Genomic DNA, 211,979 nt, shown 5'->3' on the forward strand with positions numbered 1-211,979 from the left:
GGTTTTTGAGTCATAAGCCAAAAACTGCATTTTACCCCTATGTTCTATTTTTAGCTGTGGCGGCCATCTTGGTTGGTTGTCCGGGTCACGCCACACATTTTTTAAAATAGATACCCTAATGATGATTGTGGACAAGTTTGGTTAAATTTGTCTCAGTAGTTTCAGAGGAGAAGATTTTTGTACAAGATAACAAAACTTCACGAAAAATTGACAAAAAATGACTATAAAGGGCAATAACTCCTTAAGGGGTCAACTGACCATTTTGGTCATGTTGACTTTTTTGTAGATCTTACTTTGCTGAACATTATTGCTATTTACAGTTTATCTCTATCTATAATTATATTCAAGATAATAACCAAAAACGGTGAAATTTCCTTAAAATTACCAATTCAGGGGCAGCAACCTAACAACGGGTTGTCTGATTTATCTGAAAATTTCAGGGCAGATAGATCTTGACCTGAGAAACAATTTTACCCCATGTCAGATTTGCTCTAAATGCTTTGGTTTTTGAGTTATAAGCCAAAAACTGCATTTTACCCCTATTCTATTTTCAGCCATGGCGGCCATCTTAATTGGTTGGCGGGGTCACGCCACACATTTTTTAAGGGTGCTATAAACAGTTTCGTACTAAAAACTAGGGGTATTTCCCCAGTGATATTTTCATACTGATGGAATTCCCTGCTATTTATATACCACTAAATGAAAAAGTTGATTGTTTTTTATGTTCAATGTGAAAAACATATATTGAAGTTCAATTAAAATGCCACTTTTGTCAAGATTTAAAAAAAAAAATGTTTTTGTGACTTTCTACTATATGGGAGGCAACTCCATAAAAACAGCTGATTTTCACCTGTTGCAAAAAGCACTTTGATTTGTCAGGTAAGATAGCTCCTTTCGGAGCAGGCGAACGTAGGCTGAAACTACATTTTCTTAAATCAGCCGGATAAGCTCTTCGAAATGCATATTATAAGAAATCTCAAATATATGCACAGGTTACTGATCCGTGTGTCCAAAGGTGGTCTGTTAAGGTTTTTTAGGGGGAAAATGCCTAATTTCCAGCTGATAACTTGTACCAATTTGCATGTTTAAACAAGAGATGTTGAATTTTTTTTTATTTATTCAGAAAGTTCATAGAATTATCTTTCCATTGATGTATAGATATCTATATAACTATGAATATCTGACTTCTGCATGATGGGTCCACTATTACATGCCCTGTTACAGAATGACGTCACGTAAAAAACTGTTGATTGCGCCCTAAACTAGATACCCCAATGAGGATTGTGGCCAAGTTTGGTTTAATTTGGCCCAGCAGTTTCAGAGGAGAAGATTTTTGTAAAAGTTAACGACGACGGACGACGGACGACGACGGACGACGGACGACGACGGACGCCGGACGCAAAGTGATGGGAAAAGCTCACTTGGCCCTTCGGGCCAGGTGACCTAAAAAAATTAAACAAGCAAGGAGATTTTAATGAGATAATTATCAACCAGAGTCGAAATGAGCAGGGAAAAAACAACCATGAGTGACCGTACGGCGGTAACAAGGTATTACGCCCACACCGTATAGTCAGTTATTAACAGCAAAATGTGAAATCAATCAAGCGAGAAAATATACAGCTAATTTTTGAAAGTCTGTTAGTGGTGGTATATTGTGCTGTTTTTCTGCCCGTGAAAGAAACGGTATTTTGTTAGTCACATTATTTCTGCACAATTATAATTTACATGCATTCAGAAAATAATCTTATAATAATGCCTCTGATACTGAAAAAAATATAATGGAGTTGTTCATTTGTAGAAAATATATCCATATAAAACACACTCTGGACCAGCTCGACAGAGAAGTTTCGTCACAAGATGGTAAAATTCTTACATGGTTTAAATATTCTTGGATGTTATTGGTCTGGTAGACTTTTTGTCTGGTTTGCAGGTACTTTATTGTCAAAGTTGTACCCACCATCATGTGCCCATGTCGATTTTACTTTGATCTTCCGATGCAATACCGTGTTATGAATGGAATCTTTGAATACAGAGACAGTTAAAATTGAAAGAAAACAAAGAACAATCATGGTTTTGTTTGGGTTAAGAGTTTTTTCTCCTGGTATTTATAAGGCTGTTAGACTGACAGAAAACCGGCTCAGTTTTCCTGCATGAAAATAATATTTGCAAAACTGGATACCGGCTCAAACAGGATCAAGTAAAACTAGACAAAGTGATGCCAATTGTACTACACTCTGAAGTAACTGTATTATAACAAAGCATGCCATAAATTAATTATTACGTGAAAAGTTTTAATCTGCTAACCGAGTCCCCCCGTGAATGAACGTATACTGCAAGGGCAGGAAGACATGCAATTTGAGTCTGAAATAGATGTCACGCATCTTCAACTTTTGGCGCAGACGAGACGAAAAACGGTGCATTCAACCGGCATTTCCTCGCATGAACTTCTTCTTCTTCTTCTTCGGAAGTCCACCCTATTTGCAGGGTCACCGCATTAAAAATATCCTAGTTTTAGGTAAATTTTTAAAAATGCGTAGTTATTTATAAAGCATTAAAATTGTTAGGTTTAAATATGTAACTTAGTTTTAGTAAAACAAAATAAAAAGGATAAAAGGTAAAAAAACTGAACGTGAACTTGACTTTTGATTCCAAGGTCAAATTAAAAAAATCCATGTATGCAGCTAGGTCGTAACTTAATTATTCATCCTTTAATACAGACTTTTGTTTTAAGCTAGTTTGTACCAGAACCTTAGGATTAATAATTTGCCAAAATGTAGTTTATATCATGCTTTTTAAAAAAAAAAATAAAAAGAATGGGTCACCAGGCTTATCATTTTCACGCTACACGGTGTTCAAAATTGACAAATTTTGTATAGATTATGCATGGAAAACCCAATTTTCTGCAAAAAAGCGTAATCTACACCATAGAATTTTGAGATAACATATGAGAAGATGGCTTTAATAGTATGCGTTCAGTTAAGAAAAAGAAACAATGGGGTCACCAGACCTTAATCTGAATGATCTGCCCTTGTATTTGAGTTGCCTCCCCTTAAGTTTTCTGTTTTTTGTAAAATACAACCATAAATATGATAAAACATGTTATTTTCTATATCGAAGTGAAAGTTCTTACACATGAATTACCTACTACTCTAAAACTTTGCAGATTCTATTAACGATCTAGACCTTGTTTTCTGGTATTTCCAAATCCAAAATGGAGGAAGACACTATCTACCTTAAATGTAGAATCGTTTCATCCACATAATATTATAATTACCATAAGCTTTTCAATGCACTCTGGATGTCATATTCTAGCTTCCCTCTTTATGTTGTAAATGGTAAAGATTCAGAACCAAACCCCAAAACCATTAAAAGCCTTTCCACTGCTCTATTTTTTTTTTGTCACTTGGGATAACATCATTAAAGTTGGATGTCCTGTCAAGATCAACCATTCCTGAACCAAATATATTCTTGATTGTCATGGAAAACTTTTAGTTCATGATGACACGAGGTCCCACAATAAAGTGCACAGGTAAATTAAATAAAAACTTGATAAAAATCGTGTTTTTATGATCCTAGTTAAAAAAATGTAATGACAAGTATTGAATGCTTATTTTAGTAACTTCATAGGTTGTGAAAGCGTTGACCGGGCGCACATTTTTAGACTGAAGCGCGGCTTCTTCCGCGCTTCATACAAAATGTACTTTGGTCAATGCTTTTACACCCCAATGAAGTTACAAAAAGAAGCATTTAATTCTGAAATAAATTCTAAATTGAAAAGAAATTTCCAATGCAAAACAAATTTTGACCTTTCTTTACCATTGCTAGTAATTTCTAGAACTGAAGTGAGGCTTAAGTTTGTTTAAAGTCCACTAAATTAGCTCAGTCAAGGCCATAATTGGTAAGTATGAACTCATCTAACCATTTAACTATAAATGTTTCACTTGTACTGACATTAAATGAAGTGTTTGTCCTTACAGACAGGTTTAACAAGTTGAATGTAAGCTTCTACTCATTGCCCTCTACAGACCAGAAAGCCAATGTGAATCAGACTCACTCACTCAGTCACATTTTAACCTGTACTGATTCAACATTTAAATGTTTTTATTTTGTATGCCTAACTGCTGAAGTTATATCAATGTCCATAATATCGATTGATATTTAGTTTTTAAGATGTCTCTCCTTCTGAATGAAGTTTCCTTCTAAAGATCCCCAAAATACTGATTAAAAAAAGTTGCATCGAAACAATTTGAGATTGATGCTGCACTTGTCCTTCACCCTGAACGAAATGTATTTAATCTCAGAAACTGAACAAATCAAGATAACCAAATGATTACTAGTAAAAAATCTTATTTAAAAGAGGGAAGAAAGATACAAGAGGGACAGTCAAACTCATAGATCGAAAATAAACTGGCAAAGCCAGTAGGCAAGGATAATCAACAAGAAATAAACTTGAAGAAAACTGATGATTTTTCTCCCTTTACTGTGTTCATTCAAAAAGACAAATATTCAACGAGACACAGAACAATAAATTAATTCGCAAACAAGCATAGTGCATATTTTTGATATTTAAATTTTTGGATTAGTTGTACTTTGTATTACATTGACCTGTTTTGAAAATAATGTAGAGAATGCAAAGAACTGTCTTTTTCTACCCATTCTCCATTTGTTTTGATGCAACTTAATCAACAACGTCGTGAGAATACACATTGTTTTTTGACATCAGAGGATTGCAGGTTTTTATTTCACTGGGAATCACAGCAATACAATAAATGTATTTTTTAAGGTACTGAGATTGGCAGGTATATGGAGCAATAACAAGAGAACAATAATGTAACAAAGTTGATAATAAAAGAAACTTTATTGACATATTATATATATTAGCTTTATTAAATTAGTAAACAAAGACCAAAAGTAACAAAAAAGGAATGTAAAGGTGGAATGCTAAGTTAACCTACATCTGTAATACATAACCTACATGTGTAATATACATAACATACACGTGTAACACACAACCTACATGTGTCATAAGACAACCTATGTGTATTACATGTGTAATAGAGATTCTAATTATATTGCACTGATTAACTGAGTATGGGTGATGAGAAAGCTTACAGTGATTAATTCAATACCTTAGTAAATTATAGATGTCAATATTTTGCCATTATACAAATGCACCAATTCAGAATTATACGTCATGCCATGATATTTGCGTACAAGAATTTGATTCAGGCCAGACATGTAATACAGAAATATTTTCCAATTTCTAGCTTGGTTGCAACTATCATTAAATGTATACATGATGCTTATGATGCACATTATGAAAGGGAAAATTGCAATTTGGTCAGAATTTTGAGTGAACTACAATAGGTGTAGTAGAGCAACACTTACAGTCATGTCAGGGCTCACGCTACCAGGCGACTTGGGCGAAGAAGTCGCCTTCCTGACCGTCACTTCGCTTTCCCCGACCCCCAAAAGCGAAATCAAGTCGCCCTGTTCTTGACGATACTCGCTTTCAGTCACTTCCGTCATCGGACATTTTCAATTTTTACCAAGTTGATGAAACATCATTTTTTTTATTGATAATTAAAGAAATTCAGACATGAACGATTCAATATATTTAGAAAACAGGTTGAAGCATTGTCTTCGCAGTGTGTAGCAGGTTATTTGATAAAAATACAACTTTTTATCACTTCATGCATTTTCGCAAGTTCCGGTGCTTGTTACTCGAAAAACGTACATCAACCTAAATTTCAGCGGCAAAATAAGTTTGTTACTTCATTTAAACATGATAAAAGTTGCCTCCAGTAAATGTTTAATCCATTTATTGCATTAAAAACGTCATGTTCCTTTCCAAATAAGTTGTCAAACATCGTTTATTTTTGTAAATTTTCTTGCATTCGTCCGCCATTGACCGATTTCTAAACTACGGATCTGAACCGGACCAGCTATGACCGAAATCCGTACTTTTACAATAATTACTACGGACGCACGGATGGAACAGCTGACACAAGAATATTGATCCCAAAGGGAAAAATTACGCATTCCACACACATTAAGAGACTTTTGGTTACATCTTATTAATTGGTGTATATAATTCCCTATATTTTTTATGGATTGTTTCAAACTATTGATTAAAGTTGCTTAACTCTGAGACTATCATACTAATATCAATATATTATGGCCCAGCTTAATAACTTTTATATTTTTTTATGAGAAACACTAAATTTCATACACAAGATGATTTTTAATTAAATTGTAATTGATATATTATAATTTTTTTACATTTTTTAAAATAATTGGGTTTTTTTTTAGTGCTAGATATTTAGTTGGTAGTTTCTCACAAGAACCTTAGTAAAACTTAAACAACTTTTTATTTCAAATGTTACTTTAATTGTACTTATTTTTACTCAGATATGAATTGAACAATATAAAAAGAACATTATTTACATATGGCCCTTTATACTATTGTAAAATCCAAACATTGTAGCGCACCGCGCGAATGAGCACTTCTCTTTCAAATCTCACCACTTCTCCCTATCAGTTTCAAAAAGAGAAGTCACTTCTCCCTATAATTCTGAAGTAGTGTGAGCCCTGCATGTCACAGTAACAAGTTTTAATATGACAGATTCTAACACAAAAAATATACAAAAAATAAAATAAAGAAGAGATAAATATATTGCAAACACTTTTCATTTTACCCTAAAAAAAAGAAGCCATTTATAGCCATGATATTGATCAAGTAGTTAAGAAAAATGGGCATTTCAGAATGTCAAAGTACAAAGGGCATGCAATTTGATTGTTCATATCACATACAACAAGAATAACGTTAACCAATTTTAATTGGGCTTAAGGTGGTACCCAACACTTTCACTAAAATTAATTTGACTCGTTTAATTTTCATAAAATTTTGTCAAAGTATTTACTTTGAGACTTTAATAAAAATATTAAAATTTAAAAATTCTTGAACCAACCGTTTTGTCAGAAAAATTACACTGGTTATATAGCAATTTGACAAACACCAATTTAGATCATTGAGAAGATTAATATTCCTTATACAACACAACGTAATTAAAACGTTTAGCTGACTTTACAGAGTTATCTCCCTGTAGTGTTAGGTACCACCTTAATTTGGCAGATCAAAACATTTTAATGTAGTTTTTTGAAAATATTACCCAGTGTACCTTAGATTCTGAAACTACAAATTAAACAAAATTATGGCAGATCTTCATCTTCAATGACATTATTTATAACAACATATATATAGGTAAGTTTTAAATCTATACAGATTGTCAGATCTAGAACAAAAAGATTTTGAGCATTTACAAAACTGATACAATATAGGCGTAACAACTCAAATATAGAAAGACTGATACAAAATAAACCTACATAATTATATACCTAAACAAAAGCTTAACTTATTAGTACAACATCAATTGTTTACAAAAAGAAAAGTATAAAGTTCTTTTAATCATGTAAAATACAAAATTTGATTGCTTTAATAAAGTGAGGGAAAAAAAAGAGAATATTACACACAACCATTACCCCAAAATTATACATAAACAAAAAAACAATAAACTATGTAAAAGGAAAACATTTTAAACTCACAACCTATTGGTGTTTTAACAACGTTAAAAAATATCCAACAAAATAATGACTAAAAGCCCTCAAGAAATAAAAATAAACTGGTCAACTATGCATGTAAGCAAGCAATGTTAAGTTAGAACTTTGTTAATAACTAAAATTATGAAACAAAAGTTTGGGGACAAAAATATTACCTTAAAGTGAAATTAAGCTCCTATTTACAAATACGCATTTTTTTGTTTTGGCTTTTCAAAGAAATTCTGACAAAAATATATAGCTCATTTTAAAGATTCTATATTACCCTAAAATTTGGGCATGAATTTAAATGAAGAAACCATTAAAGATATTCGGTCACAAGTTGAAAAACAAGCATAATACTTAATGCCATTTCTCAATTTTTTAGTGTCCACAAACCCCAACTTTACTTTAAAAATAGGAAGAAGCTTCCTATACTCTCTGCCACAACAATAAGCTTTAACAGCACCATATATTGAATACATATCTACATGATAATTCACATCTAATGTTAACAAAGTATTATAAAACAGATGTTAAAATGGATTTCCTTTCCCTCATAGAGATATTTTTAAACATACAAAGAATCAAAACAATAACTGCACAACATATGAATCACAACTCTATAAAACATGATTGATAATGCAGGAAAAAACTAACATAACAAAGCACCTATCTACTATCTCTGTCTTCAAGAAATAAAAAAAATATATTATCTAACTAACTTATAGGTAAATAATTATAATAAGATTAAAGTAAAAAAAAAATTTTAAACTTTTATGTTTTATGTTAACACTTAAAAAAAATAAAGTTCTGGCTATTATGACTTTTACAAAAATGTCATTTTTAATGGCACTGTGAGTTAATATTAGGTATGGCTTGATTTCATCCTTTTTCAATTATAATTTGATGTCTGCAAGTTATGAAAGGTTATACAGAAGGACTTTTTTATATATATATTTGTTAAATATATTTCATAGAGGTATAAACAGATTTACAAAATTTTTAGTGGCAAATATTTTTCCATAAGTTAGTGCATGGCTCTATATAAAATACAACACAATATCTTGTAATGCCACAAAAAATGTTATATCATAAAAGCGATCAATCTGTAAATTATACAAGTAAATAATTTGTAAATAAATTCAATCAAATGTGTATATGCCATTTACCTAGAAAATAATCACAATAAAGGTGTTTAATGATACTTGTATCTGTTCAGAAAATAATGAAATGAGTCCTTTCTACAATAAACATTGGAATAAAAAAAAATATTGGTCCCAGTGTCAAGCATAATCAACCTATCTTAATTGCCTTATATATTAATATTTCAACACATTAGTTGAACTGTTCTATATCAATTAAATCAATTATATATATATTTCCTTTCTCAATTTTATTCAATTCAATCATAATAAAAAAAATTTGATAACCAACAATTAAACAAATACATGCACATGTGCAACATTTCATTTATCCATTTTGTATTAAAAACTCAAATTAAGAGAAACTTAACTTTACTTTAATAATATCAACCATTTAGAAAATCTGCAATTTTGCTGAAATATTTGATGAACTGAAAAATAAATATGGGAATCCAAAAATAATGTTGTCATGAGGTACACGCTCTGGTACCTTGTACCTAAGATGGTTATATATTTTTCGCTCAAGGAAAGACCCTCTGTGACTTAATTATAAATGAATACATCAATGATCATTCAATATAATATTGAGACAAATTGTAACTTGACAATAAAAGCAACACCACATGTTAACTACTGGATTTCATTTTTGTTGAAATGGACAGATACATAAGGCCTTCTTGGAATAAAATCATATCTGTCGTCTTTACGTCAGTGGTATCTTCTCAGAACGTCCGGTCTCAAATGGATTCTCATCGTCCTGCAATGATTATTAAATTGGTTTTATGAAAGACAGCATAAACAACCTTATATTCCCATTACATGTTTTAACAGTATAATTTTCTTTTGCCAATTATAAGCAACAATTATTTTCTCTTGATATGCAAGGTTCTGGGCAAAGATGGTACATGAAACATATATCTGAGAAAACTTTAATTTTATTTTGCCCACAGTATATATGTAGGACTCTAAAGTGCGATGGTACTCTAAAGTGCAATGGTCACGCTAAAGTGATTGGTCTACGCTAAAGTACGATGGTGTTTCACGCTAAAGTACGATGGTGTTTCACGCTAAAGTGCGTTGGTTGTTTGTTTGTTCGCTAAAGTACGATGGTGTATCACACTAAAGTGTGATGGTCCAAAGGGTAAGATTCGAAGTATTAAAACATCGAGGTTTAAAAAGTCTTTTTGCAAAAGCTATTATGCTTAGGTATAACATATGTGATAGGCTTTACAATTTACCGGTAGACGGAAGTAATTGTTTCTAAATTAACAAGTCCGACCAAGTAATAATTTGCTAAAAAGGTAATTTATGTTTTGCTAATATTATTTTTCATGTAAAATGAATTTTTAAAAATTCGGAGCGTATTGAATATTTCGATAATTGGTGTAGATTGCCGTTCACTCTAAAGTTACAACCTACCTCTTATTACATTTGTCTGAAAATTAAAAATCCCTAATTTGTTCATTGTCGGAATATGTTCATAAGCTTAAATCTAAATACGAGAGAAATGCAATGTTCGCCGAGCTTTCTCCTTTTGAATATTTTTCTACAATATACAGTACAAACTTATGTTTTAGAAGACAATTTATAGTTAACGCATGAAAGCATGTATCTCTATTATACCGACGTTACTTTTCATTAAAATCGACGGCATTTTAACGGGGATCACAAAGTAAACTGCCACATAAACAATGATTCGAATGTATCCGTTCGCTTCAAATAGAAGCAGGACAATTATGCGTATACAGTTTTGTATTTATATAGTAAAATGGTTGACTGTAGGATACAAGTCCTTTTTCCAGCACTCGAAAAACTAATAAACATTGTGATTGAGCCGACAAAGAACGATTAAATTCAATCAATTACTCGTAAGTCATGGACATATGGTGTAAAAACTGTTAATCAAATCACAGTGAATCAAATATTCCTAATATATTATGCTCATTTTTAGTTTGTATAAATAACTGTTAATGTCATTATCGAACGTCATTTTCCCATCCCATCGCACTTAAGCGTATGGAACATCGTACTTTAGCGTAGACCATCGCACTTTAGCGTAGACCATCGTACTTTAGCGTCCCCATCGCACTTTAGAGTCCTACATATATAACATCAGAATACATTTTTTTCACAGCTATAATAAAGTTGTGACCTGCCAACTATGTTTAACTCTTAAAGTTCAGAAATAGAATCAAACAATCAGTTGAATATGCAAAATCTCAATCTGCAGTAAATTATAATTGATCATGATATAACAAAAGTATCAGATTCTTCAATTTACATCAAAACATCCCAAATCAAGTCTTTTTCCTGATGCTAGATATTGATATGCTTAAGTGTCTTTTAACAGGGTTTCCGCTGGCGGTCGCCATTTTCGCAATTTGCGAAAAAATAATAATTGTGGCGAAAAAAATTCGTCATTTGCGAAAGAATTTGGCGAAAGAAATATATAGAACGATTTATTTTCCTCCATCTTGTTTATTTACTTTTTTCGAGTTTATCGGACTTTACCCGATCAGACAATACTCGGAATTCACCCTGACCTCATTAAGATTTGGACAGGAAATCAATAATCAGCTGATTGCATTTTATAGCTATCGACAACAAAGGACTAATTAATAAAGGTGTTGATTGAATTGTTTGACAAAATGATATGGTTAAATGGCTTCCGCTAAATGTCACATACATAATTTATTTACGACTTTGCGACGAACGTGTTTGAAGCAAACTTTTGACGTCTCCTCTCCTTTTAAAGATAGTTTAGAAAAGAAAGCTGTTGTTGTTACGAAAAATTTTCAAAAGCAAGAAAAATCTCCGATTCAAAACTTTAATTATCCTTTGATTTTAATATAGGTAATTGATTAGGGAGACTACTTTAAAGTCGTTTGAGTGACACGTGTGTTTCAAGCATAGTTTTAGTCTCAACTTTTTCATTTACGATGGTCAAGAAAAGAAAACTGTCGTTATGAAGAATACTATTCAAAAGGTTGGGAACAACCCCTCGAATGAGAGTAGCCCTTCAATGTTATGACTACACATGAAATGAGGGATCAAAATATCATGTGATAAAAGCTTTTGTTTTGTTGTAAAAACCAATTAGTACAAAAGGGCACATCAATATTTTTCTTTTAAAGAAACTTTCCCTACGAACTATACTGGTATTAAATAATCAAAACATGTCCATTAATTTTGTTGTAAATTATTTCCAGGACTTATATCTCCTTTATTATTAAAAGTATAGTGGCCCCCTCATTTAGAAAAGTTGATTTATATCTTCTTTATTATTAAAAGTATAGTGGCCCCCTCATTTAGAAAAGTTGTTTAAAATACAATGAATATTTTTCCCTTTTATGTTAAAAACAAAATCTGTTGTTTTAAAGTAAATGTTTAGTGTTTATTCATTAAATGTAGACTCCAAAATAAGTTTGACAGAATAATCATAGACACAACGGGGCAAAATCACCTTATTTAACGGAAAAAGGGGGGAGGGGAGTAAGAAAAAAAGGTAAATTTTAAACGAAAAATATAGTTATGTTACTTGGCGAAAAAAATAATAAAGTGGCGAAAAATATATTGTTTTGGCGAAAGAGGTGGCGAAAAAAATAATTGACCCAGGGGAAACCCTGCTTTTAATTTTTAGAAAAACATTAAAACAAAAACAAAACTGAACAAAATATTTAACTAGGATATCCAAATAAATTAATAAAAAAGTTTAAAACAAAAACTAAATAAATACAAGATTTGTGTGCCAAGGTAATGCAATGTGTATCTGCAGATAGTCTGGTTGTACTTACTGGATTATAAAGCTGATTTAAATAAACAAAGAAGTATAAGGAGGTTTTCAATATGATAGAAACAAAACAGAAAATCGTTAAAAAAATTCTCAATTTCTATGTAGACTTTGAAAAGTGTCTTGAAAAGCATGGGAATTATATAATCCTGTTCTCATGCACATTTGTAACCTTGCTTGACCTTCACCTCCTATACTTACTGATGAAAATAAGTCTAATGCACTCTAGAAAAGTTTTAAAAGCAAGTTGAACTGTGAACTTCTGCTCACTAATGATACCATCACTGAATGAAATGATTACCTTACTCCTAAAGTTGGGGTATAATTATATATTTAAGGTATAAGGAGATGTGGGGTTTCTGTCAATGAGACAGCAACCTGAACAACATAATAACCAAAAGACATCCAGCGGTTGATTTACAGTCTTCAACAATAGTCAGTTAACTCTACAATATGTTCAGCTTTGAATCACACTTTAACCCACTAAATTTACACAGAAATTAAATTGAATAAAAGAACTAAGAAGTTTAAGATGGCTTGAGCCAAGATTATTGTTAAAGACTAAAATTTTCAAAATTTTTAAAGAAAATTTTCAAATTGATTCTTTCTTATAACTAAATTACATATTTATTAAAAACTTTATAGATACAAATCTTACCTTATCTGATCTTTTGCCTCTTATTTTATTGAGTATTTTTGATCCTCTGCTTGTTTTAAATTGTACAGAATCAAATTGATCTTCTTCTCCGTCAGACAAACCACAAGAATCTACTCCTGGTAACTCTCCATCATAGTTTGGTTCATTCTGGTGGGTTAACTTCATATACTTATACTCTAGACTGTAAAGTAGATCAACATGGATAATCAACTTATATCAATTTTTTTTTTTTTAAGGTAGTACCTAACACTACAGGGAGATAACTCTATAAAATCAGCTAAACGCTTTAATTATCTTGTGATGTTAAAAGAATATTAAGCTTCTCAATGATCAAAATAAGTGTTTGTCAAACTGCTATATAACCAGTGTAATTTTTCTGATAAAACGGTTGGTTCAAATTTTAATTTTTTTTTATATTTTTGAAAAAGGGTCAAAGTAAATACTTTGTCAAAATTTAAAGAAAATTAAACGAGCCAAATTAATTTTAGTTAAAGTGTTGGGTACCACCTTAAAGCTATGATTTTATTTATCAATATCATTATTTGTCCTTGCATACTCTTATCTAAAATCTCCCAGCTTTTCCCCAAAAATGTCTGTTTATAAACTTCCTTTATCATCAATGGACCATGGCTGTGTCGGCAGAGTCAAATAAATTGGATGGAAAAGACATGTGCAAATGCTAATACAATTGGATTCTAAATATCATTTACTAACAATAAGTTGTTCCCTACTAAACTGACTTTGCTGAGCCCAGACAAACACTTCTTTCTTGTTGAAGTCAAAATTGCTCATTTAAGACGGTACAATCAAAGTGACTTTACTTAAAACTTACCTGACATGTACAACTAACTGAGACACACTATGTCAAGGTGCATTGCAGTAAACTTACTGATTATTATTCTTTTAATCACTTACTTTTTATTTCTCTGCCAACAGTATATGACACATATCAGTAAGATAAGTCCAAGGGCAACAACTGGTGGTACAACTACTTTCACCTAAATAAAACAACAAGAAATAAAAATCTGAATAAGATGCCATTACAAAATAGTTTGTTCCCCAAGCCTGTAATACATCTGATGAAAGCAGTGTTTTTTTTCTCCTCCTTTCATCCACAAAACAGGTTTACTGAGTACAGGTTTTATTTAAAAAAACTTTTGGTTTCCACAATAGATCATTTATGAGACATTCATCTATGAATGTGGAAGTTTATTACCAGAATTAAACAAGAATGTGTCCATAGTACAGGATGCCCCCTCTGCACTATCACTTTCAGTGGACCGCGAAAATTGGGTAAAATCTCTAATTTGGTATTAAAATAAGAAAAGGGAACATGTGTACTAAGTGTCAAGTTGATTGGACTTCAACTTCATCAAAAACTACCTAGACCAAAAACTTTAACCTATAGCGGGAGGACAAACAGACAAACGAACAGATGGAAAAACGGATGCAGACCAGAAAACATAATTCCCATAAATTGGGCCTAAAAACGAACATCGTTTCAGCTTTTATTGTTAATCAAATATTAATGAGAAATAACTTCAACCTGACTTTTAACCTGGTTTCTTAGATTTTCAAGCATAAAATAAAATGTAACTTTTAATGAAGAGGCAGGTTCTGAAAAATAAATTTTGGAGTGGTCTTCGATATATTTTTCTGATATTTTCTTAATCAAATGCAAATGAATTTCAGTAAAGGTTTGATTACAGATTGGTTCCAACATTTGGGATTTTCTATTTTTCAATTTGAATGAAAAATAAATACCAAGAGTCTATTGAATCGTTCATTAAAAGAATACAGAATGCTTTTCATATTTCAGAATATTTCTTCCTGTCTTGTTTTAATGTCTTTATTGGATACAGTGAACATGTGAAATTCAACTTTTTATAAAAATTGTAATTAAACAGTTAATCATCTTTTCATAATTCATTAAACTTTGATTTAGTTATCAACAAATAACGAGAAAAGGACAATTATTTGTACTTACAATGAAAGGAAGTTTAATCGCACATTTCTGTGTTTCAATTGCTGGTGGTTCTCCTATACAGTGACTGAAGTGAAAAAATATAAAAGGTCATATAAGGAAGGTGTTATTCAATGTATATTCTACATATAGATGTAATGATGCTTATTATTTTTCAGAAGTAAGTTATTTCAGTTAATAAAAAAGAGAAACCTTTTAAACAATATCAGTTGCTGAAGGCTACTGCTAGTATCAATATTTTTAGAAGTTACTGGTATAATTATCAAGACTATTTCCAGTCTAAAAGGCTGCCAAAACCATAGCAGCTACCCCTGTAGTTTTTACTAAAGAAATACTTCTACTAGTTTTGATTCCTACTTAATAGAAAATCATGTTAATAAAACTCAATACTATATGGATTGTATAGACTCTTGTCTTAGTATTTAAGAAGTTTGTATGTTGCCTTTTAGATGTCTCTTTTTCACGTTAGATTACTGTCTAATTGATGTATACCCCACACCACCTTATATGTGTACAAGACTAATAATTTTCCAACATATAAACAGTTATAACACTGATATTTACTCTGGTTTATAGTGTAATAGTGTAATGAATATAAACAATAGTAACACTGATATTTACTCTGGTTTAGTATAATGAATACTCTGTGATCCATCCACACATTCTGCTACAATTTTGACAAAATCTTCCTTAGCACACTTGGGACAAGCATAAACAGTTTTCCACAGGAGATGGAAGTTACAGCCATCACATGTTCCATACACACATTTTGGCGGGAAAACTATTTCTCCCTCGTCTTCCATCTTTTGATCACATTTCAGGGAGATTATTGTATTACGTCCCTCTGGACAAGCCTCTGTAGATCTACATAAAAAATCAAAAAATTATGTTAAATTCATAAATGTATTTACAATACAGTATGCATAGTATAAAACAAAATCAGCTTCCATTTCTTAATTCAATTCTTGCTTGATTGTGCAATTGGCATTCTATTACGTTGCATAAATCTGATCTGTGTTTTTGTCTATTGTAGATAACTAAATGCTTGGGTATAATATGAATGCAGCCTTTAAGCAAAAATTGAGGGAATAAAAAACTAATATTTGTAAGATAGTGATGTACTTTTGAAGTAAACTATTTTAAATGTCATATTTTAATCATAACAATTAATTTTACTTCTTCTACAAGATGTAAAATAAATCCTTTTCTCACAAACATAATCACAAATGAATCAGGTGGTACTTACTCTTCCGATTTAGAATAGAAATGTATGTCTTTTTCTGATCCTAAAATAAAACAGGAAACAGTTATTTTGATTGACATAACATATGAAGGCAGTTAGAATATATGTTATTTATCAATATTCATTCTTTATAATTTCTTTTAGTTATAATTTCAAGTCAAAAATAAGACCCCAATATTTCATCCAGCTTTATGGAAATTAATTTTCCCCATATCAAACAATGGTCATTGGCAATTTACAAATTGTAACCATTCAGGAAATACAGTTTTATTAAAGTTGAATTAGTAAACATTCATTCATGAAATTTAATACAGTCATTTTAAATTCTAAATCTTTAAAAGATGGTCTATGACAATCCAAAAGTTATTTCATCAAATAAATTTATTACAAGCCTATCACAGGGAACAGATCTAGATTTGTAAAGACTCATTGTTTTATTGAATCAGTATTTATGAAATAAATTGAAACAGCCAGCAGCTTTTTCATAAAAAAAAGTGGAATACTATTAAATGTCTTATGATAAAGTTTCAGCTCAGTTCTTATATTTACCCTCAGTTGGATATCCTTCTTTTTTGTACATCTCTACCAGGCTTTTGTTTGTTACTATCTTGTCAATGTAGTCACCAAGACTGGAAAAAATAAAAATCAATTAGACGAAGGCTTTTGTTGGTATCACTTTGAAGTTATTTTTAATTCAGAAATCCTTGTGATGTTCATATCGTTGGTTAAAATGGTGACAGGTTTGACAAAAAATAAAAACTATTTGTTTGGTAGTTTTATTTGCTTGTTGCATTTCATCTTGAATTTTGTACATTGTTCAAATATAATAATAATTGCAAAAAACAATTCCAGTGACTAAAGTAGGACTGAGGGGTGGGACTCATAGTCAACACTGACTTTCCAATCTTAAAATGCATACAATCACAATTTTCTATCTTGCTTTGACAATGCCTGAAAGTCTTGTATACAGCAGGTTCATATTTATATCATACATATATATGTCCTTATATAGAATGTAAGATTGGTCACTATACTTTAAACACCAATACATATAGATTATAACATGGCATTTTTCATATCAGACCCCTTATCAGCCCGAGAGCCGATAGGTTCGAGGGATGATTTTGACCATGGTCTGATAAGAGGTCTGATATGAAAAATGACGTGTAACATATACTTCAGCAGATGACATTCAGACAAAAACTATTTAAAATAAAAAAAAAAACAAGAATGTGTCACCAGTACACGGATCCGCACTATCATGTTCAGATCATAGGGAACATGTGTACTAAGTTTCAAGTTGATTGGACATCAACTTCATCAAAAACTTTAACCTGAAGCGGGACAAACGAACGAACAGACGGACCAAGACCAAAAAACATAATGCCCATAAATGGGGCATAAAAATGAATTTGTTGTAATATATTTTCCTGATTCTTAATATGTTTTTTTTTATCCAACTTTGTTATGTTTTACACACAAAACAAGAATGTGTCAAAAGTACACGGATGCCCCACTCGCATTATCATTTTCCGTGTTCAATGGACCGTGAAATTGGGTAAAAAATCTAATTTGGCCTTAAAAGTAAAAAGATCAACCAAAAGGGAACATGTGTACTAAGTTTCAAGTTGATTGGACTTCAGCTTCATCAAAAACTACCTTGATCAAAAATTTTAACCTGAAGTGGGACGAATGGACGGACAGACGAACAGACAGACAGACGAACTGACGGACGCACAGACCAGAAAACATAATGCCCCTCTACTATCGTAGGTGGGGCATAAAAACCCAAAACTACCATTGAGGTGTATTTTCTGGAATTTGCCATATGACGTAGAAATGTCAAGTGACAACGTTACAGAAAAGCATGCGATAATATCTGGAAGCAGTTGATATAAAACTGAAGCAGTTGATATAAACCGGAAGCAGTTGATAACAAAAGTCATATCACACGGCTGAAGCAATTCCTCAAATTTAATGAATAAATATATGTACAAATTAGTTTTATCATGGGGTACAATTACACCATTATTTTCTATAAGTATATGATTAATTCATTTATCTTAGGCTGATCAACTGTACATACCTGGTAGGCTGAGTAGAGAGTGATTTGGAAGCATCAGTGGAAGGTATAATTGTAGATCTACAAACTACTCCTTTTACTAGAGATGATTCTGAAAATTTACTCTGAAAGAAAAAAAAAATATTGTCTGTAAAATTAACATACATTGATGATTAAACAACATAAAAACTATCATAATGTAACTTTCAAGTTTTATTTCACAATTGCATTGCATTTTACATATTAAGTGTCCTCCTGAATGTCAAATGACAGGAATATATATGGTCATTTCAGAACTTTTATCAGATTTTGCATACTGAAGTTTGTTAAACTAGAACTAAAAAAATATCTCTCTTATTATCTGAAATATAATTGAATTTCTTCAAATAGATGCATATATATGTGACCAGCCACGACATATCCAGGCTTATGGAGGTAGAAAGTCATTGTGAGAAAAACGCCGTTAACTATATGTGACTAGCCACTTCAAGGCTTATAGTGCGGTGACAGAAGTGTAAAAAGTCGTCTAGATCGCGAGTTTAATCTCCCCAAATAACACACGGCTAAAAATGGTCTTAACTTAAAGACAAATATGTCTTCTTTAGTTTTTGCCCTGTCGTCAGAATTTCGTACGGTCACATTTTTCTAAAAAGTCGTTTTAATGACTAGTAGTATATTGGAGAGTTTCAACCCCCCTTTTTCAAATTGAAAAAATGTGTATGTTTTCTCACATTTAATTGAAATAGTTTTTCCTGAAGCCATTTTTATATGTCAAAATATTCTATTTAGTATTTTATTTTCTTCTAATCTATAAAATTTGCGAAGTTTGGACTGTTTAAAATTAAGGTAATTTTAATTGCAAATTCAGACACAAACTTTGGTTTCTTCTTCATAGCAGTAATAAAAATTATCCCATGATATTTTAAGCATAAAGTATTTCATAAAACTAATAAGTGATAAAATTTTCGGAACCAAAATATGAAAAAAACCTTAAGAAATCAATGGAAAAAGAATGGACTAAAAACTTCAATTTCAACACGGAACTTAATCACTTGCCTTCCGTCACATTTTGTGTATTAGTCAATAATTTGCTCTCAACTGATAGATGGAATTACTACCTTTTTCGCTATTATATACACATATTTTCAATTAAAGTGCACATATATGCCACATACTTTGTTTGTATATGTTTATATTCTATGTTTTTTGTTACAAAACATCAAATATACTTTGTCAGAAAAGTCTTATTGTAAAATCAAAATAATTGACGGATAGTTTCAGTAAATATTCCGTGATATGTGAAGTCCGTTTCAACTTGCTCCAATAAGTCCAAAAGAAAAGAATAAAGTCGTTCAATTTTATGCGGTGCTTAATATGCAAAAAAAAAAAAAACTCGACTGGAATTTTGAGTCAATATAACCATATAGGGAAGTCGATTTTTGTATCTGCATCGAATAAAAGATTGGATGAGGTGAACATGTTTCATGAAAAGGCACTTGTTTCTGTCAATATGGGTTTACTACCCATACCCGTACGAAAAATCACCCGTACGGGTATGGATAGCAAACCCCATATTGACAGAAACAAGTGCCTATGATTTCATGCGATAGCTGTTAATTCGAAGAACTCTGTGCAGGCAGTTTACCATCGTTCATGCTACAAAAGTTACACAAGTTAACATATTTGTGCCCCCTTTTAGAGCGAGGAAGCTTCTTATCTGATATTTAATGACGACATACAATTTTCGGACTGTTGTCCCATAGTTTCGAGTATTTTTATGCGTTCTAGAATGCAGTCGTTCAACTGGAGCGCTTGTACATTTTGTTGCAACAAAACATTTTAGAAATATCAAAAAAACTACGCAAGTTTGAATCAGATGAGCGTATGAAGAATGTTTTATTCGTGTCAGACAAAGTTAAAATTGAAATAGTTTTTCCGTCCATCTTTTAATCTTCAAGCACTCTATCATTTTGGTTGCATTACAAATCATTTGCTATAAACGAGAAAAGACCCAAAAAAATCCAAAACCGTGGAAGCAGATATCTCAGATCACGATACTGCTTTTACTAATTTTATTTTGGCTATTGACAACGATTTAATGGTCATTCCTCGTGACACCGTTACTTGATAAATACAGATCTACTCTAATTTAAAGTATTCTACTTTTAACATGCGGTCTAAACTTATTGATTTCTATAGAAATTCAGTTGTCAAACAACAAGTTCAAGGCAAATATAACATAATATATAGTAGCAAAATAACTATTTGAGATGCAATATCAGCTGATAGGCAATTGAAAACTGACCTCAAAATCTCAATGTCAACGGTAATAGACACACATAACGGACAGCTATTTCATTCCGCTGCAAGTATACTTAGAAAAGACATCGAAACTCTAAAGAAGAATACCCAACTTCGGATGAATTGTCTCTTCCTTCTTCAATTCAGTCAATGCCTTCGTATTTATTGCAATTCATTTTATAGTTACTCGATGAAACTGCATACAGCCAAGACTATTCTCAGGAAATGGCACCAGAGAAATTGCGTAAATGCTAAGAAATTGTTAAGTCAATCGTGTGTGTGGCCAATTTTGTTTTACTCTTTTTTTTATTTAGGATTGGCTTTACAAATGTACCATCCATGAGTTTAGTTCAAAACACCTTGTTGAAACATTGAATGCCAATGGACGTTATGCTTCTTAAAGTAAAGTGCGACGCTATCTAATGTATAGCAAACCATGAAATTGAGCGAATTCAAGATAGTGTGTTCATCTCGTATAATGTTTCCTCAGCATCTTTACAGACACGCATATGGATGTCATCACACCTTCCTAAACCCCCTTTTAGATCTCTGTTAAATCTTGGATGAATTGATAGGGATGGTTTGAAGCTGGTATTTTTTTTAGGAACAAATGTCTTCGGACTTCCTACAATACCTTGTCTATACTTGTAAAGAAAAACTGAAAATAACGTGTTTGCTGTGAGCAGAACCTTTCATGTGCAGACATGTGGCCATGAGTGAAATGAGTAGAAATATTAAAACATGTCTTGTGACGGTTGATGAAAATGAAGATGATGAAGATAACGGTTGATTTGGTACAAAGCTTGTTGCACTGGTATACCCAGGTTAGGGGAGTGTTGGTGCGCCCTTAAAAAAGTTGAACCCGGCCATATTCTGTATGTGTCAGTTTCAAGTCACGAGATGGTAATGCAGTGTTTGTCGTTTGTTTCTATTTGTTTCTTATTCATTTTGTACATTAATCGGGCCGTTAGATTTTTCGTTTGTTTTACATTATTTGTTTCGGGAATTGAAGACTATGCAGTATGAATTTAATTTTTTACTCATTGTTGAAGCCCGTAATTTATGTCTCATTTGCAATCATATCACATCTTCTTTTTTTATATGGAATACTTTTGAAGTTTGTGGTACGTTGCAAGGAAAAAAAGGGGGGATATATAGGTACAAAACCTATAATGTAATAGATTTTAACCAGAGTAAAATACACAACAACAGATAATACTATGGAAGCAGTAATAATTGTGAAAAAAAACAAAAGCAAAGAGTAGTCTTTAAAAAAAAAAAAGTGTCCGCAAATTCAATTTGAGGTCATATTTGACTGTAGTGTTCTATTGCTTTGGTTTCATACCTCACCCAATATGATGGTTTACAAAATAATTTTAAAGTATTGTCCTGCATGACACTTGATGTTTATCTGAATTTGAAATTTGTCATAAGGTTAAGGTGCTCTAAACATTTTATAGGTTGAAAACTTGATTTTTGAAGTTTAATTTATAAAACGTCGTTTTATGAATTTTTTTGATAAAAAAATCTCAATGATTAAGGTTTATGTATAATAGCAAACATTACTAAAGCCAAAACAGTATCATTTGTATTTAGGTAGAGTTTAGAAATATAAAAAAATGTCAAAATTGAAACCCTCCCAAATTTTCACAGATTTTTACATATGACCTTTGACCTCAATTTTAAAAAAATGTGACCATATCAAGTCTTGACGACAGGCATATTATTATAGTACACGATTTCCTCTTTCCAATGATATATTATATAGGTGTGTGTTCGGTGGGGAGATTAAATTCAAAAAAATCTGCCTTCAGTCACCGCACTATTAGGAGGGTACATTGTTTAAAATTTGCTTTTTGTAAATTTATCTAGAAGATCTAGTCATGTTATTATGACATATATTTGTTGTAAAAGCAACGAGTCATTTCAAATACCGGTATGAAAATGAGACTGTTCTATGACGACTTTTATTTATTGAAGGCACTAATTTATAAAACACAAAATTATTGTATTTATTGGCTCTTAGTGATGTTCAATAGCGTATTTGAATAAAATATCAAAGACTTAAATTTACTACAATACAAACAATTCTTATCTCTATTTTAGAACATGTAACTTAAACTTGTTGAAATGAAAACTTGTTGAAATGAAGTTAGTTTAAAATTTGTCAAAGTAAGCTTTAAGAATTCTTTTTTTTAATTTAGATTTATTATGCAGGTCTCTAAACATAGTATGCGACGCGTAACAGTTTATGAGGTGTTCTCATATATGCATTTGATACGGTGAATTTATTATGGATATATTTCAGACTTCATTTATGAAAGAAAATCTTTAGAGCAGAGCATTTTTGTTTTGTTTGTAGCTCTATTTTTGAACATGTAATTTAAACGTATTGAAATATGTTTAAAATTTGTCAAAGTAAGCTTTAAGAATTCCTTTTTTTAATTTAGATTTATTATGCATGTCTCTTTAAATAGTATGCGACGCGTAACAGTTTATAAATAGGTGTTCTCTTATATTCATTTGATACGGTGCATTAATTATGGATATATTTCAGACTTTATTCATGAAAGGAAATCTATAGAGCAGAAATTTAAATTTTTTTTGGTATCAATTTAAAATGTAGATTAAAATATTTTTCACTTTCACGATAAACTAAAACTTCTTCAAAACTTATATATGATGTATAGTTCGGCATCCGCAAAAAAGAAGCCAAGGAAAGTGTTTATCTCTACTTCACAATACATATTTCATTGAATCTCGATACTTATCATGTTTATAATTTTTCTAACAATGACGTTCTACCTCCATAAGCCTGCAAATGTCATGGCGGGTCACATATGTAAACAAAGCATGTTGAACCAATGAAAAATACTCTTCAAATTGTCTTTAAAATATCATCAAATTTTCAAAACCAATAAAAGAACAGCATTCTGATGTCCACTTTGTGGCACATAATATTTTAGCTATTAAAGATCAATAAATCAAAAAATAAATTGTTTGTGATCTTTAAAACTTGGTTATAAAATATATTACAAGACTTGCAACAAAATAATATTTTTCATATAATTTCTATTTCAAAGAGGCAATTTCTACTGTAAAAATAGTTAGTTATGACTCTTCCAAGATCTTGCTGATATAAGTGGTTGCCAGTAACCAATCTGGCTATACTAGTAAAACAAAAGGAACCATTCTTACCTCTGATGTTGACTTTTCAGGTGATGAAACATTTTGTGTACATGTGACCATTTTGTCTCCTCCACATAAGCTGATGTTAAATCCATGGTAATATTTAGTTCCTGATCCAGTAAACAGATTACTTCCCTTTACAAATGTTATCCTGAAAAGTAAACAGATTACTATCCTTTACAAATGTTATCCTAAAAATCCAACAGATTACTTCTGTTTGCAAAAGTTATCCTAAAAGTAAATACAATACTTATATTTTACAATTTTTTTCCTACAAAATTAAAATTACTTCCCTTTACAAATGTTATTCTAAAAAGTCCATCTCGAACTTCCTTTTAAAAACAAGGGCCCCTGTGTTTCAGTGTATGCGTAGTTCACCTACAGTAATCATTAGCATGTCAACAATGAGGTTGTGAGTTCCTACAGTAATCACTAGCCTGTCAACAATGAGGTTGTGAGTTCCTACAGTAATCACTAGCCTGTCAACAATGAGGTTGTGAGTTCCTACAGTAATCACTAGCCTGTCAACAATGAGGTTGTGAGTTCCTACAGTAATCACTAGCCTGTCAACACTGAGCTTTAAAGTTCATACCTTTCTCTGGGCATTTGACTTCAATCTTAATTGACAAAGATTGCCAGTTTTCCTGCCAAAGATTGGGCGTTTTCTCAAGGGCTTCACCAATATAAATTATAGATATAGCCAAGTGATGTTAAACACCAACTATCAATCAGTTCCTTTATAAATGTTATCCCAATAATTAAACTGATAAAAAATGTTTGAAGAAATTTTCTTTTTATTTATGAAATCTGAAATGAGAAAAATTTAACCCCCCCCCCCCCATTTTTTTTTCACATCCCCTTTTCCCCTTTTCCAAAACTGATCTCAATTCAAATTTCTAATGGAGTTTGCAACAATAACTACTCATTTAAATACATCATAATATATTAAAATGTAAAATAAAGTGCTTGTTATCACTGAATAGTAAAGATTGTTTTAATTTATCAGTTGGTAGTAAAAGTGAATATACATTGTATATTGTATAAAACAATGATTTAAGTTGATTCAACTACTATTCTGGACAAAGAAAGATAACTCCAATTGAAAATTTCTTGCTCTTATTTCTTGCTATTGTGCAATACTGGGCAATTGAAAATATCTGCTATTGCATAATACTGTGTAATTGAAGATTTCTTGCTATTGTGCAATACTGTGCAATCGAAAATTTCTTGCTATTGCACAATACTGTGCAATTGAAGATTTCTTGCTATTGCTGAATACTGTGCAATTGAAAATTTCTTGCTATTGCACAATACTTAATATAATAATTTTGGATCCTGATATGAACCAACTTGAAAACTGGGCACATAATCCAAAATGTTTAAAAGTACATGTTTAGATTCAGCATATCAAAAAAGCCCAAGAATTCAATTTTTGTTAAAATCAAACTTAGTTTAATTTTGGACCCTTTAGACTTTAATGTAGACCAATTTGAAAACAGGACCAAAAATTAAGAATCTAAATACACAGTTATATTTGGCATATCAAAGGACCCCAATTATTCAATTTTTGATGAAATCAAACAAAGTTTAATTTTGGACCCTGATTTGGACCAACTTAAAAACTGGGCCAATAATAAAAAATTTAAGTACATTTTTAGATTCAGCATATCAAAGAACCCCAAGGATTCATTATTTGTTAAAATCAAACTAAGTTTAATTTTGGACCCTTTGGACCTTAATGTAGACCAATTTGAAAACGGGACCAAAAATTAAGAATCTGCATACACAGTTAGATTCGGCATATCAAAGAACCCCAATTATTCAATTTTTGATGAAATCAAACAAAGTTCAATTTTGGACCCTTTGGGCCCCTTATTCCTAAACTGTTGGGACCAAAACTCCCAAAATCAAACCCCACCTTCCTTTTATGGTCATAAACCTTGTGTTTAAATTTCATAGATTTCTATTTACTTATACTAAAGTTATGGTGCAACAAACCAAGAAAAATGCTTATTTGGGCACCTTTTTGGTCCCTAATTCCTAAACTGTTGAGACCTCAACTCCCAAAATCTATCCCAACCTTCCTTTTGTGGTCATAAACCTTGTGTTTAAATTTCATTGATTTCTATTTGCTTTTCAATTTTGCTTTCGTATAAAAATTACACTCAAACATCACTGTGCAATACAAATAACACCTATAATAATAACATACTTGTTTAACTTGGTGAAGTCATAAAGTTTGCCCTCCTTGTCAGTAAATGTACAATCAGTGACACACTTATCTCCTGCGGCTGAAGCCTTAAGACCCTGTCCGCATTCCACGCAATTATCTTTTCCCCAGGCATTAGTTGGTCTGATGATTGTATTTGGAGGACAAGCCTGACAAGTTGTAGAGTTACTGTGTACATCAATGTAGTGACCAGCTGGACAGGGAACACACCTGGAAAATAGAAAATAAATGTGCTTACACATAAAAAACAGAAAAAAAAAAAAAAATGGTTTTGTCAATTTCCGCACACAACACCATACAAAAATTGTTATTCATTGAACATTTGACTTCATGATTCACTTGTACCCACGAAACCCTGAAAATTGGTATCCAACAAATAATAATGAATCCACAGTAATGACACATTTTTAAATCATTTTTTTGTGGGATCTCATGAAACAACTGTTGAATTATGTTCCCACTACACAGTTTTAAAAGATATTTATAATTATCGCTATTTAGTGCATTTTTCCTTTGATCTTTTTTTGTGATAATTTTTCTTATGCTACTTGCTTGAGGTGGAAAATTATTGCTATAAACTAAGGAGGCACGTGGCATTGCTAATAAAATATACATGAAGATGTCAACAGCATAGGTAAAATAGCGATAAACAGATTATCATTGGTCATCTCCAACTGGCTCAAGCAAGAAAATCAATCTCGTTGAGATGATCAACAATAATCTATAAATATCAATCTACCTGTCTCTCTGTTAATCAGTTCCTTTAGAAAGCATACAACTATGTCAATTTATATTCAAACTATTTTAAATTGTAGAATAATTCTTAACAATTGTTCCAGAATTTAAGCATGAGAGAATGGGAGACTCGTATTTTATTGAAGTTTTCATTTTAATGATAATTTTCTTCTTAGGAAATTGCTACCATCCACAATTATTCAATTTGTGTGCCTACCATCCCTCTACTAAGATGAACAATGGAATAGCCCAAAGAATGTTTGATATAAATGTCAACAATCAGTACACATTCCTGAGATATTTAATATGGTGGATTCATTAATTTTTGTTGATTAAAAGAGAATTGTATTTTTATTATTTCATTAAGTAGTTTTGTCAAAGTCTGCATAACTGCCAATAGAAAATTTGTACTATGTTGATAATTTAAATGTGTTGTCTACCTATACAAAGGAAATCCACAAAATTGGTATCCAATGAAAATAATGAATCCACATTATCAATCAAAGAGCTGAAAGCTCTGAAGAAAAATGACGCCACTGTCTCTAATATTGGGATAGTTTTTATACAAGTCTTGATTTTCACATACCGTAATTAGTTTAACAATGCAACATGTCTCGTAAGCATATAATTGATATTCGTATATATGTGTGTGTGTGAAGTGAAGGTGACAACTGGCTGTTTTTTTAAGACAAATGAATAGGTCAAGACTACCTGAATTGTACAAATAAATACCTTAGAAAGGCTTGTATATTTCTCACTGGTACATAGTCTGAATCCGGGTCCGTTCGCGCCCACTCATGTTCGCCCCCTTTCACTTTCACACCCTAAATGTTCGCACCCAATCTTAATTGGTTTTGTGTTTAATAACTCTGTAAGCAAGTGTTTTCTTATAAGTATAATTGTTGTCATTGTCTCAAAATAAAGTGAGACAGCATTTTTATTTGTGTTGAATAAATCTTAATTATGTTTTGGATAGCGTATTGTTAAAAATAATAATAATCCTTTCTAATTAAAGTGGTATTTTGTCAACGTTTTATTTTGTGTTGAATAACTCTTAATCATGTTTTGGTTAGTGTATTGCTATAACTTTGTTTCATTGACTTGTTTCAAAATGAAGTGAGATTCTGACTATGTTTTTTTCTGTGTGTTGAATAGATTTTATCATGTTTTGGTTATAATAGTGGATTGCTATATTTTGGTTCCTATATTTTATTGTTTCGTTGTTTCAGATCAAAGGGACCAAGCTGTTAAAAACAATTATCTTTTGTGTTCTTCCCTTAAAATCTTCAATGTTTTACTCATACCAAGCTATAAATACATTCAGTATTTACACCAAAGCAATTTAAAACAACAATCATGATTTTCCAATTATTCAACTTGAATTTGAATTAAAATTGAGCGCGAATGAGTAGAGTGCGAACGGACCTTGGGTGCGAACATGCGAGGTGCGAACCTGCAAGGTGGGAAAGTGTATTGGGCACGAACAGACCTGATACCATAAAATATTAAGTAAATAATCTTTTTGTTACTGTTATCAAAGGTCTAATGAAACTCAGGTAATTTCAAACATTTGTCAAAGAATTCTAGTCAAACCAGCACCTGGTTAAATTGGCACCTGGACAAATCAGCACCTGGTTAAATCGACACCTGATATAGTCAATTCGTCACCCATGTTAAATATATATTTTAACAGTATTTTAAGCAAAAAGAGTAAAAATAAGTAAGGGGTTGCCAGAATTTTTTTCAGTATTTAAGCAAAAAGAGTTAAATACTAACTTTCACATTTTTGGGTGTTCATTGTACATTTTGTATATATTTATTTTTCTCAACTAAATGACATTTTTGGTGTATTTTTAATGATATATATATGAGTAGTCAAAATAATTATTACGTCTGGCAAGGCTTTTTTAATTTTATTCTGGGACACCTTTCTATGACCGCAAGGCTATGTTAATTTTTTTCTGGGACGCCTTCCTAAGAAAGCCTTCCTACGAACTTCGTAGGAAGACGTCACAGAAAAAAAATAAAATAGCCTTGCCAGACGTCATAATTATTTGGACTAATACATGAGATATTGGATATTTTTATGCATTATTTAAACCAGTTGAGCATTTAACAGGATTGTTTGTTTAATGCTTTTTAAACTTTACTGAAAAAAAACACCTTAAATTTGCTTATTATTTGGCATGAAAGTTTGATTTATTGAAAGGGACTCATAGTTTTCCATTTTTTTTTTAATAATTGTCTAATTGTTAAAACAACAGCTTGGGTAAGGGCTTCGTTGTTTACCTTTATACATGTACACAACAACATAATTTCACTTTGGTTTCGTTGTTTACCTAAATACACAACAACATATTCACTATGTACTTGGTAACAGTTATTAATTAATTGAATAGAAAATATTATAACAAATATTATTGGATGCCGAATTGACGTCAAATAGGTGCCGATTTGACTAGATGCCAATTTAACCAGGTGCCGACTTGACTTGTACGTTTCAATTCCTCTGCGATCGTTTGCGGTATTTTCTTGAGAAAAACCTATTTTCCATCATCAAAGAGAAGAAGAAACTGCTTGAAAATGATTCTGGAACGCTTCATGATTGTTAAAATAAGTTAAATTCACTCAAAAAACAATTTTAAAACTTGCGATGTTTAAACAGGAAGTTTCAAAAGCACGTGTAAAAAAAGAAATTAACCGGTGAGAGTGGAAATCCGTACATAACAGATATCACTATAGTACGACTTTGAAAGCAAAACAGTTCCATCCTTTTGTAAAACAGTCTTTAATATACCTATCACATTAATGTTTGAAGGGTCTTAAGCTTATTCAAACCATAAAAGTCGGTATGAAACACCAAAACGAAATGAACAATAACCGATTACGTTTTGTAGTTTACAAATTCTTAACTGGTTCCCGTCAAACTACAACACTTTGTCCGCGTGTAGTGGAATACAAGCAGAAACCAGTTAGTTTGTAAACTGGTTCCTGGCTGATTACTACACAATGACCTCTCATGCATAATTAATGATAACACAAGCAGATTCCAGTTTGTATAGAAAATAGTAAATACGAAACCAAGCGCGGTAGGCAGAGAAATGTAATGAAGTTCAGGTCGCCAGTAATGGAACAATGACTGCGTCATTTTCCAAAAAATGGTCACACTAAAACTAAGAGTCAGATAATGATGATAACAGCACCATACAAATCAGTCCAACAAAACTGTAATCAAACTTTAAACAATTTTGTAACATAACAAAAACTAATGTATCAACAATATGTTTCTTTATAACATTGTGGTAACTTTTAATACCGTGCTACAGGGGTCTTTCTGTGAAAAGACAAAAACATTCCATCATTTTATATATAGCAAGTTCTCAGCCATGAAACCCATATTAATCACAAACTTAGAAGCTTAAAATACTGGCATTATAGAACATGAGTGATCTGTGAAAAATTGTTCAACAGTATTATCAATTAAACTACTCTGGGCATTTTTTCTCTCATATTTACAATTGTATACCTTTCATCAACATTAACCTTTGCACAATTATCCTTACCTATTATCGACGACACCCTTTGGACATTTTTTACAGCCTACAGCACCACCATCTAGTGAATTTGTTATTTTGATACTGTACATTCTAGCAAGGTCATTTTCAGCCACATGTCCATTGGTAAGATGTCCAATATAGGAGCGCTGGAAAGCCCAGGAGAATGTCATTGGACCTGATTTAGATACATCAAACCTGCAATAAAGAATCTCCATGAAGTAACTTTTATCCATATAAGTTAAAATTATCTATTAATTCTGAAAATGGAGCTAAGAATAGAACTTCTTCAATTGATTAACAGTTAATCCTGTAAACATGAAAGATTTTTAAAATTTGATAAAATGGATACAGCTGTGACATTATAAATATACTTGCATGGATTTTTAAGAAATGGAATAATCCCAAAACTCAATATATTCCTTGATGAATTAAATTGAGAATGGAAATGGGGAATGTGCCAAAGAGACAACAACCCGACCATAGAAAAAAACAACAGCAGAAGGTCACCAACAGGTCTTCAATGTAGCGAGAAATTCCCGCACCCGGAGGCGTCCTTCAACTGGCCCCTAAACAAATATATACTAGTTCAGTGATAATGAACGCCATACTAATTTCCAAATTGTACACAAGAAAGTAAAATTAAAATAATACAAGACTAACAAAGGCCAGCGGCTCCTGACTTGGGACAGGCGCAAAAATGCGGTGGGGTTAAACATGTTTGTGAGATCTCAACCCTCCCCCTATACCTCTAGCCAATGTAGAAAAGTAAACGCATAACAATATGCACATTAAAATTCAGTTCAAGAGAAGTCCGAGTCTGATGTCAGAAGATATAACCAAAGAAAATAAACAAAATGACAATAATACATAAATAACAACAGACTACTAGCAGTTAACTGACATGCCAGCTCCAGACTTCAATTAAACTGACTGAAAGATTATGATTTCATCATATGAACATCAGGCACAATCCTTCTCGTTAGGGGTTTAGTATCATACCATCATAACATATATGAGAAGAACATAACCCGTGTCATGCCAACAACTGGTTTTTGAATAAATGTGTTTAGTTCCGATGCAAAGACCCTATAAGTGAATCAATATTAACGCCAAAATATGCAATCTTTAATGACCTGACAACAGTATCGTAACTATATCCCTTCTTAATAAGTCTATTCAAAGGTTTTGTTAGTTTTTGAGGTGAATACTGACACCTTTGTGCTTTATAAAGAATATTTCCATAAAAAATTGGATGTGAAATACCTGAACGTATAAGAAGTCTGCATGTTGAGCTATATTTACGAATGATGTCCTTATACCGATGATAAAATTTAGTAAATGTATACACATGACAAACCTATACAGTTCACATCTAATAAATGCATAAAACAAAACAGAAATAAGACAAGTAGCCAAAACAGATAAATTTGAGGAAAATTGTAAAGTACTTACGAAAAGTGTGTTTTTCCCTTAGTACCTGACCACTCTTTTTTAACATCACTATGACCATCATATTCCTATAAAGAAATCAACATTGTTTAAATTTACACAACTATATATGTATCAAGCCACCACTTACTTACACATATTATGGGTTAAACACTGTTAGACAATGATGATGGCTGGCTTTTTAAGGTTAAGTGGCAGGTTAATTGCAAAATCGGGATGAGAACATATTAATGTGATATCAATATGAAATCTGCTTGTACTAGACAACTGAATTGCTTGTTATCAAAGTCCACTGGAAGACATGTCATCTTACCCGGACACATTACTCAGACTAAAAGCAGACCAGAGAAGTAATAAATATCAATAGTTAAAGAGTACTAGAATATTTCCCTTAATATTCTATGTAAAAAATGTGTTCAAAATAAAATATCATTATCTTTCCTATGAGCTCTATTTTTGTCTGCTAGGAGCAGGAAACAAATATGTAATTTTTTCTTTGGATAGGACCGCCTAAGTAATAAAACAAGAATGTGTCAATAGTACATGCCCCCCTCTCACTATAATTTTCTATGTTTAGTTGACCCTGAAATTGAGGTCAAAACTCTATTTTGACATTATAATTAGAAAGATCATATCATAGGGAACATGTGTATTAAATTTCAAGGTGATTGGACGTCAACTTCATTGAAAACTTCCTTGACCAAAACTTAAACATGAAGCAGGACAGAGGGACGGACAAAGGAACAGATGCACAGACCAGAAAACATAATGCCCATAAATGGGGCATAAATATAATCTAACAATATAATAAGCTTACTACAAGAAAGACAAATTCACATCTTCCAGTGCACTGGGTAGAAAATTCAAATGAAATAGTTCCAACAATCTGTCTGTGGTCCTTTGATTCAGCAGTTCTAAATCCTGAGACTGTCTGCATCAGCAATAGATAAGCATCCTCACTGCGACCAAAATGTGTAACAAGGTGGTCTCCCATTGGCACCCAGCTGGAGTTGTACTTACATGTATCATCTATAAAAAAAAACGAACAGTCCTTTGTTACAGTAATACTATTAAAAACATATTTAACTCTTTTTTCAAATTAAATTCATTCACCTGCAGATATTCCAGTTCAGAAATTATAATGTGCAGAAAAAACCAGAATGTACCCATTGTCATGTATAATTTCCCCTTCATCATCTAAAGTAAACGAAAACAGCAAGTGAATGTCTGGCAGATCCGAAAAGTACACAAACTTTACAAAACGGTTTAGCTAATGATCAAATCTGTTCTTTCGTATCTTTTATTTTTTTAAAGGGACATGTACAACCTTTCTAATTTTGCTCCTCCATCTGATTATTTTCATAAAATGTCCCAAAATTGGGGTATCTTTCTACCACAAACAGAAACAAGTTTTACACGCAAAACACATTATGTGTATAAATAAACTAATTAGTTTTCTCATTTGAATAGTTCACATTTTTAATGTAGGCGCCTCTTAGATGACTATACAGTATGGATTTTTCCATTGACGAATGCAGTACAGTGGCCCATAATTGCTTAAATCCACTACATTTTGTCTCTATTGGATAGTTACCACACTGGCAATCATACCACATCTCATTGTTTTTATATACATTGTAAATTTTTGGTAGTGACATTACAGCTTCTTATAAAACCTCACCAGAAAAAAGTATACATTCAGATGACATGTTGTTTGGCATTGTATTAAACCAATTCATTTCTAGGTTAAAGTCAGGTGAAGTAGAGGCAGGACATTTCTGACATGGTGTTTTTCCATCCGACATCTGATCATCTGGACAGTACTGACATCCAGCAGTCTTAGATAGAAACATTCCAGGGTTACAAGGTGGACAGTCTTCAGCATCAGTTTTACCAGGCAGTTGAATGGACTCTGGTACATCTTTACGACATATCTGAGGTTGTATCCACTCAAATGATTTCTGGGTCTGTCAACATAATATATGTTTTTGAAAATTTGCACTTTATCTAAATTAATCATTTACTTTAATATTCAGATTTTAGATTTATCTTACAGATTTATAATTATTCAGTTAATCCAGTTTATCCAAATAAAATACACAGCTATGCATTTTACATTTTAACAGGAACACAATAATTAATTAGCTGGTTTCATGAAGACAGACAGGCTGACAGAAGGATAATGGTAAACGTTAATACTAACAGGATAATTATTGTAATTCATCTCAAAAAGAGGTCTGTACAGTGACCTATAGCTGTTCATTTCTGTATTATTTGGTCTCTTATGGAGAGTTATCTCATTGGCAATCATACCACATCTTCTTTTTTTATATATGAATAATTTATTTAACGATCACACTTTACCTTTCCATTGTCACATGGTAACTGGATCTGATAGTAGTCGTCCTTAGTACATGGGGGTCTCTTGGTACAAACACCAGCACCTTCATCTATAAATAGAAACATTCAGTATTTTTTCATTGAATACTTTTTAATTGAATGCAGGTTCCCGAATTACATAATATTTATCCTGCAATCTTCAATTTATAATCTATATGCAATATTCCTCCTGGAAGCAATCTGCCATTTGTTCATAATTTTTATATGATTTGCATATCTATAAATACTTGAACAGGATTGGTCTATAACACTTTTTCCCTTGGTTTACACTTCGATAAATCATGTTTCCGAAACTACTTTCAATGTGATCTATTCATGCGCAATACAAATACATAAAGGGAGCGCAGGATTTTCAGCAAATTGGGATTGAAAAACAAAAAAATAATAGCAGACTTGTTTCTATTTCAATGCATGTATAACAGAAAAGAAATAATGCATTAAAGAATGGCAAATGCATCAAATTTAGATTCCTATAAAATTCTGGGAAATTTCACAAATGATTTGGCGAATTTACGTCATGGCAAAATACGACGTCTTACAATTGAAAACTTTCAACCAAAAGATTATTTCGTTACTTGTACGCTTCAAATTCAGATTATTTCGTTACTTGTACGCTTCAAATTCAGATTATATCTACACTACAGCTCAGGTGGATTTTGCTTTGTCCACCCGTCTTCAGTGGGAGTGGGCACCGGGTGGGCAAAATTTCTAGCTTGTCCACTCTGCCCACCCATAGGAGTGGGCATACAATTTCTTTTGTTTAATCAAAGACTGGCAAGTACAGTCAATTGAAAAAAAAAGCAGATAAGCATTTGTTATCACTATTTTTACAAAAAAAAAGATTATAGCTAGGGTGGACACGGGTGGGCCGGTGGAAAAAGCAAAATCCACCTGAGCTGTTGTGTAATTAAAATGAAGTTTTTGAGGTAAGTGCCGTTTTATTTTAGATTATATTGCATTTATCTGACACTTATGGTTTTTAGAAAGTCAAGATGGCGGCGTACTCCTTAGTAACATGCCATTCTGCTTATGATGGTAAATATAGTAGCCATCAAACAAAAACTGTTAATTAATAATCGCGTATGTTTGGCTGAAGAATTTTAAGGATTAAACAAATTTTTTATACAGGTTAATATTGATGTGTAAACCAGGTCTTTAACTTACAAACTTGACATAAAAGTCGTTCGGACTTTGCATACATTAGGTGAAATAATTATATTGCTGTAAAAAGGCATTGTGCATTAGAAGCTAACACACACATCTTTAAAGTCACATGACTTTCCTTTTCAGATTGAAAAATAGTAGTTATCACTCAGTATAATTAAATGTATTGTGAACCATGGTAAAACAGTGGATTCACAAATCAGAGAAGTATTATACACTAAAGACTGCTTTGATTTAAACCACTTTTTTTCTTTTCTTTTTTAACAGACCAAATTGGAGAAAGGATTAAATGTATTGAAATGAAGAGTAGTTGGAATTCAGACTTTTATTCAGTTTGTGAATTAATCGCCCCGGTTTACACATCAATAACCTCTAGAATAAATGTGTTTAATCCTATAATATGGAGTCTCTTTCTCATATTAAGTGGTTTATTCACAATAACCTAAAGTACTGTTCCTTTGCTTCTGTGTGTGGTTTTTGTTGATGTTGTACATTAACTGATTTTGTGTCCTGGATGGATACTCCATATCCTATGTTTTTCTATTACATTTACTTTAACATCCATAAGCAGCATCATAATAACTTATATACCATACATGTCAAGTGACATGATATTCGCGTGTAATACACGCTTTTTCAACGGTTTACACGCGAGGATTTTGTCACATGGCGTGTACACGCTTTTCACCACTTTACACGCAATTACACGCTTTTTCGTTCTTTTCATTTTTTGGTCGTTAGTGATATCGATATTCTCGGGTTTTTTCCTTATTCAGCGATAAATACCGAAAAATTCGAAGTAATTGTTTGGCTGCCATATAATTTGTTTATTTTTCTATATGGACAAACACTAAAAGGTAAGTAGTTTGTGATTAGTTTTTACGATTTTGTTACTTTCTTTCAAATTCACTTTATAGGGGAAATGTGCACAGAAAGAGATCACTTTCAGGGCCTGTACCGTCGTCTAAAGTGCCGATTGTTAAGCCAAAACGATGTGTACAGCAAGATTCAAGATTTATAAATTAAATTTTGGAGTTCGAGTTTAAATGATCGAGTGACAAGTAGCGCATAATTTGGGCATTCTATGTTGCAAAAATAAAAAAAAACAATACATGTGAGAGGAGAAATACAATGTAGCTATTTGAATAAGCTGTTTAACATGTTTATCTAATGGAAATCAAATTTATAAAACATTTTTCTTTTTCAATTTCAGTTTCAAATCTAGCCAACACGGCAACAGATTTCTACAGGCCTTAGGGATAAAAATATCACAGAACTGTTGGATCAGCTCTCATAGTACCAGCTTTCTTCTGATGAACTACCCAATTTTAATCAGGCAATAGCAATGGGAGCAATGGCAGAGATAATAGATGACATTTTACATTGCCAAAAAAAAAAAAAAAACCAAACATTATGACATTCTTTCAAATCTTGATGCAGCTAATTCAGTCAAATATCAATTCCTACTGTGGGAGAGCCTTTTCAATTATGAAGAAATTGACACTGAATTCTGATCAGAACTTGACTATGTTACATTTGTATTGTGTGCTGTTATCAAATAAATGTAACTAAACTTGAAACTGGCAGTTGTTTTGAATATGTGCCTAGTGGTGGTGCTTTAAAAAGCAACATAACAGACCACTGTTTAATACAATAAAAGTTCACAGTAGAATATATATTGTTTTTTTATATTCACAAATTTGTATGAAATTATGAACATTACCACAGTCATATTAACAAGTCCGCATCTACGTCACGCGTTTTCACACGCTTTTTGACATATCATGTCATGTCATGACATGATTTCCCATTGTCAGAGGTTGACATGTATGTTATATACTTACATGAATATTCAGTAGCCGGGTTACATGGTTTACACATATCTGCTCCTGGTTTGGAAAAGGTGTCAGGTTTACAAGGTGTACATATTTCAGAACCTTCACTGCTGTACGTCCCACTTTTACATGGTGCACATACTGAGGTAAAACCCACACCTACAATATCAAAAACAGTAACTTATATATCCATTTTATATTTAAGAAATAATTCATGGGGGCTTGAATATATCGTGATTTTACCACAGGTTGGCCCTTTATGACAAATATTTTACCCTGAGCGATAGCGAGAGGTAAAATATCGGCATAAAGGGACAACCCGTGGTAAAATCACAATATATTAAAGCCCCCATGAATTATTTCGATACTAATAGAACAAATACGGCAATTCTTTTGGATCGAAGCGCTCTAGGTGGAGGTAAATATTTGCTGTTGCAATAAATATACACACTATTAAATTGGCGTAAAGGAACGGAACAAACTGAATTAGTGACATGCTTAAACTATTTACAATAACGTATTTAGATAGTTTTGAATGAATTTAAATGATAATTTACTTATATGTCTTTGGTTGTTAATGTCTGCGTCATTTTGGTCTTTTGTGGATAGTTGTCTCATTGGCAATCATACCACATCTTCTTTTTTATATTTATACCACATTTCAGCATCGTTTGTTTAAGTTTTCTTGTTGTGATGATTTTCGGTTTCACAAGCGTGTATTTTCCCGTAAAATGCTTATATTCCTACGTCATCTTTCTATGAAGTTGGGTACCTCATTCATAAAAAAGCATATGACGTGGGAGTGGGACCGAAACAGCCCAGGAAATATATTCATATTTTACCACGGGTATGTTCTCAAAGCGTTTGAAGGAAGTCATGTTAGAATTTGTATTATCTATATTAGTTCAATATATTCTATATACTGTGGATTCATTATTATTTGCTGCATACCAATCTTTGTGGATTTCGTGGATAAAGTTGAACTGCAAAATTAAATGTTTATCGAATAACTATTTTTCTATTTTCACTAATTTTTTTATCTGAATGCAGACTCCTGCAAAACCACAAAATTCAATATCCATGAACATTCAAATTTTCATTAATCCACAAAAATAAATGAATCCACAGTAACTAGAAACAAAGAAGATGTCACAATAATAAACATTCACATTTCAATAGGGAAGTAAAATATGAACAAAAGGAGCTAGACATATAACTATGACACTTAAAATGTATACTAAATGTGGAACATAATCAGCAATCTATGTCTGTCATTACCTTGATCAATATCCTGGAATGGTCTTAAAAACGATAATTTAATTACATTTTCTAAACAAATAATCTTTCCACCATTATAATGCACAATATAGCTGTTACTATCACAACCTTCCTGAAATGGTGTGAGTATATTGACTCACCTACAAATGACACATGCTCAGACGGACAAATGGATAACCAGACAATAACTTAATTCTATTTCCTGGTCTCCTACATCATGTTAGTTTACCTGTAACTTCAATTTTTCTAATCAGTACAGGTGCAACTGTTTTTTTACTTCTGTCTGAACCTATACCCACTACTCTCCATTTCAATACATTTAAGCCTTTCTCCAATTTGGTCTGTTAAAAAAGAAATAAAAGTAGATTAAATCAAGGCAATCCTGAGTCTATAATACTTGTCAAATCTACTGTAATACCAAAGTTATTAATACTTATAAGCAAAAGCAGAGATGACTTCTAATTTTTAACTAAAAACGAAAAGTCATGTGACTTTAAAGAAGTGTGTGTTAGCTTCTAATGCACAATCCCTTTTTGCTGCAATATATATCAAACTGTTTCGCCTAATGTATGCATAGCTATATGGCATGTCCATTTAATCACCAAAGTTTCATGAAATTCTATTGCATGGATTCAGAGGAGTTGGATTGACAAGAACAGGACTGACAGACAGGTAAAAAAACATTATACCCTTTTAATTAATGTTCAAAGCTGTTCATGTTAATAAATGGACACAGTTTGACAGCTGCCGGCTGGCATACATCCCAAAACCACTTACCAATTTTTATTTCAAAAATCAGGTTAATAAACTTTTTTGCTGTTACTTACACCAATGTGTCCCCAAGCTCCACTTTTAGTTTTTGATGGCCACTGATTCTTGTGTGAATGATCTAAATCAGATTCACATTGGTCGTTTTGAATCTAAAAAAAGAAGCAATTAATTCATACAGATTTTTAAATGCAACAGAATTTTAAGTGTAAAAAAGCTGTTCCAAGAGTGGATGATATGCCTTTTCCTGGCAATCATTATAAAAAGGTTTGGTGAGTGAAAATTGTCAACCAAAAGTACACACAATCAAACAAATATTTTCAATAACATGGAAAAGATGAATAAATTGCTAAAAGCAAACTTTGAGTCATGTCATGTGATTGACTTCTGCTGTTTTAATTATCTTACTAAATTTCATACTGCTTACAAATAAGAATGTGGCAGCTGAAATTGTTTAATGATTTTGCTTATTCATATTGCAATACACATTTCAGGCTAACTTAAGCAGAAAACCTAACATTGAAAATTGGTAATTAATTGAAAGTCATTGGACCATGATCTGAGGGGCAGGTCCTCGAATTAGTCTTCAAACTGATACATTTGTATGTACTGATAATTATGCAACTTTCTAGAAAATATCATTGATCTTTTACAAATAGTACCTATCAAACTGACTTAAACAGAATTTGTTTTTGTTGTGGCCACTACTTGTGAAGCAGATTTCAAAGCAGAAACTGCATACTTCATGTGGGAGAATCAAAGTTCATCCTCAGTTTTCAGTGGAGTTTAAGTTGTTAGATTTCTTGTGTAGTGTTATGTGGAATGGTGTTTTTTATTTATTTAATACAAATTAAATAATTGCATTTTTAGTTCATAAAATAATAACAGAAAGATTTATTTATATATCATGTATCATGAATATAATTTCCTTAAAAAACTAAGGTAATTATTACTGAATATATATCTAATATTCTTATTTTTTCTAAACACACTTTATAAACTTACTGTAAAATGGAACAAAGCAGACCCTTCTGATTCCTCAGGATATTGAAACTCAAACAGAACTGAGCCTGTCTTGACTAGATTTACAGAGTATGTCAACTGAGCATTGCAATCACCTGGCGTTACAGATAGATAACTTCCTTTGGCAGTAAATGCATTGCTGTAAAAGTGATTATATAACTACTACAAAAATATTCAATTAAATACATGTATATACTAAATTATCAACAGTACTTGTTGATAATGACTTAAATAAACAATGTAGTACAGATACTCTGTTGGGATGTGCCTGAGAGATATTCAAAACCTAATCATTATGCATATTTAAGATGTGAGTTCAAACTGTTTGTACATTATTTCCTTTTTTGCCAAAACTGATGCCGATATTGTACTATGTTCTATGTGAGTTTATTTAATATAATAAATTTACATATCAAGATTATATACCACTATGTACTGAGTTATTAGTTATATATAACAGATTTTGATTGATAAGGAAATTATTGTTTTAACTCCAATCAATATTACTGTTATAAAAAGACAATTTTTTCCTTATAAATTGTCATGTATATATCTAATATTGTCATGCGATTCTTTATAGGCTTCAAAGGCATACTCAAATAGAATGATTCGATAAAGTTATTAACCTTGAGCAGTTCACCGTGTCCTCATCCTCTCCCTCTCCCATTTCAAAATGGCGGAATCTGAATGACTCTGCTGTAGATGTAAATCCTTCTGGAATTTTCTCCCAATTTTCAAATCTGATGCCATCACCAAGTGAGAATGTACCAGATTGACAATGTTTACATTCCTGGTCTCCTGATATATCTAAATACTGCCCTTTATCACATGTAAAATCTACAAGAAACATACATAATCTACAATTCAATATACTTTGTTTTCACTGCTTCATTTATCAATCCTAATTTTTCATTTACAATATTTCATTTTCAAACTATATTACACCATTTGTACACATAGTTCTCATGCCAGACATAGGATAGTACAAACTGGCATGGCATTAATCATCATTTTTCCTGCAAAAATTTATAAAAATTTCAAAAAGGAAACTCATATTCCCCTTTTTGGTTGGTATTTCTGAAACAAGAGAATAGTAATCTAACAAGAATTTGCCTCAAGGACACAATGTCTAGATCACAATTATTCCATGTATAAAGGTGAATTTTGAAATCAGGGTCAAAACCATAATTTGACATATATTGATCATGTTGATAATGACTTAATTATTACAATGCAGTACAGATATTCTAGTGCTTTTGCTGTTACCACTTTCCCCCAGAAACTATGTTCATGATGTTACACTATAGTCATGATAAGAGAAAGATTTTTTGTTGTAGATTAGTTCTTGCCAATGGCCAATGGGTTATTTTCAACTGCTAGTAACCAAAATTCAGAGAGGGTTACATTTTAATATTGTTTTTATCTTCTGAGCCATGTGTTTGAAAAGAATGTCTCCTAGGGAGTGCAATCATTAACCAATAAAATAAATGTCATTTTAGCAGGAAGTATAACAATAAGCATAACTCACTTACACTCAGTCTCATAGTGGTGATTTGCTACATGTTATGCATGTATAGATCAGTGGGGAATGATACTCATCTAATGCATTCAAACAAGTATATCCAAGACTTTTCCCAGTATCTATAACTTACCACAACTTTTACCCCTGACAGCAGGATGTGGTGCTCCACAGTACAGGAGTTTGTAATTACTCAGTATTAATAACTTACCACAACTTTGCCCCTGACAGCAGGATGTGGTGCTCCATCAGTACAGGAGTTTATTACAATGTATAACTCAGTATTAATAACTTACCACAACTTTTGCCCCTGACAGCAGGATGTGGTGCTCCATCAGTACAGGAGTTTATTACAATGTATAACAGTCAGGGGACTTACTTAAATAAGTGATTTTCTAAATCACTGATTTAAGTAACATTATTTCCATAAAGGTTAGAAGTTAGAGTTGTCTTTCTTTAATAATCACCTATTTAAGTAGTACAAATTAATCACTAGAAGAAGTGATTAATTTTATTGTAGCTTTAAATATAGAATACTAATGATCCAGGGACTAATTATGTTTCTAAACTTATCAGAACCAACATCTGTGTTGTCTAGGATGACCAGGTCATTTCAGGTGATGACCTTGTACTGAATCTAGGATAATGACATAAAAATCACTTGTTTAAGTATCAGACCTCAATTTCCTTCCCAAAAATCACTTCTTTAAGTATCATTCTTTTAATAATCCCTACTAATTTCAACACCCCCGAACAGTGAGATTTTTATCGCGAACAGTAGAATTTTATTACATAATCTGAAAGATGAAACCTTGAACTTCACAGGAAAAATACTCCCACTGCTGGGAAAAATCTTTTAAGAAAGTATCAGTTCATTATGTAAAGCCATTATTATAGCAGTTTTTCAACTAAAATAGAATTTTCAGCTAAATGATAGCATCAAAGGCAGAAACCTTTCTACTTAAAAGAAGCAAAAAGTTTTTTTTTTTTAATTTTACTAATTAAAAGATATTATTTAAACCTATGTGTTTAAAATTTGTAAAAAAATACAAAATTCCAATTTGTGACAAAACCACCATTTTGCTACTCAAATAAGTGATTTAAAAATCACCTATTTCAGTAAGTCCCCTGACTGTATAACTCAGTATTAATAACTTACCACAACTTTTGCCCCTGACAGCAGGATGTGGTGCTCCATCAGTACAGGAGTTTATTACAATGTTAACTCAGTATTAATAACTTACCACAACTTTTGCCCCTGACAGCAGGATGTGGTGCTCCACCCGTACAGGAGTTTGGTTTCTTTGGTACTTGGACTCTCCATCTGCCACCATTACTATCACATTCTGTATATTCAAAATGGTAATCTCCCTACAATAAACAATACCATGGAGTAACTCAGTTATTACTTTGTGTAATATTTTTTAGTTTAATTATCATTTCTGAGTTCTTTTTCTCTTTTAATATGAAAATGGGTAAAATTTATTATGACACTTTTTATTTGTAGATAAAATACAACATGAATAGATGTTATACCTTCCTCCACATATATAGTTTATTTAAAGTCATATATTTAAATTGATAATGAAAATTGGGAATTTATCAAGGGGACAACAACCTAACTAAAGAGCATAAAACAGCCAATGGCCATTAATGGGTCTTTTTAAAACACAGCAGGAAATTGGAAAATCCTGCACCCAGAGGTGGGCCTCAGCTGACCCCTAAATAAAATTTTGTACTAGTTCAGTGAAAATGGATGTCATCTTTGGTGACCTTCTGCTGTTGTCTGTTCTATGGTTGGTTTGGTGTTTCTTTGACACATTCCCCATTTCCATTCTCAATTTTATACTAAATTCTTAAACATATGTTAACTTTGGACATCAAAACAATAAAACCTTAATGACTCTTCATAACTCTATAAAATTGACTATCAAATTAGGGTGTATCAGAAGTTTTACAGACTAATAATCTTTATGTATATCAAGCTCAATAACCTTATTTACACCTTTGTGTAGGAATTCTTTTCATTTAAATGTGCATGATACATGCATGCTTTTTATTTATTGGGCCTGATTTTGTTTATCTGAATTATTTTTGCAAAGAATTTCTCACAAAAATGTGTAACTGTTTTAACTTTAACGATGACATCATCAATATTTTCACTAAATTCTTGCACAATGCACAATTATGTAATTTGAAACTGAGTAACATTGTTTTGTTTTCTTGCAAATAGTAACTATACTTTAGAATGTTGTGCTCAATGGACCATGTTGTTTTTTAATATCACAAAAGTTGTGATAAAATCTGTAAAATTGTTCACTACCAAACCAGCAAAGTGGGGTTTTGATTACATGAATGAAATCTTTACCCCTTAAAAAACTATAATAAATGAGAGTCAATGAGCTTATTCAGAAAATTTAGGTTCCAATACATGCATGTTCCACTATTGCTGGTAATATTTTGAAGCATATATGTATATGTTCTGTTTTTATAAATTGTGTACATGTTGAAGGTCATTAACATTAGTCTGATTTAGAAACTAGCCCCTATATATTAATCATGATTTTGTACTATTAGATAAATTATTTAAAGGAAAATATTCTTTATAGGTAACCAGACCAACAATGCACCGAACATGAGGACAATTAGTTACAAGGACCTTCAGGCAAGGTGATGTAATCTTTAACTACATTTCTGTAAATGTCAACTCCACAGGCATTTTAACAAACTTTCACTTATTTAACAAACTTAATGATAAAATATTCTATAAACATGGTAATTTCCTTTTAAAGAATACATATGTTTCCTAAAAATAAATCTATACATGGTTTTCTTAAAAGCTTTTAACTAGTAGGAAATCTAAGATTCAGTATATATTTAAAACCTGATTTTATTCATGTAAATTCATGACTGACACTGAAAATTATTGATTTGAATTATAAAAAGTTTCATCTCCATGACTCCATGTACATTATTTAAAACATAGTCAGTCCAATCTTTAAATGGACATTAGTTTTTCTATGCATGTGTGTTCCAAATTCCAAATACTGTTTTTAAAAACACTAGGCAATGATATAAATGGAGTTTTTTTTAAAACTAATTCCAAGTCATTCTAATATAAAACAGATTATATTTCATAATTCATGTATATTATCGTGATCATACATGTCAAAAGTATTACTCATAAATCATGAATATTGCATAGCTAAAAGCTGAATAAAAAATTATCTGATAAATTTCTTGAAAAAATCAATATGTAAACAGACAGAAATTGGAATGAACTTTGTATAAATGCCAGTATTACTTCTGATATGACCATCTGACTATAGATTAGAATGAAATGAAATATTACATTGTGTAGTATCACATTCTCCCATAGAAGGTAACTAATACAAGTATCCAATCCTAATTGATAAAGTAACATAAAACTCTCTTGCAGAACATAACCAATATTAGCATGTTATAATCCACAGTAAAAATATCAATAGGATTGAAGGAAACCATGTCATTCTTATCTTTACTGTTCAGTTTTACTGGATCAACACACAGATACATCGTTAATCATTATAGTGTCCTTCCTTTTAATATCATCCCCCCTTTGTTTTAGAGATATTCAGCTCAATTGGACTGAGATTTCTGATAACACCCAGCATATCAACTTATTCCTCTTTTCAACATGTTCTCCTCATGCTCAAACGAAAGCTGAATTAAATTGGAAGCATTTACATACAGTATGAAGAATAGTCCCTCTACTATCACTTCCATTTTTTATCAAAAAAGTGATTTTAGGAAATTTAAATACATGTATTTTGGTCTGAAACACAATATTGAATTATTCTATTAAGGTGGTATGGGAGTCTAAAATAAAAATGATAGAATTTGTTCATACTTTGCCAAAATGTAGTATCTATTGATACATGTTCAAAAATATTATAAAAATGACAGGTCACCGTGCATTTTCTCAAGCTACAAGTTGTGACAAAATGACAGATTTTGTATGGATTATACAGGAAAAAACACAATTTTGTGAATAGAAACTAAACAAAATGATAGAATTGTTAAATACTTTAGAAAAAGATAGCTTTCAGACATTGCTTTGAGAATATCAAAAGAAAAGATAGGGTCACCGTACGTTTTTTCCGGCTAAAAGACAAAATAGGAAAATTCCATGTATAGTCCTTCAGAAAATGCACTGTTTTAGAGTTATCTCCCCTTAAAATGCCAATTTGAAAATATTTAAAAACAACCAAAAAAAATCAACACTTGTAACAATATTAATATTTATAAGTTATGTTCTTATAAATTGGTTCTTATAAATGAAAATTCACATTAAATATCTGCATTCCCGCATCAAATTTTGCTAACTTAATAGAAAATACGGACCTTAGATTCTCTGTTTTTTACAATCCAAGATGGCGAAGACACCCATACCACCTTAAATGCTTCTAATAGAATTTTTCCTGCATCATTACCAGTCTTTCCAGCTGTATGACCTTACTGAATACATCCTAAAATTTTATTTCAGAATCCGTGTTTTGGAACATTATACAGTCTTCACGTTGAACCACAGGCCCAGTAGCCCAAGTTTGTAAAATTACTGTTGGGCCTGTATAGTAAAAATCATCCCTACAGGCCAACAGAGTCCAACTAAAATTTTCAACAATTAAAATTCCGGGGCCTGTAGATTTGAAAGTTTATTGTGAAGACTGATTATATGTATTAGTCAAAGCTTTTTGAACATACTAGACAGTAGCAATAATTGTTAATACATGTACCAACTAATTTAAAAGACTTATCGTAAATATTTTTACTCTTTCCAAATTTAACTTTAAGTGACAAAATAGATTTGAAAAACTTTTGTCATTTTGAAAACTATTTGGTAAATGGTGAACATGATGCAAAACAATGAGTGCCAGTTAAATCACTGCAATAGAGAGACAGACGTAAAACAATTTCTTGCAAACTTCTTATAATCTACTTTGGGAATTTTATAAGACATTGTAAGAAAGAGGAATAAATGAATCTCTTGCAGTTACATTTGTACTTCATTGTAAATGTTTATATCATACATGTATTTATACCTTATACTTTGAATTAGTATAAATGAATATATATGTGTGTGCTTAAGTGCCATTTTAATTCCCATGAATATCTGTTCTGAGTTAATACATGTAGGTTTGTATAATTGAGTATTTCAGAAGTCAGGTTTACACCTCTGGGAGAGTCTGGAAAGTTAGAAGGTCTACACATAAATGACAATTCATCACATATATATATATATACATGTATATAGCTAGTACAGTGCAAAATTCATAAACATATATGCATTTATTAAAGTTGAGATTGCATGTATTTCTAATTGTGTAAACAAACACATGTGAGTGTGTGACTTTCTTAGTGGTCATTTATTGTTTTAAATTTTAAATAAAGTTTGTGTTTAAAATATCTGATATTTCGGATTGGTCAATATTTGTCATTAAACATTTTTTAAATGTAAATATATTGATCATGAGTATGATGATATAATACAGGTTTTTGTTTCATTAAATCATTTCAAACCAGATGCTCCGCAGGGCGCAGCTTTATACGACCGCAGAGGTTGAACCCTGAACGGTTGGGGCAAGTATGGACACAACATTCAAGCTGGATTCAGCTCTAAATTTGGATTGTGATTAAATAGTTGACACAGCATAGGTTTCTGACACAGAATGAATGTGGTCTAATGAACTTAAAATTTTTGTTTTCTCTTAGAGCAATTCACTATCTGACTATGCTGTTGAATATTAACCCTTTCACCGATTGCTGCCCAGACAGAAGCTACTCTGAGACGATGGCTTCCCTGGCTACTTTTACTCAATTGGGAGATCTTCATAATAAATGTCAATAAAAACTTGTTTATAGTTATTTGTGTATTTATTTCATTCACTAACACCATGTTCACAGTTTTTGTTTATGTTTTGATAATTTTTTCTTCATAAAATATTCAAATTTTCAAATTTTCGGCATTATATAGGTGAAATTCTCAAAATTCTGCTCTTTGACCCCAAATCGTAATTTTTTAACCCAAAACGGCAAAATTTTGAAAAATTTTATGAGGCTGTACAAATTCCTCACACTGAACGATGTCCATTCCAAGTGTTTTGTACATAAAACGACATTTTATGTCAAAAAAGTATACTAGTTTGGCTTCAATTCTTCCATATTCTTTCAAAAAAAATGTTCCCTCATTTCAAATTCTCGTTTATTCCGTAAATTTCCTCTGATTTTGACACGGTTTTCAACAAACGGAAGCGCAATGTTTACACTTTCATCCAGGTATTCATCAAAGAAAGATAATTCATGTTTGCACTGTTTTGAACGGGAAATATAAAAGATGTATTCCGATCCCGGTAAAACGGGACTCGTCGTCAGCTGTCTGAAGCGTGAATCCCGGTAAACCGGGACTCATCGGCGAAAGGGTTAATCCTCTCAAAAAAATGTTTGAATAAATTTTGTTTTTATTTATGAAATCTAAAATGAAAAAAATTGACCCCCCAATTTTTTTTTCACATCCCCCTTTCCCTTATTTCAAAACTGATCTCAATTCAAATTTCTAATGAAGTTTGCAACAATAACTACTCATTTAAATACATCATAAAATATTAAAATGTAAAAAAAGTGCTTGTTATTACTGAATGGTAAAGATTGTTTTAATCTATCAGTTGGTAGTAAAAGTGAATATACATTGTATATTGTATAAAACAATGATTTAAGTTGATTCAACTAATATTCTGGACAAAGAAAGATAACTCCAATTGAAATCCAATTGGAATTTCTTGCTATTGCACAATATTGTGCAATTAGATATTTCTTTCTATTGTGCAATACTGTGCAATTGAAAATATTTGCTATTGCACAATACTGTGCAATTGAAGATTTCTTGCTATTGCACAATACTGTGCAATTGAAGATTTCTTGCTATTGCTGAATACTGTGCAATTGAAAATTTCTTGCTATTGCACAATACTTAATATAATAATTTTGGATCCTGATATGGACCAACTTGAAAACTGGGCCCATAATCAAAAATCTAAGTACATGTTTAGATTCAGCATATCAAAGAGGCCCAAGAATTTAATTTTTGTTAAAATCAAACTTAGTTTAATTTTGGACCCTTTGGACTTTAATGTAGACCAATTTTAAAATGTGACCAAAAATTAAGAATCTACATACGCAGTTAGATTTGGCATATCAAAGAACCCCAATTATTAAATTTTTGATGAAATCAAACAAAGTTTAATTTTGGACCCCGATTTGGACCAACTTGAAAACTGGGCCAATAATAAACAAGAGGCTGTCACAACGACAGCAAACCGGATTTATTAATATTTATTTGTGTCCTGGCAATATCACAAGAACCATTACTGATGAATGGTGAAAGTGAAAATCGTCAATATCAAATTTGACCTCCATTTTGTCATCAGTATCAACATCTTAAAATTTGAAAAGCTTAGATTGAATGGTTCATGAGTAAATGCAACAACGTGAATGGAAACGCCATTTCACAATCTTTCAAGAACCACAACTCCTGAACGGTAAAAGTCAAAATCATCATTATTGAACTTGACCTCTAATTTGCCATCAGTAACAACATATAAAAATTTCAAAAGCTTTGGTTGAATGGTTCATGAGAAAATGCACGGACACGACTGGAAACACCATTTTTCAATCTTTCAAGAACCATAACTCCTGAACGGTAAAAGTCAAAATCGTCATTATTGAACTTGACTTCTATTTTGTCATCAGTAACAACATATTAAAATTTGGGAAGCTTTGGTAAAACAGTTCATGCGTAAATGCATGGACACGACTGGAAACACCATTTTTCAATCTTTCAAGAACCATAACTCCTGAACGGTTAAAGTCAAAATCGTCATTATTGAACTTGACCTCCATTTTGTCATCAGTAACAACATATTAAAATTTGGGAAGCTTAGGTAGAACAGTTCATGCGTAAATGCACAGACACGACTGGAAACTCCATTTTTTTTTCCGTTGGGACCAAAACTCCCAAAATCAATACCAACCTTCCTTTTATGGTCATAAACCTTGTGTTTTAATTTTATAGATTTCTATTCACTTATACTAAAGTTATGGTGCGAAAACCAAGAAAAATGCTTATTTGGGTCCCTTTTTGGCCCCTAATTCCTAAACTGTTGGGACCTAAACTCCCAAAATCAATACCAACCTTCCTTTTGTGGTCATAAACATTGTGTTTAAATTTCATTGATTTCTATTTACTTAAACTAAAGTTATTGTGCGAAAACCAAGAATAATGCTTATTTGGGCCCTTTTTTGGCCCCTAATTCCTAAACTGTTGGAACCAAAACTCCCAAAATCAATCCCAACCTTTCTTTTGTGGTGATAAACCTTGTGTCAAAATTTCATAGATTTCTATTAACTTAAACTAAAGTTATAGTGCGAAAACCAAGAAAATGCTTATTTGGGCCCTTTTTGGCCCCCAATTCCTAAAATGTTGGGACCAAAACTCCCAAAATCAATCCCAACCTTCCTTCTGTGGTCATAAACCTTGTGTTAAAATTTCATAGATTTCTATTCACTTTTACTAAAGTTAGAGTGCGAAAACTAAAAGTATTCGGACAACGCCAACGTGATAGCAATATACGACGAAAAATTTTTCAAATTTTGCGGTCGTATAAAAATTAAATATATTTTAAGTAGACAAGAAAATATAGTGAAATGTTTGTGAAGGACAACTGACCAAGCTGCTACCATTTGTCCAAAAAAAAAATGCCTTTGGCTACTAATCATGAGGCTTTAGATAACATGTAAAAATCAATGTAACAGCAGGAAGCTAGGCACATGTAAATTGTAGTAAATGTTGTACATGTTGTACATTTAGTTGCCTTTTATCTTCAAGTTAACAGGTGTTTCAAAAATAAACAATACAAATCACCTGGAGGCAAGCAAAGGTGATTATCAGTATATATATATATGTCCCTTCCATGAGATTTGTTAAATATGATATGAAAATAACGTTTACATGTACATATTATATATAATTATGTCTTATTTGTTACAAGGATAAAGTTGATGCTTTTTACTATTCTTTAAAAATTATTGAGCCAGTAGAAATAATAACTGTATGCTCAAGGCTTTCAAATTTATTTAAGTTAACTTAACCTTTAACATTAAGAGCAAATTGTATGCGTGCTTCTAAAAAATTCATAACCAAAAGACTACAATGTACAAATGATGTAAGTTGCTTCTATTTTCAGTAGCAGCTCAGGTATAAATCAGTCTTATTATGCTTTTGACTCTTGCATGGAGATTATAAAACTGCGTTTTCAAATCATGGGTTGTCTCCTTTTATAACAAAACAAATAAGACTTTCACAAGTCTATAATTGTTATATATGCAAAACAAATTTGAACAAGATCAAAATATTGCAAGTATTGACATCTCCAATCATGTTGATAATCTACCAAAATTAGTCCACCCTTATACATCGATTGTAAATGTTGTAATATAAAAATTCAATGGAGGACAAATCAAAATTTAGAAAAATAAACAGTGTTTGACATGGGAATTGCCAAGGAATATAAGGTTTAAATGCAATATACAAATGTATAGATGCAATATGAACAACATATATACCAAATTCGTTACTGATTCAGTTACATGTAGGCCTAAATTAAAATATTGTTTGTTTGCCCTTTTCCGACCCTATGTTTTGAAACAGGGTAGGTAGGTAGGTAAAATCTTTTACTTTACTTTTTTCAAAAAATAACTTAGCTTGATATATTTTCTGTTATGGGTAGGCAGGTAGGTATAATATTTTATTTTAGAGAAACAAAATCAGCATGGTGTCCTTTTTGTTTGTATTGCTTTTGTTTAAGTATGCTTTCATGATCACTACTAAGTAAAAAAAAAAAAAAAAAAAAAAAAGTTTCTGGGACCATTAGTATAATAGTCTCAAGAAGTTTTGAAAAAAGATTATCATGTAGAATGTGAAGTTAATTCATATGCACTACTATTTTGTTTTCAAATATCAAAATATAGGGTTGTGCGGCATGTTTTCAACATTTATATGCCTGGAACTTTAACATGTTTAACAGTTTTAACTTGTTCTAATATTCTGTACCTCGCATCATGTTCTCTTACCTCGACCTAAAGGTTTTCTGTTAGAGATAACTTTATCCTGATAAAATATGTACGGGCAGACATACATTACTAGTAGAAAAAGTCCCTAGAGTGTTTAAATTTTTGTGTGTGCCTGTGTTTCCAATAAAAATGCTACAAGACTTAAAACTCTCGCATTTATAAATGATCTGCATGGAAAATCTTTTACTCCCAAATATTGTCTACTTTACAGACCTTTTGTTCATGTCAAATATAAATAATATATCAATGCTCATCGAAGGCATCGTTAACATAATCATCTTGATCTACAGATCACCGAAGGCCATCCCTACAGTACATAGGATACAAAATCTACACACGTTGATAATTTTGTATTGGACCAACTTTTTTAGAATGACAGTAACCCTGCTCTTCAAGTTAATACACACAGAGTAACATTCGTCATATCAGACAAATCATGATTTCAAAGCTTTCAAATCAATTTCAGACAAATGCTTTGAAACTCTAATTGCAAGTGTTCATGTCAAACACTCAAGTGATACCAAACGGGGACAAAACCTTATACAGGGAAGATAAAACCCGAGGATTCCGGTAAAAACATTTTGAGCGGGAAATACAATTATAGAATTTCTGGTAGGAACGAAAAAATAAAATAAAATCTTGCTGGTAAATAAAATACAAATAAAAGATTTTCAGGCGGAACAAATTTATAGGGTCGGTCGGTAAAGGGCAAACAAACAATATTTTAATTTAAGCCTTATTGAATTCGGAAACTGTAACAGAGTAGACCACTTTCAAGTTTGTCTGTCACCAGAAAAAACTCGTCAATTATGTGGGACTTTACCAGATAAAGGGGATCTCCTGTATCCCTGCACTATAAACGTTCATCAAGCATCTTCATTGATCTTAGACAAGAAATAATATTTATTCTGTAGATCTATACTAAATCACATTTCCCTAATGATACATGTAGTAGTGCTGAAAGACAATTATGAGGACTCAATTTGCCAAATATTCGTGCAATTTAGCTTTATAGTTTTCCAACCACTCGCTCAACATTGGAACGGAAGTGACTACTCCACTAAACAAACGAATGATAATTACTAAAACCAAAGTTTTTGACGAAAATGCATCGAACTTGAAATTTGTATATTCAACATTAATTCGTTAAAAATTAACCAATCCGGAGATTTCCAGAACTGTACTGCTACCAGTTTATTTAAGGTTTTCCTTCAGAAACATATATATCACATTAATCTATTCATTATATAACAAACGATTTTTCCATCTCATGCATATAATTATTAAAATTGTAAACCAAAACTGCAAAAGTCTATAGGCAAAGCAGCAATTTCACTGAGCAACTTCACTTCAGCAAGCAAAATTATGCAGATTTTTTTTACAGACGACAAACTTACTGGCTGACATGTTGGTAAATCTAGTTGAAAACTCGGCCCAAACAAGAACAAAATTAATGCCAACTTCAACATTTCAATGGGCAGGTTGATGATTTTATGATGACAGTGCCCGTTATTTAACACACAGGGCTGATAGCACGTCCAAATATTGTTCTATTTCAACGCACAATGACAATTGCACCGGAAGTTATTATGTTTACAAATTCATTTTGTATGTTTTTTTCTAAATTTTAAAATCTGTTTGCTTATCTTTGCCATCGATTATGTTTTACATTAAAATGTTTTTTGGTATAATTTTATTAATTTTTTGTATTTAAAACTTATTCTCACTCTATCGTGACCTCCAATGTGCATGCGAGATTTGGCGTTGCCAAGGTACACGAACTGCAAGATTAGTACCGCTTCTGTCAGACAAATAGATTTATTTGATAAGTTAAAGGCCTGGAATAAACATGGCATCTAACACTTTATCTTCACGGAATCCCTATCCATTTCCTAAAGTACAAAATGATGCAGACTTTTACGGTCCAACATTTTCAGAGGTAATATTTCTATTTTAAATTATTGTCAATGTCGTGTAAAAAAGTTTATGTGATCATGTTAGGGTGTTCAAGTTTTTGTTGTTGTACCAAATTCTGTTTGATTAAATGATCTCATAATCTTTCAGAACTTTCTTTCTGAACATTTTGAGCCTACGTTTTTTACTGTAAGACAACACATCTCCGAAAAATTAATGTTTGAAGGTTTATAGTTTTAAAGTTTTGACTAGCTGGTTGCATATGTCCATGTGCTGAAAAAATCTTTTGTATTTCGAATGCATAGTCTTTGAGACTCTCAGAATTATTGGTCATCTATATTGGATCACCAATTTCTTTTCTCTGTTGTATAATCCATGTAACTTCTGAAGCAAATTATTAAAAGTTAAAGATATTAGAATTTATTTGACTTATCTATACTGAAGTCCCTGTTTACATTTACATTACAAACACGGACATGATTGTATATGTTTATGATGACCAAGACATACTTCCCTAGGATCTCTGAATCTGAAGGAAAAAAAACCTGCATTGGTTATCTTAAACAACAACATATACATTGAAATACATCAAAGTACAAAAATGTATCTTAAAAAAATAACACAATGTGTGCAGATTCATATATTTTGTGTTTATATACAAATGTATGTCAATATTGCAATACACCTTAACAATATTCCCCTATTTCCAACTGACCCGGGAATCTGTCCTGCTTGAACTATTGTCACTTCTATACAGCCTACAAATATTTTTCATAGTACAAAATTGTACATGTATCATTCAATTTTCTTAATATAGATGATAATACACTTGTTATACATGTACTGTACATGTAGCTTAATGTTTTTAAATTACTTCAGTATTAACATTATATTTCAGAAAGAACCCTACAAACAAGCAACCCATTTAGCACAGAATGAAGATCCTTGGAATAGATTGAATTCAAAATGCACTCTAAGTTCATCAAGAAGAGAAGTGTTCCATTTTGACCCTCAAGCCCCAAAAGACAGTTTAGATTTTATACTAAAATCAGAATATGATCATCATGATGAATTTCTGAGAGCTAAAAATGAAACATTGTATCAACCTGAAAGTAAAGGTTCAGAGCATGGGTAAGATAAGAACTATGTTAATAGAAATTATCTTACATTTACTCAAATACCTTAACTGTGTATTTAGAATTATGTTTCCCCATTTAACATTAATTTGATACTGTTACAAAGTAACATGTACATGTAGATATCAATTTTATTTTAAATCTTTTTTAAAATGCGGTCATTTCAAATTCTTTTTAAATTATTCAATCTTACAACTATCAAGTACATTATAGATTATACATTAAGGCTTATAAAGCAGAATTATGTTTGTTTATTGCTAATCTGCAAGCCAGCAAATTGTTCTTACTGAAAACAAGGACATTATACATTAAGGCTTAAAGCAGAATTAACTGTATGTTTGTTTATTGCTAACCTATAAGCCAGCGAGTTGTTCTTACTGAAAAAAAATCTTGAGGTTTTATTCATATTTAAAAAACTTAAACCATATACCTATTGCTTCGTTATTCAGGGTTTTATAGGTTTTTCTAGACATATGATTGCTGCTGTTATTATAAAACAAATCTTATAGATATTTCTTCTTGCTACAGAAAAAAGGACTGAAAGTGTGTTTTTGTTTGTCTATTTGTATGATTATATTTTTTGTCTTTTCTTTCAGGAGAGTGTTAAAAAACAGAGAAATAGAAATTGTTCCTGTCAAACCATATCTATGCCACCCTCTACATATAACTGACCAGAAAAAGAAGGATAGCATTCATACCATTGAAAATGCTATAGGTAAGATTAGATTGTTTCTTAAGAAATAGATGTTTCTTTTGCAATGAAAAATCCTCGAACCTGTACCTGAAAAAGTATAAATACACAAACACAATAAGTACCCTAGAGTAATAAAGCATGAACAGATGAATTTTTTTGATTCTTATGAATTCCCCTCTGTTTTGCATGACCGACCCTCCATCATACACATGTACCTGTTTGTCTTACTATAGATCCCATATTCTCAGTTTCTTTCTAATTGCAACATTTATTTTTCTGTACTTGCATTCCTCAATGCTTAATTTGAAATGAAAGACATGTATTCATGATGGCTATATATTACTAAGGAATGTCATGTAGAACAGAAATTTCAGACTTTTTTATAGGGGATTCGGAGATGGTGACTGGGTCTAATTAAACTCCTGAGTTCGAATGAGGTTATCAATATTTTTAATGTGTTTTGAAATAATCATTGGTTATAAAAATTGGACAAACAATGTTCATTTTATTTTATAATACATGTAACAGATAACTCGGCTCTGGTATAAACTATTATCAGATTATAATTTTCATAGCTCATAATATTATCCTACAAATTTATAAACTAAAATTCCAGACATTATGTTAAATCAATTAGAAAATTTGGAACTATTAAAAAAAACATGCAAAATTTTAACTTGTTATAAATTAAACATATTGACTTTTCAGATGGGCACCACACACAGACAACAAACAAAGGGTATTCTCGTAAACCTGATGGTGGATTTTTCACAACCTAGGATTATCTCCCCTTTAAACTAAAATTATTTATTACATGTCACTAACTATTATACATTTCAAAGTGAAAATGTTATAAAATGATGAAATGAAGAAATGTATGAAAAGAATTTCGAACTTAACTTTAATTTTGGTAAAATGTATGAAGGCTGATGTTGATTCATGTTGTATAATCTATAGCAGTTGTATTTATTTACGATACCAGTAAAGGCTAGGCTAGTTTCTATTGGTCAGATAAATATATATATTTTAATACTCATTCTTACTATAAACCTCTTGCTTATTTCTAAAAGAACATGCATGCTAAATACTAAACAATATGCTTAAAGCACCAACAGTATGCTTGATCTACACTTTCATCTGCATTCCACTAACACTTTAGTCTTTTACCAGGTTTTAACATTTACACTTCTGGAATCTGCTAATTCTGGCTTGGCTTTTAATTCCTTTTTTTGTTGGTGGAAGTATATTTTTTTTTTAGCTATTTCAAATTAATTTCAATCTAAATTTTCAACATTGCATTTAACAGTATTTATTACTTAGCTTTAATGATATAATCAGTATTTGAATAATGTAATCAGCATTTGATTATGATAAAAGTTGTAAAGAAAAGTTCTGACAGTATTATTTTCTCAGTCCACATTTATATGGTTGAGGTATATTGTTTAAGTCTAATATATATAGACTGTAGGACTTAATTGATTTGAGCTTGAGCTCATGTATAATCTATGACTAGTTTCTAACATTGAAGAATTTTTCATTAGTTTAGTTCTGAGATAGTTTGTTTTTCTGTGTAATGTCACATTTTATACCCATAAAACCAAAAAAGTTACATGATTTTCGCAGAAATCAATGTAGAGTTGGATCAACAATACATTGTTTTCATGACATGTTGTTAACTTATGGGAAATGTCACCTTATCATTGGTTTCCACCTTGGTGAGTGGGTTAAAGTGTGGTGTAGTTTTTTAAGTGAATTTTGTTAAAATCATTCGAGAAAACTATTCTCTCATATCGAAAGTGTGAAAGACTTTAGATAGATGGATAAACACTGTCAACGTTGAAACAGAAATTATCTTGGAACTCTTTTATTTTTGCATGTTTTTACTGACTGTAAAGACATTTTGTGAAGTTATTAGATCATAGTATTTGCTACTAACTTTTCCCTTTTTCTCCTCTAACTTGCATCCTATAGAAAGCTCCCACAGTGATGGAACTAATGGTGGTTATTCAAGGAAACATGATGGAGGATTTTACTGTACATAGGATTCTTCTGTACATAACTTACTAACACAGAGACCAGCATAAAACAGAGCAAATAACCGGCCATCTTGTTGTTTTATAATATCTTTTACCTCTTTGTTCTTATGATGCAATGCTTTTATAATATTTATATGTAATTATGCAAATTGACTGTATAATTGTGTGATGTAGCTTACAGTATTAATTAATCAGCATTTAAATTTATATTAGATTTATAATACCAAAATACAATTTTAGATGTGACATGTACATCGCTTTACAAAATGTACATAAAATATTATTTTTGAAAAAATTTATTCATGGCAAAAATGTCCTTTTGAATATTTTATATTAAAACAGTTTTTTTCTTTTCCAAAATTTTGGAGCTTAATTGATATAGAAAGAAAGGCAGTGAGTTCTTGTTATTTTAAACATAGATACATACTATAAGAATTTTTTTATATGCTTTTTTATTGAAGCTTTAAACCAGTGACATTCTGTGAAATACTGTGATATTTTTAGAGTTTGATCAAATTGATTTTTGTTCTGTTTCTTTATGTCATTACAATCAAAAACAAAAATCATTTGATACAACTTCATATGCTTAATCTAGATGATTTATGGATGTATGTATCCTCATATTTTACTTTATTTTGTAGACTTTAAATGTATACAAGATGTTTGTGATGATATGCATTGATTTGTGATATTTTATAGTTATTATTAAATTTACAATTTAGTAATTTGAAATATTTTTCTTTATTCCTCCCACAAAAAAAAATCAGCAATAAAGACCTGGCTTCAAAAATATTGTCTTAAGGTGGGATAAATCTACCTTTGTAAAAAATCACTGATTGCAAAAAAAAATCTCTGTAATTGACATTATCAAGGTGATTCATCTCTTGATTGACAACATATTTGTCACATTTTGAGGACATGCTTTTCAGCAAACAATCACATGGGAACAAACTGTGCTCCTCTTGCTGACTTGTTCCTTTATTTATATGAGGCTATCTTCAAACAGGACTTCTTAGGGCTTAGGTAGAAAAAAAAAGAAGTTAACAGTATCCTTAAACTTCACTTTTCCCTATATAGATGACATTTTCTCACTAAATATTTCAAAATTTAGTGACTATATGAAAGGCATCTATCCTATCGAAACCGAGATAGAGTATACAACAGAAACAGTTAAATCTGCAACTTACATCTCGAAACTAACAAAGGGACGGCTTTGACTTTCCAATTGTAAACTTTCCATTGCTATGTAATATTGTTCCAGCAGCACCTGCATACAGTGTAGATATCTCCCGGTTGATTAAAATTCTAGGCATTAATTTCTTATTCCTTGATAGAGGCTTGCTGCTCACAAATAAGCTATCAAATCAAGAGTTCCAAGTGATGGAGTTGAAATCATCAATTAGTAAATTTTATGGATGCATTTAGGACGACCATTACGGAATATCTGTTTCACAGAAAACGACAGATATGTTCCTTATGTGGTTACACAAGCTTGTTCCCAGAATGTCAGTGGATTAGACTGATCAGAGGGTTTGTACTTACATGAGCATCACGACAGATGCCCATATGGAGCAGGATCTGCCTTCCGTTCTAGAGCACTTGAGATCTCCAGTTCATATTGCTCAGTCTTAAGTTTTCTATGCTGTGTTTTGTGTTCTGTTGTTGGTCTTTTTTCTTTTTTTAGCCATAGCATTGTCTGTTTATTTTTGGACAAGGTTTGGGAACCCCCTTAATTAATCATAGTATCTGTTAACTATGAAACTTGACACTCAGATGACTGGCACTGTACAGAATTCATAATATAATAATATGCAATTAAAATTACAATATCATCTCAATTTGGTTGATAATGATAATCTCATACTAGTATTATAACACTTAAATGTTCATTGATGAAGTAAAAAGTAAAATCACAAAAGTACTGAACTCTCAGGAAAAATCAAGACGGAAAGTCCCTAATCAAATGGCAAAATCAAAAGCTCAATCACATCAAAGGAATGGATACTACTTTTGGATATTTATATAGAGATGAAAATAATTCATCTTTGTTTACAACAATATATAATGACTAACAATTATGAAATCAAATGATTTATTCAAATAAATAAATTACAATGAAACAAGCAACAGAAGTTTAGCACTTATCTTTAAAATAAAATCAATTTTTTTTTTTATCTTATATCAATCTAGTTGCAAATAAACGTATAATAATCATGTATTGTTTATTCCAACATTTTACCTGTATAAAAAACTATTGCATTTCTATCATCACTCAAATTAGATCTTCAAGTGTAAAATGTTTGATAATCTACAAATAAATGTTCATGTGTCCGTCTTAAAGGAGGGACCTAGTCAATGGCTGTATTATGTTATATCTTTTCGTTCTTTGTTGTTAGAGAGTTCAGTTTTATTGGCAGATGTTTGAAAGGTTATGTTTCAATTATTCAAAACTTTGTTTTAAACTCAACAATTTAGAGCTTGGCATTGACTTTTAAAACTTCTGTCTATTGCTGAAGATTGAAACTTGACCTCAACATAAAATAAGGATATTTGGGATGATTGCTAATGAGACAACCAGCCAGTAGAAAGGTCAATGTACAGCCTTTAACAATGAGCAAAATCCTTACCACATTGCAAGCTATAAAAGGCCCAGATATAACAAGATGTTAAACAATTTAAATGAAATAACCAATAGCCTGATTTTATACAAAAACAACAAACATGATAGTGATATACAGTAACAAATGTCAACCATTGCAATACAGGCTTCTGATTTAACACAGGAAAATACTCTAAATCACTTTTGTATTTCATTCATTTGGTTGGTGTCTCATTGAAGAAAACCTCATAACTCCTTTTATTTATATACAACCTTTACAAAGACCGTAGTTCCAACAAGCACTAATAGGCTGTCATATGTCAGAGAATTCTCTGACAACCTGAAGGTGGCCTTATTGTGAACACTTGGCACCTCAAAAGAATGTTTATTGTCATTTTTAGTGTTCATAGGTTCAGTGCCTTTCAAATAGATTATTCTATATATTTCCTAACATTATAATACATATCCTAATTGGCACCTTTGTATGGTCAGTCAGCTTCCATTACAGTAACAATATTCAGTAAGTACACTATGCATGTTCATCAACAAAAATAATTAGGTAACAAAGTAATAATTCCAAAATTTTAACAAGAATAGACTAACAAATACATGGACATACAAAGCACAAATACTTATTTCTTAAACATGATTATTTCAGTACATTTTGACAATTTTAGACAAATACTTAAGTATCTGTATTTTGATTAATTAAAAATCAAGATGGCACAAGTTAGTATTTCGTATCATCTCTAACATAATATAATTATTATATTAATAAACTGAATTACAGTGAACATGTTATTTTATCAACATACAAAATAAACATGTTTTTATCAAGGACCAACCAAATTTGATAGAATGCACCATACAATCAAACTTATCCATGAATACATAGTCATTTCCAAATTAAGAAGTCATATACAATATTAACAATAACATGTAACCTTTTTACAATTTTGAATTAAATGCAACATTAACAACTTGAACAAATGAACATACAAAATTTGCATGACAAAATAAAATAAACTAAAGAATTGCGCCACTTCTTTGTAGACACAATTTTCATTTTTATTTCGAGGTTATATATATACATTGTTCTTTATACTGGTCCCAAATTCAACATACTTAAATGATTGTCGAACTTATCAAAACTGATGGAAAATCTCATTCATAGTGGTAAAAGTCAAAAATCAAAGGTCATTGATAAAAAATATCTCTGCTATTATGTCTATAGAGAATGCCTTGAAATCAGTAAAAAATAGTTACTTTTTCACCTTTCTTTTAGGATTGAAAAACTATTCATCAGATTGTTTAATTTAGCTTTTCGATTTCCAACATCAAAGAAATTAATTGTGGTAGCACATCTTTTTTATGAACTATACATAAAAGGCACACAAAAAGATAACCATATTGATGTCCCTTTTAACCCTTAGGCAAGATTAGGATAAAATTCTTAAATGTGTAAATGTAGTTATGTTACTATCAATGATATTGGCAACATATTTAAATTGAAACAATGTATGAGCTTTCTTAGCTTTTTTTTCTTTATTTTTTTTTAAGTGAAAATGAATCATGAATTTTGCTATGTTTTCCATAATTGAATAGAATATGCATTTCATCTTCTTCTACCATTCATAAAAACAGAATATGCATTCTGCAAATACTTTTTTGTTGATATGAAATAATGGATTTTCTATTCTGTTCATTGCTTTCATACTATATATCATACATCCATTTTATCATAGGAAACACTATATATTTATGGAACTTACAATTTTTGAAATTGAGGGCAGTTTCTGATATCACATTTTTAAATAGTAAACAAAGATGCACCACAATGATACAACATGTAATAGTTCATCAATTATGAGTGTATGTTGACAAAAAAAAAACCCACATTTAATCTAGTCATCTTTGAACAAAAAATAAACAGGACATAACTGAAACAAACATGTAAGAGTGAAAAATTTATTATAAATACAGTTAATTTTCATGAATTACCAGAAAATATTGAAAATTTATTATGGGTGGAATCACCTTCAAAATCAAAATATGTTCTAAGTACATAGTAAACAACAATACACCTTTACAAAATTTATAAGTTCTAAATTTTCAATAAAAGAAGGCACATAAAATAATTTCCTCAATTATGTTTCCATTTAAATTTCTTTTACAGTAAATCAAATCAATATTAGAATGAGTATTGAAAGGCTTGTTCAAATTAATGAATATTATATTTTGTTTTTGATGCAGCACTTTTTGGTCGGACTTCCTTTGTTGGTGGGTTGGCAGTTTTTTTGTAATAGTCATGGATTTTAACCAAACGTGTCTGTACATCTCCCAGTAGAGGGCGCTTCAATGGTTCTCCATCCCAACATTCTTGCATCAATTCCCAGCAATCTGTATCAAAAACTGCTAATCTCTCTGGACGTAAACCTAAAATAATAGAACGAAACAGGTTGTTTAAAAAATATGTAATTGCAAAATTAGAAATACAAGCAGCATGATGTTTTTAATTCAAGTTTTTAGATTTAGATAAAAGTTATTGAAGTCATAAGATTTCTTTTCGGGTAAAACAGAACATATTATATCTAGTACCTAACTTTGATAAGGGGCCAGCTGAAATCCTGCTTCAGGTACAGGATTTTCTCATTGTGTTGAAGACCCATTAATGGGTTTTGGCTGTTTCTGCACTTTGGTCAGATAATTGGCTCTTTGACATATTCCCCATTTCCATTCTCAATTTTATCTTCTTTTGTACCTATATTCTTACCCTTTTTAACACCAGTCCACAAATGATCTTTGTTATCACAACGCTCGAAGGCAGTGGGCAGTTTGACATGTCCAGCACAAATATACCAAAACAATATACCAAATGCATAGACATCAACACTGTTGTCATAGCGACCAGTGAACAATTCTGGTGCCATATGAATAGGAGTCCCAACAATGCTGCCACTCATCATAGCCTCGGGTTTGCAAAAACCCAAATCAGTGATTTTGGCTCTGTTTGATTTGTCAAGCTAAAATGTAATTAATTAATAATATCATTTCAGAAAATGGCACATGATATTTTAGAAATTGATTCTGAATTAATCGTAAAATAAAATTAATACTGATTAAAATTTCCATTACTTTCAAATGTTCACAAATAACATTCACCACTTTAAAAAAAAACAAATTCACTGTACATATAACTTTAAAAGCAGTTTACTTCTAAAAAAATTTAAAGATACAATGTATTTGCTATGTATATTTAAAACTTTTATTCCCTGTATTTTCTGGCTTTTTTAGAGGCAAGGCATTTAAAAATATATTAGGCAATAAATTTAGAAATTGTTATTATTTCTTATTATTTCTTAGACTAATATAATTTTCCTACAGATATTCATTCATTTAGTCCCGAATTTTAAATATCGATATATACAGAGACTGAAATTTGAGTACATGTATTTCAAATGATTGTACCTCTTAAACATTTACAGTGATTTATTCTTATTTTTACATAATTATGAATTAAAAAATACTACTAAAAATTTAAAAAGTTCTAGGAAAAAAATCAAGATCTATAAATCAGTCAAATAAACCATACTGTATAAATTAAGTAACATATTCTTGGTAAAAACATAGGTTGAGGATGGGGATTGGCTTAATGGTATAAATGAATGCCAGGATAATTGCTTCCTGATTTACATAAATAAATAAAACAGATATTTACAGCATGCAGATTTTCAATTCTAGATTATTCATTATTTCAATTTCTATTTCAATAAATATATTCATTTTCTTTTCTTACAAATTTAGTCATTTTCTTTTCTTAAAAATTTATTCATTTTCTATTCTTAATAATTTATTCATTTTCTATTTCAAAATATATATTATTTTCTATTCTAAATTATTCATTCAATCTATCAAAATAATATGTAAATTATTTTTTGAACAGCTCCAGTGACGATTCTATGATAATGAGGAATGTTAGTGCAAAATTAGACAGGAAAGCTCTCCTATCATGCTGGCTAGACATGCAGGATAATCGTTGATTGATATCTTTGAATTTTTCATACATTAACAAACTGTCAGCTCAAACCACCTTTGCTGTTCTTTGTGATTTTAAGATTTTCAACAAAACTTGTGACAAAAGTGAGTCAAACCAGAGATCCCAGTTCCAAATGTCCCATGTGTAAATCAAGAAACTCACTTTTCTTAAAGTTAAGCTTTATTGATGTATAGTGATTTAAAGGACATAAAAATATCCTACAAAAAATATAAATAAATGGAAGTTAAATTATTTTTAAATTCTGCACTTAAAATAGAATTCTAAAGTTCAGGTGTTCATCACAAGTGACATAATGACCTTCAACATGGAGCAACACCTCCCAAAGGTCATGATAGCTGTTAAAAAAGGTTATCTGTTGTATTACACATTAAACACAAAAAGTAGCATACAAAGACCGGTCTAGTTTTTTTTTTGTTATGACCTTTTCTTCAGAATATCACACTAACTTTAGATTACAGATTGTGTGAACATGCATAAAATAATGTATATGTGTATTAAAACAGGGAATCAAATAATTAGGGTGTAATAAAAAAACTTTTTATGAGTGGACAAACTGAAGTGTCTTACAAGCTTCATTGAATATAACTAAATATTGTAAAGTATATAACATTGATAACTGAACCATGTAATCAAGATTTAGATCAGGGTACCACTTAAAGTAACTGAGGAACTGACATCAGCATTATTTAAAGTTGAATATTGAATTAGTAAAGAGCTCCAGGTTATCTGACTCCTATCAGGACAATGATTTCAATTGACATATATAATGCTAATTACTCGGGCACAGGACGTTTTGCGCTTTTTTACCTGTAAAATGATAGGACATTTGCGCTTGAAATACTATGGACATTTGCACTTTTAATTTTGTTACACCTGTATTAAATTGACCGGACATTTGCGCTTTTTACCTATAGTCGTCTACTTGTTATTTTAATGAGAAGTAATCATTACGTAAATTTAGCTAATATTTCTCTTTAGTACAACCAATGGTCCAGAATCCTTTCATGCTTCTTCTTGACTCATCCTATATGTTTGACAGATGCTATATGTTTTTTTTATTATCTTTTTGAAGAGTATCATTTAACAACAGATTGTGAATTACATTAAGATTCGTTATATTGATGAATATACACCCCTGTCAAGAAATGAGAAAGAAAAACTTGATTATTTATTTGAAAATGTGGTCGAAATACCATTCAGAACAATAGATAACAATAACTAAATTTGTTCACTTTTTGGGCTTCAGATATCAAGCAAAAACTGACCTGAGATGACTGTACGTGTTTTTATGTCTTAAGAATGTTTACTTTAGCTCAGTGTATATAAACTTTTCAGCACATATCAATGTGCTATGAAATGATTTTTTTAACTTTAAACCATAAATAAAAATATGACTTTAACTCTGCCAGGTCAAACATGTGGGTCCCAAGTCCAGATAAAAGAGGAGGATAGTCATAAAAACCAAATATTGCAAAAGTGCAAATGTCCTATGTAAAAAGCGCAAATGTCCATTTTTAAAAAGCGCAAATGTCCTATGATTTAAAGTGCAAGTGTCCAAAAAAATAAGCGCAAACATCCTGCGCCGAATTACTTATTGTAAATGTGAAACATTACAAATCAAGTAAATCTAATGTTGACTTATGTCAGTCATTGAGCCACAACAATAAGGTCAATGTTATTTGAGATTTGATAGATAAAATAAATTTCATATCATAGGACAATTATAAACAAAACATAAAGCATTAATTAGCTTGTAGCCACAGTTGCCAGATTTGAACAGCTATGACTTGCAGGTGAGATAAAGACAACATAAGATGTGAGGATTTTGTAGCAAAGCCAATTGCTCTGTAGATTGTTTTAAGTAAAAAATATCCATGCAGAAAATGAAAACTCCATGCTGGTTAGAGAATATTCAAAACAATTGTGAATATAAAAAGGGAAATCAGAGTAGCATCCGTGGGATATCCGTAAAAGGGCATGATTTAGTCAGATGCCTCAACTAAAATCCTGGACAATATGACAGTAACAACAAACTTTGAAGTGAATTTATTTATAATGAGAAAGAAATTTCAGACAGCACGCTATAAATTTTGAAGAAATGTTGAATAATATTAAAGAGAAATTTTGTTTACAGAAGATATATTTTCAAAGATATCAAACAATCATACAGAGTGATAGTTATGAATTTTAAACACTATACCAAAACATTTTTGAGTTTGATATCCCTGTGTACTAGTCCCTGACTGTGTAAAAATCGCATGCCTTCAACAACATCGGCTGCAACAACTAGTCTGAAATCAGATAACATAATAAATAATAATGTACCAAAACATTTTTCACTGTGATGTCTCGATGGATTAGGCCTTCCCCATGGAGATATCTGATGCCCTCAACAACATCTATAGCTACTTGTAATCTACAAAATAAGGCACAGATTTTTTAATCGGATAGCTTCAGCTAGAAGAAAATTTACTGATGTGACATTAATATAAGAGTATGATTTAATTCCAGTATATATGAATAAGTGAGATGTGGGAATTATGTTGTTTTGTTGAGATTGGTTGAATTTGTTATATGACGTGCCTATCTGATCATTGTTAAAGATCATTCTAGTATTTACAAAAAATATTTGTCACATTTTTTAAATAAAGTTTTCTTTAAACTGGAATAAATAATGCTAAACATATAGATTAAGGTGACTATAAACTTTTGTAGTTACATTTATTCCTCCAATATGGTTTTGAATGATTATTACTTCTCATTGATTTGAGGCTGCTTGAAAAGACATCAATACAAAACTTGACTAGCTATTTTTAAAATAGGTTATACCATGTATACAGTTTTAATTTAATAAAATCTTCTTGGACCCTTGACAATGATCCTTCAGACATAAAATGAACGTCCATATGACCAAATAATCTATGACTAATAGTTGCTAAGACCTTTATCTTCAGGGAAAAAACTGTGATTCTTGTTTCAAATATAAGTGATTGTAATTTTGTATAAGACCATACCTGCTAATCCAATCTAAACCCTGTTTGATAGCACCATATAAATCTCTGACTAGTCTGTCCATCACCAGTAATACAGCAGGGTTTGTCCCACCTCCATAAGAGTAATCTATCACAGAACCACGTAAAGCAACAACTCGCTCATGCTCTGGAATGTTCCTGTAAGCATAGAAAGTAAAAAAAATAAAGAACAACTCACTGATGCTGAGGTATTTTTCTGAATTTATAAGAAGCTAAAATACAACACACTTGAACATGCTGTGAAATGTTTCTGTTAACATAGAAAGTTAAATAAAAAAGATTGTGTCTTAAGGACTTGAATGCTGTGGTGGATAGTTGTCTAAATGACTATCTTATTTTGCCCCCCTCAACTTCGTAATAGTCAACTTACAAGAGGCTCCTTAGAGCCTGAATTACTCATCCAGTAAAAAAATGCATTTTCTACATTTCTTCTTTTCTTTTATTGTAATCAGTTATGCTTAAAATTGAGAAGGGAAATGGGGAATATGTCAAAGAGACAACAACCCGATCAAAGAGCAGACAACAGCCAAATTTGTAGATTTTGTTTTATCTAGTAGCATTTTTGTAAGTCTTGCACTCACAATGTACTGAGTAGTAGGAATAGGTCAGTGGAATAGGACACTGTTGTAAGTTTTGAAATAATATATAATAGGACAAGAAAACAAGGTTGAGGATTTCTTACTGACATTGTTGAATAAATAAGATGTCAGTAAGAATTAAGAGATTCAAATCACAGTCAGATAATTGTCAGATCTATTTTAGTTACATGAAATAGTATAATATAGTTTTAGGTCAATTTTTTAGTGAAAAATTTGTGATAGGGTATATATTTAAAAAATTTAAATATATATTAAAATGGTGGTGAACTGATGTCTCAACTGCTGAGCCAGTAGTCAACCCTACCAAAAAATGATGCTTATAAATCTAAATCTCTAAGGTAAACACTTTACATAGTCTTTCTTACTTTGTATAATAAAATTCTAAAGCTAGATCATTCCAGTGTTTCTCATCAGGTGGGACGACAGATTTTATTGCACAGGGCTGACATCCTGCCCAGGAGTCGCAGGAATACACAACACCATACTGTCCTCGACCAATTTCTCTTCCCATATGTGGCATACCTGTTAACAAGAGTGCACACGCTGAAATGTCTCGTCTTCTTTACTAATCATTGATATTATGTTGATAGTCCTAAATATAAAGCTTTATTACAACTGTCACATAAACTTAACCAAGAAAATAAAACATTGACCAATGAACCATGAAAATGAGGTCAAGGTCAGATGAACCATGCCAGGCAGGCATCTACAGCTAACAATTCTTCCATATAACAAATTTAGTTGACCTATTGCTTATCGTTTAAGAAAAACAGACCAAAACACAAAACCTAACACTGAGCAATGAACCATGAAAATGAGGTCAAGGTCAAATAAAATCTGCGCGACTGACATATTGATCATAAAATATTTCCATACACCAAATATAGTTGACCTATTGCATATAGTATTAGAAAAACAGACCAAAACTCAAAACTTAACTTTGACCACTGAACCATGAAAATGAGGTCAAAGTCAGATGACACCTGCCAGTTAGACATGTACACCTTACAATCATTTCATACACCAAATATAGTAGACCTATTGCATACAGTATAAGAAAAACAGACCAAAACACAAACACTTAACTATAACCACTGAACCATGAAAATGAGGTCAAGGTCAGGTGACACCTGCCAGTTGGTCATGTACACCTTACAGTCCTTCCATACACTGAATATAGTAGACCTACTGATTATAGTATCTGTGATATGAACTTGACCACCAAAACTTAACCTTGTTCACTGATCCATGAAATGAGGTCGAGGTCAAGTGAAAACTGTCTGACGGGCATGAGCACCTTGCAAGGTACGCACATACCAAATATAGTTATCCTATTACTTATAATAAGAGAGAATTTAACATTACAAAAATTCAAGTAGTCACTGAACCATGAAAATGAGGTCAAGGACATTGGACATGTGATTGATGGAAACTTCGTAACATGAGGCATCTATATACAAAGTATGAAGCATCCAATTCTTCTACCTTCTAAAATATAAAGTTTTTAAGAAGTTAGCTAACGCTGCCGCTGCCGCCGGATCACTATCCCTATGTCGAGCTTTCTGCGACAAAAGTCGCAGGCTTGACAAAAATACTTAAATGTCATACACATTTTTAGTATGACATATAATCCATTTTAAAAGTAAGATTTTTTTGTGATAGGAGTCGCTGGCCTTCCTAACAAATATTTAATGTATACCTTGTAGCGAATGAGGCAACATACTGCAGTGAGCTGAACATGCAAGTGTGAATAAATGTAAAGACTTTCAACATTTCAACAAAGTAACATTGCTAATACAGATGTCTTATTTTGATTGCATTATAAAGCTTTATTCTTAATTTAAAAAAAAAAACAAAACAGTTATAATCTCACCATGTAAAATGGTATCTTTTATTGAGGTACTTTCAAGAGCTACTTTGGCAACTTTCGGAGCATGAATCTTTCTAAGTTTAAGTCTTTCCTCTTCTATCTTATCCAGACGACCAGAGTGTTTCTGTTCCAACTGGCGCAATGCGGTGGCAAAGGCATCATGGGATTTGTTTAGTCGCTCTTTTATCTGACCTGATATACTCTTCGCCAATCTAAATTTTATTAAAATATATAAAGATATATATTAAGAGTGTCTGTAAAACTACAATATTTTTTTAAGATATTTGATTTTCATTACACGAACATTTTACTTATAAGATAATTTGATGAATAAACCCCAATACTCAAGTGTTTGCACATTATTTCTCATACCTAGATACTTATATGAAACTAGATGTGTCAAAACGACACGAATGGCCCTGTTCCAAAAATTTGAAAAATCTGCAATTTCAACAACACATGCGGACACAAACAAGATGGAAGTCTCACATATACTAAATCTGCTCAAAATCTTAAGGCCTTAAAAATACCATATAACTGAGATTTTCAACAATTTCTCAAAGTCCAAAGCCCAAAATTTCAACAAAAATTAGCGAAGCGGAACGAAACTCAAACTTGATCTGTAACTCATCATGGTTAACTCACATACCAAAAATCAGTCCAATATCTGAAAGCAGTTTAGAAAAAAAGTCTGTATAACTGTGATTTTCAACAATTTATCAAAGTCCAAAGCCCGATATTTTGACAAAAATTAGTGAAGCAGAACGAAACTCAAACTTAATTTTTAACTCATCATGCTTAACTCACACACCAAAAATCAGTCCAATATTTGAAAGCGGTTTGGAAAAAAGTCTGTATAACTGTGATTTTCAACAATTTATCGAAGTCCATTTGAAGCCCGATATTTCGACAAAAATTAGTGAAGCGGAACGAAACTCAAACTTGATCTGTAACTCATTATGGTTAACTCACATACCAAAAATCAGTCAAATATCTAAAGCCATTTAGAAAAAAAACCTGTATAATGGTTTGTTGCCGAATGTTGGAATGACGGAATTTCAGAATTTCAGAATTACAAAATTACGGAATTACGGAATTTCGGACAAGGGTAAAACTATATGTCCCCGACAACTTTGTTGCAGGGCCATAAAAAACCATAAAGGCTTTATAGTATCCTACAAATAAAGAGGTCCTGATTAAGAGAGTATGACTAAGTTGTTTGACAAACCTTGCTTCACTGAGGTTACTAAGTATATCTGTTGCTAATTTCTTCTTCCATTCTAAATCTATCTTTGGTTGGGAATGCCATGGCATAGACTGGACCAACTGTTAAATAAAATTAATATGTTTCATTTTGAAATCCAGTTTACCAGTATATATTATCACCTAACTGTTAAATAAAATTAATATGTTTCATTTTGAAATCCAGTTTACCAGTATATATTATCACCTAACTCAATGGCCTTAGTCACAAAGACATCCTATACTCCTGTTCACAATTATAAACATAAACACATTGACACATTTATTAGTACTGCTACAAAGTCCTGATTGGAGAACATGAATAACTCTTAAATATGTGCTGCCAAAAATATGCATGTCTGAGAAGTATATCAGTCATAAAAATATATCAAATTGATAAATAACTAAAACATGATTTTCATATTTTATTATTGCTAAATATAAAACAAAAGTTGATAAAATACTTTAATGAATCTTTTTGACCAAGGGAGACCAGTCTTACTCAAATGTAAATCTAGATGATCAAGTTTATCAATTTAAGTAACTATCCAATTAAGTTAAGCACTAATTGTTAACAAACAGTAGCCTAAATAACGCCAATAGCTGGTGGCCAGGTAAGCCCAAATTTGACATTTTTCTAATTTTTCATTCCTGTTCAGAGTAACTAATAATTTCTACCTGTTTCATACGTTCAAATAATGTCCTAACAAATGACGAACTTGACTGTAAACTGATTTCTACTTGGTAAGCAGCATTCACAATCTAAAAGAAAAAATAATGACATATCAGATTATATATTCTTTAAAGCAATCTGATGAGTAAAGCCTTTTTTAACTGATTTTTATAGTGTGTTCTTATGTTGTGCTGTTAAAACACTGTCCCAGGTTAGGGGAGGGTTGAGCGCTCACAAACATTCTTTATGTGCTTGGCCTGTAGTTCAGTGGTTCAGTGGTTATCTCTGGTTCACGTCTGTCGTATTCGTTTGTTGTAAATTGTTTAGCTATTAACTAAACTGTTAGTTTTCTCAATTGAGTTTTGTTTCATATTTTTAATGTCAGGGCCTTTTAAAGTCGACTATACGGTATGGATTTTTCTAATTCTTGAAGGCTTTACAATTGCCTGTAATTCCTTACATCCACTTCATTTGAACTTTGGTAGCTAGTTAGCTAGTTGTCTCATTGGCAATCATACCAAATCTCTTTATTTTTAAACTACATAATATCTCACAAAAGTATTACAATCATGATTTATCTTAGTATCCAACAAAAAAAAAACCAGACAAACAGTTTCTGTCATCATTTCCTAAAACAACTTTTGGCTTTATGTATGGCATTACTGTCCCTCACAAATTGCCAAGTAAAATTTTGATGTCATATTGGAAAATTTTGAACATAATATTGCACAAGTGATTGTTATATTACTACAATAGTTTAAGTATTGCAATATCTCGGTCAAGTGTCACAGATTCCAAATAGTGATAAGGTATTTACTTATCATTGTAACTTCAGAACTCTTTTGTGAATGAAAAGTGTATGAACTCGCAGACTTTGGTAGCATTAATGCAGGTTTTCTGAATAGAATTTCGATGAATAATTTGAGGTGATTCTATAAATATGATAGTATAAATTGATCCTAAGTGATTTACAAGATCCAAATCTACGTTATCATTATGAAAATATCTCATAAAGGAAATCCGGTAAATACATTGAAATACATTAATGTAAAATTGAGAAAGGAAATGGTGAATATGTCAAAGCGACAACCACCCGACCATAGAGCAAACAACAGCCGAAGGCAACCAATGGGTCTTCAATGTAGCGAGAATTCCCGCACCCGTAGGTGTCCTTCAGCTGGCCCCTAAAATATGCATAATAGTACAGTGATAATGGACGTCATACTAAACTCCGAATTATACACAAGAAACTAAAATTTAAAATCATACAAGACTAACAAAGGCCAGAGGCTCCTGACTTGGGACAGGCGCAAAATTGCGGCGGGGTTAAACATGTTTATGAGATCTCAACCTGTAACATGTACCTGTTTGAGAGCTTCACTTGTTGAGTTTTCATTTGCATGGTCTTTATCTATCCTTTCTAAGCTTTCTAAACATCTGCTTAAAGTTCCTGAAAAATACAAATATATAAAGATATAATGGTGTTGTCCATCCATTTTGTCTGTATTTTTTGGAAGAAAATCCATTCATTTATTAACATTTTGGAACAAGACGTTTCATTTTTTCTTGTTCTTGTGCTTTTATTATCCATTATACCATTACCCTGGTGTCAAAAATATTTGCTTATCAAGTGAATAGGAGTGGTCTGGATCATAACCATTATAAGTGAAAATGGGTGTTCAGTACTTTTCTAATTTTTATTGATCATACTTTTTTGTGTATTTTGTTTGTATAACATAGCTTGATTTTAATAGGGAAGAGTTCAGATCTAAACATTTAGTGCATGTGTGTATGCCCTAAGTCAGGAACCTTATCAATTGATGCCTATGTAATGTTATAAAACATATGTGTCAATTTATTTTTGGTCATTTCTGGACCTTTTTAGACACTCAGTGGCTTAGAGCTTGAAATGTTTAGATGCTTGAAATAAGGGTCATAGTAACTTCTGTGTGCTTATTTATGACTACCTTCAGATACAGAGATATGAACTGGGACATAAAACTTAACCAACATGAACTTGGATGTAAACCAACCAACGTGGTTTAAACTTGAAATACAAATCAAACAACCTTCTTGCAACACAAAGGTTGTCTCCCTTAGATGTACCTACACAAAAAGTTACAAGATTATTGCCCTACCAGTTACTGTAAATTTAGAAATCATTGCGTGCATTTATTATTGGGATTTTCTCAATTTAGACAACGATGTGATTTTAATGATTGCAATATTGAGCAAAATCCTGTTTAATTCTTATAAAAAATTTCAAAATGTGAGTTTAAATTATTGTGATTATAACCCTGCCACATTTTTAGCAATAATAAAAACATCTCATTAATTTCTGAATTTACAGTACTAAAATCTGGTTGTGAATGATGTTGAAAATGCAATACACACAAAGGTAATGAAGGTAGTTCATTAGTTCTAAAAAAAACTGCTAAGGTGAAATTTAAACGTTAGAAATTAATATGGTCAGATCATATGCTTTAGTACGTCATAGGAATTTGTACAATTTTTGCTTTTTCAATGGAAAATATGACGTCATAATGCATTCTTAATAACACTAAAAAAACCTTGACTTTGAGGAGGATATCTGTGTAATAAACTTGTGATAAAATAATGATTTGTGGTTCATACTTGACACTTAAGAGGGTGGTAAAGGAGGAATGTAAACACGAATACGCTTTAAATAAAAATCGCAAAAATGTTGCAAGGAAAATAAAAATTAGGAAAAACGAAGCATGACATATAAAATCGTTAATAGGAAAGAAAAGCACTAGAAGTTATTACTCAGCCGTCTTGGAGATCATGCAGTTATTATTAATGGACACAACGACCCTGCGGTCCCCTTTCAGTGAATTGATTCTTTTTATTATTCATAGTAACTCAATAATAGCCATTAATATCCTGGGAACACATAATTTAAAACAATCTGCGGACTGACTTTGAATTTAGAACTGGTTTAATTTTTAGTCAAATGCGGGACAAGCACAAGAAATTAAGAGTACCGACAAGAAACACAGAAAATAAATGTGGGGAAACACAAACATGTTTAACCAAACATGAGAAAACGAGAAATAAAATGTCAAAACATGATAACATGTGAAATAAAAAAGCTGAAAAGTTCAAAACTTGCACGATAATAACCCTTTACCACCCTCACTTAATTATCACATATTTTAGTACCATTGTTACTTATGAAAGATAAAGTTAATTGATTGAGAAATAAAATGAGGTACTTCAGTTAAAGCATGGATGTTATTGTAATTTAATATGGCCTTGTTTTGATGGTACTTAACAGTCAGGATTATATAATGAACTCTAAAAATACTTCTTTGTCAACTCCTGAACTCATTGTTCTATATTTATACAAAATTGCTGGAGGTCTAAATTAAATTACCATAATGAAAATTTCCAGACAATTAGAACAAGACTTGGTAAGCCAGCCCACACAATAATATGCATGATGACATAAAAAGTCAATACAAAAGAAATCAAATTTACAGGAAGTTTTTTTTTGCTAACAAATCGATTACTATGTTTTCGTTAGGAAGAAGGAAATTAATGTCCCAAATAATAAACAAACAAAAAATAATTTCACATCTCTACATAGTCAATATACAAACATGTTCAATGATTTATAAAGTTTTGAAATATGTTATTTTATGAAGTTTTCATACAGAATATCTACACATCTGAAAATAAATTATCCCTTTCAATGTAAATACACTGAGTATATTCTAAATGTGCTTTAATTTCATGCTTTATTAGATTTTCTATTGTGTTTTATATGTATTTTATATGATTTACAGGTATGTGTTGCATCAATTGTACATGACTGATTGTTCAATGTGAGCTTATGTTGTATCAACACCTGTTCAATGTGAGCTTATGTTGTATCAATACTTGTTCAATGTGAGCTTATGTTGTATCAATGCTTGTTCAATGTGAGCTTATGTTGTATCAATGCTTGTTCAATGTGAGCTTATGTTGTATCAATACTTGTTCAATCAGCTTTTCTTGTATCAATACTTGTTCAAAGTGAGCTTATGTTGTATCAATACTAATCAATCTGACAATAACTAAACTTATTTGATATTTTATTTGAAACAGACCAAATGTGGTATATTTCCCTCTGATTTCATTAAGTTCAGAGATCAATCTCAGCTTGCCTATAAGTGAGTTATCATGTTTCATATATATATATATATATATATGAGGTCAACAATTAGGAAATGATGAGATGTCAATCAATAACAATAGATTGATTTATTGCTGGTATTTAACATCACTTTCCGCACTATTAGCTATTTCACAGTGGTCAGTTTTTATTGGTTGAGAAAAAGAGAGTGCATGAGAGAACTTCTGATATTTAATTAAGCAGGAAAACTTGCATTTTTTAGTCCACTAGACCCATGCCTACTAATTTTTACTAAAGGACAAAGCCTCTTTCTAGATATATTAGTCCTCATTTTATGCTTAACAGTGAATGTACCTAATGATTTAAATTTCTTTTGTTTAATTTGAATATTATTTCTACTTATTACATTATCAAATAATGATATAGATTGATTGTTTCTTGATTTATGTCCAGTGGCAAATATTTCATACATGTTCAAGCTGTGTAAAACAGAAAACACTATCAGGCCCTTGACATCTTAATCCTTAATACCAGACTGACGTAAATGTCCAACAATGAAATCAATGTGACTTATCAAATTAATCTTGATCATTTTTTGTTTATCATTGTGTGCTATTGATACCATGATTCAAATATTTAATATTTAATATTTAATCCACAATATCTCTCAATATGTTGTATTCACATAAAATGAAGTATTGAAATGACCACCAATGGTACACATATTGAAAATAAATTTGAAAATGAAAAATGACAATTTTTAGGAGAAAATGTCTGGGTTCTTTTTTAAGATTGACCAAAAACAACACAATTATGAAAAGCATTGTAATACCTTTTGAACAAAAATTAGATCAAATATCTGCTGACATACCAAAAAGGTTAAAACACCTGTTGTATTTTATAGGAGGGGGGAAATAGGTTACAGGATATGCTCTGGCTACTTTCAAAAGGAGATGTTGTTACTTTATAACTAAATGAGACAGTTTATATTCATGACATTTATGTAAGATCAAACTATCATTAAGTCTGAATTGAAGTCTTATAGATAAAAGAAGATTTTAAGATGTTTTAGTTCTAGTTTTTCAGAACTTTCTTTAATTCACATTCAAGCTGCTCTTCAAAAATCTTATTAATTATGTCATGTATGTGGCAATGATTAAAGAATATATAATAATTAATTTAGGTGGAGTAATTTTACATAAAATATGTATCGTGGTTTATTTAACCTTAAAAACCACAGGTAGATAGTTTCATGACACAGAACATCCTTAACTTATTACTTTCTCTTCCTACACACAATTCATTATGCTTCAAAAGGCAAAAGTTAATCAAATGAAATAGTCAACTATATTTCTTCAAACATAAGGAAAGTTTTAGGTAAAGTGAAAATGAATACCGTAAAGCATGAAATACAAACGGGTCATTTAACATGTCTAAAGATCTTATCAAATGAGTTAAGCTAACAAAGCTTAAAATTTTAAGACTGAATCTTAAATCATTTATTTTGTCATGAAGTTAAGTTCTCATCTCACCCTAACTGTTAATTTTTTAATGAAAGTAAAAAGTAGGAGTCAGACCTTAATGAATCAATAGTATCCGTTATTTAAAGTTCATAGGGAGAAAATTTTAGCTGACTATGCGTTATGGGCTTTGCTTATTGTTGAAGGCCGTATATTTGTTAATTTCTGTGTCATTTGGTCTCTTGTGGAGAGTTGTCTCATTGGCAATCATAGAACCTCTTCTTTTTTTATATTATCTATACAGCCACCAAAATAGGAACTACTCGATGAGAGGACACGATCTATATAGCATAGAGTTAAAAATCCCTAAATAAATTCTATCTCACATACTGGAACATGACAAAAAAGGAACAAGTTGGCAACAAAAGTAGCACTTTTTGTTCTAAAAGGGATGCCAACAGTTTGTTTTATATGTAGATAACCACATTCCAATGTATACAACAGAAAATTTAAAATATTCTTACAGCAGCATTGTGAATTAAATACATTAAGGGTCTGCATTGGTTTTACAGAATAAAGAGTAATGAGTCATACTACAGAAAAATGGTCAAAAACATAAAGATAAGAGAAAAATAGACCAAACACTAAAGAATAGTAGGGTGCTAAGATATAAAGATTAGAGAAAAATGAAGATAAAATGTTTCGCTGAGTGCAGCCTGATACGACTGCAGAGGTCGAACCCTGAACAGCTGGGGCAAATTTGGACACAATATTTATGTCTGAATTTGGATTGTGATAAAATTTTTGACATAATATAGGTTTCTGACACAAAATAAATGTGGTTAAAGAGCTTACAAATATATTGCGCAATTGAAGATTTCATCTTGAAACTTTTCAAAAATTTGAAATTTGAAAAATTTTGAAAAAAAATATGAATCTCCCTTAAAACAAATCGTGAACAAAAAATATTCCCCCCCACTAATTAAAACCGCCCTTGGAACAATAACCCCAAAACTTGATCCCAGCATTTCCTTTGCAGTATGGAACCTTGTAGTACAATTTCAGAGAGATCCATACACTTAAATACAAGTGATTGTCTGGAAACTAGAAAAATGTTTCTTTTGGCCCTTTTTTGGCACTTAATTCCTACATGTTTGAGGCAATTAATCCCAAACTCAAACTGCAAAATTTCCTTAAAATTAAGAAAATTGAGAAAAATGGCTTAAAAATTAAAGGTTACAGAATTGAAGGACTCCATCCCCACCTTCAAACATACTCAGGCTCAACATGCTCTAACCACTTCAAAACACATTTTGATCAATGTTTTGCCATAAGAGATGTTTAGACAAGTTTAGAGAGCCTTTACCATGATGTCAACATGGTTTTTATAAAAACAAACCAATGATTTACAATTTATAAATGCAATCCATCAATTATTTTTTCAGATCATGATTTGTATCTGACTTAGACATTATCATTTTATGTTAACCATGCTTATAACAAAATTAATTGCATAAGGTAAACAAACGTACATGTATTGATAAAATTCGATAAATCATTGCACTTCTCTTCACAGATTTATCTCTTTTATCTACACACATTTAAGTGTATTTATGATTCATTTGTGATAAAAGTTAAAGATGTGTCCAAATTTGATGTCCGTTCAGTGTAATTACATTGATTTAACTTAATCTACTGTCTAGTACTCTGTTTTGAGACTGTCCCAAAATCAGAGCATCTGATGATATAGGAAGTTTTGGACTATCCATACCTTGGACTATTATACTAGTATACTGTTAGTAAAATAGTCTTAGTCCCGCTTTAAAACCAAAACAAAGCAATTTTGTCATTTATTTTATTACTGCGTGTACTGTAATGCAAAAAAGAATTCATTGACTTGGTGACATTCCCAGCAATAAGAACTCACATTCTGAGATGTCTGAAATTGATTATCATGATCATGATGATACATACATATTTTTGTGCCAATTTTTGTTATAAATCGCAATAGTTACATGAATTAATTGCACATTTTTTACCATATTTAAACTAGAGGCTCTGAAGAGCCTGTGTTGCTCACCTTGGTATATGTGAATATTAAACAAAAGAAGCAGATAGATTCATGACAAAATTGTGTTTTGGTGATGGTGATGTGTTTGTATATCTTACTTTACTGAACATCCTTGCTGCTTACAATTATCTCTATCTATAATGAACTTGGCCCAGTAGTTTCAGTGGAAAATGTTAGTAAAAAATTACAAATTTTATGAAAATTGTTAAAAATTGACTATAAAGGACAATAACTCCTTAGGGGGTCAATTGACCATTTCAGTCATGTTGACTTATTTGTAAATCTTACTTTTCTGAACATTACTGATGTTTCATCTGAAAATTTAAGGGCTGATAGATCTTGACCTGATAAACAATTTTACCCTCAGTCAGATTTGCTCTAAATGCTTTGGTTTTTGAGTTATAAGCCAAAAACTGCATTTTACCCCTATGTTCTATTTTTAGCCATGGCGGCCATCTTGGTTGGTTGACCGGGTCATCGGACACATTTTTTAAACTAGATACCCCAATGATGATTGTGGCCAAGTTTGGTAAAATTTGGCCTGGTAGTTTCAGAGGAGAAGATTTTTGTAAAAGATTACTAAGATTTACGAAAAATGGTTAAAAATTGACTATAAAGGGCAATAACTCCTAAAGGGGTCAACTGACCATTTTGGTCATGCTAACTTATTTGTAAATCTTACTTTGCTGAACATTATTGCTGTTTACAGTTTATCTCTATCTATAATAATATTCAAGATAATAAACCAAAACAGTAAAATTTCCATAAAATTACCAATTCAGGGGCAGCAACCCAACAACGGGTTGTCCGATTCATCTGAAAATTTCAGGGCAGATAGATCTTGACCTGATAAACAATATAACCCCCATGTCAGATTTGCTCTAAATGCTTTGGTTTTTGAGTTATAAGCCAAAAACCGCATTTTACCCCTATGTTCTATTTTTAGCCATGGCGGCCATCTTGGTTGGTTGACTGGGTCACCGGACACATTTTTTAAACAAGATACCCCAATGATGATTGTGGCCAAGTTTGGTAAAATTTGGCCTGATAGTTTCAGAGGAGAAGATTTTTGTAAAAGTTAAAGACGACGGACGCAGGACGACGCCGGACGCCGGACGCCGGACACAAGTGATGGGAAAAGCTCACTTGGCCCTTTTTCATATATAGCATTTTGGTAAACCAAATACATTTGTATCTGGGTTTATTTTAAAAAAAAATGTTTACCATGTTAATTTGAACAGATCAACGTGATCAAAGCTAAAAGGATTTATTTTACTTTATAAAATGCATGTTTTCTTCTAAATTTATTTGGAAAAAACAGAAAACAGTGTATACTTCAATTACTCTATGACACTGTCAATTTAAATTCTGTTTTGACAACTTTTATAAGACTTATTAAAATGTTGAAGACTGTATGTACATGGACACCACAATGTTGTTTTGCAAAAAATAAGTAATAAGTAACGCCGGACGCCAAGTGATGGGAAAAGCTCACTTGGCCCTTTGGGCCAGGTGAGCTAAAAATGTAAGGAATAAGTTTTGAATTTAGAAAATTATATTGTATCTAATTCTACAAAAAATATTACAAAATGGATATTACTAAGATCCATAGAAAACCCTTTTGTCAATACAGATATATTGAGGGTGCATATTCATATAAAAACATCTTTTATAATACCTGTATAAGAGTCCCTAAGTATATTGACTGATTTGACTAGTTTTCCTGCTATAGACTGATTTAAGGCACCAAGCACCAATTCTTGAAGTTGATAAGTACATATTTTAAGGCCTTTATGTGTCATGATTGCTCCATCTTCATTGAATTCAACACCTGTATGAATATAACGTCATAAAATAATAACAATTACAATATCAATCTTAAAAATGTTCAGTCTAACTACACCTAAGCTTGTACAAAAAAATGGTATTCAGAATTTGACACATACCATGGTTTGAATCAATAAACCATCATGATGTTATATACTAAACTTTAAGATATAATAATCATCATGATCATGAAAATCCCTAAATCCAACCTGATAGTTCATAAAACAATATTGAAAACCAATTTTCTCAATGACAATTAATAACTTTTTTTATGATTTTTTATATAAGTTTCTCAAAAGGTTTGGTTCAATATTCTAAATTCTTAGAATTGCATATTTTCAAAAAGCTGACCATTTGAGACTCTCATAGGAAAATAAGACCCTTAAAATCCTTTAGTGATAATGGTATTTTTTTATAAACTAAAATTAGGCCATGAAATATAAAGTATTTGAAATTGTAGAATTTAACATTGACAGTAATTGGACTGCATTAGTGGTTTATTCTTAAAGGCTGATCATGACAGAAAACAGGATTACTATGTCCACAAATCAGAACTATTATCATGTTTTTGCAGGCAAGAAAAAAATGTTGGTTTGGTTTACTGGGTTGGAGAGACATTCACATATATACAAATTCCCAAACATAAACTAGATTGGCTGACACTATATATATGTATTTAGTTTTTGTCTTGAATTTCTGAATTGTTATGTTTAAAGAGTTAGATGACCAATATCATGAATATGTTTAAAGAGTTAGATGACCAATATGTTTTACAGTACTCTATCAATAGTATATCACTTCATGTATTCACTTAGCTGCGGAACCGTACCTCTTAGGTCCTTATGCTATTTTTTGACTATTTGTGGACCATAGAGCTACGGATTTTTCCTATTTCAAAACGTTCGGAATTGCGACCCAGGTTCAGGTCACACTTATTTCCCAAAAATTTATTGTTTATAATCAATGCAAAGCTTGTCAATATATATAGTTCATTTCGTCAGATATTTTTCTAGGATATGTCGTACCTATTTATGTTTGAATATTCATTTCCTTAACACTATTATCTAATTATTTCCATTTGTATGGTCCGCAAATAGTCAAAAAATAGCATAAGGACCTAAGAGCTACGGTTCCGCAGCTAGTATTCACTGATCATGCTGATAAACAAAAGTTCATCATTGTTCATCATGTTCATATAAAATATGGACCTTAATTTGAAACAGACAAAACAATGCAAAATGTATACATTGGAGATAAGGCCAACTAAAATTAATTAGTAGATTTTCATCCAAATTTTTGAAAAAAATGGGGCGGGTGGGAGGATTTTATTTTTTGATTTTTATTTCCAAATTTGAAACAGGAAGTTTGGAAGGAAACACAATTTTTAACGGTAACCGGAAACGGAGATGAACAAATCCGGAAATCGAAATTTTCAAAATAACAAAAATCGGGGCGGGACGATTTCAGAGGGGCGGGCGGGGATCAAAATCTACCAATTAATTTTAATTGGCCTAACATAAGTTGCTCCACAATGAACATGAAGAATAAAAGGTCAGTTACCCAAATGTTGCAAAAATGTTTTGTGATATAAAAAAAGGTTATGAAAGGTTACTAAGAAATAAACTCTGTATATACATTTTATCTATAAAACAACCTGTAGAAAATCCAAAATGTAATCAGTGTCAAGTGTGAAATGTACTGAAGGTCATATGATCAAATAATAGATAAAATCCACAGCATTCATCCAGCATGTCCATGAGTTGAAGTGTTTTCATATATAGCATTTTGGTAAACCAAATACATTTGTATCTGGGTTTTTTTTTTTTTTTTTTTTTTTTACCATGTTAATTTGAATAGATCAACATGATCAAAGCTAAAAGGATTTATTTTACTTTATATTAAAAATGCATGTTTTCTTCTAAATTTATTTGGAAAAAACAGAAAACAGTGTATACTTCAATTACTCAATGACACTGTCAATTTAAATTCTGTTTTGACAACTTTTATAAGACTTTAATGTTGAAGACTGTATGTGCATGTCCACCACAATGTTGTTTTGCAATTTTTGTCAATGGATTGCTGTCAAATTGATAATTCAAACAAGAAAACTAAAGAACATGACGGACTGCTTTCTGTACAAAAAATAAGTAATATGAGTAAAAGAAAAATAAATAGCGACTAACAACAACCACTAAATTACAGTCTTCTAATTTGGGACTGGTGCATACACAATGTAGCAGGGTTAAACATGCTTGCAGACTACCAACCCTCCCCTAACCTGGGATATTAATGTTACAGCCTAAAATAAGACCAGACTATAAAATTCAATGGAAAAGGCTTGACTCATCAGAACGACATGAAACAAACAAAAATAAAACAAGTAACAAGTAACAATTAACAAACATGATAAATGAACTTCACAGACACAAAGTACAGATCTAAGACTACTAACAAGTGTACCCCCACATCCAAATTAATATATATATGTAAATTGTTTTTTTTAACTACATGTATGTTTAAAGAAGTCATGTATACATAGATTTTTATACAATACTAAAATCCTACCTAGAAATTCATAATCAGCAGCTTTTTGTACCAACATTTCTGTATTTTCTGCTATGGTAAATCCAATCATTTCTCTGATCTCGTTTGTTTTGGCCACACTTATTCTCATTAAAGATTTATACAGTTCCACTTCTTTTTCTCGTGCAAACGTCAATTTCTTTGGTGTAATTAACATGTCTCTAGCCATATCAAAAGCAGACATGATAAACATACTTAGACACCGTGAATGAGAGTTATTCAAAACTGTAGAAGAGTTTACTAAGTATCTCTGTAATGTCTGCTGAACAAACATATTGAAACGATAAGAATGGCTTTCAAAATTGTCAATTAGGTCACTTTCAGTTTCATAATAGTCAGACAAAAATGATCGTCTAGTGTTCCGACATGTTGGGTTCTCATTTAAGTACCCTAAATCACATAACTGTTCATATACTTTGGTATTCTTAAGAATGGTCATTTTGTTCTTTCCTATAAGTGAATGACTTTGTGATCGTGAATTTCCATTAACTCTATCTAAAGTTCTTTCTATCCTCCTTGATGGTAAACTGGACCCATTGTCCTGTTCAGTGTTCGTTGTTGAATTTGTTGCATTGTTATTTGGGATTTCTCCATTCATTAAATGTTGCCTACATTTTGGAACACGTATAAAGCAAACAGATTCATACTGGGATATTTCTTGTAGATTTTGGAGCGTCTCAATCTCCTGTTAATTAAAATAAAAGAATATAAATAAAATTAATCACAATACACATCTTCCTTATACTTATTTGGTAATACCATAAATGAATTCTTTGATCAAATTCAGGTTTTAACGTTATCCCACCAATTAATGCACCTGTACAAAGTCAGGACTACGACACATTATTTTGTTGGCCATTCTGCTTAACATGCATATAGGGTAGTCAGTATGCAGAATTTCTCTTAATAATTGCTGTGCACATATCAGAAATGGGGTAATTATAATCCATTGAAATTGATTACATTTTTTCAAAGTAATCGTCAGTATAAATCTGTAATCATGGTAATTGTCAAAATTTTGATTACATGTATTCATATTTTAATGTATTACAGCCAACTTTTTGATTGCATTTCAATCATTTTTTTGTGTCAATCACTGTAGTTAAATACATGAAATAGTTTGATAAATTAGAACCTAGTTTACATGAGATTGATAACTGCATGTATCTTTCATATCTGTATAAGAAATCTATGTGTGTTTGTTTGATATTTTGTAATTGTTTGTTATATTTCATTATAAATAAATTTGGTGTATTTACTGTCTTCTGATTGGTTAAAAGTATTAGTTTTATTTTCAATGTTGTCAATTTTTATGGCGACACGCCCACTCTGATGTGGTGTACTCATACGCCAACATGTGTGTACGTACGTTGTTAGGGACCGTTCAATATTTACCAGATAGATGGGCCGGTGCATTCTTGATATTGCTTCATGAAAAAAGTTAGTGCCCATCCTTTTAAATTCTGCAAAAAAGTCCTTGCCCATCTAAAATATTCTATAAAAAAAGTACTTGCCCCTCTAACATGTCTAAAACTCGGACAAAAAAAAAGATTTTTTTTTCTATTTTAATGTTTCAAATAGCATTTTATGTCTGGAAATCAAACTGGTGTATAATACAAAATTTAAAATGTGCTTGTTACATTGTAATTCCAATATATACATATTTTGATTGTGTAATAGAAACCAGTATGAAAAAACTATGAATATACATCTATAGATTTGATTTTACATGTGAGTCTCAGTTACAATACCACAATTAAACCTCAAGACACAAGTGTAAATAGCATACTAATCATATATCAGCCAGCCTTTCCTATATAGCTAGAGGCTTAAGAAGTGCTAACAATATCCGTGCAAGTAAATAAAAATTATGAAGAAATATTAACCATATTATAAAATGGACTTAGATTATATTTTTCTGAAATTTGAAGCAGTTTAATGTATCTCTTTTCATGTCTTTGTCCTAAATTAAATAATTTTTCCCCCTTTTGTGACCATAGGACATGAAGATTTATTCAAACTGTTGTTAACAATCCAAATAGTTTATTAACTAAATATCCAATCTGTATTCAATTTCAAAAATACCCCACTAATTTAAAATAAAGGAAATACTTGAAATTAAGGGACAATAACTCTTTATAAAAGACTAGTTTACATATTATCTTATGTTAAATAACCAATCATAGTCTTATTAATAGAGTATGTTTATATTTGAAATTAACAATGTCCATTTATCTATTTTTATTTTCAAGAAAGACAAAATTATGGTCTTATTAAAGCAATTTTGGAAGACATGTTTTGGACTTTGATGCACTTTTTTCTTTCATATTAATCAAATTCCCAGTTTTGACGGCAATACACCAATATGCAAAACAACCTGGTATTCTGTAAGATCAATATGTAAATGAAATAGAAGTAGAGTTATATGGAAATCCAAGTTGCTTTAAAAAAGTTATAAAAAAATCTAAAGATGACTATCTGGATTCAGCCTAAACTGAAAATTTTAGCTTTTTTTTTTTTACCTATTTATAAATTTCATAAAAATGACAGCAATACACCAAACTACCAAACAACCTGACTTTTTATAAGATTAATATATAAATGAAATAGCTGTAAAGTTATATGAAAATCCAATTTAATTTAAAAAAGTTATAAAAAAATCTAAAGATGACTATCTGGATTTAGCCTTTACTGAAATTTTAGCTTTTTTTAACCTATTTATAAATTCCATGAAAATGACAGGAATACACAAATCTACCAAACAACCTGGATCTTTTATAAGATTAATACATAAATGAAACAGCAGTAAAATTATTTGAAAATCCAAGTCGATTTAAAAAAGTTTTAAAAAATTTTAAAGATGACTATCTGAATTAAGCCTAAACTGAAAATTGAAGCTTTTTTTCTAACCTTTTAATTAAATCCATAAATTTTACAGCAATACACCAAACTATTAAACAACTTGGTATTCTACAAGGTAAAAACGTTTATAAAGTTAGTAGGAACAGAAAATTCTATCTTTTTTGTTTCTTTAATAATTAAATCCTTAAAATTGACAGAAAAGAACCAAGCTACCAGCATGACCAGTTTGGTGAGACATGTTTTGTGTGCCGGCAAAAGAAATATACTACACACCGATAAAATTGATAGCAAATTTTTCCTATAAAATAAGTTCTGGCCCATCCACTAAACGTATTAAAATAAGTTCTTGCCCATCCATATATTTCCACAAAAAAAGCACTTGCCCCGCCCCATTTTGCACCGGCCCATCCATCTGATAAATATTGAACGGTCCCTTATTGTTAATATAAATAATATGAAAAGTTCTTTGAGCCTTATTTTGATAGAAATTTATTTATAATGAATGGCAACAATTTATTTTGAATTTATTGACCCATAAAATTATTTTATGTCTCTTCACATTTTACATAATCCGCTTCGCGGATTATTCAATGTAAAGAGTCAAAAATTAATTTTATGGATCAATAAATTCAAAATAAATAATAGCCATTCATTAAGTATTTCATTTGTATTTCATGAGGGCCTCAGGGAAGATTAGTTTTAAAGCTAACTGTGTAACCCTCTTTAAATAAAGAATTATTATCATTATCATTATTATTATTATTTTAAATGTTTTATGGTTCATATAAATATGACTTGAGATGTTTATTTCTCAATGCCGCTTAATTTTTAACCAGATGTCCTGAGATATTAAACTTTATTTCCTTCTTTTAAAACAAATGACTAACAACAATGCTTGAAAATACTTAACACTTTTTAAAATGAAAATAACTGAACTTAAGTGCTGTACTACGTACATTCATGACATTTGTACTTGTATATATAACGGAAAAACCTTGATCATGTTAAAATTTCTTAATTATCAATAAGATATACATGTAAGTTTTTGACTTGGAAAAGATAAACGTTTGGTCTATCTTAATAATATGATATAATGATTACGAAAGGTTACATAGTCTTTTTGACAATGAACCAATACATTCATGTACATTGTATAAATTTGTATCCTGTTTTGAACTCAAAATGAAAGTGTTTAAAATTTAAAAAAGAGTATAAAGAATTTTCAGCTGCCTTCTTCTATATGCTTTTATTTAATTCACAGAAGACCAAAAAAATTGATTGCTTAATTTAGACCAGAATAAGAATATTTTTTGAACAAGAGTGCACACGCTGAAATGTCTCGCCTTCTATACTAATTATTGATATTATGTTGATAGTCCTAAGTATAAAGCTAAGCTTTATTACAACTGTCACATAAACTTAACATTAATCAAGATAACTAAACAGACACCAATGAACCTTGAAAATGAGGTCAAGGTCAGATGAACCATGCCAGGCAGACATGTACAGCTAACAATGCTTCTATTTAACATATATAGTTGACACATATTACTTATAGTTTAAGAAAAAAGACCAAAACACAAAAACTTAACACTGTGCAATGAAACGTGAAAATGAGGTCATGGTAAAATAAAACCTGCAGGACTGACATAAAGATCATAAAATATTTCCATACACCAAATATAGTTGACCTATGGCATATAGTATTAGATAAAAAGACCAAAACTCAAAAACTTAACTTTGACCACTGAACCATGAAAATGAGGTCAAAGTCACATGACATCTGCCCGCTAGACATGTACACTTTACAATCATTCCATACAACAAATATAGTAGACCTATTGCATATAGTATGAGAAAAACAGACCAAAACACAAAAATTTAACTATAACCACTGAACCATGAAAATGAGGTCAAGGTCAGATGACACCTGCCAGTTGGACATGTACACCTTACAGTCCTTCCATACACCAAATATACTAGCCCTATTGCTTATAGTATCTGAGATATGGACTTGACCACCAAAACTTAACCTTGTTCACTGATCCATGAAATGAGGTCGAGGTCAAGTGAAAACTGTCTGACAGACACGAGGACCTTGCAAGGTACGCACATATCAAATATAGTTATCCTATTACTTATAATAAGAGAGAATTCAACATTACAAAAAATTTGAACTTTTTTTTCAAGTGGTCACTGAACCATGAAAATGAGGTCAAGGACATTGGACATGTGACTGACGGTAACTTCGTAACATGAAGCATCCAGGTCTTCCACCTTCTAAAATATAAAGCTTTTAAGAAGTGAGCTAACGCCGCCGCCGCCGCCGCCGTAGCCGCCGCCGGATCACTATCCCTATGTCGAGCTTTCTGCAACAAAAGTTGCAGGCTCGACAAAAACTACAAAATTTCTTACTAAGTGCAAAAAATTTTAAATTTATATAGTTATCCATTCTTTGACAAATTTGCATTTCATCCTGTTCTATATGTCATCGTAACAATCCATGCTATGTTTGTGAAATCGTTAGTTTGAGTTGGTATTTCAAGAAAAAAACAGATTATTATAAGCTAAGCAGTATGGGCTAAAAGCTTATTGTTACAGGCTGTAGAGTGACCTATAAGTTGCTAATTTCTGTTCCATTTGGTCTCTAGCATGTCTAGTGGAGAGTTGTCACATAGGCAATCATACCACATCTTCAGATTTTTAAGCGTACAGCTTGTTTAATTTCAGAATACTTAGTACAAATGCAGTATAATCAAGGTAATTTTGTTAAAATTAGATGCGGCAGATAATATTATATTTGTAATGATCACAAATAAATATGTTTAAACCCATAAGTCTAGAAAATAAGTCATTTAATCACATCCTCTTTAAATTTCATATAATCGATCACTTTCATGGAAAGCTCCAAAAATTCGACCATATGTTAAGTATATTATTTTAGTGTCTATCAAAAAAAATAATTTGTAAATGGGTGAAATTTCTATCCACAATCAATAAAATTGGTAAATTGGTCAAAACATCTATAGTTGTACAAGATTTATTCACTGTGATGATAACAAAAGTCTCAGAACTTCATGTCAACTGATATATAAACTAACCTCATCTGACAAATCCTCTGAAAAAGAATAAACCAGAATGGGAGAAACACTCTCTGTACATGTCTTATACACTTTGCTGATGTCTCCAAGGGAAGGTGCAACAATAATCTGAGCCCCCTGTCTGAGTATAACATGATTATAAGAAATTTCCAAAATGGCTGAATCTGATGCCTTGTCAGCAGAATGAATCTGTAAATCCTTTAGTGGTACAGTTTTGGATTGTTCTTTATAAGCATCTAAGTGATCAACAATTTCGTAGTCGTCTGGCAGTGCTAGACTGTAAGAGAGACTCTCGCCATGTTTAAATCGCACCATACGAAACGGTAAATCATCATGTCCTGCAGAGTTAATAATGGGGAATATCCCATTGTTGAATATTTCATTTACAATCTTGAATTTTGAATAAGAGTTTTGTCCCAAAATTACAATTCCTGGTGGTCTTTGTGCAATATCTAAAATCTCTTGTTCCTCTTCTCGTAATAGTTCTGCTTTAAACAGTGACCCTGAAAAATCATCAAATAGACAATTTTATCATATACTTAGCATTGATATGATAGCTTTTGCATATATGTGTAATGAGCAGAAGTACACAAGCCATAATTTCCCACCCGGGCTGATAACCCATATCAGGTGCATCTCGTGCACAAAACCCATAATAGTGCCTCTCGTGCAAGTTACTTCCGGTGTTTCCGGTATCGGTTGTTTACTTTTCCATTGTGACGTCCGATATTTTTTATGACGACGTCAAATTTACAGGAAATTTTGTGGGGAATGCCATTGACAATTATGAATCATTTTATAGCACAACAAACCTGAAGTAATGATGATCATAAAACTCTTCCAAATTTTCAATGTTTCAAAATGCCTCTATAGGAAATGTTACCATACATATATATGGAGGTAGTGATGCTGTTGTTGGACAATTATAGTATATTTGATTCAAAATTTATCTTCTTTATAAAGGTTCTTTATAAAGTTTATGACTGTTTTGGTTATTGCATTTGTTTATTTTCTTACATAAAACTATTGTCGGAAGGATATGATAAAGCGATTAATACCTGGCCTTTTCCATATCAGCCTGGGTATCATCCCTCGACCCATATCAGCACCTCGACTCCGTCTTGGGCTGATATGGGGGTCTCTGGATGACACCCGGGCTGATATGGAGAAGGCCAGGTATTAATCTCTATGTATCTCAAGACATGTAGAATGTATACAAATATAAGACAAAGTGTCATAGTCCCATAGAATTATCAGCACTGATATATATATACATGTATCATAAAGATTCTAAATTTTAATTGACAACATATTTTACACATTTGATTAGTGTTCTTTTAAACAAACAGTGACACCAGCCACTTTGTGGGAACCACCTCTTCTCCCTTTGTCGCTTTGTCCTTCATTCAGGAACTTCTCAAGAAGAATGAAAAGAAAATAGCAGTTTTTATTTTTTTATTTTACTGTCTTTTTTTTACATTGAATCTATGGGAGAAATTCTGACTCTAACAGTGACAGACAGACAGACAGACAGACAGACAGACAGACAGACAGACAGACAGACAGACAGACAGACAGACATGTTTTTGTTGTTGTTCAAACACAGCTAGTCACAGACATCTAGAATTAAATCTATTATGGACCGAAATGACAAAGGCAAGGCTAAACTGTTCTCTGGCCGAAATAATATCTGGCCAAGCTGGTTATGGCCAAAACTACCTGAAGCCTCATCAGGTAGCAACTGTATCATTTAATATTTCCAAATAAAGATAAGAAGATGTGGTATGAGTGTCAATGAGACAACTCTCCATCCAGGTCACAGAAAAGATGATGTCCAAGTATATATACACCTTATAGCTATTTTGAAATCTGTCCTGATTGACCGCAGAATCTGCCCCGCTTGAACTTTTTACATCATACAACAATCACTTTTCCATTGTGGTGTCATATGTTCTCTAATATGACGTCAACATTTTTACGGGAACTTTTGTGCTGTCCAGTAATGGCAAACAAATAGCCAAAAAGGTGTATTAAATAGGTAAATTCAGCTATCGTTACTGCATAATAATAGTTTGCTGACCATGGACATAAAATATCACACGGTCAAGGACCACAAGAGCTACGATTACACAGATTCTTATGTTTCCCACCCTCATACAATATTATATAATCAGAATGAAAAAAAAAATAGTTACCAAGTTCAGAGTTTCCTGATTCGTTTATATCATCAAAACAGCTCTTTGTCTCATCTAAAATCTGCTTTGTTCTTTTTGAAAACTCACAGAACCGATTCAGCTCAGCACTTAAACTTGTCATTGCGATTATCAAATAAAAAATAGGATATTTTTTAGTTTCATTTTATACACTATGAACCATTCGACCGAAGTTTCTATATCCGGGTCGTGGAATAAGAAGCGAGTATTATTGACTTTTCCATTGAAATTAATGTAAAAGTCCAAAACCATCCGCATTAATTGACTTCTGCACCAAAAACTGAAAAAGGCAAAATGATAGAGCTGGTAAAAGTACAAAACTTGTTATTAAATGCTGCTAAATTTGTCGAGAAGAGGAGAAGAGAACTGCATCTTCCAGTAAAACAAGCAGACGAATTTACAGGTTGCATATACAACCATATATTAACAAAAAATACCTATAGTACAAGAAATAATCAAATATGTATGTCTGAATCAAAGTCACAAGACACGGATCATCGGATGTTTCAAGTGTTATTTTGTTCATCAGACCAATTTTTAATTACATCTATGTTCTCATTTTTTCCTCAACCAAACATTAAGTATTTAATCCTTAAACCACAACACTGAGGCGAGTGCATATATAACAAGAACACCATATGACATATGATTATTTTATGGCAGTGTCTGTGCGTACCCGCATGCAGGTACGAATAGTCAAATTGCCATTCATAGGCTAGGCGTACCCACATCCCGTTTTATAATAGAATGCCATCGGATTGGGAATAAGACGTAAAATATATACTGGATTTGTCGCAATTAGTGAATAAATTGATTAAAACTACTCATAAGTTTTATATATATATTTATATATAGGTAATTGAACAGTTTTTCTCAGTTAATAAATATTCTAAAAATTGAAAAGAGTGATTTACATGTGGGGAAGACATTTCAAAGTTAATATGAGGCAGGCATTACCTGTGAATGGGGACGAAGTTTGTCTAAATTTTTATTTTGTAATTTAAATGTTAAAAAAAAGATACGGAAATACCGTAACGTTTCCGATTTTGGTTCTGTTGTTAGGGATTTTACTTGTGACGTTATTTAAGTTATGACGTCATGTTCAATGTAAACAAAGAAACGCAGGTAACGTTTATTCATACCAAAGACAAAGAATGATTAAAAATGAAATATATTGGTATTGTGTTCCTTGAGTTCCTATATTTTACTAGACTAATCAAAGTCTCACGACAACAAGACCGGAAGAAGGAAGTAGAGTTATGTGTTCTGCGCAGATCCGGAAATTAAAAAACACGACAAAAAAAAATTGAACGATTTTGAGTTCATTAGTAAAATGAAAAATTCGGGAAATTTTCCCGATTTTTTTTTTTTCTTTTTTTTTATTGAATTTTCTACTGTAATAGGGGACTTCGTCCCCATATAATGAATTTAATTTAATTTGCAAAGTTTTTAATGTATCATATCATGATCATTATCTAAAATTTAAAAACATTTTGAAAATATTATTTTTCATACTCTTTACTCGTTTTACACGAAATCCCCATATTATCGATAATTTCCGTATATATATATGTTTTATTCCCAATCTGAAGGCATCTTAATATTAAAACGGATGTGGGTACGCGTAGCCTACAAATGCCAATTTGACTATGCGCAGACACTGCCTTATTTTATCTGAGCTTACCAGGTCAATGGCAAATGAAAGGGCAGTTGTTCAGCTAAGTTAAAGAAATTTAGGCAGTGTATGCGTGACCCATCCAAAAGTTGATGAATAGCAAACAGAGGTCAAAATTAGTGCTGGTCCGGTGGTCCGAGACCAGTAGAATTTCCTTCCGACCAGTAGATTTTGTCAGCTGGTGGTCAGGCGGACCAGTAGAAATTTGTCAATAAAATTCACTGATTGCATCATGATCTCGGGTTGTTTTTACAAAAAAATGTACCAGTGAAATCAATATTACATGGTTATGGGGGTTCTAAGTATTACAATTGATCAAGTTTGATTCTGTACTTGCTCATGTACAATCAGAACTGCACAAAACAACTACGAGAAGAAAGGAGAAGAAAGCACCCTAGGAGTTAAAGTAGGGAAAATCATTCAAACTTTAAATCAAAATATTTTCAAAAGGTTGGTGAACATATTTGAAATGTAATTTTTGCAAGACCAGTAGGTTTGGAGTCGGACCAGTAGATTTTTCAGTCCACTGATCCGGCTGTCCAGTACACAATAAAGCTTAAATTTGACCCCTGAGCCAATTTGTTTTTTAGGCTTTGCTTACCAGCATCCCGTTTTATAATAAAATGTCATTGGATCGGGAATGAAACATGAAATATACATTGAAATTAATATTATTATCAGTAATTTGTGGATTTTGTGAATAAGCCTCTCCACAGTTAGTTTGGCTATCATGAATAGGAGGCAGATTTTATTAATGGAGGTAAAATTGGTCTGAAAAATATGGGAAAACATTAAAACAGAGCAGTTGCTTGGAAACATGCATAGGACTTCCTGTACTATTTAACATACTATTTCCACCTCTTGAAAAAAAAATCAACCCTGTATTCAATATGGCCAAACTAAACTTGAAGTGGACTATTCAGTGACAAGAATGGCAACTTATATTTTAAGCTCACCTGGCCCGAAGGGCCAAGTGAGCTTTTCTCATCACTTGGCGTCCGGCGTCCGTCGTCTGTCGTCGTCCGGCGTCGTTAACTTTTACAAAAATTTTCTCCTCTGAAACTACTGGGCCAAATTTAACCAAACTTTGCCACAATCATCATTGGGGTATCTAGTTTAAAAAATGTGTCCGATGACCCGGTCAATCAATCAAGATGGCCGCCACAGCTAAAAATAGAACATAGGGGTAAAATGCAGTTTTTGGCTTATAACTCAAAAACCAAAGCATTAAGAGCAAAACTGACATGGGGTAAAATTGTTCATCAGGTCAAGATCTATCTGCCCTGAAATTTTCAGATGAATCGGACAACCCGTTGTTGGGTTGCTGCCCCTGAATTGGTAATTTTAAGGCAATTTTGCTGTTTTTGGTTATCTTGAATATTATTATAGATAGAGATAAACTGTTAACAGCAATAATGTTCAGCAAAGTAAGATTTACAAATAAGTCAACATGACCGAAATGGTCAGTTGACCCCTTTAGGAGTTATTGCCCTTTATAGTCAATTTTTAACCATTTTTCGTAAATCTTAGTAATCTTTTACAAAAATCTTCTCCTCTGAAACTACTTGGCCAAATTAAACCAAACTTGGCCACAATCATTATTTGGGTATCTAGATTAAAAAATGTGTGGCGTGACCCGGCCAACCAACCAAGATGGCCGCCACAGCTAAAAATAGAACATAGGGGTAAAATGCAGTTTTTTGCTTATAACTCAAAAACCAAAACATTTAGAGCACTCTAACTTTAGTAAAAGTGAATGAAAATCTTTGAAATTTTAACACAAGGTTTATGACCACAAAAGGAAGGTTGGGATTGATTTTGGGAGTTTTGGTTTTAGGAATCAGGGGCCAAAAAAGGGCCCAAATAAGCATTATTCTTGGTTTTCGCACAATAACTTTAGTTTAAGTAAATAGAAATCAATGAAATTTAAACACAATGTTAATGACTACAATAGAAGGTTAGTATTGATTTTGGGAGTTTAGGTCCCAACAGTTTAGGAATTAGGGGCCAAAAAGGGACCCAAATAAGCATTTTTCTTGGTTTTCGCACCATAACGTTAGTATAAGTAAATAGAAATCTATGAAATTTAAACACAAGGTTTATGACCATAAAAGGAAGGTTGGTATTGATTTTGGGAGTTTTGGTCCCAACAGAATAAGGGGCCCAATCGGTCCAAAATTAAACTTTGTTTGATTTCATCAAAATTGAATAATTGGGGTTCTTTGATATGCCGAATCTAACTGTCATGACTGTGTATGTAGATTCTTAACTTTTGGTCCCGTTTTCAAATTGGTCTACATTAAGGTCCAAAGGGTCCAAAATTAAACTTAGTTTGATTTTGACAAAAAATGAATCAGTTAGGTTCTTTGATATGCTGAATCTAAAAATGTACTTAGATTCTTGATTATTGGCCCAGTTTTCAAGTTGGTCCAAATCGGGGTCCAAAATTAAACTTTGTTTGATTTCATCAAAAATTGAATAAATGGGGTTCTTTGATAAACCAAATCTAACTGTGTATGTAGATTCTTTATTTTTGGTCCTGTTTTCAAATTGGTCTACACTAAAGTCCAAAGGGTCCAAAATTAAACTTAGTCTGATTTTAACAAAAATTGAAATCTTGGGGTTCTTTGATATGCTGAATCCAAAAATGTACTTAGATTTTTTATTATGGGCCCAGTTTTCAAGTTGGTCTAAATCAGGATTTAAAATTATTATATTAAGTATTGTGCAATAGCAAGTCTTTTCAATTGCACTGTATTGCGCAATGGCAAGAAATATCTAATTGCACAATATTGTGAAATAGCAAATTTTTTTTTAATTAGAGTTATCTTTCTTTGTCCAGAATAGAATAGTAAGCAAGAAATATCTAATTGCAAAATATTGTGCAATAGCAAGATTTTTTTTTTAATTGGAGTTATCTTTCTTTGTCCAGAATCAACTTAAATCTTTGTTATATACAATATACAATGTATATTCACTTTTTACTACCAACTGATAAATTAAAATAATCTTTACCATTCAGTGATAACAAGCAGTTTTTTTACATCTTAATATTTTATGATGTATTTAAATGAGTAGTTATTGTTGCAAACTCCATTAGAAATTTTAATTGAGATTAGTTTTGGAATAAGGGAAAGGGGGATGTGATTAAAAAAATTGGGTTTAATTTTTCTCATTTGAAATTTCATAAATAAAAAAGAAAATTTCTTCAAACATTTTTTTGAGAGGATTAATATTCAACAGCATAGTGAATTGCTCTAAGAGAAAACAAAAATTTTAAGTTCATTAGAACACATTCATTCTGTGTCAGAAACCTATGCTGTGTCAACTATTTAATCACAATCCAAATTTAGAGCTGAATCCAGCTTGAATGTTGTGTCCATACTTGCCCCAACCGTTCAGGGTTCAACCTCTGTGGTCGTATAAAGCTACGCCCTGCGGAGCATCTGGTTATAGATAAAGATAAACTTTAAACAGCAATAATGTTCAGCAAAGTAAGATTAACAAATAAGTCTACATGACTGAAATGGTCAGTTGACCCCCTTAGGAGTTATTGCTCTTTATAGTCATCTTTTAACCATTTTTCGTATATCTTGGTAATCTTTTACAAAAATCTTCTCCTCTGAAACTACTGGGCCAAATTAAACCAAACTTGGCCACAATTATCATTTGGGTATCTAGTTTTAAAAATGTGTGGCATGACCCAGCCAACCAACCAAGATGGCCGCCACAGCTAAAAATAGAACATAGGAGTAAAATTCAGTTTTTGGCTTATAACTCAAAAACCAAAGCATTTAAAGCAAATCTGACATGTAGTAAAATTGTTTATCAGGTCAAGATCTATCTGCCCTGAAATTTTCAGATGAATGGGACAATCTGTTGTTGGGTTGCTGCCCCTGAATTGGTAATTTTAAGGCAATTTTGCTGTTTTTAACCGGATTTTTGTGAACCGTTCAACCAAAGCTTTTAAAATTTTAATATGTTGTTACTGACAACTAAATGAAGGTCAAGTTCAATAATGGCGATTTTGACTTTTACCGTTCAGGAGTTATGGTTCTTGAAAGATTGAAAAATGAAGTTTCCAGTCATGTCCGTGCATTTACGCATGAACTGTTCTACCAAAGCTTCCCAAATTTTAATATGTTGTTACTGATGACAAAATGGAGGGTAAGTTCAATAATGACGATTTTGACTTTTACCGTTCAGGAGTTATGGTTCTTGAATGATTGAAAAATGGAGTTTCCAGTCGTGTCCGTGCATTTACGCATGAACTGTTCCACCAAAGCTTCCCAAATTTTATTATGTTGTTACTGATGACAAAATAGAGGTCAAGTTTAATAAAGACGATTTTGACTTTTACCGTTCAGGAGTTATGGTTCTTGATTGAAAAATGGAGTTTCCAGTCATGTCCGTGCATTTACGCATGAACTGTTCTACCAAAGCTTCCCAAATTTTAATATGTTGTTACTGATGACAAAATGGAGGTCAAGTTCAATAATGACGATTTTGACTTTTATCGTTCAGGAGTTATGGTTCTTGAAAGATTGAAAAATGGAGTTTCCAGTCGTGTCCGTGCATTTACGCATGAACTGTTCCACCAAAGCTTCCCAAATTTTATTATATTGTTACTGATGACAAAATAGAGGTCAAGTTTAATAAAGACGATTTTGACTTTTACCGTTCAGGAGTTATGGTTCTTGAAAGATTGAAAAATGGTGTTTCCATTCACGTTGTTGCATTTACTCATGAACCATTCAATCTAAGCTTTTCAAATTTTAATATGTTGATACTGATGACAAAATGGAGGTCAAATTTGATATTGACGATTTTCACTTTCACCATTCATCAGTAATGGTTCTTGTGATATTGCCAGGACACAAATAAATATTAATAAATCCGGTTTGCTGTCGTTGTGACAGCCTCTTGTTGGTTATTATCTTGAATATTATTATGATAGAGATAAACTGTAAAAAGCAATAAATGTCAGCAAAGTAAGATCTACGAATAAGTCAACATGACCGAAATGGTCAGTTGACCCCTTTAGGAGTTATTGCCCTTTATAGTAAATTTTTAACCATTTTTCGTAAATCTTAGTAATCCTTTACAAAAATCTTCTCCTCTGAAACTACGTGGCCAAGTTAATTGTAGATAGAAATAATTGTAAGCAGCAAGAATGTTCAGTAAAGTAAGATGTACAAACACATCACCATCACACAAATTTGTTATGAATCCATCTGCGTCCTGTGTTTAATATTCACATAGACCAAGGTGAGCGACACAGGCTCTTTAGAGCCTCTAGTTTTATTTGTATAAAATTTATTAGTAAAAAAATCATACTAAACAGTACTGTTTTGTCAGGGTAACAACAGGCCCGTAGCAGGAATTTCCAAGGAGGGGGGAGGGGGTATTTGGACTAACAGTCACATTTATTCGAACAAAACGTTGACTTCAACAGTGCTTATTTGTTTTCAAGGGGAGGTTCGTGCAAACCCCCGAACCCCCCTGGCTACGGGTATGAACAATCTGCTGTATTACCCCCTCAGCTATGAAATATTGTTGTAAAATGTTTTTGTCCAATATTCTTGACATCTTCAAATTAATTGTAAGCAGCCAGAATGCGCAGTAAAGTAAGATCTACAAGCACATCACCATCACCAAAACACAATTTTGTCATGAATTCATCTGTATCCTTTGTTTAATATGCACATAACGACACAGGCCCTTTAGAGCCTCTAATTTTAATTGGTTTCTATAAAATAAATGGAAACTTGGGGTGAAATGGTTAAAGCCTGTAAATAGGAAACCAGGTGCTCCACAGGGCGCAGCTTTATACGACCGCAGAGGTCGAACCCTGAACAGTTGGGGCAAGTATGGACAAAACATTCAAATGGATACAGCTCAAAATTTGGATTGTGATCAAATTTTTGACATTACATGGTTTTTTTTTACACAAAACAAATGTCAAGATGTTACAAATCAATTAAAGATTTCTTCTTCAAACTTTTTAAATCTAAAATTAAATAGTTGACACAGCATCTAGGTTTCTGACACAAAATGAATGTGGTCTAATGAACTTAAAAGTTTTTTTTTGCCTTTGAGCAATTCACTATGCTGTTGAATATTAATCCTCTCACAAAAATGTTTGAAGAAATTTTCTTTTTATTTATGAAATCTGAAATGAGAAAAATTTAACCCAATTTTTTTAATCACATCCCCCTTTCCCTTATTCCAAAACTAATCTCAATTAAAATTTCTAATGGAGTTTGCAACAATAACTACTCATTTAAATACATCATAAAATATTAAGATGTAAAAAAACTGCTTGCTATCACTGAATGGTAAAGATTATTTTAATTTATCAGTTGGTAGTAAAAAGTGAATATACATTGTATATTGTATATAACAAAGATTTAAGTTGATTCTGGACAAAGAAAGATAGTCATGTCTGGCAAATTTCCAACATATATTATCAACTACTATTCTATACAAAGAAAGATAACTCCAATTGAAAATTAATTGCTATTGCACAATATTGTGCAATTAGATATTTCTTGCTATTGTGCAATACTGTGCAATTGAAAAAAATTTGCTATTGCACAATACTTGATATGGAATCCTGATTTGGACCAACTTGAAAACTGGGCCCATAATCAAAAATCAAAGTACATATTTAGATAAAGCATATCAAATATGCCAAAGAATTTAATTTTTGTTAAAATCAAACTTAGTTTAATTTTGGACCCTTTGGACCTTAATGTAGACCAATTTGAAAACTGGACAAAAATTAAGAATCTACATACACAGTTAGATTTTGCATATCAAAGAACCCATTTATTCAATTTTTGATGAAATCAAACAAAGTTTAATTTTGGACCCCCATTTGGACCAACTTGAAAACTAGGCCAATAATTAAAAATCTAAGTACATTTTTAAATTCAGCATATCAAAGAACCCCAAGGATTCAATTTTTGTTAAAATCAAACTAAGTTTAATTTTGGACCCTTTGGACCTTAATGTAGACCAATTTGAAAACGGGACCAAAAATTAAGAATCTACATACATAGTTAGATTCGGCATATCAAAGAACCCCAATTATTCAATTTTTGATGAAATCACACAAAGTTCAATTTTGGACCCTTTGGGCCCCTTATTCCTAAACTGTTGTGACCTCAACTCCAAAAATCAATCCCAACCTTCCTTTTGTGGTCATAAACCTTGTGTTAAAATTTCATTGATTTCTATTTACTTATACTAAAGTTATTGTGCGAAAACCAAGAATAATGCTTATTTGGGCCCTTTTTTGGCCCTTAATTCCTAAACTGTTGGAACCAAAACTCCCAAAAATCAATCTCAACCTTCCTTATGTGGTCATAAACCTTGTGTTAAAATTTCATTGATTTCTATTCACTTAAACTAAAGTTATAGTGCGAAAACCAAGAAAATGCTTATTTGGGCCCTTTTTGGCCCCTTATTCCTAAAATGTTGGGACCAAAATTCCCAAAATCAATCCCAACCTTCCTTATGTGGTCATAAACCTTGTGTTAAAATGTCATTGATTTCTATTCACTTTTACTAAAGTTAGAGTGCAAAAACTAAAAGTATTCCGACGACGCCGACGACGACGCCAACGTGATAGCAATATACGACCAAAAAATTAAAATTTTTGCGGTCGTATAAAAAGGGGTGAACATTTGATTGGTTTACTTATGTTGATGAAATGAAATGTGAAATTTGCCCTGTAGTAGTTATGGTACAGTAGTTGTCGTTTGTTTATGTAGTTCATTGGTGTTTCTCGTTTCTAGTTTTTATATAGATAAGACCGTTGTTTTTCCTGTTTGAATGGTTTTACATTACTAATTTTTTGGGCCCTTTATAGCTTGCTGTTTGGTGTGAGCCAAGACTCTGTGTTGAAGGCCATACCTTGACCTATAATGGTTTACTTTTATAAATTGTTATTTGGATGGAGAGTTGTCTCATTAGCACTCATACCAAATCTGTGTGACATTTGTACTATTGTTTGTCTGTTTGTCTTTTTCATTTTTAGCCATGGGGTTGTCAGTTTATTTTAGATTTATGAGTTTGACTGTCCCTCTGGTATCTTTCGTCCCTCTTTTTAGCTCACCTGGCCTGAAGGGCCATATGAGCTTTTCTCTCGTGCGTGATCGTCTGTTAACTTTTACAAAAATCTTCTCCTCTGAAACTACTGGTCCAAATTAATCCAAACTTGGCCACAATCATTATTGGGGTATCTAGTTTAAAAAATGTGTCCGGTGACCCAACCAAGATGGCCGCCATGGCTAAAAATAGAACATAGGGGTATAATGCAGTTTTTGGTTTATAACTGAAAAACCAAAGCATTTAGAGCAAATCTGACAAATTAATGTAAATTAAAATTGTTTATCAGGTCAAGATCTACATGCCCTGAAATTTTCAGATGAATCAGACAACCCGTTGTTGGGTTGATGCCCCTGAATTGGTAATTTGAAGGAAATTTTGCTGTTTTTGGTTATTATCTTGAATATTTTTATAGATAGAGATAAACTGTAAACAGCAATAATGTACAGCAAAGTAAGACCTAAAATTAAGTCAACATGACCAAAATGGTCAATTGACCCCCAAAGGAGTTATTGTCCTTTATAGTCAATTCTTAACAATTTTCATAAAATTTGTAAATTTTTACTAACATTTTCCAGTGAAACTACTGAACCAAGTTCATTATAGATAGAGATAATTGTAAGCAGCAAGAATGTTCAGTAAAGTAAGATGTACAAGCAAATCACCATCACCAAAACACAATTTTGTCATGAATTCATCTGCTTCCAAATGTTCACATAGACCAAGGTGAGCGACACAGGCTCTTTAGATCCTCTAGTTTTTCCTTTATCTATGGACAGGATAAAACTTTACTCATACCAAGTATTTCTTTATTTGAAACAAAGATAAATTCTGCTTAATTTGATTAAGATGCCAATTTAACAAAGACTGAATAGGGAAAACAATGTTAATATAATTTCTACAATGCATTTGTTACGGGAGATTACTTTTGAGTGAATTTTCTGGTAAATGGGAGATAATTCAATTTATAAAGAAGACTTTTTGGTTGAATAAACTGAATGTGATTGTTTTCTTTGTAATACTGGTAAGTTCAAGCATTACTGTCAAGTTTTGTCATAATTAGTTCAAAAGTTTAAGAAAAATATAGTACATTTTTGTATAATGTAAGGCGACATCTACAGCGATTCAAACAATATTTCTTCAAAAAATCCTATTCAAGCAACATGATGGTAGATTATATAAGTGATCAAATATTTATGTCATCTGCCTACAAACTTTTAATTATTATACAAAAGATGACTTAAGATTGATAAATACCATTAATGGACCACTTTGTCTTCAATTTAATGTCCCTTTTTGGTCCATTTATACCTCTCATTTCCTCCCAATTTCAACTTTTTAGACCAATATTTACAAATTTTGGGGTTTATACCCCTCACAATGAAGTTGCCAGAGGGTTTAATGTTTTTGACCCATCCATCAGTCATTCTGTCCGTCAGTCAGTCCATCAGTCCTGTTCTTGTCATCGCAACTTCTCTGAAACCACTCAACAGAATTTCATGAAACCTTTTAAGATAATAAGGACATACTATGTAGGTTACAAGAGCGCAATTTTTTGTTTACATTTTACCGGCAAGTTTTTTACCCCAAGATGGTACTAAGAATAGAATCCTATACGGCTTCTGATTGGTTGATACCAGATTGGAATTACATTTAATCGAAAGCTTATCCAATTAGGTTTAAAACTTCCCAAAAATCATATTCACATTTTATGAAGTATAGAAAATATCTCCCATTTCTGTACGACAGACCCATTAAAAATATGCCTTTTTCATTAAGCGAAAAAAGTAGGCGATTTTTTTCGACTGCATTTTAAGTCAATTTGAGCCGCATGACCCTATATATTTTTTTAGTTGTAATGCAACACTGGCATTTCTAGTAACAGGAACTGCTACCCGTTTTTCCCTAGTTTGTGTAGTCTTCGAGAAAAAAATATGGAACACTAGTGGTACCCTATGGAAAGTGCATTACGAATAATTGCGCTCTTGTAATCTGTAGATGTGCATATCTACAGGAAATTATGATTCAATTTTTTTCCAGGAGTTATGCTCCTTTGAACTTATTTTCCCCAATAAACTACTGCAACAGTTTGTCATTGCAACTTCTCTGAAACCACACATCAGAATTCCATGAAACTTTGTAGCTAGTAAGGACATACTATGTAGATGTGCATATCAACAGTAAATTATGATTCAAATTTTTTTCTAGGAGTTATTCCCCTTTGAACTTATATGCCTCAATATACTACTGCAACGGTTTGTCATTGCAACTCATCTGAAACCAAACAACAGAATTTCATGAAACTTAGTAGTTAATAAGGATATACTATGTAGATGTGCATATCAACAGCAGATGGAAGTTAGGTCCGCTGCTGTATGCCCTGAGGTAATCGGTGCCCTGAGGTAATCGGTGCCCTGAGGTAATCGTGGTAATGCGTCATTGATTAAATACGCACGAAAATATAGTTCTTATTTAGATAGATCTTAATACCAAATTTTAATGTGACCAAATACCAAAGATGTCAACAAACTTCCCAAATGATTTTATTATTTGTATTCACCGATCATTCATTTCGTATGTACGTGTAGGGTGGGGATGGCTGGTAAAATTATAAACTTTTTTTTTTTATAAAAGTTCAATTAATGATCTGAAGTTTTCATTCATTACAGGGTTACCTGAGGTCACCCCAATAATAACAACAAATACAACCATTAAACTCAAGTCAACTGAGGTAACTTTATATATACATCGCATAAACAATACAAATCTATGAAGTCCTACATTCTAAATTAAAAAATTGTGTAATTAAAATATAAATATATACACAAGCAAAGTATGTACTAAAAATTCTTTCATAACAGGGTAACCTGCAGTAACCCAAACAATAACAGCAAATACAACCTATTTAACTCAAGTTAATTCAGATCACCTTTACATATACATCACATAAACAATATAATTTCAATGAATTCCTACATTAAAAATTAAGAGGTTGGTTTATTACACCATAAATGCATATACTAGCAAATTATCCACTAAATATTCTGTCATGCACGGTTACCTCAGGTAACTCATAAAATATAAACAAGTATTATCCATTCATATCAAGTTAACTTAAGTCACCTTTCCGATATATCACATAAACAATACCCATCTATGAAATCCTACATTTAAAATAAAGAAATTGTTTGATTACAACATAAATGTTTACACTAGCAAACTATCTAAAAAGCTTTCTTCATAACATGGGTACCTGAGGTAACCCCAGACATAATTACAAATATAACCTTTATAACTGAAGTTAACTGAGGTCACCTTTACATGTGCATCACATAAACAATACAACTTTCATGAAGTCCTACATTTGAAATAAAGAAGTTTGTTTATTACAATTAATGAAAACACTAGCAAAGTGTCTACGAAGGATTCATTCATTACAGGGTTACCTCAGGTAACCATAACAATAATAACAAAGATAACCCATCTAACTCAAGTTAACTGAGGTCACCTTTATATATATACATCACATAAACAATACAACTTTAATGAAGTCCTACATTAAAAATAAAGCAGTTGATTTATCACACCATAAATGGATATACTAGCAAAGTATCTACTAAATATTCTGTCATGACAGGTTACCTCAGGTAACCCATGAAATAGAAACAAGTATTATCCATTCATATCAAGTTAACTTAAGTCGCCTTTTAGAAATATCACATAAACAATACACATCTATGAAGTCCTACCTTTAAAATAAAGAAATTGTCCGATTACAACATAAATGTTTACACTAGCAAACTATCTCAAAAGCATTCTTCATAACATGAGTACCTGAGGTAACCCCAGACATAATTACAAATATAACCCACTTAACTGAAGTAAACTGAGGTCACCTTTTCATGTGCATCACATAAACAATACAACTTTCATGAAGTCCTGCATTTAAAATAAAGAAGTTTGTTTATTACAATTAATGTAAACGCTAGTAAAGTGTCTACGAAGGATTCATTTATTACAGGGTTACCTCAGGTAACCATAACAATAACAACAAAGATAACCCATCATACTCAAGTTAACTGAGATCACCTTTAATATATATACATCACATAAACAATACAAATCTATGAAGTCCTACATTTCAAATTAAAAAATTGTGGAATTACAATACAAATGTATACACTAGCAAAGTATCTGCCAAGAATTCTTTCATAGCAGGGTTACCTGAGGTAACCAATACAATAACAACAAATACAACCTATTTAACTCAAGTTAATTCAAATCACATTTACATATACATCACATAAACAATATAACTTTAATGAATTCCTACATTTAAAATGAAGACCTTGGTTTATTACACCATAAATGCATCTACTAGCAAAGTATCTACTAAATATTCTGTCATGACAGGGTTACCTCAGGTAACCCATGAAATAGAAACAAGTATTATCCATTCATATCAAGTTAACTTAAGTCGCCTTACAGAAATATCACATAAACAATACACATCTATGAAGTCCTACATTTGAAATCAAGAAATTGTCCGATTACAAAATAAATGTTTAGACTAGCAAACTATCTCAAAAGCATTCTTCATAACATGGGTACCTGAGGTAACCCCAGACATAATTACAAATATAACCCACTTAACTGAAGTTTACTGAGGTCACCTTTACATGTGCATCACATAAACAATGCAACTTTCATGAAGTCCTACATTTAAAATAAAGACGTTTGTTTATTACAATAAATGTAAACACTACCAAAGTATCTACGAAGTATTCATTCATGACAGGGTTACATGAGGTAACCCCAATAATTACAATAAATACATCCCATTTAACTCAAGTTAACTCAGGTAACATTTATATATACCTTGCATACACAATACAAATATATGAAGTCCTACATTTTAGATTAAGAAATTGTGTCATTACAGCATAAATGCATATACCAGCAAATTATCTACGAAGTATTCTTTCATAACAGAGATACCTCATGTTATTCCAAAAATAACAACAAATATAATCCATTCATATTAAGTTAACTAAAGTCGCCTTTTCTGAATATCATATAAACAATACTTATCTATGAAGTCCAAAATGAAAAAGTAAATGGTTTATTAGAAGTTACATGTATACTCTGGAAAACTATCTACGACGTATTCTTACGTGACAGGGTTACTTCAGATAACCAAAACAATCACAACAAAGATAACCCATGTAGTTCAAGTTCACTCAGGTTACCTTTAAATATATATACATCACATAAACAATACAAATCTATGAAGTCCTACATTTCAAATTAAAAAATTGTGAAATTACAATATGAATGTATACACTAGCAAAGTATCAACTAAGAATTCTTTCGTAGCAGGGTTACCTGAGGTAACCAAAAGCAATAACAGCAATTACAACCTATTTAACTAAAGTTGATTCAGATCACCTTTACATCTACATCACATAAAAAATATAACTTCAAAGAATTCCTACATTAAAAATTAAGAGGTTGGTTTATTACACCATAAATGCATATGCTAGCAAAGTATCTACTAAATATTTTGTCATGCACGGTTACCTCAGGTAACTCATAAAATATAAACAAGTATTATCCATTCATATCAAGTTAACTTAAGTCGCCTTTCCGATATATCACATAAACAATACACATCTATGAAGTCCTACATTTAAAATAAAGAAACTGTTTGATTACAACATAAATATTTACACTGGCAAACTATTTCAAAAGCATTCTTCATAACATGGGTACCTGAGGTAACCCCAGACATAATTACAAATATAACCCACATAACTGAAGTTAACTGAGGTCACCTTTACATGTGCATCACATAACCAATACAACTTTCATGAAGTCCTACATTTAAAATAAAGAAGTTTGTTTATTACAATTAATTTCATCAATAGCAAAGTGTCTACGAAGGATTCATTCATTACAGGGTTACCTCAGGTAACCATAACAATAATAACAAAGATAACCAATCTAACTCAAGTTAACTGAGGTCACCTTTATATATATACATCACATAAACAATACAACTTTCATGAAGTCCCACATTAAAAATAAAGAAGTTGATTTATTACACCATAAATGGATATACTAGCAAAGTATCTACTAAATATTTAGTCATGACAGGTTACCTCAGGTAACCCATGAAATAGAAACAAGTATTATCCATTCATATCAAGTTAACTTAAGTCGCCTTTCAGAAATATCACATAAACAATACACATCTATGAAGTCCTACATTTAAAATAAAGAAATTGTCCGATTACAACATAAATGTTTACACTAGCAAACTATCTCAAAAGCATTCTTCATAACATGGGTACCTGAGGTAACCCCAGTCATAATTACAAATATAACCCACTTACTGAAGTAAACTGAGGTCACCTTTTCATGTGCATCACATAAACAATACAACTTTCATGAAGTCCTGCATTTAAAATAAAGAAGTTTGTTTATTACAATTAATGTAAACGCTAGCAAAGTGTCTACGAAGGATTCATTCATTACATGGTTACCTCAGATAACCATAACAATAACAACAAAGATAACCCATCATACTCAAGTTAACTGAGGTAACCTTTTAATATATATACATCACATAAACAATACAAATCTATAAAGTCCTACATTTCAAATTAAAAAATTGTGGAATTACAATACAAATGTATACACTAGCAAAGTATCTGCTAAGAATTCTTTCATAGCAGGGTTACCTGAGGTAACCAATACAATAACAACAAATACAACCTATTTAACTCAAGTTAATTCAAATCACCTTTACATATACATCACATAAACAATATAACTTTAATGAATTCCTACATTTAAAATGAAGACATTGGTTTATTACACCATAAATGCATATACTAGCAAAGTATCTACTAAATATTCTGTCATGACAGGTTACCTCAGGTAACCCGTGAAATAGAAACAAGTATTATCCATTCATATCAAGTTAACTTAAGTCACCTTTCAGAAATATCACATAAACAATACACATCTATGAAGTCCTACATTTAAAATCAAGAAATTGTCCGATTACAAAATAAATGTTTACACTAGCAAACTATCTCAAAAGCATTCTTCATAACATGGGTACCTGAGGTAACCCCAGACATAATTACAAATATAACCCACTTAACTGAAGTAAACTGAGGTCACCTTTACATGTGCATCACATAAACAATACAACTTTCAGGAAGTCCTACATTTAAAATAAAGAAGTTTGTTTATTACAATTAATGTAAACACTAACAAAGTGTCTACGAAGGATTCATTCATTACAGGGTTACCTCAGGTAACCATAACAATAATAACAAAGATAACCAATCTAACTCAAGTGAACTGAGGTCACCTTTATATATATATGCATCACATAAACAATACAAATCTATGAAGTCCTACATTTTTAAATTAAGAAATAGTGTAATTAGAATATAAATGTATACACTTACAAAGTATATACTAAGAATTCTTTCATAGCAGGGTTACCTGAGGTAACCAATAAAAAAACAACAAAAACAAACTATTTAACTCAAGTCAATTTAGATCACCTTTAGATATACATCACATAAACAATATAACTTTAATGAATTCCTAAATTAAAAATAAAGAAGATGATTTATTACACCATAAATGGATATACTAGCAAAGTATCTACTAAATATTCTGTCATGACAGGGTTACCTCAGGTAACCCATGAAATAGAAACACGTATTATCCATTCACATCAAGTTAAATTAAGTCGCCTTTCAGAAATATCACACAAACAATACACATCTATGAAGTCCTACATTTAAAATAAAGAAATTGTCCGATTACAACATGAATGTCCACACTAGCAAACTATCTCAAAAGCATTCTTCATAACATGGGTACCTGAGGTAACCCCAGACATAATTACAAATATAACCCACATAACTGAAGTTAACTGAGGTCACCTTTACATGTGCATCACATAAACAATACAACTTTCATGAAGTCCTACATTTAAAATAAAGAAGTTTGTTTATTACAATTTATGTAAACACTAGCAAAGTGTCTACGAAGGATTCATTCATTACAGGGTTACCTCAGGTAACCATAACAATAATAACAAAGATAACCCATCTAACTCAAGTGAACTGAGGTCACCTTTATATATATACATCACATATATACAAATTTCAGGAAGTCCTACATTTAAAATAAAGAAGTTTGTTTATTACAATTAATGTAAACACTAACAAAGTGTCTACGAAGGATTCATTCATTACAGGGTTACCTCAGGTAACCATAACAATAATAACAAAGATAACCCATCTAACTCAAGTGAACTGAGGTCACCTTTATATATATATGCATCACATAAACAATACAAATCTATGAAGTCCTACATTTTTAAATTAAGAAATTGTGTAATTAGAATATAAATGTATACACTTACAAAGTATATACTAAGAATTCTTTCATAGCAGGGTTACCTGAGGTAACCAATAAATAAAAAAAACAAAAAAAACTATTTAACTCAAGTTAATTTAGATCACCTTTACATATACATCACATAAACAATATAACTTTAATGAATTCCTAAATTAAAAATAAAGAAGATGATTTATTACACCATAAATGGATATACTAGCAAAGTATCTACTAAATATTCTGTCATGACAGGGTTACAATAGAAACACGTATTATCCATTCACACCAAGTTAACTTAAGTCGCCTTTCCAATATATCACATAAATAATACCCATCTATGAAGTCCTACATTTAAAATAAAGAAATTGTTTGATTACAACATAAATGTTTACACTAGCAAACTATCTAAACAGCATTCTTCATAACATGGGTACCTGAGGTAACCCCAGACATAATTACAAATATAACCCACATAACTGAAGTTAACTGAGGTCACCTTTACATGTGCATCACATAAACAATACAACTTTCATGAAGTCCTACATTTGAAATAAAGACGTTTGTTTGTTACAATTAATGTAAACACTAGCAAAGTGTCTACGAAGGATTCATTCATTACAGGGTTACCTCAGGTAACCATTACAATAATAACAAAGATAACCCATCTAACTCAAGTTAACTGAGGTCACCTTTATATATATACATCACATAAACAATACAACTTTCATGAAGTCCTACATTTGAAATAAAGAAGTTTGTTTATTACAATTAATGTAAACAATAGCAAATTATCTACAAAGAATTCATTCATTACAGGGTTACCTCAGGTAACCATAACAATAACAACAAATACAACCCATATAACTCAATCTAACTCAGGTATCACCTTTATATATATATGCATCACATAAACAATACAAATCTATGAAGTCCTACATTTTTAAATTAAGAAATTGTGTAATTAGAATATAAATGTATACACTTACAAAGTATATACTAAGAATTCTTTCATAGCAGGGTTACCTGAGGTAACCAATAAATAAAAAAACTAAAAAAACTATTTAACTCAAGTTAATTTAGATCACCTTTACATATACATCACATAAACAATATAACTTTAATGAATTCCTAAATTAAAAATAAAGAAGATTATTTATTACACCATAAATGGATATACTAGCAAAGTATCTACTAAATATTCTGTCATGACAGGGTTACCTCAGGTAACCCATGAAATAGAAACACGTATTATCCATTCACACCAAGTTAACTTAAGTCGCCTTTCAGAAATATCACACAAACAATACACATCTATGAAGTACTACATTTAAAATAAAGAAATTGTCCGATTACAACATGAATGTTCACACTAGCAAACTATCTCAAAAGCATTCTTCATAACATGGGTACCTGAGGTAACCCCAGACATAATTACAAATATAACCCACTTAACTGAAGTTAACTGAGGTCACCTTTACATATGCATTACATAAACTATACAACTTTCATGAAGTCCTACATTTGAAATAAAGAAGTTTATTTATTACAATTAATGTAAACACTAGCAAAGTTTCTACGAAGGATTCATTCATTACAGAGTTACCTCAGGTAACCATAAAAATAACAACAAATATAACCCATCTAACTCAAGTTCACTGAGGTCACCTTTTAATTTATATACATCTCATAAACAATACAAATCTATGAAGTCCTACATTTCAAATTAAAAAATTGTAGAGTTACAATACAAAGATATACACCAGCAAAGCATCTACTAAGAATTCTTTCATATCAGGGTTACCTGAGGTAACCAATACAATAACAACAATACAACCTATTTAACTCAAGTTAAATCAAATCACCTTTACATATACATCACATAAACAATATAACTTTAATGAATTCCTACATTTAGGTATCAGGTATCACCTCTAAATATATATGCATCACATAAACAATGCAAATCTGTGAAGTCCTACATTTTTTAATTAGGAAATTGTGTAATTAAAAAATAAATGTATACACTTACAAAGTATTTACTAAGAATTCTTTCATAGCAGGGTTACCTGAGGTAACCAATACAATAACAACAAATAAAACTTATTTAACTCAAGTTAATCAGAATACCTTTACATATACATCTCATAAACGTTATAACTTCAATGAATTTCTACATTAAAAACGAAGAAGTTGGTTTATTACACCATAAATGCATAAACTAGCAAAGTATCTACTAAGTATTCTGTCATGACAGGGTTACCTCAGGTAACCCATAAAATAGCAACAAGTATTATCCATTCATATCAAGTTAACTTAAGCCGCCTTTCCGGTATATCACATAAACAATACACATCTATGAAGTCCTACATTTAAAACAAAGAAATATAAATGTTAACAATAGCAAACTTTCTAAAAAGCATTCTTCATGTCATGGGTACCTGAGGTAACCCCAGACATAATTACAAATATAACCCACTTAACTGAAGTTAACTGAGTTCATCTTTACATGTACATCACATAAGCAATACGACTTTCATGAAGTCCTACATTTGAAATAAAGAAGTTTGTTGATTCCAATTAATGTAAACACTAGCAAAGTATCTACGAATAATTCATTCATTACAGGGTTACCTGAGAGACAGGGTTACCTCAGGTAACCTAATAATAACAACAAATACAACCCTTTTAACTCAAGTTTACTCAGGTAACATATATCTATACATCGCATAAACAATACAAATCTATGAAGTCCTACATTTCAAAATAAGAAATTGTGTAATTACAACATCAATGCATATACCAGCAAAGTATCTACGAAGTATTCTTTCATAACAGGGTTACCTCAGGTAACCCCAAAAATAACAGTAAATATAATCAATTCAAATAAAGTTAACTCAAGTTGCCTTTCCTGTATATCATATAAACAATACACATCTATAATGTTCAAATTTATAAAAAAGTAAATCGTTTATTACAACTTATTGTATATTCTAGAAAACTATCTACAAAGTATTCTTACATGACAGGATAACCTCGGGTAACCATAACAATAACATCAAATAAAAAATACAAATCTATGAAGTGCTACATTTTTAAATTAAGAAATTGTTTGAATAAAATACAAATGTATACACTAGCATAGTATCTACTAATATTTTGTCCATAACAGGGTTACCTGAGGTAACCCAAGCAATAACAGCAAGTACAACCAATTTAACTCAAGTTAATTCAGATCACCTTTACATTTACATCACATAAACAATATAACTTCAATGAATTCCTACATTGAAAATGAAGAAGTTGGTTTTATACACCATAAGTACATATACTAACAAAGTATCTACTAAGTATTCTGTCATGACAGGGTTACCTCAGGTAACCCATAAAATAGCTACAAGTATAATCCATTTAAATCGAGTTAAGACAGATTGCATTTTCTAAATATCGCCTAAGCAATTTACATCTGTAAAATAAAGAAATTATTTGATTACAACATAAATGTTTACACTAGCAAACTATCTAATAAGCATTCTCTCATAACAGGGGTACCTGAGGTAACCCCAAAAATAATTGCAAATATAACCCACTTAACTGAAGTTATTTGAGATCACCTTCACATATATATCCCAAAAACAATAAAACTTCAATGAAGACCTACATTCAAAATGAATGAGGTTGGTTTATTACAATTTTTGTAAAGACTAGCAAAGTATCTACGAAGTATTCATTCATGACAGGGTTACCTCAGGTAACCCCAATTATAACACCAAATACAACCCATTCAACTCAAGTTAACTCGTGTAACATTTACATATAATCGCACAAACAATACAAATCTATGAAGTACTACATTTTAAATTAAGAAATTGTGTAATTAAAGCATAAATGCATATACCAGCAAAGTATCTACGAAGTATTCTATATAACAGGATTACCTCAGGTAACCCAAAAAATAACAACAAATATAATCGATTCAAATCAAATTAACATAAGGTTGCAGTCTTGTTATTGACTGCTCCATAGGCTTACATGCAAAACAGCTGATCTTAGAAAAACAATTCATTTTCATATCATGGATGTACCAAAGTGAATTTGTGATTTAATTGAAAAAAGGGGTCTTGCCACGAAGAATAAAACGTTACGCAATCCTGAAGTCAACTAATTTTTTTTCTACTTTCTGTTTGCTTTTTTTACTAGACCTCACCACTTCAAGTAAACATGATATCCTTCCACTTTCCTGGAATGATATCCCCAGAAGATGCAAGATTTTAAAAAAAAGTCTATATTTATGTTTCCATTCACCATAAACCAATAAACAAACAGAAAAAAATGTGTTCAGAAAAAAATTCAGTCTACTAAATTATCTGTAAATCTCATTCTTGTCTATCTTTATGAATAACCTGACAATGAACAGTTGTACAGTGGTTCACTGAGGTAACCTGACCATGCACAGTTGTACAGTGGTTCCCTGAGGTAACCTGACCATGCACATTAGTACAATGGTTCCTTGAGGAAACCTACCATGCACAGTAGTACAATGGTTCCTGAAGTAATCTGACCAGGCACAGTTGTGCAATTGTTACATGAGGTAACCTGACCATGCACAGAAGTACAATGGTTCCCTGAGGAAACTTGACCATGCACTGAAGTACAATGGTTCCCTGAAGTAATCTGACCATGTACAGTAGTACAATGGTTCCCTAGGGAAACCTGACCATGCACAATAGAACAATGGTTCCCTGAGGTAATATGACAATACACAGTATTACAATGGTTCCCTGAGGTAACCTGGCCATGCACAGTAGTACAGTGGTTCCCTGAGGTAACATTACCATGTACAGTAGTGCAATGGTTCCCTGAGGAAACCGCAGGTGGCAGTTAGGTCCGCTGCTGTATGCCCTGAGGTAATCGGTGCCCTCAGGTAATCGTGGCAATAGTGCCCATTATGCGTAGTAATAACATGATCTAAAAATAGAATAAACTAAAAATACATCATTGTACTTTCTATTTCGACTGACAGTATATGTGCGAAAAATAGGAGAAAACAGGAACACATACAACTTTTTACAATAAGTTACGACAAATAATTCACGAAAAAAACCCAGATATTTGGTTAATTTGTGATCTTTGCAACGTGAACAGATATTTATTTAGTGAAACGTAAATGACTTAAAATAATTAAAAAGAAAACCCTTTTTGAATGGCGATTTAAACTTTTATAATAATAGTTGTCCTTCGGCAAAAGACAATATTTTTTGGAGACCAGTCGAAAACATTTTTTTCTTTCATTTCAATTTTAGCATTACATATAGTGGCAGCTGAGGGTGAAACAAACATTTTTGTTTCCTCAGGGTCAAAAACAAATTATTTGTTTCTCAAACAATTAGAAACAAACTTTTAGAAAAAATCCACAGCCCCCCCCCCCCCCTCCCCCTGAAAATGAAATGATTGCTGCCTAAGTTTCGTGAATGTCCTGTTGAAACTTTGACTATCATTGTGTTTGGTAATATATGACACTTACATATGGACAGATAACGCATATATTGATTTTGGTTACTTCTTTTAAAGTAACATAAGTAGGAAATGATAACATTTAATAGATAGGTTATTGAAAATCAGTCCATCTTGTCCGACTGCATGAGGGGCAGTGGCGGATCCATCCATTTAAAAAAAAAAGGGGTGGTTTCCAATCCAGAACACAAGGAGAGGGTTCCAAAAAAAGGGTTCCTATCCCCAGAACACCCCTGGACCCGCCACTGTCCATTTTTCAACTACTAAATTGTCTGTTTTACTTACTAGTACACTTGGTACAATAAAAAACCAGATAATAAATTGTTGAAATAAGGCCTTTGAAAATAGTGGAATTAATTACTTTTGGAGTGTCAAAAACTCGTTGGAAGTACTTGATAAATTGCATGCATATATTGGTGATTTTGAATCTGTTCAAAGTTTTGATTTTTCTACCCTATATACAACTTTGCCTCATATTCTTATTAAGAAAAATTCACATCCCTAATTAACTGGGCATTTAAAAAGTCGGAATGCGAGTACATATGTTCAAACTCTTTTTGATCATTTTTTAGTAGCAATAAACAAAAGAACTATGTCAATTGAACATGCTTTGATACTACTTATGCGCTTGAATTTTTACTTGATAACATTTTTGTTCGCTTTGGAGATTCCGTATATCGTCAAGTTATTGGAATTCCAATGGGGACTAACTGTGCACCACTTATTGCGGACCTGTTTTTGTATTGTTATGAGTTACAATTTATGACTAAAATTAGCAAAGACCCATCATAACAACATTTGATACAAATATTTAACAATACTTTTAGATATTTGGATGATATATTGGCTCTCAATAATGACGACTTCCGTATGTATACTAAAGAAATTTATACTGTAGAACTTACTTTAAATAAAGCTACACATGTAATGCTAACAATGACCACTGCCCATTCCTCGATCTTGATATCTATATCATAAACGGGAAGCTGAATACAAAAATTTATGATAAAAGAGATGATTTTTTATTTCCTATTGTTAATTATCCGTTTTTAGATGGTGACGTACCCTTGTCACCATCTTATGGTGTTTATGTATCTCAACTTGTACGATTCGCTCGTGTATGTAACAACGTATTAGATTTTAGCGAGAGAAATTTATGTATTACTGAAAAATTATTACACCAGGGTTTTCGATATTACAAACTGGTCAAAACATTTACTAAATTTCATCACCGGTATAAGGAAATAATTCGTAAATATAACTCAACATGCAGACATCTTATACGTTCAGGTATTTCACATCCAATTTTTATGGAAATATTTTTTGTAAAGCACAAAAATGTCAGTATTCTTCTCAGAAACTAACAAAACCTTTAAATAGACTTATTAAAAAGGGATATAGTTACGATACTGTTGTCAGGTCATCAAAGATTGCATATTTTGGCTTTAATATTGATCCTCTGGCCTTTGTTAGTCTTGTATGATTTTTAATTTTAGTTTCTTGTGTATAATTCGGAGTTTGTTTGACGTCCATTATCACTGTACTATTATGCATATTTTTAGGGGCCAGCTGAAGGACACCTACGGGTGCGGGAATTCTCGCTACATTGGAGACCCATTTGTTGCCTTCGGCTGTTGTCTGCTCTATGGTCGGATGGTTGTCGCTTTGACATATTCATCATTTCCTTTCTCAATTTTAATAACTATGTTTGTGATCTAATTTTGTATTCTATAAACGGCATCTACAAATCTACAACTTTCAGTCTATGACTTCACGTGCTGATCTTATCTATATTCATGCATACTATTCATTAGCTGTGTATGCGTATCAAAATCGCATCATACGCGATGATGACCAGCCAGTACACACTGTAAGGATTTTATTCACCAGTATTAAAAAAGAGAAACATTACAGTACGAACAGTAATCTATATTTTTTTTTCATTTGACATTTCTTTGAAAGTAACGTAGTAACAAGCACAGGTTATATAGTATATAACTGCTTTTTAAAATGTTAATTGTCTTAATTAATCTTATTTGTACAGATGTTGGATATTTTCAAGAAAAAACCTCACATCTCCAGTGTACTTTTGTACATGGTCAGATAACCTTAGTTCATCTCTAAATAACTGTGTCTTGCCTGTATCTCAGATCATATCTATGATTGCTCACATGGTGAGGTTACCTCAGGTCACCTCTGTATGATTGAACATTGTGAGGTTACCTAATATCACCTCTGTATTGCTGTACTTGGTGAGGTTACTCTGTATTACTGCACATACTCGTATTACCACAGTTTGTATAAACTTTACAAAACACTATTTTTTTAGTTTTCCTCAGGGCACTTCTGCATTTCTATACATGGCCAAGTGCACATGTTAACTAATGTCATCTCTTAACTACTGTATATGAATATGTAACCTCAGAATACCTCTGTATGTTAGAATATGGTGAGGTTACCTAAGGTCACAACTTCATGGTCATTGTACCAGCTGCATGTTACCACACATAAACTTTGCAAAACGCTTATTTTCTGGAAACCTCAGGTTACCACAAATGAATGTTCATAACTCCCTTCGTCAGCTTAGTCCAGATTATATCTATGTTCTTTTTTTCACGGACAGGCTACCTCAGGTCATCTGTAAATCACTGTACATGACCAGGTTACCTCAGGTGATCTGTAAATTACTGTACATGACAAGGTTACCTCAGGTCATATGTAAATTACTATACATGACCAGGTTACCTCAGGGAACCATTGTACTACTGTGCATGGTGAGGTTACCTCAGGGAACCATGGTACTACTGTGCATGGTTGGGTTACTTCAGGGAACCATTGTACTTCTGTGCATGGTCAAGTTACCTCAGGGAACCATTGTACTACTGTGCATGGTCAGGTTACCTCAGGGAACCATTGCACTACTGTGCATGGTCAGGTTACCTCAGGGAACCACTGTACTACTGTGCATGGTCAGGTTACCTCAGGGAATCATTGTACTTTGTGCATGGTCAGGTTTCCTCAGTAAACCATTGTACTACTGTGCATTGTCAGGTTACCTCAGGGAACCATTGTACTACTGTGCATAGTCAGGTTACCTCAGGGAACCATTGTACTTTGTGCATGACCATGTTACCTTAGGGAACCATGGTACCACTGTGCATGGTCAGGTTACCTCCGGTAACCATTGTACTACTGTGCATGGAAGGTTTACTCAGGATATCATTGTTCTACTGTGCTTTGTCAGGTTACCTCAGAGAACCATTGTACTAATGTGCATGGTCATGTTATCTCAGGGAACCACTGAACAAATGGGCATGGTCAGGTAACCTCAGGGAACCATTGTACTACTCTGCAGGGAACCATTGTACTATTGTGCATGGTCAAGTCTCCTCAGGTAATCATTGTACTACTGTGCATGGTCATGTTACCCCCAGGGAACCACTGTACAACTGGGCATTGTCAGGTTACCTCAGGAAACCATTGTACTACTGTGCAGGGAACCATTGTACTATTGTGCATGGTCAAGTCTCCTCAGGTCATCGTTGTTCTACTGTGCATGGTCATGGTACCTCAGGGAACCATTGTACTGCTGTGTATTGTGAGTTTACCTCAGAGAACCATTGTACTACTGTGCATGGTCATGTTATCTCAGGGAACCACTGTACAAATGGGCATGGTCAGGTAACCTCAGGAAACCATTGTACTACTCTGCAGGGAACCATTGTACTATAGTGCATGGTCAAGTCTCCTCACGAAATCATTCTTCTACTGTGCATGGTCATGTTACCTCAGGGAATCATTGTACTACTGTGCATGGTCAGGTTGCCTCAGGGAACCTTTGTACTACTGTACATGGTTATTTTACCTCAGGGAACCATTGTACTACTGTGCATTGTCATGTTACCTCAGGGAATCATTGTACTACTGTGCATTGTCAGGTTTCCTCAGGGAACCATTGTACTACTGTGCATGTTCAGGTTACCTCAGGAAACCATTACAATACTGTGCATGGTAGGTTTAATCAGGGAATCATTGGAATTGTAATATTGTGCATGATCAGGTTACCTCAGGGAACCATTGTACTGTTGAGTATTGAGAGTTTACCTCAGGGAACCATTGTACTACTGTGCAGGGAACCTTTGTACTATTGTGCATGGTCAAGTCTCCTCAGGGAATCATTGTTCTACTGTACATGGTCATGGTACCTCAGGGAACCATTGTACTGTTGAGTATTGTGAGTTCACCTCAGGGAACCATTGTACTACTATGCATAGTCAGGTTACTTCAGGGAACCATTGTACTACTGTACATGGTTATTTTACCTCAGGAAACCATTGTACTACTGTGCATTGTCATGTTACCTCAGGGAATCATTGTACTACTGTGCATTGTCAGGTTTCCTCAGAGAACCATTGTACTACTGTGCATGTTCAGGTTACCTCAGGAAACCATTGCAATACTGTGCATGGTAGGTTTAATTAGGGAATTATTGTAATATTGTGCATGATCAGGTTACCTCAGGAAACCACTGTAATATTGTGCATTGTTAGGTTACTCAGGGAACCACTGTACAACTGTACATGGCCAGGTTACCTCAGGGAACCATTGTACTACTGTACATGGTCAGGTTACCTCAGGGAACCATTGTACTTTGTGCATGGTCAGGTTACCTCAGGGAACCATTGTACTACTGTGCACAGTCAGGTTACCTCAGGGAACCATTGTACTTTGTGCATGGCCATGTTACATTAGGGAACCATGGTACCACTGTGCATGGTCAGGTTACCTCAGGTAATCATTGCACTACTGTGCATGGTAGGTTTACTCAGAATATCATTGTTCTACTATGCATTGTCAGGTTACCTCAGGGAACCATTGTACTACTGTGCATGGTCATGTTATCTCAGGGAACCACTCTACAAATGGGCATGGTCAGGTAACCTCTGGAAACCATTGTACTACTCTGCAGGGAACCATTGTACTATTGTGCATGGTCAAGTCTCCTCAGGAAATCATTGTTCTTCTGTGCATGGTCATGGTACCTCAGGGAACCATTGTACTGCTGTGTATTATGAGGTTACCTCAGGGAACCATTGAACTACTGTGCATGGTCGGGTTACCTCAGGGAACCATTGCACTAACATGCATGGTCAGGTTACTTCAGGGAACCATTGTACTACTGTGCATGGTAGGTAACTTAAGGGAATCATTGTACTACTGTGCATGGTCATGTTACCCCAGGGAACCACTGTACAACTGGGCATTGTCAGGTTATTCATAAAGATAGACTAGAATGAGATTTACAGATAATTTGGTAGACTGAATTTTTTTCTGAACTCATTTTTTTCTGTTTGTTTTTAGGTTTATGGTGAATGGAAACATAAATATAGACTTTTTAAAAAATCTTGCATCTTTTGGGGATATCATTCCAGGAGTGGTGAGGTATAGTAAAAATAGCAAACAGAAAGTAGAAAAAAATGAGTTGACTTCAGGATTGCGTAACTTTTTATTCTTCGTGGCAAGACCCCCTTTTTTTCAATTAAATCACAATTTCACTTTGGTACATACATGATATGAACATGAAGATCAGCTGTTTTGCATGTAAGCCTATGGAGCAGTCAATAACAAGACTGCAACCTTATGTTAATTTGATTTGAATCGATTATATTTGTTGTTATTTTTGGGGTTACCTGAGGTAATCCTGTTATGAAAGAATACTTGCATTTATGCTGTAATTACACAATTTCTTAATTTAAAATGTAGGACTTCATAGATTTGTATTGTTTATGCGATTATATGTAAATATTACCTGAGTTCTCTTGAGTTAAATGGGTTGTATTTGGTGTTATAATTGGGGTGACCTGAAGTAACCCTGTCATGAATGAAACTTCGTAGATACTTTGCTAGTCTTTACATTAATTGTAATAAACCAACTTATTCATTTTGAATGTAGGACTTCATTGAAGTTATATTGTTTATTGGATATACATGTAAAGGTTATCTCAATTAATTTCAGTTAAGTGGGTTATATTTGTAATTATATTTGTGGTTATCTCAGGTACCCCTGTTATGAAAGAATGCTTATTAGAAAGTTTGCTAGTGTAAACATTTATGTTGTAATCAAACAATTTCTTTATTTTACATGTAGGACTTCACAGATGTAAATTGTTTATGTGATATTTAGAAAATGCAATCTGTCTTAACTTGATTTAAATGGATTATACTTGTAGCTATTTTATGGGTTACCTGATGTAACCCTGTCATGACAGAATACTTAGTAGATGCTTTGCTAGTATATGTATTTATGCTGAAATAAACCAACTTCTTCATTTTCAATGTAGGAATTCGTTGCAGTTGTATTGTTTATGTGATGTATATGTAAAGGTGATCTGAATTAACTTGAGTTAAACAGGTTGTAATTGCTGTTATTGTTTGGGTTACCTCAGGTAACCCTGTTATGAAAAAAAATGATAGTAGTAGATACTTTGCTAGTGTATACATTTGTTTTTTAATTACACAATTTCTTAATTTAAAAATGTAGGACTTCATAGATTGGTATTGTTTATTTGATGCATATATATTTAAAGGTGCCTGAGACAACTTGAAATAAAAAGGTTATCTTTGTTGTTATTGTTATGGTTACCCGAGGTTATCCTGTGATGTAAGAATACTTCGTAGATAGTTTTCCAGAATATACATTTAAGTTGTAATCAACCATTTACTTTTTTATAAATTTGAACTTTATAGATGTGTATTGTTTATATGATATTTAGGAAAGGCGACTTAAGTTAACTTGATTTTAATTTTTACTGTTATTTTTGGGGTTACCTGAGGTAACCATGTTATGAAAGAATACTTCGTAGATACTTTGCTGGTATATGCATTGATGTTGTAATTATACACAATTTCTTAATTTAAAATGTAGGACTTCATACATTTGTATTGTTTATGCGATGTATAGATATATGTTAACTGAGTTAACTTGAGTTAAATGGGTTGTATTTGTTTTTATTATTGGGTTACCTGAGGTAACCCTGTAATGAATGAGTTCTTCGTAGATACTTTGCTAGTGTTTACATTAATTATAATAAACAAACTTCTTTATTTCAAATGTAGGACTTCATGAAAGTTGTATTGTTTATGTGATGTACATGTAAAGGTGACCTCAGTTAACTTCAGTTAAGTGGGTTATATTTGTTATTATGTCTGGGGTTACCTCAGGTACCCATGTTATGAAGAATGCTTTTTAGCTGGTTTCCTAGTGTAAACATTTATGTTGTAATCGAACAATTTCATTGTTTTAAATGTAGGACTTCATAGATGTGTATTGTTTATGTGATATATCGGAAAGGCGACTTAAGTTAACTTGATACGAATGGATAATACTTGTTGCTATTTTATGGGTTACCTGAGGTAACCCTGTCATGACGAATACTTAGTAGATACTTTGCTAGTATATGCATTTATGGTGAAAAAAAACAAGTTCTTTATTTTTAATGTAAGAATTAATTGAAGTTATATTGTTTATGTGATGTATATGTAAAGGTGATCTGAAATAACTTGAGTTAAATAGGTTGTTTTTGTTGTTATTGTATTGGTTACCTCAGGTAGCCCTGCTATGAAAGACTTCTAAGTAGATACTTTGCTAGTGTATACATTGATATTTTAATTACACAATTTTTTAATTTGAAATGTAGGACTTCATGGATTTGTATTGTTAATGTGATGTATATATATTTAAAGGTGACCTGAGTTAACTTGAGTTAGATGGGTTATCCTTGTTGTTACTGGTATGGTTACCTGAGGTAACCCTGTAATGAATGAATCCTTCGTAGACACTTTGCTAGTGTTGACATTAATTGTAATAAACAAATTTCTTTATTTTAAATGTAGAACTTCATGAAAGTTGTATTGTTTATGTGATGCACATGTAAAGGTGACCTCAGTTAACTTCAGTTAAGTGGGTTATATTTGTAATTATGTCTGGGGTTACCTCAGGTACCCATGTTATGAAGAATGCTTTTTAGATAGTTTGCTAGTGTAAACATTTATGTTGTAATCAGACAATTTGTTTATTTCAAATGTAGAACTTCATAGATGTGTATTGTTTATGTGATATATCGGAAAGGCGACTTAAGTTAACTTGATATGAATGGATAATACTTGTTGCTATTTTATGGGTTACCTGAGGTAACCCTGTCATAACAGAATATTTAGTAGATACTTTGTTAGTATATGCATTTATGGTGTTATAAACCAACTTCTTCATTTTTAATGTAGAAATTCATTGAAGTTATATTGTTTATGTGATGTATATGTAAAGGTGATCTGAATTAACTTGAATTAAATAGGTTGTATTTGCTGTTATTGTTTTGGTTACCTCAGGTAACCCTGCTATGAAAGAATTCTTAGTAGATACTTTGCTAGTGTATACATTCATATTGTAATTCCACAATTTTTTAATTTGAAATGTAGGACTTCATAGATTTGCAGTGTTTATGTGATATATATTTTATTAAAGGTGACCTGAGGCAACTTGAGTAAAAAGGGTTATATTTCTTGTTATTGTTATGGTTACCTAATGTAACCCTTTAATGTAAGAATACTTCGTAGAAATTTTTCCAGAATATACATTTAAGTTGTTATAAATCATTTACTTTTTAATCTTGGACTTTATAGATGTGTATTGTATATGTGATATTTAGGAAAGGCGACTTAAGTTAACTTCATTTGAATTGATTATATCTATTGTTATTTTTGGAGTAACCTGAGGTAACCCTGTTATGAAAGAATACTTCGTAGATACTTTGCTGGTATTGATGCTGTAATTACACAATTTCTTAATTCAAAATGTAGGACTTCATAGATTTGTATTGTTTATGCGATGTATATGTAAATGTTATCTGAGTTAACTTGAGTTAAAGGGGTTGTATTTGTTGTTATTATTCATGAATAATTACTTCGTAGATACTTTGCTAGTGTTGACATTAATTGTAATAAACCAACTTATTCATTTTCAATGTAGGACTTCATTGAAGTTGTATTGTTTATGTGATGTACATGTAAAGGTGATCTCAGTTAACTTCAGTTAAGTGGGTTATATTTGTAGTTATATTTGGGGTTACCTCAGGTACTTTTGTTATGAGAGAATGCTTATTAGATAGTTTTTTAGTGTAAACATTTATGTTGTAATCAAACAATTTCTTTATTTTACATGTAGGACTTCATAGAAGTGTATTATTCATGTGATATTTAGAAAATGCGATTTGTCTTAACTCGAATGGATTATACTTGTGACGATTTTATTGGTTACCTGAGGTAACCCTGTCATGGCAGAATACATTGTAGATACTTTGCTAGTATATGCATTTATGCTGTTATAAACCAACTTCTTCATTTTCAATATAGGAATTCATTGAAGTTATATTGTTTCTGTTATGTATATGTAAAGGTGATCATAATTAACTTGAGTTAAATTGGTTGTAATTGCTGTTATTGTTTGGGTTACCTCAGGTAACCCTGTTATGAAAAAAATATTAGTAGATACTTTGCTAGTGTATACATTTGTATTTTAATTACCCATTTTCTTAATTTAAAAATGTAGGACTTCATAGATTTGTATTGTTTATTTGATTTATATATATTTAAAGGTGACATGAGTTAACTTGAAATAAAAAGGTTATCTTTGTTGTTATTTTTATGGTTACCTGAGGTTATTCTGTCATGTAAGAATACTTTGTAGATAGTTTTCCAGAATATACATTTAAGTTGTAATAAACCATTTACTTTTTTTTTTATAAATTTGAACTTTATAGATGTGTATTGTTTATATGATATTTAGGAAATGCGACTTAAGTTAACTTTATTTGAATTGATTATATTTACTGTTACTTTTGGGGTTACCTTAACCCTGTTATGAAAGAATACTTCGTAGATACTTTGCTGGTATATGCATTGATGTTACACAATTTCTTAATTTAAAATGTAGGACTTCATAGATTTGTATTGTTTATGCGATGTATAGATATATGTTACCTGAGTAAACTTGAATTAAATGGGTTGTATTTGTTGTTATTATTAGGTTACCTGAGGTAACCCTGTCTCAGGTAACCCTGTAATGAATGAATTCTTCGTAGATACTTTGCTAGTGTTTACATTATTTGTAATAAACAAACTTCTTTATTTCAAATGTAGGACTTCATGAAAGTTGTATTGTTTATGTGATGTACATGTAAAGGTGACCTCAGTTAACTTCAGTTAAGTGGGTTATATTTGTAATTATGTCTGGGGTTACCTCAGGTACCCATGACATGAAGAATGCTTTTTAGATAGTTTGCTAGTGTAAACATTTATGTTGTAATCGAACAATTTCTTTGATTTAAATTTAGGACTTCATAGATGTGTATTGTTTATGTGATATATCAGAAAGGCGACTTAAGTTAACTTGATATGAATGGATAATACTTGTTGCTATTTTATGGGTTACCTGAGGTAACCTTGTCATGACAGAATACTTAGTAGATACTTTGCTAGTATATGCATTTATGGTGTAATAAACCAACTTCTCCAATTTTAATGTAGGAATTCATTGAAGTTATATTGTTTATGTGATGTATATGTAAAGGTGATCTGAATTAAATTGAGTTAATTAAGTTTTATTTGTTGTTTTTGTATTGGTTACCTCAGGTAACCCTGCTATGAAAGAATTCTTAGTATATACTTTGTAAGTGTATACATTTATATTTTAATTACACAATTTCTTAATTTAAAAATGTAGGACTTCATAGATTTGTATTGTTTATTTGATTTATATATATCTAAAGGTGACATGAGTTAACTTGAAATAAAAAGGTTATCTTTGTTGTTATTGTTATGGTTACCTGAGGTATTCTGTCATGTAAGAATACTTTGTAGATAGTTTTCCAGAATATACATTTAAGTTGTAATAAACCATTTACTTTTTTATAAATTTGAACTTTATAGATGTGTATTGTTTATATGATATTTAGGAAAGGCGACTTAAGTTAACTTTATTTGAATTGATTATATTTACTGTTACTTTTGGGGTTACCTTAACCCTGTTATGAAAGAATACTTCGTAGATACTTTGCTGGTATATGCATTGATGTTACACAATTTCTTAATTTAAAATGTAGGACTTCATAGATTTGTATTGTTTATTCGATGTATAGATATATGTTACCTGAGTAAACTTGAATTAAATGGGTTGTATTTGTTGTTATTATTAGGTTACCTGAGGTAACCCTGTAATGAATGAATTCTTCGTAGATACTTTGCTAGTGTTTACATTAATTGTAATAAACAAACTTCTTTATTTCAAATGTAGGACTTCATGAAAGTTGTATTGTTTATGTGATGTACATGTAAAGGTGACCTCAGTTAACTTCAGTTAAGTGGGTTATATTTGTAATTATGTCTGGGGTTACCTCAGGTACCCATGACATGAAGAATGCTTTTTAGATAGTTTGCTAGTGTAAACATTGATGTTGTAATCGAACAATTTCTTTGATTTAAATTTAGGACTTCATAGATGTGTATTGTTTATGTGATATATCGGAAAGGCGACTTAAGTTAACTTGATATGAATGGATAATACTTGTTGCTATTTTATGGGTTACCTGAGGTAACCTTGTCATGATAGAATACTTAGTAGATACTTTGCTAGTATATGCATTTATGGTGTAATAAACCAATTTCTTCATTTTTAATGTAGGAATTCATTGAAGTTATATTGTTTATGTGATGTATATGTAAAGGTGATCTGAATTAACTTGAGTTAATTAAGTTTTATTTGTTGTTTTTGTATTGGTTACCTCAGGTAAACCTGCTATGAAAGAATTCTTAGTATATACTTTGTAAGTGTATACATTTATATTTTAATTACACAATTTCTTAATTTAAAAATGTAGGACTTCATAGATTTGTATTGTTTATGTGATGCATATATATTTAAAGGTGATACCTGAGTTAACTTGAGTTAAATGGGTTGTATTTGTTGTTATTATTGGGTTACCTGAGGTAACCCTGTAATGAATGAATTCTTCATAAATACTTTGTTAGGGTTTACATAAATTGTAATAAACAAACGTCTTTATTTCAAATGTAGGACTTCATGAAAGTTGTATTGTTTATGTGATGCACATGTTAAGGTGACCTCAGTTAACTTCAGTTAAGTGGGTTATATTTGTAATTATGTCGGGGGCTACCTCAGGTACCCATGTTATGAAGAATGCTTTTTAGATAGTTTGCTAGTGTAAACATTTATGTTGTAATCGGACAATTTCTTTATTTCAAATATAGGACTTCATAGATGTGTATTGTTTGTGTGATATATTTAAAAGGCGACTTAAGTGAACTTGATATGAATGGATAATACTTGCTGCTATTTCATGGGTTACCCTCAGGTAACCCTCTCATGACAGAATATTTAGTAGATACTTTGCTAGTATAAGCATTTATGGTGTTATAAAACAAACTTCGTCATTTATAATTTAGGAATTCATTGAAGTTATATTGTTTATGTGATGTATATGTAAAGGTGATCTGAATTAACTTGAGTTTTATTTGCTGTTATTGTTTGGGCTACCTCAGGTAACCCTGTCATGAATGAATACTTTAGATCATTAATTGAACTTTTATAAAAAAAAAAAAAAAGTTTATTATTTTACCAGCCATCCCCAACCTACACGTACATACGAAATGAATGATCGGTGAATACAAATAATAAAATCATTTGGGAAGTTTGTTGACATCTTTGGTATTTTGTCACATTTAAATTTGGTATTAAGATCTATCTAAATAAGAACTATATTTTCGTGCGTATTTAATCAATGACGCATTACCACGATTACCTCAGGGCACCGATTACCTCAGGGCATACAGCAGCGGACCTAACTTCCACCTGCGAGGAAACCTGACAATGCAGATTAGTACAATGGTTCCCTGAGGTGACCTGACCATGCACAGTAGTACAGTGGTTCCTTGTAGTAACATGACCATGCACAGTAGTACAATGATTTCTTAAGGTAACATGGCCATACACAGAAATACAATGGTTCCCTGAGGTAACCTGACCATGCACAGTAGTAAAATGGTTCCCTGAGGTAACCTGACCATGCACAGTAGTACAATGGTTCCCTGAGATAAACTTACCATGCACAGTAGTGCAATGGTTCCCTGAGGTAACCTGGCAATGCACAGTAGTACAATGTATTCCTGAGGTTACCTGACCATGCATAGTTGAACAGTGGTTCCCTGAGTAACCTGATATTAATAGTTGAACAGTGGTTCCCTGAGTAACCTGACAATGCATAGTATTACAATGGTTTCCTGAGGTAACCTGACCATGCACAGTAGTACAATGGTTCCCTGAGATAAACTTACCATGCACAGTAGTGCAATGGTTCCCTGAGGTAACCTGGCAATGCACAGTAGTACAATGTATTCCTGAGGTTACCTGACCATGCATAGTTGAACAGTGGTTCCCTGAGTAACCTGACATTAATAGTTGAACAGTGGTTCCCTGAGTAACCTGACAATGCATAGTATTACAATGGTTTCCTGAGGTAACCTAACCATGCACAGTAGTACAATGGTTCCCTGAGGTTACATGACAATGCACAGTAGTACAATAGTTCCCTGAGGTTAAATAACCATGCACAGTAGAACAATGGTATCCTGAGGAAACCTGACAATGCAGAGTAGTACAATGATTCCCTGAGGTACCTTACCATGCACAGTAGTAAAATGGTTCCCTGAGGTAACCTGACCATGCACAGTAGTAGAGTGGTTCCCTGAGGAGACATGACAATGCACAGAAGTACAATGGTTCCCTGAGGTAACCTGGCAATGCACAGTAGTACAATGGTTCCCTGAAGTAACCTGACCATGTCAATAGTACAATGGTTCCCTGGGGAAACCTGACCATGCACAGTAGTACAAAGGTTCCCTGAGGTAACATGACAATGCACAGTAGTACAATGGTTCCCTGAGGTAACCTGACCATACACAGTAGTACAGTGGTTCCCTGAGGTAACCTGACCATGCACAGTAGTGCAATGGTTCCCTCGGTAACATGACCATGCACAGTAGTACAATGGATCCCTGAGGTAACCAGACCATGCACGGTAGAACAATGGTTCATTGAAGTAACCCGATCATGCACAGTAGTACAATGGTTCCCTGAGGTAACCTGACCATACACAGTAGTACAGTGGTTCCCTGAGGTAACCTGACCATGCACAGTAGTACAATGGATACCTGAGGTAACCAGACTATGCACAGTAGAACAATGGTTCCTTGAAGTAACCCGATCATACACAGTAGTACCATGGTTCCCTGGGGTAACCTTACCATGCACAGTAGTACAGTGGTTCCATGAGGTAACCTGGTCATGTATAGTAATTTACATATGACCTGAGGTAACCTTGTCATGTACAGTAATTTACAGATGACCTGAGGTAACCTGGTCATGTACAGTAATTTACAGATGACCTGAGGTAGACTGTCCGTGAAAAAAAACCATAGATGTAATCTGGACTGACTAAGCTGACGAAGGGAGTTATGAACATTCAATTGTGGTAACCTGAGGTTTGTAGAAAATTAGCGTTTTGCAAAGTTTATCTGTGGTAACATGCAGCTGGTACAATGACCATGAAGTTGTGACCTTAGGTAACCTCGCCATATTCTAACATACAGAGGTATTCTAAGGTTACATATTTATATACAGTAGTTAGAAATGACATTAGTTAACATGTGCACTTGGCCATGTATAGTGCTCTGAGGAAAATGCAGAAGTGCTCTGAGGAAAACTAAAAAAAAAAGTGTTTTGTAAAGTTTATACAAAGTGGTAATACGAGTATGTGCAGTAATACAGAGTAACCTCACCATGTACAGCAATACAGAGGTAATATTAGGTAACCTCACAATGTTCAATCATACAGAGGTGACCTGAGGTAACCTCACCATGTGAGCAATCATAGATATGATCTGAGATACAGGAGATACACAGTAATTTAGAGATGACCTAAGGTTACTAGTATCTGACCATGTACAAAAGTCCACTGGAGATGTGAGGTTTTTCCTTGAAAATATCCAACATCTCTCAAATAAGATTGATTAAGACAATTAACATTTTAAAAAAGCAGTTATATACTATATAACCTGTGCTTGTAACTACGCTTCTTTCAAAGTAATGTCAAATGAAAAAAAAATAGATTACTGTTCGTACTGCAATGTTTCTCTTTTTTAATACTGGTGAATAAAATCCTCACAGTGTGTACTGGCTGGTTATCATCACGTATGATACGATTTTGATACTCATACACAGCTAATGAATATTTTGCATGAGTATATTAAGATCAGCACGTGTAGCCATAGACTGAGAGTTGTAGATTTGTAGTGTTAATATATAGATGCCGTTTATAGAATACAAAATTAGATCAGAAACATAGTTATTAAAATTGAGAAAGGAAATGGTGAATATGTCAAAGCGACAACCACCCGACCATAGAGCAGACAACAGCCGAAGGCAACCAATGGGTCTCCAATGTAGCGAGAATTCCCGCAGCTGTAGGTGTCCTTCAGTTGGCCCCTAAAAATATGCATAATAGTTCAGTGATAATGGACGTCATACTTAACTCTGAATTATACACAAGAAACAAAAACTTGAAATCATACAAGCCTAACAAAGGCCAGAGGCTGTTGACTTGGGACATGCGCAAAATTGCGGCGGGGTTAAACATGTTTATGAGATCTCAACCCTCCCCCTATACATCTAGCCAGTGTAGAAAAGTAAAAGCATAACAATACGCACATTATAATTCAGTTCAAGAGAAGTCCGAGTCGGTTGTCAAAAGATGATAGAAAAGAAAATAAATAAAATGACAATAGTACATAAATAACAACAGACTACTAGCAGTTAACTTACATGCCAGCTCCCGACCTCAATGAAACTGATTGAAAAATCATTTGTTCATCATATAAATATCAGGCACAATCCCTCCCGACAATCCCTCCCGTTAGGGGTTTAGTATCATACTATCATAAAATATATGAGAAGAACATAACCCGTGACATGCCAACAACTGTTTTTTTTTAGAAATAGATGTGTTTAGTCCCGATTCAAAGACTCTATCAGTGAATCAATATTAAAGCCAAAATATGCAATCTTTAATGACCTGACAACAGTATCGTAAAATATATCCCTTTTTAATAAGTCTATTTAAAGATTTTGTTAGTTTCTGAGGAGAATACTGACATTTTTGTTCTTTATATAGAATACTTACATAAAAAATTGGATGTGAAATACCTGAACGTATAAGATGTCTGCATGTTGAGTTATATTTACGAATTATTTCCTTATACCGATGATAAAATTTAGTAAATGTTTTGACCAATTTGTGATATCGAAAACCCTGGTGTAATAATTTTTTAGTAATAAATAAATTTCTCTCTCTAAAATCTAATACGTTGTTACATACACGAGAGAATCGTACAAGTTGAGATATAAAAACACCATAAGATGATGACAATGGAACGTCACCATCTACAAATGGATAATTAACAATAGGAAATGAAAAAACATCTCTCTTATCAACAATTTTTGTATTAATCTTCCCGTTTCTGATATAGATATCAAGATCGAGGAAAGGGCAGTGGTCATTGTTATCATTAGCTTTTATCAAAGTAAGTTCTACAGGATAAATTTCTTTAGTATACATACGGAAGTCGTTATTATTAAGAGCCAATATATCATCCAAATATCTAAAAGTATTGTTAAATTTTTGTATCAAATATTGTTTTGATGGGTCTTTTCTAACTTAAGTCATAAATTGTAACTCATAACAATACAAAAACAGGTCCGCAATAATTGTATCACAGTTAGTCCCCATTGGAATTCCAATAACTTGACGATATACGGAATCTCTAAAGCGAACAAAAATTCAAGCGCATAAATAATATCAAAGCATGTCCAATTGACATAGTTCTTTTGTTTATTGCTACTAAAAAATGATCGCAAAGAGTTTGAACATATACTCGCATTCCGACTTTTTAAATGCCCAGTTAATTAGGGATGTGAATTTTTTCTTAATAAGAATATGAGGCAAAGTGGTATATAGGGTAGAAAAATCAAAACTTTGAACAGATTTAAAGCATGCAATTTATCAAGTACTTCCAACGAGTTTTTGACACTCCAAAAGTAATTAATTCCAATATTTTCATAAGCCTTATTTGAACAATTTATTATAAGGTTTTTTATTGTACCAAGTGTACTAGTAAGTAAAACAGACAATTTAGTAGTTGAACAATGGACAGTAGCGGGTCCAGGGGTGTTTTGGGTATAGGAACCCTTTTTTTGGAGATCAATGCATTTGAATGGAAACATATAGTTGGAACCCCCTCCTTGTGTCTGGATTGGGAACCCCCCCTTTTTTTAAATGGATGGATCCGCCACTGCCCCTCATGCAGTCGGACAAGATGGACTGATTTTCAATAACCTATATATTAAATGTTATCATTTTCTACTTATGTTACTTTAAAAGAAGTAACCAAAATCAATATATGCGTTATCTGTCCATATGTTAGTGTCATCTATTACTAACTATCTTAAAGCCAATCGAGTAAAAAACAGATCTATAAATGTATGCTTTGCTTAAATGATAAAGATTTATGATTATTTATACTTTGATATAATTGATGGAATACTTTTCACATATCGATTGTTTGTACAACTTTTATGAGAGAAAAAAAACCGTATGTGCCTGCCCCAAGTCAGGAGCCTGTAATTCAGTGGTTGTCGTTTGTTTACTAGTATGTGCTACATATTTGTTTTTGTTCATTTGTTTTATATAATTAAGGCCGTTAGTTTTCTCGTTTGAATTGGATTTCATTGTTATTTCTGAACCTTTTATAGATGACAATGCGATATGGACTTTGCTCATTGTTGAAGGCCGTACGGTGACCTACAGTTGTTAATTTCTGTGTCCTTTTGTGGACAGTTGTCTCATTGCGATTAATACCAAAGCTTCTTTTTTTATATGTATCATTATTGAACGCCTACATATCGTTATCTAGGTTCTTCTATTTTAATTGTATATATATATATATATATATATCTACTACCCCTTTCGAATAAACAAAGAATGGTACACAAAGAAGCTTTAAATAAAATACATTTCAAACAAAGATAAGAAAAAACCAACGAAAGTGGTAATTATTTAACAATTTTGCATTAGTGTTAACTGAATGCTAATCTTACAGTGCAAGATGCATGCAGTACACTTAAATTCAAATAATGCCGTGACAGTTTATAGCGATATTTTTTGTAACAGATCAGTGGCGGGTCCAGGGGTGTTTTGGGGATAGGAACCCTTTTTTTTGGAGATCAATGCATTTGAATGGGAACATATAGTTGGAACCCCCTCCTTGTGTTCTGGATTGGGGACTCCCCCCCTTTTTTTTAAATGAATGAATCCGCAACTGCTCCTCATGCAGTCGAACAAGAATTGCTATGTTTGGTTTTTTATAAATTTTGTTTCTTATTGTTCTGCCACTATATGTAATGCTAAAATTGAAATGAAAGAAAAAAATGTTTTCGACCTGTCTCCAAAAAATATTGTCTTTAGCCGAAGGAAAAGAATCCATAGCCCCCCCCCCCCCCCCCTTTTTCTTTAATAGTTAGTTTAAATGATTGTATATACATTTATTTACATAAATCTCTATGAAGCCAGTTTTTGACAACTATTATTATAAAAGTTTAAATCGCCATTCAAAAAGTGTTTTCTTTTTAATTATTTTAAGTCATTTACGTTTCACTAAATAAATATCTGTTCACGTTGCAATGCTCACAAATAAACCAAATATTTGGATTTTTTTCGTGAATTATTTGTCGTAACTTATTGTAAACAAATGTATGTGTTCCTGTTTTCTCCTATTTTTCGCACATATACTGTTCAGTCGAAATAGAAAGTACAATGGTGTATTTTTAGTTTATTCTATTTTTAGATCATGTTATTACTACGCATATGGGCACTATTGCCACGATTACCTGAGGGCACCGATTACCTCAGGGCATACAGCAGCGGACCTAACTGCCATCTGCATATCAACAGTAAATTATGATTCAAATTTTTTTCTAGGAGTTATTCCCCTTTGAACTTATTTGCCTTGAAATATACTTCTGCAACAGTTTGTCATCAAAACTCCTTTGAAACATCAAAACAGAATTTCATGAAACATTGTAGACAATAAGGACATACTGTGTGGATGTGCTTATCGACAGGAAATTATGATTCAATTTCTTTTCTTAGAGTTATTTTATTTGTCTAGTGACAATGTGGAGGCATGGGTTATGTGAGGGCGCTTACTAAGGTTCTTTAATTTTCACTCATTTATGAAAGAAATGTGATAATAAAAGAGTAATTGAAGTGTTCAAGCTGAATGAACTATCCACTGGCTCCTTCAACAGGTACCAAAACAGGTTAACTTTTTAAAATTTCATGCAATTTTGTTATTAATCAAAATTATAAATCAAAAAGTGTTATGCAATATTATTTAAAATTATCAGTCAAAAAGTGTTTTGCAATATTATTTAACATTATCAGTCAAAAAGTGTTTTGCAATATTATTTAACATTATCAGTCTAAAAGTGTTTTGTAATGGTTACCAGTTATTCAGTTTTAGTTTGGTAACATAACTACCAAAATATATATTTCATATTTTTAAAGTTACATCTATGCTTTGGAACTTTTTTGTTTTAAATATATACATGTACTTCTTCCTCAAGTATGCTCTTTCAGACTGGGTTTGAATTAGTGGTGTTGCACCTATTTGAATGCATTTTTTGTCTAATATATTAAGAATAGACAACAGTTGTTGTGAATTCTTTATTTTAAACTGTTACTGTTTTGGAAGGCTTTAACTAATATAAATATGACACCATGAGCAACCCTTTGTACAATGTTTGTGATATATTTAGGTTATGTTTATAGGTTATCAATTAAAGCATGTTGATTTGACCATATCAGCAAATAAAAGTACCTAAATAAATTTGGTGTATGAGACAAGTTTGATCAGATATAATCAAAGTCCAGATTTATCATGTCTACATGTTGAGTTTGTTGACATTTAAGTAAATTTTATGAGGAAGTTCACAATTTGTTTTTCTTGATTTTTTCATCTCTGTCTTTATTACATTAGTTCAATGCATTCATGCTAGATTAATTTTAATTAAAATATCACTTTAATTTTTTATACACTCCCTATGATGTAGAATATGCATTCCTGAATACACATATAAATAAGAAACAGAAAAATGAAAATATGGCAATATAAAATGGTTTATAAAATTACAAAAATAGGAATATTTACAGTACATCAGTTGTTATTCTTTAGATTTAATTTGTAGTTTATGAATTTTGGCATTATCTGTTGTTGATGCACATCCAATAAGCAATGTTTCATTCTGGATTATAGCCATACTAACTGGTCGGTAAATATCAAGTGGTGTTAGCCCGATGCAGTTTATGACATTCCCTTTGGAATTCAGTATATGCAGATTTTCATTTGAAAAATCACATGTGATTATACTGTCATGTGATGTAGTAACTAGATCCCAAGGATCAAAGCATTGTTTTTGTTTCGGAATTTCAAGGCCAGTATAATCCCACTTAATGTTTCCTTCATTGTCTATTGATCTCAGTCTTCCATTTCCCTTTGGTGGCCTATCAAGGACAATTATATCTACGTTTGTATTTGATGTTATTCTATGAGGAACAGTGAAAAGGGCCTCTTTATTTGAATTGAAATCGTAAACGTGATCTTTTTTGCCATCTTCTGTAAGAACCACAACTTGACCTGAAATGTTTTCTCCTTCTGATTGGTCTTTGACTTCAGTTGTACCCACAGCTACTTTGTTGTTTTTAAGGACATGCACTGCTGTTGGAAATACTTTTGCGTAAAGCCAAGATTTGTCCATATTATAAAAATTCTCCATTTTCTTTTGACCCTTTTTCAGAATCTTGATGATGGGATCATTGACAAGTACAAGCAGCAGTTCTCCTGATTTTAAAGCTACCATATCCCTTACTTGAATATCTTTGACCTCCTCCTCGCCACTGATTTCATTTGCTAGATTTATCTCTTGTAAAATTGCTTGTTTTGTGTTTTTTATCCAAATTGTGTTTTCTCCAGTTGTAATTTTTCCTATGAGATTTAGATTTGTTGAATAACTTGATTTTTCAGAGGCAAATTCAACATGGTCTGCATTTGTAAGGAGGCCTGGCTCAAGTTTCCCAAATATGTTTTGTAATTCACAAGCATTGTAACTTTCTTCTTTAAATGTTAAAGTTGAGAATGGTAATGGATGTCTTTTAATTACAAATTCTTGAACATAATTCTGGATTCCATCAGAAATATGACATACATTTTTGATATTGTTGTGTTTACTATATTCCTCTGTTAGAGTAGCACTGCTTTTCAATTCTTTAATTTTTTCTTGTAATAAAGAGATATTTTGCTCAATATTTTCTTTAGCCATCAAGTAATCCTTTTCCTTTTCTCCAAGAAGTAAACTTGTTCGTTTTGAAATTTCATCCTTCAATTTCCTATCTTTTTCAGTTATTTTCTCCCTTTCACTTTCATAACTGACTGTATGCAAGGAAAGCATTTCTTCAAACTTCGACTTTTCTGACAAAACAAATGGTAAAATCTTGCTATATATTTGATCTCTTTGATTGGTTAAATCTTTAAGCTTTTCATTGTGAATGACAGCTATGTCACACATAGAATGTTGCTGATGAGAATCAGTTAAACATTTTGAACAAATTAATCCATGGCAATCACGACAAAATAGTATCAAATCATAAGTTGGATGACTTACACATGAAATAGTCTGAAGCTTATGTGATGGCAGATTAATGTGTTCTTGTGCTCCCAAGTACTGGTCATCTTTTTCGTTGTGTTCAGCCATTATGTAACTAAATAAAAAATAACCTTACATAAAGCAAGATTAAGCAATCCTTTGATTTTTTTTTATCTTGCCGACTTAACCATAGTTATAAATAACTAATTTTTCATTGGTTTTTATCTATGTTTACTTCCTTTTTGTTAGTGTTTATTTAATTTTTATTATTCCTTCAGTACAAATGTGTACCAGCAGTTTTTATCTGTCTAAATAAAGGATAATAAACAGTCATTAGGGTTGAAATTTTTATAGATTTAGATTTGTTTTACAAATATTTTTAGACTTTAATATTTCTTGCCCCCTTCTTCCACTCAAAGTTATCTTTCTGACTATGTACCTTTGTATCTACTGTTTTGCGACCATGACTACATTTATAACAGAGTGTTTTCTGTATGATAGAAATAAGAAGATGTGGTATGAGTGCCAATGAGACAACTCTTCCATCCAAGTCACATTGCATAAAAATTAACATTTATAGGTCAAAGTATGGCCTTCATAATGTGTTTTTTAAGACCAGAAGAACATTTATTTAATATTTTATTTTTTATCTTTTCAGAGAATTTAAAGATACTGAATCAAGAGAAGGATGGATGTATACTGTTTACCTGGGATGATGTGTCTGATAAAACTGATGCAAGTCAAATGTTTTTTTTCCAGTTTTAAAAAATAACTTTCTATTTGATGCATAGAAAACATGAAATTAGCTATATTATTTTCTGTAATAAGTACTCTGTAATTACAAATGATTGTTTTACACATAATATATCTTATCTATAATACTATTTTTTGAAAACTGCAATGAATTTAAAAGAGACAACAATGCCCAAACCAAATAATGTAACACTAAAGTACATGAGGTTCATGTGAGATAACAGTAAGGAGTTTGGGATTGAATTTATATATCAAAACAAACAAAAATAAACCCAAACCCAAAGATATTTCCTTAGCCAGGTCAATTCATATCTAACAAATGACTATTTTCATTCTGTTAATTATAGGGAGACATTGTTACCCACATTGGAATGTATGATCCTGCTAAACAGTCATACCAGGTACTTATACTATTTAGTGATTCATTTTCTTCAGATATATTTGTAAAAAAAAACTATTTTTAAATTCTTGCAGCACATGTCATAATACTGATACATCCCAGTAGGTTCAATGTTGTCATTTAGGCTAATTGACCACTGGTCAACCAGTGTGACTCATTCATCAAAAACATTTCAAGATTTGTCTATATTTATGACAAGATTTGAATCTAAAGTAGTCTTGTGTTAAAAGCTCTGTCTGAAGACTCAGAACTAAATGAAAAACTCGTTTTTAAAAATGTTAAATGCATCAGGTCATCTTTAAATATCAATATAAAAAAGTAGATGTGGTATGATGAGATAACATCCACCAAATTTTAAATGAAGTTGATGTAAGCAATTATAGGCAACTGTATGGCCTTCAAAAATGAGGAAGACCCATACTTTGTAGTCAGCTTTGAAAGGCCCAAACATAGGCAAAATAAAACAATTTAATTGAAAAAAACTAATGGCCTTATTTGAAACAAAACATTTTATGAAAAACAAATATGACAGACATGAACCAATGACAACCACTGTACTGTAGGCTCATATAGAGAGTGGGAGGGTAAAATATGTTTTATGGAAAACTCTCACCTAGCATGGGACAGTGGTGTAACACTACAGTGTAAGAACAAACAACAAACATCAACAAAAAAGGCTGAACCCATCAGATCAAGGCAAAGCAGAAATATATCTAATAAAAACACAAACAGGAAGTGGCAGGGTATTAATAGATCTCTAAAAATAAAAAAGACACCAACTACAAATCTTAAAGTTCTAGAGAGAAGTAATCCATGCATTTATCGTTAGAAATTCATGTGAGTCAAAAAGAAATATATAACAAGAATGTAATTTCACAACAATTTAATTATTTTTTGGCCAAATTCAATTATTGATGTTGGCTGTTGTTTGCTCCTACTATCATATATTTCACATATTAACTGACTTGTGTTTTATAGTATCAAATAGGTCCAATTGCTTTTTAAAAAATATTTCTTATTTGTATATTTTTTCTTGTAGTTATTGTATACATACACTCAAAGAGTAAAAGTAGTTTCCTGTTCTGTGAATGAAGGCAGATCTTTAATTGGTAAGGTTTGTAAGCTTCTAGTCCGCATTTATTTTATATCCTAAATCAGATATAACTCCTACAGCTATTGACTTAAACAAAGCTTTTATTTTAGAAAAGAGTGTGTTTCAAAACTGCACTGTTTACTTTACCTTTTGAACAGTAGCTCTTCTATGTCATTATGATAATTTTGACAATTGGCAGATTGTCTGCAAATTGTCAAAAAATATCCTAGTACCTAAGAGCTACAGTTCCACAGCTATGTTTACTTGGATCGTGAATCCTTTTACTTCCATTCTTAAGTAAATATAAAAAAGAAGATGTGGTACGATTGCCAATGAGACAACTCTCCACAAGAGACCAAAATGACACAGAAATTAACAACTATAGGTCAACGTATGGCCTTTAATAATGAGCAAAGCCTACACGACAAAGTCAGCTATAAAAGGCCCCAAAATGACAATGTAAAACAATTCAAATGCTGGTTTGTTTATTTCAAATGTATTGTGGGAATGGCAAAATTTTGTGTTGTCATCAATTAGACAATCACCTAAAATGGAAAAAAAACGAATATTTTGATATCATCAATTAAAAATATTTATTACCCGCATCAGAAGTAAATTTCTTACTGCATTACAAGCTCCAGAAAATGCATAGTAACTATTAGAAACACAAGACAGTCATTTCTTTTCTTTCACTTTTAACAATATGAGAAACAACCTGATAAGACGCTGTCAATGATAAGCTGAGACAATCCTGACATGACATAGGCAGAATGAAAACTGTTTATTTAAATAATAAAATGATTTTTCTCATTGTCACCTTTACCAGCAGTCCTTATAACAGCAATGCAAATAATGTAAATCTGATTCCATTTAGTCATATATATGCATTAATAATTTGATTTACCATTTTCAGCATTTTCTGTGGTAACCAAGGACACAAGTGCCTCAGGACAGAAACATGGAAAAGGTAACTTTAATTCAACTGGCAACAAATTACTGCTTACCAAATTATATTCACAGATTAGCCTCTTCTAGCCCACTTTGCTGCAATTTTATTTGTGATTAACTGTAAAAGCAGACATGGTATGCTGGGGTTGAATTTTATTTACCAGTATTTGAATGATAGATATTCTCCACAAAATTAAAACCATACCTGTCATCCTCTGATAAGGAAATTGCATTTCAGGACCTGCATTGAGGAAGAACTATGATAAGAAGTAAGCTGTAGTTCATGTGCTCTTATGCACTTTTGTAAGACCATTCATATATGTAAAAGAATATGTGCATTATCTTATCATTTCTACAGTTTTGACAATTACAGAATACTTGTGTTTGATTTTTTCCCTTCAAATTGCTCATATCAGGGGAGATAACTCTGATAATCTAAATTTACCTATTTTGTATTGTAGCAAGAAAACAAGCTCCTGTGACCCAAATATTTGATCACAATATTGCAATTTGAGGTCAATGAAGTTTTATCCATTGCAAAATTTCTGTCAAAGTCATTGCCAAATCCTTGATTTATTTGAAAATTGGTTGATTACAAGCTTTCATGACTTGAATTGTGAATTCCATTGACTTTTTGTCTTGCTTCATGATGTCAAAAAGCGAGACATAGGTATGCTGTTTACTGCATCGGCAATGGTGGCATCAACAATGTATTAGTTTGTGTGATTAAGTCTAGTTTATGGTGAACTACTAGTGGTAAGTCAAAAATATTTGGTATACAGTTGTATTAGCATTAGTACATCTCATTACCATGCAGATTATTTGACCCTGCCCCCTCAGTTATGGTCTATTGTCTTGTAACTTTTGCTTACATTTCATGTATTAGTTTGTGATAAGGTCAGTTTATGGTAAACCACTAGTGGTAAGTCAATACCGACCGTGCAAGGGCTGTATAGCCAGTCAAGGTCGTTAAAAACTTCCATTTGTTGTTGTAAGTCAATAGTATTTGGTATGCAGTCATGTATTAGCATTAATACATCTCATTACCATGGAGATTATTTGGCCCTGCCCCCTCAGTTATGGTCTATTGACTTTGAAACTTTTGCTTATATTTTCATGTATTAGTTTGTGATTAGGTCAGTTTATGGGGAACCACCAGTGGTAAGTCAAAGATATTTGGTATACAGTTGTATCAGCATTAGAATATCTCATTTCTATGGAGATTATTTGACCCAGCCCTCTCAGTTATGGTTTATTGACTTTGAAATTTTGTTTAGTTTACATGTTTTAGTTTGTGTTTAGGTTTGATTAAAGCGAATTACTTATGATAAGTCAATGGTATTTGGTATGCAGTTGTATTTGCATTGGCACATCTCATTTCCCTGGAGATTTTTTATCCATGTACCTTCAGTCATGGTTCATGGACTTTGAATATTTGCAAAACATACATGTTTAAGTGTTGCTATTTTAATTTCAACATTTGTATTATCGAAATCACAAAAAAGCAAGACATATCTCTGTGATAACAGTTTATTATGTTTATTATATTTATTTCAGAAACATACAGTGCATATTTAGCAGAAATTCGTGCAGCAAATAGCAGAGTGTTTTCTCTTAACTTAGAACGTCCACACTTCCTGAAAATTCAGTTTCTGTATTTAGGTCAGCCATCAGCCAAGGAATGTCACATGATTGTCATGTTACACAAGGAATGTAAGTTATCAAAAATGTGAATGTGTAAAAAAAAAACAGATGTGGTTGGACTTTCTCTTTTTATATGCCCGTCAAAATTTTGATGGAACGTATTATGGTATACAAATGTCCGGCGTCCATCTGTCTGTCTTTCTGTCCGTCTGTCTATCCAGCATCCACATGTAGCACCGTAACTTGAGAACCACTTATCCAAAATTCATGAAACTTTATATAGTTGTTTCTTATGATGGTCAAATGATCTGTATACTTTTTGGGAAAATAGGGTTTTAACTTTTTGAGTTACGGAACTTTATAACTAAAACAGGGGTGTGTATTTTTCACATGACGCACTGTATCTCAAAATGATTTTTTATTATTGCTTTCAACCTCAAACACTTCTTAATTATATTAATCCAAAGATCTGTATACTTTTTGGTGATGATTCAAAATTTAATTTCTAAGTTATTGAGTTTTTTGTAAAAGAGAGGGGGGGGGGGGGGTGTTCACATGTTGCATCGTATCTTAAAAACCATTAATTACTATTGCTTAAAACTTTACACACTTCTTAGTTATATTAATCTAAAGATCTGTATATTTTTAGGTGATGATTCAAAATTTTATTTTAGAGTTATTGAGGTTTTTTTTTAAAGTTTTTTTTTTCACATGTCGCGCCGTGTCTCAGAAACTATGATTATTGCATTAAACTTCTCACACAAGACGAAGGGCTTATCATGCGCTCATGGCGCAGCTGTTTATTTATTTTTTTTAAAGTGTTTTATTTATTTTCAAACATAGTCCTTTTTTAATTTCTTTGATGAAAAAAACAGTCAGACATTGTTAGGCTGATAGACTTATAGGTTGATTTGAGATTCAAGTGGGCAAAATGATTTGCTGATATTATAATTGTTCGTTATAATGCTGCTGCAAGGATAACTTATTTTCTTTCTATTTTGATTTGCTTGATAATGGGTTGTTGCTAACAGGGAAACTTGAACAAAGGGTTCTCAACTTCTGACTGGTAAACAGTAAAGTTGAAGTTTAGGATTGCTATCATGATATGGTTCTTGAATATGACTTTTACAGTTATCAACACATATTTTCCACTAGTTGCAACCATAATCCCATCCAACATTCCCTAAAAAATGTCCTCATTATGACAAGGAGGACATGGTCGAAAAATCTAAGAAGTGCAACTACTTGATCACTAGCCTGTTACAACTAAGGTTGTTTATTTGAACCCCTTACATGGAAGGTGTCTTTATCTCCAATCTTAATTGAAAGGTTGTCAGTTCTCTCCGGGCAGTCAGGTGTTTTCCACTGATAAAAACAGAGTGCCACAAAATAGCATATTAACATGATAAAGCTGAAAATGGCATTTAACACTAATCAATCTTGAATCCATGACAAATCGCCCCACTGGCAAATCACCCCACACCTAATCGCCCCACTTTTTCACCAACTGGCCCCACTTTTAAAAAAACCGCCCCAACCTGGATTACCAAATCGCCCTACTATTTAAAAAATCGCCCCACTTGCGAAATGTGTTAAATTCCGTTAATATTACTCCTGCCAACTCGCCCCACTTAATGGAAAACGATAAAATCTAGATTAATATATTATTAACCAGGATGAATTTAGTAATTCCAACTCGCCCCACTTATGGAAAAAGATGTTATCACGTTGTATATAAGTAAAATTCCGTGAATATTACTCCTGCCAACTCGCCCCACTTAAAAGAAAACGATAATATCTAGATAAATATATTATTAACCAGGATGAATTTAGTAATGCCAACTCGCCCCACTTATGGAAAAAGATGTTATCCCGTTGTATATAAGTAAAATTCCGTGAATATTACTCCTGCCAACTCGCCCCACTTAAAAGAAAACGATAATATCTAGATAAATATATTATTAACCAGGATGAATTTAGTAATGCCAAATCGCCCCACTTATGGAAAAAGATGTTATCCCGTTGTATATAAGTTAAATTCCGTGAATATTACTCCTGCCAACTCGACCCACTTATGGAAAAAGATGCTATCCCATTGAAAACCGTATAGAAACATCTTATGTTATTCCTTTTTTTTTAATAGTAGTAAGAAGTGAGTATTAATATTTCGGTAACATGAATGTCAAATAGTCCCACTTATGAAAAGTACAAGTATGAATAGAGTTAAAGGCTACCAACTAGACCCACTTACGAATAAAATAATTAAACTGTAATGCATGTTGGCTTTCCAATTTACTAACAAAAACACGACACACGCTTATGGTAAATGAATGAATAGGCATTCTCTTTGATATTTAATTGAAAGTAATATTTGCCTTTCTCTGATAGCTCATTTGTGTTGAATTATTCTTAATAATTTTCGGTTTGTTTGTATTCTGTGTAGATTAGTTTCATTCTCAGATCTGCAGTGACATCACAACATGTAACTGACCAATCAATGATTAGAATTTGTGTTATATAAACAATGTTGAGAGGGGATGCGGATAAGAATCCTCTTGATTTTCCATAGACTTCAATGCAAATTAATTTAATTGATATATATTGACACCAGTTGAATCTAGTAATTTTACCCACTTAATATTTTTAAAGACACTATATAATATCTCCATTTTGATTTTTATCATACTATATCCTCTGGTTAAAAAATAATCAACAATATAAATAATCAGTTATCACCTTCAAATAGATGAAAAATCTAGAGGAATCCTATCTGCATCACCTCTTAAAAAAATTTAAATGCCAGGATGTCCGGATCTGAGATCTTAAGTAGGGTGAGTTTTTAATTTTAATTATATATTAATCTAAATATTACCGTTTTCCATTAAGTGGGGCGAGTTGGCAGGGGTAATATTAAACATTTTTTAACAAATTTCACATGTGGGGCGATTTTTTAAAAAGTTTTGGTAAATCAGTTTGGGGCGTTTTTTTTAAAAGTGGGGCGAGTTGGTGAAAAAGTGGGGCGATTAGGTGTGGGGCGATTTGCCAGTGGGCGACTTGTCCTGCTTCCTCAATCTTTTATGTCAATGAGGAAATAATGATAGAAAAAATAGAGAAAAAAGCAGAAAACTAATATTTAGGGTAAGTGCTTCATGTAAACCATATAAAGAATTTCAATATCAAAGATTAAAGTAAATTAAATTATTATGAACTACTGCCTTGTAAATTTATAAAATGAAGTTTAAATTCTGTTATATTTTTAGCTATTGGTTTATACAGAATCCCACTAGGTAGAGTTGGGGACAGAGGAGTTGTAAGTACTGTTACATATATTTGATACAGAATATTTACAATAGATGATTTGAGAAATTACAATTCATTAATCAACTTTTAAAATGACAAGTCTGTCAATTAAATTTAGACATTACTGCATCAACAATGATATGAGGAGATTTAAAAAGAAAAGATTTTTTTTTCTGACAGCCTGGATGGCATGTAATTAAAATAATTTAAAAAACTTAATAAAAAACTTGATATTTTTTAGTGTTGTTGTGTTGTTTGATTGTTGTAAAACAAATGCATTATACAAAGAGAGGTAAATGTAAAATGGACAGTACCATTACAGTTAACAGTATGACAACAATCCCACAACACAAAAAAAAAAGAGACATATATATTACAACACAGCTCTCAACAAGGGTAAACACAATATGTCAAGTTTCTAAAAGCGACTAAAGTTTTAAATAAATGAACACAAACTTTGCAAAATTCTCCAAATAGCAAAAAACTTTAAATAAGCCATAGGCTCTATAAGTCCTTAGAAGTGATAGAATCTGTACAGTTCAGCTAATGAAAAGTTTTGTGATATTTTATGCTAGTCTACCTAAGAATCAGGCAGTGGTGAAAACATGACCAACAAAAACCCACTCAGGTTGACATTAATTTATGTTCAAAATGTATAATGATGCAAAAATATACCATTCGTTTCATTGTCCTGTTCTGGTAATTGGAGATAAAATTTGGTTACAATGCACTAGAAATTAACAATTAAGGGGAGCAAACTCTGTAATTTACTATCATTCTAACCAAAGTTTATCTAAATATTTCTCAAGTTACCAGACACACAGACACTAAACACCTACCATTTCTAACTCAGGATGAGTGTTACTTCAAAATAGGATGGCTAGGTAGGTGGGTTTTTTACAGCCATGTTTTGATTTTTTTCAAAATTGCCTGATTCTTACAAAGACTGGCACTTAAATACACTTTTTTCAGGTAATGAGTAAACAACCAGAGACAAAACCAATAGTGAAGAAGTTTGTATGGTGTCAGTGGGACTGTCAACACCAACAGTTATATTACATACACTACCGTCATCCAGGGGCCAGGGACCAAAATAAGGACCACCATGTACCTATGATGTCAGCTATACAGTTCTATCAATCAGCTCAATATGAAAATATTGTAAGTTTTTTGTCTGGACCACTTGTCACGGAATGTTATTGGAAAAACTTGCATTGGTAGGGGACTTTTCTGATTTGCGTATAAAATAACTGTGACTGTGTGAAATCATAAATATTTGTCTGAAAATTAAGACTTTTTTTTGTAAGCTGTTTTTTATGGCAATTTCTTGCTAGGAAGTCTTTACATCTGTGCTGGTTAGAACATGAATTTATGAATTTGAAATTGTCTGTATTAATTAAACGTCTGCATTTATAAAAGTATTTTTTCCATGAAGTAAATAATAAACATTCATGTAAAATAAACATTTTCTATATTTTTTTCAGTTTGATGTGCTCATATCATTTCCATTTCCACATGTAAAAACCAGTATGAGGTAAGTGCACCTTTTTGTATACACATAAAAACATAAATAACTGCTGAACCAACACCTATATTTCATTTTGGAAAAGTTCCTTTCAGTGGATTTTGATAGTATGCAGGGTTTTCAAATGAAATTAGTTAAATTCTGCTAAATTGAGAACACTTAAGGCCAAGGAACAGTAAATGGTCTAGGTCTATGTCACAAATTTTGGTACAATCTTGCATTCAACTTAGGCTCGTTGAACTACAACTGAAAATCGAAAAACTAATGCATTTATCTCTTTTATTGTCTGAAATGTTGCTGATTTCATTCTGTCAAAATAGGTAAATATTTGTATATAATGCACATAAAATAAGCAAAAAACATTCTAAAATTGTCTTAAAATCATAAAAATTCAAATTCTACTCCAAAGATTTTTCTTGTTGGCCAAGTGGTCTAAGTAGCTCTACTATTGTAATCACTAGCCAGTCACACTGAGTTTGTAAATTCAAACCTCGCTCTTGCTGGTGCACTCTTTTCTTTTGGCACTCTGGCTTCCTTCACTAATAAAAACTGCCCCCCCCCCCCCCTAAAATAGCCCAAAAGTGGCACTTTTAAAGATGTGTTAAACACCATCAATCAATCAATCAATCAATCATTTATTGAAATCACTTTAACATATACTAAACACTTCATAGACGTGGATTAAGATAAAAATATGTTTGTGTTAAAAACTTTTTTCTTATATTGTAGGTCATTTTACAATTCATCTATCCTTGATAATGGAATTTCAGGTATGTGACTTATGTTTGATGCATCTGAATAATATATTAAAAAATAGCAGTTTCTATCTGTTGCTTTGCCTGTGCATATAAGTTCAACATGACATTTTGACCACATACACATTGAATGATAGCAAGTTTGTGTTCACATTTATAATGTAATAGTAGGTAGAAATGCAATGTGCTCTGATACCGTCCACAGAGAATGCAGTCTAACAATTAGGAAATCTTTTCAAAATAATACAGAAAACAGGACCATTCACCTCTATATGTTATTCTAACATTCACATTGAACCTTCAGCAGATGTGAGTTTACTTTAATGAGAACATTTAAAAGGAGTAGGTCCGGTAAGACCCCTTTTTGGCCCCAAAATATAGCAGTTTTACAAAATTGTTAAAATGTAAAATTTTATTTATCAATTGAACAGTAGAATGCTTCTGTTACATAAATATGGGCTGTTTTTGACAATACAATGCACATATATCGGGTACAAGCACCATTAAGTCATGCTAAATCACTGAAATCTTCACAATTTTAGCATTTTAGTTAAATTTTAGACGGTTTTCGTGTAAAACGAAAGTGGCCGCATTCGTGTTCATCCTTAATATTAAAATGTAAGTTGTATTTTATGATAATACATAACATATATAAAGGTTGAGGATGAACACGGATGCGGCCACTTTCATTTTTGACAAAAACCATCTGAAAAGTGGCATTTTTTGGCATATTTGGTAGATTTTTCATTTTTGAGCTTGAATCGGATCGTTTTTAATGACAAAATCAGTTAAAATCTTTCACATTAACTAATTGAATCAAATAAAATAGACACTTAAGTGTTTAAAAAGTGGTCAAAATCTTTCGTCAGATGAACCTGAAATTTGAGGCCAAAATCGGTCCTTACCGGACCTACTCCTTTAATGTATTTACTTGAATATTTCAGATCAATTCCTTAATTTAGCAGTTTTGACGCAAAACAATGGAACACTTTGTATCTGTTGTCAACAAATGGACACACCATATAACAGGGAGAGATCTGTTTCCAGAATGAGGTCAAGAACATCACCTGTATTTGATAGGTCAAGGACATCCCCAGCTTTTGACAGGTCAAGGACTTCACCTGGCCTTGACAGAGCAAGGACATCACCTTCAGTTGAAAGGCCAAAGTCATTGTCAGAGCAGTCAGACTCTTCATCTATTGGAATGTCAAGGACATCACCAGATGATGTAATTTACTGTTGAATTGATTTTGATTTAAAACGTAAAGCAAATGAAAAAAATCAGTTGATAAAATTCATTGTAATTCTTGAGATACTTTTTTTTGTGAATATTTTGTAAAGGACCATATATTTAACTGCAAATTTCAATTGTTAATCAAAAATATCAGTTATAACTTTGACTTTTGGTTAAATTGCAATGTCATCTCAATGCCTATGTATGTATAAATGTATGTTTATGGCAATTGAAATGTTTTACTTTCAAGTGCCAGTAGTAAATAAATGAATTACATATATATGCTACCATTATTGATACATATTTGTTTTTATGTTATTTTTTCTGTAGAATAACCAGAATAACCAAGCCTGCCTGACTTCCAGTGGAAATTTTAATTTATCCAGTGTATCTGAGTCTGATGATGAAGTTACAGAAATCAACTACTATATCAGCATGGTGCATCATGGTAGGAAGATTTTTTTACTTACAAAAACACTTTTTTTGTGATAAAAAGACGGAATATGTTGTAGATTTATAAAAAATAAACTTTAGATTTACAGTTCTTATTTATTTTTTTTGGAAACTGTATGTGAAGGCCAGAATTGAGAAATATACTATTGGAGATGCTTATCTATAGATAATATATATATGTATGTAATACAACCCACTTTTGCACTTTTTAAAATCCTACTGTACAATTCAATTCATCTCATCCAAAAAACATGTAGTTTTGAATATTGTGTCCGTTTATCTCCTTAGGATTTTGCTTTTCCTTACTATATATAAGTTTGTTTTACAGCTAAGGTCCTCCATGGCTGTGTATCAGGTGTGCCATTCTCAAGGAGACACAGACTTCACTTTTCATGGCATGGTTGGTATAGTTGGTTCTCTGTATCATCTTTCAGAAAATGTCTGATTATCTTGTCGTTCCAACTAAAAAATAGAACTGCTTCAAACATGTGGTGGTAACATATCAAATATCAACTAGCAAGTAGTGTTGATTGGATTTCTAATAAGCATTCTAGTGATTCTAGTAATGATATTTTTCTAAATAAGGCCACTGTTTTTGCAAACAATCATAATCATTTAAGAATTGCATTGCCTGAAACTTTTGAGCTAATTAGATAAAGGTACATTGTAACATTTACAAATATATTGTGTATCCAGATAATTCTTGGATAACCATCAGGTTCTCTGCATGCCCTAATAAATTATTCTATCTATTTATAGGAGATTATTTAATGGTGTTACTACCTGGTTATTTTATCCACATGTTAAATGTTAGTATTGAGTTTGAACCTTGTTCTTTCTATTTACAGGAGATTATTTAATGGTATTACTTCCTGGTTACTTTATCCACATGTTAAATGTCAGTATTGAGTTTGAACCTTGTCATCACATTTTACTGCATGGTAAGTTATGACTAATGTCATGATACTGTGTGTAAGACATTAACACATACATTTTCCATTAATATATAGATATACGAAGATTTGGTATGAGTGCCAATGAGACAACTCTCCATCCAAGTCCCAATTTGTAAAAGTAAACCATTATAGGTCAAAGTAATGTCTTTAACACAGAGTCTTGGCTCACACAGAACAGCAAGCTATAAAGGCTCCCATAAATGACTAGTGTAAAACCTTACAAATAGGAAAACCATTGGTCTATTCTATACAAAAAACGGAAACTAGAAACACTTATGAACAACAAACGACAACTACTGAACATATATGATATTGCTATTATAAAGAATTTGAGATTTTTTTACAGCTTCAGTGATTGAAACATTTTTTCTCATGAAAATTGATGATACTGAAATTTTCATAGTTTTCTGAAATTCATAGTTATCTGATAAACCCATGACACAAAGTGTTGTTTTGGACTAAAGATATTAGAATTACTGGAGTTTAATGTAGCCACTTCCCTGGTAAAGCTTAAAATGTAACACCAAGTATCTGTAGCCAAAAGTCTATTTTAGGTAAATACAACTCATATTTGTGTATTCACATAATTTCAGATAAAATTGTCAACATCCAATCAACTATTACAAATGAAGATGATTCTACTGGGACTCTTCCAAAGAGTATAGTGGTAACCAGTACTGATGTTATACCTGTATTATCTCCCCTTGCAAAAGATACATTCCACTTGTCAACATCCAGTCTCTACGATATACTGAAAGAGACACCTACAGGTAACTGTATTAAATATAAAATTTGAATCTTTAAAATTGGAAAGAGTTTAGAGACGTAGGCTACCATTTACCATGATTTGGAGACCTCCAGAATCACAACATTATAAGGTATTTATGTAGTCTTCAGAAAAAGGCAGTGCAGCACATCAGAACACATTACTGCAGAAAATTCTAACCGTTTGAAAGAGATGATAGAAATGGTTGATCATTTTCAGATTCTCACCAACTGACAATATTAAATTATTATTAATAGGACCCTATTTTCTTAAACTAACTTTATATATAACCAGTACCTTAAAGAAAATATATATTATATAAAACAATCGGATAAAATTTCACCAGACTTAATTTTATGGTGTCATTTGTAAAACAGATTTTTTGAATAATTGACTGTATGCAGATTAATCCGTGCACAAATTATAGTTCTAAAAATAAACATGTTAAAATTTTACCTTCCTCTGAAATAAAATCATATTTTATAGAACTTACCCAAACTGTGATTATACAAAAATTTCTTATAGAAAATTTGGATTGATACATTAATTTTATGATTTTATAATGTTTCAACTATTTCAGTTGGTTGTTTGTTTGACTACAGAACAGGTCTGATTTGGAAAGTAGAGATCAATAAAGACTCGTTAGTTAACATGTTCTCTGCTTGTTATATGCCAACTACAAGATCAGCATTACTTCATTTTGTCTTGCTCAGAATGAGAGATTTCTGGCTTGTAAAAAGGGTAGGTAAAACATACAACTAGATCTAAGAAGATGTGGTATGAGTGCCAATGAGACAAGTCACAATTTGCTAAAAGTAAACCATTATAGGTCAAAGTACGACCTTCAACAGGGAGCCTTTGCTCACACCGAACAGCAAGCTATACAGGGCCCCAAAAATACTTGTGTAAAACCATTCAAACAGGAAATCAAACCGTCCAATCTATATATATATTGGAATTTATTTTTTAAAACAGCTGATATGAGAAAAATATATTACAGGTGTACCATCAAACTGATCCCTGTAGGTATTACACTTGCATTCATTTTTGAACTGTTGGTTTTGTAAACATATGATGTGAATGCTGTTCAGTTCAAAGTTCAAGGTATTGTTACATTCATGGTGATAACACAGTTGAATATTTCATATTTTAGTTGTTTGAGATGCTAAGTAATGACATTCCAAGTAGAGAGGTTCCTGTCTTGATGTCAGAATTTTTAACAGGTAAAAGTTAGCTATAATAAGCTATATATATAACTAGAAAAGACAAGATTGTATACCCTGAACTCACAAAACAATCTTGAGGTCATTTAAAAAAGTCCCAATTCCACAGTTCAAAATCAAGTTTATGTTGACGAATCATCAATATTTCATGGTGTATATTTGTGGCATTAGAATGCTGTCCAAAAAAATAATATGCAAATTGTTATGTCTTAGCTTTAGTGGTTCACTTTTGATGCAAATTCTTTTCATGTACTTTATTTATTCTACTGATTTTTTTAAAATGAATTGTTTGTGAATATGATATCATGTATTCATTACTAAGTTTGCAACCTAACAGTACCAAACAATATGAGATGTATCTTTACTGTAACCTGACAGTACCAAACAATATGAGATGTATCTTTACTGTAACCTAACAGTACCAAACGATATGAGATGTATCTTTACTGTATCATTGTGTAACCTAACAGTACCAAACAATATGAGATGTATCTTTACTTTAACAGTACCAAACAATATGAGATGTATCTTTACTGTAACAGTACCAAACAATATGAGATGTATCTTTACTTTAACAGTACCAAACAATATGAGATGTATCTTTACTGTATCATTGTGTATAATGGAAGAGTGTAAAAGATAACAACTTTAAATGGTATCTGATTGAAAATGATAAAAAAAAAATTAATACATAATTTATCTTAGGACCTTGTTTTTATTTAAGGAACAACTTACTCCAATATGAGAAGACAAACTGATAGAGAAATTCTTAAACAGTTTCCATTTTCTATGGCTGAGACATTTAGAGGTCAAATTGAAAAGGTCAGAGAATGCTTCATGTTTATTTAAATTTTTTCACTGAATCTCATTTTATATAAGGTTATTTTTATTATTTGTATACCCTACTTTAGGAGTGGGGCTAGATACAACTCTCTACAAGACACCAAATAATATAGAGGTTGACAAGTATATGTCACCTTCAGCCTTCAACAATGAGCAAAACCTCTACCACATTGTTGCCTCGATCAACACTAATCGGTTCCAAGAAGCTTTGTTAGATGTGTATATCCATCAAATAGGGTTCGCTTGACCTTAATATAGTTACATGGTTCATTGCTTAACATACATTTTACTTATTAAGTTAATTTCTCAATAATAACAATAAATAACTTAACTATCTCTGGTCTTTAGAATCATACCTATAAATGTGTTTATTCAAATAATTTTCCTTTGTTTTTATCAGACAGAAGATGGAGAGAGATTGGCCAGGTTATCATACTCAACATTACAAAGTATAAATATCATCACAAAAACAGCTAAAGAAAGACAGAAAAAACCAGGAGGAGCTGACGAAGACTTGTGGGACACACTCAGAAGGCATTTAAGACTCAAACAAATAGAGAGTGGAAACAGATTCTCTCAAAAAGTGGTTCAAAAGGCATTTATGAAGAAGAAAAGAGACATTGAAATGGTATTGATAACATCGTAATTATTAAACCCTAACCATTACACTTTATGTTCACACAGTCTGTTATACTTGATTTTCTACACCTTTTTTCTGAAATGCTTCAGACTTTAGATGAGATATTTAGTGAGGGTGGTAAAGGGTAATTTTCTTGCAACATGTTTTGCCATTTCTATTTAACATGCAGTTGTGAAAAAGGTTAATTATTCACCGTGTTTCGTGAAATTGGTAAAAAGATCAACGTGCAAGAAATTTTTAATTGTTCGTTAATCGTGAAATGGCCATATTATTTCGCGTTCTTCCGTTCAGATACCTCCCCCTCCCCCCCTTTTACACCCATCTTTAATATTTAGTCTTAACATAAGAAGATACATATTAAGATTGAGTTGATCAATTAATAATAAATCTGTACGCAGTCTTATTATTTGTTTGTTTTATTTGTTTTAGGGGCAAACAGAAACTCTGGCTAAAAGTTCAGATGACCATATAGGTTTCCTCACCAGTTTCCATTCAAATTTAGGAAGGTAAAGACTTAATATATATATTATAGAGTATGATATACCTTGTAAGAGATCTGTGGTAATGATAAGTTTTAACTATTTATCTTTTGTATGCTAGGACAAGTACAGCTCTTACAGATATTATTTATAGACATTTTAATATGTATAATGTTTTAAGATTTATGTTATGGATAAGATTGTTGTTATTTACAGTGCATGACACTATTTGTTATAGGTGTAATACCACCATTGATTTCCCCCTATTAGTCTTTGTTAAATTGGCACAAAAAATTGTACAGTATTTACCTTTATTTCAACCAAAAAAATACTTTGCATGTATAAAGTTTAATCCTTTCCAGTGCTACAGTGAAAATTTCACACTACATTTCATTGCATATAAGAAAGTAACCATCACCGGAAGTAAACAACCCAATTTTTACACTGTTATTTACTGGTTACCTGCTTTGGTAAATATGTTACCTTAACTTTCCAAAATATTTTATAAGACCATCAAATCAAAAAGGAATGATGCTTTCAGACACCCAACATACATGTTTATGACTCAGAAAAATTTAAGTGCATTGATATGCAGGGTTAATTTTCTACAACTGTCAAATTCAAGGGAATATTTTTTTAGACCTACTTTCGTATACAACCGGATGTGACGTACAATGATTTGGTGGTATTACACCTAAAGAACACCTAAATGTCGAATAAACCTAATGTAATTTTTTTCCCTCCAATTGCAAGTTATTTCAAGCATAACTGTCAAGTTTTGTCTTAGTCAGAGCTTTAGTTTCAGAGAAAATCACTATAATGTAAGGCAATATCCTACGAGGATTTCAGTCTAACTTCTTTGAAAAATCCTTATTTCAGTGTATCATTATAAAATGCAGTGTTGACTAATATCTGATCATGATCTATGCATTCAAACAATTAAATAGGACACAAAAGACAACTTTAAGATGATAAACAATTTTATTACACCTTTTAGAGTTCATTTGAAGGTCTGTTTTGGTCCATTTTTCCTTCTTCCTTCTTTTTTCATCAAAACTTGATATCTTTTGTCTAAAAAATAAAACAAATGTGATTATTTTCCCCAAAAAATATAATAAATGTAAGGTTAGATCAATATGTAAAGTGTTTTAGCTGAAAGAACTGTCTCAGTCACCACAGAAGTTTCTATAAGCCCTTATGTGTAACTTGAGTTTTTGGTCTGTTCCCCTAGTGTGACAAATAACGGTTTCCTTTCAGTCAATCATTTATTGTCACTGGTATCAAAGTCTTTTTATTTACTTATAACAGTATATTTCTAATAGATTTACACAAAAAATTCACTTTCTTGTATTTTATATTAGAAAATGGGGAGAAAGAGTAATAAAAAAATACCTCAAAATGTTTTTAAAAAGGGTTATGTCCCTTGGAATGCTGGTAAAAAAAATAATTGGTAAGAACTATAAAGTTTAAGTATGTGAGACTGGATTCTGATGTGTATAAAACAAGGGCAAATAAGTGTTTAGATGATGTTTTGTCAGTGCAAAATACAGACGGCACAATGGCAAATTGTAAACTTTTGCAACCAAAACACAAAAAAACATAACATTAGTTGATACATACTTTAATGCTAAAGTGTCATCTGCAGACCAATTCACATATAAGATTTTTCAACAGAATGCTCTTCAGAACATGGTTAACACTGAAATGAAAATTCACATGTATAAACAAAACTGTAAGGGTGATTTAATTAATTTGACACAGTAAACTGAATACAGCTTTGTCTGTCCACCCATTTGACTTAGCAAACACCCGTAAACCCCATTGCAAGGCAATTTTCCCTCAAACGTGCTTTCTGTGTCTCAATCCATTCCTAATAGTCCATGTTTACAATGTATGAACTGGTTAAGTAATAATTTTAAAAAATGAAAGTACAATAAGGTCAAGAGTGCACATGTAGTTTCCCTAAATATGTGTAATACCACCATTGATTTTCCCCTATTAGTTTTTGTTAAATTGGCACTTTTAAAAAAATTGTACAGTAATTACCTTTGATTCAACCAAAAAAATACTTTGCATGTATAAAGTTTAATCCTTTCCAGTGCTACAGTGAAAATTTCACACTACATTTCATTGCATATAAGAAAGTAACCATCACCGGAAGTAAACAACCCAATTTTTACACTGTTATTTACTGGTTACCTGCTTTGGTAAATATGTTACCTTAACTTTCCAAAATATTTTATAAGACCATCAAATCAAAAAGGAATGATGCTTTCAGACACCCAACATACATGTTTATGACTCAGAAAAATTTAAGTGCATTGATATGCAGGGTTAATTTTCTACAACTGTCAAATTCAAGGGAATATTTTTTTAGACCTACTTTCGTATACAACCGGATGTGACGTACAATGATTTGGTGGTATTACACCTAAAGAACACCTAAATGTCGAATAAACCTAATGTAATTTTTTTCCCTCCAATTGCAAGTTATTTCAAGCATAACTGTCAAGTTTTGTCTTAGTCAGAGCTTTAGTTTCAGAGAAAATCACTATAATGTAAGGCAATATCCTACGAGGATTTCAGTCTAACTTCTTTGAAAAATCCTTATTTCAGTGTATCATTATAAAATGCAGTGTTGACTAATATCTGATCATGATCTATGCATTCAAACAATTAAATAGGACACAAAAGACAACTTTAAGATGATAAACAATTTTATTACACCTTTTAGAGTTCATTTGAAGGTCTGTTTTGGTCCATTTTTCCTTCTTCCTTCTTTTTTCATCAAAACTTGATATCTTTTGTCTAAAAAATAAAACAAATGTGATTATTTTCCCCAAAAAATATAATAAATGTAAGGTTAGATCAATATGTAAAGTGTTTTAGCTGAAAGAACTGTCTCAGTCACCACAGAAGTTTCTATAAGCCCTTATGTGTAACTTGAGTTTTTGGTCTGTTCCCCTAGTGTGACAAATAACGGTTTCCTTTCAGTCAATCATTTATTGTCACTGGTATCAAAGTCTTTTTATTTACTTATAACAGTATATTTCTAATAGATTTACACAAAAAATTCACTTTCTTGTATTTTATATTAGAAAATGGGGAGAAAGAGTAATAAAAAAATACCTCAAAATGTTTTTAAAAAGGGTTATGTCCCTTCGAATGCTGGTAAAAAAAATAATTGGTAAGAACTATAAAGTTTAAGTATGTGAGTCTGGATTCTGATGTGTATAAAACAAGGGCAAATAAGTGTTTAGATGATGTTTTGTCAGTGCAAAATACAGACGGCACAATGGCAAATTGTAAACTTTTGCAACCAAAACACAAAAAAACATAACATTAGTTGATACATACTTTAATGCTAAAGTGTCATCTGCAGACCAATTCACATATAAGATTTTTCAACAGAATGCTCTTCAGAACATGGTTAACACTGAAATGAAAATTCACATGTATAAACAAAACTGTAAGGGTGATTTAATTAATTTGACACAGTAAACTGAATACAGCTTTGTCTGTCCACCCATTTGACTTAGCAAACACCCGTAAACCCCATTGCAAGGCAATTTTCCCTCAAACGTGCTTTCTGTGTCTCAATCCATTCCTAATAGTCCATGTTTACAATGTATGAACTGGTTAAGTAATAATTTTTAAAAATGAAAGTACAATAAGGTCAAGAGTGCACATGTAGTTTCCCTAAATATGTGTAATACCACCATTGATTTTCCCCTATTAGTTTTTGTTAAATTGGCACTTTTAAAAAAATTGTACAGTAATTACCTTTGATTCAACCAAAAAAATACTTTGCATGTATAAAGTTTAATCCTTTCCAGTGCTACAGTGAAAATTTCACACTACATTTCATTGCATATAAGAAAGTAACCATCACCGGAAGTAAACAATCCAATTTTTACACTGTTATTTACTGGTTACCTGCTTTGGTAACTATGTAACCTTAACTTTCCAAAATATTTTATAAGACCATCAAATCAAAAAGGAATGATGCTTTCAGACACCCAACATACATGTTTATGACTCAGAAAAATTTAAGTGCATTGATATGCAGGGTTAATTTTCTACAACTGTCAAATTCAAGGGAATATTTTTTTAGACCTACTTTCGTATACAACCGGATGTGACGTACCATGATTTGGTGGTATTACACCTATATGGATTATTTGTGTTCCCAGAGTTTTCAAATTGCATGACATCCTTTTTCATATTCATAGGAATAAAAGGAAATGTTAAGTATACAATCATGTCATGTTAGTTTTTGAAACAAATACTTACCTAAATATTATACTATTAATCCGCAATATATTAAAATGGAAGGATTATTGTCCATATGTAATATAGAAGTCTACAAACGATTGTCATTTTTTATTAAGAAAATTGCTTGTTTATTCTAAAATATCTACAATTGTATTTCTATGTGTTTAGATAGTACTGCATGCTCATTTCGTCATTCAATTGTTTATGTATTATACTTTGACCTCATGTTACACACTTATGTGTCTGAGCGTTATCAATAAATCTTGAAATCTTGAAATCTTGAAACTAAATACCTGATAGGGCACTAAGAACTTGTCTAAAGTCATTTTCAAATTTCACTTTATTTTTGTTCACTTTACCTTTTAGAAATATTGATATACTTGTTGTATTCCAATATTGTTTTAAGCACTGTGTCATGTCTTCTTATTATTATAGATCAGAATCACCAGCACCAGTATCCAGTTTATTCAGCGGTAGTGCACAGGTCAGGCCAGATACAGTATTGGGACTAGCACCACCATTTCTTCAGGGCAATACCATTTCTACAGACTCTGAAAAACTGATAACACTGGTGAGTAACTTAATATCCCCCCTCAAGTCAGGCCAGATCCTCTTAGAGACTATAAAATTTAAAAAATCTGTCATTTTCTGAACATTTTTTAGAAAAAAACGATAAGAAACTTCATGAAGTAAATGCAATGAAACCATCAATACAAGTTCATTGATACCTAGAATTTATGAATAATTTTGACAGTTTAAAAAAAAAAAACCAACTTTCAAGTGATCTTAAAATGGTATGCAAATATTTCTGGGTGCTTCAATGTATGGAATATACAATTTTTTTTAAATGTTTTTAATCCGTTGATCATTTGATACACATTGTACATGGAAAGCATAAAACATTTGATGTTTTACAATACTTTTTCCAGCTTGTATGTAATAAACTAAAGACTGGTAAACAGTTTCATTTGTGCTTATGTTTGCATTTATTTTTGTATATTCATATTTTTTTTTAGACAAAAGAACTATTAGCTCAACACTTGGGGAAATATCTGAGAAAAGATGCTAAAACTAAGGCACAGAATGTAGCCAAGGAATATGTTAGTTGCCAGGTACTAAATTAGATGTATAGACAGACTTATAATAAACAATTAAACTAAAATAATTTCACCTACACAAGCTTGTTGTATATTCTGATAGGTACTTTAAGAGTTATTTCTTATTTTGGATTCCGAAATAGGTGCAGAGCAGCCCTGCACAGATCCAGATACAATCCTTGGAGAGATAATCATAAAGATATCTATAGTTTAAAGAACAAAACTTCTAAGCTCAGATTAATAAATAGATAAAAATTTTACCATACTTTTTATCAAATGTGCTCATTTTACTGATATATTGATAGTTATGTTATGATATAGACTGTACAATATACATTTAGGGGCCAGTTGAAGGACGCCTCAGGGTGGGGGAATTTCTGGCTGCATTGAAGACCTGTTGGTGACCTTCTGCTGTTGTCTGTTCTATGGTCGGTTGTTGTCTCTTTGAGACATTCCTCATTTCCATTCTCAATTTAATACTTGTATTTATTAAGAACTGTTATTGTTGTACATTTTAAGGTGCAACAATCAAGACAGCTATGTCACCTGTTATGGAATCTAAGGGGACCACTTCTACCATACACAGACTTGGATTATTTACCACATTTGTGAGTTAATACTACTATTGTCTTTGCTTTTGAAATCAATAAGCAGATGAATCTTGGTATTAAGAGCAATACATTTTTGATTGTTTAATAGATTTATTTCATTAAAATATATAAATATTTATCATTTAAATCTCTGTATTTTCAGAAACCAGTAGAAAAGATTATATACATGTATAATTAACTTTTTTTTTCAAAAAACAAAGGAAAATGTGTTTGTTGACAAATTGATAATAGTATTTATTGATTAATTTACCAGGACAGACCCCACCTCCGAGGATGAGTATGAATTATTTCAAATGTTTGAAAGATATCAAAGAGTTTGTAATGAGATGGCATTCCCTTTACCAGGAGGTAAGTACAATTTAACTACCATAAAATATGATTTAGTATGATTGTCAATGAGAACTCTCTTCATATACAACTGCAAATTTAAAAATAAGATCAGATTTGAAAATGAGAATGGGAACAGGGGATGTGTCAGAGACAACAACCCAACCAAAGAGCATAAGATCATCGAAGGCCACCAATGGGTCTTAAGCACAACAAAACATGCAACAGGAGGCCAGCTTCAGCTTACCCCTCAACAAAAATCTACTAGTTCAGCAAAAATGAACATTTTTCACACAAAGCTCTGAAACATGTAAACTATCATAATTAAAACAATATTTAAGACAAGCAATGGCTAGAGGTTGCTGAATTGGGACAGGCTGAGAAGGCAGCAGGGTTAAACATGTTAAAAATTGTTTTGTGAGATCTCAACCCTCCCCCTTTCCCTCTAGTCAATGTGAATAAACAATCACACAGCAATACACATAGTTCAAATTATTTTCAGTTAAAAATAAGTCTGAGTTTAATGTTAAAATAAGTAACAAAAGAAACTAAGCAAATGACAATGATCAACATATTACCAAATTGATTGTTTTGTTCCCTTCAAATTTAAAAGAATTTTTAAAATGCATAAATAAAATTTCAACCAGGGAAAACAAATTCAGTATTCTGATCTTTTTAAACTAAAATTAAAATCATATATTACATTTTTTTTTAGGGTTTGCGTCATATTTTGCTGCCTTAGGATTTAGAAATTTAACAAAACAGCAAGTACCATTAGTTATTTATTTAACAGTGAAGCAAATATAGCATGTAGTTTTTGAACAATGAAAAATTTATAGATTGATTGGGTTTATTTGCAGGAATGAGTCTAGTAGTTTAAATATCTTTTTCTTTACCATTTGATAGATTGTTTTAACCATGAATAATATAAAATCACTGGGACAACCTTATGCAGTATATCTAGGGAGTCCAGAAGAAGATCCTAATAGGCATGTAAAATCTTGCTCTCTGCAACATGAATTTATCACTTTTTGCACTAAGCTTCATTCCACATCACATGAAAAATATTCAGTTCTTTTGACTTTTAGCAGGGTTATAATTAGTGACCAAATCTCACATTAAATCTTGTTTGTATATTTTCCAATCTTTTTAATTGTCTCAACCAAAATAAAAATACGGTAAAATGCTTAATTTAAAAGATTTAAACAAGAAAAATGCATAATTCAGATTAAACCAGAAAATTGCATAATTTAGATGAACCCTTACTATGCCGGGTCTGTGATATTAAGGTCTTACCCAGTAAACTGTTAGTTTTATTCTTGTTTAAACAAAGTTACAACTGTTGTTCTCATCTTTACATTTTTTTATTATGCACTATTTATGGCCATTATGTTTTCTGGTTTGTGCATCTGTTCCTCTGTCAGATTGTTCGTCAATTCGTTCGTCCGTCTGTCCCGCTTCAGGTTAAAGTTTTTGATGAAGTTGAAGTCCAATTAAATTGAAACTTAGTACAGATGTTCTCTATGATATTATCTTTTTAATTTTAATGCCAAATTAGAGTTTTTATCCTATTTGCATGGTCCACTGGACATAGAAAATGATAGTGCAGATGAGGCATCTGTGTACTAGGGACACGTTCTTGTTTTTAAGAGTTTCAATACACTAGGTATGCTATATTTAATTACCTTAGCTGGTTGTATTTCATAAAACTTCAATGTTTGAGAAAAAATGATCTTTTGCACTTTTAAATTAAAATTTGAATCAGAAAAATAATTGCCTCCAAGAAAAAGAAACTTGTTTCAACAAGAACTGTTAGATAGCTGACATTGTTGATTATAAAGACAAAATGAAGTTGGGTATTATTCTTGATAATAGGAAAATAACTAGACTTAGTATGGTATGTGAAAATAGAACTTTAGAATAGAATGACCTTTATAAAAAAAAATCTGTTCCATAAATATCATGCGAAAAAGTAATTAACCATATCTAATTACAAATTCACTGCAAACATGCAACATGGATGATAGCTTAAATATGAAGAAAAAAAAATATTATCATATTGTACGAAGTGCCTTTCTTTGAGCTGCTGGAGTTATTTCCCTTCCTTGAGAAAAGATGATGTTTGTTTTGGGACTTGTTTCCTATCATCTGATGACTATGACTGAGGCAAACTGCAGTCCAAAACTTGGTAGGTTAATTTTATTATGTATTAATTTTTCTTGTTAATTTTTTGAAATTCAGAAAATGACAATGAATTGTACTTTAAATGAAAACTAACAATTGAAGTTTCTTGAAACGGTTTACTTTCAAATAGAAATTTTCTATTCCACAAATTTGATACATGTATTTTATTTCAATAGTAAGTTATTTTTGAATTGAATATTAAAAAATTTACACAATTAATAAAAAATAATCACAATTGTATTTTTTTTGTTGGGATGATTCGTTGTTTTTATATTGTCAAATATACTTTTTGTAGATAATGGGCTTATGGAAGATCTTCTAACAATGCTTATAAAATTCAAGGGATCCAGTAAGTACTTCTTACAGTATGTATATATTGTTTTTATTATACTCCCACTCTAGGAGTGGGGCTGTATTGCATTGTCCATCTGTCTGTTTGTCAGTCAGTAGCTGCTTGAGATTGATAAGTTGTTAAATGAGTGTCCAGTTTGAAAGACCATTGAAAATCTGTTTATCACTGTTCTCAGAGGTGGATATCGGGAGGGGGACCAGGGCCCCACCCCCCCCTTTTCTGGGGAAAAATTTGGTTGATTATATAGGGAATCACCACAGCATGACTGGAGCAGGCCTTCCTTGGGCAGTCAGTGGGACCAACTTATGAAAATTTCTGGATCTGCCACTGGTTCTCCTAGGTAACATCAATGACCAAGGCTCATGATGTCATACATACATTCTATTTCTAGTTAACAGAGAAAATCCCCATATCGCTTGAGTAGTGTGAAATGACAAATTATCACCAATATATAGTCAAAGAAAAATTTGAGAAATAGTGACCGTCTAAAAATAGAAATCTATGTATCCTTAAGGATACATTCGGCATCTACACGGGTGTGCCAAAAGGATACATTCTGCATGCGCGCGGGTGTGCCAAAAGGATACATTCGGCATGAAAGGGTTAAGATAAAACCAGGAAAAAAATGCCTAATTGGGATTTTACCAGAAAAATGCTTAATTCAGATACATCAGTATTTCTGAAAACTAGAACACAACTGATTAAAAAACAGAAAAGAAGGCCTAAGCTACCATATTATAGATTAGGGAACAAACAAATACATAGACATATTTGTGCTAAAACCAGAGGGCTGTCTTTAACAATAAACAATATTCTATGTAAAAAAGAAACGGTAGCTGCTTACTAGATTTTTAATACTCAGTTTTATCATGATCAGAAAAACAACATACAGTTTGTTTTAATGTTTGCTTGTTGTTATTTAATTTTTCTGTCAGTGCCATTTGTAATTTGGGGATGTTTGGTTTTTAATGGTAGAGGAAAGAAAATTGACATTCCTTGTCAATCGAGATCATAGCCTGTCATACATGAGTACAGTTCAAACTCTAAACCTTAGATTTAAGAGGCTGATCATCGCTGTAGATGGAACACAAAGACCACTAAGCCTCTGAGGCCACCACAACAGAAGGCACATAATATGATATACAGTACAAATTAGTCTAGAGAAAACCTTAATTCTGTGTTACTGGTAACTCAAATGTCAGAATCACAGATTCAAGTAAAGTAATACTAAATAATAGAGAGAATATTTACTGAAATCAAGCCTGCCTTTTTATGCTCTTATATCAATGTTCTTTTTTAGAAGATTATACATATGCTCCAAGAAAACTTAGGGACATTCCTGCCTTTACTGCATCTTTATCAGCTCCAAAGAGTGTTGGAAAACATGAAATTTTAAAGTTTGATAAAGTTTGGACCAATAATGGAAATCACTATAATCCCAGCACTGGTATATTCCAAGCTCCCAAAGAAGGACTGTATCAAGTGTCTGCTACAGTTATGTCTGCAAATGGAAAAGATATTTTTGTTAAACTCTGGCAGAATGAGACAAAAATGGTTGGATTGTTCCCTGGTAATGGTTATAGTGAGGCCACTATTAATATGGTATTACATCTGAAGAAAGGGGACAAGGTTACAGTCAGAGGGGAAGGTGGTAACCTTTATAGCAGTGATCATTACTACAGCACATTCTCTGCTTTTCTTATTTCATAATAAATTATTTTATTAATGCAATATGAATTATTATTTCTTTGATCAACAGGAACTTCAATTCAAAGACTAGAAAAGACTTTTTTGAGCTGTTTGAAAGCATATACGGAAATTGTCTTAAAGATTTTGTAGACTTCTGATTTGAGCTATTTCTGCAGAAAGGGCAGGCATTCTTAACATCTCTGATACAAAATTTAATCCTGGTATCTATGATGAGTTTATTTGTTCACTCTCAGGGTAAACTATTTGTATAAAGTTGTATATTTGAGAAGGTAGAAAACCTGGATTCTTCATATCTTGTATCCAGACCTTATCTTACTAAGTTTCTGTCTGTCACATGACCATTGTCCTTGACCTCCTATTCATAGTTTAAGGACTGCTTGAAATTATTGTTTGTTTTTATGCCCCGTTTATGGGCATTATGATTTCTGATCTGTGCATCCGTTCGTTCGTCTGTCCATCCGTCCGTCCGTCTGTCCCGCTTCAGGTTGAAGTTTTTGGTAGAGGTAGTTTTTGATGAAGTTGAAGTCTGCTCAACTTGAAACTTAGTACATATGTTTCCTATGATATGATCTTTCTAATTTTAATGCCAAATTAGAGATTTTCCTCCATTTTCACGGTCCAGTGAACACAGAAAATGATAGTGCGGATGGGACATCCGTGTACTGGGGACACATTCTTGTTTTGTTATGTTAAAATCTCACTTATTATTGGTTATAGGATAATTAAATTTGATATATGCGTTTCTTCCTACATCTTCATGTTTCCTCAGAGAATGATCCTCTGACCATGGTCAAATTGTATGGATCAAGGTTAAAGTTATATTATTAGGGACATTTTTTAGAAACAATGAGCTGTAGGTTAACTTGATATGGTGTATGGAATGACTGTAAGGGGCACATGTCAGCCTATCAGGTTTCATCTGACCTTGAACTCATTTCAAGGTTCATTAATCAAAGTAAAGATTTTGTTTTGATCTGTTTTTTAAATACTGATAGCAATAGCTCAGTTATATTTGGTGTATAAATTTAAAATAATCGTTAGGTGTACAAGTCAGTGTGTTAGGTATCATCTGACCTTGACCTCATTTTCATTGTTCATTGGTCAATGTGAAGTTTTTTGTGTTTTGGTTTGTTTTTCAAAATACCATAAGCAATAGGCCAACGATTTAGTCAATTGGTGTATGGAATAAATGTAGGGTGAACATGTCTGTCTGACATGAATTATCTGGCCTTGGTAATATTAAGTTTATGTGATACTTGTAGGAAAACCTTTATACTTTAAGACTCAACATATGATCAATGCTGTCAAACTGAACTGTAGACACATTTAACAAGGAATTGTCCATATTTTGAGTTAGAGCTGGTAGACTTTTCTCTTATTTTGATATAATGTGTCACAAAAGTAGTGCACTAAACTATTATATCATTTTGAGATAAAGCAGGTTCAATTTTATTAATTTGAATTTATTGTCTTAAAAAAAACAACTCTGGGCTTACTGCAAAATCTCAACATGGGATATGAACTGAAGGATGTACTTAGGTGAGGTTTAGGAATTTGTGTCAAATGTTCAGACTTCTTGTTTTATTCCCATCAATACAGAGTAAAATATTTTGCCCAATAGCACCCACCACTTCTGTGCTTTTTGATATAATACTTTTTTGGAATTTGATGCAACTGTCGTACAAGTGAGAGGTTTAGCTAGCTATAAATCCATCATTTTCTACAGAAAATGTCTGTAGCAAGTCAGAGATATGACAGTTGTCATTCATTTGTTTGATGTGTTTGAGCTTTGAATTTTGCAATTTGATTAGGGACTTTCCATTTTGAATTTTCCTCGGAGTTCAGTATTTTTGTGATGTAACTTTTTACAGTTTTATAACCAAGTAATAACTTAAATTTCCACAGTGTATATTTTATCCAGTAGATAAATTAAATTTGGCCATGTAAGTGCCATTGGAATCGCAAATCCAACCTGAAGACTCATTAGGTTTAAAACAAATAAACCTAAAGTCTGCCAGCCCATCCTCTTTACTATTCAGTTCTTTACTATTCTGTCCATCTTTTGATATTACTCTTATACTGCTAGCATAAGTGTCTGTCAAAATAATGTTCCCATTATTATCTGTACGAAGATCCCATAGTCCTGATAAATCCTGTTTACATTGTCAGATCTGTTTACCTGATACATCAACACAGTATATTGCTTCACCTCTATAGTCCATATAAGCTACTCTGTCATTGCAGTAAACAATATTAAAAAATTGTTTTCTGATCTCATCTTTGATTGACTTAAATGTATTTCCTTCTAAGTCTATAATACAGATTTCATCATTACCCATACCAACAGCCAGAGAATTATTGGAGAATGATAATCCCCAGCAATTCTTGTCTTCAATTTTAATAACTTTGGTAACTGTTTCATTCTCAATATTGAAGACTTTAATGGCAGACTCTCTATGATAAGTTATGGCGATATAGGTCTGATTGATCTGTGTAACACAGATGGCATCACCAGATATAGGTAGTATTTTCTGTAGTGTTCTGATTGATCTGTGTAACACAGATAGCATCACCAGATATAGGTAGTATTTTCTGTAGTTTGCCAACAGAAGGAAATAGGTAAACTTTACCAAACTGTTCTACTACTTTTACTCTTCCATCCATCAGACAAATCATGTCAGTAATCGTCTTATTTATGTTGATATCTATCTTTGTCTCAATATTCATTGTCATGTTATTTATATTGGTTTGTTCACTTGTCTGTACTTCCTCCTCACACTTGTTTCTCTGTTCAAGTCTATTTTTGTTCTAACAACCATAACTTCTCTTAGGGATCCTAATGATCCTAACCTGAATAGTATGTTATCTATATCATCATTTTGCAGTTCATCAGTATATAGTTGACATTGATATACTTGTTGTTCAATCTGATGTAGACCTAGAAATGAATGAAGTGTAGAACTACTTTTTGTGAATGTATGCAAACGTTTTTTCATTTCCCTTAATTTTGTTTTCTCCCCTTCAACTTAATAATGAAATCTATAGCTGTTGATTTTTCCTGGTCTCTGATGTTATCTGTTCCTTTACATAATTTCTCCTCCAGACAGTCCAAATATTTATTTATTTCATTCCGTATTTTAACAATTGATTCCTTTATTCCTTCACTTTGTTGTTCTCCAGTTTTAATGTTTGTTGATTTATTATTTACCATTTAATCCAAAAGATGTAAAATGGATTTAATGTCTTTTTCTACAGATTCTTTGGACTTTTCAATCACTGTTTCCTCTACTTCATCTTCTTAACATTTGATTCTGTTACAATTTGAATGACTAGTGAGAATACATTCATCACAGTAAGGCATTAAATGACTGGGACAGTACACGTTAAGCTGCTGACCATGTTTGTCACATTCTGTTTTGATAGGTTGGATGGATAACTTTTTGACTTATGATAACATGTTTCTTTGGATCTTTTGTGATGACTGGAACCTAATTCTTTTTCACATTTGTAGCACCTGATGTTAGCTGTAGTGTTTAGTTTTCCTTCTTGACAAGGTCCAACTGGTATAGGTTTACTGGATGCCATGACCTTAACATATACAAGATAAGAGTTATTTAGCCTGAAAGTCAGGATACACATGGAACTGGTAAAGTAGAAGTCATGGCCTAAACATATATAAAATGTAGCTTTATTGTCCGTATCAACATGGCACAGGATTTATTCACTTTTTGATTATTGCTTATGTCCTTATAAAACATAACCAACATATTTAAAGTTATATGGTTCAGTGAGCATGGCTAACATGTTCAACATATTATAAAACCTAAAAGATTTGTAAATCCCAATTTTTGTGATTTGTTGCAAAGCTATGTAATTTTTCATTGTTTGTTACACATGGAATAAAGAGCATCTCCATGAGGGCATGATATGTCTGTCGCTTTTTAGCTCACCTGGCCTGAAGGGCCAAGTGAGCTATTCCCATCACTTTGCGTCCGGCGTCCGTCGTCGTCGTCGTCCGTCGTCGTCCGTCGTCGTTAACTTTTACAAAAATCTTCTCCTCTGAAACTACTGGGCCAAATCAAACCAAACTTGGCCACAATCATCATTGGGGTATCTAGTTTAAAAAATGTGTGGCGTGACCCGGTCAACCAACCAAGATGGCCGCCACGGCTAAAAATAGAACATAGGGGTAAAATGCAGTTTTTGGCTTATAACTCAAAAACCAAAGCATTTAGAGCAAATCTGACATGGGGTAAAAATGTTTATCAGGTCAAGATCTATCTGCCCTGAAATTTTCAGATGAATCGGTCAATCGGTTGTTGGGTTGCTGCCCCTGAATTGGTAATTTTGAGGAAATTTTGCTGTTTTTGGTTATTATCTTGAATATTATTATAGATAGAGGTAAACTGTAAACAGCAATAATGTTCAGCAAAGTAAGATCTACAAATAAGTCAACATGACCAAAATGGTCAGTTGACCCGTTTAGGAGTTATTGCCTTTTATAGTCAATTTTTAACCATTTTTCGTTAATTAAAGTAATCTTTTACAAAAATCTTCTCCTCTGAAACTACTGGGCCAAATTAATCCAAACTTGGCCACAATCATCTTTGGGGTATCTAGTTTAAAAAATGTGTGGCATGACCTGGTCAACCAACCAAGATGGCCGCCACGGCTAAAATTAGAACAAAGGGGTAAAATGCAGTTTTTGGCTTATAACTCAAAAACCAAAGCATTTTGAGGAAATCTGACATGGGATAAAAATGTTTATCAGGTCAAGATCTATCTGCCCTGAAATTTTCAGATGAATCAGTCAATTGGTTGTTGGGTTGCTGCCCCTGAATTGGTAATTTTGAGGAAATTTTGCTGTTTTTGGTTATTATCTTGAATATTATTAAAGATAGAGATAAACTGTAAACAGCAATAATGTTCAGCAAAGTAAGATCTACAAATAAGTCAACATGACCAAAATGGTCAGTTGACCCGTTTAGGAGTTATTGCCCTTTATAGTCAATTTTTAACCATTTTTCGTAAATTAAAGTAATCTTTTACAAAAATCTTCTCCTCTGAAACTACTGGGCCAAATTAATCCAAACTTGGCCACAATCATCTTTGGGGTATCTAGTTTAAAAAATGTGTGGCATGACCTGGTCAACCAACCAAGATGGCCACCACCACTAAAAATAGAACATAGGGGTAAAATGCAGTTTTTGGCTTATAACTCAAAAACCAAAGCATTTTGAGGAAATCTGACACGGAATAAAAATGTTTATCAGGTCAAGATCTATCTGCCCTGAAATTTTCAGATGAATCGGTCAATCGGTTGTTGGGTTGCTGCCCCTGAGTTGGTAATTTTGAGGAAATTTTGCTGTTTTTGGTTATTATCTTGAATATTATTATAGATAGAGATAAATTGTAAACAGCAATAATGTTCAGCAAAGTAAGATCTACAAATAAGTCAACATGACCAAAATGGTCAGTTGACCCCTTAAGGAGTTATTGCCCTTTATAGTCAATTTTTAACAATTTTCATTAATTTGGTAAATTTATGTAAATTTTTACCAAATATAGTTCTCTGTTACTAATGGGCAAAGTTCATTATAGATATAATTGTAAGAAGCAAAATCGTTCAGTAAAGAAAGAACTTCAAACACATCACCATCACCAAAATACAATTTTGTCATGAATCCATTTGTGTCCTTTGTTTAATATGCACATAGACCAAGGTGAGCGACACAGGCTCTTTAGAGCCTCTAGTTTAAAGACCTCCTCAATGTCATATCATATATAAACAATTCACCCAAGTTTCATCATGACAGGAAAAACTGATCAAAGCATTTTTGAGTTATTGTTTAAAAACTGGAAAGTCTGCTTTTCTTTAACCAATGAATCGGAAACATAAAATCAAAAATTTCTTCAAATGAAAACTGATTTCACCTCAATATATATAAACTATTCACCAAAATTCATGGATGTTGATGATGGACAGACAATGATATATTATTATAAGTCCCGTAAACAATTGCAAGCCTAAATAAACTGAAGTGACAAGAAAGCATGACAGGATGACAACCGTTCTTTTAGTCAATGCTTGATTCACTGAGAAATTCAAGGGAAAAGGCTGACATCCTATATGGTTTGACTAACTAGCGTTACATTGCACTCATACTACCTGTAGTAAGAACTTTATCTCAAAGACTTTCAGCATATAATTGTATCTTAATTTTGCCATATTTCTTAAAATACTTTTGTTTATTTTGTCCCGGAGATTCATTCTTTATAGTCAATAATTTACCAGTCTGATGTTTCACATAATACTTAATATATATAATAAGTATATTAATGACATAAAAGTTAATGTAAACAAGAAGTAAAAAATTATTATTTAAACATGAGTCTTTATTTCGACCTTGAACATTGATTATGTAGTTTTCTACCATATAACTTTTGATATACTTTAAAGTTACTTCACCTGTGTATGTTTGCCTCAATTTTTCAAAACTGATGATCTACCATTGAGTTGAGCATGAGGACATGTTTATACCTGGACAAGATAATCATATAACATTTAAATGACACCACCTGCTAAAAAATGTAAACATTGAAATGAAATAGATTATTTATAGGTTGAAATATGATAGATTGATTATTTTCTTACATTAAGAATACCAGTAGACCAACTCTTTTTTGTACAACTGAATTTTATCTTTTTATAACTTCATACCTCTAGATCTAGGCCTCCCTTCTACAAAAACTGGTGTGAGACATTTTTGCTTATGTTAAAGGGATTTGTGCTTACAATAGATTATAAACTTAGAATGTGATAAAAAAATGTGATGTCATTGTCACCCTCACTTATAATAGATGCCACAATTACATGATTTGACATAAGAAGTCAATATTTCAATACATTAATGCAATTCAAATACATGTGTTTTTATTTTTGGGTAAAGATTGCAATCTAAACCTTATAGTACTGACTTGATATCTAAATCTTCCAAGGTTCATCACTACCTTTTAGAAAAGGAGTTATCTTCCCTTGTCCAGAATTGTAGTTGAATCAGCTACAATCAATGCTTTATACTATGCAATATTTAACTTGCAATCTAAACCTTATAGTACTGACTTGATATCTAAATCTTCCAAGGTTCATCACTACCTTTTAGAAAAGGAGTTATCTTCCCTTGTCCAGAATTGTAGTTGAATCAGCTACAATCAATGCTTTATACTATGCAATATTTAACTTTACTTCCCACTGATAAATTAAAGCATTCTTTACCCTTCAGTGCTTAGAATCACTTTGAATGTATTGCTTGGTTACTGTTTAATTGTTGTATACATTTTCTCCATGCAAGATTGTTCTCAAAATTACAAATCGGGTGATGGATATTGATGCATTTTAACTATGTTATTGTTTCCATTATTGGTTTGTAAACTAAACAGTGACTTTAAATTTATTTTGTTCAAATCTTTCTTTTATTTCAGTCTGTTTTTACAGTATGTGGATTATGGTGTTATTCAGCTTACTGGAGAATTTTTAGCAAGGGTGCTAGCAGGTGATTTGATATTTGCTTTAGGTTGATTTAAAGGATGCTTTTATATCAAATTAAGTTTGAAATAAAAAGATCAGATCCTTAAAAACTATGTCAACTGTGAAACAACAAGAGCTTTATTAAAAGACCATGCTTTTGAAACGTCAAAGTAAATGGAGCTACCACATGCGTTTGTCAGCAGTAATTGTGTCATTTTTTTTTAAAGTGATGAAAATTCAATTGCTGTTTATTATAAAAAGCCCCAAATTTAGCCTAAATAATCCATAGATTGTCTAGTTTCAGAATTATATCCAGTGAAGTCACTGAGAATCAACAATTCCAATATTATAATAAATGAAACATGCAGGGTAAAAAGTACAAGTTTGGTTATATGCCATGCAATAATTTAGGCCATTGAGAACTATTATGAGAGGATTTGTCATGAAATATGTATCTACAGGATTTTAGAGTTTTTGTTTTGCAGTTGATTGATTTTGTATTAATATTTTAGTTTTTTGTTTTGGTAGGAATTTGTGGATATAGTTTGATTTCAAATTTTTAAAGCCTTATACCCTTTGTATGGTCCATTATAACTAACACTAAGTGTACCAATAACTTAAATATATCTTATTGACAAAGGAGAAGGTCAAATTTGTCATGAAATAACCTGTATATTTTCAAAGCAATTATATAATATACACCAATTTGCAGAATTAATAGTTGAATTATTGTACTTTGATGATACATTGCAGTTAGGTTTAAATTATTCTTTTTGATGGAGGTATATTAGTCATTTAATTGACATCACTTTCATTTAAATTGCAAAACTACAGCAAATCATTATTGTTTTCTCAAACATGCTGAGAAAAAAATCATTCACACTAAAGGTTGTTTTGTTGTGAAGTTTTTCAAAATTGGACTAATAATTATGTTACCAGAGTACAATTTTTTTTTTAATTTAAGGGAATACGATACAATAGCAGGGGCAGATAATAACGTTTTCAAAACTGTTCATGTTGTTTTCGCGACGTTGGTAACCAGAACGTTGTAATTTTGCGATGTTTCTAATCAGAACGTTAACATTTCGCGACTTTGCTTGAAAAGAAGTCATATTTCGCGAAATATTCACTGACGTCATTAATTTCCATTGCGCGAATTTCAAAAAAATACCTGCTAAAAACAGTTGGAAAGCAAGTCCTTGGAAACGTCCGTTGTCGTCAAGCTTTATCAGCAACAATAGCAGGGGGAATTAATTAGGTGGCGCTACAGTCGTCCGTAACGTCAAAAAGTCCGCCAAATTAATCGGCTAAAAGATTGACGTTTAAAGTATTTTTTGCAACTTGTCGTGCTTTTATTACAATTAAATTTTAAAATTTGAAGGTTTTGTGACCAATATAATTTCTTTACGACATACAAACATTACAAAAAATAGCTTGTTATTGCTATTCCTTTATCCTATCAGTTCTAAAAAAAATTAGCCATCTTTTTTGTTCGCCAAAAAAATCGATTTTTCCTAATTTGACGTTTGCGTATCCAAATATAGAAAAGAACGATTATAATCTTAAATGAAACCGGGAAACCTATTTCAAATTTATACACTGTTTTGAAGCCATCATTTTTTACTTTTATACATCAATTTTAGTGACCACCAGCCATGTCAATTTTTATCTGGTTTTAACTACGTTTCTACTTCAAAACAGTTAAGTTTTGCTTCTTTTCATTGTACCTGTTTCAAAGTGCTCTAAAATACTGATTTTATTAAAGACATGAATGAAATTTTGATTAAAAGTTGTGGATTTTCACTATTCCATACGATACTTGTATTTTAAAGTAACTAAAACCCCTTTTGATCCCCTACACAAATTGACAGTGACATTGTTTTCTTTTTTCAACATACGTCATGTAACGTTTATAACAAAATATGTGTCAGGGTCATGTGCATAGTAAAAATTTACACATTGGAAAAGTGAAACAACAAACAAAGATCTTCTTTATTGCGTTTAAAGCTAAACGTCTTGGAAAATTCTGACAGATCTGACAAACTATTGATAGCCTACTGTATGGATGGACAAAAGCACAAAAATAGCAATAGAAAATGCATTGCCAAGAAAAAGTGGTCATGCCGTTTCTAAAAGGCGGAGAAATCCGCCGAAAAGCAGTGAGATTAAAGGAAATACAATAAATCAAATACAATTTTGCATGAAGAAATTGAAGAAATGGTGATAGACACAGAAGAGGGTACTGTCAGTATAACATGGAAAGACGGAAGAAGAATTGTGGAGCTTTTTAGTCTGGCACTGAATAACTGCCAAAACAGCACGGCCCAGCGGAATCTGCTTAACGTAGAGAAAGAAAAATTTCAAGGAATTGGGGTCTATCTTACTATTCGTTGCTTACACTGTAACATGCTGAAAAACATTTTACCAATAACACAATTCGGAACAAAACGACCTGCAATATTTAATAATGAGTATAATTGGTAGCTGCTTAACATCCAGCGGCAAATATATAATTGCATATTTATGACATTCAAATGTTATTTTAATGAAACTTAAAGAATGAGAAAACTTAACGTATGAACCCGTGATTAATGAGAAAAATTTAACAAAATGTATGGCGCGTAGGGTGACCGAATCGGGTTTGGTGTTGAAATCCATACACAAAAGGCATAACTACGGCGTGTTGTACTTCTGTGCAATATTTTTCATGACGAGAACAGTTATTTTCAATTATTGATAATAAATTCGAAGTAAATAATACTATCTTGAATTGAAAAACATCAGAATCAAAATAGTTAAGTTTGTGTCTTTTTTTTTCTTTTCTTGTTTAGCATTTGGCAGCCTCCGAATTTTACGGAGAATTGTCATTGTAAGGCCAAATTTAACAGACTATCAATGAAATAACAAAACCGACTGCATGTGCGAGACCCTCATTGGTGGACAAGGTCGCATAACACCCCTATTCGTAAATAAAATAATAAATAAAGAGAGTGTCTTATCCTGTTCTAGACTTGAAATTGGTACATAAAAAAAAAATAGCCGATTTTAATTCGGATATTTTAAAAACATATAATATTGTATGTGTATGTAGAAAAACTGTCAATAAAAGTCCGTTAAAAAGATTCAAAAAAAATATATTTGTGTCGTTTTTGGTTTGAATTTAAGCAAAATATTACCAATAGATGCAGAATTGTCACACGTTAGTTTGTTTGTAATTAGTATTCTTTTTGTATATGACACTGGATGTAATAGACCAAAACAAGAAAACGCCCGTTCACAAGCTGTTAAAAGGGGTTGTAATTAAATGGTGTCTTTCGGTATCATGTTCATCATATTGTATTTTGTTCATTGTTTTGTACTTAAATCAGGTCGTAAGTTTCCCGTTTGAGTATGGGTTTTACTCATTGTTGAAGGCCTTCCGATGTACTATAGTCGTTTAGCCATTTGGTTTCTGATTGAGATTTGCCTCATTGGTTATCATACCACGTCTACTTATTTGTATAAGCATGTCCCTATTGTACTTCAATGTATTGAGAGATAAAAATTGAAGTATCGGCAAATGTATACTAATTGCAGACAGACAGATAAGAAAGTGTACACACGTTAAAACTCGTCGTATAGTTAGACGATCGGACAGACGAACAAAGTGTTTTCAATATAGCTCTACTTCTAGACAAACAAATACGGCCGCCAATATTCATATGTATACGCCGTAAAAAAGGTTATGTTACTTATCTATTGATAAAGACATGGTTCAATATTATTCTCTTATAACGGCTACTGTACTTCCTATGAAATAGTACATTACAACTTCATTTTCGGTCGATTGAGGCAATAATGGCATGATTTAAATTGCACAAAACAGCTCTTATTATAAAACAAGAAGTACTGCTTATAATTTAAATTTGAAAGATGACTATCTTTCGAATGTAAAAAAAAGAAAATCAAAGTATGTCGGAACCTTTTAAAGTTGACGATACGGTATCGGTTTTGTCATTGTTGAAGGTTGTACTGTTGTCAATTTATGGTATCGCCTCACTTAATGTATAGTTGGTTCACATTTTGTCATGTCAATAATGTTATCTATCCCCTTACAGTACACGAAGCAATTTAGAACTAATGTCGGACGGAGATGCACCTTTATACTTCTATCAGATTTTCTTTTTTGCCGTATATCTGATAAAGCAATCTGCTAGAATCATTTTTTATAGTCTTTTTTTATATTATGAAAAGGTTCCTGTCCAAATTTCGTTTCGTAAATGTTTAGCAAAAATATTTTTCCATTTTATGATTGGGGTCGAGTTCAATATCGTAGCTACGAAGCTGCTATCAATATTTATGTAACAACTAGTATATAGCTACACGTGAAAATCTACGTAGCATATACTAGACAGCGAACTCGTGTACGGCGGGAATGATTACACGACGTTGTTGCGATTAAAACTTAATTTAACGTAATTAATCGCCATACTGACAGACGTCGTAAAAAAATAAGGTATATGTCTTTTATTGAAAAAACAAGCACATGGACCCCAATTTTTTTCTTTTGCAATCAATCAAGTACTGTTTCAAGAACACTCCACCAAAATTTCAGGAAAAAATCAACGATCAAATTTTTTCTGCACTTCCGAAAAGACACAAAAATATGGTCAATTTCTTTATTTCGGATATAGCAATCAAAATCCGGAACATGATGATTTGATTTAACCTTATACTTGTTTCAGCATGTTGATGCCATGGATCAAGGGAATATTTTACAAAAAAAACGGTTAAGTTATGACTTTTCGTTCAAAAGTATTGTTACTTGCTTTAAAAGTCATTATTGATGAAATTTCAGGGATTTTCTTCCAAATATGCAAATTTCGAACCAAATTATCTCAAAAAGTAAGTCATGAAGGTACTTTTTTCTTTGCATATTTGAAAAGTACACATTGAAATTGACCTTCAATCAAAATTTTAAGAAAAAATCAACGAGGGATCTCTACTGTATCGTATGCCCTTAAAATAATTAAAATAAAAATTATATATAAAACTGAAAATGTACCTTTACCAAAACTAGGTTGGGTAAAAATTATATATATTTTTGAATTTTTATTGAAGATATAAAAGACACAGAAGAAGGGGTGACAACAAAACATCAGTTAATATCTAGATTACCAAAGGTAAGATCATTAAAATTCTTTTGTGCCATTCTTAGCTGGGGAACCCTAGGTCTTAAGTCCTGATGATATGATTATATATACCTAGGGGGTCTATGATGGGCATACAATAAAAAAATATTATAAGACCTAAGAGCTACGATTCTGCAACTAATGCCATACTATGCTCATTCTAACATGAGTTGGTATAATACGCATCTATATCTTTACATCATCCCAGGTAAATTTTTTCAGGAGTAGAAAGCAATACCATGTTAACAGATGCCTTATGAATTGATAGAAGACACATATCTTTGGCCTTGTAAGGAATGTCAAAATTTCTCTTACTTGAGCCTCTTGTTTTTTAAATTTAATTATTGTCCTGATTTCAGTGACCATGAATTACCTCTTATGTTATCTATTCTCAGAGTTTTATGGAGGAGTGTTATAGACAGTGGAACCATCCTACTTGTCAGCATTACTTGGCCTGTAAACAGGTGGCTTCTAGGTTGACAGGTAAATATACCATTTAATTTCTAGGAGTTTTCAAAAAAGTTTTGGTTAAGTTTTTGTTCAAGGTAGTTTTTGATGGAGTTAAACTTAAAGCTTAGTAAAGGGGGAGGGGTGGCTATTTTGTATGTTACATTTAAATATTCAAAATTACAAGATAAGTGAGAAGAATTACAGTCAAATTAAGCAATGAATAATAAGTTTTTCAGTCAGAAATTTAAAGTTCCCTTTGAATGCATTCCACAGAGAACAATAGATACTGTATTCAATGGGACAGTTCACTTTGCAAAGATTTAGATGGCCAGGTAAACACAAACTGATTCTGATAGAAAGGTTTTATTTCCTTTGCACAAAGGCGGATTTAGGGGGGGGGGGGGGGGGCAGGTGGCCTGCCCCCCCCCCCCACTTTTTGAGAAAAAATTTGGTTGCTTATATAGGGAATCACTGAAGCGTGTAGAGATCGGGCTCCCTCTTAGGCAGCCAGTGGGCCCCCACTTATGAAAAATTCTGGATCCGCCACTGTTGCAATAAGTGAAAAGTTTGCAACGGGTAAGTTTGGTTGAAAAACCAACGTAGCAAAAATGAAAAACACAAAATTATCTTAATATTAGGTATACATGTATTATGAATTTATATATACCGGTACAAGAAATAAAGATTTCACACAAAAAGATTCAATTTTTATGCCCCACCTACGATAGTAGAGGGGCATTATGTTTTCTGGTCTGTGTGTCCGTCCGTCTGTCCGTCCGTTCGTTCGTCCGTCCGTCTGTCCCGCTTCAGGTTAAAGTTTTTGGTCAAGGTAGTTTTTGATGAAGTTTAAGTCCAATCGACTTCAAACTTAGTACACATGTCCCCTATGATATGATCTTTCTAATTTTAATGCCAAATTAGAGTTTTTACCCCAATTTCACGGTCCACTGAACATGGAAAATGATAGTGCGAGTGGGGCATTCGTGTACTGAGGACACATTCTTGTTTTAAGCTGAAATTATAATATAGGTGTGCCATTATTTTATAAAGATTTTGTTTTTTTTGTTTTAGAATCTCATCTACAAGGAAACAAAGAAACATTTGGTATGCTAGACCAGGATTTGTTTAGGAGAAACAGAGGTATATTGTACATGTTTATGAGCTGGTTGAGTTACATGGCAATATCAGATCCATCATATTGTTAACTCCATATTTTGAACACCTTTTGTTTCAAAAAGTAACTTCACGTAATTGCAAAGATAAATCCATAAGTTATCTAAAGAATTTGATTTTTATTCTAGAAGCTATATGAAGGACTTGTCCAGGCTAAATTTTAATGAAGTGGTTTAAGATATAGAATAAGAATATTGACATTCCGCATGAAATTAGTGATGGAATTGTCAATTCTTAAGAATACCTATCGTTTATTTTTTTGGATAATGTTGTTATTTATATGTAAAAGTATTCCTCTATATTGTTATATAAGATATATAGGACATTTTTAAGTTTGTATTTTGATTTGGGGCTTAATTGTTCAATAGTCAAACCATTTGTAAAATTAAAAAGGAAACATAAGAATAAAGGAAGGGAGACAATCAAGAATTTTTGAAGATTTGGTTTATTTTATCATTCTTAAACAAAAAATTAAAAAAATCACGTTTCAGTTTGATGTTAAAAGCTTATCATGTTTTATCTTGAAAGGTCAAAGTTATAACCTGTTATGCGTCAAAACAATTTGACATCTAAAGAAAAAGATGATATTTGTTATTATCTTCAGCAATTGTGTCTATTATTTACAGCTTTATCTGTGATCTCTTTCATGTTGCCATACAATATATTGTTTTATCTTGTTTTTTTACAAAGAAACTTTATTGAAATGATGTCTTTTTTTTTATTTTGAATTTGTGATAAATAAATGAATTGTAAATGAAATTTTTATACTGAAATGGTATATTATATTTTATTTATTTAATCATAAAATGAACATAGTTCAAATAGCTGATGATATTATTTGGAGATTTGTGAATTTGTTTGTGCCAAACAATGTCCTTGATGATGCCTTTTCAATTCATTGCTTTAAAAAAGTTTATGGGCCTTAAAATATGTTTTAAATCATGTTAGACTAAATTTAGTCACATTTTTTTGCAGATCATTAAAAATAAAAGTTCAAGATGATTAAATCTAGATCATTACCATATGTCTCCAATCTAAACAGCTAAATTTTGAATATCTTAAGAGCTTTGCATTTTGAAAATGAAAATTGTTAAAACTATCTCCAGTACTGAAATAATGTCTTACATTTCTTAGAATCTATATTAATATTTTGTCATGTTCTTTTTTGGTCAATTTACAATGCCTAATAGTTTTCTATTTCCATTTTACAGCTGAAAGTGATACATCCAGAATTGATGTTGTGTCATTCCCTCCCCTTACATCATTTTTGCATATGTTGGAAAAAATTGGTAAGTCTCTATCTTATTGTTCATGTTCTTAAGTTTTCACTTCATACCAAAACACCCCAAATATTTTTTGATATTTTCTACTTTGCATCATACTGTAAATACTGTCAATAACACCACAAAATGCACTTTTTTTTTTAGCTCACCTGACCCAAAGTGGTTAGTTGACCCCCTTAAAGAGTTATTGCCCTTAATAGTCAATTTTTAACAATTTTCATTAATTTGGTACATTTTTGTAAATTTTTACAAAATATTTTTCTCTGTAACCAAAGGGCCAAGTTTATTATAGATAGAGAAAATTGTATTAGTAAGAATGTTCAGTAAAGTAAGATCTACAACACATCACCATCACCAAAACTTTCGTATATAAATTAATCAAATTTCTTATATTCATTAATCCAATTATGTATAGACGTAAATAAATAAATTTGGTGTATTTACTGTCTTCTGATTGGGTAAAAGTATTTTACTTTTATTTTCAATTTTGTCAATTTTTATGGTGACATGCCCAATCTGACGTTGTGTATTCATACGCCAACATGTGTGTACGTTGTTATTATTAATATAAAAAGTTCTTTGAGCCTCATTGTTGATAGAAATTTATTTATAATGAATGGCAATAAGTTATTTTCAATTTATTGAACCATAAAATTAATGTTTAACTCTTCACATTTTACATAATCCGCAATGTGAAGAGTCAAAAATATAAATAATAGCCATTTATTAAATCAGTATTTTTTACCCTGAATCTGCGCCATACCCATCTCTGAAATGTTTGTCTGTAAGGTCAAGGTCACTTAGTACATTCTACATGTTTTCAATATATGTGTTGCAATATACAATATATAAATTCATGTCTTATTCAGAAGGTTTGAATGACTTGAATGATATCATTGATTATTGCTACCATATGTGACAAATGAGATTAGGATGTTTGTCTGCATAGTTAAGGTCATAATCTATATTTCCTTGTATTCCAAAGGTTGTGCAAATTATGTCATAATAAAAATATAGAAGACGAAAAACATTTTTAATATCTTGCACTGCACACAATATGAATCACAAAGAAATGTTCTTATATCAAAATTGTCCTATTTTAAAAATTATGACAAACAATCTAAAACTGAGGATGAATATATCAAACTATTACTTAATAACAAGTGTAGAAAAACACTTAGATTAATATCATCTTTTATTAATCAATCATTTGAATTAAGGAAAAATTTCCTTATAAATGAGTAATATGAACAATTTGAAGCTATAACATACAATACACTTATGTCAGTAGTCTATTCTTACAAATTAATCTATATATATTGACATTTATAACTGCACATTTCATTGTTCGAAATGTGCCCAATGATATGCTATGTAGTATTTATTGTTTAATTGCCGCATCATTACTATTAGTATACTAGTTGTATGGACCGTTGCCAATTATTGTAATTGAGTTTGTGCCAATAAAATATTTGTATTTGTATTTGTATTGTATTTGTATTTTCCAATGTATAGACACATACTTTTCTCTGAACTGGTGTTTGCTACTGTATAAAGGTTATTCTTTGTTGAAGGTCCTATGGTTGCCTATAGTGGTTTGCACCCTAATCATTTATACTCTTGTGAAAAGTTGTCTCATTGGTAATCATACCACATTTCCTTATTTTACTATTTTAGTTTAACAATTAAAACTTACTGAATAGCATTTATAATTATTTTTCTAGATGCAGACACTAAGAAGAAAAATCAGGGTAATTTGACTACTCGCCAGAGTCCTATAGACTCTCACTTTCTACAAGAAGTAGCATTATACCACACTCGTACAAAGACTAATTATGATATGAGTACTACTAACTTTTGATTATACTGAAATCGAATGTCTAGATAATTTTATTATGTAAAGATCCCTTTGATTGTACACATGGTCACTGTCTAAACTGTGATAAAAATTTCAGGAGAGAAAGAGATCAAAAGGAAGGATAACTCCCTTTTTGATTAAGGTGATTTTCAAGGTTGGTTGTAAACTGGCTGATATACAGTCATCAAAGCTAGTGTGATAATCTATATTTCATCTTTTTATAGCTGTCAATATAGTAGGATTTTTTCAACAGGAAAATACCTTAATATAAAGTTCCTTTTTAGTGTATTACAATATTTGCTGGATACCATGGTAATTTGTTGTACTGTGTTAACATTTTGAATTAAAAAAAATCATCAAGAGTGCACTTATTATAATAAAGAATAGTTAAAATGGATGAACTTGCTGAAAGCAAAGTATTTTGAAAATATCTTAAATTTTCATTCCATTTGAAATACATGAGGCCATACCCAGTTTCAAGATCAAAATGAATGATTTCTGCCAGTAACCTGTGAAGATGAAATCATTATATTTATTATGTTAGTGCAATATTAAAACATGGCATTGTTAATATTTTTTTATTATTTATGAAATGTTGATTTATTGTTTGATTTGATTTATTTTAATATACTATCAATTAATTGCAATAATTCTATTTGTATTAAATATATTTTTGAACCAATTTTGTTGTTTTTATACAGCCTCAAAAATTAAAAAAGCTTTGGTTATAATGGTATCACGTTGTCTTCTACGTCGTCGTTGTCAGCCTCGTCCAAAGACAGATGGTTTCCAGATAATAACTTTAGTATAAGTAAATAGAAATCAATAAATTTTTATAACCACAAAAGGAAGGTTGGGATTGATTTTGGGGGTTATGGTCCCAAAGGTTTAGGAATAAGGGGCCAAAAAAGTGGCCCAAATAAGCATTTTTGTAGTTTCCAGTCAATAACTTGTGTTTAAGTGTACTGTGAAATTATACCACAAGTTTCCATACTACAAAGGGATGGTTATTTGAGAAGGAAAGGGAGGTATGGCTCAAATCATTTAGCAATTATTGGCAAAAAAGGGAGAAACAAGGGGTTTTCTGGTCAAAGGACAATTTAGACAATTTAAAAGCAATGTAAGGGAGGTATTCCAATTCACTTTGAAAGAATACTGTTATACATATGTTTGATTATCTCCCTTACACTGCTTGAAAATTAATGATGATTGTCTTGAGATGGTTAGCTGTATTTATTTTTAGAGTTTACTATTGATTAATACTAATTTTAACCATGACTATGTCATTTTATATTTTAATATTTTATGATGTATTTAAATGAGTAGTTATTGTTGCATTAGAAATAAAAATTTGTGTTGGGGGTACATTTTTTCTCATTTCAGATTTCAGAAATTCAAAAGAAAGTTTTTTCAAATAGGTTTTTTCGAGGGGATTAATATTCAACTGGATAGTGTATTGCTCAAAAGCAATTTTTTTTTTTAAAGTTTAACCACATTAAATCTGTGTCAGAAACTTAGATCTATATTGTGTCAACTATTTAATCACAATCTAAATTCAGAGCTGTATCAAGCTTGAATGTTGTGTCCATACTTGCCCCAACTGTTCAGGGTTCGACCTCTGCGGTCGTATAAAACTGCGCCCTGCAGAGCATCTGGTTATTACAGGCCATTATTTTCTGTTTTATATTCATTAATTTTTGTGTAGTTTAAGACAAAATTCATTGTAGGCACAACTTTATTTCAACTTTTCTATTGACGCCTAAATTGGTAAAAATTGCAAATTCCTTTATATTGTTTCACAGTCGAATGGGTTGAAACAAAATTTGTAAGTTTAAAGTTGGTGTTGAGACATTGTTACAGAACCTTTTACCCTTATTTATGCTACAGTTGTGACAGTATGTTTACAGGATTGAGTCTGTTGAAACTCTGTTCTGCAGTAAGCATACACGATAGGTCAATTTGTTGTGAAGAATAGACATGTGTATCATTCTGACATATTGTCATTGGCTTGGACCTTAATTGAAAATGATATTTTAAGTTGTTTTTTTGTCTCAGCTGCGATGATATGTCTACTATTTGTATAAAGGTTTATACTTAAGAAGATACAATTTGATGCTTCATGAATTGTATCACTTTAAATACGTTATGTTAGGAAGTTTCCAGCTGTCATATGTCAGTTGCCCAGGACCTATTTTACATGGTTCAGTTACTGTTTAAAAATATATTTTTTTTGTAATTTGATTTTCTCATTAGATAACTGTATTTTGTATAAGGGTTCCTTGCATGTCTACATGTCAATGAGACAGGGCTTATCTGATCTTGACCTCATTTCATTGATTAGTGATCCCGAGGTTCAGGTTACTTGATTAGGTGTTTCTCAGATAGCAGTAGGTCAACTAAGTGTATTGTATGGGATAATTGAAAGGGGTACATTACAGTCTGGCAGATTTCACCTGACCTTGACCTCATTTTCAGGGTTTATTGGTCAATGTAATTTATTGTGTTTTTGTCTGTCTTAAGCACTATAAGCAACTATATTTGGTGTATGGAATGATTGTAGGGTGAACATGATGGTCTAGCAGGTATCATCTAGGGTGTACATGATGGTCTAGCAGGTATCATCTAGGGTGTATATGATGGTCTAGCAGGTATCGTCTATGGTGTACATGATGGTCTAGCAGGTATCATCTAGATCATGAATCTTTTAAAAGTTAAGTGTATACGATACGTGCCGTTAAATCTTTATCTTGACTTTAAACATAAAAATCAATGGTCAGTAAAACAGGCAAGACATTTTAGTGTGTGCACTTTTGTATGAAATAAGTTGAGAATTTTTTTAACAATGCTTTTTAAGTTTTAATATGTTGTTCCCAAGTCCAAGATGAATATATTGATATCAAATTTGATTCAGAAGTTATGGACCCACACAGAGATTTTCTATATTCATGATATTCGTATAGAAAGTCCCTGACCCACATTGCCAAGAATGACACAAATAACTCTAATAAAAACCTGGGTTGCTGTCCCATTGAAAGCCACATAATTAGATTGGATATACACATGTTCATAGAATAATTTAAAGGATATTGTATGTCATTAAAAGTATCATTTTAGTTGTTTTGATAATTATAATACGTGGATATAGCAAACTTAAAACGATGATCATAGGTGGTGTCGTTAATAAGAGATGCTATTAAAATAAACAGCATACACTATTCTTTTGATTTATGTAACATTCTCTTTGTCTGTTCCATTCAGAAACCTCTTGGCTTACCTTTTGACCTGTTTCGTATGTGATTAGTATGTAAATGTTCGTAATATCTTTTACAACTGGTAAAGTAGATGAATCATGAATGCCAGAACTTCTACAGAACTATCTGTTAGGCATGTGAATTCATGGTTTATGTAAATAATAGCAGTGATATTCTTTCAGATAGCTTTTTAACTGATTCTTTGACCCAACGATTTTTTTCTTTTAACAGGATTGGAATGAATCTTGGTAGAATATAGCGAATACAGTCAGTAAACTTTGACTGAACTTCACAATCTAACTAAATTAAATTACAGGATGGCTTCAATAGCAAAACATTGTCTTATAAACACTTGTAAATGTTTTTACATGACTGAACGAATTAGCATGTGGATGTTTTGTTTTGATCAATTAATACGATGAAATTTAAGACTTAGTTCCGTAGCACACAAGCTAATTGGTTTCTGGTCCTACCTGTACCTGTTTTCACCAGATTTTTTAAGCAGTTCTTTTCATATACTTTTGTTAAAATTATTATCAGGGAAACATCAACAGATTTTATTCTATTGATGAATCTTTGCCATTTCTATAGAAGGCTGGGGTAAGGATTAATGTTTGGTATTTATAATTCATGTTGCAACTTTGATATACACGTTCAGGTCTGTTGTTTTCCCTGTTAATGCTAATACAGTTTCAGGCTTTTACTTAAAGCCCTTACTAGCCTATCTTCTTTGTCATTGAAGAATTGATTGTAATTAACTTCCATCAGCTCCTGGTAGGTTTCTCTGATTTTCAATACGCTAACTTATTAATATAGAAATGGCAGATACCAAGAGAACATCAAAACCATAAGTCGAAGAGAAACTGACAACGCCATCTAATCAAAGATGCCCTAGAAGGGTAAGACAAATCCTGTTATTTCAAGGTTAAAAACAGTGTAGTATCAGTTAAAGCCGGGACATTGTTTTAATGGTTTTCGGTAATTGGTTTCCTTTTTACCTGTTTTGGGACCCCTTTGAGTGTTCTTCTTACATGTAACAAATAAAAAAAAGTAGTATATTGTTATCCTCCCTGCAGATTTTCTTTGCAAAAGTCTTTGTCTTTTGTAATAGTTATCATCTCGTTCTTACTTGTTATAGTTGTAATATCCACGATCTGGAAACTTATAATTGTGAATAAAGGGAGCTGTTGGTCTATAGTCTAACTGTTGAATGCACAAATAATTGTATACGGTGTTTATGTTTTTTTTCAAAGGTATACATATTGTCTTTATCCGTACTAAAGTGGATTCTAGTTTCTGTAGTTCATATAATAACTTGTTGATCTTTAAGTCTGGGAAAACATGGCGTATTTCTGAGTTGAAATTGAATACAAAGAATCATAAGTGACGTTTAAATAAAATCAGTTGAAAGGCAAAAAAAAAATTAAAAATTGAAGAGCAATAAAACATGCGTTAAGTAACTATATACGAGTACGCTCAGTTTGATTTGTGTGTGTGTGCATGTGTTTATTGTTATTTTGTAGGTTTTTTGTTGTTGTTGCTGATGCCCGCGTCACACTGTCCCGATTTTTACGCCGATGGCAACACGATTATGGAAATTTTCAAAATCGGGACTGATCGTATCCAGATCGGGCTATTCGTAGTGCCATCTTTAACCATTGTAGAACCATCGGCCACTTTTTTTTCTAGCCTTCGGGGACAACTTCGGGAAGGGTTCTAAATTTTTTAACATGTTAAAAAATCCCCGAAGGTGCGTCCGATGTTTAGGGTTCGTATTGAGTTCGTATCACCATCCTCACCATCGTAATGTCACCGGGAATGCATCTTTGAACATCGTATTGCATTCGTGTTTTCATCGTTTCCATCGGGCAGTTTTGACATTACGATGTCTACACGAATGAATCACGAAGATAACCGAAGGTCTTACGATGGCAACACGACTTCGTGAAGACCTCGTAATCCCGTCGTGATGCCATCGAATAAAAGTACGAAGGCGACAAGATGGAACTACGACGGCAATAAATCCAGCTAAATGTAAGTTAATTTTCGCGCTTAAATACATTTAAAGTGCCATGCGCGATATGCACTGGTCAGTCTAATACGACAGTTAAAAAAGAACATGGACCTCATATCATATGATTCTATGCAAACAAGAAAGGCGACAGCGTTGTTTCTATTAATTCAAATGGAACAAGAAGAGCAGGTATTACAGGCTCAGGATTTACTTTTACAAATAAAATATTATTTTTTGTCAATTTTTCATATCAAATAACATAATAAAAATCATAAACGCGCCTCGTATACCAACACTGCAGGTACACGTATATAGGGAAACCAACTTTTTCTTCATTATTCTGACTTTTTATGTATCGTCTGAGTTGTTGTCACACGAATGTTTACTCCATAAACATTTTGTTTCCTATATGTCATATTTGCCACATTTGTTGCTTTCCCCACATCCTTCCTTTCCTTTTCAATAAAAGGGATCAACGAACCCCTTACCTTACCTTTAAGATAGATCAGTAAACATGGGCATAATTATGGGTGATTATTCAGACTAGTGCACACATTTTACAGTTTAAACAAGGCATTGCCGAGCGTGGCATCCCATCGTATGTAACATATTGGGGACAAATATTGACACTATATTTGTATATGACACATGCAGAAAATGGTAAATTGAATACGCATATTTGATACATAAACTTATTTTTTTAGAAATCAACCAAATTATTCAGTAACTGGAAATACCCACGGTCTTCCGTTTTATGATTAAACCAAAAATTAAATGTACAATATAATGTATATTCAATATTGATCAAACAATTTAAAACGCGTGATGCCTTCGGCATATAATTTAAATTCATCGTAACTTTTAAACATCGTATGGCCATCGCGCCATCATCGTAATCCATCGTGTAGCCTTCGTGATCCATCTTGTAGGCTTCGGCTGAGATATGAAGCTTAAATACCGTCTTCGGTTAACATTCGTATGTCCATCTTTTGCTATCGTATATACTTTCGGCACAATCGTATAGACTTCGTTATTCATCGTACTTGCTTCGGTCACTTTTGGGTATTTTAACGAGATCGGGACCAACTTCGTACGAACTTACAATTTTCGCATTCGGGTGTCCATCGTATATAAAAATCGGGACAGTATGACGCGGGCATGATCAAAGACGAGTCCAGTCCTTCTGTTTGATTTAAATATAGGGTGTTGTTCTGCTGTTACTACCTGCACAGACAACTGGTGCAACTGGGGAGGCAGAGAAGACTGGAGCTGAAGGAGACGGGGCCAGTGTGGAAGTCCCTGAAGCTGGTGGATATTATAAAGGTAATACATGTACCATGTTCTATGTGAGCACCAACAAAATGTTAACTCTACACAAAGTCAGGAGTCTGCATGTAGTCCGGTGTTTTGTTGGTTGCCGTCTGTCGTGCTTTTTCTTCGTTGAATGTTATTAGCGTAAATCGAATCTCTTTTAAATTGTTTCCTATTTTGTTATTCCATTATTATACATTGTTACCTCCCATATAGTATAAGTCTGCTCATCTTTGACGAACGTTTAATAATCTGTAGTCGATTACATCCTTTTTCTTTGTTTTTTGGTGGATATTTGTCTCATTGGCAATCATCCCTCAGCTTTTCAAATTTTACATATCAAGATATAAATGAGACAAGTTTAAAATGATCGATATAAATTAAATAAATATGTATATAATTATTAAATGAACATTTTAAAACAGTGTTTATATTTTCACCGGACTAGTAAAGATAATTTCCGACAACATAATTATGCATCGTCAAAAGCGTTTCCCCATAATAAAAGTTTAAGTTTTGGATTTGAAGATGTTACAATTCGCACGCGGTATCTGAGGTCATCCGATGCAGCGGCTGGATTAGTGAACTCTCGACCAAGTCGATTGTAACACAGTTTCATCAAAGTTATTGTAGGATTACATTCCAGAACATCTAAAAGTTTCGAAAACCCATCATTTGTAATACCACACATATTCAGTCCTAATGTTTTGATGGACTTGTTGCGTTCTAATGACGCAGCAAGTTTGGAAATACCGGAGTCAGCAATGAAGTTGGAGCTCAAATCCAGATTTTTAATAGTCTTATAGCTTTGAATAACATCTGCTAATAAAGAGCAACCGGAAGCTGTTATTCCACAGTTTTCTAAATTTAATTCCAATAAACTTGTCTTATCATTCAAATGGCGACACATCATTTCTATGCCGTCGTCACCAATAAAGTTTCGACTCATGTCAAGTTCTATTAGTGTTTTGCTTTGTTGAACACCTTCGAATAATATCCCACAACCAATCCATGAAATATTTGCACTTCTTAGACGCAGTTTTGTCAATGACCTGTTTTGTTTTAGCATGTTGCCAATAGCAATGCAACCACTATCAGCAACTTCGAGAAAACTGAAGTCTAATTCATTAATACATGTACTGTGTTTCAATGCTTCACAAATGTTTTTAAATCCGTCACTGTCTACACCTGTGGACGATAAATTCAGATTTTTTATGCTTGCATTTTTTTGTAGAAAACACGAAAGTAATTTGGCCCCGTCATTGCCGACAGAATTTAAACGTAAATCTAAAACAGAAATATTTGATTTTGGCAAACCAACTGCAAGTGTGCCTATATCAGCTCCTTGCATTTGTGTTTTTCCCACATGAAGTTCTAAAATGCAATCATATTTTTCTATAAGTGTTGCCACGGCTTTAGCTCGAGAGCCACGCAGTGAGTAACCGGAAATACTAATGTTTATCATCGGCACGCTCAAGTCAAGTCCTGCCACTTCATCAATTAAAGTGGTATCACTGGACGATGACATGTACGAAATTCGGGAAGATCTTTTAAGAAGCATCGAATCGCGAGAATAACGTTTATAGTCTCGAGCCTTTTCCAATTGCACTAATGGCTTCAACTTTCCAAGTTGGTTATTGAAATATCCAATCTCGAACGTTATAGACTTGTCCTCGTCGGGTATACCCGTTGAACATACGCCGGTGACTGGAATGTTGAAAATAATGTCATATGTTTCTTTCATAACGTCGAGAATCACAGCGATATCCTCATAAGTCAGTTTTGATTTGAGAACATCACAGAAACTAGTAAACTGACTTAATGTGCCTTCCATTAATGACTGCATTAAACTTTCACAAACTAATCGTCTGTCAGGATGGCCTTTAAAAGCCTGATAGTCAATTGCAGACACAACCTGTTTTTCTGATAATTCGTCCAATAAGATAGTAGGATCTAGCGTTTGACAAAGAAGTTCAGAGGCATTTTGAATGACCAATCGATGACTGTCAGATGAAGACACATCTACAGACATTTTTCGTGATCTGCCAATTGTTCGCCGTGGATTTAAGTCCGGTGTAACTATTTTAATTTTAGAAGATGAATATGGAGACCCCAACATTATTGTGTCGAACTCATTAATCAGTGGTTTCTCATCATCTGGCTTTTGTATTTCATTTTGAATGTTATTATTATTTACTAACTGTTTTGAAATGGTGCCATTCTCCTTCTGAACAGGAACGACATGCGCAGTTGGTACGTTGCTGTCGCGTGCTCTCGAGCTTTGGTATGCTTGAGACATGACGAAAGAGTTCCGATCCGGAGGTCCAACAAATGATGAACGTGGAGTACTTATGGACGAAGATCTAAAGAGAAATAGTCTTGGTGGTTTAGGGGGTGGTTTCAAGCTGTTAGTCCTTTTACAATTTTCATCCGGAAATAGTTTGTGACTAGCGTCGTATTTTTCATCGTCTTCTCTGTGAAGAAGATCCCTCTTCCCCTTGTCTCCTCTCCGTAACGAAAATCTCCTCCAAAACCTCCAAGGCTGTGCGTTTTCGCCTTCAGATTCTGCAAAATAAATGAAAATTGATTTAAGACTCAGATTTCATTATCACTGGACTAGTATATATTTGTTTAGAGGCCAGCTGAAGGACGCCTCCGTGTGCGGGAATTTCTCGCTACATTGAAGACCTGTTGGTGACCCTCTGCTGTTGTTTTTTATTTGGTCGGGTTGTTGTCTCTTTGACACATTCCCCATTTCCATTCTCAATTTTATTCTAACCTTACTGAGTTTTTTTTTCTTTTTTTCTTTCCTATATTTTAATGGGTTTGTTCATTCAGGACGACAAAGACAAAATAGCTTAATGACATTTATTTGTGAACAAAACATGCTGTGGGGTCCACTTCAATTAGGCAGCAACTGAACGACAGAAATAAGTAAACAAAACATAGTATAGAGATTATATGGTCTGCCCTGTACAATAAATCAATGTCAAAATACTGGGTCTCTATTCATCTTTGTTATTAGCTTTATTGGACGTTTCTTTCTTAATGTAATGAGGGATGTTGAACTTTTATGATACGTATCATATACATTTATTTTCGGTACATAATTTTATGCAAACTTAATAGTCTTAATACGTGTTCATGTTTAAGGTCATGATAAAGTCCTGAACCTACTCTTGATAAATACAAAAGTCGATGTCAATATACCTCTACCTTCTTTTAATACCTTTCAATAATAATGTCATGACGTATTCCTCAAGAACCTGATAATGCATAAAAGAATAACAAAGCTTGAAGTAATACAGAGGTGTACCACAATCCATGATAAAGGGGGTCCTACTATATGTCCCTATTCAAATGCATTGATCTTCAAAAAGGGGGGTTCTGATCCCAACCCCCTAGAGCCGCCTCTAAAGATAGTGTTCCTTTGTTACAAAGCATGACCGATGTTTATTTTTATTTTATTTACCAATCATGGGCCCTTTTGTCGGGCAAGATACATAAACATCATAATACAATGATTATTATAAAATAACAATGTTTTAGTGAAATACAATATATACCAGCGCTGTGACCTAATTTGAGACAGATATTTTTTAATTTTGTAATAAAACAATCGAAGATGACAATTTAGTAATTTAAAAAATGTCAGTCTTTATATAGAAATGTAAAAATTTAATGAAGTAATAAAACTATAAATGATATATGAGTCAGTATTGGTATGACACACATGCTCTTCATTGCCGATCAATTAATTTAATTATAGAAGCATTACTGCAGCTCGTATTGTATGCAAGAAAAAAATCAATTCTGCTAGACACCGCATATTACTATTTTAAACTTGAATGCTGGTACGTCAAACAGTATTCATTACTAATTTTTTTTGGGGGGTTTCTTTTCCAATGAATATACTAAATAAACCCATTTTTGATACTAAAGAAGTAAAAAAAAATGACAGCTTGTGAAAACCTTTGTCATGACGTTCGATGTTTTTTTCATCTCATTTTAACCCATATAAAGGTTTTTTTTCAGCATCTAATATGATAGAGCGATAACCTAACGAAAAGGGAGGCTTTATAAATGACAATTATAACATAATTTGCGACCTCCGATTTTATTTTTTTCAAAATTGTATACGCAAAGTCTAAAATAATTTGAGTGATTGAACAATGAAAATCTACTCATGTCAAACTAACCAACAGTTAAAACATCTTTATAGCGAACTTAAGTGCAGCATTTTTTGCTCATCTAATTGTTCGTTATAACGCAGTTATAGTTATTCGGACGCATTCTTTATTTTTAAAGATGCCATTATTATATGAAAAGGATCTCTATTTTGTGTTCCGCTCTGAAAAAAAAAAGATAAAATAACCAACCTTGATGATGAAGAAAGAGATAAGCAATGATAATAGTTCCAAGTCACGGTATATCATATTATAAATTCTGGATAAAATCGATTTGCAACACGTAAATATTGACTAGTGTAATATAGACGAGACATTGATTACATAGAATCCATTCGGCTATGGATGTTTTTAATGGCATATAAATGGATTCTCTTTGTATCGAAACAATAGCCATGTGATGATTTTAAAAGTCAAAGTTTCCTCTCGCGATGATCACCAGAATAGAAAATCAAATCGAATAAAAGAAAAATAAGTGATTTTAAAAATGGTTTTGTTCAAGTGTAAACTGAAGCCATTTTCTAGTCGAAATGTAAGATTTGAAATTGAAAACGGTTTTCAAAAGTGTAAAACTGTTACCGAGTTTTCACAGAATAAACAGAACGTACTTATAAACGAGAGTCTAACCTGCATTTAAATATAAATGCAAAATAAAGTCTGCTCTATGGTAGGGTTATTGTCTCTTTGACATATTCTCCCATTTCCATTCTCAATTTTAAATAAAAATAAACATTGCTTCACCTTCATCACTATCCCAATTTTCGGACCACGCGGCCTCCTGTCGTCTGCAGTTGTAGGAAGATCCGCCAAAAAGTGAATGCTTCACATTTACCCACACTGAACAAAACGTCATCCTTGAAGTGAATATCACACAGTCATGAACAAGGCAATTTGGGACTGTTTTAGTTTTCAATATTATGTAAATATAGATGAGTCAGAAATAATTTCCACCATAAAAGGCCATTATCTTCATTAAACTGGCAGCGTTTAATATCAACAAGCAGCTGCTGTGAGCAAAACTTTAGACTCGAATTTATAGGTTTGCTTTAGCCTTCACACAGATGAAAAAGTGATAATGTTATAATTTCCATTTTTATTAATAAATTCGTTTCGGAGCATGGTTTCTAAAATTAAGTTTAATTGATTCCAGAATGACTTTGCAATGAAGCAAATCGAACAGAACTTAATAAAATGATACGAAAATTAAAACTATTATCGCACGGCAGACGGTTTACTTTAAAGCTGCCAAAATCCTCAAGTGTAAATTAGTTTCATTATTCATGTTCGTATAATATACATCCCTCTAATAACTTCACGAAGAACATCTCAATAAACTTTTGAAGATACAGTAGACATCTGGATGAATATGAACATTACAGTTCCATGAATGATAATTTGTTAATATAATCGAGGATTTATCAATACTTATATAAGTACTGCACGGCAGGTGCTTGCACAATTATATTTACATCCAGAATAAATAACTGAATGATAACAAAATTATGACTTAGATTCATCATATTTGTGTCAGTTTTACTATGGCAGATGGATATTCAATATCGAATGGTTTGGTTAGCATACATCAAAAGAATGTCTTCCCGTTGTTTTTCCGAATGGATGAACCTCTTCAATCAGATGGTTAAATCCAAGCATTTTCGGGTCTGATGATGTTCAGAAATTGAAAGTAACAAAGTAAAATCTGCTACTACAGTAAAAACAAAGATAGATAGATATAATTGATTGCAATAGATAGCATGTGTTTTCATCATTCTTCGATGCCAAAATTCCAAACTCTCATAGAATTCCGCATAAATAAAAACCATGTTACATCATAAGTGGTAATATGTCAAAGTATTCCTGATAATTAGAACCATTCTTTCTTACACATATTATCAAAGCAGAGGATAGGACGATTTTCATTACACAGTATAATAACAATAAAAGCAAACGGCAATTACATTATACAAAGATCTTAGAAGAGTCATGAATCTGTGAAGGCAAGTTGTAAACAGATTTTTTCAATATGTAGTAAACGCCTGTTTATATTTATATACTCTCACTGTTTTCACATTAATGAGAAGAAATGCAGATCAGTGGAAATAGCAAAATTGTCCTGGTCATCCATTTGATAACATGAACTTACGCTTACATTTATAAACCTAAGACCAATTGTGCCAATTAAAAGATATATAAAACCTGAGCTGAATAGACTTCAAAATGTTGAAAATTACATGGAATTGCCTAAAGTTAAAGCTGTTAGGTGCAAAGGATTATAACCAAAAAAGATGTGGTATGACTGCCAATGTCAACCCTCCTCCAAAGACAAAATTAATTAGAAATTAACAACTATATAGGTCACCGTGCATCCTTTAGCAAAACTCATTCCAAAGTTACATCCAGTTATAAAAGGTCAAACAATTCAAAGTACGAAACAATCAACGAAAAACAAATACAATATATAGCATCTAGCAACAACCTCTTATTCACGGGCTTCGAACTTGTGACAGGCACATACAAAATGTGGCAGGGTTAAACATGTTTGCGGACGCCCAAACCATCTTCTAACCTTGGACAGTGGTGTAACAGCACAACATAAGAACAATCTTTAAAATTAGTTGAAAGGGCATATAAGCATGTGTCGCATATCTTCATACAAAAACAAACATAAAGACGTCTGAATCAACCAATATAACAGTTCAACAACAGTTTCCATGCAGTTCGCAACAGTTGGCAGATAATCTTCAACAGTTCTCCGACAGTTACAATGTATTATTACTATAGAGAAATAAAGTCACATCAAATTTAGAAAAGTACCAATGACACAAACCTTTGGAATGAGACAGGCGTATCATGGTCGTTGTTACTGCTTATTTTAAAATATATGTATGTCCCTGGTGGGTTCTCACAGAAAAACTACTTCAAATTACATTTTCCAATAGTCATTATTTTGTCGATCAAAAAGGCATGATGATCGTAAAATTGTTGAGGAGATGGAGTAATGTGATTATATGAAGTGGATGAGAGGTACCCATACGGTAAAACCATCAAATACTGACACATCGATCATCAAATACTGACACATCGATACACATCTAAATAACTATTGTTAGTCTACATCTGTTTATTGTTGTGGTAGCCAACTATCAATGTCTTAAACAGATGGTTCCTCAATTGTTATGTTTTCGTACACTTGGGTGTCGTCAGACATGATTGTACTAATGCATTATCATCCATTGTTGAAAATTTGTATAAAGCATGAAAACTGTGCTTTGGTAAAACATCATACGGTGGGGTATTACGAATTTGTACATTTGACGCCGTTGCAATAATGTATTGTATGGAGTGGAGTGTTGGAGTGGAGTATTGGAGTGGAGTGTTGGAGTGAACTTTTGGAGTGAGATTTTGGAGTGAAATTTTTGGAGTGAGATTTTGGAGTGAAATTTGATGAAAAATTTTGTAATGAATAATTTAAAAACAAACTATACTGAAATAGAATTAAAAAAATGCATGCAGTGAAGTATTCGAATAATAATGTTTCGAATAATTATGTGAACGACCTCATATCAACAGTCCTTTATAAACAATTTCAAATTCTCCTGATCTACTGATGCATAATTAGAGTTATATAATTATTTAGCATTGTGATTTCCCAATCTCTTAAGAATCTGGCAGCATCCTCATTAGGAGAATTTTACATGCCCGTGTAAAAGGTTTAGTCCCCATTTCCATTCTTTATTATATTATATTATTTTGTAAAATGAACAAAAAATCTTCACATTATCATGTTTAAAAGTATCATATTTATTGTTTTTGCACTGTTGTTTTTAGTTTTTTAAATGATTTACAAATTAATTGACTTGAGCTTCTGTTTAAATAAAAAAGAATGTTTAAATGTTTTCAACAATGATGAAAGTATTTTCATTTTCTGAATTTAATTTAGATGAAATTTGGATTTATGAAAAAATAAGTTATTAATTGGTATTACCTAGCTATCATTTCGGTATCGATAGAACACAATAATAAAAGATGAACTGCAATTACAGTGTTATTTCCTGGATTTACATTGAGAAAATATTGTTACACCTGGGTTGTGTGGTTAAACCTTCGTAGCAGGCTGAGCTATAAATATAAATATAAAACATAGGTAATATGGTAATTTTTAATACAGGCACTGGTATAGATACATCAATAGTAATATCATATCATATATATATATATATATATGATAAATCTCCAATATGTGGATACATATTAACAAGAGAGATTGGTCAAATTTCAATATTTACAAAACTATTTAGTTGTAGTTATAAGGCATATAATAATTATGGTCTCAATAAAATATATAAGTCTTGAGATTCATTACGTATGTTGGTTGAAGGAACTGCATTTAATAAAAGTTGAAAATAAATGAACCTTGTTGTCAAATCTATAAAAGATATTGTTGAAAATCTATATAGGAAAAAGAAATAGATTCACAAACTTATAATGTCTTGAGGAGGAATAATAATGAATCAAAACACGGACACATGTACCTTCTTCCAAAAGTTCATAAAATTAATCTAGAAATAATTAATGAGGCATTCCGAACTGGTCAAATAGTTGGAAACATAAACATTCCTTACCGACCAATCATCAATAAGTGTAACTCTCCCACGAGACGCATTGAAAGATTACTGGGTCTAATCTTAAAACCATTTTGAAGAGGCATAACGTTTACATTCAAGATACAAAAGACTTCATTAATAAAATAGAGTCACACGAGGTCGTATATCAAACGAAAGGTCGTACAAAGAACATTACGAAAACATCACTTTTACAGGAAAGACCTTTTAATTGTTTTACAAACAATTGAGATACTAGTTATTACGAATTTTATTCTTTGCACAAAGATATGAGCATTATTATGATATTCTGGTTCAATGAGTTTTCCCAGATTTTTGCCCATTAGGACTTCGAAATTCTGTGCAATTCAATGTGCACTTTGTCACTACAAGTCAAATGACACTCCCACAAGGTGAGTTAATGAAAGGAGCATATTTCATATTTTTAAATGAACATGACCAAATAATTATTCATGATTCTAACATGACGTCCTTCAAACGCTTTGAGTACACACCCGTGGTAAAATATGAATATATTGCCAGTGCTGTTCCGATTGTACTCCCACGTCATATGCTTTTTTATGAATGAGATACCCGACGTCATAGAACAATGACGTTAGAATGTAAGCATTTTACGGGAAAATACACGCTTGTGAATCCGAAAATCATCACAAGGAAACATACACAAATGATGCTAAAATGTGGCAAAAGCCCTTTATTGTACATCATATAAGACATATAAATAAATTATCATTCAAATTCATCCAAAACTGTCTAAATACATTATTTTAAATAGTTTAAACATGTCACTAATGCAGTTTGCTCCGTTCTTTTACGCTAGTTTATTAGTGGGTTTATTTATGGGAACGGCAAATATTTGCCTACACCTAGAGCGCTTCGATGCAAAAGAATTGCCGTATGTGTCCTATCAGAATCGAAATAATTCATGGGGGCTTGAATATATCTAGATTTTACCACGGGTTGTCCCTTTATGCCGATATTTTACCCCTCGCTATCGCTCAGGGGTAAAATATTTGTCATAAAGGGCCAACCCGTGGTAAAATCACGATATATTCAGGCCCCCATGAATTATTTCTTAATTATCTGTGATCAAAATTTTAATCAATATTTAGCACTGTAATTTTTCTTTATATATTTTTAATGAATACTTGTTCAAAATTAAACAAAACATTTAACCCCCTGACATTCTACTAATAATATACTATATACTCTATAAAATTTCACCAAAAAAAAAAAATCACTCCAAAATCTCACTCCAAAAATTTCACTCCAAAATCTCACTCCAAAATCTCACTCCAACACTCCACTCCAATACTCCACTCCAACACTCCACTCCATAAAATACATTATGCCGTTGCAGGAAGACGTCTTGTCTTGCAAGGCTATTTTTAACGTTTTGCTTTGATGCCGTTGCAAGGCTATATATCAATGTTGTTTCCAAATTTTTTTCCTATCTGTTCCTATAGAACCTATACGGTACAGTCAATCCATTCCATATGTGATTTTTATGTCCAAATCAAGATTCCTTTGAAAACATAAGGAGACAAGAAATAGAGTTAAATCACATACGTGATCTGTTTTTTTTTTTTTTGTGATAACCTTGGTTTTTTTTTAATAACCTTTAAATTGTCAGTTTGTCCTTCACTTTAAAACACCTTGAACTTGCTTCTAGGGTTTGTTCTCTGATTTACGATTCTCATATATAATGTTTACGGACAGACAATAGGGTTGTAAAAATGGGCCAAGAATATATTATATATTTAATCAATAATTAATGTAAATATTTAAAGAAGTTATGTGTCATTAGTCAAATGGTTTGTCTTGTCTAAAATATGTCACAAAAACGCTGATTATTAAATCGTATTGTTGGTTTTTGTCAAAACTGTCAATTGTAGATCAAAGATTAGTAAGACGATATGTGATCTATGTTTGTGTGTTAACCTTAGGCGACAAGAGGTGTTACTTTAACTATCAAAATGGTATACAATTATCTGTGTAAACGTTTTAAATTTGGATAAATAAATTTATTTAGTTACTTTTGTACATGTATATATGTGTCAATAGTTTATAAAATTCAGGGTTTTTTTCAACTCGATGGGATTTCGAACCAAAAATTTGGTTCAGTGTATATTGTCCTTCCTACATAATTCATTCAGCACTGTGAAGTTAAAAAATAAAACAACTTGAAGCCAACAATGCAATTTGATGAGCATACGCACGTAACATTAGAAGTCCACTACAATGATATAGTAATAAATTTATGGCAGTAATATGAACAAGTAAAGAATATGAAAACCATAACATGCAGGCTATTCAAATATTTCATACGGATATTGAATTCAGCTCTTAAAACTTGCCATAGGTTCGCATCCAAAATATCAAAGACCCTTATCATGTAAGAGATCTGTCTTATTTCTTAAACTCTTATGTTTTGTGGACAATACTGTAACAAATGTATTGCGTCTTCAACCTAAGGAGGACACAATTTTCCGAAACGGGTGATCATGTAATGATGTATTCAATGCATGCATTGTAATTAACATGCTAAAATATTTCATTTATATAGATATAATTCTGCAAAGTTAACAACTATCGAAATATTGGCGAACTTGGATAATTGGCTTTTTTGTTGGTCATACTTCCAAAAGATAAACGGCAAGTAATATTATCTTCAAAATATTCTATATACATTGTTTGAAAAAATTTACGCAGTGTAGTGTTAAATTCGATTATAAACTTACTTGGCAATTCGGTAGACATTAAATTTCCAATGGACGTTATAACACGAGATAATCCGAAGTTTAGTGTTCATTGGCAGCATCTGGCGAATGGATATGATACCAAATCCCAACTTACACCTTAGCCTCCTAGTGTCAAGTAAATAGTGTCTGCCTGTTCTAATTAAGTTGGTTGTAATTAGAGCTTAATTGCCAGAGAAATGATGAGTTGTGAGGGATTAAGGAAGTTAAACCAGAATTAATGTGAACATTTGAGAATCATTGCTTTCTGGTCCGATATTCATATTTTCTTTCATGTATTTCGATGAATTTACTTGTTGACTATTTACAATTGGCAGTTGATATGGTCTTGTTATGGACATAAAACTTGAATTATTTCAAGTTTTAAGAATGGGACGAATGCTTTTTCACTGATATTTTTTTCAGAAAAGTTGTATCCGGTAAATATGTCAAGCTTTAACCGTTTAATAAATGTTCAATTTTTACATACGGTTACATCATCTCAAGTTATATGAAGAAGAAAAAATACAATAACAAAATACCTCAGACAAAGATAAATTCTTAAAGGGGAAGTTAATAAATTATGAAAAATTAAAACGCTCGACTGTATCAAACATGCATGGAAAACAACTGTCATGTTCCTGGCTTGGAACAGGCATTTACTAAAAAAAGGTTAGTTAAACCTGGTTTTACAGTTAGGTACAAACCCTCCCCCCCACACCTTTGTATTGCAGACGTATATAGTCATGGTATTGATCAATTCTTAGCATATCAAATGCCAATTAAGGATCTTTTACTTTCAATGATTAGATGACATGAAGTTGACATATGTCCAAGGAGAAACGTCACGATACTGTCGAGAATTAGCCGTGTCAGTAATTGGATTATACATTATAAATATCAATACACTAATATTATCAATTAGCATTACATATGATACGTTTCCGATATTGTTATTTATATTTACATAGAATAAAAAATGGAAACGTGAAATGTGCCAAAGAGACATCACCCGACCAAAGTGTAGAAAACAGCACAAGGCCACCAATAGGACTTCCGAACGCAGCGAGAACATCCATCATCCGGATGCGGGCTTAAGCTGGGCCCTCAACAATAATATGTTAGCTCATCGAAAGAAATAAAAAAGCCAAAAAAATCTAGAATAACACTTAAAGAAACTAACAAATGCTAGATGTTCATGATTTAGGACAGACGTAAAAAGGCAGCGGGTTAACAGGTTTTGTGAGATCAGAAGAGAATATCAAAAGTCTTTATAACTTAATCGGTACAAAAAAGTTTTCAACAAAGATACTTTAACAATTACGGACGAAAACCTTAGTTTTGAGTGCGAGTTCATTCTTAAGCGGCTAAATCCATAACTCATATATCAGACAGAAAGAAAATGTCTATTAAAATCTCACTCGGTATGCTTGTCCGAATCTCAGTCAGTTGTTTAAATACATCCTTATTATAAACAAGACAAACATCAAGATAACATATATATTTGGTTGCTCTAAGTAACTTCTTTTTCTAGCAAAGAATGTTTAATAACATAATAATTTAACACAAAATATATAATAAACTATTCAGTTTTCCATTCGACAGAATGTGATAATACATTTAAATGAACTGAAATCAAACTTTATAATCATGACAATAAACGATCACTGTGAGCCGCACCTTTCATGAACTGACAAACCAACAATTTCCTTATATAGTATTTTAACGGAACCCCAACTTTAAACTAACCAAAGAAATAAATGTACATGTTTTGCCCATATATTCAAATCTAACATAGCACGAGCCCGTTATACAACTTCACTAACCAACTAACAGTTGTCATAGAATAGAGAATAGAAACGTGGTGTTAAAGCGAGAACAACCCGAACAAAGAATAACTTTCTCAAATGACAATACATGGATAAAACCAGAGAATTCCGAAAATCTGGCAAAAAATCAAAAAATGGAGGAGCAAACATCCTTAACAAAAAGAAATATAAACAATAAATCTATGCATATACCAACTTTCATTACATGTCATGTATAGTTACGGAAGGAACGAACACAACGACTGTTACGGCGTAGTAAAAAAGGCTGATGCCTAATGATCGACATTATACTCCTTGTTACAAAATATTATTTTAAAGTCTGAAACAGTCTATTATCTTATCTTTTCTTTGAATACATTGTGTTTCTATTGCAAAGTTGCTGAAGAAAATATTAGGTTTGCCTTTCGAATGCCATGCAGGACTATCGAAAATGCTAAAATATTGATACATGTCCTAAGGCTGGCTATATTGCGATTGTCACCGCAGTCGAAATACAATATTACATAGATATGATGGAATCAAATTATTTCGTGCATGTACACTATTTGGCTGTTTAAAAAAAGGAATGTATGGCTTTATTATTATAGGATGGTACATACATACTTCGCGTGTTTATATCTTAAGTTTCGTTGTTTACAAGTATCAATTATTTGATCTGAAAGATTAAACACTTTTCCCTTTGGTTCTCCCTACCCAAGTGACTTCATAGTTTTCGCATTTGACATGCACGTAAATAAGAAAAAAGATGTTTTATTCAGTGAAAAACAGTAAACCATGCACGCGATATCTTAATACTTTAACAGTCGACACTGGTGATGTCACACGTACCAAGTTTTGATGAAATCACGCAACTAGCTCTTTCCGTTAAAGATCATTGTTAAAGAGAGCTTATGTAATGAATCTGATTTAAGATAAATTGTTTATACATGTACCTGTGTGCATAAATGACACAGCAAAATATCAAAACAAGAATCCAAAGAGACATCAACGAGTTCGCATACGACCTTCAGCAAAAGACCGTGGTGTTTTTACAATATGTCAATCTCTTAAATCGGGCCGCGTATCGAAAACTTGCCAAATAATGGAGAACATTTCGTTGCTTGTTTACCCTGCAAATTAAACAAAATGTAGAAATTGTATGACATCTCATAGTTGTGCATTTTTTTCATTTTACTTCAATTAGTCAAGGGCATATATTATAGTCAGGTATACATCCTTGATTTACTTCTATCTAATATATAGTTGTTGTTAACTCACGAATTTGTTGAACCAGTATATATATATTTGTTGAAGGCCGTAGGATGACCTCCGGATGACTTTTTCCCCCTTGTTGAGTTGTTGTCTCTGTGACAAACTAATTCAAGCGCTGTACTTTGATTTGGTTTCAATCTATTTTCACTTTCTCGTTTACGAAAAACACCTACATATTTGATATATTAAAGTTACATTTGTTTAGATACATTGTATACTGATATGGGATATTCGTATTCGATACTCTTTCAGAATTGTGACTGGTAAAGTAAATACAAACAGGCTCCCCCACCCTAATATAACGCGCGCGCGGGTCCAGAAAATATCAGATGTTTTTCAGATAAATTTAAACCATGGGTCTGAGTCAAGTCAATTCACGTCACGTCTATAAGTCTAACTTAGACCTGTGAAGTTTGTCTTTTTTTTTTCTGAAGAGAAATAAGTGTTCTAGCACAAGGAAAATAATTCTTTAGATTTTTGTTTGTCACGGCAGTCTGATTGGAAAACATTTTCTTTTCGTTTCTTTTCTTTTAATTTGAAAAAATAAAATCAAAAATGTTTATAATGTATACATTTTTGATTTAATACTTTGCAAGCTTCTTTTACAAACGAAGTCTTAAACATAAAAGTAAGATGATATGGTATATGACTGCCAATGAGACAAATACCCACCAGAGTTCAAATGACGAAGTTAAACCTAAATAAAAGCACACAAAAAACTCATTTACAAGTCTCCATTCAGTATCTTCTTTCAAGATAATGTCATCACTATATAAGGAAAGTGTCAGATTTTTTAGTTGAGTCATACTTGTACTTTTACAGGGAAGAAAAGTTTATCATGCTGATTTAATATGGGGTTACTGTAGTCATGAAAATACAACTGATAATTAATGGTGTCGAAGAAATTTCATTACTACAAAAATGGTTAAAATGTGAACGAATACAGGCATGGGCACTTGTCTCTACAAAAATACATATATATATATATATATAAGAACATGTGGTATATATGTGTGCTAATAAGACAACTTTCCATCCAATTCACAACTTGTAAAAGTGAACCATTATAGGTTAAAGTACGGTCTTCAACACGGATCATTGGCCCACACCGAACAGCAAGATATAAACCCAGTTTATACCTTTATGTTTTATAATAATGAATATGGGTTTTTTTCCTCGAGTACCTGTGGAACGAGATAAAAATTGTTCATGGTTACAAATAGTACTTAAATAATCATCTTCTAAATGGAAGCTAATTCTGACATTTTGAATTTGTAGGTCTGTTCGTAACTTGAAGACTAAAGCTGGTGTTTACACTTTAACAATGTACAGAAACATCCACCTGTTCGGGTGAACAACTTTTGATCTGACGTTGATTACAGGTATCAATTATCAACACTTCCACTAAAGATTAATATGAACAACTACTTCCTACGTCATTGACTTCTTTTTTCCCTGTTCAACATGAAAAATAAAAGACAAAAGCAAATGATACGACCCCAAATCCCATCCTAAAACCCTCGAAACAAGGAAAACAAGAAACTGAGCTGTCAAATTGACAGCTATTCTGGTTTTCTGTATTTTGAAATTAACAATCTACCAAGGATAATTAATCTTAAACGGTATAAATGAAAATCGTCAATATCAAATTATCCAACTTAAACTCTATTTTTTCATCAGTAAGTACTAACAACACATTAAAATGTGCCGTCAGCCCACGGCTATCCGTCCGCTGTGTTTGCCATTTTGATATTAACCGGACTGTTTCGAAAAAAACCCAGTCAAAATGCATATATATAATAAAGCACTTTTGAATCAATAGCGTAATTAATGTATTTATTAATAAGCTTTGTTTGCTTTTTAAAAGCAGAGTTGTTAAACAGCTTTAGGAACAAAAAACAACAGACAATTACAACAGCATACTTAGTCGATTGACAGTCCATTTATATTCACTTGATGGATATGAGCGTCACGACAGATATATACATTCAACGTTTCAACAGTTAACCTCATGTTCAGAAATATTGTTTCCTTCTTAAAACAAATGTTATATCAAAAAGTTATTGACCGGATTTGAGGACAACAGTCGATGATCTTGGTCTCTTTAGTCCTGTCATTAATCATTTATGCATCATTCAGAAGAGCTTAGGTTCTCATATATTTTATGTCGTAAAATTTCAAGTTGAACGTTTTATATAGAAGGTTATCAGATATACATGTATATCACGGTTTTATAGTACTTAGATACTAGTATATCAAATAAATTGGTGTTTGATTTTTAAATCGATACTTTCTCTCAGAGTACCACATAAACATGCAAATAAAACGCAATACATTCTCTCGAAATGCAATTGAATCTAACACGAGGGGATCACGAAGTATATTAATGAAGAAATCATTATAACACGTTTTGTTATACATTATGATTATTTCACTTTTTGAATTAAAGTTGACCTTACTGTAGGGGTCATTTACTACATCCGCTTCTCTTTGCTTCTATTCTGTTATGTAATAATTCATATTACCAGAAGATTGCATAGGTCAGAATAAAAGTTCAGCTTAAACCTTGTTTTGCCCAATCTGTATCATTTCAAACATTACCATCCTTATTCATACTTATAAACGATCGTCCCTATTAAAACATTCGAAAATGCTACTTCCTGCTACTTCTGTATTAAAGTTCTGGACCCTGTTAAATCTTAATTCCATTAAACTTTATAACAAACAAGGATAATTGCATGTATACAGAAATAAATATTATTTATGTATAAAAGATTATTTAGTTCATACAGGCCTGTAAAGGCTTTAACGCTACTGAGGCATCGGAAAAAGTTTTGGGAAAATACATGTATGCCTATATGATATTTTTTTTCAGTGGCAACATAACTGTCATTTAAACTCATATTCTAACAAAAAAATTTAAAGATACGATTTATCTGGTGCACTTACCTCAAAGGTACATTTAAAAGAGACACTTTGCGCTAAATGTTTAGACGATTAAGGGTGTAGCAAAATAATTTATTCTGGGAAAATTCGGACTACAAATAAGACGAGTAAAACATCATGTCTGTCTCACCAGAATTCCGTGACTAGACTTTAGTTGGGGATACATTTTGTGTTGTTCTTTCCGTCAATCTAACTGTTTGTCAAAGCATATCTGTATTTTTTACGTCATCAGATTACATCGGAATATGCGCATGTACTTCCGTTCAGCTACAGTATTATACTATCATTGTGCAAAGGTGGCCATCACGGATTTCGGATGAACTACGCGAAACTTTGCTTATTAATGTATCCTATTGAAATTACATGTATGTAACCTTTAGACATTGAAATTGCTTTGTTAATTTTGTGATGGAATAAAGAGACAACTTACTGGGATTCGATATACGCGTGGACAAATGCCAACATATGTTCATACATTAAGCAGGTGTACGATCACAATATTTAAGCTCTTAAGCGCTTGGTTATCGATATGTGATAACTGATTAGACTTTTCTATTAATACTAATACAAATTTTTAATCTAAAAAACACAAATTGTGTCACTAAATGTGGAGCACGGTATGATTTTATATCAACAAGCTTAAAAGTACTTTGACCTTGCTTTCATTTACTGCGAACTTTTACTTGATATCGGGTAGTTTTATCATTGCTTCGTCTGTACATGACATGTGTCTTTGCTATTTATATACAATTATTTAAGATTTCAATGTTTTCCAGTTCTGATTTGTATTGTAATGAATCCTGTATTTTGTCTTATGTATCCTTAGTCAGTTTACTTTCAATTCAAAACTTGTTCCAAACTAAAAGAAAATAAATATCTAAGAAAATCGATTATTTTCTACACGTTTAATGTTGCCTTTCACTTTCACTTTAATTTTTTTTTTTTTTTTTTTGGGGGGGGGGGGGTCTTTATAGGACAGCTGGTTTCGGTGATTTTAAATGTTTTTTGTATTGGTCTTCCTGAACATTTGGCGTCCAGATCGTACCATATAGATATATCCCAGAAACACGACGTGTCCGAGGAAATCGTTTCCAGGATAAACAAAATTCTGGATTATCTAAACTTATTATAGATAAGTGAGGTAATCCAAGATTAAGCTAAAAAATATATAATTTCAGTTTAATAACTTAACATCAATTAAGAAAAGTGATAACGATAAACAACCTTATCTGTGTTACCGTGTGTGGACTAGTCATTCATAAACATTTAATTCATACTGTTTACTTTTGTGACGTGCGATTCAGATAGAAAAACCAACACATTGATTCCTTATTAATTTCCCCAATACATGTCCTTATATCAGACGAAAATAAACATTACAGTGCTTGAGCTTGGCATTTACTCTCAAAGGATAATTGTACAATAATTATTACGAAATAAAGGATTCATCTCACTAGATAGATTGTTTCTTTTGAAGAAGTCCCAAATGTATACATATTATGTTATTGCCTCATTGCTTCGTGTATGTATATTTTCTGTATATATATATATATGTTCAATCGGCTTCTGCAATCAATTTAGAGTAAGGGGATATACATGTAAATGTTTTCAAAATGCGTTTGCCGTTTACTTTATACTCATTGGTAAACGTTTAGGTTTTTATTTAGGTAGGTTTGTTTAATATAGATATAGGAAGATGTGGTGTGAGTGCCAATGAGACAACCCTCCATCCAAATAACAATTTAAAAAAAAAAAAAAAGTAAACCATTATATATATAGGTTTATTTTACATGTATTTTACATGTATTCATACTCAAATAATTCTGTACACCCATTCTTTCAGTCTTGACACACATTTTTCAAAACTAAATATTTCATCTGGCTTTCTCTGTTTAATCTAACAGGACCAATACATCAGATTAAATATACTTCGTCTGAAATTTACCTCAACAATTTAGAGTCTGCGGTAGCAAATATAATATTCTTTTTTATGTTCTTACGTAGTTTACAGGATAATATATGACGGTTTTAAACATGACAGTTAAATACAAAAAGTACATATGCACAAAATATACGACTTTAATAACCCTGTGAACCAGAGACAGATTAAAAATGAATTTACCAGTTTAAATCGTTGAAAATAAAATCTAATCAGCTTAACCTAGAGTACAGTTACTGGTTGAATGTGAAATTTTTAGTCCCATTTTATATTTGTTAGCTTAGCTTGATAACTTTTGACTCACCTTCAACATTTTGCTTTGGAATGGGTCCTTTAGTATAAGGTTGAAAATCTGAATCCCTCTCTGCATACCGTCTACTAGCACAACTTAACTTTCCACCCATCCTTGTGACTTTTCGACTTGTTATTAATCCATTCGGTCTAAGTACATTTCACTTTTCGATTAATAGAATGGGGTGATATTTTCTTCACGTTTTCACCTAACACCAGAAACATGCATTTACCTGTTGCTTACTGCACATGTCTGCATTTTCTGATTATATAAAATATGCACTTCACCTGAGAATTGTCAATAAACAACACAGGCAATACACGTCTATTTATACTTAATCACTCATTCGTCACATCCCTTCATTAAATATCTTCCTATTGTAATGAAATATTTCCCTAGTTGTAAAGGCGGAGATCTTCTTGTCTATTAGCTATAATTATATCTGTTTCGGGTCGTCAATGATCTGAAATTTTAATCCGTGTTTCGGTTTGACCCGTGGACCGTTATGAATATTTACATTTGAACATGTTTACGATCGATTGCATGTTAAAATGTTACATGAACGAGCAGTTGTTTATTCTTCTTCATTCATAGTGTTTAAATCCTAACTTTGGCCGAATTTCAATATGTAATATTATCACCTTAATGTGTGTAATAAATCCGAATAGTTTTTTTGTTAATCCTTGTTAAAAAGCGCCAACACATATTATCCTATTAACTTTCCTAATGGATCAAATAGATTACCTGAACAGAAATGTTTATTTTTCCGTCAACACACACCTGTCTTTTTACCTGTGTATCTATCAATCGTATAGTTATGATATTGATATGAAATTTTATATTCATCATTTACAATTTTTTTTTAAAGAAGATTACAAAGTGTGAAATTTGATTCCAAACTTTAGAACAATATTTGTAGACATATTGTCGAAGACTTGTCAAAATAGGTAGAATACATATATCTCTTATGACCTGATGTATTGAAAGATAAAAAGGAAGTCACCTACATATGTCCCTATATGAAATTTATACTTATTGTGTTTCTTTTGAACTAATATTGAACAATTTGACTTGTGCCTGTCCCATGTCTTTAAATCGGGGGTTATTATTGTTTGTGGCTGCATGTAAGCATAGTATTTATTTCTCATTTATTTTTATCATGTATGTTTGTTTTCTCATTAAAATTGCGGGATCTTTTTATAGCTTGAAATGCTAAATGGGTTTTGCTCATTCGTAAGACCGTATGGTGACCTATGAATGCTACTTTCTACGTGATACTAAACTTAAACGTATGTTAGTGTCTTCTGCTCGAACCTTCTTCATGTTTTGTCCGATCGAAAGAGAGAATCGCTGGGAGTCTGGGCAAAATAAGCTTCCGCTTGATCTGCAAGTGAGAACGAATATATATTCTTTAGCAGTTTTATTTCTGTCGAGCCTTCGACTTTAGTCCTACATTCCGTCGTCGTCCTCGTCATCCACAAATATTCACTCTGTGGTTAAAAGTTTTTGAAGTTTTAATCACTTTCTTAAACTATCCTGGTTTCGACCAAACTTGGACCAAACTTGGACAGAAGCTTGTTTATGATCATAAGATAGTATCCAGAAGTCAATTTTGTAAAAATAAAATTCCGTATTTTACTTTTAAATGGTCTTAGTTTTTCTGCCAGGACACATTACATTCACTATGTGGTTAAAGTTTTCAAAATTTAAAATCTTTCTTAAACTATCCTGGTATTTCTACCAAACTTGGACAGAAGCTTGTTTATGATCATAAAATAGTATCGTAGAAGGAAATTTTGTTAAAAAATTTGTACCTGTTTATCCGTATTTTACTTATAAATGGACTTAGTTTGTCTTTCAGTTAACATTACATACAGTCTGCAGTCAGTTTTTAAAACATTTATTAAACTCATAAACTATCCTGGATTTTTACCAAACTTGGACAGAAGCTTCTTACAATCAAAAGATAGTATTGAGAGGAATTGATTCCTCCCCTCATTTTTGTTGAGCCTGCGATTAACAGCATAAGTAGGCGAGACACTGGGTTCCGCGGAACCCTTACAAATTTTTAGATTATATTTGCATTTCGTTAAATCATTTATTTTCAACCAGGGGAAACGAGAGGATTCTGAAATTTGATACCCAATGAGTCAATGGAATGTGCATCTAACTACTTTATTTATTACATAATACCAATTATCAAGTAGACATTTATCTACAGTGTCCTTCCTTACACTATATGCTCGCTCGTCTCAATGTATACTTGAAAAATAAAACAAATACAAATTCATCTATCACCTTTAAATGTTGTACTCGCACCCCATAAATCTACGTTGATTGTTTAACAAGGTAAAACTGGTAAGCTTCGGCATCAAAATCCGCCGGAAAGTATAAATATGCTGCTAAGTTTTCGGTCAACAATCACCGAAAGAAATATTACTTGTTGATTAAACTTCATAGATTCGTAGTAATATTTGTAAACACATGCGCTGAGAACTGACTATTTATTACCGGTATAACTAACTAATTTTTTTTTTAACTATATTAATATACATATGCATTCCATACTTTCTTTAACATTATTATCACGACCAGATTCTCGTTTCTTTAAAATGTCAACTGTAAAATAAAATATAGTTAACTCGAAACTGTTGATGGGGTTTATAAATCTCGCTTTTTCATGGTTAAAAGCATCGTACAAAAATGTTCATATTTTTCTTACAATGTCCTTTAATATATTTCATGCATTTTGCCCTT

At 31.9% G+C, this 211,979-nt stretch overlaps 6 protein-coding genes and 1 long non-coding RNA gene across 17 annotated transcripts; 3 read left to right on the forward strand and 4 right to left on the reverse strand.

Moving 5' to 3' along the window:
* Positions 1-4,839: 4,839 nt before the first annotated feature.
* On the reverse strand, positions 4,840-53,687 carry LOC139524541 (endosome/lysosome-associated apoptosis and autophagy regulator family member 2-like). 6 transcript variants are annotated; one of them, XM_071319389.1, is made up of 26 exons: positions 53,488-53,676; positions 43,171-43,297; positions 41,034-41,244; positions 40,390-40,546; positions 39,444-39,536; positions 38,846-38,957; positions 37,348-37,497; positions 34,304-34,389; positions 33,621-33,906; positions 32,757-32,968; positions 31,943-32,007; positions 30,497-30,685; positions 30,250-30,267; positions 26,181-26,408; positions 23,978-24,119; positions 18,503-18,603; positions 16,966-17,045; positions 16,420-16,459; positions 15,795-16,037; positions 15,177-15,240; positions 14,105-14,187; positions 13,190-13,370; positions 12,733-12,756; positions 7,123-9,498; positions 6,603-6,845; positions 4,840-5,401 (listed from the first exon to the last, which is right to left on the reverse strand). In XM_071319389.1, the coding sequence occupies exons 1-24, from the start codon at positions 53,557-53,559 to the stop codon at positions 9,445-9,447; spliced, it is 3,018 nt and encodes a 1,005-aa protein (XP_071175490.1). In that variant the 5' UTR covers positions 53,560-53,676; the 3' UTR covers positions 4,840-5,401; positions 6,603-6,845; positions 7,123-9,444. The 6 variants fall into 6 exon arrangements, with proteins under 6 accessions (XP_071175490.1, XP_071175507.1, XP_071175500.1 ...); XM_071319406.1 differs by lacking the exon at positions 30,250-30,267 and having other exon boundaries at positions 53,488-53,681; XM_071319399.1 differs by lacking the exon at positions 30,250-30,267 and having other exon boundaries at positions 6,603-9,498; positions 53,488-53,687.
* Positions 53,688-53,830: 143 nt separating this feature from the next.
* LOC139524579 (protein CFAP276-like) lies at positions 53,831-58,602 on the forward strand. Of its 2 annotated transcripts, none has more exons than XM_071319450.1 (4): positions 53,831-54,029; positions 54,903-55,135; positions 55,737-55,855; positions 56,543-58,602. In XM_071319450.1, the coding sequence occupies exons 1-4, from the start codon at positions 53,940-53,942 to the stop codon at positions 56,611-56,613; spliced, it is 513 nt and encodes a 170-aa protein (XP_071175551.1). In that variant the 5' UTR covers positions 53,831-53,939; the 3' UTR covers positions 56,614-58,602. The 2 variants fall into 2 exon arrangements, with proteins under 2 accessions (XP_071175551.1, XP_071175542.1); XM_071319441.1 differs by having other exon boundaries at positions 53,832-54,029; positions 57,806-58,602.
* Positions 58,603-59,945: 1,343 nt separating this feature from the next.
* On the reverse strand, positions 59,946-92,688 carry LOC139524585 (dual serine/threonine and tyrosine protein kinase-like). Of its 3 annotated transcripts, none has more exons than XM_071319494.1 (13): positions 92,180-92,688; positions 89,985-90,487; positions 84,004-84,706; positions 81,290-81,442; positions 73,307-73,392; positions 71,948-72,031; positions 71,256-71,353; positions 70,031-70,239; positions 68,523-68,679; positions 67,541-67,696; positions 66,727-66,817; positions 63,243-63,492; positions 59,946-62,905 (listed from the first exon to the last, which is right to left on the reverse strand). In XM_071319494.1, the coding sequence occupies exons 1-13, from the start codon at positions 92,298-92,300 to the stop codon at positions 62,691-62,693; spliced, it is 2,826 nt and encodes a 941-aa protein (XP_071175595.1). In that variant the 5' UTR covers positions 92,301-92,688; the 3' UTR covers positions 59,946-62,690. The 3 variants fall into 3 exon arrangements, 2 of the variants coding, with proteins under 2 accessions (XP_071175595.1, XP_071175584.1); XM_071319483.1 differs by lacking the exon at positions 66,727-66,817 and adding an exon at positions 66,852-66,942 and having other exon boundaries at positions 92,180-92,679; XR_011664820.1 differs by having other exon boundaries at positions 62,646-62,905; positions 66,727-66,942; positions 92,180-92,679.
* LOC139524584 (protein pigeon-like) lies at positions 92,439-183,524 on the forward strand. The gene is made up of 31 exons (XM_071319466.1): positions 92,439-92,600; positions 138,470-138,546; positions 138,912-138,965; positions 140,004-140,073; positions 140,971-141,024; positions 142,563-142,718; positions 145,910-145,959; positions 146,922-147,110; positions 147,434-147,483; positions 148,204-148,244; positions 149,174-149,457; positions 149,794-149,911; positions 150,245-150,316; positions 150,765-150,857; positions 151,466-151,642; positions 152,219-152,379; positions 152,792-152,861; positions 153,586-153,683; positions 154,105-154,332; positions 154,774-154,850; positions 159,534-159,669; positions 160,115-160,210; positions 160,715-160,803; positions 161,060-161,154; positions 161,849-161,897; positions 172,862-172,932; positions 178,008-178,069; positions 178,474-178,561; positions 179,600-179,668; positions 180,913-180,990; positions 182,709-183,524. The coding sequence occupies exons 1-31, from the start codon at positions 92,492-92,494 to the stop codon at positions 182,843-182,845; spliced, it is 3,198 nt and encodes a 1,065-aa protein (XP_071175567.1). The 5' UTR covers positions 92,439-92,491; the 3' UTR covers positions 182,846-183,524.
* LOC139524598 (uncharacterized) lies at positions 155,811-158,289 on the reverse strand. The gene is made up of 4 exons (XR_011664821.1): positions 158,181-158,289; positions 157,551-157,631; positions 156,444-156,522; positions 155,811-155,894 (listed from the first exon to the last, which is right to left on the reverse strand). It is a non-coding gene; the product is annotated as an uncharacterized lncRNA (long non-coding RNA).
* Positions 163,185-165,400, forward strand: LOC139524591 (complement C1q-like protein 2). The gene is made up of 3 exons (XM_071319511.1): positions 163,185-163,321; positions 163,613-163,666; positions 164,970-165,400. Exons 1-3 carry the CDS (start codon positions 163,249-163,251, stop codon positions 165,377-165,379), a joined length of 537 nt encoding a protein of 178 aa, XP_071175612.1. The 5' UTR covers positions 163,185-163,248; the 3' UTR covers positions 165,380-165,400.
* A 6,250-nt stretch (positions 183,525-189,774) lies between the features above and the next one.
* LOC139524604 (FERM domain-containing protein C-like) lies at positions 189,775-210,047 on the reverse strand. Of its 3 annotated transcripts, none has more exons than XM_071319538.1 (2): positions 209,235-210,047; positions 189,775-191,983 (listed from the first exon to the last, which is right to left on the reverse strand). In XM_071319538.1, the coding sequence occupies exons 1-2, from the start codon at positions 209,332-209,334 to the stop codon at positions 189,891-189,893; spliced, it is 2,193 nt and encodes a 730-aa protein (XP_071175639.1). In that variant the 5' UTR covers positions 209,335-210,047; the 3' UTR covers positions 189,775-189,890. The 3 variants fall into 3 exon arrangements, with proteins under 3 accessions (XP_071175639.1, XP_071175630.1, XP_071175649.1); XM_071319529.1 differs by lacking the exon at positions 209,235-210,047 and adding an exon at positions 194,347-195,535; XM_071319548.1 differs by lacking the exon at positions 209,235-210,047 and adding an exon at positions 193,798-194,033.
* Positions 210,048-211,979: the final 1,932 nt, after the last annotated feature.

This window comes from Mytilus edulis, chromosome 1 (genome assembly GCF_963676685.1).
Source record: "Mytilus edulis chromosome 1, xbMytEdul2.2, whole genome shotgun sequence".
Taxonomy (NCBI): domain Eukaryota; kingdom Metazoa; phylum Mollusca; class Bivalvia; order Mytilida; family Mytilidae; genus Mytilus; species Mytilus edulis.

Coding starts and splice junctions, on each gene's coding strand:
- LOC139524541 (XM_071319389.1), bottom strand. CDS start 53,559: ATGTTGAAGTTGGCATTAATTTTGTTCTTGTTTGGGCCGAGTTTTCAA. Junction 43,298..53,487: donor ATTTACCAACATGTCAGCCA/GTAAGTTTGTCG, acceptor TGTTTATTGTAG/GGAGATTACCATTTTGAATA. Junction 13,371..14,104: donor TGTTGGCAGAGAAATAAAAA/GTAAGTGATTAA, acceptor TCTACTTTACAG/TCTAGAGTATAAGTATATGA.
- LOC139524579 (XM_071319450.1), top strand. CDS start 53,940: ATGGCATCTAACACTTTATCTTCACGGAATCCCTATCCATTTCCTAAA. Junction 55,136..55,736: donor AGTAAAGGTTCAGAGCATGG/GTAAGATAAGAA, acceptor CTTTTCTTTCAG/GAGAGTGTTAAAAAACAGAG. Junction 55,856..56,542: donor TACCATTGAAAATGCTATAG/GTAAGATTAGAT, acceptor TTGACTTTTCAG/ATGGGCACCACACACAGACA.
- LOC139524585 (XM_071319494.1), bottom strand. CDS start 92,300: ATGACAAGTTTAAGTGCTGAGCTGAATCGGTTCTGTGAGTTTTCAAAA. Junction 90,488..92,179: donor ATCAGGAAACTCTGAACTTG/GTAACTATTTTT, acceptor ATGATTTTTCAG/GGTCACTGTTTAAAGCAGAA. Junction 72,032..73,306: donor CAAGTGAAGCTCTCAAACAG/GTACATGTTACA, acceptor TTTTTCTTTTAG/ATTGTGAATGCTGCTTACCA.
- LOC139524584 (XM_071319466.1), top strand. CDS start 92,492: ATGATAGAGCTGGTAAAAGTACAAAACTTGTTATTAAATGCTGCTAAA. Junction 152,380..152,791: donor ATTTCTGGCTTGTAAAAAGG/GTAGGTAAAACA, acceptor TTCATATTTTAG/TTGTTTGAGATGCTAAGTAA. Junction 179,669..180,912: donor TTTGTTTAGGAGAAACAGAG/GTATATTGTACA, acceptor TCCATTTTACAG/CTGAAAGTGATACATCCAGA.
- LOC139524591 (XM_071319511.1), top strand. CDS start 163,249: ATGATGTTTGTTTTGGGACTTGTTTCCTATCATCTGATGACTATGACT. Junction 163,322..163,612: donor AAACTGCAGTCCAAAACTTG/GTAGGTTAATTT, acceptor TACTTTTTGTAG/ATAATGGGCTTATGGAAGAT. Junction 163,667..164,969: donor TATAAAATTCAAGGGATCCA/GTAAGTACTTCT, acceptor GTTCTTTTTTAG/AAGATTATACATATGCTCCA.
- LOC139524604 (XM_071319529.1), bottom strand. CDS start 194,458: ATGACGTTTTGTTCAGTGTGGGTAAATGTGAAGCATTCACTTTTTGGC. Junction 191,984..194,346: donor AAATTGGGATAGTGATGAAG/GTGAAGCAATGT, acceptor TTTATTTTGCAG/AATCTGAAGGCGAAAACGCA.